The sequence below is a fragment of the Somniosus microcephalus genome, chromosome 12 (genome assembly GCF_052327205.1).
Source record: "Somniosus microcephalus isolate GS21.2 chromosome 12, FLI_Smic_1.0, whole genome shotgun sequence".
Lineage (NCBI taxonomy): Eukaryota > Metazoa > Chordata > Chondrichthyes > Squaliformes > Somniosidae > Somniosus > Somniosus microcephalus.
In genome coordinates, this window is record NC_140998.1 from 73,870,378 (window position 1) to 74,158,735 (window position 288,358).

Genomic DNA, 288,358 nt, shown 5'->3' on the forward strand with positions numbered 1-288,358 from the left:
CCATTGTCCTGTGGTCAGTCCAACTGCAATTGATTGACAGCTTTAAGTACATAAGCCTTTGTGTCAACATTGTAGAGAGTTCTGTAAACAAACATCCATTGTCCTGTGGGTGAAATTTCCTAAACTGCAGTTGATTGACAGTTTCAAGTACTTCATGCATTCACACAGGCTGGCATTTTTTTTCAAATCCTTTGTAGATATACAAGCAGGCTGTCTTTTGTCTTCTGCCACGAGGTCTGACAGCCATTTTGATACCCTGGGATTTTAAGGTATATTCCACCCAGGTTTTCTTTAATCAAAAAAATAATCTTTGGGGCTGTAGAAATTTTCAAAATTCTTGCGAAACGTTACAATGTTAAGGTAGTTGTTTTCCCTCGATGTGCCGTGTGTTTCCCCATTCCCTGTATAAGTATAGTATTATTATGACTCTCTTGTAATTTTTGCCTGTAGAAGTGTACACTAATAATTTTCCATAAGATTGTATCAAGTTTTTCCTCTTCAATAAAATCTTGGTTTGTTTGCATCCAACCACCTGTCTACTCGAGTCTTCTCTGTATCGCTGCCTGTATCTAAGTCCGGTGTCCAGAACCCAGGGGGCGAGCGATTCGAACCGCTCAAGGAAGGTAGTCAGAGGCAAAGCTGACTGACCCGAACACGCCTGTGCAAAACCCTCTACACCTGTCACTGTTTTCCAAGTGCTTTGCTATTACATCTTTTATAATGGACTCTAGCATTTTCCCCACTACCGACGTCAGGCTTACCGGTCTATAATTCCCCGTTTTTTCTCTACCACCTTTTTTAAATAGTGGGGTTACATTAGCTACCCTCCAATCCATGGGAACTGTTCCAGAATCTATAGAATTCTGGAAGATGACCAGCAATGCATCTACTATTTCTAGGGCCACTTCCTTAAGTACCCTAGGATGTAGATTATCAAGCCCTGGGGATTTATTGGCCTTCAATCCCGTCAATTTCCCTAACACCATTTCCGTACAAATACTGATTTCATTCAGTTCCTCCCTCTCATTAGACCCTATGTTCCCCGACATCTCTGGGAGTTTATTTGTGTCCTCCTTTGTGAAGACAGAACCAAAGTATGTATTTAATTGTTCTGCCATGTCTTTGTTCCCCATTATAAATTCCCCTGATTCTGACTGCAAGGGACCTACGCTTGACTTTACCAATCTTTTTCTCTTCACATATCTATAGATATCTGTGAGTAAGTGCCGCTTGATAGCACTGTCGATGACGCCTTCCATCACTTTGCTGATGATTGAGAGTAGACTGATGGGGCGGTAATTGGCCAGATTGGATTTGTCCTGCTTTTTGTGGACAGGACATTCCTGGGTAGTTTTCCACATTGTCGGACAGATGCCAGTGATGTAGCTGTACTGGAACTACTTGGCTAGAGGTATGGCTGGTTCTGGAGCACAGGTCTTCAGCACGATAGCCGGGATGTTGTTGGGGCCCATTGCCTTTGCTGTACCCAGTGCGCTCCGCCGTTTCTTGATATCACGTGGAGTGAATCGAATTGGCTGAAGACTGGCTTCTGTGATGGTGGGGACCTCAGGAGTAGGCCGATATGGATCATCCACTCGGCACTTCTGGCTGAAGATGGTTGCAAATGCTTCAGCCTTGTCTTTTGCACTCACGTGCTGGGCTCCACCATCATTGAGGATGGGGATATTCATGGAGCCTCCTCCTCCCGTTAGTTGTTTAATGGTCCACCACCATTCACGACTGGATGAGGCAGGACTGCAGAGCTTTGTACTGATCCATTGATTGTGGGACCCTGTCTATAGCATGCTGCTTCCGCTTTTTAGCATGCATGTAGTCCTGTGTTGCAGCTTCCCCAGGTTGGCACCTCATTTTTAGGTGCGCCTGGTGTTGCTCCTGGCATGCTCTTCTACACTCCTTATTGAACCAGGGTTGGTCCCCTGGCTTGATGGTAATGCTAGAGTGAGGGATATGCCAGGCCATGAGGTTACAGATTGTGGTGGAATACAATTCTGCTGCTGCTGATGGCCCACAGCGCCTCATGGATGCCCAGTTTTGAGCTGCTAGATCTGTTCTGAATCGATCCCATTTAGCACGGTGGTAGTGCCACTCAACACGATGGAGGGTGTCCTCAGTGTGAAGACGAGACTTCGTCTCCACAATGACTGGTCACTGCTACCAATACTGTCATGGACAGATGCATCTGCGACAGGTAGATTGGTGAGGACGAGGTCAAGGAGGATGCTTTGGCACAGGAAAAAAAAGCCAACAATGATGCCTGGCTCTTTGAACTGCTGTAAGCCTTTAAATGCTACAACAGCACACTATTTCCCAACAGATGAGCTCCCAGCCAGAGGTGTTTCTAAAGTTTGGAGCTCAGCCACAATAACTTCACTGACACTGGCCCCAGAATTTTTTTTTATTCGTTCCTGGGATCTGGGCGTCGTTGGCAAGGCCAGCATTTATTGCCCATCCCTAATTGCCCTTGAGAAGGTGGTGGTGAGCTGCCTCCTTGAACCGCTGCAGTCCGTGTGGTGAAGTACTCCCACAGTGCTGTTAGGGAGGGAGTTCCAGGATTTTGACCCAGCAACGATGAAGGATCGGCGATATTCTGTTAAGTCAGGATGGTGTGTGACTTGGAGGGTAACTTGGAGGCGGTGGTGTTCCCATGCTCCTGCTGCCCTTGTCCTTCTAGGTGGAAGAGGTCGCGGGTTTGGGAGGTGCTGCTGAAGAAATCTTGGCGAGTTGCTGCAGTGCATCTTGCAGATGGTACACATTGCAGCCACGATACGCCAGTGGTGGAGGGAGTGAATGTTTAAGGTGGTGGATGGGGTGCCAATCAAGCGGGCTGCTTTGTCCTGGATGGTGTTGAGCGGAGCTAGCGCTCATGTTATTGGGCAGATATAAATTGCACTCTGTCACACTTCCAGTCTTGCTTGCGACTGATCAGAAAATCCAGGCTTCAATGTCTAGAGGCATGATTGAAGAATGGGCACTTCAGCATGCTACCAGAGGATGCTGGTGCCTGTGGAGTCATACCTCAGCAAGAGTCAGCACTTTCATGAGTGGAGGGGAGTTGGTTGGTCAGATAATGTGTAAAGCCAGCACATGCCAAGCAAATTCACTGAAACTTGTGATTTTGCAAAATGCATATTGCTTTCTTGGTGTTATTTTTTTCTACACCACTCATAATTGGAAATAAAATCTATTGTGCTCACAAGATAATTACAGATGAGGAAGGCCATTTTGCCCCTCTTAATTCATCCATCCAGAGAGATTTTTACATTTCCCCATTGTACTATCCAATTGTTCTTCAAATGATTTCAGAATGTTTGTCTCCATTACTTTATCTGTAAGTTTATTCCACAAGTTGATCATTCTTTGTGTGAAATCCTAAACTTACCTTTTACTAATTTGAACATGTGTCCCCTGTAACAAGTTCAATACCTGACTCTAGGTTATGGATGCAAAAATCCTTTTATTGTATGAGACCAAGTCCAAATACACACAATGGGAGAAAAATTTGGTATCGACCATTTTGGGGCGCTAACATCGGCCGGGCGCAAAATTTAGTGCCTGATGCAAATTATCGCCAGCGACCGCGAAATTAATCTCCAGTGCCCATGGAGGTGATTGGCGCGCTAAATCAAGCGCTACACACTTCTCTTAGGACGCTAACGTCGGGGAACGGGGCACTACCTCAGAGTGCTACTCAAGCTCAGGCGCTGTCAATTACCTAGTCCTCAGATAGACTGGCGCCTTCCAGTTCTTAAAGGGGAGGGTCCATCATGCTGCACAGCCTCACCCTGATCATTGCTGCTTTTGACCTGGGCCTGCAAGGAGGTACAAATCTTGAACCATGAATCTCATGGCTGCTCAGAGGCCCAGGGAGAGAGCTCGCCAGTTCAGCGACCAGGCATTGGAGGCTCTGGTTGTGGCTGTGGAACGTCGACGGGCAGTGCTATTCCCAGATACTGGCAGGAGGCCATTGCCGCAGGAGTTCAGAAGGATGTGGAGGGAGGTGGCCCATTATGCCTCCTCCAGAAGTCTGGTCCAAAGGACTCATACCCAGTGCCGCAAGAAGTTCAACGACCTCACTCAGGTGGTCAGGGTGAGTAGATGCTTGAAATACCGCCACATCCCACCATCTCAACCTCACTCTGTGCACAGACGGTGTAAACCGCCAAATCCCCAACACTCACCCAACAACTATGCCCATCTACTAAATGTCACATCCACATCTCACGCCTTGCATACATTAACAGCTATTCAACTATGGTAGGCACATCTGCCAAACACATGGCTGCACACTCACTCACACGCTGTCCTTTTTCTTGCAGGTCAAGCTTTCTCATAACAGGAGGGTGCAACAACACATGGGAGGAGGTCAGGTGGAGCTGCACACCCTCGCATGGCTGGAGGAGCGAGTGCACAGAATAATCGTGAGCCATGTCATGGGCGCTGTGGCAATCGGAGAGGTCGACCCCCTTGGGGACAGCAATGGCATGTTCATCATCTCTCTCTCCTCTCTCATACCACTTCCCCAACACAAGCCTTTCCCACTTTCCATCTAAGTACAGTATACTGTCTCCATTCCTTGTTCCCTTCCTGCCCCCTCCCCTCACGTTAAAGCCACTCTTGTGCCTTCCTGCTTTCAAATGGTGAGCCACCATCGAACAGCCTGTCCCTCAGCCTCCCCGTGGCAGTGACGCGGGAGAGGAGGAAGAACACCAAGCCGGAGCCTCACTGCCTGCGTCTCCCGAGGGCAACACATCGGATACTGGCCATGCGTTCACTGGAGGGGAGCAGAGGATTTGGCTCTGATCACAGAAATCACAGAAACCCCACAGTGCAGATAGAGGCCATTTCGGCCCATCGAGCCTGCACCGACACATATCCCACCCGATCCCCGTAACCCCTACACCAACACATATCCCACCCTATCCCCGTAACCCCACATATTTAATCCCCCTAACACTAAGGGTCAATTTATCATAGCCAATCATCCTAACCCACACATCTTTGGACTGTGGGAGGAAACCGGAGCACCCGGAGAAAACCCACGCAAACACGGGGAGAATGTGCAAACTCCACACAGACAGTCGCCCGAGGCCAGATTCGAACCCGGGTCCCTGGCGCTGTGAGGCAAGAGTGCTAACCACTATGCCACCGTGCTGCGGATGAAGCTCCGGGACCCAGTGGGCTGCAGCAACACCATGGGGAAAGGGAAGCTTGGGGGCCATCTCCCTGGAGGGTGAGTGTGCACACGAGTTCTGCTGCACAGGACTCAGATGAGAACCTCGATATCATGGCGATGAACACTCATACGGAGCTCATGGGTGCAATGGCAAGGGTGCCAGACAGCATGGATGCACTGGCTAGGAGTGTGGAGGAGTCCGCCGTCAGCACAGTTGTCATCTGCGCGCAAACCCTCGATCCCATCCTTGCCTCGTTGCAGAGGATGGTTGACTTGCAGAGAGATGGTGGGGACCCAGACCCCATGCCACGTGTAATGGGTGAGGCGACAGCATCTATTGCAGCACAGGCCTAGGCAACGCAATGGCTTAGTGCTGGAATCGAGTTATTGGTTGGTGCCATCCAATCTCAGACTGCTCTGATGCAGTTTCAGATTGATGCCACGCAAGTGCTGACTGCTGCCATCATGACTGGGATGACCACTGTCCAACGGGGATCTAATGGTGCCGCAGCAGGCCAGCAATCTGTGCTCGAGCAGATTGCTCCGGATGCAGTGGTTCTGACCCCGGGGGCGTGGCATTCTGTTGGTCGAGCAGGAGGGTACTGTCCTCTCTCAGGATGACAGCTTTTCTGCTCTCACCACTGCCACTCCACCATTACACTTGCCACAGCCTGTAACCCAGCCAGCCCAGACTGCTGCTGCCCATGCAGAGTTGGTGCAGTCTGCAGCCGGGCCCTCCAGGCCCAGAGCTGGTCGAGGGCGTCCTGCAAGACCATCTGCAGTCTCTGGATCCGAGATTTAGCAGCCTTCTGCCAACCTTGCTGCAGCCACTGGGACCACATTACGGAGGAGCAGTAAGGTTGGGAGGGGGGAAGTGTGAAGGGGAGGGAGATCATTGAAGAAGGCCAACTAACTAAAATTTTTCGACCGAATGGGGGGAGTGTTTGTACCAAAGATGGATGTGTTTGTAAATATATTTTTCGCTTTGTTAAGAATTATTTCGATGTGCTAAGAACCAGTTGTCTTTGTTAATACATTGTTGTGCTTGTTTGTTATTGGTTGTGCTTAATAAGACACAGTTGTTCAGAAGAATAAAAATATTTATTTAAATGTTACAAATTTCCTCATGTTTCTCATTGGAACTTTGGCCGGTAATAGGGGCTGTGGGATGGCTGTAATGATGTAGTTGTTGATCCCAAATGCCATCTGCTCTCTCATTCATTGAAAACGCTGTGTAATGAGGCATTCACAAATGGCCCTTGCAGAAGCAACATTGAACGCCTCTCTCCCATATTGTTGTTGCTCCTCCTCCTCTTCATCCTCCTCCTTCTCCTCTCCCTCTTCCTCCTCCTGAAGTGGTCCACCAATCCCTGGTGGCAATGGCTGGGTCCTCAGAATGGCAAGATTATGAAGCATGCAGCACACTACAATGAAAACCGATAGTCGATCATGGGAGTACTGCAGGGCTCCTCCAGAGCGGTCAAGACACCGGAACCGTTGCTTCAGCACGCCGATCGTCAGTTCAATGAGGTTCCTGGTGACGTTATGGCTCTCATTGTATTGGAGCTCAGCAGCATTGTTGGGGTTACAGAGCGGTGTCATCAGCCAGGTGCAGAGTGGATAACCCTTGTCCCCAAGGAGCCAGCCACGAGATTGACGCGGTGGTTGGGAGAAGTCTGGGACACCAGTCTGGCGCAGGATGAATGAATTGTGTACAGCGAACTGGGAGATGTTTGCAATATCCCCCGTTGAAGCCTGGAAGGAGCCACTGGCGTAGAAATTGAGAGCCACTGTCACCTTCACTGCCACCGACAGAGACGTCCTGGTCCTGAGCTAAGGCTGGAGCTCTGGTTGCAGGAGGTGGCAGAGCTCTGTGACCACCTTCTTGCTAAAGCGGAGCCTGCTGAAACACTGCTCCTCAGATAGATGGATATATGAGAATTGCTCCTGGAATACCCTGGGAGGGTAAGAGCTCCTGTGCAGAGCCCTGTTGGCCCTCCTCCCTCTGGCCATGTTTCCACTCTCTCTCCGCCTCCGCTGCCTCCGACGGTGAAGTTGGAGGGCGAGGCCCCGTGCCAGTACAGCCCCCATTAACTCTTTTAAATGTGGTAGTACTAAAGGGTACAGAAATGGGAACCTGATAAGCCTTGCTGATGACCAAAACTCCTTCAAGTAGGAAACTGTTAAATGTCTCCACACTCCTCTCTCCCTCTCTCAACCTGCGTATGCAGAATTGATTGCTGACAGGAAAAAACAGGAATTGCACGCCTTTAAATGGCGCTCGCTGGCTCCCAGCCGACTGAAAACCGTCCCCTCTACTTGCCGTTCCTAGCGGCAGGCGCTGAGGCAGGGGGTGAGAATCAATTTCCGTTCCGGGGCGCTACCGGGGTGATGCGTGCTTGGATGACATCACGATCTCCGGACACAGGAGATCGTGCCGCCAGTTTAATTCCGCGGGCAGAACTAAAATCGACGCACACGGGCGGTAAGTCGTTAGCGCCCCTGGAGGTACTAACGGGTGGCGCTAACCAGCCGAATTTTCCCGCCAATATCTTTAAACATTAGACATACAGAGAAATAAAACGTACAACTGTGTGAACTTTCCCTGGGTAGAGAACCCATTGTTGCTCCTTCTACTGCTGATTTTCTCTACAAATTGGACAGAAAAGCTTGGAATCTTTAAAATGGGATTCTCATGAAACAATGTCAGTAACAATCAATCATCAATGACAGGTACAAAAGCAAAATACTGTGGATGCTGGAAATCTGAAATAAAAAGATAAAATGCTGGAAATACTCAGCAGGTCAGGCAGCGTCTGTGGAGAGAGAAACAGATATAAAGGGGTCGATTTTCCTGGAGCCATCAGGTGTGTGGGGGGGGGGGGGAATCCCGAATTCGGGGGTCCTGACACCATCCCGCTTCATGCAAGTTTCAGAGGTGGCGGGTACCCGCCCCGCACTGGGACCCGCCGACCCCAGGCGGGAAGGGATTAGTGCCAATTAACTGCCTGTTAACAGGTAGTTAACAGGCAGTTTTTAGCCTAATCCCTATTTTGAGGGGTGTCATGTAGGATTCCCGACGGCTCCAAACCACGGCAGGTTAGAGCAGGCGGGCCGTCGGGTTGAAGGAGTTGGAGGGGTCACGATGTCGGTTTACAGGTGAGTGATGGGTGCATGAGTGCAAAGGTAAGTGTGTTTGGTATGTCTAAAGTGTGTAAAGAACTTTTACTTACCTGTACTTACCTTAACAGCCTTTCTTCCTGTAGGCGTCGGGAGTGCATCACTCAGCCGGCACTTAAAGCTGAATGGCTGCGATCTGTGAAAAGTGACAGCCTGCAGCTTTGAGTGCTGCTGAGAGTTTTAACTGAGTCTGTGCAGAAGGACTCATGTTAGAAGTCAGACTGTCAGTGTTTGGCAGCTTCAAACAGCTGTGAAACACTGATATTTCATCTGTCAAGAACTCTTGACAGATGAAATTGCAGTCTGTGACGTCACCTGTTGCCGGGTGGCCCTTAATTGGTCTGCTGAGCCCGCTGGGCGGGCTCAACAAGGTCAATCAAGGGAAAATCGCGCGGATTGGCCGGACGTCGATGTAGGCGGGTCTAAAACCCGAAAGTTGTAGTCCCGCCTCCTTCCCGACAGCTTCAGGAAAATCGACCCCAATGTTTCAGGTCGATGACCCTTCGTCAGAACTGGAAAAGTTGGAGATGTAACAGGTTTTTAAGCAAGTGTAGGAGCAGGGAAAGGGGGGAGGGGAGGAAAGAACAAAAGGGAAGGTCTGTGATAGGGTGGAAGGCAGGAGAGATTAAATGACAAAAGGTATGATTGTACAAAGCAAAAAGCAATGGTAATGGGACAAGTAAAGAAACAAAAGATGGGTCTAGAAGAGGAATAGCAGAATCACCAACAGCTGCCATTTGAAAAAATAGGGGCAGAGGATATGGTCTGAAATTGTTGAACTCTATGTTGAGTCCAGAAGGCTGTAAAGTGTCTAATTGAAAGATGAGATGCTGTTCCTTGAGTTTACATTGAGCTTTGTTGGAACAGTGTAAGAGGCCAAGGTTAGAGATGTCAGAGTGGGAATAGAGCGGAGAATTAAAGTGACAGGCGACCGGAAGCTCAGGGTCACGCTTGCGGACTGAATGGTGGTGTTCTGCAAAGCGGTCACCCAATCTGCATTTGGTCTCCCCAATGAAAAGGAAACTGCATCGTGAGCAGCGAATACAGTACACTAAATTGCAAGAAGTACAAGTAAATCGCTGTTTCACCTCTAAGGAGTGTTTGGGGCCCTGGACGGTGGGAAGGAAGGAGGTAAAAGGGCAGGTGTTGCATCTCCTGCGCTTGCATGGGAAGGTGCCGTGGGAAGGGAAGTGGGTGTTGGGGGTGATTGACGAGTGGACCAGGGTGTCGCGGAGAGAGTGGTCCCTTCGGAATGCTGAAAGGATGGGGAGGGAAAGATGTGTTTGGTGATGGGATCACGCTGGAGGAGGCAGAAATGGTGGAGGATGATCTGTTGAATGTGGAAGTTGGTGGGGTGAAAGGTGAGGATAAGGGTCACCCTATTGTGGTTCTGGGAAGAAGGGGAAGGGGTGAGAGCAGAAGTGCGGGAAATGGAATGGACACGGTCGAGGGCCCTGTCACCCACGGTGGAGGGGAATCGTCGGTTGAGGAAAAAGGAAGATATATTGCAAGCACTAATATGGTAGGCGCGGTTGTCAGAGAAACTGGGAGAATGGAATAGAGTCCTTACAGGAAATGGGGTGGGAGGAAGTGTAGTCAAGGTAGCTATGGGAGTCAGTGGGCTTATACTGGATGTTTGTTGATAGCCTATTCCCAGAAATGGAGACAGAGAAGTTGAGGAAGGGAAAGGAAGAGTCAGAGATGTGAAGGTGAGGGAAGGGTGGCAATTGGAAGCACAGGTATTATTGAACAAAACTCCTAGAAAGGATATATTTCCTTGAGCACAACAGATGCCACATGTTTATATCCTGTTAAACATTGTTCCATACCATGGCTAACTCTTAACGTGGCACCAAAAACAAGTCAGGAAACTTACAGCCTGTGTTTCAGCAAGCAATTAAAAAATGTTTTTTTAATTCATTTATGGGATCAGGGCATCGCTGACAATGCTAGCATTTATTGCCCATCCCTAGTTGCCCTTGAGAAGGTGGTGGTGAGCAGCCTTCTTGAACCGCTGCAGTCCATGTGGTGATGGTACTCCCACAGTGCTGTTAGGTAGGCAGTTCCAGGATTTTGACTCAGCGATGATGAAGGATCAGTGATATACTTCTAAGTCAGGATGGTGGAACTTGGAGGTGGTGGCGTTCCCATGCGTCTGCTGCCCTTGTCCTTCTAGGTGGAAGAGGTCACGCGTTTGGGAGGTGCTGCTGAGGAAGCCTTGGCAAGTTGCTGGAGTGCATCTTGTAGATGGCACACACTGCAGCCGCAGTACACCAGGGGTGGAGGGAGTGAATGTTTAAGGTGGTGGATGGGTTGCCAGTCAAGCGGGCTGCTTTGTCCTGGATGGTGTCGAGCTTCTTGAGTGTTGTTGGAGCTACACTCATCCAGGCAAGTGGAGAGTATTCCATCACACTCCTTACTTGTGCCTTGCAGGTGGTAGAAAGGCTTTGTGGAGTCAGGAGGTGAGACACTCACCACAGAATACCTAGCTTCTGACCTGCTCTTGTTGCCACAGTATTTATGTGGCTGGTCCAGTTACGTTTCTGATTAATGGTGACCCCAGGATGTTGATAGTGGGGGATTCGGCGATGGTAATGCCATTGAATGTCAAGGGGAGGTGGTTAGACTCTCACTTGTTGGAGATAGTCATTGCCTGGCACTTCTGTGGCGCAAATATTACCTGCCACCTATCAACCCATGTCTGAACGTCGTCCAGGTCTTGTTGCATGCGGGCATGGACTGCTTCATTATCTGTGGAGTTGCAAATGGCACTGAACACTGTGCAGTCATCAGCGAACATCCCCATTTCTGACCTTATGTTGGAGGGAAGGTCATTGATGAAGCAGCTGAAGATGGTTGGGCCTACGACACTGCCCTGAGGAACTCCTGCAGCGATGTCCTGGGGCTGTGATGATTGACCTTCAACCACAACAACCATCTTCCTTTGTGCTAGGTATGACTCCAGCCAGTGGAGTGTTTTCCCCCTGATTCCCATTGACTTCAGTTTTACTAGGGCTCCTTGATGCCAGACTCGGTCAAATGCTGCCTTGATGTCAAGGGCAGTCACTCTCACCTCACCTCTGGAATTCAGCTCCAGTGTCAGCTAAAACCGTCCCTTGACACATCAAACTCTAAAGCATCTTGGGAATGAGCAACTTTAACCATTTAATTCAGTAAAATTAAACCAAAAACTTTAATCATATGAGATTAAACCAAATCTTAATCCTATGTATATAGGTATACACGACAAAAGTACCTTACAATTCCCACCTTGAGGACGAAGAAATCCCTTTTCTGATACTTCACTTATGATTCAACAATCCCACTATTTTTAATTGTTCATACTGAAGTTTTAAATTTCTCACTAACTTTCGAACTTCTCTGGCAAGAGTGTGCTGAAACATTGTTCTCTCTCTCTGCCTCCCAATATCTCCTGGCAGTAAGTTTATGGAACCAACCCCATCCTTGTTTAAGTGCTACTCGAGCCCAGCCATCATAATGATTATCACACAGGCCCTGAGGTAATGTCATACTTGTTAAATCAATTACATCCGGTACAATTTCATATCGCGCATTCGAGTACACTCCTTGATGTGTGACCTGAGCCTGTAGGGGGTTTTGGTTTGGGGTTTGTGTCTGGCCAGTCAGGCGTATCTGAGCTGCTCCAGCCCCGTGCAGTTCGAATCGCTTCCCCTCTGGTTCTGACCAACAGACTTATTACAAGCAGCGATATAAACAAAATGAGATCAGTGGTTTGGTGCAAAGAAAACCAATGTTTATTAAAAATAAAGAAAAATAAACACTATACAGAGAAAATCACTATGTATGTAACACAATTACACTTAGCGGGGGAGGAGAAACGGACACATCGAGGGAAAATGACTAAAATGACAATTTTAGCAATCCTCTTAACTCCCACCCTTTACACCTATCTAAGTTGTCTTGCAATGGGCCAGAAAGTTTATGCTCACCAGTCTCGGATGTTAGAACGCCTGCTCCGTGCCCCGTTGCCTGCCGATGTCTTTAGGGTTTTCACCGCCCAGAGCAGAGATACCCCAGTGATTCAAAGGTAACTGTCGGTATCCTGCTTCCCTGGACGGGCTCTTCGTCATCGATCTTCTTGATGGTAAGGCAGGGCACCGGAGTCCAGGCGAGAGAGAGAGAGATATGGCTTCCCGAGGGACTACTTATACCCCTTTCTGGGAGCCCTTATCACTCGCCAGATCAGCCTGTTTCTTTGTCTGACCTGGACGTGTTGAAGATGATACAAAGGAAACCGATGTGGGCCCATTGACCTGGATGGCCGGTTAATCGGTTTTTAAACATCCCATAAGTGTTTCCCTTTGTGTAACTGGTCTTGTGATGGGGCCATTCCAGTTTGAATGCCCCGTTGATCGTTTCCAAACAGTGTTGAAGTCAGCTAATGAAGGTCTGAATGCAGCTATTACCCGTTAATTATCTGTGCAAACAGCCTTGATGGGTTTTAATCAGAGGCCCGAATGCCACTGTTTGCTTCTCATACATAAATGCAGAAGGCCTGTCTGCCTTCTAATTTCTGGAACATTCCTTCTTTGTCAGTCCAAAGCTGAACTTTACAGGCCTTGGCCATGAGGTTGACTGTAGCCATCTTGTTGGGCCCTGGAGCCCTGGATTTTAAACTCAGTCCAGCCAGGGTTTCTCCAATAAGCCAGAAGTAAATCTTCAGGGGAGACATGAAATTTGCGAATCCTTTCAGTCCTCCCTAGGATACTGAAACTTGCTTGAAGTATTCAATCAAGGTGAGCAAATTTCTGACCCCCCACAAACAACCTTCCCCTATATTTATCTATCCACGATCCCTCGACACATACATTCCCCTTACTTAGAGAAAACTACAGTGCACGACAGGCATCTATCGATAGAAACAAATTACTATCTGTTACAATAATCCAAGCACGGAGGGGTCCAATACCCCTGCACTACTTGGGACATCGTAGAACTTCATTTCAACACACAACCTTAATAAAAATAAACATCAGGCCAAAAAAACATATTTATTAAAAATAACGAGCAAAAGCAAAACAAGCTTTATTAAAATAACAAACGGATCTGCCATCATTCGGCAGTGATATTACACAAAGCTCACATGGGAGTTTCTTCTTCCACCTGGGCACACTGGTCCTTCCACAACCCTTTCACTTTAAATTCTACCCTGGGACCCTTTCTCCTACACTGGACACAAACCAGGTAGAGGACGATCCCTAGCTGACAGACTACTAAGATGTGGGACGCCATTCGAATCCAGGAGGGGACCTCTGTACTCTCAAAAACGTCCCACCAGGGCGGGGTCGTGATATCTAAAATGTCGGCCCCTATCTGTACAGTCTTCTGTTCCAAAGTGTAGACGTGCTTTTGCGATACTAGGACGGCTTTTAATAATTTGGTAAGGTGCTCTGGGAGACGGGGAATCAGGTAACCGAAATGGGCGACATATTTAACTATCCCCATGACGGTGTGGTTGGACCGCCCACAGTCCACCGGGACTGGGTAGGCCTCAGAAGCTAACCAGAGCTGGCACGGGCTTAATGTGCTCTCAAAAGGGTGGAGGGCTGCGAGGTGTTTGTTGCTGATCCAGGAGGGGACTAAACCTTGCTTCAAATCCTCCAGATTGCTGCGGCCCTCGCCCAGCAACCATGCTCCATACAGCACGCACACCTCGTTTTGCGCAGCCTGGTCAGAAGCATTTCTGTCCTCCCTGATGAGAGCATTTACCGTTTTTGCATGTTTTTCCAGCTCCGCGATGATCTCCTTCAAGTGGAGAGTCATGGCCTGGTCTTCATTTAACTCAGAACCTACCACCTTATTCTCATCAGTTAAAATACCCTTTAATTGTGTTTTTAGACCATTAATCTGGGTCTGGAGCTCGATGTCATCTAAACTGTTGATGACCGAGGATCCCGTGTTAAAATCAGTTAAAATGTCATTAAAAACACCCCTTCTTTGCCTCCCAACCCTGTCTCAAACCTCGTGGTGAGTACACAATGCGGTCTTATTGACCTCCGAAAAGTCAAATTCACGGAATTTTCGAAACATGTCAGTTAACAGGGCTTGATACAATTTGGCAGTCTCTGCGGGGCACCACACGGGTAAGTGTACCTCAGTGAGGTTAAAAATCACCGAGGCCACCGCGTAATGCACCCCTTGGTACAGCACCTGGTCTGTGGGTACTAGCACCAAGCTGTTCCCTGGTCCCTAGGTGGGGGCGGGGCATCCCTCTGCTACTGTCCGTGACGTCGGGGTCGTGGGCAGGGGCCATTGGGGGCGGGTCACTAGTTCAGTGGCATTAACCGAGATTGGGGAGTGCGGGATCACGCATGCGTCCAGGCGAGACTCCCAGTCCATCCCCCTCCCGTTATTTTGCCACTGGCTGCGGAAAATGATGGAAATGCCTGTGGGGCAGACTTTCTCTGATCCCCACATACAGACGTAGATCCCCTGATCCGGTTCCCACCATTTATCCCAGCACACACTTAACCCTCCCTGGGTCCCTGTAATGGTCCTGTGAGTGTCATTCCCTAACCTTTCCCACTCTACCCAGGGGTTCCCCATTGTTGTGTATGTACCTTTAAGAGAATAACTGGTCTCAGACTGCAGTACCGGCAGTGACCACCCCTGTATAAAAGGCGCTAGAGAGCCTCTGTTGGTTAGTTTTGTTTATGCCTTTCACCAGTAAAGATCGTTTTGTTTTCTCTCCTGCTAGTCCGTGTCTCAATCATTCACGGACTTAACACTGGCGACGAGTTAGAAACGAACTTACCTGCAACTCAGCAACAGCTCCGACGACGTTGTTGAAGGTCGGAGCCAGAAGAAAGAAGAAAAAAAAGAAAAAATAGGCCATTGAAACTCGAGAAACGGGCGTCGACCGTCAATCATCGAGTTCAAAACTTGCAGGAGAGACTGTCCAGAGCCAGGCTGGGTTCCTCGGTCCGTGGTTTCCCAGCTAGTCGGGCTGGTGGCAGGTAGTGCTCTGATCCTTCCTGGGCTGCGGCGGGCTGAAGCTCGATCAGGTGGCCTTTCAACGGGGCCGGGCAGCGAGTCAGGAAGCAAGGAGAGAGAGAGAGAGGGTGGAGCATACAGGGCGCGGCCGGTGTTTCGAAGCTGGGCAGCGTTCGGACCTCAGAAGAGGGAGGGAAGTGTCCCAGAGGGTCCGCTCCACGACGGGAAGATAATAAAAGAAAACGAATTAATATATAAAGTGCAGGAAACCGTGGAAAGCAGCGCTAACAACAGCGGGGAAGAAGACAAAGCGCGGGAGGCGCCATTTTAGATTTGCAAGATGCCGAAGACTGGCTGTATCACTGCTTTTGATAATACATTAGAGGACTGGACCACGTATGTGGAAAGAGTCGAGGTATATTTCGAGGCAAATGAAATAGCGGAGGGGAAAAAGGCATCAATATTGCTAAACGTAATGGGCGCTAGAACGTACGGCCTATTGCGGGATCTGATTACTCCAGCCAAACCGAAGGCGAAGAGTTTTAACGAAATTGTTGCTGTTCTACAGGAGCACTTAAACCCTGCACCGCTGTTGATAGCAGAAAGATTTAAATTCCACAGGAGAACTCAGCACAAAGATGAGAGCAATGCTGAGTATCTTACGGAACTACGCAAGCTATCAAAGCACTGCCAGTTCAGAGCAGGACTGGCAGATACCCTACGGGACAAATTTGTCTGTGGACTCCTAAGTGAAGGAACACAGAAGAAGTTACTCGCAGAAAAAGAGCTGACGCTAGATAAGGCTTTCAGCGTGGCAGTATCGTATGAAGCAGCAGCCAGGGGAGCTGCAGAAATTCAACAAAAACCACAGGAATACGGCACCCACGAAATGACACGGGGATTTGCAAAATGTTATCGCTGCGGCAGAACTAACCATGACCAGAAGGACTGCTGGTCCAAAGACAAAATATGCAGACAATGCGGGAAGATTGGACACATTGCACGAGTTTGTAGGTCTGTGAAGAAGACCAGCGACAACAAAAAGGCTACTAAGGAACCGTACAAGAAAGTACAAAAGATGACGGACAGTAGTTCTGAAGACCAGATGAGCGATAGTGAATCCGAGAACAGGAGATTAAGCTGTCTCAAACTTCACAATGTAATCGCAAAAGAGGATCACCGAACCATTTGGGTCACCCTCACGATAGCAGGGTCCCAAGTTAAAATGGAATTGGATACAGGATCAGCGCTAACCGTCATGAATCGACGAGACTATGAGTGGCTATTTTCACACATACCCTTGAGAGAGACATCCATCGTCTTGACGATGTATACGGGGCAAAAAGTATACCCCAGAGGAAAAATAAGGGTGCCTGTCGAATACAATGGCAAGAAAATACGGAAATTGTATCTCTACATACTGCCAAATGGTGGACCACCGTTATTGGGACGGGACTGGATCAGGAAGATAAACTTAGATTGGCATTCCATTCATGCAATGACGGTGGACGGTAAAAAAGATGAAGACGTCACTCCTGGTTGATTGTCAACAATCTTAGCTAACGCCAAAGAGGTATTTCAACAAGAACTGGGCACGCTTAAAGGTGTAACCGCCTCGTTAAAAATAGAAGAGAATGCAGTTCCCAAGTTTTTCAAAGCGAGACCAGCACCATATGCAATTCGTCCAGCCGTCGAGGCAGAGCTGGAGAATCTGGAGAAGGCGGGCGTGTTGTCTAAGGTCGACTGGAGCAAGTGGGCGACACCCATCGTTCCTGTCATGAAGAAAACGTTAAGCAATAAGTCCGGAGAGCCAAGGAAGATTCGCATCTGTGGGGATTTCAAGGTGACGGTGAACCCTGTCCTTCACACAGTACAATATCCTCTTCCAAGGATAGAAGACATCTTCGCCTCACTGTCTGGAGGGAAGCGTTTTACAAAAATTGACCTAGCACAAGCATATTTGCAGATGGAGGTTGAAGAGTCCTCTAGGAAGTATCTCACGATAAACACTCACAAAGGTCTTTACCAGTATCATCGATTGGTATTCGGAGTAGCATCGGCTCCGGCGATATGGCAAAGAGCGATGGAACAAGTCCTGCAAGGGATTCCGGGGACTCAGTGTTACTTGGACGACATCCTTGTAACAGGTGAAGATGACAGTGAACACCTTAACAACCTAGAACAGGTGCTCACTAGATTACGGGAACATGGGCTGCGAGCCAACCGTCCCAAGTGCGAATTTTTTAAGAAACAGATATCGTATTGTGGCCTCGTGATTGATGAAGAGGGTTTACATAAGTCCCCTGACAAAATTGAAGCGGTTGTTAAGGCCCCAGCGCCTGAAAATGTGTCGCAACTGAGGTCATTCCTCGGGTTGGTGAATTACTATCACAAGTTTTTGCCGAATTTGTCGACAATTCTGCATCCACTGAACGCCCTGCTACGAACGGGGGTAGCATGGAAATGGAGCGATGATTGTAAACGTGCTTTTCAGAAAAGTAAGGACTTAATCACTTCGAAGGAAGTATTGGCTCACTACAACCCAGCACTGCCAATCAGGCTGGCGTGTGATGCGTCTCCCTACGGCATTGGGGCGGTACTGTCACATAAATTCCTTGATGGTTTGGCGAGGCCGATAGCTTTTGCGTCACGCTCGTTAACTTCTGCCGAGCGTAACTACGCCCAGATTGACAGAGAGGCCCTCAGCCTAGTGTGGGGGGTGAAGAAGTTCAATCACTATCTGCACGGTCAAAAATTTACTCTACTAACCGATCATCAACCTCTTGTCTCCATTTTCAACCCTCAGAAGGGCGTACCGATAATGACAGCACAACGGCTGCAGAGATGGTCCCTTTTCCTAGGGGCACACCAATATGACATCGAGTACAGGGGAACTAAACAGCATGGAAATGCTGATGGATTGTCACGTCTACGGTTGCCGACGGTGGAAGAAGAAGACCTTGCAGTGGATCCAATGGAGTTATTCCACTCGACCATAGTCGAATGTCTCCCTGTGACGAATGCAAACATAGAAAAGGAAACACGAAATGACCCGACACTATCACGGGTCTATGATTTAACGGTGAAGGGATGGCCAGCACATGGCGAACCACTGCTGCCAGCATTTTCGCCAAGAAGAGAACAGCTGTCAGTGTGCAGAGGAACCTTGATGTGTGGATCCAGAGTAGTAATTCCACCTAAGTTGACGGATAGAGTGCTCAATGAGCTTCATGAGGGTCATGTGGGTGGGGTAAAAATGAAGAGCTTAGCCAGAGTGTTTGTGTGGTGTCCGGGAATCGATAGAGAAATCGAAGAGATGACCAAGAGCTGTGCAGGATGCCAGAAGGTCCAAAACGCCCCACCACAAGCTCCTCTGCATCCATGGGAGTGGCCCTCATCTCCATGGCAAAGGGTGCACATTGATTTTGCTGGTCCCTTCATGGACTCGATGTTTTTAATTGCGGTGGATGCACATTCAAAGTGGCCAGAGGTAATAAAAATGTCCTCAACCACCACGGAAAAAACTATCACAGTTTTATGAACCATATTCGCCAGGAATGGGCTGCCTGAACAGATTTGCTCTGACAATGGACCACAGTTTGTGTCTGAAGAGTTCCGGAGGTTCTTAAAGAACAATGGTGTTAAGCATTACACATCTGCCCCATATCATCCAGCCACTAATGGATTGGCCGAGAGGTTTGTCCAAACATTCAAGAAGGCTATCAAGGCAATGTGTAATGAAGATATACCCCTACAACACAAGGTGGACAACTTCTTGTTTGCCTACCGGAATGCGACACATGCGGTTACCAACCAAACTCCAGCCATGATGTTCTTCAATCGAAGACTACGATGCCGCTTGGATTTGGTTAAGCCAAACGTCCGAAGAGATGTGGAGAACAGGCAGTTTCAGAATATGAATGAAAGGCCGACCAGGAGTTTTAAGATAGGTCAACCAGTTTTGGCCCGGGACTACCGCACTGAGCAATGGCAGCCAGGAACGATTTGTACACGACAAGGACCTCTCATGTATACCGTGGACGTTGGGGAGAGCATTGTAAGACGCCATGCTGACCAGATTCTAGAGTCACTGGAAAATGTCAACTCCACACCACGATCTGATACACCTGGTAATGAAATCGACGTTCCAATTGCAGCTACCGCAGAACCGGTAATATTGGAAGCAGATGAACCAAACAACGACATTGATTCCGACTCAACATTGCCAGAAGAACCTGATACTCCAAAGAGGCGTTATCCAGACAGAATCAGGAAGCCTCCTCAAAGACTGAACTTATAATTGCTTAAACTTAACCAATGTATCTAGCAACAGTAATTGTGATTGTAATTCGTTATCATTAGTTGTTAAATGAATGTTATGTACTGTTTATCTAAAAGGGGAGGAATTGTTGTGTATGTACCTTTAAGAGAATAACTGGTCTCAGACTGCAGTACCGGCAGTGACCACCCTTGTATAAAAGGCGCTAGAGAGCCTCTGTTGGTTAGTTTCGTTTATGCCTTTCACCAGTAAAGATCGTTTTATTTTCTCTCCTACTAGTCCGTGTCTCAATCATTCACGGACTTAACACCCATGTCTTTGCTTAACTTTCTGAGCCAGCACCACCTATCCAGGGGAACGTTCCCTTTACAGGTCAAACATATTCTTTTGCCCACGGTGACGCTAATCCTTGGGGTGACGATTCGTTTCCTCGGGCACAGGAGGGAGGCCTCCCCATACGTGAAGCCGGTCTCGCTGGAATACTGGGTTGAATTGGATCCCAGCCATCCCGGCCAGCTCCCCTTGTGGACATACGAGGTGATTTCATCCGCCTCCCGTAGACCCCTTCCATCGTGTGCTAGGGGCGCTCTCTTCCACGAGCATCCAAAGATATGATGGGCCTCGACATCGCCCCTTCTCGCGAGACTCAGCCCGAACAGGGCGAGCAGGATTATTCCTCTGTACATTTCGAAAATTCTGAAAAAGACATAAAAGCATCTAGCCAGGTTCCCTGGAGGCTCCCTGGCTCGGGGGAAGTGTGATCAGGTCCCGCGACCTCGGCTCACGTAGACAACACTCTGGAATGGTTCCATACTTAAAACTTATACACTACCGGTTCCTTGCCTAGAATTAAATTAAAAACACCCTAACTTAATCCTCTATACACATTACTTAAAATTATACTACCTAAACTATATACATCCGCCGCCCGTCTCCGGGCGGCCAGCCTAATCCCTGTTTGGGCTGCTACAGGCTGCTCCCTGCGGCATGGCTGCACTGATCTCTACTCCTGGTCCCTCGCAGCTTATGGCTGCTGGCTGGGGACCTCTGTCTCTCGGCTTCTCTCTGACATGGGAGACCGTCCTTTTTAACTGAAGAGCCGGTGTCCCAACTGGCTGCTCTTTCTTTTCGGGTTTAAACAACTTACTTTGTTTAATATAACTAGCAGTCTGCCAGTAACCCTGTTAACATAAGAACATAAGAAATAGGAGCAGGAGTAGGCCAATGGGCCCCTCGAGCCTGCTCCACCATTCAATAAGATCATGGCTGATCTGATCCTAACCTCAAATCTTATATCACTCTGCATCTACCCGAACCCATGTGATCTCCTGGGAGAGGCGAAAAACCAGATAAAGACCCAATGGCCAATTTGGGAGAAAAAAATCTGGGAAATTCCTCTCCGACCCATCGAGGCGATCGAAATTCTTCCAGGAGATCACTCTGTCCCTATATTTTTTACAGTACTTACCTTCTGTAAAGGCGATCTCCACCCCAGCCAGGAACAGGAATAAAACCATCTCCTGAAATCTAACACAGAATTAGAACACAGTAGGAGCAGAACAAGGCTACACGGCCCCTGGGCCCACTCCACTACCCACAGGGCCATGACCATTCCGAACCTAGACTCATGTCCAATTTCCTGCCCGCTCCCCGTAACCCTTAATTCCCTTTACTTCTAGGAAACTATCTATTTCTCTTTTAAATTTATTTAATGATGTAGCTTCCACAGCTTTCTGGGGCAGCAAATTCCACAAACCTACCACCCTCTGAGTGAAGAAGTTTCTCCTCATCTCAGTTTTGAATGAGCAGCCCCTTATTTTAAGATTATGCCCCCTAGTTCTAGTTTCACCCATCATTGGGAACATCCTCACCGCATCCACCCGATCAAGCCCCTTCACAATCTTATATGTTTCAATAAGATCGCCTCTCATTCTTCTGAACTCCAATGAGTAGAGTCCCAAACTACTCAACCTCTCCTCATATGACCACCCCCTCATCCCCGGGATTAACCGAGTGAACCTTCTTTGTACTGACTCGAGAGCAAGTATGTCTTTTCTTAAGTATGGACACCAAAACTGTATGCAGTATTCCAGGTGCGGTCTCACCAATACCTTGTACAACTGCAGCAATACCTCCCTGTTTTTATATTCCATCCCCCTAGCAATAAAAGCCAACATTCCATTGGCCTTCTTAATCACTTGCTGCACCTGCATACTAACTTTTTGAGTTTCGTGCACCAGGACCCCCAGATCCCTTTGTACTACAGTACTTTCCAGTTTCTTGCCATTAAGATAATAACTTGCTCTACGATTTTTCCTGCCAAAGTGCATAACCTCACACTTTCCAGTATTGTATTCCATCTGCCAAATCTCTGCCCACTTACTTAGCCTGTCTATGTCCCTTTGCAGGTTTTTTATGTCCTCCTCACTCACTACTTTCCGTCCCATCTTTGTATCATCTGCAAACTTTGATATGTTACACTCGGTCCCCTCCTCCAAATCGTTAATATAGATTGTAAAGAGTTGGGGACCCAGCACTGACCCCTGCGGAACACCACTAGTTACTGGTTGCCAATCTGAGAACGAACCATTTATCCCAACTCTCTGCTTTCTGTTAGAGAGCCAATCCTCCACCCACGCCAGAATATTACCCCCAATCCCGTGATTTTTTATCTTGAGCAATAATCTTTTGTGTGGCACCTTGTCAAATGTCTTTTGGAAGTCTAAATACACTACGTCCACTGGTTCCCCTTTATCCACCCTGTATGTTACTTCCTCAAAAAACTCAAGCAAATTTGTCAAACATGACTTCCCCTTCATGAAACCATGCTGAGTTTGTCCTATTAAATTATGTTTATCCAAATGTCCCGTTACTGTCTCCTTAATAATGGACTCTAACATTTTACCAACCACAGATGTTAGGCTAACAGTTCTATAGTTTCCAGCCTTCTGCCTACTACCCTTTTTAAATAAGGGTGTTACATTAGCAGTTTTCCAATCTGCTGGGACCTTTGCTGAGTCCAGTGAGTTTTGGAAAATTATTACCAATGCATCCACAATCCCTACCGCTACTTCCCTCAAGACCCTAGGATGCAAGCCATCAGGTCCAGGGGATTTATCCGCCTTGAGTCCCATTATTTTACCAAGTACCACTTCCTTAGTGATTTTAATTGTATTTAGTTCCTCCCCCCCTAGAGCCCCCTGTTTGTCCAGTGTTGGGATATTCTTAGTGTCCTCTACTGTAAAGACTGATACAAAATAATTGTTCAGTGTTTTTGCCATCTCCATGTTTCCCACCATTAATTTCCCGGTCTCATCCTCTAAGGGACCAACATTTACTTTAGCCACCCTTTTTCTTTTTATATAACTATAGAAACTTTTACTGTCTGTTTTTATATTTTTTGCTAATTTACTTTCATAATCTATCTTCCCTTTCTTAATCAATCTTTTAGTTATTTTTTGCTGTCTTTTAAAGACTTCCCAATCTTCCATCCTCCCACTAGATTTGGCTACCTTATATGCCCTTGTTTTTAGTCGGATACTATCCTTAATTACTTTACTTAGCCACGGATGGCTATCTTTTCTTTTACACCCTTTTTTCCTCAGTGGAATATATTTTTTTTGGAAGTTGTAAAATAACTCCTTAAATGTACACCACTGATCATGTACCGTCTTACCCTTTAATCTATTTTCCCAGTCCACTCTAACGAATTCCGCTCTCATACCTTCATAGTCTCCTTTATTCAAGCTCAGCACGCTTGTTTGAGATCCAACCTTCTCACCCTCTAATTGAATATGGAACTCAACCATGTTATGGTCACTCATTCCAAGGGGATCCTTTACTAGGACATTTTTAATTAATCCTGTCTCATTACACAGGACCAAATCTAAGGTTGCTTGCCCCCTGGTTGGTTCAGTTACATACTGCTCAAGAAACCCATCCCTAATACACTCAATGAACTCATCCTCAAGGCTGCTCTGCCCAATTTGATTTGTCCAGTTAATATGATAATTAAAATCCCCCATAATTATAGCTGTTCCCTTATTACAAGCCTCAACTATTTCCTGATTAATACTCCGTCCAACAGAGTTGCAACTGTTTGGAGGCCTATAGACTACACCCACTAGTGTTTTTTTCCCCCTTATTATTCCTTATCTCCACCCAAACTGTTTCACTATCCTGCTCCTTTGACCCAATATCATTTCTCTGTATTATAGTGATTCCTTCCTTTATTAACATAGCCACCCCACCTCCTCTCCCTTCCTGCATGTCCTTCCTGATTGTTAAATAACCTGGTATGTTTAATTCCCAGTCATGGTCACCCTGCAGCCATGTTTCTGTAATGGCCACAAGATCATACCCATATGTCATTATTTGTGCCGTTAACTCATTCATTTTGTTACGAATGCTACGTGCATTCAGATAAAGAACTTTCAAAAATGTTTTGTAACACTTAGTTCCTGTTTTTTCCCTTTTTAGTGCTTTACTTTTTACTCCATACCTTCTGTCCCTTCCTGACACATTCTGTTTTTTAATTCCCCCACTGCTACCTAAGTCTATGACCTTCTCTGTTGTCATTTCTATTATTTGCTCTCTAGAAACCTCCCCCCCACTAATTAGTTTAAAGCCCTCTCTACAGCCCTAGTTATATGACTCACCAGGACTCTAGTCCCAGCACTGGCCAAGTGGAGTCCGTCCCAACAGAACAGCTCCCTCCTGTCCCAGTACTGGTGCCAGTGTCCCAAGAAGCAAAACCCATTTCTCCCACACCAGTCTTTGAGCCACGCATTTAACTCTTTAATTTTATTTATCCTAGCCAAATTCGCTCGTGGCTCAGGTAATAACCCAGAGATTATTACCCTTGAGGTTCTGTTTTTTAATTTGACCCCTAGCTGCTCATACTCCTTTAACAGAACCGTCTTCCTTGTCCTATCTACATTGTTTGTACCAACATGGACCACGACAACTGGATTCTCCCCCTCCCACTCCAAGTTTCTTTCCAGCCCAGAAGAGATGTCCTTAACCCTGGCACCAGGCAGGCAACACAGCCTTCGGGACTCCCGCTCTTGACTGCAGAGAACCCTATCTATCCCCCTAATGATACTATCCCCTACCACTACAACATTTCTTTTTACTCCCTCCACTTGAATGGCCCCCTGTACCATGGTGCTGTGGCCAGGTTGCTCATCCTCCCTGCAGTCCCCGCTCCCGCCCTCACAGGGAGTAAGAACCTCGATCCTGCTGGACAAGAACAAGGGCTGCGTCTCCTTCAACACTACATCCTGGATCCCTGTACCTTCCTCACTTGTAGTCACACCGTCCTGTCCCTGACCACAGACTACATCTGCAGTAATTAACTTCATAGGTGTGACCATCTCCTGAAACATAGAGTCCAGGAACTTCTCCCCCTCCCTGATGTGTCGCAGTGTCCGAAGCTCGGTCTCAAGCTCCATAACATGGAACTTGAGTTCCTCTAGCAGCAAACACTTGTCGCAGGTGTAATCACCGTGAGCCTCAATGGGGTTCACCGGCTCCCACATCTCGCAACAATAACACATCACCTGCTCCATTCTATATAATTAATTACATTTCTTATTATTAGTTATGAAGACCCTGCCCGGATATATATGATAATATCACACCACTATTCAATAGGACTTACCAACTTAAAGGTATAAAAGAGAAGAGAAGGAAGAAAACCAACCAACCAGCTGATCACCAACCTCCTCCTTGAATACTGTCTGTGGGGCCTGTTTGGTTGCCTCGTCTCGCTGCTCCGCCTCCACAGTGCTACCTAAGCCTGGGAGTGGGGAACAAAACAGAGCAAAAAACACACCCTCACCTCCCACTTATCCGAACTCTCCCACTTAGCAAAACTCCAACAGCACTCAATGCACAAACCACTCCGTGCACTGCACTAGCCCCTCCCCTTTTATACCCGGATTCTACTTCCTGTTTAAACTGCCCAAGAGTTTAAAAAACCCTTAAAAAATTAAACTTACTTCAAATAATTGACTTCTTAACACACTAAAATTCACAAAATACACTTAAATTATTTTTCTCCCACTTAGCAAAACTCCAACAGCACTCAATGCACAAAGCACTCCGTGCACTGCACTATCCCCTCCCTTTTTATACCCGGATTCTACTTCCGGTTTAAACTGCCCAAGAGTTTAAAAAACCCTTAAAAAATTAAACTTACTTCAAATAATTGACTTCTTAACACACTAAAATTCACAAAATACACTTAAATGATTTTTCTCCCACTTAGCAAAACTCCAACAGCACTCAATGCACAAAGCACTCTAAATTCTTTCTCCTTACCAAGGCGGCCTTAAAGGCGGGATCTTGGGCTTGGACCTGCTTTTGGTCCGGGGCCAAAGCTACCCCCTGTGTGCCTCCCTTGTCCCGGATTGCTGCTACCGGGCCTGCTCTACAGGGGTCCCAGAACTCTCCTTCCCTGTCCCCCTGCTTGAACAACTTACACTGGTCATGAACCATTTTAAAAACCCTTAGCTGACCCTCTAAACTGGCAGCCCTCGCTGTTAACCTAGCGTTCTCCTCCCTTAAAGCCTGCTCAACTAACTTAGCCTCCGCAACCTGGCACCGCAGGTATTCCTCCATTTTACAGGAGGTCTCTTCCTGTGCGTGTCTTTCTGGGGGACACAGGTTGACAGGCTGCGCTGGCTCTAGTCATTGCTGTGGGTTGTATGGGGCTGATGGGATTACAATACCGGTGGTGGCTGCTATTTTCCCCTGGTTGGTCAGGAAGAAAGATCATATCGACTCCAAGAGTGGCTTGATCGCAGCGGGAGGGATACCTGGCTCTGCCCTTTGGGCTGGGGCTGATGAATTCTTTCCCATATTCTCCTTCCAGGGATTCTTACAATCCTTGCGCCAGTGGCTATCCTTTCCGCACCCGTAACAGTTTAACTTAGTCTGGGAGGGACGGTTCCCTTCCTGGTGCCACTCTTTCTTACTCTGGCCCCCAGGTTTAACCTCATGGACTTTTCCCTTGGGTTGGGGCGTCTCAATACCCCTCATATTTTTAAATGCTACCGTGAACTGGCGGATCACCATTTCCTCGGTGGTCTGGGGCCTACTAGAGTCAAACCAGGCCGCAGCCTGGGCTTGATTTGGGGCAGGCAGTTTGTCATTAGACAACGGAGCCAGTGGGTCAATTGAACTTGGTTCAGTAATGCCCGCGCTGGCATTCCTGGGCATGCACTCCGGTAGGCTGGCCACAGCCTGTCTGTGAACGCCTGCGGGGACCCCCCGGGGAGCTGTACCGTTTTTTCCACCCGGGCGAACGGACTACCGTCATTGAGTCCCATGGCCGCCAATATCTCATCCTCAAATCCTCATAATCCTTCTGCCCCTTTTTACATTCATCAGATAGGGTCTGGAGGAGATCACTCCCCAGAGAAAACAGCAGCATCTTAGCTTGCTCTGCGTCATCGCAGTCATTGACGCACGCTGCCTAGTCTATCTCCCTGAAGTGCAGAGAGGGGTCTCCCTTTTCGGTGAGCTTGGAGATGTGGCTAACCATGGCCCTGAGCTGTTGGGTGCCATGCGGCACCACAAACTGATTTTGGATGGCCCCTGGGCCCTCGTCATCAACGGGCGGGCCGTACCTCCGTTGTCGGAGGGGGTACACTGGTCCTGGTCCCGGCCTATCTAGCGGGGCCTGCTGTGCTTCCCCTACCACTTCATCCTCCACCCCCCTTGCTGCCAGACCTCCTGAAAACTCGGAGCTATGGGTGGCGGCTGTGGGACCTCTGATTCCCTAGCCAACTTTGTTCTGGGTGCTGCCTGTGGGACGGTTCGGTTTGGGTTGCCGGTAAAGTCCGACTGGCCCGCCTTCAGGCTGATGAGGCATATCATCCCCTTTGCTCTCGACAAGGCCATGCCCAAGCTTTCTATCTCCTCCCTACAGGGCCCGTGATTTGCCTCCTTGAACCCCCGGTCGCAGGCTAGCTTATATATTGCCTTTACCTCCCTTAATTTCTCCTCCTGCTCTTTTAATTTTTGGGTAAGGTCGCAAATTGTGTCCTGCAGCCTTACCTCGCTGCCCCTCACCTCTCTAACCTGGTATTCTAAGTGCTCCATCTTGCGCCTAGCGCTGGCTTTACTTTCAGCGGTCTGGTACTCCAGGCGCTCTACCCTTGCCTGATGTTCCCATTGCACCTCGACGGCCCAGGCCTCCAGACACTCTACTTTTACTTGGCCGCCTGCGCTCTTTCTTGGCTTAAAGCCTGAAGCGCCACTAGCACCTTCTCTTCCGCTGCAACCTTATCCTGCATTTCTAGGGCCAATTTCTTGAGCTTGGCAGCCTGTGCTTCTACAACCCTGTCCAGCACTAGGACCTGTTTCTTATAGCCCATTAACCAGACTGCCTTTTCAATTGCCCTCTTATGCTGTTTACTCGCCGTCCACTGGGCGGCGGCGTCTATGGGATGCTCAGCCTTTAACATAGCGCCCACCGATTTCTTGGCGATATTAACCTTTCTACACACATAAGTGGACAACCTCTCTTCCATTGCGGTTTCTCCCTCCGCACCACTGTCTGTTATATCGCATACTGTTGCCGATGTCCTTGCCACGGTCGCCATTTCTGTAGGGGGCTTTGGTTTGTGTCTGGCCAGTCAGGCGTATCTGAGCTGCTCCAGCCCCGTGCAGTTCGAATCGCTTCCCCTCTGGTTCTGACCACCGGACTTATTACGAGCAGCGATATAAACAAAACGAGACCAGTGGTTTGGTGCAAAGAAAACCAATGTTTATTAAAAATAGGGAAAAATAAACACTATACAGAGAAAATCACTATGTATGTAACACAATTACACTTAGCGGGGGAGGAGAAACGGACACTTCGAGGGAAAATGGCTAAAATGACAATTTTAGCAATCCTCTTAACTCCCACCCTTTACACCTATCTAAGTTGTCTTGCGATGGGCCAGAAAGTTTATGCTCACCAGTCTCGGATGTTAGAATGCCTGCTCCGTGCCCCGTTGCCTGCCGATGTCTTTAGGGTTTTCGCCGCCCAGAGCAGAGATACCCCAGTGATTCAAAGGTAACTGTTGGTATCCTGCTTCCCTGGACGGGCTTTTCGTCGCCGATCTTCTTGATGGTAAGGCAGGGCACCAGAGTCCAGGCGAGAAAGAGAGAGATATGGCTTCCCGAGGGATTACTTATACCCCTTTCTGGGAGCCCTTATCACTCGCCAGATTAGCCTGTTTCTTTGTCTGACCTGGACGTGTTGAAGATGATACAAAGGAAACCGATGTGGGCCCATTGACCTGGATGGCCGATTAATCGGTTTTTAAACATCCCATAAATGTTTCCCTTTGTCTAACTGGTCTTGTGATGGGGCCATTCCAGTTTGAATGCCCCGTTGATCGTTTCCAAACAGTGTTGAAGTCAGCTAACAAAGGTCTGAATGCAGCTATTACCCGTTGATTATCTGTGCAAACGGCCTTGATGGGTTTTAATCAGAGGCCCGAATGCCACTGTTTGCTTCTCATACATAAATGCAGAAGGCCTGTCTGCCTTCTAATTTCTGGAACATTCCTTCTTTGTCAGTCCAAACCTGAACTTTACAGGCCTTGGCCATGAGGTTGACCGTAGCCATCTTGTTGGGCCCTGGAGCCCTGGATTTTAAACTCAGTCCAGCCAGGGTTTCTCCAATAAGCCAGAAGTAAATCTTCAGGGGAGACATGAAATTTGCAAATCCTTTCAAGCCACAAGTCCATTATTGGGTCCCTCTGTAAAGTAGGCTCACTGTTTGCTGGATTTGAGTGTCTTGTGTTTGAGAATCTTGTAGAACCTGAGCAGTTATTGACTTATGTGCCCATCCTGGGTGACAAACATCACAAGTATACGTAACATAATTCCAGCACTTTGTTGCTGCTACACACTTGTACTTGCCCTCATTTGTGAATATTAGGAAAATGTAATTGCCACAGTGCCTCAACTGTGTCTGATGTGACAATAGCATAAGGAATCCCTGGGGAGGATGCCTTGTACGTGATCTGTCCATCTTTCTTAACTCCTAAACCAATAGTATTTATCTAAGCTTCTGATGGAAAGTAGCCATTACTTTTAACCGGAATCCACCAACGTCCCCAGTCCATACTAGGACTAGACGTATTCCTTGGCAACCATATAATGTTGACTGGCAGTTGTATTCTACATTCTAGGCTCATTGATGAGCCATCTCGAACAATCACAGTTTGGTTTATGACTCTACCAGCAGAGATATGATACCTTGCTTGAACTCGTTCATCATCATAGTTTCCACATATATGTCCAAATGTTACACATGCAATCAGTAATCGTAGTGTCATCATCATGATGTCTTTATATCTGTAAATCAAGCATTGTATCTAGATTACTTATCAGACAATTTCTGACCAATTTCCACAGTCTGATTAATGTGATGCCACCTAGTACTTTTACGTTTCTTTTTCCCCATGTATTGTAAAAGGTACACAGCTGGACTTGTCTTATCCACAATTGGAAAAGGTCCTCGCCATCCACATACAAACAAATGATCCTTTCTCCCATATAGTGTCGCCGACTTCATATTCAAAAGGTCTAACCTTTTTATTGAAGTACTTCTTAATCTGTTTTTTTGATTCCCAATCTTTTGGGCCACATACTGATTAGTGAATTGGACATCGTCAATCGTAAGAACATAAGAACATAAGAAATAGGAGCAGGAGTAGGCCATTCAGCCCCTCGAGCCTGCTTCGCCATTCAATAAGATCATGGCTGATCTTCTACCTCAACTCCACTTTCCCGCTCTATCCCCATATCCCTTGATTCCCTTAATATCCAAAAATCTATCGATCTTTGTCTTGAATATACTCAATGACTGAGCCTCCACATCCCTCTGGGGTAGAGAATTCCAAAGATTCACCACCCTCTGAGTGGGAAACATCCTCCCTGCATGTACTCTGTGAAGCCCTGTAAGAATGTTGTATGTTTCAATGAGATCATCTCTCATTCTTCTAAACTCCAGAGAATATAGGCCTAGTCTACTCAATCTCTCCTCATAGGACAATGCCCCCATCCCAGGAACCAGTCTGGTGAACCTTCGTTGCACTCCCTCTATGGGAAGTATATCTTCCCTTAGGTAAGGAGACCAAAACTGTACACAATACTCCAGGTGTGGTCTCACCAGGGGCCTATATAATTGCAGTAGGACATCTTTACTCCTATACTCAAATCCTCTTGTAATAAAGGCCAACATACCATTTGCTTTCCTAATTGCTTGCTGTACCTGCATGTTAACTTTCAGTGATTTGTGTACAAGGACACCCAGGTCCCTCTGAACACCAATATTTCCCAGTCTCTCACCATTTAAAAATACTGTACTCTGCTTTTCTATTTTTCCTACCAAAGTGGATAACTTCACAATTCTCCACATTATATTACGTTTGCCATGTTCCTGCCCATTCACTTAGCCTGTCTTTATCCCCTCGAAGCCTCTTTGCATCCTCCTCACAACTTACATTTCCACCCAGCTTTGTAGCTTCTGTAAAAATCATATTAGCCCACCAGGTGTCTCCAATGGTGTTTCTGCTGGTAGCAAAAGATGTCCTGGGGTAAGCATTAGCCATCCAGTCATGGCTTGGTAGGGTGACACTCCTGCAGTAGAGTGTGGAGTAGAATGCATAGCCGTTAAGCACATTCGCAGTATGATTGGCTACTTAGTTGGATGATCTGCTCAAAACTTTTTAAGCATTGGTTTCAAAGTCCTATTTCCCCTTTCGACCACCCCTGATGACTGAGAATGATGAGATACATGCAATTTTTTTGTAATTCCTATTGCTTCCTGTAATTCTGTCAAAAATTTCCCTGTGAAATGTGAACCTTGATCACTATCCACCTTTATTGGTAGTCCTCACCTGCAGATCACCTCACTCACTAGCAAGCGTGCTGCAGTGAGCGTCGTGATAGTTCTGTATGGGAATGCCTCAATCTATTTAGTGAATTTTCAATAATCACTAAGCAATATTAGTAACCTACACTTGACCTGTGCAGGGGTCCAATAAAATCAATTTGGAGCTGAGTCCATGGTCCTTTGCGGGGGCGGAGTGGATTTGAGAAAGGCATGATTACTGTACAAAGAAGAATTAAGTTGCAGACAAACTAAACAACGTTGACAACGTATTTCAATGTCCCTCTTCACATCAGGCCACCAGGCAACCTGACTCACTTTTTGATAAGTTACCGAATAATGGCCTCCTGTAGGATGGGAATGAAACATGTGAAAGAAACCCTCAGCAAGCTGTGGGGGTACACACACAGTAAACATAGGGCTAGCAAGCAGATTATGGTCTAATAGGGTCTGATTCGAGGTGGAATGCTTTATCTGGTTCAGGTGAGATAAGGCAAGTAGCTTCCATCGCTGCAGCTTTTAACTGTTCGATTACCTTGGTGTGTGCTTCTGTCCAGTTAGCTTCAGTAGGTCGTACAGTGGTCTGGCGAATTCAGCAAATTGTGGAATAAATGATCGCTAGTAGCCCACCAGCCCCAGAAAAGATCGGAAAGCTGTCGTAAAAGCAGGCAGGGGCAATCTTTGAATCACATCTACTTTATGTTGGTCAGGGCTGTGTCCTTCATTCGAGATGTTAATGCCAAGGAAAGTAACTTCAGGTTGCAGGAGGTTTGCCTTTCGAGGGTTAATTTGAAGACCAGCATCTGTCAGCAGCTACAGCAGTTCCTGAAGCAGTTGTTTATGTTGGTCACAGGTTTCAGTGGCATGAAGCAAATTATCAACATACTGTAACAAATAATCTGGACATGAAAAGCTACTTACCACCGCAGCCATTCTCTTAAGGAGAATTATGAAACCCCTGTGGTAGGCAAGTCTACTGCTGATCCCTAAGAGTAAAAGCAAATTTATATTGGTCTTTCCTCTTTACAGGAATACTATAGAACCCGTTCGAGATACCAAGTGTTGAGAACCATTTGGCTTTCTTTGGTATTTGGGATAATAATGTGAGGGTCTCTTTCACCACTGGAGAGCAGGCTGGAGTCACCAGATTTAACTTCCGATAATTGATCATTAAACGCCAACTCCCATTTAACAGGCCAAATGGGCGAATTGATCATGAAAGTGCCCTGCCACATAATACCTTGCTGTAACAGCGCCTCAACTGTGGTCTGTAATGCAGGATAGCTCTCAGCTGGCATAGGGTACTGTTTAACTTTAACATGTGTCAGCCCGTTAGCTTCTTCCTCTCCCTTCACCCGCCCACAGTCATGCCTGTGCTTGGCAAAACACTGCTCTGTATTGTGTTAATAGCATCTGTATAGTCGGGCCTGGGCGTGAAGGTAAGGGATATAGCTCGGGTTTCTTAATTGCAAATACTGTGTGTGCGTCTGACACAATGTGGTCAGAGGGGACCCCTTGGTGAAACCATAATACATTGTTCGTATAATCGACAATCAGACCACAACGCTCGAGAAAATTGGACCCGGAAATACCTCACAATTAATAAATCTCAACATTACAGGATGGCCAAAGATGACCTTTATCTGGCCGAAGTCAAAGTGTGCCTCCTTAATTCATGTGCCCGGCCCATGGATCCACTAAAGCAGGGTACGGTAGCATAGTGGATATGTTACTGGACTAGTAATCCCGAGGCCTGGACTAATGATCTGGAGACATGAGTTCAAATCCCACCACAACAGCTGGGGAATTTAAATTCAGTTAATTAATTAAATGGAATAAAAAGCTAGTATCAGTAATGGTAACCATGAAACTACCGGATTGCTGTAAAAACCCATCTGGTTCACTAATGTCCTTTAGGGAAGGAAATCTGCTGTCCTTACCTGGTCTGGCCTATATGTGACTCCAGACCCACAGCAATGTGGTTGACTCTTAACTGAAGTGGCCTAGCAAGCTACTCAGTTGTATTAAACTGCTACGAAGAAGTATACTAAGCAGCACTGTGGGAGTATCTTCTCTTCTTCTTAGGCAGTCCCTCAAAACCGAGGATGATTTGCTTCCACACTAACAATGAGTTCTCAGGGGACTGATGAGTCCAATGCGGGACCTACAGTCTCTGTCGCTGTTGGGATTGTCCGTGAGTGTCCTGATGTTCCAGGTCCCGAACTTCATTTTAAAGGGTGGAAGATGCCTGTGCGTGAATTCTTTTAACGTGGGGTGGTCGTTGCACACCAGCTACCACACGGGCTTGACAGAGCAAGGTCTTGGTCCAATGGCAAGGGGATCCAAGATAATTGTAGACCAGGCTCCTCACCGCACTATTCGAAGAGGAGCAGGGGAGTTCTCCCCAGTGTCCTGGCCAACATTTATCCCTCAACCAACATCCCCAAAACAAACCATCTGGTCATGATCACATTGCTGTTTGTGGGAGCTTGCTGTGCGCAAATTGTTGTGTCTCTTACATTACAAGGGGTTGGTTGTCTTATGAGGAAAGGTTGATCAGGTTGGGCCTATACTCATTGGAGTTTAGAAGAATAAGAGGTGATATTTACAAAAAAGGACAAAGCTGCTTTTCAATGGGGTGTGCTGTACTTTCCCTGGGATCGGTTTGGAAGCAGGAAAGTTCTGGTACAAAACCTTTGCACGGAAGAAGCACCCATTTTGCGAGCACAAAACCAATTCCAGGTTCAAGCGAAAAAAACCAATTAATGGTTAACACTGGTCCCTAACTAGCTGGGGACAGACACTGGTTTCTGTATCGATTGGGCAACAAACTCTCGGTGGTTAATACACACAGTCCAAGGCCTGAAAGCAGGTATCTATCTGCCTTGACTCATCCAAGTGAAACATAACAAAACTAGAGGCCATTACAAAAACCGCTACTGACATAATTAGTAACAAATCAAACCAGCTTCTCAGATAAGAAAACGATGATATTGGCAGTCGAAGTTGTTGGGAGTTCTCAATACGTACTTGAACTGTACGTTTCCCACATTACAACAGTGACTCCACGCCAAAAAAGTACTTCATTGGCTGTAAAGCGCTTTGAGACATCCAGTGGTCGTGAAAGGCGCGATAGAAATGCAAGTCTTTCTTTTTTCTTTTATGCAAGTCTTTTGTTACAAGAGGAACTAAACTAAAAGCGTCAGTTGTGGCTCAGTGGGTAGCACTCTCGCCTCGAAGTCAGAAGGCTGTGGGTTCGAGTCCCACTCCAGAGACTTGGGCACAGAAATCTAGGGAGTGCTGCACTGTCAGAGGTGCCGTCCTTCAGAGGAGACGTCAAAGCGAGGCCCCGTCTGCTCTCTCAGGTGGATGCAAAAGATCCCACGGCACCATTTCGAAGAAGAGCAGGGGAGCTATCCCCGGTGTCCTGGCCAATATTTATCCCTCAACCAACATCACTAAAAACAGATTATCTGGTCATTGTGGGAGCTTGCTGTGTGTGAATAGGCTGCTGCATTTCCCCACACTACAACAGTGACTACACTCCAAAAAGTACTTCATTGGCTGTAAAGCACCTAGATGCCCTGAGGTTGCAAAAGGTGCTATAAAAATGCAAGTCATTCTTTCCCTGCTCCAATATGCTCTCTTCTGCTGAAGGCACAGGGGTACAGTTCAATAAGCACTTGCAACACATTGTCCAAATGGCTACACTTAACTGCGTGAGCCTTGACCAGCTATTTGGACATAGTAACATAGAGATAGGAACAGGAGTAGGCCATTCGGCCCTTCGAGCCTGCTCCGCCATTCAATGAGATCATGGCTGATCCTCGTCTGAGATCATAGCTGATCTTACCAGTTCAGTACCCCGTCCCCACCTTTTCTCCGTAACCCTTAATCCCCTTAGCCTTCAGAAATATATCCAATTCTCTCTTGAAAATATTTATTGAATTAGCCTTCACAGCCCTCTGTGGCAGGGAATTCCACAGGCTCACCACTCTTTGAGTGAAGAAATTCTTCCTCATCTCTGTTTTAAATGATTTGCCTGCTATTTTTAGACTGTGGCCCCTGGTTCTGTGCTCCCTGGCCATTGGAAACATTCTCTCTGAATTCAGCCTGTCCAGGCCTGCCATAATTTTATATGTTTCGATGAGATCCCCTCTCAATCTTCTAAACTCCAGTGAGTACAAGCCCAAACTATTTAATCTCTCTTCGTAGGTCATTCCCGCCATTCCAGGTATCAGCCTGGTGAATCGCCGTTGCACTCTTTCCATGGCAAGAACATCCTTCCGCAGATGGGGCGACCAAAACTGTACACAATACTCCAGATGCGGTCTCACCAGCACCTTGTACAGCTGTAGTAAGGTATCCCTATTCCTATACTCGAACCCCCTTGATATGAAGGCCAACATACCATTTGCCTTCTTAATCGCCTGTTGCACCTGCATGCTCTCCTTCAGTGACTGGTGCACAAGAACACCCAGGTCCCTCTGCACTTCCCCATCTCCCAATCTATTGCCATTTAGATAATAATCTACCCTCCTGTTTTTACCCCCAAAGTGGATAACCTCGCATTTATCCACATTATAGTGCATCTGCCACGTATCCGCCCATTCCCCCAACCTGTCCAAATCGCACTGTAGCCTCCTGACATCCTCATCAGAGCCCACCCCTCCTCCTAGTTTAGTGTCGTCAGCGAATTTGGAAATATTGCATCCAATTCCCTGATCCAGATCATTTATATATATTGTGAACAGCTGGGGTCCCAGGACAGATCCTTGCGGCACCCCGCTGGTCACTGCCTGCCACTCTGAAAACGAGCCGTTTATTCCAACTCTCTGTTTTCTATCCGCCAGCCAGTTCTCTATCCACGTTAATACTTTGCCCCCAATCCCATGAGCCTTAATTTTGCATGACAATCTTTTGTGTGGAACCTTATCGAAGGCTTTCTGGAAGTCAAGGTACACCACATCCACTGGCTCTCCCCCATCTATTTTACCAGTTACTTCCTCAAAAAATTCCAGCAGATTAGTCAAACACGATTTACCCTTTGTAAATCCATGTTGACTCTGTCCGATCCTTTCCCCATTTGTCAAGTGCTCCGCTATTTTATCCTTAATAATGGACTCTAGCATTTTGCCCACAACCGATGTAAGGCTTACTGGTCTATAATTCCCTGCTTTCTCTCTACCCCCCTTTTTAAATATTGGGGTAACATTAGCTACCCTCCAATCCACGGGTACTGTTCCCGAGTCAATGGAGTTCCGGAAGATGATCCTTAGAGCATCTGCTATCTCCAGGGCCACCTCCTTAAGTACCCTAGGATGTAGTTTATCAGGCCCCGGGGATTTGTCGGCCTTCAGTCCCCTCAACTTACCCAACACCATATCCCTAGAGATACTAATTTCTGTCAGCTCCTCCCTCTCATTAGTCCCTATGTTTGCCGATATTCCTGGGAGGTTATTTGTGTCCTCCTTTGTGAATACAGAACCAAAGTATGAGTTTAATTGGTCTGCCATTTCCTTATTCTCCATTATATATTCTCCCGAATCGGACTGCAGGGGACCGACTTGGGATTTTACCAGTCTTTTCCTCCTGATATACCGATAAAAGCTTTTGCAGTCTGTCTTTATTTTTGCTGCAAGTTTACTTTCGTATTCTATTTTCCCCTTCCTGATTAATCCCTTTGTCCTCTTCTGCTGTATCCTGTACTGCCCCCAATCTTCCGGTCTGGTGCTTTTTTTTGCCAGTTGATATGCCCTTTTTTTTGATTTTATGCTGTCCCTAATTTCCCTCGTTATCCACGGTTGAGTCACCTTTTTAGGTTTATTTTTATGCCAAACCGGTATAAACATGTTCTGGAATTCTTCCATTCTATCTTTGAATGCTTGCCATTGTCTATCCACTGTCAATCCCCCCAGAAACACCACCCAATCAATCTTACCCAATTCCCGTCTCATACCCTCGTAATTCCCTTTATTTAAGTTCTGGACCTTAGTCTCTGATTCAATTTCCTCACTCTCCATCTCGACTGAGAGCTCGATCATATTATGATCGCTCTGACCCAAGGGGCCTCGTACAAGAAGATTGGTGATAAGTCCCTTCTCATTGCACAATACCCAGTCTAAAATGGCCTGATCTCGAGTCGGCTCCTCGACATATTGGTCCAGATAACCGTCCCGAAAACATTCCAGGAATTCCTCCTCCTCAGAATTTTTACTAATTTGGGTAGTCCAATCAATATGTAAATTAAAGTCACCCATGATGACAGCTGTGCTCTTATCGCACGCTTCTCTAATTTCCCTTTTTATGGAGGAGATCAAATTGGACATCACAGCCAACCTTGATTTTATGAGGCTTATTGGATTGTGAACAGAGGCAGGATCCTTTGCTGAATTATCCCCTCCCTGGCCCCTGGGACACCAAATCCAATTCCAAGACCCGACTGCCAACCCTGGATAAGATCAGCTAATTGGGGAGCGATTTCAGTTCACCGCACCTACACATTCAGAAGTTCTTATCAGGAAGGTTCGATCCCTTGCTTTGTACTTCAAGCCAACAGACCTCAGCTGAGGTAGCAACAGGGATGCTACACCTGCCTATCAAAGTCAACCCTACCGGAAAATGCACACATTTAGACTTCTGCTGTGATGAGCCTCTGTCTCCACACCAGCCCTCCGCGCCCCCACTACATTATAGCCTCAACTTTTCAACATAAACAGCATGATAAAAGTTAGTCAATGGTTTTGCTCTTTCCACGTGAAAAAAAAAAGGATTTGCCAAACATCAGGAAGACAATGTCCCTTTAAAATGTCCTCGATTTACATAGACACAGAGCCAAGAGGGCAGGCGCTGCCATCATTAAAACCTTATGAATTATTAATTCTCACAAATCAGACAAGAGGGCACAACCAGCCAGATACAAGAAAATGCAAAGCAGGCGACGGAAACTGCTGATACTAGAAGTAAAGTGTGGTGTATGTAACCTGTTCCACCTTAAGAGAACTACCTTAAGAGATGTACTACTTTCTCTTGGCTGCTGTATACTGTAATACCGGTGGTGACCACACCGGTATATAAGTGTTGTGTAGGGATTTGCTGGGCAGTTCAGCCCTGACCTCCGAATAGTAAAGACCTGTTAAAGTTATTCTTGTGGTCTGTGGCCAGTGATTTATAATAAGCATAACTGGGACACACAGACTTAACAGTGGCGACGAGTCCGATCTTACCCTGCGGCAGTTTTACATCCAAGGCAGCTTCGTCCTCAGAACGGGCGTCGAGAAGAGGCATCCGCCCTCATCATCCTGCTGAGCACCATCGCACGGGAGGCATCGAGAACCCGGGTTAAAAAGAAAAATTCTGACCACGAAGCCCTCCATCAGCGACAGGCAGTGATCATCCCTTCTACCACGGTGGTGGGTAAGCCGATCAGCGACACGAGCAGAAAGTCGGCCGCGTTGACTGTGGAGTGGGGGAGGGAAAACGGAGGAAAAAGGGCGGAGAACTCGACCACGGCCGGTGAAAAGGGCCGGGCTGCAATCGAGGCCGAGAGGCGCAGCGACTGGGGCAGCTTAAGGCACGAGAGCTGCGGAGAATTCAAACGCAGCCGGTGTAAAGGACCGGGCTGCATGCGGGGCTGAGAGGCGCAACAGCAGGGAAAGCGTGGATGCCCACGGGAACCGCGGGGGAGTAAAAGCAGTGTCGGGAAATTGAGAACCGCTGGGGAGGCGAGAACGGCAGCAGCACGGCAATCATCATTGCAGCCAGCGGGGGAAGAAGGCAAACGCGGGAATTCGCCATTGTAGTCGGCGGGGGAAGAAGATGAGCGCGGGAAAGACCGCCAAGCGCGGGAAGCCGCCATTTTAGTAGGTGGGGGAAGAAGACAAGCGCGGGAAGCCGCCATTTTGGGAAAAAGAAAAATTTTAAAACTTGCAAGGATGCCTAAACATGGGAACATTAATACCTTTGATAGCGATATCGAAGATTGGACCACGTATGTAGAACGCATGGAAGTTTATTGTAAAGCAAATAAGGTACCAGATGATGAGAAAGCACTAACCTTATTAAGCTCAATGGGTGCGAAGACATACGGGCTATTGAAGCACCTTCTGTCACCAGATAAACCGGCGGATCAGACTTTCGCGAATATTGTTACTGTCCTGAAAAATCATTTAAACCCCACGCCGCTGATGATAGCGGAACGATTTAAATTTTACAGAAGAACGCAGCTGAAAGACGAAAGCAACGCTGAATTTTTAATTGAACTGCGTAAGCTATCAAAGTACTGTCAGTTTGGAACAGGACTAGCAGATGCGCTGAGAGATAAATTTGTGTGTGGATTGTTAAAAGAAGGAACACAAAAGCGACTGCTTGAGGAGAATGATCTTACGCTTGATAAAGCTGTCACTATTGCAGCATCGCACGAAGCCGCAGCGAGAGGCACTGTGGAAATGCAGCTACGGTCACCGGAACTCAGCACCAATCAAATGGTCTTGGGTACAGTAAAATGTTATCGTTGTGGAAAGACAATGCACGATCAGAACCAGTGCTGGTTCAAAAATCAAGAATGCAGAAAATGTGGCAGGCTTGGTCACATAGCTAAAGTATGCCGGTCAGGAAAGAAGGCCAGCAACAAAAAGTCACCGCAGGAAAAGTACAGAAAGGTACACAAGGTGACAGAGAACAGTTCGAACGAACAGAAGTCAAATTCAGACTCCAGCAGTAATGAACTGGGTAGTCTAAGAGTACACAATGTTGGTAATGAAGCAGACCTCCAAACAATCTGGGTCACACTTCAGACAGCAGGAGTCCAAGTGAAGATGGAATTGGACACTGGATCGGCATTGACAGTCATGAATAAGCAAGATTACAAAAGGTTATTCCCATATATTCCCCTACGGGATACGGAGATTGTATTGAAAACATACACGGGGCAAAGAGTATACCCCATCGGGAAGATAGAGGTAAAGGTGGTCCACAAGGGCAAAGAAAGCCGAGGAATGGACTTATATGTGCTACCTGAGGGAGGTCCACCACTACTGGGATGGGAGTGGATTAGGAAAATAAATATGGACTGGCATTCCTTAAAAGCACTAACGGTAGATTCCGGTAAAAAAGATGTCAAACCTAAACGATTGTCCAGAATATTGGACGATGCTAAAGAGGTGTTCCAACAGGGACTGGGAACACTGAGAGGAATTACGGCAAACATCAAGGTTGAAGAACATGCAAACCCGAAATTTTTCAAAGCCAGACCGGTACCTTATGCGATACGACCTGCTGTGGAAGCTGAGCTGGAAGGGCTAGAACGTTCAGGAGTACTGTCTAAGGTAGACTGGAGTGAGTGGGCCACGCCCATTGTCCCCGTCATGAAGCGTTCATCGAGCAACAAGCCGGGGGAACCGGGGAAGGTTCGCATCTGTGGAGATTTCAAGATCACTGTTAATCCGATGCTTCACACGGTGCAGTATCCGCTTCCGCGGATTGAGGATATCTTCGCTTCGTTGTCTGGCGGGAAACACTTCACCAAGATAGACCTGGCGCAGGCGTACTTACAGATGGAAGTTGAGGAAGAGTCACGCCAGTATCTCACGATCAACACGCATAGAGGCTTGTACCGGTATAATAGACTGGTTTTTGGAGTGGCATCGGCTCCAGCAATTTGGCAGAGGGCCATGGAGCAGGTATTACAGGGAATTCCAGGCACACAATGTTACCTGGACGATATTCTGATTACAGGAGATGATGACGAGGAACACCTTGCAAATTTGGAACTGGTGCTCACCAGATTGAAAGAATATGGACTTCGAGTTAATCGCCAGAAATGTGAGTTCTTTCAGAAGCGGATCTCGTACTGTGGTCATGTCATTGACCAGGAGGGGCTTCATAAGTCTCCTGACAAGATCGAAGCTGTTGTGAAGGCTCCCGCTCCGGATAATGTATCCCAGTTGAGGTCGTTCCTAGGGTTGATTAACTATTACCATAAGTTTCTGCCAAATTTATCCACGGTGCTGCACCCGCTGAACGCTCTTTTGCAGAAGGGAGTACCATGGAAGTGGAGCGAGGACTGTAAGAGGGCCTTTTGCAAAAGCAAGGCATTGATCACCTCAGAGGAAGTGTTGGCTCACTTCAACCCAACGCTGCCTATTCGTTTGGCTTGTGATGCTTCTCCATATGGTATTGGGGCAGTACTCTCACACAAGTTGCCAAATGGCCTGGAGAGGCCAGTTGCGTTCGCATCCAGATCATTGACCTCCGCTGAGCGCAACTATGCTCAGATAGATAGGGAGGCTCTCAGCCTTGTGTGGGGAGTAAAGAAGTTTAATCATTACCTGCAGGGCCAAAAGTTTACGCTTCTGACAGACCACCAGCCGTTGGTATCCATTTTTAACCCTAAGAAGGGTGTTTCGGTGATGACAGCACAGAGACTCCAGAGATGGTCCCTTTTCCTAGGGGCACATCAATATCAGATCGAATTCAAAGGTACAAAGCAGCATGGTAATGCTGATGGGCTGTCGCGCCTGCCACTACCTACAGAGGAGGAGGCACCGACGGTTGACCCTGTTGAGTTATTTCACTCGACCGTCATCGAATGTTTACCAGTCACCAATGCAAGTATTGAAAGAGAAACCAGGAACGACCCGACACTGTCCCGGGTCTACGAAGTGACTGTGAAGGGATGGCCAGCACATGGTGATCCACTGTTACCGGCATTCTCAGCAAGACGAGAACAGCTGTCCGTCTGTCAAGGAACATTGATGTATGGAACAAGGGTGATTATTCCTCCTAAGTTAAGAGAGAGAGTTCTAAAGGAACTGCATGAAGGTCATCTGGGGGGAGTCAAGATGAAAAGCCTCGCTAGGGCTTATGTGTGGTGGCCGGGTATCGACCAACAGATAGAGGATCTGACAAAAAGCTGCTCAGGGTGCCAAAAAGTGCAAAATGCACCTCCGATTGCACCGCTGCATCCATGGGAATGGCCTTCAACCCCATGGCAACGTGTACATATTGACTTTGCTGGTCCATTCATGGACTCCATGTTTTTAATTGCGGTGGACGCACATCCTAAATGGCCAGAAGTGATTAAGATGACTACCACTACCTCGGAAAAGACGATCGCGGTGCTAAGAACGATATTTGCAAGAAATGGATTGCCAGAACAAATATGTTCAGACAACGGACCGCAGTTCGTGTCAGAAGAATTCCAGAAATTCATGAAGAAGAATGGGGTGAAACATTATACCTCTGCCCCATATCATCCGGCTACAAACGGGTTGGCCGAGAGATTTGTACAAACGTTCAAAAAAGCAATAAAGGCCATGAGCGAAGATCAGATTCCACTACAACACAAGGTGGACAAATTCCTACTGGCATATCGAAACGCCACTCATGCAGTGACAAACCAAAGTCCTGCCATGATGTTCTATAACAGGAGGTTGCGGTCCAGGTTGGACTTGTTAAAACCAAATGTGCGGAGGGAAGTTGAAAACAAACAGTTCCAGCATATAAATAACAAGACCACTCGGAGTTTCGAAATAGGACAACCAATGTTAGCCCGGGACTATAAAAACGAGAAATGGCAATCTGGAACAATTCGGGCCAGACAAGGACCCCTGATGTACACGGTAGATATTGGTGAAAATGTAATACGGCGTCATGCTGACCAACTGGTAGAATCGAGAACAAGGGTCGAACCCATGGTTACGGCAGAGACAACCGTGGAAGAAGTTAGTGAACCTGAAGCATCTACCTCAGAAGTGAATGTACCTGATGATGATGTCCAATCCATAAGAGACCAACTAGATGAGTCACCCCAGCAACGAGAATCAGAGACCCCCGAAAGGCGTTATCCAACTTGAATCAGGAGGCCTCCTCAGAGACTGAATCTTTGAACTGTTTTGCATGAAGTTGTATATATATATGTTATTATGTTATGTTAAATGGGGATATAACTGTTAAGCTAAAAAGGGAGGATTGTGGTGTATGTAACCTGTTCCACCTTAAGAGAACTACCTTAAGAGATGTACTACTTTCTCTTGGCTGCTGTATACTGTAATACCGGTGGTGACCACACCGGTATATAAGTGTTGTGTAGGGATTTGCTGGGCAATTCAGCCCTGACCTCCGAATAGTAAAGACCTGTTAAAGTAATTCTTGTGGTCTGTGTCCAGTGATTTATAATATGCATAACTGGGACACACAGACTTAATATAAAGGTAAGCAAGATAACCTTTAAACCTTAAGGAGGGCGACTCCCGCTTGTAGCCTGCATAAAATCTGCAAACTGGACTTTGTAATGATATTGCGGCGGTTTAATATACAAAAAAGAGCTTGACAAGATGAAACGATGCTGTGGGATTACGGGATCGGGGGGGGGGTGTTGCTGCCTCCACAGAAAGGAGTATCTTCACCACACGGACTGCAGTGGTTCAAGAGGGCAGCTCACCACCCTTTTTCAAGGGCAATTAGGGATGGGCAATAAATGCTGGCCTTACCAGTGACGCCCACATCCCATGAACAAATAAAAAAAAAGTTAAAGAAATAAGATTGACTGTTGTCGCAGGGTGACATCCAGGCCTAGAAATTCAGTAGCGTGCGCCAGCCGTTAGCGCCTTAGGAGGAGTAGATCTCGAGCGCTAGGTGCGTAGCGCCCGGGCGCAGCGCGGTCTGCGCCTCGCCCCAACTTCAGTAGACATTTAGCGCCGGCGCAAAGTCTTTGCGCGCGCCCTGCTGCGCACGCAGATTATGACGTAATTTCCTCGTGCAACGCCCTTTGTGCGCCCCAAACCGGAACTTCAGTCGCGCCGGGCCATTGTGCGCCGGGCGGCCCTAACGACTGTGGAGTGGAACGGTACACAGCCGAAGCGGGCCGCGGGGAGCGCAAATTAAAGGGCACTTACCCTGCACTATAAAGGGCTGCCATTTTGCAGCAATCACTCTTGTGCAACGGATTTTTTGAAAAAAACCAAGGAAGGGAGCTTACTGCTTTGGGCCAACACTAGGACAGGCATTTTTGGCTTCAGGCCAGAGCTTGGCAATTCGCCTTCACTGATATCTCATTGTTTGCCAGCATACTATGGGGGCTGCATGGGGTGCCAATGCTGAGTTTCAGGATTATGTCGGAAGGGCTCGCAGACGCTGGGTTAGAGGGGCAGCCCTGGCTAGACGCAGAGGGGGCAACAGGCGTCAGCAACGTGGGCCTTACCCACTCAGGCAATACCGCCAGCAGGTCTCGTATCTCAACATGACTGGCGCGCGATGTGTTAGGAGGCTGCGATTCAGAAGGGAGGTGGTTGCAGAGATCTGCCATCTGCTTCACAGAGATCTGCGTCCACAGCTGAGTTGCAGGACGTCTCTGTCGGTGGAAGTGAAGGTGACGGTGGCTCTGAACTTCTATGCCACCGGCTCCTTCCAATCAGCTGCTGGGGACATTGCTAACATATCCCAGTTCGCCGTGCATTGCTGCATCCACCAGGTCACCAATGCCCTTTTCAGGAGGAGACGCCAATTCATCTCCTTCCCCATGACCCGGGAGAGGCAGCAGCAGCGTGCAGTGGGATTTGCAAGAATCGCGGACTTCCCCATGGTGCAGGGCGCCATTGACTGCACGCATGTGGCTTTGCGGGCACCTGTGGACCATCCTGAGGATTACCGCAACCGGAAGGGCTACCATTCCCTCAACGTACAGCTGGTGTGTGACCACAGGCAGCGCATCCTAGCTGTCAATGCCCGCTTTCCAGGCAGCAGCCACGATGCCTTTATCCTGCGACAGACTACTGTGGCTGACATGTTCCAGGCACAGCCTCACCCAAGAGGATGGCTTATCGGGGACAAAGGCTATCCTTTGTGTACCTGGCTCATGGCCCCGCTCCGCGCGCCCAGGACCCCTGCTGAAGAGGCATACAACGAGAGCCATCAAGCGACTAGGAACATCATAGAACAAACAATTGGCGTCCTCAAACAACGGTTCCGCTGCCTGGATCGTTCCGGCGGATCTCTGCAGTATTCGCCAGAGCGAGTCTCCCAGTTCGTGGTCGTTTGCTGCATGCTGCACAACCTGGCTATCCGCAGGACTCAGGCACTGCCACCTCACGCTGGAGCACCACCTCAGGAGGAGGAGCAGGAGGAGCATGAGGAGGAGGAGGAGGAGGAGGAGGAGGAGTACCAGGCCAGGAGGGAGGCACAAGGTCCAAGGGCCGCCCGTCGGCGGCTTATTGAACGTCACTTCTAGGCCCCCTGTCAGGGCATGGCTTGTGCCAATGAAAGAACATGAATGCAGCCGCTCCGCAAGCCCTCAGCCGCTTAAGGCAACAAACACTTCAAAGATCAAACATGGACAATATGAATAACTAAAATGCTTTATTGAACAAACTCAGGGCCCTTCCCACATGAAACCCAAAAACAGACAAGACCCCCCAAAAAACAGTCACAAACATGACTCACTCCCACAACCTGGGGAGGAATAACAAAACATTTGAACAAAAATGGCCTTCATCCTCGGCCTTAACAGAACAACCATCCCCAGAAACAAAACTACCATCCCCAGAAACAAGACAACCATCCCAATATAAACAAACATTTGTCCACACCCTCTACTTTGTGGCCCGCGAGGGCGATTCCTTGTCCAGCCTTTGGCGGCCCCTGGCCGCCCTGCTGCTCCTCCTCAAACCGTGGCCAATGGCTGCTGCAAGGCTGGGGGAAGGGGTCGGCCTAGACGAGGTCTGGGCCTCGAGGGGCTGGCTGGTGAATGCTGCAGCTGTGGCTGGCCAGCATCAGTCGGACCAGCATCTCGTGGCAGCTCCACTGGGGGAGTGGCAGTGGCGGCTGGAGGAATGGGGGCAAGCTGGCGTCTGGCAGGCCGCCGCTGGTCAAGTGACACACTGGCACTCGCCCGGGCCCGCACTGCAGCATGCGCTGCCATGTGCCGAACGACAGACCGCTGTGCTGCTACAGCGTGGCGGGTGTCCTGGCGATGCCTGGCTGACACAGCGAGTGTGGCAGCAGTGAGTGCCCGTGCTGCCCTGGTCTGTGACCGCATCAGACCAGCCAGTGACTGCACGGCACCACTGATCAGCTGCCCACTCGCTGCCTGTGCTGCCACGAATTCGGCACGACTCGCGTCCTGTGCTGCCCCGAATAGCTCCAAACTCCTGGCCTGTGAGGCCCCGAACTCGGCCACACTATGAGCCAGGGACTCGATGGCCTCAGGCATCCGTGCCACAACCCCCATGAGCTCGGTGTGCCGGCGTTCCGAGTCCACGGACATTTGATCGAGGAGGCGCAGCTCCTCGGAGTTGACCGTCGGCGGACTGGAGGCCGGACTCTCCCTCTGGGGAGAAAGCCGCCGAGCTGGCCGACCCTTCCCGCGTTGCTGGATGCCACTGGGCCCAGCAACTACACCCCTCTGGGAAGAAGGCCGCTGAGCAACCGCACACCCCCTGCGTTGCTGCACACCACTGGTCCCAGGAGCGACACTCCCCTCCGACACTTCCCCCACGCTCTCCTCCAGGGAAGACGTGTCCCCTACATTGGCATCCCCTGGCGCGGGTGAGGGTTCCCCTGATGGGCCGCCTTCCTCTTCCTCCTCCTCCTCCTCCTCCTCTTCCGAGGGGCTGTCAGTGGCAGCTTCAGGGACCTCCTCCTCACCATCTGAAAGCAGGAAGGGACAAGAGTAGCTTTAGATTGAGGAGAGGGCGTCAGCGAGGGAGGCATGAGTGGTGGCATTCAGCGCATTGGTCGGACAGTGGCAAAGGATGTAGATCTGATGCGCAAGTGGGACGAGAGAGGTCCAAAAGGTGATGTCCTTACCATTGGTGCCCAGAACAGGGTCGGCATCTCCACTGGCAACGGGGCCAATCACCCGGGCTCCCATGAGGCGACCCACGCGCTCTTCCAGGTCAGTGAGCTGCTGGATCTGGGGACCGCCTCCCCCGGTCTCAGTCCGGCTCTTCTGATTGTGGGCCAGCTTGGCCTGCAAGAGAAAGGACGGCCTCTAAGTACAGTGTGGAGCCCTGATCTGGTGTGCACTGCCTCCCATGGTCGAATAGCTTGGCCAGTGTGGAGCCCTGATCTGGTGTGCACTGCCTCCCATGGTCGAATAGCTTGGCCAGTGTGGAGCCCTGATCTGGTGTGCACTGCCTCCCATGGTCGAATAGCTTGGCCAGTGTGTCAAGTGCAGAATGTGCAATTGATGTTCATGCCAGTCCCATAGCTGCTGGATGAGGGCTGGCCATTAGGGCTTTCAGGTCCCTTTGCCCATAATGTGAGGTGCACATGCAAGGATGAGGAGGACACTGGAAAGGCTACTCACCCTGACAATCCTCGTGAGGTCATTGAACTTTTTTCTGCATTGGATACAGTTCCTGGGGACCTCGCTGTTGGCTGTCACCCTGATGGCGACCTCCCTCCAGGCTTTCCTGTAGACGTTGGTCGCAGGCTTCTTCCCACTGTCTGGGAACAGGTGTTTGCGTCTCCTCTCCAAAGCCCTAACCAGCACCCTCAAATCATGGCCAGTGAAGCGCTGCGCTCGTTCACGGGCCTTCTGCATCTTTCCCGGCGCTATTTCTGATCAGCAGCAGTGTTTAGGCCTAGCTGGAGGGCTGCAGTGTCCAGGGCGTGGCAGCAGACGAACTCGACCCTTCCCCCTTTAAGAGCTGGCTGGCGCCAGGGTGTCTGCTGTCAATCAAGAAATGACCGCACCTGCGCTGCGCCCGGCCTCGGCGGTTTAGCTCAGCACCGCCGGCTTTGCGCCTAAAGATAGTTGTGTAACGCCAGTTTTAGCGCTCGAGCAAACTCTTAGGGCGAAGCTACTGAATATCGGCGAAGTGGCCTCGACTTTGCGCCGGGCGCAAACTTTAGCGGCCGCCCGACTTTTCCGCCCCAAAAGTGGCTATACTGAATTTCTAGGCCCCAGTGTCTATTAACATATTCTGTCATTGGCTTCCATTAATAATGACAGAAACAACAGGACGGTTAATATGATCATGCCGAAACCCCACCACTGGCTTTGGGGAGGCCGAACACCTTCACGGTTGCTGAGTTTGTGGCTGAATGCCCTCAGCCGGAGCGGACTGCACAGTCACTGCCGCCACGCGTCCTGTGGTTGGGCGTCTCCATTAATGCCAACAGATGGTCCATTTTAGCCTCTAAAGATCCTGGTCTCCTGAGTCCCTGTGGCCCACAGGCGTATGGGGGTGGAGAGGCCCTCTGCTGTCTAAACTCTCTGGCAAAGTGGTCTCCTTTACCACAATTATAACATTGACCAGTGGGTCTAAAGAGCCTCGGGGGCTCCCTGCTGGGCGGGTGGGGTTTAGGGGGTCCTTCCAAGACTACCACTGCACGGGGTCCTAGGGGCATGAGGTGGGGATTTAACCAAATATTCGTTCACATCTTCTCCTGCGTGAATAGTGGAAGTCAGTATTTGAGCCCAGGGAGCTGCCTTAGTGACATTAATGCCCAAAGCTTGTTTTACAAGAGATTGCAACTGTTTCAAGAACATTTGCTTAAACAATTTGTCGTCATGGTGATCATGGGGTGGACTATTCCGCTAGACCAGGACTGTGAGTTGGGTTCTCTCATACACATCACAGAGACGGTTTGCAAAAGCTATGGGGTGATCGGTGGGTACCCCACAGCTTGATTTATGGCAGTACAGAGGGCCATGAGATTAAGATTATTTATTCCGAGAAAAATCATAATTTCGGTCAACAGCCTGTCCGAATTTACAGCTGCAACCACGGCAGGGGCAGGGATACATGGTTTTAGGGTACCTTGCGAAGCTGCCCACAAAACTTTTTTTAAGTCTACATCTTCTAATTCAGTGTGTTCCCCCTCTTAAAATCTGCCCACCACAGGTAACTTTTATGGGACAGTCCCCTTCACATATTGGTCCTAACTCCCTTGCTAATGCCTGGGCCGAATCTGGCTTCGGAGGAACGGACTCCTGTACTACGGTAGCGGGCAGAGCGCTTGCCCCCTGCGGGGTGGTAGTGCACATTTGAATCACATTTCCTGGGTAGGCTGACTCGGGTGGTGGCCAGTACCGTCCATTGTCACAACGGGGATTGGGGTAAGATGCAGCCTCCCTTCCTAAGACAGCCCAGTTTACCTCATCTGTCAGGTTCCCCATCATAACTGCTGATACCAGGACTTGTTGTCTCCCCAATTGTTCCTGTAACTTGTATATTTTAAGTTGGCATTTTGTGTGGTCTGACTCCCTTTGTGGCCGGTCAACTAATTCGCGAAGAGCTCCACGGGCATCTTCTAGTTCTTTACTTAACTGTTCGTTCTCCTTCTCTAAACTGCGTATTTCTATCAGTGACTCTTGTGCCCCAGTAGCCAGAGCCACTGCAGTACAACTTGCACTGATCTGCTGTTGTAACAAGCAGGATAGCAAACCCCCCTCCCCCCCCACCCACCCTTTCAGTTTGCTGTATTTTATTGCGTCCAACTCATTTGAGATATCCGCTCATTATATCATTATATTCACTTTCTGGCACAGAAATGTGCAGTGTAGACTAACAAATGTCTACCATAGTCTAGATTAATCTTTTTCTCATCTAACTGACGTTGGATGTACGTCGTAACCTGTTTATACCTATAATGACCTTGATTCTGAATCTCGTTTATCAAGTCCAAAACGTTAAATTTTTTGAACTTCTGAAGTAATGACTTCTCTATTTTCATTAGATCCGCCATGGTTACTCGAACTACTGGTGGGAGAAACCCACACAATCGCTGACACAGTTTCCTACCTAAACGAAACTCGTCCTAGGCACTTGATCTCACACAATCAAGAGATTTGCTAATCAGGCCCTGCCACGGTCTCCAATTTATGCACCAAGTTCGATACCTGACTCCAGGTTATAGACGCAAAAATCCTTTTATTGTATGAGACCAAGTCCAAACCACACAATATTTTAAAACATTAGACATACAGAGAAATAAAACATACAACCGTGTGAACTTTCCCAGGTAGAGAACTCTTTGTTGCTCCTTCCAATGCTGATTTTCTCTACAAATTGTACAGAAAAGCTTGGAATCTTTATAGTGGGATTCTCACGAAATAATGTCAGTAACAATCAATCATCAATGACAGGTGTTATTGAACACGACTCCTAGCGGGGAGAAATTGGGCAGCACCCATTTTGGGATGCTAATATCGGCCGGGTGCAAAGATTAGCGCCCGGCGCTAATTATCACCTCCGACTGCAAAATTCGCCTCCATCACCCCTGGAGGTGATTTGAGTGCTAAATCAGGCGCTACACACCTCTCTTACGGCGCAAACGTCGGGGAGCGAGGCGCTACCTCAGAATGCTACCAAAGCTCAGGCGATGCCAGTTACCATGGAAGCCAGACTGGTGCCATCCAGTTCTTAAAGGGGAGGGGCCATCTTGCTGGCCAGCCACACCCTACTCATTGCAGCCTTGAATCTCGGCCTGGAAAGACCTCTAAAGCAATTGTGTTGGAAGCACTAATGGATAGGCTCAGGGAAAGAACTCGGGGCTTAGGAACCTCAAAAGTGGTGCTGAGGGCCAAAACTCCTTAGGACAGTGTTAAATCTCTCCAGACGTCTCTCTCCCTCTAAACCTGCGTATACCAAGCATTTTGCCGACAAGAAACGGCAGGAAGCGCCCGCCTTTAAATAGCGCTCCCCCAGCCCCTTCCCGACTTGAAAACGTTCCCCTCTACCTGTCATTCCTAGTGGCAGGCACTAAGTCAGGGGGCACGACTCAATATCCGGTCCGGGGTGCTACCAGGGTGTTGCACGCTCGACTGACATCACGATCTGCGGGCGCAGGAGATCATGGCGGTAGTATTTAGCGCTGCCGCAAAACGACTGGTCAATTTTGCGATCGCCGCTAAAATCGCCGTGCTTGGGCGCTAAGTTCCTAGCGCCCTGTTAGCGCCCCCCGGAGGCGCTAACCAACCAAATTTTTCCCCCGATATCTTATTCTTAGGCAGTCCCTCGGAACCGAGGATGACTTGCTTCCACATTAAAAATGAGTTTGCAGGTGACTGATGAGTCCAATGTGGGACCTACAGTCTCTGTCACAGGTGGGGCAGACAGTGGTTGAAGGGGCGGGTGGGTGGGGTGCTTGGGTTGACGTGTGCTCCTTGTGCTGCCTGCGCTTGGCTTCCGCTTGCTCCTGGTGAAGAGACTCGAGGTGTTCGGTGCCTTCCCGGATGCTTCTCCTCCACTTTGTGTGGTCTTGGGCCAGGGATTCCCAGGTGTCGATGGGGATATTACACTTTTTCAAGGAGGCTTTGAGGGTGTCCTTGAAGCATTTCCTCTGCCCACCTGCGGCTCTCTTGCCGTGCCGGAGCTCTGAGTAGAGCGTTTGTTTTGGGAGTCTGTGACCCGTCCATTGGAGCTGATTGAGCGTGGTCAGAGCTTCGACGCTGGGGATGTTGGCCTGAGCAAGAACACTGACGTTTATATTTCCTTGAACACAACAGATGCCACATGTTTATATCATGTTAGCCATTGTTCCACACCATGGCTAACTCTTAACTCTTAATGGCCCCAAAAACAAGTCACGAATCTTACAACCTGTGTTTAAGCAAACAATTGAACCACAGTGTCAGCTAAAACAGTTCCTTGACACATCAAACTCTAAAGCATCTTGGGATTGAACAACTTTAACCATTTCATTCAGTAAAAAGAAACCAAAATCTTTAATCATATGAGATTAAACCAAATCCTAATCCTACGTATATAGGTTCTACTTCTACGGGTTAATTTAATGTAATATATTGGACTAACTTTTGTCATTTTATCATTGTCATTTTTATTTTATAATTGTATGGCAATTAGCTGCAGCTATATTCTAAGTTAACAAATAGTTACCACTTAAAACAAACAAAGCATTTTTCAAATTTTATCTCTAAACAGTTATTTTATTGATGATACATACACAAAGTTAGCAAATGCAACTGTAAGAAAACTTAGCAAAGCAAAATCAATATTCCATATGATTAATACTTTGGAGTAACAGTGGCATAAATCAGCAGCAGTTTTCAGGATACAAATTTCATTTAATCATATTTACAACAAAAATATTCACACAGATTTTAATGCATTTTTAGGATTTACAGGACAAGAACAAATTAGAATTCTATCTACTAAGCTCCACTGATATTTTGAAGTTAACCACTTGCGTGATGATTCCTTCTTTGTGACTATTTTATTGAGTGTATTATTCATACACATGCTTTAAGCGTGATGTTTGTGATACCATTAACGCAAGTACAAGATCAGTGATGTGAAATCCACTATAATCATTTTAGAAATATTGGCCTAGAAATTCAGTATAGCCACTTTTGGGGCGGTAAAGTCGGGCGGCCGCTAAAGTTTGCGCCCGGCGCAAAGTCGAGCCCCCTTCGCCGATATTCAGTCGCATCGCCCTAAGAGGTTGCTGCTGCGCTAAAGCAGGCAATGCACGACTATTATTAGGCGCTAAGCCGGCGGCCCGGGGCAAAACCCCGGAAGTCGGGCGCAGGGCAGGTGCGGCGAGCTGCTGATTGACGGCAGACACTCTGGCGCCGGTGAGCTCTTAAAGGGGGAGGGTACATTTGTGTTTTTGCAAGGCCGACATTAGTTTGTCCTCCTCCTCCTCCTCCTCCTCCTGTGTTGAGCCAAACCAGAAGATCCGTCTCTCACAAAAAGGAGTGTTGCAACACGGCTGCCGTTTCTAGTGCAGGGGAAGTGCCCTTTAATTTGCGCTCCCTGTGGCCCGCATCGGCTGAGCAACGTTCCACTCAACAGTCGTTAGGGTCGCCCGGTGCACAATGGGGCGGCGCGAGTGAAGTTCCGGTTCCGGGCGCACAAAGGGCGTTGCACGACGAAATGACGTCATGATCTGCGCGCGCAGATGAGCGCGCGCAATGACTTTGTGCCGGCGCTAAATGTCTACTGAAGTTGGGGCGAGGCGCAGATCGCGCTGCGCCCGGGCGCTAAGCGCCTAGCGCTCGAGATCTACTCCTCCTAAGGCGCTAACGGCGGCGCAGCCAACTGAATTTCTAGGCCATTATGTTGTGGGAAACTGTATGGTGCAGTGTATTAGATACTGGGCTTTCACCTCTGAGACCTGGATTCAAGACTGATGTGATGAAAGTGTCCTCTGCCTTCTGGCTGTAAGGATCCTGTGTGAAATGACTCCTAGTGGACATAGGCCTATAGCACAAAATTGCTCCTAAATTGACACTAATTGGCAATGTCACTCAGACAGGCCTAACGATGATTAGTGTGAGAAATGAAAAAATATAATACTGTGCACTGTGATATATGCTTCTAAGTGCTGAGGCAAATTGAGTGGAAGGAACTTTACTCTGCAGCAGAAAATGTTTGATGCTGACATTGGGTGCCTTAAATAGCAAATATTCTATTCCTGATCACTATCACCACTCACCTTGATGAGCACAAAAAAATTTGCCTTGGCACCTTTTATAAGCAATTTATGTGCATGTCCTATTACATTACCTCGGTCAGTGTATCATATTTCTTACTTTTTTTGTTCAGAACTGGCAGATAGTTCAAGTCTAAAGGGTTTATTATTAGGGATGGATTGTGAACATTTTTAAAGTTTCTATCTCTGATAAAATCTTAATGCCTTCATGCTTATTCTTTATTACTGTATTAGTTATTTCTGTCAAACATAATTTACATGTATAAATGATCATGAGAAAGTATCTCATTAACACTTAGATATCCATGAAGCAAACTATGCAGGTGATTATTCGAAAAGACAAAAAAGTCACCAACATTAACTGACTGAAAACTGCAGTTAAGGTGTGCGTCACTGAATGAAGATTTGAAGGCATGAAGCTTTGTCCCAGTTATATTTAAGTCAAATACAATTGTTGAACAGCCTTTACGTAAATATGTAAAATAATGTACAATTTACTGAAGTGGTCTATATTTTAAATTCTGAATATATTGTTCTTAAAGCAAGTTCTATTATAATGTGAAAATGTGATCTTTAACACCTAATGCTATATGAAATATCCTTATTGTTCTATAAAACACCTTTTTGCACAGAATAATCTAGTTAATATTTGGTTAAATGCAGAAAACAGCAAAGATAACTACAGTGTAAAAGCATCATATCACAATTATAAACAAGACTGTAAATGCATGTTTTATTCCTTAGTTACTGTCTTTTTAACTTGTTTTGTCTCAGATTCAGTTACAGAGATGGAAACTGATGAAGGTTGGGATGTTTCATAGAACTGTTTTTGTTCACTCTGAATCATTTCTCTCATTCTTTGGAAAACAGTAGATGTATCATCAGTAGTCGTTGCTTCAGGAACTATGTCTCCCTGTACTATGGAACTCTCAGTTAAGACAACTACAGTTCCTTCAGTTTTGGTATATTTCTTAGTGAAGACGTGCCCTTCAGCAGACACAGTGTATTCTGATTTGGGTAAGTGGAATTCAGACAGGAATGAAGAACATTCTTTGGTAGACGTCACTGTTTCAGATGTCCCACTGGCAGCTTGTTCTTGAATAAGATATTCTTTAGTGACAACTGTGGAATGTTCTATAGGATATGTACATGATGAACCTTCAGGTAGCGAGGATATTGATAGGTTAGGAATTTGAAAGATTCCTGGTTTGTCTATGCTTTGTTGTTCCTCATTTGTTTTTGTAATTTTAGTTTCAATCAGAGTAGTTTGAAGAAGCCCAGATGAAATTTCACAGGGCGAAACTTGGCCTTGATGAGAACATTCAGGCAAAGACATTTTGCTTGTCTTGGATGACTGTGCATTCATAGTGAAATCACCTGATTCCAACAAAGCAAGCTCAGTTCTGGCAGTTGATGTCACTACTTGGCTGGGCGTTTTCACATATGCGTCTGCTGTTGTGACATCAGGGTTTTTGCACTTTACTGTGACCTTTTGAGTTGTGCTATCATCAGCAACTGTATTTGCAATACCTTCAAGAGTTGCTTCTTTTGATATAGGGAATATTAATGGTGATACTTCATCTGTAGACCCTTTAGGTAAATTGTCATGACCATCAGTTTTCACGTCAGTGGTTTTGACACTAAATTTAACTGGTCCTGTGTTAGACGTTGGACTTTCATGTGCAGCTTGTTTCTCACTATCAGTGTCCTTTTCTTTTTTCCATGGTGATGAAAAGCTAATTTTTGGAAATTTAAACCAACTTGTCTTCCCCTTTGATGTGGAACTATCATCTATTGTTGTTACTTCAGCATCTTTTTGGCCTTTGAGTTCAGGAACAGATTTATTCAGATCCTCACCAGTTTTTCCTTGAACTGAAACATCAGATGTGTAAGAAAAAAAAAGAATGTTAGGGAATTTAAATTTAACCTTACTAGGTTTAACCTTATCATTAAGTTCTTCAGCATTTGTCTTATCAACATTCAGTTCTACCTAACATGGTTTACCAACAGATTCTTTTAATATTGTTTTTTTCTGAATGAATGGACATTAGCACAACTAGATTGCGACTTCAGACATTAACAACTGCACCTTCTTCATACTGTTTAATGTCAAATATGCATACTTTCATTTTATGTACATTCATGTTTCACCAAAGTTTTTCTCCTTTTGTACCTTGCAGTTCTTTTCCTAACACCTTAATGTGCCCCCTTCTGTTTAGTTACATCATCAGAACCAGGGCTCTCAATATCACTACAAAGGACTGGTCAAAATATTGATTGTTCTGTAACAGCATTGAATTTTGCCTGTATTATAGCAATATTTATAGACTCTATATATGAATCAAATTCTTTGCTATGGGTCACTGTTCCAGTCTTTGAGGAACAGACCTCAATTCTGGAGGCATTCATTTTTAATAGTGAAATGCCACATCTCAGTTCTTTTCTTCTCAGGAGCAATAAGTTGGTCTCTAGTATCTCCTGTTTCTTTAGTGTCTATAATAGTAGCCAACAATGATGATTGGATATTATATTCTGAACTTTTCATGCACACTTTCCTTTCACCGTATGATGCTCTTTCCTTCAAATTGCTACCATGTTAAATTCATATCAACATCATCCGTGCTAAATCATTTGCCATTCATTCCAAAGCTAAGCATTTCCAAAATAATCTCAGTTTTAACAACATTTAATTTGCTATCTAAATTCGTTCCATTACCAAATGGAGCACATTTTTGGGATGAAATACCTTTCTGAACATCGGGGTGGGGGGGGTGAAATTGGCCTCAGGCGGCAGTGCAAAACGGGCAATAAGTAACCGTTTTACACCCCAGCTAATTTTATTTTCCATAGAGTTTAACGGAAAAGAAACTTGGGAGGGGTGTAAAACAGGCTTCCTATTCGCTATCACCCATTTTGCGCTACCACCAAAGACCAATTTCACCTCCCAGATGTGTTAGCTCCAATATTTCAAATCGAGCTACTATTATCATGCAGCTAAACAATTTTCAAGCTACATTACCAACTTTCTAAATCAAATGTCATTACACCATTATTAGTACCTGTTTTTGTTGCCACAGCCTTGGTATTATCAAGATCTTGAGACAGTGAAACATCTTTGTCTGCCGTGTTCACACCAAAGTCCACGTCAGGAAAATTAAATTTGGAAAGGGAAACTCCAAATGATGACACTTTCATCTCTGGCATTTTCAAATTAGGATCTGCATCTTCTGCCTTAATATCCACTGAATCAGCCTTCACATTTAATCTAGATTCATGCGTGACAGTCTCTGGACTTTCGAAGTCCACTGCTACATCAGGAACCTTCCCATCAAGTTCAGCTTTTGACTGGCTTGCATCAACATCAACATTACCCTCCACTAGTAATGGCTTTTGTACCTTTGACATTTTCACCTTGGCATCAGGGCCTTGTAGTTCAAGATCCCCAACATTGAGATCACCATCCAACTTCCCAGGTTTCATTTTTACTGCAGTCAGTTTCACATCAGCATCACCTTCAGCTAGATAGCTGCCTGCTTTAGGCAGACTGACATCAACATTAAGTTTGGGAAATTTAATTTCGGATCTAGAAAATCCAAATATTGGCTGTTCAAGTTTTGGCATTTTTGTGTTTCTTCCTTCTCCAACATCAGACACGTTCACATTTACTTCACATTCTGGTGCTCCTACATCAATCTTTGGGCCTTTAATATCCACTTCAGGTATTGCAAGTGAAATATCCACATCTGGCTTCTTCATACTAACATCCATGTCAGGACCTTTAAATTTTGGGAGTGAAACTCCAAAAGATGGCATTTTCATAGTTGGCATTTTGAACTTAGAACCAGCACCTTTCACCTTCAGATCTGCTGAATCAACATCCACATCTACTGTTGGTGCATGGATGTCTGTCGCTGGACCTTTCATGTCCATTGACAGACCAGTACCTGAAACATCAAGTTCAGGCTTAGACAGTGCTGTATCAACATCAATTTTCCCTTTCACCGTTGCAATGCCAATATCTATTGACGGCTTTTTTACCTTGGGCATTTTTAGACTGACATCAGAGCCTTCCAAGTCAAGGTTCCCAACACTGAGATCTCCTTCCAATGTGTCTGGTTTTATGTCTACTGATGGCACTTTCACATCCACATCAGCTTTTGGTAGAGAGATGTCAACTTTGGGCAGGCTGACATCAAGGTCCATTTTGGGAGCTTTTAAGTCAGGTGCAGAAAATCCAAATTTTGGCCCTTTCATTTTGGGCATTTTTATATTTCCTCCTTCTAATTGAATGTCTACATCAGGTATCTCCACATCAAATTCACATTCTGGTGCTCCTACATCAATCTTTGGGCCTTTAATATCCACTTCAGGAATTCCAAGTGAAATATCCACGTCTGGTTTCTTCATACTGACATCCACATGAGGACCTTTGAACTTTGGAAGTGAAATTCCAAAGGATGGCATTTTCATAGTTGGAATTTTGAACGTACCACTAGCACCTTTCACCTTCAGGTCTGATGAATTTATATCCACATCTACTGTTGGTGCATGGATGTCAGTCATTGGACCTTTGATGTCCATTGACAGACTAGTACCTGAAACATCGAGTTCTGGCATAGACAGTGCTGTATCAACATCAATTTTCCCTTTCACCGTTGGAATACCAATATCTATTGACGGCTTTTTTACCTTGGGCATTTTTAGACTGACATCAGCGCCCTCCAAGTCAAGGTTCCCAACACTGAGATCTCCTTCCAATGTGCCTGGTTTTATGGTTACTGATGGCACTTTCACATCCACATCAGCTTTTGGTAGAGAGATGTCAACTTTGGGCAGGCTGACATCCAGGTTCATTTTGGGAGCTTTTATGTCAGGTGCAGAAAATCCAAATTTCGGCCCTTTCATTTGGGGCTTTTTTATTTTTCCTCCTCCTTCAATGTTCACATCAGGTATCTCCACATCAAATTCACATTCTGGTGCTCCTACATCAATCTTTGGGCCTTTAATATCCACTTCAGGTTTTGCAAGTGTAATATCCACATCTGGCTTCTTCACACTGACATCCAAGTGAGGAGCTTTGAATTTTGGAAGTGAAACTCCAAATGATGGCATTTTCATAGTTGGCATTTTGAACTTAGATCCAGCACCTTTCACCTTCAGGTCTGCAGAATCAACATCCACATCTACTGTTGGTGCATGGATGTCAGTCGTTGGACCTTTGATGTCCATTGACAGTCCAGGAACTGAAACATCGAGTTCTGGCTTAGACAGTGCTGTATCAACATCAATTTTCCCTTTCACCGTTGGAATACCAATATCTATTGATGGCATTTTTATCTTGGGCATTTTTAGACTCACATCAGGGCCTTCAAAGTCCAAGGACCCAACACTGAGATCTCCTTCCAATGTGCCTGGTTTTATGTCTACTGGTGGCACTTTCACATTCGCACCAGCTTTTGGTAGAGAAATGTCGACTTTGGGGAGACTGACATCAAGGTCCATTTTGGGAGCTTTTATGTCAGGTGCAGAAAATCCAAATTTCGGCCCTTTCATTTTGGGCTTTTTTATTTTTCCTCCTCCTTCAATGTCTACCTCAGGTATCTCCACATCAAATTCACATTCTGGTGCTCCTACATCAATCTTTGGGCCTTTAATATCCACTTCAGGAATTCCAAGTATAATATCCACATCTGGCTTCTTCATACTGACATCCAAGTGAGGACCTTTGAATTTTGGAAGTGAAACTCCAAATGATGGCATTTTCATAGTTGGCATTTTGAACTTAGATCCAGCACCTTTCACCTTCAAGTCTGCAGAATCAACATCCACATCTACTGTTGGTGCATGGATGTCAGTCCTTGGACCTTTGATGTCCATTGACAGTCCAGGAGTTGAAACATCGAGTTCTGGCTTAGACAGTGCTGTATCAACATCAATTTTCCCTTTCACCGTTGGAATACCAATATCTATTGATGGCTTTTTAATCTTGGGCATTTTTATATTTCCTGCTTCTACTTCAATGTCTACATCAGGTATCTCCACATCAAATTCTGCTTCTGGTGCTCCTACATCAATCTTTGTGCCTTTAATATCCACTTCAGGTTTTGCAAGTGAAATATCCACATCTGTTTTTTTCATACTGACATCCACATGAGGACCTTTGAACTTTGGAAGTGAAATTCCAAACGATGGCATTTTCATAGTTGGCATTTTGAACGTACCACTAGCACCTTTCACCTTCAGGTCTGCTGAATCTACATCCACATCCACTGTTGGTGCATGGATGTCAGTCGTTGGACCTTTGATGTCCAATGACAGACTAGTAGCTGAAACATCGAGTTCTGGCGTAGACAGTGCTGTATCAACATCAATTTTCCCTTTCACCGTTGGAATACCAATATCTATTGATGGCATTTTTATCTTGGGCATTTTTAGACTGACATCAGGGCCTTCAAAGTCCAAGGACCCAACACTGAGATCTCCTTCCAATGTGCCTGGTTTTATGTCTACTGGTGGCACTTTCACATTCGCACCAGCTTTTGGTAGAGAAATGTCAACTTTGGGGAGACTGACATCAAGGTCCATTTTGGGAGCTTTTATGTCAGGTGCAGAAAATCCAAATTTCAGCCCTTTCATTTCGGGCTTTTTTATTTTTCCTCCTCCTTCAATGTTCACATCAGGTATCTCCACATCAAATTCACATTCTGGTGATCCTACATCAATCATTGGGCCTTTAATATCCACTTCAGGTTTTGCAAGTGTAATATCCACATCTGGCTTCTTCATACTGACATCCACGTCAGAATGTTTGAATTTTGGAAGTGAAACCCCAAATGATGGCATTTTCATCTTTGGCATTTTGAACTTAGATCCAGCACCTTTCACCTTCAGGTCTGCTGAATCAACATCCACATCTACTGTTGGTGCATCGATGTCTGTCGCTGGACCTTTGATGTCAGCTGACAGTCCAGGAGCTGAAACATCGAGTTCTGGCTTTGACAGGGCTGTATCAGAATCAATTTTCCCTTCCACCATTGGTATACCAATATCTATTGTTGGCTTTTTTATCTTGGGCATTTTTAGACTGACATCAGCGCCCTCCAACTCAAAGGTCCCAACACTGAGATCTCCTTCCAACGTGCCTGGTTTTATGTCTACTGATGGCACTTTCACATCCCCAACAGCTTTTGGAAGTGAGATGTCAACTTTGGGCAGGCTGACATCAAGGTCCATTTTGGGAGCTTTTATGTCAGGTGCAGAAAATCCAAATTTCGGCCCTTTTATTTTGGGCATTTTTATATTTCCTCCTTCTACTTCAATGTCTACATCAGGTATCTCCACATCAAATTCTCCTTCTGGTGCTCCTACATCAATCTTTGGGCCTTTAATATCCACTTCAGGTTTTGCAAGTGAAATATCCACATCTGGTTTCTTCATACTGACATCCACATGAGGACCTTTGAACTTTGGAAGTGAAATTCCAAATGATGGCATTTTCATAGTTGGCATTTTGAACATACCACTAGCACCTTTCACCTTCAGGTCTGCTGAATCTACATCTACATCTACTGTTGGTGCATGGATGTCAGTCCTTGGACCTTTGATATCCACTGACAGTCCAGTACCTGAAACATCGAGTTCTGGCTTAGACAGTGCTGTATCAACATCAATTTTCCCTTTAACCGTTGGAATACCAATATCTATTGATGGCTTTTTTATCTTGGGCATTTTTAGACTGACATCAGAGCCTTCCAAGTCAAGGGACCCAACACTGAGATCTCCTTCCAACGTGCCTGGTTTTATATCTACTGGTGGCACTTTTACATCTGCATCAGCTTTTGGTAGCGAGATGTCAACTTTGGGCAGGCTGACATCAAGGTCCATTTTGGGAGCTTTCATGTCAGGTGCAGAAAATCCAAATTTCGGCCCTTTCATTTTGGGCTTTTTTATTTTTCCTCCTCCTTCAAGATTCACATCAGGTACCTCCACATCAAATTCACATTCTGGTGCTCCTACATCAATCTTTGGGCCTTTAATATCCACTTCAGGTTTTGCAAGTGTAATATCCACATCTGGCTTCTTCATACTGACATCCAGGTGAGGACTTTTGAATTTTGGAAGTGAAACTCCAAATGATGGCATTTTCATAGTTGGCATTTTGAACTTAGATCCAGCACCTTTCACTTTCAGGTCTGCAGAATCAACATCCACATCTACTGTTGCTGCATGGATGTCAGTCCTTGGACCTTTGATGTCCATTGACAGTCCAGGAGCTGAAACATTGAGTTCTGGCTTAGACAGTGCTGTATCAACATCAATTTTCCCTTTCACCATTGGAATACCAATATTTATTGATGGCTTTTTTATCTTGGGCATTTTTAGACTGACATCAGGGCCTTCCAAGTCCAAGGACCCAACACTGAGATCTTCTTCCAACGTGCCTGGCTTTATATCTACTGATGGCACTTTCACATCCGCACCAGCTTTTGGTAGCGAGATGTCAACTTTGGGCAGGCAGACATCAAGGTCCATTTTGGGAGCTTTTATGTCAGATGCAGAAAATCCAAATTTCGGCCCTTTCATTTTGGGCTTGTTTATTTTTCCTCCTCCTTCAATGTTCACATCAGGTATCTCCACATCAAATTCACATTTTGGTGCTCCTACATCAATCTTTGGGCCTTTAATATCCACTTCAGGAATTCCAAGTGTAATATCCACATCTGGTTTCTTCATATTGACATCCACATGAGGACCTTTGAACTTTGGAAGTGAAATTCCAAACGATGGCATTTTCATAGTTGGCATTTTGAATGTACCACTAGCACCTTTCACCTTCAGGTCTGCTGAATCTACATCTACATCTACTGTTCGTGCATGGATGTCAGTCGTTGGACCTTTGATGTCCATTGACAGACCAGTACCTGAAACATCGAGTTCCGGCTTAGACAGTGCTGTATCAACATCAATTTTCCCTTTCACTGTTGGAATACCAATATCTATTGATGGCTTTTTTATCTTGGGCATTTTTAGACTGACATCGGAGCCTTCCAAATCAAGCGACTCAACACTGAGATCTCCTTCCAATGTGCCTGGTTTTATGTCTACCAGTGGCACTTTCACACCTGCATCAGCTTTTGGTAGAGAGATGTCAACTTTGGGCAGGCTGATATCAAGGTCCATTTTGGGAGCTTTCAAGTCAGGTGCAGAAAATCCAAATTTCGGCCCTTTAATTTTGGGCTTTTTTATTTTTCCTCCTCCTTCAATGTTCACATCAGGTATCTCCACATCAAATTCACATTCTGGTGCTCCTACATCAATCTTTGGGCCTTTAATATGCACTTCAGGAATTCCAAGTGAAATATCCACATCTGGCTTCTTCCTACTGACATCCACGTCAGAACTTTTGAATTTTGGAAGTGAAACTCCAAACGAAGGCATTTTCATAGTTGGCATTTTGAACTTAGAACCAGCACCTTTCACCTTCAGGTCTGCAGAATCAACATCCACATCTACTGTTGGTGCATGGATGTCTGTCGCTGGACCTTTGATGTCAACTGACAGTCCAGGAGCTGATACATCAAGTTCAGGCTTAGACAGGGCTGTATCAACATCAATTTTCCCTTTCACCGTTGGAATACCGATATCTATTGATGGCTTTTTTATCTTGGGCATTTTTAGACTGACATCAGAGCCTTCCAAGTCAAGGGACCCAACACTGAGATCTCCTTCCAACGTGCCTGGTTTTATATCTACTGATGGCACTTTCACATCCGCACCAGCTTTTGGTAGCGAGATGTCAACTTTGGGCAGGCAGACATCAAGGTCCATTTTGGGAGCTTTTATGTCAGATGCAGAAAATCCAAATGTCGGCCCTTTCATTTCGGGCTTTTTTATTTTTCCTCCTCCTTCAATGTCTACCTCAGGTATCTCCACATCAAATTCACATTTTGGTGCTCCTACATCAATCTTTGGGACTTTAATATCCACTTCAGGAATTTCAAGTGAAATATCCATATCTGGCTTCTTCATACTGACATCCACGTCAGAACTTTTGAATTTTGGAAGTGAAACTCCAAACGATGGCATTTTCATAGTTGGCATTTTGAACTTAGATCCAGCACCTTCCACCTTCAGGTCTGCAGAATCAACATCCACATCTACTGTTGGTGCATGGATGTCTGTCGTTGGACATTTGATGTCCATTGACAGACCAGCACCTGAAACATCGAGGTCTGGCATAGACAGTTTTGTATCAACATCAATTTTCCCTTTCACTGTTGGAATGCCAATATCTATTGATGGCTTTTTTATCTTGGGCATTTTTAGACTGACATCAGAGCCCTCCAACTCAAAGGTCCCAACACTGAGATCTCCTTCCAATGTGCCTGGTTTTATATCTACTGATGGCACTTTCACATCCACAGCAGCCTTTGGAAGCGAGATGTCAACTTTGGGCAGGCTGACATCAAGGTCCATTTTGGGAGCTTTTATGTCAGGTGCAGAAAATCCAAATTTCGGCCCTTTCATTTTGGGCATTTTTATATTTCCTCCTTCTACTTCAATGTCTACATCAGGTATCTCCACATGAAATTCTCCTTCTGGTGCTCCTACATCAATCTTTGGGCCTTTAATATCCACTTCAGGTTTTGCAAGTGAAATATCCACATCTGCTTTCTTCATACTGACATCCACATGAGGACCTTTGAACTTTGGAAGTGAAATTCCAAACGATGGCATTTTCATAGTTGGCATTTTGAACGTACCACTAGCACCTTTCACCTTCAGGTCTGCTGAATCTACATCCACATCCACTGTTGGTGTATGGATGTCAGTCGTTGGACCTTTGATGTCCATTGACAGACCAGTACCTGAAACATCGAGTTCCGGCTTAGACAGTGCTGTATCAACATCAATTTTCCCTTTCACTGTTGGAATACCAATATCTATTGATGGCTTTTTTATCTTGGGCATTTTTAGACTGACATCAGAGCCCTCCAACTCAAAGGTCCCAACACTGAGATCTCCTTCCAATGTGCCTGGTTTTATATCTACTGATGGCACTTTCACATCCACAGCAGCCTTTGGAAGCGAGATGTCAACTTTGGGCAGGCTGACATCAAGGTCCATTTTGGGAGCTTTTATGTCAGGTGCAGAAAATCCAAATTTCGGCCCTTTCATTTTGGGCATTTTTATATTTCCTCCTTCTACTTCAATGTCTACATCAGGTATCTCCACATGAAATTCTCCTTCTGGTGCTCCTACATCAATCTTTGGGCCTTTAATATCCACTTCAGGTTTTGCAAGTGAAATATCCACATCTGCTTTCTTCATACTGACATCCACATGAGGACCTTTGAACTTTGGAAGTGAAATTCCAAACGATGGCATTTTCATAGTTGGCATTTTGAACGTACCACTAGCTCCTTTCACCTTCAGGTCTGCTGAATCTACATCTACATCTACTGTTGGTGCATGGAGGTCAGTCGTTGGACCTTTGATGTCCATTGACAGTCCAGGAGCTAATACATCAAGTTCAGGCTTAGACAGGGCTGTATCAACATCAATTTTCCCTTTCACTGTTGGAATACCAATATCTATTGATGGCTTTTTTATCTTGGGCATTTTTAGACTGACATCGGAGCCTTCCAAATCAAGCGACTCAACACTGAGATCTCCTTCCAATGTGCCTGGTTTTATGTCTACCAGTGGCACTTTCACACCTGCATCAGCTTTTGGTAGAGAGATGTCAACTTTGGGCAGGCTGATATCAAGGTCCATTTTGGGAGCTTTCAAGTCAGGTGCAGAAAATCCAAATTTCGGCCCTTTAATTTTGGGCTTTTTTATTTTTCCTCCTCCTTCAATGTTCACATCAGGTATCTCCACATCAAATTCACATTCTGGTGCTCCTACATCAATCTTTGGGCCTTTAATATGCACTTCAGGAATTCCAAGTGAAATATCCACATCTGGCTTCTTCCTACTGACATCCACGTCAGAACTTTTGAATTTTGGAAGTGAAACTCCAAACGAAGGCATTTTCATAGTTGGCATTTTGAACTTAGAACCAGCACCTTTCACCTTCAGGTCTGCAGAATCAACATCCACATCTACTGTTGGTGCATGGATGTCTGTCGCTGGACCTTTGATGTCAACTGACAGTCCAGGAGCTGATACATCAAGTTCAGGCTTAGACAGGGCTGTATCAACATCAATTTTCCCTTTCACCGTTGGAATACCGATATCTATTGATGGCTTTTTTATCTTGGGCATTTTTAGACTGACATCAGAGCCTTCCAAGTCAAGGGACCCAACACTGAGATCTCCTTCCAACGTGCCTGGTTTTATATCTACTGATGGCACTTTCACATCCGCACCAGCTTTTGGTAGCGAGATGTCAACTTTGGGCAGGCAGACATCAAGGTCCATTTTGGGAGCTTTTATGTCAGATGCAGAAAATCCAAATGTCGGCCCTTTCATTTCGGGCTTTTTTATTTTTCCTCCTCCTTCAATGTCTACCTCAGGTATCTCCACATCAAATTCACATTTTGGTGCTCCTACATCAATCTTTGGGACTTTAATATCCACTTCAGGAATTTCAAGTGAAATATCCATATCTGGCTTCTTCATACTGACATCCACGTCAGAACTTTTGAATTTTGGAAGTGAAACTCCAAACGATGGCATTTTCATAGTTGGCATTTTGAACTTAGATCCAGCACCTTCCACCTTCAGGTCTGCAGAATCAACATCCACATCTACTGTTGGTGCATGGATGTCTGTCGTTGGACATTTGATGTCCATTGACAGACCAGCACCTGAAACATCGAGGTCTGGCATAGACAGTTTTGTATCAACATCAATTTTCCCTTTCACTGTTGGAATGCCAATATCTATTGATGGCTTTTTTATCTTGGGCATTTTTAGACTGACATCAGAGCCCTCCAACTCAAAGGTCCCAACACTGAGATCTCCTTCCAATGTGCCTGGTTTTATATCTACTGATGGCACTTTCACATCCACAGCAGCCTTTGGAAGCGAGATGTCAACTTTGGGCAGGCTGACATCAAGGTCCATTTTGGGAGCTTTTATGTCAGGTGCAGAAAATCCAAATTTCGGCCCTTTCATTTTGGGCATTTTTATATTTCCTCCTTCTACTTCAATGTCTACATCAGGTATCTCCACATGAAATTCTCCTTCTGGTGCTCCTACATCAATCTTTGGGCCTTTAATATCCACTTCAGGTTTTGCAAGTGAAATATCCACATCTGCTTTCTTCATACTGACATCCACATGAGGACCTTTGAACTTTGGAAGTGAAATTCCAAACGATGGCATTTTCATAGTTGGCATTTTGAACGTACCACTAGCTCCTTTCACCTTCAGGTCTGCTGAATCTACATCTACATCTACTGTTGGTGCATGGAGGTCAGTCGTTGGACCTTTGATGTCCATTGACAGTCCAGGAGCTAATACATCAAGTTCAGGCTTAGACAGGGCTGTATCAACATCAATTTTCCCTTTCACTGTTGGAATACCAATATCTATTGATGGCTTTTTTATCTTGGGCATTTTTAGACTGACATCGGAGCCTTCCAAATCAAGCGACTCAACACTGAGATCTCCTTCCAATGTGCCTGGTTTTATGTCTACCAGTGGCACTTTCACACCTGCATCAGCTTTTGGTAGAGAGATGTCAACTTTGGGCAGGCTGATATCAAGGTCCATTTTGGGAGCTTTCAAGTCAGGTGCAGAAAATCCAAATTTCGGCCCTTTAATTTTGGGCTTTTTTATTTTTCCTCCTCCTTCAATGTTCACATCAGGTATCTCCACATCAAATTCACATTCTGGTGCTCCTACATCAATCTTTGGGCCTTTAATATGCACTTCAGGAATTCCAAGTGAAATATCCACATCTGGCTTCTTCCTACTGACATCCACGTCAGAACTTTTGAATTTTGGAAGTGAAACTCCAAACGAAGGCATTTTCATAGTTGGCATTTTGAACTTAGAACCAGCACCTTTCACCTTCAGGTCTGCAGAATCAACATCCACATCTACTGTTGGTGCATGGATGTCTGTCGCTGGACCTTTGATGTCAACTGACAGTCCAGGAGCTGATACATCAAGTTCAGGCTTAGACAGGGCTGTATCAACATCAATTTTCCCTTTCACCGTTGGAATACCGATATCTATTGATGGCTTTTTTATCTTGGGCATTTTTAGACTGACATCAGAGCCTTCCAAGTCAAGGGACCCAACACTGAGATCTCCTTCCAACGTGCCTGGTTTTATATCTACTGATGGCACTTTCACATCCGCACCAGCTTTTGGTAGCGAGATGTCAACTTTGGGCAGGCAGACATCAAGGTCCATTTTGGGAGCTTTTATGTCAGATGCAGAAAATCCAAATTTCGGCCCTTTCATTTCGGGCTTTTTTATTTTTCCTCCTCCTTCAATGTCTACCTCAGGTATCTCCACATCAAATTCACATTTTGGTGCTCCTACATCAATCTTTGGGACTTTAATATCCACTTCAGGAATTTCAAGTGAAATATCCATATCTGGCTTCTTCATACTGACATCCACGTCAGAACTTTTGAATTTTGGAAGTGAAACTCCAAACGATGGCATTTTCATAGTTGGCATTTTGAACTTAGATCCAGCACCTTCCACCTTCAGGTCTGCAGAATCAACATCCACATCTACTGTTGGTGCATGGATGTCTGTCGTTGGACATTTGATGTCCATTGACAGACCAGCACCTGAAACATCGAGGTCTGGCATAGACAGTTTTGTATCAACATCAATTTTCCCTTTCACTGTTGGAATGCCAATATCTATTGATGGCTTTTTTATCTTGGGCATTTTTAGACTGACATCAGAGCCCTCCAACTCAAAGGTCCCAACACTGAGATCTCCTTCCAATGTGCCTGGTTTTATATCTACTGATGGCACTTTCACATCCACAGCAGCCTTTGGAAGCGAGATGTCAACTTTGGGCAGGCTGACATCAAGGTCCATTTTGGGAGCTTTTATGTCAGGTGCAGAAAATCCAAATTTCGGCCCTTTCATTTTGGGCATTTTTATATTTCCTCCTTCTACTTCAATGTCTACATCAGGTATCTCCACATGAAATTCTCCTTCTGGTGCTCCTACATCAATCTTTGGGCCTTTAATATCCACTTCAGGTTTTGCAAGTGAAATATCCACATCTGCTTTCTTCATACTGACATCCACATGAGGACCTTTGAACTTTGGAAGTGAAATTCCAAACGATGGCATTTTCATAGTTGGCATTTTGAACGTACCACTAGCTCCTTTCACCTTCAGGTCTGCAGAATCAACATCCACATCTACTGTTGGTGCATGGATGTCTGTCGCTGGACCTTTGATGTCAACTGACAGTCCAGGAGCTGATACATCAAGTTCAGGCTTAGACAGGGCTGTATCAACATCAATTTTCCCTTTCACCGTTGGAATACCGATATCTATTGATGGCTTTTTTATCTTGGGCATTTTTAGACTGACATCAGAGCCTTCCAAGTCAAGGGACCCAACACTGAGATCTCCTTCCAACGTGCCTGGTTTTATATCTACTGATGGCACTTTCACATCCGCACCAGCTTTTGGTAGCGAGATGTCAACTTTGGGCAGGCAGACATCAAGGTCCATTTTGGGAGCTTTTATGTCAGATGCAGAAAATCCAAATTTCGGCCCTTTCATTTCGGGCTTTTTTATTTTTCCTCCTCCTTCAATGTCTACCTCAGGTATCTCCACATCAAATTCACATTTTGGTGCTCCTACATCAATCTTTGGGACTTTAATATCCACTTCAGGAATTTCAAGTGAAATATCCATATCTGGCTTCTTCATACTGACATCCACGTCAGAACTTTTGAATTTTGGAAGTGAAACTCCAAACGATGGCATTTTCATAGTTGGCATTTTGAACTTAGATCCAGCACCTTCCACCTTCAGGTCTGCAGAATCAACATCCACATCTACTGTTGGTGCATGGATGTCTGTCGTTGGACATTTGATGTCCATTGACAGACCAGCACCTGAAACATCGAGGTCTGGCATAGACAGTTTTGTATCAACATCAATTTTCCCTTTCACTGTTGGAATGCCAATATCTATTGATGGCTTTTTTATCTTGGGCATTTTTAGACTGACATCAGAGCCCTCCAACTCAAAGGTCCCAACACTGAGATCTCCTTCCAATGTGCCTGGTTTTATATCTACTGATGGCACTTTCACATCCACAGCAGCCTTTGGAAGCGAGATGTCAACTTTGGGCAGGCTGACATCAAGGTCCATTTTGGGAGCTTTTATGTCAGGTGCAGAAAATCCAAATTTCGGCCCTTTCATTTTGGGCATTTTTATATTTCCTCCTTCTACTTCAATGTCTACATCAGGTATCTCCACATGAAATTCTCCTTCTGGTGCTCCTACATCAATCTTTGGGCCTTTAATATCCACTTCAGGTTTTGCAAGTGAAATATCCACATCTGCTTTCTTCATACTGACATCCACATGAGGACCTTTGAACTTTGGAAGTGAAATTCCAAACGATGGCATTTTCATAGTTGGCATTTTGAACGTACCACTAGCTCCTTTCACCTTCAGGTCTGCTGAATCTACATCTACATCTACTGTTGGTGCATGGAGGTCAGTCGTTGGACCTTTGATGTCCATTGACAGTCCAGGAGCTAATACATCAAGTTCAGGCTTAGACAGGGCTGTATCAACATCAATTTTCCCTTTCACTGTTGGAATACCAATATCTATTGATGGCTTTTTTATCTTGGGCATTTTTAGACTGACATCAGGGCCTTCCAAGTCAAGGGACCCAACACTGAGATCTCCTTCCAACGTGCCTGGTTTTATATCTACTGGTGGCACTTTCACATCTGCATCAGCTTTTGGTAGAGAGATGTCAACTTTGGGCAGGCTGATATCAAGGTCCATTTTGGGAGCTTTCAAGTCAGGTGCAGAAAATCCAAATTTCGGCCCTTTAATTTTGGGCTTTTTTATTTTTCCTCCTCCTTCAATGTTCACATCAGGTATCTCCACATCAAATTCACATTCTGGTGCTCCTACATCAATCTTTGGGCCTTTAATATGCACTTCAGGAATTCCAAGTGAAATATCCACATCTGGCTTCTTCATACTGACATCCACGTCAGAACTTTTGAATTTTGGAAGTGAAACTCCAAACGAAGGCATTTTCATAGTTGGCATTTTGAACTTAGAACCAGCACCTTTCACCTTCAGGTCTGCAGAATCAACATCCACATCTACTGTTGGTGCATGGATGTCTGTCGCTGGACCTTTGATGTCAACTGACAGTCCAGGAGCTGATACATCAAGTTCAGGCTTAGACAGGGCTGTATCAACATCAATTTTCCCTTTCACCGTTGGAATACCAATATCTATTGATGGCTTTTTTATCTTGGGCATTTTTAGACTGACATCAGAGCCTTCCAAGTCAAGGGACCCAACACTGAGATCTCCTTCCAACGTGCCTGGTTTTATATCTACTGATGGCACTTTCACATCCGCACCAGCTTTTGGTAGCGAGATGTCAACTTTGGGCAGGCAGACATCAAGGTCCATTTTGGGAGCTTTTACGTCAGATGCAGAAAATCCAAATTTCGGCCCTTTCATTTTGGGCTTTTTTATTTTTCCTCCTCCTTCAATGTCTACCTCAGGTGTCTCCACATCAAATTCACATTTTGGTGCTCCTACATCAATCGTTGGGCCTTTAATATCCACTTCAGGAATTTCAAGTGAAATATCCATATCTGGCTTCTTCATACTGACATCCACGTCAGAACTTTTGAATTTTGGAAGTGAAACTCCAAACGATGGCATTTTCATAGTTGGCATTTTGAACTTAGATCCAGCACCTTTCACCTTCAGGTCTGCAGAATCAACATCCACATCTACTGTTGGTGCATGGATGTCTGTCGTTGGACATTTGATGTCCATTGACAGACCAGCACCTGAAACATCGAGGTCTGGCATAGACAGTTTTGTATCAACATCAATTTTCCCTTTCACTGTTGGAATGCCAATATCTATTGATGGCTTTTTTATCTTGGGCATTTTTAGACGGACATCAGAGCCCTCCAACTCAAAGGTCCCAACACTGAGATCTCCTTCCAATGTGCCTGGTTTTATATCTACTGATGGCACTTTCACATCCACAGCAGCCTTTGGAAGCGAGATGTCAACTTTGGGCAGGCTGACATCAAGGTCCATTTTGGGAGCTTTTATGTCAGGTGCAGAAAATCCAAATTTCGGCCCTTTCATTTTGGGCTTTTTTATTTTTCCCCCTCCTTCAATGTCTACCTCAGGTATCTCCACATCAAATTCACATTCTGGTGCTCCTACTTCAATCTTTGGGCCTTTAATATCCACTTCAGGAATTCCAAGTGAAATATCTACATCTGGCTTCTTCATACTGACATCCACGTCAGAACTTTTGAATTTTGGAAGTGAAACTCCAAACGATGGCATTTTCATAGTTGGCATTTTGAACTTAGATCCAGCACCTTTCACCTTCAGGTCTGCAGAATCAACATCCACATCTACTGCTGGTGCATGGATGTCTGTCGTTGGACCTTTGATGTCCATTGACAGACCAGCACCTGAAACATCGAGTTCTGGCGTAGACAGTCTTAGATCAACATCAGTTTTCCCTTTCACCGTTGGAATACCAATGTCTATTGATGGCTTTTTTATCTTGGGCATTTTTAGACTGACATCAGAGCCCTCCAACTCAAAGGTCCCAACACTGAGATCTCCTTCCAATGTGCCTGGTTTTATGTCTACTGATGGCACTTTCACATCCACAGCAGCTTTTGGGAGCGAGATGTCAACTTTGGGCAGGCTGACATCAAGGTCCACTTTGGGAGCTTTTATGTCAGATGCAGAAAATCCAAATTTCGGCCCTTTCATTTTGGGCATTTTTATTTTTCCTCCTCCTTCAATGTCTACCTCAGGTATCTCCACATCACATTCTCCTTCTGGTGCTGCATCAATTTTTGGGCTTTTAATATCCACTTCAGGTTTTGCAAGTGAAATATCCACATCTGGCTTCTTCATACTGACATCCACATGAGGACCTTCGAACTTTGGAAGTGAAATTCCAAACGATGGCATTTTCATAGTTGGCATTTTGAACGTTCCACTAGCACCTTTCACTTTCAGGTCTACTGATTCTGCATCTACATCTACTGTTGGTGCATGAATGTCAGTCGTTGGACCTTTGATGTCCATTGACAGACCAGTACCTGAAAGATCGAATTCTGGCTTAGACAGTGCTGTATCAACATCAATTTTCCCTTTCACTGTTGGAATACCAATATCTATTGATGGCTTTTTTAACTTGGGCATTTTTAGATTGAGATCAGGGCCTTCAAAGTCAAGGGTTCCAACACTGAGATCTCCTTCCAATTTGCCTGGTTTTATATCTACTGATGGCACTTTCACATCCACAGCAGCTTTTGGTAGAGAGATGTCAACTTTGGGCAGGCTGGCATCAAGGTCCATTTTGGGAGCTTTTATGTCAGGTGCAGAAAATCCAAATTTCGGCCCTTTCATTTGGGGCTTTTTTATTTTTCCTCCTCCTTCAATGTCTACCTCAGGTATCTCCACATCACATTCTCCTTCTGGTGTTTCTACATCAATCATTGGGCCTTTAATATCCACTTCAGGAATTCCAAGTGAAATAGTCACATCTGGCTTCTTCATACTGACATCCACGTCAGAACTTTTGAATTTTGGAAGTGAAACTCCAAGCGATGGCATTTTCATAGTTGGCATTTTGAACTTAGATCCAGCACCTTTCACCTTCAGGTCTGCAGAATCAACATCCACATCTACTGTTGGTGCATGGATGTCTGTCGTTGGACCTTTGATGTCCATTGACAGACCAGCACCTGAAACATCGAGTTCTGGTGTAGACAGTGCTGTATCAACATCAATTTTCCCTTTCACCGTTGGAATACTAATATCTATTGATGGCTTTTTTATCTTGGGCATTTTTAGACTGACATCAGAGCCTTCCAAGTCAAGGGACCCAACACTGCGATCTGCTTCCAATGTGCCTGGTTTTATATCTACTGATGGCACTTTCAGATCAGCATCAGCTTTTGGCAGAGAGATGTCAACTTTGGGCAGGCTGATATTAAGGTCCATTTTGGGAGCTTTTATGTCAGATGCAGAAAATCCAAATTTCAGCCCTTTCATTTTGGGCCTTTTTATATTTCCTCCTCCTTCAAGGTTCACATCAGGTATCTCAACATCAAGTTCACATTCTGGCGCTCCTACATCAATCTTTGGGCCTTTAATATCCACTTCAGGTTTTGCAAGTGTAATATCCACATCTGGCTTCTTAATACTGATATCCACGTCAGAACTTTTGAATTTTGGAATTGAAACTCCAAACGAAGGCATTTTCATAGTTGGCATTTTGAACTTAGAACCAGCACCTTTCACCTTCAGGTCTGCAGAATCAACATCCACATCTACTGTTGGTGCATGGGTGTCTGTCGTTGGACCTTTGATGTCAACTGACAGTCCAGGAGTTGATACATCAAGTTCAGGCTTAGACAGTGCTGTATCAGCATCAATTTTCCCTTTCACCGTTGGAATACCGATATCTATTGATGGCATTTTTATCTGGGGCATTTTTAGACTGACATCAGCGCCCTCCAACTCAAAGGTCCCAACACTGAGATCTCCTTCCAACGTGCCTGGTTTTATGTCTACTGATGGCACTTTCACATCCACATCAGCTTTTGGAAGCGAGATGTCAACTTTGGGCAGGCTGACATCAAGGTCCATTTTGGGAGCTTTTATGTCAGGTGCAGAAAATCCAAATTTCGGCCCTTTCATTTTGGGCATTTTTATATTTCCTCCTTCTACCTCAATGTCTACCTCAGGTATCTCCACATAACATTCTCCTTCTGGTGCTCCTACATCAATCTTTGGGCCTTTAATATCCACTTCAGGTTTTGCAAGTGAAATATTCACATCTGGTTTCTTCATACTGACATCCACATGAGGACCTTTGAACTTTGGAAGTGAAATTCCAAATGATGGCATTTTCATAGTTGGCATTTTGAACGTACCACTAGCACCTTTCACCTTCAGGTCTGCTGAATGTACATCTACATCTACTGTTGGTGTATGGATGTCAGTCATTGGACCTTTGATGTCCATTGGCAGACCAGTACCTGAAACATCGAGTTCTGGCTTAGACAGGGCTGTATCAAGATCAATTTTCCCTTTCCCCATTGGAATACCAATATCTATTGATGGCTTTTTTATCTTGGGCATTTTTAGACTGACATCAGGGCGTTCCAAGTCAAGGATCCCAACACTGAGATCTCCTTCCAATGTGCCTGGTTTAATATCTACTGATGGCACTTTCACATCCACACCAGCTTTTGGAAGCGAGATGTCAACTTTGGGCTGGCTGACATCAAGGTCCATTTTGGGAGCTTTTATGTCAGGTGCAGAAAATCCAAATTTCGGCCCTTTCATTTTGGGCTTTTTTATTATTCCTCCTTCTTCAATGTCTACCTCAGGTATCTCCACATCAAATTCACATTCTGGTGCTCCTACATCAATCTTTGGGCCTTTAATATCCACTTCAGGAATTCCAAGTGAAATATCCGTATCTGGCTTCTTCATACTGACATCCACGTCAGAACTTTTGAATTTTGGAAGTGAAACTCCAAACGATGGCATTTTCATAGTCGGCATTTTGAACTTAGATCCAGCACCTTTCACCTTCAGGTCTGCAGAATCAACATCCACACCTACTGTTGGTGCATGGATGTCTGTCATCGGACCTTTGATGTCCATTGACAGACCAGCACCTGAAACATCGAGTTCTGGCGTAGACAGTGTTGTATCGACATCAATTTTCCCTTTCACTGTTGGAATACCAATATCTATTGATGGCTTTTTTACCTTGGGCACTTTTAGACTGACATCAGAGCCCTCCAACTCAAAGGTCCCAACACTGAGATCTCCTTCCAATGTGCCTGGTTTTATGTCTACTGATGGCACTTTCACATCCACAGCAGCTTTTGGGAGCGAGATGTCAACTTTGGGCAGGCTGACACCAAGGTCCATTTTGGGAGCTTTTATGTCAGGTGCAGAAAATCCAAATTTCAGCCCTTTCATTTTGGGCATTTTTAAATTTCCTCCTTCTACCTCAATGTCTACCTCAGGTATCTCCACATCACATTCTCCTTCTGGTGCTCCTACATCAATCTTTGGGCCCTTAATATCCACTTCAAGTTTTGCAAGTGAAATATCCACATCTGGTTTCTTCATACTGACATCCACATGAGGGCCTTTGAATTTTGGAAGTGAAATTCCAAATGATGGCATTTTCATAGCTGGCATTTTGGGCTTATCACGAGCACCTTTCACCTTCAGGTCTGCAGAATTAACATCCACATCTACTGACGGTGTATGGATGTCAGTCGCTGGACCTTTGATGTCCATTGACAGTCCAGGAGCTGATATATCAAGTTTTGGCTTAGTCAGTGCTGTATCAACATCAATTTTCCCTTTCACCGTTGGAGTACCAATATCTATTGATGGCTTTTTTATCTTGGGCATTTTTAGAATGGCATTCTGGCCTTCCAGCTCAGTGGCCCCAACACTGAGTTCGCCTTCCATTATGCCTGGTTTTATTTCTACTGATGGTACTTTTGCATCCGCATCATCTTTGGGCAGACTTACATCGAGTTTCATTTTGGTCGCTTTTATTTCAGGTGCAGAAAATCCAAATTTCGGCCCTTTCATTTTTGGCATTTTTATTTTTCCTGTTTTTTGTTTGACTTGCATACTCGGAATCGCCACAGATACTTCAGCTTCAGGAGCTACTGGCTTCAACTCTGTGTCCCTAATGTCGGTTTGATGTCTGTTAAGCGAAATGTTGCTATCTGGCTTCTTCATGCTGATCTCCATACTTGAATCATGGTCTTCTAGCTCAATAGCCCCAATCCCTCCAACCTGCAACTTGCCTGGCATCATTTTTACTGCTGGTGCTTTCACATCCACATCAGTGCTTGATTCTGAGACGTCAACTTTCATTAAACTGACATCAATTGCAAGTGTAGATGACTTAGGGTGCATTCCAGAAGTTTTTCCTTTGGGCTCTTTCATTTTGGGCTTTTTTATTTTTTCCTGCTTTTCAATCTTGGGCTTGCTAGTTCGTGTTTCAGATTTTGGAAGTGAAATGTCAGTAATTTGCTTGTTGATACTTGCTTCATGCTCCTTATGTAATGGCAAGGTAACATCAGATTTTACATCTGTGATACTAAGTTCTTTTTGTGAGACATCTTGTTGTATTGACCGGACAGTTGTTTTCACACCTTCCCTACCCATTTGTGACTTAAGTTTTGACATTCCACCACTTGTTTTTAATTTCATTTCAGAATCTGTAATCTGAATAACTGGTATTGTGTCACTGTCTGTATTTGGAAACTCAATTTCATATTTTTGGTGTTCCATATTTGCATCTGATGATTGAAAACATGTTCCTTCCTCTGGTAATTTGGTTGCAATATCATGTGTGGGCAAAACTGGTTCTGAAAGTACAAATTTAGCTATTTTGAGTTTTGGCATTTTGAATTTGGATTCAGTGTTAATATTGTCCCAATCCGTTTCTTGACTTTGATTCTCCAGCTTTGGTTCAGATTGTTTCATTGTCATTGTTGTGTCATTTGTTTTTTGTGGTGTACTGTCTGCACTTATTTGCCGTGTGTCATATTTCAAAGCAGAGGAATCCTTGGTGCCTGTCGAAGGTTCTTGTTTTTCATCCTCAGAGGCTTCTGTTTTCCCTGTTTTTATTCCTCTTGCACCAATATGTGGAAGTTTTATTTTTCTTCTTTTCTTCACTTTTTGGGGTGTTTCTGCTGTTTTTAAATGGGATTCTATATCTGTGCTTGTTGCAGCTATGTCATGTTGATCACGTTCTTCTGTTTCTGATAAGCTGTGAGATCTGTCCAATTTGTGAGTCTTTGTTTTTTTGAAAGCTGGAAACTTGGGGCAGGAAAAGGTTACATCAGGTACTTCAGCCATCTTTGTCCTCCCCTTCTGAGTAGTTTCTTGCATTTGTGTTTCTGTTTGTGTGTCAATTTCTTCAGAGACATCTCTTGTTAGTTTTGTTTTACTTCCATAAAGTTTCATTAAAAAATCTTCTTCCGCTCCCTAAGAGAAGGATGCATTGTTATTTTATCAGTTTTTGTATGGAAGAAATCCATAAATTAGACAGATAGATAGATAACAGACAGATAGATAGATAGATAGGTAGGTAGATAGATAGATAGATAGCAGACAGACAGACAGACACAGATAGATAGATAGACAGGCAGACAAAAGTAACCACAGTGTATGTGTTGAATGCAGAACTTAGCTCACTTGAAAGGCTGACCTCTACAACACATTTGTAGCTTTGCCACTTTTAAGTTGCTTTGCAAGTGGGCTAAATTTTGACGTCAACATTTAAATAGCAAGCACTTTGTATGTGTACGTTATTATTTTCTAATGCATATGTGGCTCTAGAAATACCCATGTGTGCTATTTTTAATGAATTGATTTGCACTGTTACATAAGAACATAAGAAATAGGAGCAGGAGTAGGCCATTTGGCCCTACGAGCCTGCTCCGCCATTCAATTAGATCATGGCTGATCTTCTACTTCATCTCCACTTTCCTGCACTATCCCCATATCCCTTGATTCCCTTAATATTCAAAAATCTATCGATCTCTGTCTTGAATGTACTCAACGACTGAGCCTCCACAGCCCTCTGGGGTAGAGAATTCCAAAGATTCACCACCCTCTGAGTGAAGGAATTTCTCCTCATCTCAGTCCTAAATGGCCGACCCCTTATTCTGAGACTGTGACCCCTGGTTCTAAACTCCCCAGCCAGGGGAAACATCCTCCCTGCATCGACCCTGTCAAGCCCTGTAAGAATTTTGTATGTTTCAATGAGATCGCCTCTCATTCTTCTAAACTCCAGAGAATATAGGCCTAGTCTACTCAAGCTAATTTCTAATACCTTTTTCTTGTGCTCACTGCAAATGTCAATTTCCCATGAACTGCAATTTCACCTTATGCATAAAATACCTGTTATAATCCCCGGTGTGGAGATGCCGGAGTTGGACTGGGGTGGACAAATGTAAGAAGTCACACAACACCAGGTTATAGTCCAACAGCTTTATTTGAAATCACAAGCTTTCGGAGCGCTGCTCCTTCTTCAGGTGAAGTGGAGAAATGCATAAAGACACAGCTTATATAGTCAGAGAATCATGTCAGATGTTTACAGGTAACCTTTCCAACTGCCATTTATCACACCTCGGCAGAGAGATAATCACAGCAGTCAAAGGTGTGAATGGTGTCCAAACAGGTCAGTCAGGGAAACATTACATCAAAGAACAATGAGGTGGGGTCACAAGAGGTCAAATATTGCAGATGCTGGGGTCTGTATGAAAAACAAAAAAAGACAAAAAACATTTTTTTTGGCTGGAAATCACAGCAGGTCCGGCCGCATCTGTGTAGAGAGAACAAGCCAATGTCGACTCGAGTCTGGATGACCCTGCATCAGGTGGGGTTACATGTAGCGTGACATGAACCCAAGATCTCGGTTGAGGCTGTCCTCATGGGTACGGAACTTGGCTATCAGTTTCTGCTCGATGATTTTGCGTTGTCGTGTGTCTCGAAGGCCACCTTGGAGAATGCTTACCCGAAGATCGGAGGCTGAATGTCCTTGACTGCTGAAGTGTTCCCCAACTGGGAGGGAACACTCCTGCCTGGTGATTGTTGCGCGGTGTCCGTTCATCAGTTGTCGCAGTGTCTGCATGGTCTCGCCGATGTACCATGCTCCGGGGCATCCTTTCCTGCAACGTATGAGGTAGACAACGTTGGCCGAGTCACATGAGTATGCACCATGTACCTGGTGGGTGGTGTCCTCACGTGTGATGATGGTATCTGTGTTGATGATCTGGCATGTCTTGCAGAGGTTGCTGTGGCAGGGTTGTGTGGTGTCGTGGTCGCTGTTCTCCTGAAAACTGGGTAATTTGCTGCGAACGATGGTCTGTTTGAGGTTAGGCGGCTGTTTGAAAGCGAGTAGTGGAGGCGTGGGGATGGCCTTAGCGAGGTGTTCGTCGTCATCGATGACATGTTGAAGGCTGCGAAGAACATGGCGTAGTTTCTCCGCTCCGGGGAAGTACTGGACGACGAAGGGTACTCTGTTGGTTGTGTCCCGTGTTTGTCTTCTGAGGAGGTCTATGCGATTTTTCGCTGTGGCCCGTCGGAACTGTCGATCGACGAGTCGAGCGTCATATCCCGTTCTTACAAGGGCGTCTTTCAGTGTCTGTAGGTGTCCATCGCGTTCCTCCTCGTCTGAGCAGATCCTGTGTATTCGCAGGGCTTGTCCATAGGGGATGGCTTCTTTAACGTGGTTAGGGTGGAAGCTGGAGAAGTGAAGCATCGTGAGGTTGTCCGTGGGCTTGCGGTAAAGTGAAGTGCTGAGGTGTCCGTCTTTGATGGAGCTTCGTGTGTCCAGGAATGAGACTGATTCTGAGGAGTAGTCCATGGTGAGTTTGATGGTGGGATGGAACTTGTTGATGTTATCGTGTAGTCTTTTCAGTGATTCTTCGCCGTGGGTCCATAGGAAGAAAATGTCGTCGATGTATCTGGTCTATAGCGTTAGTTGGAGATCCTGTGCAGCGAAGAAGTCTTGCTCGAACTTGTGCATGAAGATGTTTGCGTATTGGGGTGCGAATTTGGTCCCCATGGCTGTTCCGTGTGTTTGGGTAAAGAACTGGTTGTCGAAGGTGAAGACATTGTGGTCAAGGATGAAGCGGATGAGTTGGAGGATGGCGTCTGGAGATTGGCTGTTGTTGGTGTTGAGTACTGAGGCTGTCGCAGCGATGCCGTCATCGTGGGGGATACTGGTGTAGAGTGCCGAGACGTCCATCGTGGCGAGGAGTGTTCCTGGTTCAACTGGTCCATGGGTGCTGAGCTTCTGTAAGAAGTCTGTAGTGTCGCGACAGAAGCTGGGGGTTCCCTGTACGATGGGTTTCAGGATGCCCTCGACATATCCAGAGAGGTTCTCACACAGGGTTCCGTTGCCTGATGCGATAGGATGTCCAGGTGTGTTGGCTTTGTGTATCTTTGGGAGGTAGTAGAAGTCTCCCACGCGGGGAGTACGTGGAATGAGAGCATGTAGGATGCTCTGAAGGTCTGGATCGAAGGTTTTGATCAGTCTGTTGAGTTGGCGGGTGTGTTCTTTGGTCGGATCTGCGGGTAACTGTCTGTAGTGTTCCTGGTTGTCCAGTTGTCGGTATACTTCTTTGCAATAGTCCGTTCTGTTCTGTATGACGATGGCACCTCCTTTGTCTGCTGGTTTGATGACGATGTTGCGGTTGGTCTTGAGAGCGTGGATGGCGTTGCGTTGTGCTCGGGTGACATTCTGGACTGTCTTGTGAGTGCAGCTGATGAATCTGGCATTGATGCATCTCCTGACAGCTTGAGCATACATGTCAAGCTTAGGGCAGCGACCCTCCGGAGGGGTCCAATTTGACTCTTCCTTCTTCGGTTGCTGCACTGCGGATCCCTCTGTCTGCTGTTCCGGATCATTGATTGTCTCATTGGGTTCGCTGCTGACATCTTGGGATTTGTGGAAGAATTCCCGGAGCCTCATTCTCCTGATGAATTCCTCTGTGTCTGCCGCAAGACCGATGGGCCATCCACGCTCTCAAGACCAACCGCAACATCATCATCAAACCAGCAGACAAAGGAGGTGCCATCGTCATACAGAACAGAACGGACTATTGCAAAGAAGTATACCGACAACTGGACAACCAGGAACACTACAGACAGTTACCCGCAGATCCGACCAAAGAACACACCCGCCAACTCAACAGACTGATCAAAACCTTCGATCCAGACCTTCAAAGCATCCTACATGCTCTCATCCCACGTACTCCCCGCGTGGGAGACTTCTACTGCCTCCCAAAGATACACAAAGCCAACACACCTGGACGTCCTATCGCATCAGGCAACGGAACCCTGTGTGAGAACCTCTCTGGATATGTCGAGGGCATCCTGAAACCCATCGTACAGGGAACCCCCAGCTTCTGTCGCGACACTACAGACTTCTTACAGAAGCTCAGCACCCACGGATCAGTTGAACCAGGAACACTCCTCGCCACGATGGATGTCTCGGCACTCTACACCAGTATCCCCCACGATGACGGCATCGCTGCGACAGCCTCAGTACTCAACACCAACAACAGCCAATCGCCAGACGCCATCCTCCAACTCATCCGCTTCATCCTTGACCACAATGTCTTCACCTTCGACAACCAGTTCTTTACCCAAACACACGGAACAGCCATGGGGACCAAACTCGCACCCCAATACGCAAACATCTTCATGCACAAGTTCGAGCAAGACTTCTTCGCTGCACAGGATCTCCAACCAACGCTATAGACCAGATACATCGACGACATTTTCTTCCTATGGACCCACGGCGAAGAATCACTGAAAAGACTACACGATAACATCAACAAGTTCCATCCCACCATCAAACTCACCATGGACTACTCCTCAGAATCAGTCTCATTCCTGGACACACGAATCTCCATCAAAGACGGACACCTCAGCACTTCACTCTACCGCAAGCCCACGGACAACCTCACGATTCTTCACTTCTCCAGCTTCCACCCTAACCACGTTAAAGAAGCCATCCCCTATGGACAAGCCCTGCGAATACACAGGATCTGCTCAGACGAGGAGGAACGCGATGGACACCTACAGACACTGAAAGACGCCCTTGTAAGAACGGGATATGACGCTCGACTCGTCGATCGACAGTTCCGACGGGCCACAGCGAAAAATCGCATAGACCTCCTCAGAAGACAAACACGGGACACAACCAACAGAGTACCCTTCGTCGTCCAGTACTTCCCCGGAGCGGAGAAACTACGCCATGTTCTTCGCAGCCTTCAACATGTCATCGATGACGACGAACACCTCGCTAAGGCCATCCCCACGCCTCCACTACTCGCTTTCAAACAGCCGCCTAACCTCAAACAGACCATCGTTCGCAGCAAATTACCCAGTTTTCAGGAGAACAGCGACCACGACACCACACAACCCTGCCACAGCAACCTCTGCAAGACATGCCAGATCATCAACACAGATACCATCATCACACGTGAGGATACCACCCACCAGGTACATGGTACATACTCATGTGACTCGGCCAACGTTGTCTACCTCATACGTTGCAGGAAAGGATGCCCCGGAGCATGGTACATCGGCGAGACCATGCAGACACTGCGACAACGGATGAACGGACACCGCGCAACAATCACCAGGCAGGAGTGTTCCCTCCCAGTCGGGGAACACTTCAGCAGTCAAGGACATTCAGCCTCCGATCTTCGGGTAAGCATTCTCCAAGGTGGCCTTCGAGACACACGACAACGCAAAATCATCGAGCAGAAACTGATAGCCAAGTTCCGCACCCATGAGGACGGCCTCAACCGAGATCTTGGGTTCATGTCACGCTACATGTAACCCCACCTGATGCAGGGTCATCCAGACTCGAGTCGACATTGGCTTGTTCTCTCTACACAGATGCGGCCGGACCTGCTGTGATTTCCAGCCAAAAAAAATGTTTTTTGTCTGTTTTTTTGTTTTTCATACAGGCCCCAGCATCTGCAATATTTGACCCCTTGTGACCCCACCTCATTGTTCTTTGATGTAATGTTTCCCTGACTGACCTGTTTGGACACCATTCACACCTTTGACTGCTGTGATTATCTCTCTGCCGAGGTGTGATAAATGGCAGTTGGAAAGGTTACCTGTAAACATCTGACATGATTCTCTGACTATATAAGCTGTGTCTTTATGCATTTCTCCACTTCACCTGAAGAAGGAGCAGCGCTCCGAAAGCTTGTGATTTCAAATAAAGCTGTTGGACTATAACCTGGTGTTGTGTGACTTCTTACATTTGTTATAACCCCGGTACAGGATGAAAAATGAAACCTTCTATTAGAAGTGTATACAGCATAAGTAATACAGCCTATGCACTGTGCAAAAATTCTCCCTCAACTTCACTTTCAAATTCCCAACTGCCTAGCCTTTGGCGTTTTGTTCATCACGACATTTCTGCAGCTACTGATCTGCTCAATCACGCCGTCACCTCCACCTTTGTCCCCATTAAAACCATTACTCTCTCTCACCCTGGTCGTTCCCCTGGTATGGCCCTCATCTCCACTCCCTTAAGTCCAAGGGATGCAGACTTGAATGTTTATGGTGGACAACTGGTTTAGCCATTCATCGCCAGATCTGGTTGGATCACATAAAGCATTATCAGATCCGGCTCTCCTCTGCCAAAACTGCTCACTCTTCCAGGATCAGCCTCGAATGCAAAGATAACCCCCAACTTCTCTTCTCCGCTACAAATTGTCTTCTTAAACCACCCTGTTAGGAGAACAGGAGGGAGGGATTGCGGGTGGCAAGGACCTGCAGTAGTGCTGTAGAGCCAGGAGGAGCAATTATCCTGCCCTGGTTCCACATTAAGGAGTTTTATTAAAAGAATCACCTGTTTGTTGGCAACCATTTTTAAGCTGCAGCAGACTCCTGAAAACCTAACGAATTTCTCCATGGGATTCTTAAACAAGCGTTAAAATAACTGCCAAAAAAAGGCCCTGCGAATTTAGCAGTCACCCGAACTCACGCGCAGATCAGGCATGGGCCATGGCACTGCTAAATTTGGCATCATTCCACTCGTCTTAAAGCCCACAAAGGTATAGGCCTAGAAATCCAATAACAAGGGGAAACAGGCGATGCCACCCCGGGGCGAGGTTAACTCACGCCCGTAAAAAGAGCACAGACAGCACCGTTATTTTGGTGCTGCCAGCTGATTTAAATGATCAGAGCGCAGAAGCTACCATGCAACACGCTGTTTCAGGCGGTACGCTCAGCAGGAAGCCCAATGTAGCATCGCCATAGTATTCCTGGAGCGAGGCAGCATTGTTTTAAAGCTAGCCTGTCATTTTAGAAAGCAGTCTCGGGCCCTTAAAGGGGAACTGCCTTCTAAAAGGAAAAAAATAAATATCATTTAAAAATAGGCAGTCTTTAGCCCCTAGAGGTCAACTGCCTTCTGAAAAAAAACCATTAAAAGTAATTCCAAAATGGCAGTCTTCAGCTCTGCATGTAAAAAATGGTAAAAATGCTTCAGCACTAACACAAATGGCTCAACAAGCCAGGGAAAGGGCACCCAGGGTCTCGCACGCAGCACTCCAGCTTTGTGGGGGGGGGGGGGCAGTGGTCAACACTGGAAGAGAGGTCCTCTAGTCACAGGAGTAGCCAGGAGACCCTCCAGAAAGAAGGATGTGGGAGCAGATCGCCGAGGCCGTCACTGCCAACAATGTGTCCCCCCCACCACCTCCCGCCCCCTGTCATGACCTGGCTCCAGTGCTCAAAGAAGTTTCATGACCTCAGACCAATGGTCAAGGTCAGTGAATGCATCTTCAAAAGCCATCTCCTACCAACTACACTAGCCTCACACACTGCTCAATGCACGATCCCTCCCCCCCATCACTCACCTACCAACAATCTCTACGAAACATAAGAACATAAGAAATAGGAGCAGGAGTAGCCTGCTCCACCATTCAATAAGATCATGGCTGATCTTCTACCTCATCTCCACTTTCCTGCAATATCACCATAACCCTTGATTCCCTTAATATTCAAAAATCTATCGATATCTGTCTGGAATATACTCAACGACTGAGCCTCCACAGCTCTCTGGGCTAGAAAGTTCCAAAGATTCACCACCCTCTGAGTGAAGAAATTTCTCCTCATCTCAGTCCTAAATGGCTGACCTCTTATTCTGAGACTGTGACCCCTGGATTTAGACTCCCCAGGCAGGGGAAACATCCTCCCTGCATCTACCCTGTCAAGCCCTGTAAGAATTTTGTATGTTTCAATGAGATCACCTCTCATTCTTTTAAACTCCAGAGAATATAGGCCTAGTCTACTCAATCTGTCCTCATACGGCAATCCCCCCATCCCAGGAAACAGTCTGGTGAACCTTTGTTGCACTTCCTCCTTCCTTAGGTAAGGAGACCAAAACTGTACACAATACTCCAGGTGTGGTCTCACCAAGGCCCTATATAATTGCAGTAAGAAGTCTTTACTCTTATACTCAAATCCTCTTGTTATAAAGGCCAACATACCATTTACATTCCTAATTGCTTGCTGTACCTGCATGTTAACTTTCAGTGATTCGTGTACAAGGACACCCAGGTCCCTCTGAACACCAACATTTTCCAATCTCTCACCATTTAAAAAATACTCTGCTTTTCTATTTTTTCTACCAAAGTGGACAACTTCACATTTCTCCACATTATATTCCATTTGCCATGTTCTTGCCCACTCACTTAGCCTGTCTATATCCCCTTGAAGCCTCCTTGCATCCCCCTCACAACTTACATTCCCACCAGCTTTGTATTGACAGCAAACATGGATATATTACTTTTGGTCCCCTCATCCAAATCATTGATGTAGATTGTGAATAGCAGAGGCCCAAGCACTGATCCTTGCGGTACCCCACTAGTTACAGCCTGCCAACCCGAAAATGACCCATTTATTCCTACTCTCTGTTTCCTGTCCATTAACCAATCCTCAATCCATGCTAGTATATTACCCCCAATCCCATGAGCCCTAATTTTGTTTAATAACCTCTGTGTGGCATCTTATCGAATGCCTTCTGAAAATCCAAATACATCACATCCACTGGCTCCTCCTTATCTATTCTGCTAGTTACAACCTCAAAAAACTCCAACAGATTTGTCAAATACGATTTCCCTTTCATAAATCCGTGTTAACTCTGCCCAATGCTATTATTATTTTCTAAGTGCCCTGTTACCACGTCCTTAATAATAGATTCTAGCATTTTCCCTACTATTGATGTCAGGCTAACTGGTCTGTAGTTCCCCGTTTTCTCTCTCCCTCCTTTCTTAAATAGTGGGGTTACATTTGCTACCTTCCAATCTGTGGGAACCATTCCAGAATCTATGGAATTTTGGAAAATGACAACGAATGCACAGAAAGCACACCTCACGTTCCTAGCTTCACCTCATCCCCTTGGAGGATACGGTGCTGGCCATTCTTGGCAGGGGCATGGCTGTGCACTTGGCTAGCAGCAGGGCTGAAAGAATACAAGATGCTGGTATCCTCATACGTTATCCTCCTTCTTACATCCCACTTTCCCCTCATCCCACAATCTATTCTGATGTACAAGCTGCGCATGGTATAAGCATGCAGCTCTTGCTTTTCCCGCCCTCCTCTCACCACAGCCCTACCCTTGTGCCTTCCTCATTTCAGACACCCAAGAAATTCAGCCTGACCAGCCAATGGTTGACCAAGAAGAGGGAGAGGAGAGTGAAGAAGAAGAAGAAACACCGTCACTCGATTTCACACACCCAACCACCAACTCCTCGAGGTCGTCCAGCAAAGCCATCTGCAGTGTCCCTCACTGAAAGTCAGCAGCCTTCCACCAGCCATGCTGCAGCTACTGGGGTAGCACTGTGTGATATTAGTAGGATAGGCAAAGACACACACAAGGCATCCACTAAGGGAATGCACAAGGGTGATTAGTTGATTTCTTGATGTCATATTGGATGCATATATGGATAAAGTTGGATTGGAAAGTTTACTTTGTGGTGGCTTTTATTTCTGCATTGTGGCCCAGAGGATGCTGTGGTGGTCAATAACAGAGGGAAGGTAAGTTATGGGACTAATGTTGAAAAGGGAATTAGGGTTTCTGTCACTGGTAGCACAGGTCGATGATTCCATTTCGGATATCCCGGCCAGAAAGGGGCTGTCTAGGTTGCATCCTTCCTTCCACTTCCTCCTCTTCTGCTTCTTCCTCCTCTTCTGCTTCTTCCTCTTCTGCATCTTCCTCTTCCCTCTGCGAGCAGCTTGTCCCCTTTGCTGCCTCTGCTTCATCTCCATGTGCCCCCCAGGACTGTGAGCAAGTGGTCTTCTCAGAGGAAAAATTCTGTGGATGCTGGAAATCTGAAAGAAAAGCAGAAAATGCTGGAAATACTCAGCAGGTCAGGCAGCATCTTGACCTGAAACATTCACTCTGTTTTTCACTCCATGGATGCTGCCTGACCTGCTGAGTTTTCTAGCATTTTCTGTCTTCTCGGAGGCCTTCCTTTACCATCCAAAGCCTTGCAAACATCCAGCAGCATTCCCTGCATACTTTATAACAACTTTTAAATGTATTGCACCAAGCCACTACTTCAATAAAATATAAAAATCACAGTCCAAAAGCTGAAATCTAAACTTACCTGAAAGATGTGTGTGTCCCTTTAAGAGGCACTGACAGAATCTCTGCAGGGCTGCTTCATTCGTGTTTTCTGTGCGTATTTAGGACAGGGCGTTACAGAGTGTGATAACGTCCAAAATAGTAGTTGTGGCATCAAATGAGGCGTTGCAGCTGATTGAAGTCACGATCAGCTTATTTAAATTTGAGAGGCCAGCGCTGTCAACAGCAGCGCTATGGCCCTCACCAAAATAGCGGGCGGAAGCAAGCTGGCCACCATTTTTTCAACAAAACCAGCCCTAACAGCCGGCGCTACAACAGGGAATTTCTAGGCCATTGACTTTCTCCCCCATAAAGTCCCAATAGCAAATGGAAAAAGACAATGCGGTAAGGCAAAAAAATAGGAAAAAAGTTGCCAGAAAGTACACAAAGTAAATACTGCAAGCATTCAAACTAAATTTACTTCAGCAAAAATGAACACTTCTCTTTAAGAATAGAAGCCCCAAAATGGCCAAATTGGCCTGCCAGAAATTGCCCATTTTACATAGGTGGTGAGAGCCAGTGGTTTTTTTGGAGTTGAAGGGGAGATTAGGGGCTAGAAATTCGTGGCCTTAGTGCCACTCCGAAGTGCTAAAATGACAGCCGCCACTCTTTCTCCAGCTGCTGGTAGTTCCCACGGCGGCCGCCGTTTTCGTACTTACCTTTGCGCTGCCGGTAACTGGCAGCGCCATGCTGGACAAAATGGCGGCGTTGTGACGTAAATTGGCGTGCAACACCAACTTTACATCACAAGCACAAACTTTGACCCGAGCGCTGAATTCAGCGCTGGGTCCTAAGCATGCCAAGTTAACTTGGCATGCAAGCAGGCTGACAGTGGCAATGTCTGCACCTCTTAAAGGGACATACACATCATTCAGGTAAGTGGATTTAAGGTTTTGGACTAGATTTTTTTAATTTTATTGAAGTAGTGGCTTGCTGCAATAGATGTGAAAAGTTTTTAAGTGTGTAGGGATTGCGGTTGGACGCTTGCAAGGGCTTAGATGGTAAATGAAGGCCTTTGAGAAGACAAAACATGCTGCAAATATTCAGCAGGTCACGCAACATCTGTGGAGAGAAAAACAGAGTTAACATCTCAGGTCGAGATGCTGCCTGACCAGCTGAGTATTTCCAGCATTTTGTACTGTCATTTCACATTTACAGCATCTGCTTGCAGAGGAAAGAGGAAGGCACAGAAGAGGAAGAAGCAGACAAGGGGGAATCAGACAGAAGGATGCATCCCAGACAGTCCCTTGGTGGTCGGGATATCTGGGATGGAATCATCCGCCTGCGGTCCCAGTGACCACAACCCCAATTCCCTTTTCAACATTAGCCCCACACTGGCAACTTTGCTGGCCAAAACAAATTTCTCCCGCTAGGTGCCTTAAATAAATTTGACATGCCTAATAATGCACGTCACATGCACTTGTCCTCTGCTCCCTGGAGCTGGCCTATGATATTATAGCATAATGTGCTCTTTGGGCAATTAGCAGACTTAATCATATGCACTACCTTTGTCCATTCAGTAACATGTCATTGCAGAGTCTCCCCATTGTAGGATATGGAGAATGGCTGTGGAATTAGGATTAAATAGATATAGCTGCCATTATTAAAAAATAATTGTGAAGCAGGCTAGATAGACTGAATGGCCTACTACTGTTCCTATGCTCCGAAACCAAAAGATGGTGCTAAATGTCAGGTTTTGTCTGAAGGTAATAAGCAGTTACTACTACAGAGATCTGTTCTGCTGAAGAGGTTTCATCTCTCGTCATCTTCTGGAAGCCTGAACCTAAAAAGTCCACCCATCCTCTAATCGATTACATTCAGGATAAATAATGAACCATGGTGAAAGAGTGAGAGTGGAAATTAAATGGTAATCTTTTTCACACAGTGAATGTGCTGTTTACATTACTACTTCACATTCCTCTCCTCTCATTGTCTAACCTACCCAGTAATACCTATATTAAAAATTGCCAACAGAATATACTTAACGATATTGTTTGAAGTAAGTTCCTAAGAAAATAACACTAGCAGTACAGGTAGTGAATATTTGATTTCTTACAGAAAGTAAACCTACCACAATAGGCTTGATTCCTTTTACTTCAACTGCCTCAGATCCTATATCACTGGGTATTGTTCGTTTTAGGCAGTATTGCATTTTGTATGGTTCTGAGTACTGCAAAATCTTGAGTGCGTCTTCATATCTGACATTATCAAAATAAATTGTAGCACTGATAAGTTGATCACCTGATGGAAAACAAAATCATAAATTTTGTTATATAGTGATCAGATCCTGAAATGAATTAAAAGCTTTCAGTATCTTTGGCAAGCTTCCTTAATTAAGGTATTATCTAGTACAATAAACGTTACAGCATTTGACACAAGTAAAATTGAAAAAAAACATACTTTCAGTGGAAAATATGAATGGGAATTATGTTGTAACCTCTGAAGGTGTTAAAATATGATTTTGTTTTTACAAGTAGTAGAAATATATAATAATGGTGCCTATGTGTTAGCTTGGCTCAGTTAGTAGCACTCTTGCCTCTGACTCAGAAGATAGTGGGTTCAAGCCCCATTCCAGGACTTGAGTACATAATTTAGGCTGACACTTCAGTGCAGTACTGAGGGAGTACTGCATTGTCAGAGGTGCCATTTTTTGGATGAGACCTTAAGCCAAGGCCCTGCCTGCCTATTCAGGTGGATGTAGAAGATCCTGTGGCACTGTTCAAAGAAGAGAAAGGAATCCTCTCAGTGCCTTCCCACTAATGCTCCTTCAACCACTACCAATAACAAATCCACTGGTCATTCATCAAGATATGCTGTACACAAACTGGCTGTCATGCTTGTGTTTTTTGTTGTTGCATTTATTGCCCATTCCCAGCTGCCCTGAGAAGGTGGTGGTGGGCCTTCGGTATATTTGGAGCATGAGTAGAAACCCATTGTTAGTCAAGCAACTTAACCTAATGTAATATTGCTGTGACAGAGTCGGTATTGTTTGTTTCCTTGGCCTAAAAGTTCAAAGGGATCTTTGATTTCCGTTGAGTAGATTTGTTGATTTAAATTGAAGATGGTTTAATTGATATAAAGAGCGGTTTTCTTTGATGTAATGAACTGGTTTATTCTTTTACAAAAAATTGCATAAATGCAAGATGTTTAGATCTCGCTATGGAACAAGACATTATTTTAAAGAACCAGAATGAAGCAATCTAATCAAATTCCTGTTGGGGTTAGTTTGGACTTTACTTCAGTCCTTCTTTCTATAATACTTGTGTTAGAATATTGTTTCTCTGTGATTTAGTGGCTATGAACCGTATCTGCATACAAATTAATATTAAGGGATCTGTTACAGTTTGACGATTTTTAGCAATTGCTTCTCTTCCAATGTTCCACCAGCTGTAAATAGACCTTGGTCTCCTACAATGCATAAGCAGGCCCCTTTTTCTATATTTTGGGCCTGCAGAGCTGCATCTGGAGGGGTAACAATTACTCGACTTACAGTAATCTATTAACTGGATTTAACACAGTTATATAGCATGCTTTCAAATTCTAGTCCAGTAACATAACCACTATGCTACCGTACCCCTATGATAAGCAAAAGGAACGCGGCCTGATTTTTCTCCTCTCTAGCCCAGGGAAACTGAGGTCAATTTTTAGTACTCCAGCTGAAATCAGCTAACTCAGCACAGACTAAGTATCAAACATGGTATCTTCCTGTGTCAGCTGTGACTCAGGGGGTAGCACTCTCGCTTCTGAGTCAGAAGTTTGTGGGTTCAAGTCCCACTCCAGAGACTTGAGCACAAAAATCTAGGCTGACACTCCAGTGCAGTGCTGAGGGAGTGCTGCACTGTTGGAGGTGCCGACTTTTGGCTGAGACGTTAAACCAAGGCCCTGTCTGCCCTCTAAGTGGACATAAAAGATCCCATGGCACTATTTCGACAAAGAGCTGGGGAGTTATCCCCGGTGTCCTGGCCAATATTTATCCCTCAATCAACATAACAAAAACAGATTACCTGGTCATTATCACATTACTGTTTATGGGAGCTTGCTGTGCGCAAATTGGCTGCCATGTTTCCTACATTACAACAGTGACTATACTTCAACATTACTTCATTGGCTGTAAAGCGCTTTGGGGTGTCTGGTGATCGTGAAAGGCGTTATATAAATGCAGGTCTTTCTTTTTTTCTTTTTCTTGGTCTGTAGGCCTGACTACCACTGTGTAGCTATTAGATGAGCACCTTAATTCTTCTGGTTTTAAACTTTTATACAATATTCAGTGAACATCTGGATATATATTTCATATATATGAAGGGATGTAACCTGTCACCCCTGATCCTCTCTAACTTTTACCGCTGCACAATAGAGAGCATCCTGACGAATTGTATCACAGTATGGTATGGCAGCTGTAGCTACTATGACCGGAAAGCCCTGCAGCGGGTAGTCAAAACTGCCCAACGTATTACCGGCACCCGGCTACCGACCATAGAGCACATATACCAGAAACGCTGTTTACGGAGGTCACGGACCATCATCAAAGACCCTACCCACCCCAGCCACAGTCTGTTCGCCCTCCTGCCATCTGGGAGACACTACAGATGCATTCGCACCCGTACGACCAGATTTAGGAACAGCTTCTTTCCCAGGGCTGTCATCCTACTGAACTCCACAAATAAACTCTAAAGCCTGCACATCTGCCAATGCACTTTATTATGGTTATGGTTATGTTTATGTTAATGTATTACAAGCCAAATGCATGTTGAATGTTTAAATGTCTTAATCTAAATGTACACTCTCGGGAGCCGCAAGCCTACATTTCGTTGTACTGCACTTGTGCACTAACAATGACAATAAAGTTGATTATGATTATGATTATGATATATTTCATGTTTTACCTTCTCTCATGCTTAGACGTTTTTCAGCAGGAGACTCTTTCAGAACATGTTTAATAAATATGCCCTTCTTTTCTCCACTTTTAACACTGAAACCACTTGCACCTATTTCAGCCTCTGTGTTCACAATCACTTCTACAACATCCTTTTCCTTTTCTTCCTGGAAAGAAATGTGAAAAAAAATGTAAATCCCTGTAAACGATGCAGCAGATAATTTTCATTTTTTTTTTGTTCCATTTGTCTCCACATTAAACAAATGCTTTGAAAATCTTAGACAGCAAAAGAAATATTTAAGCCTACCACTTTGTGACTCATGTTTGCAGGTAATTGTTTCTTTGGCAAATTTTCTAAATCTTTCTTGTGGTCTGTGATGTCGCCAAATGCCTCATGTGATATCTCCTCCGGCACCTGCACAAGAGAATTCAGTAACTAGTTGCAATGAGAGAGAATCTTTAAGTCGTTCACCATGAAACTTATTAGAACTTACATTTAAGTAAATCTGATGACCAGTGTTAAACAATACTGTAGATGGAAGGTTTCTTTTCCCTGTGGACACGTTAGTCTTCAGTTAGCTTGAATAGGTTGAACTTACTCAAATTGTTGTTGAGATGTCAGAAAAATACCACAAATTATACACAACTTGTGTTGTTAACTTATGCGCCTTGAATTTTTACAGATTGCTCAATTTAAATATGTAAGTTTCAAATAACCATCAAATGTCAGCTGTGGCTCAGTCTTGCATCTGAGTCAGAAGCTTGTTCGTTAAAGCTCCACTCCAGACACTTGAGCAAATAATCGAGGCTTTACTGTAGTACTGAGGGAATGCTGCACTGTCTTTCAGATGAGACATTACACTAAGGCCCCATGAATGTAAAAGAGCCCATGACACTAAAAGTGCTTCATTGGCTGTAAAGCACTTTGGGACAGCCTGAGGTCGTGAAAGGTGCTGTATAAATGTAAGTCTTTCTTTTTTTACTACTCAAAGAAGACCAGGGTAGTTCTCCTGGTCAATATTTATCCTTCAACCAACATCACTAAAATAGATTATCTGGTAATTTAGCTCACCATTGTTTGTGGGACCTTGCTATGTGCAAATTGGCTGCCATGTTTCCCTGCACCAGAATACACATCAAAAGTTCTGCATTGGGTGTGAAACACTTTGGGAAGTACCAAGGTTATAAAAGTTAATTCGTTAGTTAGAGTCTGCTGTATCTAGTGGTGTGTGAGGCAACTCATTTCCTCCACTGCTGTCTGTCCAGAGCAAGATATTTGACTCCATGGAAGTATCACTAGATTGGGGAGTTTCATCAAAAGGCATGACAGGGGATAGACAATGGCTAACATTTAAGGAACGAATGCATGAATTGCAACAGTTATACATTCCTTTCTGGCGTAAAAACACAAAAGGAAAAGTGACCCAACCATGGCTGACAAAATAAATTAAGAATAGTATTAGATCCAAAGAGGAGTCATATAAAGTTGTCAGAAAAAGTAGCAAGCCTGAGGATTGGGAGCGGTTTAGAGTTCAGCAAAAAAGGACCAAGAGATTGATTAAGAGGGGAAAAATAGAGTATGAGAGTAAAATTGTAAGGAACATAAAAGCAGATTGTAAAAGCTTCTACAAGTATGTAAAAAGAAAAAGATTAGTGAAGACAAATGTAGGTCCCTTACAGTCAGAAATGGGAGAATTTATAATGGAGAACAAGGAAATGGCAGAGCAATTAAACAAATACTTTGGTTCTGTCTTCACGGAAGAGGACACAAATAACTTCCCAGAAATGCTAGGGAACCAAGGGTCTAATGAGAAGGAGGAATTAAAGGAAATTACTGGAGAAATTACAGGAAACTTTGTGTTATCCGGAGGCTAAATGCCCGGCAAGCTCGAGCCACCGGCAAAAATCAGGAGCCGTTTTGTTAGGTTTTTTTTCTTCTTGTGGCTTTTTTTTCAACAGTCAGGCTCTGCAAAGTCTCTGTAGCTTAGCAACAGCTTCAGAGAGACGCTTCCAAGGTAAGGGCCGACTGTTTAGAAGCTGTTGCTAAGCAACAGTGTTTGTTGTCAGATACGGAGATGAAAAGCTCCGTATGCTTCAACATTAACGCTGGTGTGTCTGGCAGTTTTGAGGGAACGGCAACAGCTCGGTCCCGTCAGTGCCGGATAGCACAAAGTTTCCTGTAATGGGACTGAAAGCTGATAAATGCCCAGGGCCTGATAATCTGCATCCCAGAGTACTAAAAGAGGTAGCCATGGAAATAGTGGATGCATTGGTTGTCATCTTCCAAAATTCTATAGATTATGGAACGGTTCCTGCAGACTGGAGGTGACAAATGTAACCCCACTATTTAAAAAAGGAGGGAGAGTGAAAACAGGAAACTACAAACCGGTTAGCCTAACATCAGTAGTAGGGAAAATGCTAGAGTCTATTATAAAGGATGTGATAACAGAATACTTAGAAAATATCAACGGGTTTAGACAAAGTCAACATGAATTTATGAAAGGGAAATCATGTTTGACAAACCTACTGGAGTTTTTTGAGGATGTAACTGGTAGAATAGGTAAAGGAGAACCAGTGGATGTGGTGTATTTGGATTTTCAGAAGGCCTTTGATAAAGTCCCACATAAGAGGTTAGTGTACAAAATTAAAGCACATAGGATTGGGGGTAATATACTGGCATGGATTGAAAATTGGTTAACAGACAGGAAACAGAGTAGGAATAAATGGATCTTTTTTGGGATGGCAGGCGGTGACTAGTGGGGTACTGCAGGGATCAGTGCTTGGGCCCCAGCTATTCACAATATATATCAATGATTTGGATGAGGGAACAAAATGTAATATTTCCAAGTTTGCTGACGACACGAAGCTAGGTGGGATTGTGAGTTGTGAGGAGGATGCAAAGAGGCTTCAAGGCGATTTAGACAAGTTGAGTGAGTGGGCAAATACATGGCAGATGCAACATAATGTGGATAAATGTGAAATTATCCACTTCGGTAGGAAAAACAGAAAGGTAGAGTATTATTTAAATGGTGATAGATTGGGAAATGCTGATGTACAAAGGGACCTGGGTGTCCTTGTACACCAGTCATTGAAAGCAAACATGCAGGTGCAGCAAGCAGTTAGGAAGGCAAATGGTATGTTGGCCTTCATTGCAAGAGGATTTGAATACAGGAGCAAGGATATCTTACTACAGTTATACAGGGCCTTGGTGAGACCACACCTGAAGTACTGTGTGCAGCGAAGGTCCACCAGACTGATTCCTGGGATGGCAGGACTGTCGTATGAGGAGAGATTGGGTCGACTAGGCCTGTATTCACTAGAGTTTAGAAGAATGAGAGGGGAGCTCATTGAAACATATAATATTCTGACAGGGTTAGACAAACTGTAAAACATTGAATATAACTGGAGAAAAAATAGTTTTTCAAACTGGATGCAGGGAGGATGTTTCCCCTGGCTGGGGGGGTCCAGAATGAGGGGTCACAGTCTCAGGATACGGGGTAGGACATTTAGGACTGAGATGAAGAGAAATTTCTTCACTCAGAGGGTGGCGAACCTATGGAATTCTCTACCACAGAAGGCTGTGGAGGCCAAGTCACTGAATATATTTAAGAAGTAGATAGATTTCTAAACACAAAAGGCATCAAGGGGTATGGGGAGAGAGTGGGAATATGATATTGAGATAGAGGATCAGCCATGATCATATTGAATGGCGATGCAGGCTCGAAGGGCCGAATGGCCTACTCCTGCTCCTATTTTTTTCTATCACCTTGCCTTATATCCAACTTATAGTGGTTTTCCATGTTGATGTTTATATTTACAAGTCTGTAACAGACTCGTCTTGTCTCTGGGTTGTTTCCGTAATGAAAGGCATTTTTACATAGCCTGACTAACAATCCCCTACCAGGAGGACTGGCCCCCACCAGCAGAGCTGTCAAGGTCATAGAAGCACACAAACCTTCCCACCACATCAAAGTGCAGTCCCTAGAGGAAAGTGAGGTCATAAAATCTGCTATTTAAATGCAATTTTTTTTCTACCTGTCTTTAAAAATACTGTAGGAATAAATTTCCGACCTTGTGCTTCTGGTAGGAATATTCTCCTGGTGGAAGAGCATATTAGAAATTCAAGGGTGTCCTGCATATGATTTTTTTGATCCATTAGTGGCTCAAAAATCATGTTCAGCACGTGTCCAAATTTCCCATATGCACTCCAGCTGAGTGCGACTCCCCACCAGGAGCGCAAAGTCAGAAAAGGAAGTGGTTGGAAGAGTATCGTATCTATGTACTGGCTCTGAGGGCCATCTCTCGAGATGTGCAGAAACTGATAGATGCAACTCTCTAGTCTACATCTCTTCTTTGCGGCACCATCATGGAAGTTTCGTATTCATTGTAGGCGCGAACGGAGCAAGTGGCAACTTCATTGGACTCTGCAGCAGGATGTTTAAGGACCGCTGGTTCAGCCACTCAACGCTCAGTTCTGCTGGGAGGAGCACATACTCTGCCCAATGGAAGACCAAAATCGCATCGGGGTCCTGAATCCAGTGTAGGACCCCGATTTGCATATTGTGAGTAGGCTCTCACCTTCTTTCAGATGGAGGTGCTGCTCGGCTGTTTCCCGGCCCAATCCGAAATCGCCGGACATCAGCGGGAACGGTGCGGTCAGTGGTGAGCCATCATTTTCAGCCCGCTACCGCCCTGTTCCCATCTAAAAGGAACATATTTTGGCCTCCATGGTTTTCTGGGATTTTCCCCAGCGTTTTATGGATTCATGCCATGAATTTCTGTGAAAATCGATGGACCTATACACTCATTGTCTGATTTCACCTTTTTTTTAAACTCAGGCTACACAGGAAGATAGTGGAAAAGATTGGAAGTCGGCACATGCCATTTAGGAGCATGAGGGGCAAGACTAATGTGGTCTGTGGAGTTCGGCAGCATGGAGGAGGGAGAGCCACTATTTCAATTAAATAAAAAAAATCAGTCCAGAAGTTTAAATGCAAACTTGTGTGTGTCCCTTTAAGAAGTGGTGATAGTGTCTCTGTCAGTCTCTCTCAGTCTGCTGCACGCTCACTTTTCAGAGCAAGCTTCGGACCCAGTGCTAAACTCAGCGCTAAGGTCCAAGTTCGCAAAGTGTGACGTTACATTGGCGTTTCACGCCGACTGAAGACACGCTCTCCATATATGCATCTCCCGGGCCAGCGCTGCTATCTGCAGCGCTAAGGCCCTCACCAAAATGGCGGCCACCGAGTGCCGCACCAGAGAAGGGCGTTAGAGTGGCGGCCTCCATTTTTCGCCAGGGTTGCGGTGCTAACTCGTAGCGGTAAGGTAGGGAATTTCTGGACCTCAATCTTTTTGGGGAGAGAGAATGGGTTGTGAGTCTGTTGTTTGATCAATGGCAAGCCCATTTAATTTCTGTAACCACTCCAATTATCCTGTCACTATTGAAACATGCTTTTGTTATAAGAACTTGCATTTTACTTAGAAACTTGTCACACCCTCCAAACATCCCTAAGCACTTTACAACCAATGGATTACTTTGGAAGTGCAGTCACTGCTAGTCAATTTGCAGTAGGTTCAGGCAAACAACAAATGAATGAACGGCCACATAATCTGTCTCTGTTGGTGTTGGTTGGGAGAGGAATGTTGGATAGGACACCAGGAGAGCTCCCTGGTCTTCTTCTATGCCCATCTGAGTAGGAAAACAGGTTTTGAAAAGTATCTGATAAAGCAGGACTCCCTCAGTACTGCACTGAAGTTTCACACTATATGCTCAAATCTGTTACAGAACCCACAACCTTCTGATTCACAATCAAGATTGCTGCCAGCTGACACTTTTGTTAGCATTTAAGAAGCAATCACAACAGCAATAAAATACCTTTTCCTGTCTCTTGTATTTTCTTGTAGCTTTGCTTACCTTCTTGGACAAAAAGACAAGGAAAAAGACAAACAAATGGCAGCACACAGATGGGTGTGATCTAGAGCAGGAGGTGAGGCCATTAAGTATAATAAGCCTGCAGCATTTTCCTACGTTTTGCAAAGATTACTAGACAGCAATCTTTACTAGTTTGGTTCATCAAGTGTTCCAGATTTGGTGAATGTGTGCATTCTAATTAAATTTGTTTATAGTGAAATAGATACAACTTGGCTTATTTAAGCATAGAGATTGAGTGGCTCTGTGGATGAGTTATCTACATATTTTTCACCCTCCTTAAAATACACTGTGTTCTCTCACGGTTATGCAAGGCATTGATCTCATTGTTTTCTGTGAGAGACACAGACATACTTACAACCTGGGTCTTTAGACGATACCTCTTGGTGCTTAATTTCTTCCTTGCTTATCAAGGGAGTATATGTGCACAAATCGTTGAAGATGGCAGGGCAGGTTGAGAAAGCGGTTAAAAAAGCTTATGGGATCCTGGGCTTCATAAATAGAGGCATAGAGTACAAAAGCAAGGAAGTTATGATGAACCTTTAAAAAACACTGGTTCAGCCTCAACTGGAGTATTGTGTCCAATTCTGGCACCGCACTTTAGGAAGGATGTGAAGGCCTTAGAGAGGGTGCAGAAAAGATTTACAAGAATGGTTCCAGGGATGAGGGACTTCAGTTACGTGGATAGACTGGAGAAGCTGGAGTTGTTCTCCTTGGAGCAAAGAAGATTGAGAGGAGATTTGATAGAGTTGTTTAAAATCATGAGGGGTCTGGACAGAGAGAAACTGTTCCCATTGGCGGAAGGGTCGAGAACCATAGGACACAGATTGAAGGTGATTGGCACAAGAACCAAAGGTGACATGAGGAAAAAAATGTTTACATCTGGAATGCACTGTCTGAAATAGAGGTGGAGGCAGATTCAATCATGGCTTTCAAAAGGGAATTGGATAAATACCTGAAGGAAAAGAATTTGCAGGGCTATGGGGAAAGGCCGGGGGAGTGGGACTAGCTGAAGTGCTCTTGCAGAGAGCCGGCCCACATTCAACGGGCCGAATGGCCTTCTTCTGTGCTGTAACCATTCTATGGTTCTAAATTTTAACTTGGCTCCACCTATTTATTTTCCAGCGGCTACATTTGTTCCTATACCTGAAGCACTCCAGACAAAAATACCTTGGGCCGGATTTTCCGACCCCCATGGGTGCGTACGAGGTGTGTACGCACCCGTAGGGGCCTCGCAAGTGCCGGTCTCAGGCATGCGAAGCGCATACGCTAAAACCCGGCACTTCTGATCTGTCAAGAATCCTCTTGACAGATCATTCGCCTGCCCGGGAGAAGGGCCTCTGCGGGTGGAGGGTTCCGCTTTCTGCACAACTTCCGCCCGTTGAAAACCTTTAAAAATCTTATGCCTGGTAAAAGCAGGTGTAAAGCCTGCTTTTACCAGCACAGGAGTTAAAAAAATAAATAAATAAACTTTTTTCACTCATTTATATTTTTAAAATATTTTTTAAAAAGGTAAGTTTATTTTTAGCCCCGTAAAAAACTTTAACTATTTTTTCAAAAAATAAAACTTTTGTTTAAAATATTGAATTGAATGTAGTTTTAACTCATTTTAAATAAATGATTAAAAAAAAATTATTTCGGGGGAAAAACTGGGTTGCTTTGCACCTCCCGTTAGCGCCCTAGGTTGCTAATGGCACGCAAAGCAACTAGTGCCCGGGCGCGGCACCGCCTATGCCTCCCATGAAATTCAGCAGGAGGTTAATGGCGGCACGAACCTGTAGTGCCCCGCAGCGCTGCGCCGCCGGCGATGACATCATCACCGTGCACAGCGCCCCGCTCGCGCCATGGCCGCGATCCTCGGGAGCGTCCCCTGACTTACTGCCGGACGCTATGTCCAACGGGGTCAGGGGGGCCTACCTGCAGCCAGGGAGGCGCTATTTAAAGGTGAGGTACGGAGTGGCCATTTTTGTTGCTGGCTGCATCCTAGTGCCTGCCTCGAGTGCCGGGCTCTTTTGCTGGCACTCCCGATTCCCGGTGGAGAAGGGGAGGAAGGCCTGCAATACGTGCCGCGATATTGACTTGCAGTGGCCCAAGAGGGATGCGGGGCGCTTCCAGTAGCACCCCGCATCCCTCTTGGGGCGCAACCACTCAATTTCCGGCGTGGGGGTGGTCATTTTTTCGGGGCGCTAAAAGTAGCGTCCTCACGAAGTTAGCGCCCCAAATGGGGCACTACTCAATTTTTAGCCCTTAATGTTTAACTGTGTTTTTTAAGTGATCCCCATTCATACTTTTGACAGATCTGTGCGTAGAAACCTGTCAAAAGTGTGAAGGGGGATTCCCTTCTTTGATTGGTTCCCCATGGCCCACATGATCCCAGGGACGCTTGTGAACCGCCTGCGCCCCTGGGATACCTGGACCTCTGCGCATTTCATAGAGCAGAGGCCCAGGATCGCAAGTCTCGGGACCTACGGAGCCAGCAGGTAAGTGCGTAGATTTTTTCTGATCGGAGGCATCTGCCCGCAGGAAGTCTCCGATCAGAAATTCAGGCCCATTATGTTAATTTAAAAACAGTGTCTAGCCTGTTCTTGGATGAATAGCTTCACATTGCTGCTCTTCATGAAACAAAACTCCACCCAATTGAAAGCTATACAATTTATCAGACGATATCTATAGTTATTGGCCTAGAAATTCAGTAAGGCGCTGCCAGCTTTGCGCCCAGTTACCGCCTAAAGAGGGCTTCTGCGCCAATGCAGGAGTTTGCGCTGATATTCAGCGCAGCGGTAATGGCGGCGGTAGCCGTTAGCGCTGCGCCGGCACCGATGATGTCATCGGTGTGCGCAGTGCCCCGGTTCCGCCCCGATACCGGCCCGATCCCCATATTTAGTTGCGGCCGCCTCTTCCGCAGCGGCTGCAAACAGTGACCAGAAAACGGGGCCGTACTGTAGCCTTAGTGGGGCGCTTTAAGGTGGAGGTGCGGCCGGCCGCTTTTTCGGCGGCCGCCTGCCCGCACCTCCTTCCCCGGCCTCCTCCACCCCCCCCCCCCCGCGGCATTGCCGGCTGCTTTCCGCGAACCCGGCACTTCTCCGTGGTGCCGGGCTCATTTGCCGGCACTATCCAGCGGCGATCTCCCCGTTGCAGGCACCTCCACCTTAAGAGAAGGAGGAGGCCTGCAGTACCGCAGCCTGCCGCTCCGCAGCGGGTGGCGCAGCGGCGCCTAGAGCGCTGAAATTCCGTTTCAGCGCCCCAAGCGGGAGCGGGCACACCCTGGAATAGCGCCCGGTTCCGACTTGGGGCGCAAAAAGTGAATATCTGATGGTCGCAAATGGCTCCGCGCCCAGCGCTAACTTTTGGGCGCTAGCCAGCTGGCGGGGCCATAGTGAATTTCTAGGCCATTATCCTTAACTATGATGTCAGTCTTCATCCTAGTCAAGCTTTTGAACTAAAGACTGCAACTTTCTCAGTTGCAGAGCATTTGCAATCATGAAGTTCCTATGGACAGCCCCCAATGATGTGTGGAGCATCATTCTCTTTAAATTCAGTTGTTATAGTGCACAGCTGTATTTGGTCTCACTCTGCTATTTATGTCACCCAATGCCACAACTGTAGTACACTGCTGTTGCTATCAGCTGATGCAACAATGTCAACAATATGAAACCACCTCCAAAAAATAGCACCGCAGTGTAAACAAATTGGTATCTGGGCCTTCCTCCAGGAGTACCCTTGAAGTTCTTTCATAGATTCTTTCAATCTTCATTGCCTCTATCTCAGATTTAAAATCATACTAACTTATGTGACAAAACCTGCCTAAAGTATGGTGTCAATCCTCACCGCATCCAAGCAGGGGATTCTCATCACTTTTGCTTTGTTCAGCAGTTGTATAATGGCTGACTTTTCCTTATTTTCCAAACTCTTTTTAAAATTCAGATGCACCCACAATCTAGATTTTTTTACGTATAATTACATGTAATTTGCAGCACAGAAACAGGCCAATCAGCCCAACAGATCTATGTTGGTGTTTATGCTCCACACGAGCCTCCTCCCAGCCTACTTCCTCTTACCCCTATCAGCATATAATTCTATTCCTTTCTCCCTCATTTACTTATCTAGATTCTCTTTAAGGAATCTATGCTATTCACATCAACTACTCCATATAGTAGAAAGTTCCACATTCTAACCACTCTCTGGGTAAAAAAGTTTCTCCTGAATTTCGTATTGGATTTATTAGTGACTACCTTATATTTATGGCCCCAAGGCAGAAGGCCTGATTGTCCTATCAGCTCTTCTCAAACTGTCCAAAACTTGCAGGCAGTGCAGGGATTTGGTAAATAATGCTCCTGGGTTTTAGCATGCATATGTGAAGTTCAGCCACCATCCTTTCGGCCTCATTCCCCAGTGGTGCATTTAGACAGTGCAACTGCAATATCCTGCTTGTAATACTCCTCAAGCGCTGGCAATACTGTGATATAAATGTAGTGTATTGATATTATTATTAAATATTCAGATCCTCCTCTATTAGGACACTTAAATTATCTTTCTGAGAAACTTTTCATTTTAACTCTGCTTGTTAGGCCCGATGGAAGTGCCAGTTTCCTGCATGCACTGCGCATGCGCGGGAAACCAGCACTTCCGTTCCGCTGAACGAAGAGGTTCAGAGGTCGAACGCGTGCGCGGGGGAGGCTGCGCGTGCGCATCAAATGTAGTTATTTTTTACAGGCTTCTCCGGGAACGTAAGCCTGCAGAATTTAGAAATATAAAAAGCAGGCGTAAGGCCTGTTTTTTTACAAGGTAAGTGGTGAATTAATTAAAATTAAAACATTTTTTCCACAGGTTTATTATTTTTAAATACTTTAAAGCAAGGTAAGTTTATTTTTAGCCCCGTTAGAATATAAAATTATTTTTTTCAAAAATTTAAATTATTGTTTAAAATAGTTATTTCATGTAATTTATAGTTTATTTAAAAATGTGATTAAAAAAAAAATTATTTGAAGGTTTAGTGCTATTTTGGGGCCGTAGTATTTATAAGTCTTGACAGCACTTCCTGCCAGACTTATGAATGGAGCATTCCCTGCTCCGATTGGCTGCCCATGGCCCACGTGATCCCAGGGGACGCATCGAACTAACTGCGCCCCTGGGATACGCAAGCACTGCGCGCCGGCAGCTGGACCAGGCCCCAGATCGGAATTCCACGGGGCCCTACAGCTCAACGGCCGGCGCGCTAGGTAAGTGCAGATCGGGGGCATGCACCCGCGGGAAGCCCCCGACCCGAATTTCTGGGCCATAATTTACATAGGATGTTGTTCGCCTTAGAACAGAGAAGTTTAAGGGGAGATTTGATAGAGATGTTCAAAATCATGAAGGTTTTGATAGAGTAAATAAGGAGAAACTGTTTCCAGTGGCATAAGGATCGGTAACCAGAGGACACAGATTTAAGGTAATTGGCAAAAGAACCAGAAGTGACATGAGGGAAAAAAATGATGCAGTGAGTTGTTATGATCTGGAATTCACTGCCTGGGTGATGGAAGCAGATTCAATAATAACTATCAAAAGGGAATTGGATCAATACTTGAAGGGGAAAATATTGGAGGGCCATGGGGAAAGAGCAAGGAAGTGGATAGCTCTTTCAAAGAGCTGGCACATGCACGATGGGCCGAATGGCCTCCTCCTGTGCTGTATGATTCTACAGGAGAGGCAAAATCTGAAACATGGCGGTGTCAATCTTCATCCTAATCAAGCTTTGGAACAAGAGTGCAATCAAAATGTTCTTTCTGATTTTGGAGTGAATAACACCAAATGCATCAAAAAAAAATTAAGTTTCTTCAACACCTTTAGAGCTGTTGACTCCTCATTTTCCTGCTATTACTTAAACTTATTAGTCTAGGATCTACATATATACGTCTCTGACTATAATAAGAGTTAATCTGGTCAAATTTAGTAGAATTGTTGTGTGTACAAGAATGACAGGATGAGCTTTATTTGCAAACAGACAAATGCACCACATGCAAAATAATTTCAGGAGTCACCTTACGGGGTTGGGGGGGGTGGGGGGGGTGAGGATTCCACAATCCGACATTCCTAGAAGGGAGTGGCGTTCACAGAAAACACACCTCGGAAAACCGTGGGCAGATGATCTATGATTTTTCATCCAATGCCGGATTGCAGATCACCCCTGATTTTAGCCAGTTTTGTTATTATCATTTCAACCTCACATTTATTTACTTACCTTTATGTCTTTGTATTCTTCTATTAGTAAGTAGTCATATACCGGTGAAGACCCTTGAGGCCTTGGTCTAACAGTTTCTACAAATTCTGTTGGCAGCTCACACACCTATGGGAAAATAATTTACAAATATTAAATAACCTAAAATGAAATCAATACTTTAAAACAAAATATTAACTAGTCCCCGGCACAGTCAGGATGGGCCGAATGGCCTCCTTCTGTGCCGTAAATTTCTGTGATTCTATGATAGTCTCAATAAATAAAATGTCACTATGAAAGACCAATCAGCATTTTATAATGATCGTGTATACAGAATCTTGAAATGGATTTTTTTAAATGAGGCTTTTTATATTTTGCAATGGAATATCAATAATCAAAACAATCAGTGACACTATTCTGAATGCATATGTATTTTTAAGTTTATTAACCATCTCTTAACACTTTGTAATAAGATCTAGACATTTCTGGGATAGTGATAAACATTTAACAATGCAATAAGAACACTAAAGGCTGAAACTAACACAAAAGAGCAATAGTATTTTATGTAAATTTTGATTTCAGATTGTATGATAAAATTCTATGATAATGCATTTAATGAATCCTAAGTTTCATTTTTAAAACTGCATTAAAGCCCCAGCGCTCTAATAATAACAACATATAAAACCATTTGACCCAAAGTGCATTTAGATGTCTTTCAGTTTTTTTTAGTACTTACAGAATCACGTTCTCCAGGGTCTGCCTCAGCATCTTTTAAACACTGGACTGAACCTATAAAAGCATTAAAATAAATGGTACTTAATAATCATATAAGATAGAACAAAAACTGCAGAAATACTTAGGAACGGGCTGGATTTTGCCGACGCTCAGAGGGCGGGTTTGGAGGCTGCTGGGGAAACCCGCTGTCAACCCGTCTCCACGCGAGTCTCCCAGGTGTCGGGTCTGTCAGCGGAGAACTGACCCGACACCAAGCGGCGGGGCAGACAATTGAGCTCATTAAATGGCTTGTTAAGAGCCAATTTAAAGGTATTTTGAGGCTTCCTTCCAATTTTAGGTGCTCCCCCATGGGTTACCCGCTGCTCGGGGAACACGCCAGCTCACCCTGGTGTGAGTTAAGTCTGCTCTGATGTATCTGATAAGCTGACAGCTGCAGAAGTGGTGTATAGGATGCCATGTTGCAGATGGTCAGTTTCATAGCGCAGAAACTGTTGTTACTGCATTTGTAAGACATGGGCTGGATTTTCATTGAGGAGGCGGGTAGGAGGCGGGACTACAACTTTCGGGGTTGTAGTCCCGCCTCCATCAAGTTGTAGCCAACCCATGCGATTTTGACTTGATTGACCTTGTTGAGCCCGCCCAGTGGGCTCAGCAGGCCAATTAAGGGCCACCCGGCAACAGGTGATGTCACAGATTGACATTTCATCTGTCAAGAGCTTTTGACAGATGAAATATCAGAGTTTGACAGCTCTTTGAAGCTGTCAAACACTGACAATTTGTACTCTAAGTTAATTCCTTCCTCTCAGGAGGATTTAGCGATCTCCCGGGATCAGAAAGCTGACTGCTGCAATTTTTGACAGATCGCGGCCATTCTGCTTTCTGTGCCGGTGAGATGAGGGACTCCCGACACCTGAAGGAAGGAAGGCTGTAAAGGTAAGTAAAACTTCTTTAAACACTTTAAACACACCAAACACACTTACCTCTGCACTCATGCACCCATCACTCACCTGAACACCGGACATCTCGACCCCTCCAAGCCCTTCATCCCGACGGCCCACCTCGCTAACTTGTCATGGTTTGGAGCCGTCGGGAATCCCACACTTCAAGAATGAAAATAGGGATTAGGCTAAAAACTGCCTGTTAACTACCTGTTAACAGGTAGTTAATTGGCACTAATCCCCTTCCCGCCTCAGGGAGGTGGGCCCCAGTCCGGGTTGGGTACCCGCCTCCTTTGAAACTGGCATGGAGGCGGGTTGGGGGCGGGATGGGTTCGTGCCCCCCGATTTTGGGATTTTAACCCCCCACACGCCTCCACGGCCCAAGGAAAATCCTGCCCATAGAGATTTCTTTACCTTGCAAGTGTTTAGAGCCAACTATATGTCCAGTGCCACCTCATTGGAACAACCTCTCTCACCGTTGACAAATCGCTTCTGTCATCTCACCTGCAACTGCCATCTATTGCAGCAACATCAGTGCCCTAGAAACTATCTCACTTGCTCTTCTGATTCCTTCCACGCTCAGCCCCAACACCAACATCACCAGGCACATCAGCAGCACCAACAACATCACCAACCTTCTCCGCCATCACCTGATGCTGCACAGGACACAGGGCATCAGCGCCTGACAACATTGCTGCCCGGGAGGCCAGCAATGGCATCACCATGACCAGATTTACTTCACTTGATGCTGTAAACCCTGGCTGCCACATGATGCGCCAGGTTGATACCATCCCACACCAGCACCGTAAAACATCCCTTTAATGTCCAAGCCATTCCATGCACACTCATCACTTTAGCAGGAGGGGGGGAAGTTATGTCTCAACATTCACTGGAACTCAGTAAGACACTTCGCAAGGTGCGCACAGATCTGTCCAATAAGGGGCAGTGTTGAAAATATAGATTTTCACTGTATGACAACACATTACCAGAAACTTCACATGGACATTGGCTAAACCTCTCAAGTGCCTACCCTTGTGTGTTGTTAGTTGGTATGCTTGCAGTAGGATGAGGGTGAATGTGAGGGGTGGCTAGTGAGATGGGGAAGTGATAAAGTAGATAGAGAGGGTTGGGTGGAGGTGCAAGGTAAGTTGGTGTGACTAAGGATGTGCAGAAGAAGGGTATGGAAGGCAGAGTGATGGGGATGTGTTGAGTGGCACAGCAGTGTGTGTTTGAGTGCGGCTTTGAAGTTACGTTTCGTGATCCACTGAGATCATTGAAAGGTTGGCATCACTGCAGCCAGGGACTCCTTACGACAGCCCTGCTTTTGCCCTCCTATGCAATGTGCAACCAGGCTGCATAGGTCTCCTGGGGAGGTCTCTACCGCCCATTGGAAGGGAAGATGACCTCCCTGCGTGCTGTAATTCCCTCCATAAGCATATGGAGGGAGTCATGGGAGAGCCTGAGTGCAACCGTCCACCTCTGTGCAGTGCTCGTCAGTGTTTGCAGCACCTCAATGTTGTTAAACACTGACAGCACAACTGTCAAACTTAATGTGGCCGTGGTCCCTTTAAGGAAACCGGCTGATGACGCGTCATCAAATGACGTCATCAGGCCCATCATCAGACCTGCTTCCTGTTAATTGGCCAGGAAGCCCGAAGGGTGGGCTTAGCAAGGCTAATCAAGGGAAAATCCCTTTGACAGAGCGGCTGAAGCCGGGAGCGGGACTGGAACCCGGCAAACAGCTATCCCGCCACCATCCCGGCACCACTGAGAAAATCCAGCCCTAGGGTCTGATACTCCACACAAACAATTAACTATGTCCTGTTTCTAACATGGTCACTGAATCCTAGGTCATAAATCTACCAGGCAAGAACATGTTACATCATACTTAGAACAATGAGGCACAACCTGCTCTTGTCATCACACTGTAAAACCTCTTCCAAGGTGTATGATTGCTGGAAGCTATTTATGATTATTACAATGGCAGCTATTTTTAAACCTCACAACAAAAGGCTTAACTTAAATCTAATCTTAAAATAATGTGTGCATACATGATCTGTGGAGAAGGGATACATTTTTCTGAGATAAAGGGTGTATTTTGTTTTAACAGTATCATCAGTTTGTTTTGGTACGATGAGCAACAGTAACTGGGAGTCCTTGTACGTGAATCACAAAAAGTTAGCATTCAGGTCCAGCAAGTAATTAGGAAGGCAAATGGAATGTTGGCCTTTATTGCAAAGAGAGTGGAGTATAAATGTAGGGAAGTCCTGTTGCAACTGTACAGGGCGTTGGTGAGACCACACCTGGAGTACTGCATACAATTTTGGTCTCCTTATTTAAGGAGGGATATACTTGCATTGGAGGCAGTTCAGAGAAGGTTCACCAGGTTCATTCCTGAGATGAAAGGGGTTGTCTTATGAAGAAAGGTTGAGCAGGTTGGGCCTATACTCATTGGAGTTTAGAAGAATGAGAGGGGATCTTATTGAAACATATAAGATTCTGAAGGGGCTTGACAGGGTGGATGCAGAGAGGATGTTTCCCCTCGTGGGGGAATCTAGAACTAGGGGGCATAATTTCAGAATAAGGGGGCACCCATTTAAAACGGAAATGAGGAGGAATTTCTTCTCTCAGAGGGTCGTGAATCTTTGGAATTCTCTTCCCCAGGGAGCTGTGGAGGTTGGGTCATTGAATATATTTAAGGTGGAGATAGACAGATTTTTGAATGGTAAGGGAGTCAAGGGTTATGGGGAGCGGGTAGGGAAGTGGAGTTGAGGCCAAGATCAGATCAGCCATGATCTTATTGAATGGTGGAGCAGGCTCGAGGGGCCAAATGACCTACTCCTGCTCCTACTTAGAAACATAGAAACATAGCCTGCTCCGCCATTCAATATGATCATGGCCGATCCTCTATCTCAATACCATATTCCCACTCTCTCCCCATACCCCTTGATGCCTTTTGTGTCTAGAAATCTATCTATCTCATTCTTAAATATATTCAGTGACTTGACCTCCACAGCCTTCTGTGGTAGAGAATTCCATAGGTTCACCACCCTCTGAGTGAAGAAATTTCTCCTCATCTCAGTCCTAAATGTCCTACCCCGTATCCTGAGACTGTGACCCCTCGTTCTAGACCCCCCAGCCAGGGGAAACATCCTCCCTGCATCCAGTCTGTCTTAGTCCTGTCAGAATTTTATATGTTTCAATGAGCTCCCCTCTCATTCTTCTAAACTCTAGTGAATATAGGCCTAGTCGACCCAATCTCTCCTCATACGACATTCCTGCCATCCCAGGAATCAGTCTGGTGAACCTTCGCTGCACTCCCTCTATGGCAAGTATATCCTTTCTTAGGTAAGGAGACCAAAACTGCACACAGTACTCCAGGTGTGGTCACACCAAGGCCCTGTATAACTGTAGTAAGACATCCTTGCTCCTACGTCTTATGTTCTATGTAACATGAAAAAAAAACGATTTCAATGTGATTTGGATTGTGTGAGCAGAAGGGCAGTTCAAAACACATATGCAAAAGTGTAATAGCTATGAACAGTATGATTTTTCTTATAAAGCCTTTGTAAATGAACCAATTGCCTCTGTAGAAGCATCCATCAAAATAAATCTTATTATGAAGTTGGTAAATGTTGATTTACTGCTGTATGTTTCTAAGTAGCTTTTAACTTGTCAAATTGGCTATGTTATTGTAAATTGTGAAAACACTTTAGTGCATTTACCAAACATCTTTCATCATAGCTAATTTACAATAGCCTTCAAAAAACCTCCACTTGGTGCCTTTTGAATAGTAACAGACTTTATTCTAAAACTGAGAAAAAGGGTTTTACATTATACTCCGATCAACAGGCTGCTCTAAATGCGCAAGCAACTTGCTGAGTGTATGGGAATGAGGCCCGACCATGAAATTTGGTCGGACCTCAGACCAACTCCCTTGGGTGAGAGGCGGCAGTTGTACACCAACAACCACTCACCCAATGGAATCGGGCTCATGAAAATCTACTGTGTTGGGTTTCTGCTATCTCTGCCAGCTTCAAAATTGACTTGTAAGTGCGGTTCATTTTTCTATAAGGCAAACAATGGTCCAGTAGCGGGGCCTAGGGTGGGGACTCCATGTGCTGGGAATTCATGGTCCGGCCAACTGTGGGGATCCAGCATATTAGTGGCGGCCAGCACATAGAAAGAAAGAACTTGCATTTATATAGTGCCTTTCATGACCTCAGGATGCCCCAAAGCGCTTGACAACCAAGTAAGTACTTTTGAAGTGTAGTCACTCTTGTAATGTAGGAAACACGGCAGCTAATTTGCGCACAGCATGGTCCCACAAACAGCAATGAGGTAGTGACCAGATAATTTGGTCACTACTCCCCTACTCTTCTTCGAATAGCACCATGGGGTCTTTTACACCCACCTGAGAGGGCAAACGGGGCCTTGGTTTAACATCTCATCTGAAGGATGACACCTCTGACATTGCAGCACTCCCTCAGTACTGCACTATAGTGTCCTTGCACAAGACCTTGGGTTACGCATCAGTTAGAATACTGTGTCCAGTTTTGGTCCTCTCGCTGGTGGATGAATTAGAGGCCGTGGAAGAGGTTCAGATGAAGGCCATGAAATTGATAACTAGCTGAAAGGCCCCCAGTTACCACGAATGGTTTAGAGAGCTGGGTCATTTTCCTCTAGAAATTCATAGGCTTCAGAGAGATGTGATTGAGAAGTTTAAAATAATGAAGGGACTACAATGTCCGTATAGATAGACTATTTGAGTTAGATAATTTAAAGAGAACAGGGACATGCATATAAATTATATGTAAGCATAGAACTAGATTAGATGTCAGGAGGTTTTGGATCAAGTTGTTGGCTTGTGCAATGAGTATAGATTCACTGCAAGCATTCAAAAGGGAGTTGGATCAGTTTCTAGCTGTGGCTGATATCACAGCGTACAAAAGGTAGATGGGGTACTGGACGATGTGTCTCACGGTCACTCTGGTCTCCTGGAGCTTGTTTTGATCACCTTTGGTGGGTGGAGAGGAATTTTACATATTTTTCTCCTTGAATTGGCTTAGGGCTCTATCTCTCCCAGGTGCCTGTGGGTTGAAAGTTTTGGGGATCATGATGTTCAGTTGCACAATGCTGGTATGTGACAGACTCGATGGACCGGGTGGTCTTTCCTTGTCCGTCATTTTCATATATTCATGTGACTCTGATGATCGGTTTTGGTTTGGTTCAAATCAATCTTTCTCAAACGCAGTGAATTTAGGTCCACCTATTGGTACAAGAACTCCCTCCCCCACCATTCTACTTAGATAGATTTTTTATCACACTAAATCCTTCACCTCTAAATCTAAGGCAGCCCGTAAATGAATAACTTGTGGACCCCAACTTCAAACACAGGCCTAACATCTCCAGGTCATGAGCTCAACAACTTCAGGTACTAATGAACACTATAGCAGTGAATCTTTTCTCAATTGATGCCCTCATGCCTTGGTTGATAATGGCTTCCTCCCTCACCAGACATACCAAAGCCTAGCCTGCACTGCCTTGATAGCTTTAGTATGTATTTGCAATAAAAAGTCAATTCAGATATCATCTGATCTTACTTAAAACTGCAGCAGAACACTTTAATTGATGCCATAGGCCGGCCCATGTCAGGATACTATAAGTATGACTGGTGTATTTAAATGTTAGCAAATTCCTCCATATATCTTAAAATAAACATTTTGCCACAATGCATCAGCCTGAAATGAAATACATGTTTCAGGTGCTTTTTCTCATTACATTAGTGGTAATATTTCAATGTACAATGTTTGTTTAATAATTGTTGGTGTACCTCTAATGATTCATTGCAGGTTGGCTTTCATTCCAGAAATGTTTAGATTACACTGTTTAATGTAGGACACAGACAGAAATCTGATGCACACCATACGCAGCAGATTTACTTTTACCCCTGTATGTTAGTATCTATGTGCTACATGCATATGCTGTAAAGAATGGATATGTTCCAATCATACAAGTCTAAAAGCTGCAAAACATCGACATGCGGGTATGTTGCTGAAATTCTGCAAAGGTTCTCCTTAATCTCCCACTGTAACCACGGTAGGAGATCAGGAGAACTTCTGTGGAATTTCCAATTGTAAGTCTTGTTAAAAGTGACCATGTTTAAATTGTATAAGTCTGTATATTGCTGAAGGAAGATATAAGTCAATACACATCATATTAAATTAAAATTGAGTTGGAGGGTACCACAGGGCTGGAACACATTTGAAGGAATTTCATGACCCCAATCAGAGAGTGACACTTCCTGCATTACAATGGAACACAACAGTGACAACTTGTACTGATATAGTGCAGCTAATGTAAATAATAAAGGGGCATTACATAGGATTATATTGACACCAAGTAAGAGTAGAAAAATTGGGAAAGATTGACAAGATAGGTTTTAAGGAGGATTAAGAGGTAGGGAGAGAAAAGGTTTAAACAAGGAATTCCAGAGAGTAAAACTGAGATAGTTGAAGGCTCTGGCACTGAAAGAGGAGCAGTAGGGTTGGTGCTGTGTGCACAGGAGGCCGCAAAATATTTTATATGGTAATGTGGAAAATATCAATCGCCATAAAAAATAATTTAAGCCAAAAAAGTCTTCCAAACGGTTACGATGCTGTAAAGTCACCACGGCTATGGATTTCACCACCACCCTCCATGAGGAGTTTCTGAAGCTGTGATGTGATGTGAAATGTTGACAGGGCACAACAGCAGTTATTACCAAGGTAATTCTGATTCATACTTTGCATAGCAGGGACAGCCAGTAATTCAGAACAGTTTTTATTGCAGTGTTCCACTAGCCCTTTTGTCTTATATTCCACTTATCTATGTTTTTAAGTCATCCAGTACGGATTACAAGAGAACGTGTTCCAGCTGCTTCAATCTTTAAATCATTAAACATAACGATTTAGTTAAACAGTTAATATGTTGATATAATTCCTCAATTTTATTATGTTGCAAAGTTAGTTCTTGCCTGAATATATCTTCAGAGAAAACATAGAGGTTTTTAAAAAATCCAATTTTGTGTAGATTGCTCCTATTTAGTCTCACTGTTGTCAGTGCTGGTGCATTTGCAGTGATATTAGTGCACATGATTATAGTTATTTTATTGTTGAAAATAGCTGATAAATATCTACATGGAGTTAAGAAATATCCATGTGAAAATACATTACTATTTTTCCCTTTTCCAGTGGGAAAAATGGTCCCTTAACCATCTCATTGTTTCCTCGCCTGATTGGGGATTTGTTGGTTTGTCTGGTTGTATTTATTTGCTTTATTGTGAAAGAGTAAAAAGTTAATATGGACACCAGGGGCTGAAAATTCAGTAGGGTTAGCGCCCCATTTGAGGCGCTAGAGGGCCTAGCGCCGGAGTTATGGCCGGTTTGTAAATTCAGTGGGGCCCTGCCATCGGCGTTAGACCGGTTGCGCTGCGCCGGCACCGATGACGTCATCGGTGTGCGCAGCGTCCCGGTTGCCGTGGTGACGGGCCCCAACGCCGAAATTGAGTTGCGGCCGCCTCGCCCGTGGCAGCCACAACTAACGATGTTTCAGCAGAGTCCTACGCGAGTTAGCGCCGGCGCATTAAGGTCGCGCGGCGGCCGGCCGCTTTCCCGCCGGCCGCCTGCCCGCACCTCCCTCCCCGGACTCCTCCACCCCCCCCCCCCCCCGCGGAACAGATGCGTCTGGCCTGCGAGCCCGGCACTTCTCCGAGGTGCCGGGCTCATTTTTTTCAAGATTTCAACGGCCAGCGGGCGGGTGCAGGCAGCTCCTCCTTAACTGAAGGAGGAGGCCTGCACTTCCCCAGCCTGCCGCACCGCATCGGGTGCCGCAGCGCCAGAATTGCGCCGCAATGCGGCAGTCAGCGCCCATTTCGAGGCGCTGACACCCTCCTGTAGCGCCGGCAGCCGTTTGGGCGCGGCGCTACTGAATTTTTGGCGCGCGCAGGGGGACTTAGCGCCGGCGCTAAATTTCCGGCGCTAAAGCCCTGGCGCGGCGCCAACTGAATTCCTAGGCCCAGGACTTTAATTCCGCAACATTATACACCAGAGAAAAGAAACAGTTCACGCTTGGCAACGACCCATGAAAACAGTTGCTTATAACTTTCCTTTATCTTAGATTAGGTTTATGATGGGAATAGAGAAATATACGTCAAACATGAAATCAAACAAACATTGCCAATAAGGACTAAAACTTATTGGGGAGAAATTTCTGGGCACTAAATGAATATTTGAGGGATGAATTTTGGGCAGCGGTATCCCACGCCAAATGGGAAGCTGCCAACCTTCGAGTGTCCAGGCCACCTGAAACAAACGTGAATATTCTAATCAAGGTCCCAACACCTGCCTTCGGACCGTGCTCCTAAATTCTGGCTCCACAATAGTACTAGGGGCTGCTGCTGGCCCGAATTCACCCCCCGCCACCGCCGTTTGCCTCCACCCCCTCGCATGACCAACCCATGGGCCGGCTCAGTGTCCAAGCCAGCCTAATTTTGCAAGGGCCCCAGCTGCATTGGGAAAACCGGCTGGTGTCCGCAACTCACCGCTTTCATGGAAATAAGGCCCAAGCCCAATTGGAATTGAGCCTCAGGCCAACATCGTCCGGTGCAGGTTCCAAGTAAAACCAAATATTTGGCTATTTATTTTGTACATGTGAAATCTAGTGGGGTGTTCAATTGGTTGAACACTGGATCAAGGCTAAAAGATCTTGGATTAAAATTGCCTCAGGGTTTGTTCACTTTTTCTTCCTTCCAATGTGAGTAAAACAAGAATCATGTCTTAGAAAACAGAAATACTATAGCAACTAACAGTATTTACCACATTGTTGCAATGGAAACAGGACTGGGGGCTGGAATAATAGATCACTCCTTAATGGAGACTGGCCTCCATGCTATTTATAGTTTTATAGCATTTATAGTTTGCCATAGATGCTGAATTCTAAGTATTAAATATGAGCCCTTTGACAGACATAAAAAAGCAAAGCATCTCTTGCTAAAAAAAGGCATTGAAGAATTTCTTGTCACAGTTCTTCATAAGGCTTAATAGACCATCTAAGATGTGGAAGGCTGAGCCATTGGAATCCAGATCTCTGTGACCTGGTGTGTCATGGGCAGAACCTCCCTATTTAAGCTCATCACTGCAATCCAAGACTATAAGATGTCTAATAGTGTACGTACAACCCACACATACCATGTGGTGGGAGTTTAGGGCTTCTTTTGATAAACTGGAGGGTGTATACAAGCTGCAATGCATAATTTTTTTTTAGATTGATTTTCTTCTATTGAAAGCATTTAGAACTTACTGGGCTGACTTCCATATACACTCCCATTATTCCAGCTCTCTGATGTATGAAAGCTCTATTTTTCATGCACTTACCAGGGAATTGTGTCGGTGATAATGATGCACATTATAATTCTGAAAAATCAAACTACTCAAGGAGTTGAACAGTGCATTATTTAAACAACTGTGCCTGAGATTTCCTGCCGGTGGTACAGTAATGTTACTGCTCTATCTGACCTTCACCAGGTAAAACCATTTTGTACTTGGCCCTTAGACTTACCTTGGTGGTCACTATCCATGTCTGCACAATGTAGAAATCTGGGGATGGGCAGGGAAATTACCACCTGCTGCTAATTTTGCCTACTTCCAAAGTCAACCACAATGAAGAGAAAAAAAGCAGCTCTTACTGCTGTGTAATGACTCTGAGAGGCTGGGTTGTGAAAAGGTGGAGCTGGGGCTCCTCCCATCGCTGGGGAAGGAGAGGGGAAGTTGAGTATGTAAGGCAAAACTCTGTGGAGAGAAAGGGAGAGTGACGAAACGTGTACGACTGTTGCAATTTCTGACTTGTGTCATTGCAGTAGATTCTTTCTTTACTGCCTGAGCGTTGAGCATCACCTAGGTGGAGAGTTGAGAGGAAAATTGGGCAGGGAACGCTTGTGTGCCTGGAACAGATCCAGCCCAGTTTTGTGTTTTATGGTAGTTAGAGAGGTTGAAGGGGTTTGTTCAGAATTTACTGTTGCTCATTCAGCCCACACTGAGAACAATGCCTATTTCTGCAATTGCCATTAACGTGCACAGTTTTAGGTATGATCATCCCTGTACACAACAAGCACAACACGGTTATATTCAAGTGATGGCAGTGGGGTTTTGCAGGTAGTGGAAATACATGCAGCCACTGTGGCAAGCCACTGGTGGTAGGCACATATCACCGACCAACTGCAACATTCCAGTTGATGCCTTTCCAAATTAGGGTCTTTTTTTAAAACCACTTTCTTAAACCAATTCTGGCAGAGTATCAAGCTAAGAATAAACGATAATATTTGTGGGGTACAGAAAGAAGATAACCACCTGAAAAAAAATCAGGGTTTTTGAAAAAACCCATACAATGATGTTACTTTTAGGTCAATTGATCCTGTCAAATATGTGGATAAGATAACTGACTGACGAGAAAACAAATGTGTGTGCAAGGATAATCCTTCAACACATAAACCTCCTGCCAGGTAGAAAAAGGAAGTGTGTTAGACAGACAATTTTATTAGAAATTTCTCAGATCATAGTGGAGGTTTTAACACTGACATTATTTTATTCCTCACATAAACACCTTAAGAAAATTAAATTTAGGGAGTCTTAAAAAGTCTAAATATGTTGATAAGAGCATAAGAACATAAGAAATAGGAGCAGGAGTAGGTCATTTGGCCCCTCGATCAATAAGATCATGGCTGATCTGATCTTGGCCTTAACTCCACTTTCCTGTCCGCTTCCCATAACCCTTGACTCCCTTACCATTCAAAAATCTGTCTATCTCCACCTTAAATATATTCAATGAACCAGCCTCCACAGCTCTCTGGGGAAGAGAATTCCAAAGATTCACGACAATCTGAGAGAAGAAATTCCTCCTCATTTCCATTTTGAATGGGTGCCCCCCTATCCTGAAACTATGCCCCCTAGTTCTAGATTCCCCCACGAGGGGAAACATCCTCTCTGCATCTACCCTGTCAAGCCCCTTCAGAATTTTATATGTTTCAATAAGATCCCCTCTCATTCTTCTAAACTCCAATGAGTATAGGCCCAACCTGTTCAACCTTTCTTCATAAGACAACCCCTTTGTCTCCGGAATCAACCTCGTGAACCTTCTCTGAACTGCCTCCAATGCAAGTATAACCTTCCTTAAATAAGGAGACCAAATCTGTACGCACTACTCCAGGTGTGGTCTCACCAACGCCCTGTACAGGAAGACTCGAATGGGTTGGAGCTTTTTTGCGGGCCCAGGAGGATGACCTGCTTATCTTGGACCCCAAAAATTTAAAACTCAAAATTGCCTGGGATTTTTTTGAGCAGCTTCCAGCAGTCCCTTTAAGGACCATTGGTTAGGCCGCTCAGCTCCTGGTACATCTGGGCACACGCTCTGCCCATTTGTACCTAAATTTTGCAATCGGGGTTCTACAACTGGCGTAAAACCCCGATTTATGTATTTAACCAGCCTTACGCCAGTTTCAGGTGGGCAGGCTGCTCGCCCATTTACAGGCCCGCCTGAATATTGCATCAGGCGCAATTATTTGTGTTTTTCAGATGCAAAGCGGGCTGCTGTAAATTGAATTTCTCCCCCATGATTCTACATTATTTTAAATCCATATATGTTTTTAAAAAGCCATGTTTTCTATGACTATTCCAGAGTTCATCATTTTACTAGTGGCAATTTATTACATAGAACACCCATTTACCCACAGATAGTCCATCAAATTTGCTTGTTATGATATACAGGTAGACTATCCTTTATCCGAAAACCTCGGGACCAGCCGTGTTTCGGTTTTAGGAAAATTTCAGATTTCGGAAGGTGCGCGAAAACACTTCGGTTTTCAGAGTAATTCGGTTTGCGGGAGTGCGGATAAAGGATGCACTATCCCTTATCCGAAAGGGTGGGGGTCGGCGGGGGGTCGGGGTCGGCGGGGGGGTCGGGGGTGGGGGTCGGCGGGGGTCGTGGTCAGGGGGGGTCGGGGGTGGGGGTCGGCAAGGGTGGGGGTCGGCGGGGGTCGGGGTCGTGCGCACGACTTACGCTGAGCGATTTCGGTTTTCAGAAGTCATGCTTTGCGCCACTTTCGGCTTTCAGAGGTTTTCTGGTTTCGGATGTGCGGATAAAGGCTGGTACACTTACGCTGAGCGATTTCGTTTTTCAGAAGTGCGGAAAAATGCTACACTATCCCTTATCCGGCTAGGCCTGTAAGTCGTGCGCCACTCTGGTCATGTCGTGCGCACGACTTACGCTGACCGAAAAAACCTTCGGTTTTTAGAGGGTTTCGGTTTTCGGAAGTCCGGATAAAGGGTAGTCTACCTGTACTGTTTTTTAGAAGGATATAATCTCTGCTTTGATAGTCTCACATAAAAAAATAAATAGTACAAAAATAAATAAATATAATGCCTCAATCTCAAATCTGGAATACTGTTAACAGTTTAAGCCTAAACTTTGATTTCTATATTCTAACATACCAAAGCTGATTGATTTCAACCAATTCAATGTTTTCATGGAGCTATTCCGATTGTTGTAAATCTCATTTAACTATATTTGATAGGGTTATAATATATAGTGGATAATCCAATAAATTATCAAAAAACACCGTACAAATATGTTGTATGGAACTAATTCCCATGGTCTTTGAATTTGTCACAAAGGACTGTAATACCCTTCTATTTATTGTGAGCTACTGGCTATGTATGGTAATTAGATAACTTGTGAAATGTACTGCACCTGGCAGCATGAGGGAGCTGTATTACCTTCCACAGTTGAAATTACAATTTATGAAGCAACTTACTCTATCACTGCTGATATGAAGCAACTCCCTTATATTGTATAACATTGTAGCTCCCTCTCAGCTATCAGTTAATGTGCAAACACATTCTTCTTTGGATCTCATTCTGATTGATACTGTCATGGTATTTGATTGGAGAGTTGGAGTCTTACTAAATTTTCCTTGTTTGCAAATTAAACATCTGTGTCGCAATTACTTCACTGCCAGAGAATTACAAAATATCGACTGCCATCCAGTTCTGTGCTCACCTCTGACACCATTTTCTGTTTGAATACCTTCAACTTGGCTGCCATCCTGTTCACAAGACCAAGATAGCCCTGGTCAAAGTCACCAACCACAAGATTTTTGACTGCAACAGCAGCCCGGTTATCATTTCTTGTCCTCCTTGTCTGCGGCCTTCGACCTCTGTATCCTCCTCCACTGTCCCTCCTTTATTGTCCACTTCTGTGTGACTGCCCCATCATGGTTCCTACCTGCCCCAATGTAGTCAGCACATCCTCTGCAACGGTTTCTCCTCCCATTCCTGCATGGGCAGCTCCAAACCTCCCAAAGTGACATGCTTGTCCACCTGTTATTCCTCTATCAAAAGCTTCCCCCGACGACATTATCCATAACACAGCTTACAGTATGTTGACAATATCCTGCTTTACCTCTGCCACCACTCTTGATTTAGACTGTTGCTTTGCTCTCTAAATGAGCCAGAACTTTCCCATCTTAGTATTGGTAAGACTGAAGCTATCTGTTGGGCTCTGAACAGAAATTTCGCACCACCCTCCCAATTCTGTATCCTTACCAGCTGCTTGCTCAGTTTGAATCCAATGGTTCAAACCTCAGTATCCTGTTTCCCTAAGCTGTGCTTCAGACTCCATATGCTATCTATTACTAAGGCTACTATAGCCAACTCTGTAAAATAGTCTGCCTCTGTTTATACTTCACTGAAACCCTCATTCACATCTTCATCACCTCCAGTCCCAACTTCTCAAACACTTTGCTCACTAGTTTCCTGAACTCCACCTTACATAAAGCCCAACTCCCTTCATGCATTAATTCCCACTCACCTATTGCCCATGTCCTCACTGATCTCCATTGCCTTACCCATTCGACCTCTCCATCTTCCTCCAGCTTTTATTCTGGTGTGCACCATCTACAGTTCCAACTCCAGCCTACTGTCCCCCTCTCTCCATCCACCATTCGTGGTAGAATCTTCAGCCGCAATGGCCCGACACTCTGGACCTCACTGCCCTATTATATCTCATCCAATCTTCAAAAGTCTCTTCAAAGCCTATCTTTTCAAACATGCCTTTGGTCACCTTCCTAACTTTTTTCCTGTCTTCTGCTCAATGGCTTTCCCCATCCCCTGTTTTTTCCCACCCCTGCTTTTTACAAAGCATCATAGGTTATTTTGCTGTACCGGGGCTGAAAGAGTTACATTGTGAGAACAGGTTGCATAGACTAGGCTTGTATTCCGTTGAATATAGAGGATTAAGGGGTGATCTAATTGAGGTGTTTAAGATGATTAAAGGATTTGATAAGGTAGATAGCGAGAAATGATTTCTTCTGGTGGGAAAGTCCAGAAATTAGAGCTAGGCATTTCAGAGGTGATGTCAGAAAGCACTTCTTTACACAAAGGTTTGTGGAAATCTGGAATTCTCTCCCCAAAAAGCTGTTGTGGCTAGGGGTCAATTGAAAATTTCAAAATTGAGATTGATAAATTTTTGTTAGGCAAGGGTATTAAGGGTCAAGGGACCAAGGCAAGTAGATGGAGTTGAGATACAGATCAGCCATGATCTAATTGAATGGCAGAACAGGCTCGAGGGGCTGAATGGCCTACTCCTGTTCCTATGTTCCTGTTAAGGATGTTAGTTGCAGTTGTTGGATTTCATTATTTCACTTGTAAAGCTTATTATGCACTTACTGTATACCAGAATTTTAACACTAGCTTATATTTTAATTAAAAAGTAAGAATACTTTGCACATATGTAACTTTTAGTGCTATAGAGGTTTTATACATAACACAAAAAGACAATGCTTAAATTCCTATTTTTATGACTTTCTGTTTTTGGCAGCAACTCAGTATTTGCAGACTAAAAGCTATCTTTGTCCCAGGTTCTTGCTGCCAAGGAACTACAAAGGAATTTAGTGACTTTCATGTACCATTACACAGTATTAAAAAAAAGGAAGTATTATAGCACGATGCTGGAGGGTTCTTATTTCTATAAACCAAATACCAAAAACCAGCTCCAACACGGATCTGGGTACATACATGTATCCATTGACAGCTGGAACAGTCAGTCTAACGTAAAATTGAAAAGTAATTAAGCTCATTTATTCTCAATTTGACATCGCATGACTTTAGAAATTCCTTAATTTTGTTGAGCATATATGCTAATAAAAGAATGAACTGATTTACATAAATTATGATATTTGCAGTTATGTAGCATCATATCATGTTGAAACATTTCCATGCACTTCACTTTTGAACTGTAGTTAATGTTGTTGTACAGGTAAACTAGGTTAGATATAATGAACAAAAGCAGTTAGCATCAATTCCCATTATTTTACCTGAATTAAATATTGCATCTTGTAAAATTTTCTCTGTCTTTATAATGGTACATCCATTTTGGCTCCACCACAGTAAACAATTAAAAACAAATATGTGGGAATAAATTATACCTAAATCCCCCCAAAAGCTACTTGCTTTTGTACACCTATCTGAGGAAAAATGTTCTTAATATTTAATTCATGTAAACAAAATACAACTCACAGGTTAATGGTCCCATTCATTAGTGAGCATTACTAGATAATTTAACGCCATTTAGTTGATAACCCTTGATTAATCACCCTGATAATCTGCCATTGTGCCTAGAGATAAGCAGTATTAATGTAATTAGTTAAAAGCAGACTACAGCATGATCTTAAAAGGCTTAACTTATGTATTTAAACACTTAATTAAGATTTATGTCATCCAAGTTCCCTCAAATGTATTACGCTTTGAAACTTCTTTACCAGTTATATATTAAGATTGCAAACATTTTGAATGTGCTCTGGATGTCTTCTGTAGCCTTTTGCTTGTACAGACTGAATAATATAATGATTGGATACTCAATTACAGTAAGAATTACTGGGGAGCGAGATAATGCTGAGATTCTATCTCAGGGTTTGGTCATTCATAAACTGTTCATGCTTCACTCTCTCACTTTATGACAACAACTGAACCTCTCAATACATTTAATAGAATCATAGAATAGAATCATAGAATGGTTACAGCGCAGGAGGAGGCCATTCGGCCCATCGAGCCCATGCTGGCTCTCTGCAAAAGCACTTCAGCTAGTCCCACTCACCCGCCCTTTCCCTGTAGCCCTGCAAATAATTTTCCTTCAGGTATTTATCCAATTCCCTTTTGAAAGCCACGATTGAATCTGTCTCCACCACCCTCTCAGACAGTGCATTCCAGATCCTAACCACTCGCTGCGTAAAAAGGTTTTTCCTCATGTCACCTTTGGTTCTTTTGTCAGTCACCTTAAATCTGTGTCCTCTGGTTCTCAACCTTTCCACCAATAAGAACAGTTTCTCTCTATCTACTCTATCTAGACCTCTCATGATTTTGAACACCTCTATCAAATCTCCTCGCAACCTTCTCTGCTCTAAGGAGAACAACCTCAGCTTCTCCAGTCTATCCATGTAACTGAAGTCCTTCATCCCTGGAACCATTATTGTAAATCTTTTCTGCACCCTCTCTAAGGCCTTCACATTCTTCTGAAAGTGCAGTGCCCAAAATTGGATACAATACTCCAGTTGAGGCCGAACCAGTGTTTTATAAAAGTTCATCATAACTTACTTTCTTTTGTACTCTATGGGCTGGATTTTATCAATGGAGGCGAGCAGGAGGCGGGACTCCCACTTTTGGGGTTGTAGTCCTGCCTCCATCGAGTTGTGGCCAACCCACTCGATTTTCCCTTGATTGACCTTGTTGAGCCCGCCTAGCGGTGACGTCACAGATTGACATTTCATCTGTCAAGAGCTTTTGACAGATGAAATATCAGCGTTTGACAGCTCTTTGAAGCTGTCAAACACTGACAATCTGTAAGTTAATTCCTTCCTCTCAGGCTGATTTAGAGATCTCTCCAGAACAGAAAGCAGAGGCTGCTACTTTTGACAGCTCGCGGCCATTCTGCTTTCTGTGCCAGTGAGATGAGGGACTCCAGAGAACTGAAGGAAGGAAGCCTGCATTAGTAAGTAAAGGTAAGTAAAACTTATTTAAACACTTTACACACACCAAACACACTTACCTCTGCACTCATGCACCCATCACTCACCTGAACACCGGACATCTCGAACCCTCCAAGTCCTTCAGCCCGACGGTCTGCCTCGCTAACTTGGCGTGGCTTGGAGCCGTCGGGCAGCCCACACTTCAGGGATAGAAATAGGGATTAGGCAAAAATTTACCTGTTAACTACCTGTTAACAGGCAATTAATTGGCACTAATCCCCTTCCCGCCTCGGGGAGGCGGCTCCCAGCACAGGTCGGGTACCCGCCTCCTGGGAAACGGGCATGGAGGCAGGTTGGGGGCGGGATGGGTTCGTGCCCACCGATTTCACGATTTTAAAACCCCACACGCCTCCATTCCCGCCTCCACAGCCCTGGGAAATTCTAGCCCATATGCCTCTATTTATGAAGCCCAGGATCCCGTATGCTTTTTTAACCTCTTTCTCAACCTGCCCTGTCACCTTTAACGATTTGAGCACATATACACCCAGGTCTCTCTGTTCAAGCACTCCTTTTAGAATTGTACCCTCTAGATTATATTGCCTCTCCTCATTCTTCCTACCAAAATGTATCACTTCACACTTTTCTGCGATAAATTTCATCTGCCACGTGTCTGCCCATTCCACCAGCCTGTCTATGTCTTCTTGAAGTCTACCACTATCCTCCTCACTGTACTTCCAATTTTTGTGTCATCTGCAAATTTTGAAATAGTGCCCTGTACACCAATGTCTATGTCATTAATATATAGCAAGAAAAGCAATGGTCCTAGTACTGATTTCTGGGGAACACCAATATATACCTTCCTGTGGTGTTGATTTAGTGTCATGTGACTGAATAGTATCTATAATATTATATATGTTGTTTATTTCTGCTGGGGTTAATTTAAAACTTATATTTTTCGCTATAGCAAAAGAATATTAAGTTAGGAGGATAATTTCCAGAAAAGGCAATAAAATTATTTACAGTAATCCACATTTCCAACATCTCCTCCATTGATTTGGGTTTTTTTCCACCTGCATTTTAGGCCAAATCCCTCTGCATAAAACATTTCCAAGCTAAGCAGGTGACTAGCAATCTGCTGTCAAGCTTTCACTAATGCTGCTCTGAAACTGCCTGTTATGAGTTGCTTAAAGGCAAAGACAAATCAAAATGTCCTCAGAGTTTTCCATCCCTTCTTGTGGGGAAGAGCCTTACCTTATGTCGGTGCCTGTCATTAACAGCTCTACTGAGACTGGAATTTCACCATCTGAGGAACCGCAGATGTGAACACTCATTCTACCAACCCACTTTAGTTTACTAACTGGCTACCCTCCCAATCACCTCACATAGATCCATTTGATTTGCTCAGAAACATGAAATATTTTAAAATGTATCTTGTTTATTAGAATACAGTGTGTTAAATTCAATTTGCAAAAGTTATTTCCAGTAATGTAAGAACATTGCTACAAACCAACATAATGACAGCATTATTACTAGAATAATGGCTTCTTTGAGAAGTTTTCAAAAACATATTTTGAGAAGTTTGGTGTTGTGGGTTTAGTTTTCTAATCTAGAGCCGTATGTACTACTGACATGAATCCCATGAGTAAGTCATGGGGAAAAAGCCTGCTCTTCCAAATGGATCACTGGGCAGGCAAACAGCATTCCAAGCTAAAAATAATTAGCAGTTCATGTGAGTCACATGGCATAAGCCCAGGCACTAATTCTATAGCAGCCATCGTTAGTAAAATATCTTAGGGATTTCTGCTGCTACATATAAACACAGGAATGTCAGGAATATAGTGCTCGGAATGGCAGACATTTTCCTGATACAGACACTACCACGGGTAAGGTGTGTCAGAGTTCAGCTCATTCTGTCGTGATTGATATTTGTCTGGTGAAGTAAACAATTGTGAGTTCTGCCATGTATTTTCTTCCACTTGCTGCAGCAGAGGAACATAATTGCATGGATCCATTGCAATTCAAAGAAAGTAGAACAAGCAGCTTTCCTATTGGGAACTTCAAAAATTTGCACTGATCAACAAGAGCATCAAACTTCAGTCACTGTTTAAATACAGAAAGCTGGTACAGTAAGAGTGCAGACAGGGAGTTCATCTTTAAAACTCAAAAAAAAAAATAATGATCAAATGTCAAAAAAGTAAGTATTTCAAGCTAAAGTGGCATCATGGATTGCCTGTAAAACAAAATTAATTCATTTGTTTTTATTCTATTAATAACAAAATTTATAGGGAGAAATTTTTTCTGAATTCTGATAAATCCACAATCAGTTTACGAGGGAATTTTATTTTTGTATCATCAAGATGTCTAAACTGCAGGTAATACTCAATTTGCAAATCTGCATATTTAAGCATTTAATCTGTAATTCAATCTAAAATACTTAATAAAGACACATTTTACACAACAGTAATTACAATTCTAAATTATTCTGCTGTCTTTAACTGAAAAGTGGACGTCAGTCACATCGAAAATCACATCATCATGTTACTTATACATGAAGTCACAATAACTAAATTGCTGCACACCTTTTCTGGGTCTTCGTTAAACCCAAGTAAACAAGGTTTTTGAAACACTTTATAACCTGGGTTTGGGAACTGTTTATGATTGGATCTTAATTTTGTACTTTGTGCTGCAGTTATATTGCGCATACCATTTGAAACCAGTGCCCCCTGTTAGGAGGGCGTGAGGGTAAAGCACAGAGTTATACTGTCCTGCACAGGCTTCTCTAGTTACAGGAAGCAGAGCTCTGTGACTGTGCACGTAAACTGGTGGCCAATTGCTGTGAAATTTGAAATGTTGAAACAAATCGACAAAACAGTCAAGTTAGAAACGGAAAGAACATAAGAACATAAGAAATAGGAGCAGGAGTAGGCCATGCGGCCCCTTGAGCCTGCTCTGCCATTCAATAAAATCATGGCTGATCTTCGACCTCAACTCCACTTTCCTGCCCGATCCCCATATCCCTTGATTCCCCTAGAGTCCAAAATTCTATCTATCTCAACCTTGAATATACTCAACAATTCAGCATCCACAGCCCTTTAGGGTAGAGAATTCCGAAGATTCACAACCTTCTGAGTGAAGAAATTCCACCTCATCTCAGTCTTAAATGGCCGTTCCCTTATCCTGAGATTTTGCCCCCTAGTTCTAGACTCTCCAGCCAGGGGAAACAACCTCTCTGCATCTACCCTGTCAATCCCCTTCAGAATCTTATATCTTTCAATGAGATCATCTCATTCTTCTAAACTTCAGAAAATATAGGTCCAATCTACTCAATCTCTCCTCATAGGACAACCCTCTCATCCCAGGAATCAATCCAGTGAAACTTTGTTGCATCACCTCTAATGCATGTATGTCTTTCCTCAGATAAGGAGACCAGAACTGTGCACGGTACTCCAGGTGTGGTCGCACCAAGGCCCTGTACATCTGTAGCAAGATTTCCTTACTCTTGTACTCCAATCCCCTGTCAGTGACGTCACATGCACGCTGTGGAGTTAAACCTTATTTATTTCAAAATAATGGTCATTTTGTCTCATGACAAAGCTAGCTTTGCTTTGCAGTAATACAAGAATGAAGGCATAAATGCACCTGAATTGGTTCCATTTGGGCACTGTGTCCCAGGTGCAAGACAACCGAGCGGAGTTACTCTCAAATGACTCCGGCTGTGCTCCAATGTGAAGAGCCAACAAGCCATTTGCCTTCCTAATTGCTTGTTGTACCTGGATGCTAACTCTGTGTTTCCTGAACGAGGACACCTAAATCCATCTGAACACCAATATTTAATAAATATTCTGTTTTTCTATTCTTCCCACCAAAGTGAATAACCTCACATTTCCCCATATTACACTCCATCTGCCACCTTATTGCCCACTCACTTAACCTGTCTATATCCTTTTGCAGGCTCTTTGTGTCCTCAGCATAGTTTACTTTACCACCTAGCTTTATATCGTCAGCAAGCTTGGATACATTACACTCGGTCCCTTCATCTAAGTCATCATTAATATAAATTGTGAGTAGCTGAGGCATAAGCACTGATCCTTGCGGCACCCTGCTAATTACAGCCTGCTAACATGAAAATGACCCGTTTATCCCTACTCTCTGTTTTCTGTCCATTAACCAATCCTCTATCCATGCTAATATATTACCCCCAATCCCATGAGCCCTTATCTTGCGTAACAACCTTTTATGTGGCACTTTATCAAATGCCATTTGGAAATCCAAATATACTACATCCACTGGTTCCCTTTTATCTACCTTACTAGTTACATCCTCAAAAACTCCAATAAACACAAAGGCGGTCCAGCCAATCACCTGGCTCTTCACATTGAAGCGCAGCTGGAGTCATTTTGAGAGTAACTCCTCATGGTTGCCTTGCACCTGGGACACAGTGCCCAAATGGCACCAATTCAGTTGCAGTTATGCCTTCATTCTTGCATTGCTGTAAAGCAGAGCTAGCTTTGTGACGACATAAAATTACCATTATTTTGAAATAAGTAAGTTTTAACTCCACACAGCATGTGTGTGATGTCACTGACAGGTTCCCCACTCGGAAGTCAGCCGGATTGACAAGCTGGCTTCCAGTCGGGTGGGGAACCCTGGAGAAGAGATCGCAACACCGGGTAGGTGCGAGACCTGACCCCAGAGGGGGTGGGGGTCCGATCCCGTGGAGGGTCCAATCCACAACTCCGTGGGGGAGGGGGGGGTTAGCCACCCACGTTTTACCCTATGTAAACTTGAAGTCATCCAAAACTCAGCTGCCAGTGTCCTAACTTGCACCAAGTCCCGTTCACCCATCATACCTGTGCTCGCTGACCTACCTTGGCACCTGGTTAAGCAACACCTTGATTTTAAAATTCTCATCTTTGTTTTCAAATCCCTCCATGGCCTCACTGCCCACCCTCCCCCCCCCCCCCAATCGATGTAGTCTCCTCCAGCCCCAAAACCCCCCGAGATATCTGCGCTCCTCTAATTCTGGCCTCTTGAACATCCCTCTCTTTTAATTCGACCCAAAAAAAAAAACAATTTCACAAATAAGGTGACAAAAACCCAATTACCCTTTTAAATAGCCCTCCACCAATCAAATTAAAATTTGGTTGTCCCGATTAACAATGCACTCCAGTCCCCGCGGCGCCCACCGGTCACGAAAGAGCTCGAGCGTGCCGGCGGACACCGCGTGCTCCATCTCTAGGGCCACCCGGGCGCGAACATGGCCACGGAAGAGGGGGAGGCAATCCGGTCGGAACATCCCTGGTTTTAATTGCTCAATCAGTGGTGGCCGTGCCTTCAGCTGCCAACGCCCTAAGCTCTGGAATTCCCTCCCTCTCTACCTCATTTTCCTCCTTTAAGACGCTCCTTAAAACCTACCTCTTTGACCAAGCTTTTGGCCACCTGCCCTAATTTTTCCTTATGTGGCTCAGTGTCAAATATTGTTTTATAATACTCCTGTGAAGTACCTTGGGATGTTTTACTACATTAAAGGTGCTATATAAATACAAGCTGTTGTTGTTGGGTCTGATTCCCCATCCCCGGGGGGAGGCGGGAGGGGGGAGGGGGATCTGATCCATGACCCCCGGGGGGGTCCGATCCCAGAGGGGGGTGGGGGTTTGTACGGGGGAGGGCCGATGGTGGGGGAGCTTGGGAGGCCGAGGGGGGAAGTGCTCCTGCTCCTCCTGGCCCACTAGAAGTGCTCCCCGAGGCTGTCCTCACCTTCCTGCAGCTGCCAGGATTCTCGAGGCCCGGGAACCCCAGCCGGCCACAGTTAAAACTGCAAAGCAGGTTAACTCCGAGGCTTCCAGCCTCATTATCATATTTAAATTGCCAACCCGCCTCCTGGGAGCGGGCTGGTTGCCCACCCCTGTCTCTCCTCCATTAAAACCAGAGGTGGGCAGGTTGGAGTTGGGTTGGTGTCGGGATTCAGATTTTTAAAACTTTTGCCTCCCACCCGACCCAAACCCGCCTGTTTTTTGGGGTTACCATTCCCCCAAAGAGATCAGCCTTATTGAATATGATGTAAATGATTTACTGAGCAGAAAAGTGTGCAGACAGTTAAATGCAAGTTACACCACTTCATTCAAGTGACATTTTATAATCAGTATATATGTTAATTACCAACCAATTAGCAAAATGCAATTGTGTTTATTTATTTGTCAAGATTCTTGCGTAGCACAACTGCAAAATTAGATTAAATATGCGCACATTAGTGAACGATGCTCATAAATGTTAGCTCAACGGGGATCTTTTTGATTAAAAAGGTTTAATCAATTATTCACTACAGCTTTGTTTATTTCTCTGTTGGCACGAGATAGGTGTAAAAGCTTACAACACTGCTTTTAATTGAAAATATGATGAAAATAGATGAGGGGACTGAGTGTAATATATCCAAGTTTGCTGATGATATAAAGGTAGGTGGAAAGGTTAGCTGTGAGGATGACGCAAAGAGGCTGCAAAGGGGTAGGCAAGAAGGTGGCAGATAGAGTAAAGTGTGGAGAAATGTGAAATTATCCACTTTGGTAGGAAGAATAGAAAAGCAGAATTTTTTTTAAAGGTGAGAGACTAGTAAATGTTGGTATGCAGAGGGATTTTAGTGTCCTTGTACATGAATCACAGAAAGTTAACATTCAGGTGCAACAAGCAATTAAGAAGGCAAATTGTATGTTAACCTTTATTGCAAGAGGGTTGGAGTATAAGAGTAAGGAAGTCTTACTGCAAATATATAGGGCTTTGGTGAGACCACACCTAGAGTACCGTGTACAGGTTTGGTCTCCTTATCTAGGGAAGGATATACTTGCCTTAGAGGGGACTCACTAGATTGATTCCTGGGATGAGAGGGTTGTCCTATGAGGAGAGATTGAGCAGAATGGGCCTATATTCTCTGGAGTTTAGAAGAATGAGAGGTGATCTCATTGAAACGTATAAAATTCTTAGAGGGCTTGACAGGGTAGATGCTGAGAGGTTGTTTCCCCCGACTGGAGAGTCTAGAACTAGGGGCCATAGTCTCAGGATAAGGGGTCGGCCATTTAGGATGAGATGAGGAGAAATTTCTTCACTCAGAGGGTTGTGAATCTTTGGAATTCTCTACCCCAGAGTGTTGTGGATGCTCAGTCGTTGAGTATATTCAAGACTAAGATCGATAGATTTTTGGACACTAAGGGAATCAAGGGATATGTGGATAGGGCAGGAAAGTGGAGTTGAGGTAGGAGATCAGCTATGATCTTATTGAATGGCGGAGTAGGCTCGAGGGGCCGTATGACTTACTCCTGCTCTTAGTTCTTATTATCGATGTGGAGCCTCACTTCATTAGGAACCATTATAGTTTACATGGTGCCTGTTTCCTATACTTAGTTTACAGAATCCTTGTTCCAGACTTTCCAAGTTACAAATTTGCCTCTATATTCCTTTTAATAGACCGATTTGATGCTACATACTGTTTAGAACTAAATTATAAGCAAATTGATTCAGATTACACTGCACTATAAAATAACTTGATAATTTCTTGCTGCAAACAAAGAACTTGTCGTTATGTGACACCTTTCACATCGGCAGATTGTTCCAAAGCACTTTATAGCTAATGAAATACTTTTGAAGTGTAATCATTGTTGTAATGTTGGCAAATAACATGAACCTACAACACAAAAGGCTTAAATTTCCCTAATAAAAGAGACCCATTAGCCCAGACGTGCAGCTAAGGTGTTGTTCATACATCTGGGTTGTATTATACGCAAGGCTCAAGCAGTCAGAATCAGAGGCGGGGCTGGAATCCCAGAAGAGATATCGCAGCACTTGTGATTGCTTGCCAGGGCTGCCGTCTTTATTGGACAGAGCAGCAGTAAACATTTCAGAGAAGTCCGAGCTTTATTCTGTTCACTGTATGTGAGCCGAGCAGTTCTGGGCTAAGCCTCGGTTTACTTCTGTGTCAAAGCCAACGCAGAGGGGGAAAGTAATGTAACTAATTGATGTCAGACAGATTGAAGGAACTATCACTCTAATTAATTAATTATTTGTAACCTTGCTTTACAAAGCATCCTCATCATTACTATAAAAAGGCATTCAAGAGTGAATATATTTTAGAACAAAACGAAAAACAATCCTGCATATTTCAGGAAGAATGAAGTAACCCTGGTGATTCAGCAGTCAAACAAACAATATGAAGTGATCAATGCCAAGATCTCTTTTTGGCACCAGGTTCTAGGTGCTATAGCACAAAACATTGTAAATGAAAAATACTGTGAAGCATTCACTGCTTCCAGAGTTATAAATCTTAACTTCCTATTAATGGCTGAGCGAGTCCACAAAATGTGATGCCTTCACATGGCTTGAAATTGGATCCATCTTTTTAAATACTGTACTCTAAAGGAAATAACAATCAGAACATAAGCTGCTTTTTGCCCTTGTATTTCATATGATAAATCACATTGAGTCCACTGAATGCACATGGGATAAATTAGTATGGATTATAGTGTCCTCAATCCAATATGCAAAACTTTATACTTAAAAAGCCTTTGAAAAAAGTTCATTTTTCACAGAAGTGCTGGAACAGGTTGTACCAAAAAGCTCAATCAAGATGTTTTTTTTTGCTGACAAAACCTTCTCCAGCCTAACTACACTGTATGCACAAAATTCACTATACATATGAACCGTTCATTCATCGTGTGTGAAAGACATGAACCATATGGACCTCATCCAGTCTTGTACTTTGGCAAAGACATCAGTTGCCTATTTATGTATTATTGTCTGAGATGTTGCATTTAACAATCCACTAGTGAGCTCAGAAGTTAAATGTTTTGTACAAAAATTGATTCAAGTGTGTTTTCTTTATATGGCTAGTCTATGCACTTGATTCTATAAGAGCATCATTACAAAAACAACAGCAAAAACTTGCATTTACTTATCACCTTTATCGTAGTAAAATGTCCCAAGGCGCTTCACAGGAGCGTAATCAGACAAAAATTGACACCGAGCCGAAGAAGAAGATGTTAGGACAGGTGACTAAAAGCTTGGTAAAAGAGGTACATTGTAAGGAGCATTTTAAAGGATGAGAGAGGTGAAGAGATATTTAAGGAGGGAATTCCAGAGCTTAGGGCCTAAACAGCTGAAGGCAACTGAAGTGAGGGATGCACAAGAGGGCAGAATCGCAGGAACACAGAGTTCTTGGAGGGCTGGAGAATGTTACAGAGATAGGGAGGGGTGAGGCCATGGAGGGATTTGAACATGAAGATGAGAATTTTAAAATTGAGGTGTTGCTGGACCGGGAGACAATGTAGGTCAGCGAGCATAGTAGATGTGATGGGTGAGCGTGACTTGGTGCAGGTTAGGATATGGCCAGCAAAGTTTTGGATGAGCTCAAGTTTGTGGGGGGTGGAAGGTGGAATCCCTGCTGGGAGAGCATTGGAATAGTCGATGCTGGAGGTAACAAATGCATGGATGAGGGTTTCAGCTGCAGATCAACTGAGGCAGAGGCGGAGACAGGCGAAATTATAGAGTTGGAAGTAGACGGTCTTTGTGATGTAAAGGACATGGGGTTGGAAACTCAGCTCAGGCTCAGATAGGACACTGAGGTTGTGAACAGTCTGGTTCAGTCTGAGACAGTGGCCAGGGAGGGGGATGGAATCAGTGGTGAGGGAACAGAGTTTGTGGCGGGAACCGAAGACAATGGCTTTGGTCGTCCCAAAGTTTAATCAGAGAAAATCGCGGCTCATCCGGGACTGGATGTTGGATAAGCAGTCTGACAACACAGAGGCAGTGGAGAGGCAGATATGTAAAGTCATGCAAATTCACTTTGTGAGCGAATTTCACAAAGTGTTGCTACTTTATTAAGCAGTTGCTGGGAAATAACATGAACTAGGGTGGCCTTGTGTTTTACCAAGTGCTACTGCTCAGAAGCTAACGCTGTGATTTGTTGCTCAAAACATGTTGAGTAATTACTTACTTTCTGCACTAGCTGTGAGACAGTACGTGATTACTGCAGCAGTGTATTTGATAACTTTCATGTACTCTGATATTACTATGCATTACACACCAAGTAGTTAATGTGGCTGCTGGGTGGTTTATTTTTTCTGGTAAACACCCTAGTTAAACTCTGTTCAATCATAAGATCCTCTCCTCGATGTAAACTCATATAAATTTATATACAGCATATTTATCTGTATAATCATATATATCAAAAACACACACTAAGTTTTACAAAGTATTTACAGGAAATATTTTGCAAAATACAAATAATTCCAAAGTTTGTATTAATTCAGGCAGTGTATGGTTAAATTTTACTCTGGCTCGCCTGTTTACCAGTTAACATTCAGCTGCTTGCATTCTCAGTCCCAAGATACACAATGCCTAACAACCCTTCATTACCGTTTGACCCTATTGCTCCTTACTTTCTGTGCGATTTGCAGGTGAGATAAATAATACAATCCAAATGAAAAGGTGGTTTACATTACTTCTGCTTTGATTTTGTAATAAACAGGAGGTAATATTTTCTGTGTTAAATGATGTGCATATTTTGTATCATTTGAGATTACTCAGAATTTGAAGTTTATTTTTCTCCCTTCAATAATTTTAGCAAAACACGGAATATTCATTTCTACTTCTAAGTTAAAATTATCAAGCAGATGAAAATATAGCTTAAATTTGCCTTTTAATGTTAATCAAAATCCTAACGGCAGGTTTTCCACCATTTGGAAATTCTGACCTTGTGTGATTTGTACACAGCATGGTAATCAAAACCATAGTGTACATGCCTGAAGTTCTTGCCCTTCAGATATGCAATAGCATGATCGTCTCCTTTACAACTGTCTTGACCAAACACCGTTTTTCTATTTTATTACTGCTACGAGCCTTGTTTCCTGAGTCAAGTTTCCTTGGCAAAAATACAAAATAACCAGGAGTGATATTTTGATCCTGCACACATCTTAATAAGTACCAGACCAACACTTTCAGTTATGTCCTGGGGATATCAGTAAACACATTCAAAAAAGTTGCCTTATGACAAAAGTTTAACAACAAATGCTGAATAGAAGTATACATCTTTCTAGTTTGGCTTCAACAGGATAGAATCTTATAAAATAACAAACAATCTGTTATTAAGATTTTCAGTTTGAGACACTCAAACCTGCTTTTACTGCAGACTCTATTAACTTAGCAGAAAAGGGAAAAATGCAATCCAAAACTTACCAGAAGATCTTGCAAGGTTCTAGACCATGGAATCTTAAGAATTTGTAGAAACTAGCCCTGAAATGAACGAGCCCTGATCGCCAGCCCTGACTGCTGCTTTCTACCAGTGTATGAGTAACAACTGAGCAGGGCTTTTTAGTGGAACTAGTTTCGTCTATTTAAGGATTAAGGGGGCGGTCCATCAGAGTCAAATGTGACTGGGTCTCTACTAATCAAGCTGCCTAACCAAAACTAAAGTAGTGTCGTCAAGGCTAATACCCTTTGAAATTGAAACCCACAGTTTTAAAGCAACAACTGGACTGCTGCATTTAGACCAAGGCTGAGCAATCAGAGATCCCTTTATTCCCAGTTTAGTCACAGTCGCTTAAGAATAATTCAGAATTATTGGTATAATAAATTGTTCTTTTCTAGATCTTACACAGCAAACTTTTGTCCCAGAACAGTAACAACTTGCATTTATATATAACGTAGAGAAACGACCCAAGGGGCTTCACAGAGGCATAATCCCACAAAATGGATGCCGAGTCAGAGAAGGAGATATTTGAAGGAGTGACCTAAAGCTTGGTCAAAAAGGTGGGTTTTAAGAAGGGTCTTAAAGAAGGAAGAGGGAGGTGGTGAAGCAAAGAGGTTTAGGGAGGAAATTCCAGAGCGTGGGGCCTAGGCAGCTGAAGACATGGCTACCAATGCTGGGCCAGAGCTCTCGGAGGGTTGTTAGGCTGGAGGAGATTACACAGCTAGGGAGCAGTGAGGCCATGAAGGCATTAAAAAACAAGAATGAGAGTTTTAAATTGGGTGACCGGGAGCCAATATAATTCAGTGAGTACAGGGTGATAGGTGAGTGGGACATAGTACAGGATAGGATATTGATGGCACAACTTCTGATCAGCTAAAGATCATTGGGGGGTGGAGGACAGGCAGGAGGGCATTGGAATAGTCGAAGCTGGAGGTGACAAAGACATGGATAAAGATAAGGGTTTCAGCAGCAGATCGGTTGAGGCAGAGATGGAAGGTGAGCGATGTTACAGAGGTGGAAGGAGGCAGTCTGTGTGATAGAGTGGATATGGGGTCAGAAGCTCAGCTCAACATCGTATTGGATGCCAAGGTTGCAGACAGTATGTTTCACCCTGAAACTATGGCCGGGGAAGGGAATGAAATCGGGTGGCAAGGGGTTAAAGATGATGAATTCGGTCTTCCCAATGTTTAACTGGAGGAATTTGCAGCTCATCCAAGACTGGGTGTAACAGTAATCCAGAGGCCTGGACTAATGATCCAGCGACACAAGTTCAAATCCCACCACGGCAATTTAAATTCAAATAATTAAATAAATCTGGAATAAAAAGCTAGTATCAGTAATGGTGACCATGAAACTATTGGATTGTCGTGAAAACCCAACTGGTTCAGGGAAGGAAATCTGCCGTCCTTAACCGGTCTGGCCTATATGTGAGTCCAGACCCACAGCAATGCAGTTGACTCGTAATTGCCCTCTGAAATGGCCTAGCAACCCACTCAGTTGTATTCAAGAAGGCAGCTCACCACCACCTTCTCGAGGGCAGTTAGGGATGGGCAATAAATGCTGGCCTTGCCGGCGATGTCCACATCCCGTGAATGTATTTTAAAAAAGAGTAGTGTATGGTTTTGGCAGAGGAGAAGGAAATGTAATAGTGCTGTGATGTTATGAAGTTGACTTGTAGACAGGGTGGAGTTAGCTTGGAGCATCAACAAACCAATGTCCAGGTTCGGAGATTGTTGTGGTGAAGGAGTGAATCTAGGAGCTGTTTGAGGGGCAGAGTAGCATTAGGCACTTTTCTGGCTGTTGTCCAGTGGAAACAGAGGGCTAAGGAGGAGTGGAGAGTTGACCATGAAGAAACAGAGGTTTATTCAGGAGTCCAGCGGAGGTGTGCGATGGCCTCAGGTGTCAGTAGTATACACCAGCAGATCTGATACGCCAGCGGAGGAGGAGGAGCAGTGGGAGTGAAACCCAAGAACCAAGAGTAGTGAAGTTCAGGGAGCATGGGGAGAGTACAAGGTAAATCTAGCTATCAGGAAAGACTGAACAGGATGGAACTCTTTTCTCTAGAAAAGAGAAGGCTGAGGGGTGGCCTAATAGCAGTCTTTAAAATTATGAAGGGGTTTGATAGGGTAGACGTAGAGAAAATGTTTCCGCTTATGGGGAAACCAAAACTAGAGGTCATAATTATAAGATAGTCACTAATAAATTCAATAAGGAATTCAGGAGAAACTTCTTTACCCAGAGAATGGTTCGAATGTGGAACTTGCTACCACAAGGAGTGGTTGAGATGAATAGCATAGATGCATTTAAAGGAAACTATATAAGTGCATGAGGGAGAGGGGAATAGGAGGATATGCTGATAGGGCAAGAAGAAGTAAGGTGGGAGGAGGCTTGTGTGTCACTAAACACCGGCATAGACCAGTTGAGCCAAATGGCCTGTTACTGTGCTGTACATTCTACATAATTCCATGTAAATCCATAGGATCAGTGCAGATGAGGGAGCTGGTGTGAGGAACAACTTTATTGAAGTGAAGAGAACACAAGATTGAGAAAAGCAGTAGGAGCTCGAAGATAGGATTACGTAAACCAACAGCATACAGAATGTGTCACGATCTCATGATGCCATGGGACAGAAGGTGAGGCAAAAAATAGAGCAGTAAATCAGCAGCATTTTTGCTTTTCTTCTCATACATTCACCAAAGCAAGTAGAATCTATACAGGTATAAACATGCATAAAGTTACAGATTCCTCCCATCTTATAAAGGCAAACTTTGAACTGTAGAATATTCAGCTTGACTTTAATACTTCAATGCTCTCTTCTTACTGCTTTATTTCTTTAATCTTCTAATAAAAGAAAGGCAAACAATCATTTTAACAATATGCACAGAGATCAAAAAAATTCTCTTTTCAGAGAAAACAATAGGATGAATCGTCCTGATTTTACCTCTCCCAGGGGTGGGGGCAGGGTACTCACCTCCCCATTCTCAGTCTACTCCCGTTGGCCTTAATTTTAACTCACGGCTTTCAGCAGGTAGAAGAGGGCATCATTAATATTCAAATGCCGTGGTCCTATGATGTCAATTGAATCCAAATATTTCTTTAACATGATCGCATGATTCGGGCTCAGTGCCAATCATGCCCAGGAAAGCTGCCGCCAATTGGATCCGGAGCCAGAAGAGGCCTCCCACCAAAAAAAAAACAGGACTAATGTTTTTTATCTGTAACTAATGACTTGCTCATAAAAATGTATTCTCAGAAATTGTGCTAAAGGTCAATGCCAGGAGTGTAGCTCTAAGAATATGGATGCAGTGCAGGAAAAAGGTTAATGATCTGACACGAGTTGTCAAGGTGTGAGTTCAATCTTCAAATGGCATATCCTACCAACAGCACCACAAGCCACATCCACTGCTCAATTCACTACACTCCCATCACCCCCCTACCAACAATCTCTATCAATCAGTACTCAACCCTTCAATTCATATCCTTTACCTCACCCTCACACAGTTATCATTGTTGCAAGCCTCACACCCACAACTCACAGCTTGCACACAATGTCAGCTATTCAACCATAACAGCCACATCACCCAAACATATTGCAAGACAGTCACTGACACACTTCCCTCATTCTTGCGGGAGAAGGTGGCACATAACAGAAAGCAGCAAGACAAAACTGGAGGCGAACAAGTGCGCCTGCATGATTTAACCCCCATAGAGGAGACAGCGCGACCAACATGGGAAGGGGCAGCGCTGAGGCTGTGGCCACGGGCAGGGCGATAAGGATTGATGATGAGGGTATCTGCTTACCTAATTCTCCTTCTCTCTTCCTACTTCCCACTCATCCCACAATCGCTTCTGACTCACAAGCTGCAGATAATGTAAGCAAGCATTTCTTGCTTTCTCCTCTGCCTTCACAACAACCCAACCCTTGTTCATTTTTCATTGCAGATATCCAAAAACTGTAACATTCCCAGTCAGTGGAAGATGAGGAAGAAGACAGTGAAGATGAAGAGACACCGTCACTTGATCTTACACTCACAGCTACCAGCTCAGAGACTGACACTGTGCGTATTTTAGAGGCTAGGATAAAGGAGGGATCTGCACGTGGTGAGACACTGAGCACAAGTGCACAGGAGCTGGGGGGGGGGGGGCGCAGATAGCACAGGTGCCAGCTCACCGGAGGGTGAGTTCCCACACTAGTCCTGCTGCAGAGGAGGCAGATGAGGACTTTGATGGGCCAGGCTACAGAAGAAGGTTGATGGGTGTACACAACCAAATGCTTGGTGCACTGGGCATCCTGCCAGTAAGCCTACACACAATGTCAAAGAGCATGGAGGAGTCCATTACCAACTTGGCACAGGGGTTTGCGCAGAGGTTGGAGTCCATCTTTTTCAACGTGAAACGGGTGGTCACCTCCATCAGCACACCTGTGGAACCCACCTGCAATCCATGCAAAACCTCATGCTTGCTCGGCCGGCTTGTCTCTGACAAGAGGGAATGAGATGAAAATGTTTCTCTGTGTATAGAGAGCCTCAGCGACCTCAGTGCACTGCAAACTGTTGCTTATATCTCCAGCAGCAGCCTGGAAGGAGCCAAACACATAAAAGTTAAGAGCCACAGTCACCTTGACAACCACAGCCAATGCTGTCCTTGCCCTGCTTTGAGGTTGCAGTTGTGGCTGCAGCAGTTGGCAGATTTCAGTCACAACCTCTTTGGTAAAGTGAAGATGTTTCATGCATTGGTCCTCACTGAGGTTGAGGTAAAGGAATTGCTCCCTGAAGACCATTGGCAGATAGGGCCTCCTGCAGAGCCCTTCTCTGTGAAGGAATAAGCAATATACCTATTCAGAAAAATACACCATTCTATAAAAGAATTCTGACTTTATTAAAACATGACATACTAGGTCTGGAAATCTGGAAGCCTCAACAATCTAAAGCTGTAAACAGCATACAGGCTATTGAGATAAGATCAGTTGTTGACACTGAATCAATAGCCTTGTTGAAACAGAAGGTTAAAGGTTCCTGAAGTCTGCAGCTTTGGAAAGAACACATTGGTACACCCTGTTAAGGTGTCTTAAACAAACACTTCGGAAAGAATCACATAAAATTAAGAAACATATGCCTTCGTGGGAATGGCATCAAGTGGGGGAGGCACCAGCCATCACATTGTTTTTGTGTTGAACTTGGAACACCTAGGAGACACGAGTCTATGTTGCAACCAGCTGAGGTGACTTAAGAATTGCACAGAAGATCTTGGTAAGAATGACATCAAATAAATGCACCTGCTGTTACATTCGAACACCTAGGGTAGAGACATAATTCTTAATGCTACCAGCTGAACTAACTGTAAGAATAGACGGGGTCAGCAGAAAAATGACTAGAGATAATTAGCTTACATCAGCAGAAAACTTCAAAGGAAATACCACTGAAAAAGTGTATAAAAATTGAACTTTCAAATGGGAAGATACATTCGCTGTAAAGGAACAAAGTGATTCTCAGCTTCAGAGGCAAGCTCAGTAAGTCTTCAACTCTTTGGGGTTGATTTTAACTCAGCCGTGAGGCAGGCTTTGAGGCGTGTGGGGGGTTAGAATCGCAAAAACTGGGGGTCGGGAGCCCCCCCGCCTGGTTCCCGACCCCGAGCCATTTTAACCTAGGTGTGTCTGATGGTCCCAAATCAGTCACGCCTCCAACAGGCGGAACTGGTCTTTAAGGCCCTTAATCAGCAATAATTGGCCTTTATAATCCCATTTTAACAGGCCCTTGCATTTTTAACCCTTTTCCCATGATAAACACGCCTGGTGAGGATCACGTCTGTGAAACCTGTCGTGAGCACTATTGGCTTGCTGACTATCAGCTGCAGGTCAACCATTAAAGAGAAGATTTGATCAGTCATCATTTGCAGGTGGCAGGACTTTGTTGTTTCAGGCCTGGGGCAACTTTTACCAGGCTTAACCACACCTGTGGAAGGTTGGAGCCTCACACACATCTCCAGTGTGACATCCTGGGAAACCCCGCTCGCCACCTTCACTCAGCGCTTCCTCAACGGAGGCATATACCAGAAGCATGGGAGCAATTTATTTCCTTCCCTTCTGGGCATTAGATGAGCTCGAACACCAGCCGTGACACCAGCAGAACCAGGAACAACAGCAGCAGCAACAGGAGCGCCAGGCTGCTGCTCACCCACCTGAAGCTGCACAGGCCAGAAGGGGCCAGTGCTTGGAAGTGGCTTGAGAGCACCTTGCTGCACATCAGGGGGCCATGGGGACCCGTATCTGCACTGGCAGTCCTACTCAGAAGGACTTCCATGAATGTCTGGTTTCTCTGTTCAATAGATGCCCATCGCTCCTCAAGAGATGTCATTCTATTATGAACATTCACCATGTTTTCCATACCCTGGCGACTTATCTCCTCCATGGAGGTTGCCATCCTTTCCATGGTGATGCGTTCATGTGCCAATGACTCCACAAAGGCTCTGCTCATGTTCGCTATGGACTCCTCCATTCGCTCCACACTCACATCGACCCTGGAGACAAAACCTGCAAGAGACTCCTGCATCTGTTCTTGGAGTTCCAGCCCCGCTGATCTTATGGATGGACCCAGAGGCAGAGGGTTGACATGCAGCTGAGCCGAGCTGGCAGAGTCCTGTGCCCTCCAACTAGCACTCTCCACTGCTGTCCCTGTCTCCACAATCTGCTGATGCTCACTTATGAGCTGTGATACACCAGGTGACAACTCTATGTCCCGAAGGTCCCACCGAGGTGTGAGTGTCTGCGCTGGTGCTGGGTGCGCTGAATTCTGCTGACGCTGCGCCCTCAGAGGTTGCAGATTCCTCTGAGGAGTCTGGAAGCTCAGGCTGTTCCTCCTGGACCGTGGGGACAGGGGCTCTCGATGGTCCTGTGGGGGAGTAAAGGAAAGAGTTAGAGATGTGAGGTCAAGGTTACATGCACATTGCATATTGCAGATGATCATAAGTCCATCTGTTAGAACTTCAGAAACATTATCAGAGACTCATGCAATGTCAATGAGAGAGATGGAAAACGATTCTGTCACCAGCTTGCTGTGATGCACCCGTCTGTCCGTCCCCCACTTACGCCTCATCCTCCAGTCCTACAATCTCCAGGACCGCCTCTTCCCAGGGGGTGAGGTAGGCTACTGATGGTGGCCCTCCTCCTGTCCTCGCTCGTTCTCTTTTATTGTGAGCTCTCTTTTCCTGCAATGAGGGAGACAAGTGGAGTTTGAGTGAGAATGAAGGAGTGAGTGTAGAGAATCTATAGCATAGATGCTTAGAAGGAGACAAAGATGGAGTGAGATGGCAAGACCAAGGGCCCTCCCTGTGTGTTGTCAGTTGTTTTCATAGCATCACAGTGATAGGGAGTGTGAGGGATGCATAGTCGAATAGTTAGGTGAATGTGAGCATAGAGAGAGAGGGAATGGGTAAGGGTGCATGGATGTCAGTGTCAAGTGGGATGTGGAGGAAGAGATTGCTAAAGCTGAGTGCTGGTGAGGAGAGGCAATGGAGATTAGATTGAGAGTGATGGGAACTTCATACTCACTTTTCCAGTGTGCTGAAGGTCATGAAATCTCTTCCTGCACTGTATCCAGGTTCTGCTGGTAGCCGATAAGGAGTTGACCTCCTCTGTCACTTGCAGCCACGCAGCCTTTGTCTGCTGGGGAGGTATCTTCCTCCCTGATGAAGGGAAGAGCATCTCCTTGTGAGCTCTTGCTCCCTCCACTAAAGCCTGCAGGGCAGCGTCGTCAAAACGGGGTGCAGACCTCGGTCTTTCTCTTGCCATTCTGCTTCCAGCTCAGTGTATCAGCAAATGCCAAAAGGTTGGCAGCCTGCAGAAGAAGCAAGGCTTGTTGCAGACCCTAAATGCAGCAGCAATAATGACGTCATATTATGCGACTTTCTGACTGGAAATACTCATTTGCCAAGGGTTCCCACACGTTGGAAATCAATTGGCCAAATGAGTTAAAATTGTATCGATCTCACAGACCCATTTAGATTCGTGTGGGAAACACCAAATTCGGGGAACCCGACAATTCCCCGCACCTGAGTTAAAATCGACCCCTTCGTATCTCGGGGATCAAGGTATTGCATTTGATTTTGGCGGATATCCTGGAATAAACTAAGAACTGTAAAACTAGCAAAGTTAAGATTTGAGAATAAGGATCTCTGCTAATAAGAATTGTAAGCTTTTTGTATTTGGAACTGTTAATTTTGTGATTGAAACACTTACTGTAATTACATGTCGGTTCCTTAATAAATCTATATATTTTTAGAAATGTCTCACATAGTACTTCTGTATCAAACTCGCAAACTCAATCACTGTACACTCTTTGGTGAGGAGTTGCAGAATTCTGGGGGAGTTTTCCAGACCCTCATAATATCCAGAACATTACCGTCTAGTTAAACTTATTAAAAGTGCTATCTGGAGGATGGTAACATCTTCAGGTTGTTCCTTTCCTTTAGGGAGAGATAGTCTGGACCTTTAGACCCAATTAAGCGTCTTTAGGATTCGGCTACCTCTAACTTTAGTTGAAAGTGAACGTCTGGGGAATACGCCTGATCCGGGGTAGCCCTAAAGGGGCTAGGACTAGTAATAATCCCTTCATCTCCCCCTCCTCTCTCTTCTAGCAGCTTGTCCTGCTCTGCGTGGCCTCTCTTCATTCTTCCTGTCATGTTCAATTCCCAGAAGAAGCTCTATCAGACCGCCCATGTCCGGAAGCAACTTGTTTCAGTGCAAGATTTTAAATGACCACAAAACTACTTCAACGCCAGCCAGACCACTCCCTGTACACTATTCAAACTTTAGCCAAGTATAGGAAAGCTCCAAAAACATGTACAATTGCACCAGCAGCCAGAAGAAATAATCCAGCAACGAAACTAAAAGTCGTTCATGACCCCTTTAAGTAGCGCTGATTGGGAGTCCTTAATTCCATTTAACATGGAGTTCAGCTGTGCGCGGTTAAGACAGTACATTGGCTGGAATGTAGATTTCAACATTGGTAGCGCTGGCATCAAACCAGCGTTGCACTCTGATCTGCATCATCATCTCGCTGCTCTACATGTTGCCGGTCATTAGGTACGTGCATGCAGACCCCTTTACCAAGATGCCGTCCTGCTCACTTCCCATCAGAAGGGCGCGCGTGCATCTCAGACCCCATTTTCGATTCTCAGGTGGCCACGTAGCACCTAAAAAACGGGCTTTACATGGCCTAATTTAGCCCCCACGCACTCTAGTGATTTTGTTACCAAGGCAATAATTATGGAGCAAGCAAAGATGCTCCTTTTAAAAGAGGAATTTCAGGCACGACCTGATGTTTTACATATCCAGTGCCATTAACTAAATTCAGTTACACTATCACCTCATAATGAGTGGAAATAATACTTCAGCTGTGAAAGGGTTTTCTTCAACATTGTAACTAATAGAAACTTAATTAACATAGCAATATACTTGCTAAGACTTTGACATGGATACGATGATTTACCATCTGATGTGGTGGGAAGTGCAACTTAAAGATTGTTGACATTAAACAAGACTGTTTCCTCACTCAGTGGCTGCAAAATTCGGCTCCATAGCGCCCCTTGTTTGGGCGCTACGGGTGCGATTTTAATTCCTAAATGGCATCCTTGGTGCACACACACTCCCGGTGCAGCCCGCGCCAGATTATTATCTTGGGTAGGGCATTAACGCAGGCGCAGGGAGCATGTGCTGGAAGTATGCAGAGTAGGCAGATCGTGACGTCAATTAGCGCTGCCATTTTGCAGCCCAACGCTCCAGCTAACACCCTTTCTTAAGCTCGTTCAGCAGCAGGCAGGAAGGACCCTCACCAGCACGATTTAAATGGATCATCACCTGCTTACAGGTTAGTTACTGATTGATTTCTGCTAGCTGTTGCTGCATTTGTAGAAGTGTTTGGTGGTTTCTAGAGTTCTTTAAAGTTGCTAAAGTCTACAGGGAGTGGTGTGGCAAGTGCTGAAGGACTTTGTCCTGACTTCAAGGATTCTGCACAGACCACTTGCTTCAAGACATGGGTGCAGTAGTAGGCATTCCACTTGGCCTACAGCATGACAGGGAGAATCAGCAGAGGCGACACAGAGCAGGACAAGATGCTGGCAGAGGGAGGAGCAGGACAGGGAGAAGGGCTCTCAGCAGGAGGCCATATTTGCCCAGGGTGTTCAGGGAGCAATTCTCCTACCTGAACCTCAGTGAGGAACAGTGTGTGAGAAGTCTGCGCTTCAGTAAGGATGTCCTGACTGAAATCTGCCACCTGCTGCAGCCACAGCTGCAACCTCAGAGCAGGGCGAGGACCACATTGCCAGTGGCTGTGAAGGTGACGGTCACGGTGGCCATGAACTTTTATGCGTTGGGCTCCTTCCAGGCTGGAGCAGGAGATATTTGCAACATATTCCAGTTTATGCACTGTTGCATACGGGAGGTAACTGAGGCTCTGTATTCAAAGAGAGCGGAATACATTTCCTTCTATCTGGCCAGAGAACCAGGCAGAGTGAGCACGCGGCTTCGCGAGGATTGCAGGCATCCCAGGATGCAGGGTGCCATTGACTGCACACACGTCGCTTTGCAGCATGTCAACTCGCAGATGTACTGCAAATGAAAGGGATTTCACTCCCTCAACGTCCAGCTGGTGTGCGACCATAGGCAGCGAATCATGGAGGTGCATGACTGGTCTCCTGGCAGCGATCATGATGCCTTCATTCTGTGGCAGTCCGCTGTCCCATCTCCATTTGAGCCACCACGACAAACCAGAAGGTGGCTACTGGGAGACAAGGGATCCGTTAATAACGTGGCTCATGACTCTGGTGCTCAACCCATGCACACGTGGGCAGCATTCACACAACTAAAGCCATGCTGCCACACAAAATATCATCGAGCAGACCATTGGCATGCTGAAGCAATGCTTCCACTGCCTGCACTGCTCTGGAGGAGACCTGCAGACAGGGTGTCGAGATTCGGCAGAGCGGGTGTCGAGATTCGTGGTGGACAGCTGAATGCTGCACAATCTCGCCATCATGAGGGCACAGCCCTTGCTACCAGCCATACGGCAACCAGCTGAGGAGCAGGAGGAGGAGGAGCAGGAGGAGGAGGAGGAAGAAGAGGAGGAGGCAACCCAGACACCCCCTTTCTGGCCGGGCTTTACCGGCCACTTTACCTTCCCTCTGTCACTGACCATCATAGCATCCGCTTGGCCACAATGCAAAAATAAAAGCCAACACAAAATAAACATTCCACACCAAATTTATAAATGAAATCATGCCATATTGCGTACAAATTTAAACTAATCACCCTTATGCATTCCGTTAGTGCCTGTTTTCCGTGTGCCTTTGCCTGTCCTCGTGCTCCTATGCAGTGCTACCCCAGTGGCTGCAGCATGGCTGGTGGAAGGCTGCTGACTTTCAGTGGGGGAGACTGCACATGGCCTTAGAGGACGACCTCGAACAGCTCTGGGCCTAGAAGGCCCGGCTTCGGACTGCACCATCTCGGCATGGGCAGCAGCAGTCTGGGCTGGCTGGCTGACAGGAAACAGCAAGGGCACTGGCGGAGTGGCAGTAGTGGGAGGACGAATGCTGTCATCCAAAGAGAGGACAGCAAGTTCGTGAACCATGGAGTCACTGCCACTCCCCCGGGGCGGTGCCTCAGCAATCTACAGGGAACGGTAGTGTAGTGATAATGTCACTGGGCTAGTAATCCAGTGGTCTGGACTAATGATTCAGAGACGTGAGTTCAAATCTCACCACAGCAGCTGGGGAAAGCTCATATTGTGGCAGAGCCACCAGGGGGACTCTGATCTAATGTACATAATTACCGTACAGGCGGTCCAGCTGGGCATCGATTATGCCCTCATGGCTACCGATCAGGCATCCGACCCTGAAACACATGCGTATCGCACCGACACCTCCAGCCTCCAACCGACCGATGTGCAATTCCACGCTGCAGGCACCTCGTTACTCTGTGATATCTCCATGGGAGATCCCCGCCCAATCGTTCCAGTCGCCTGGCGCCGCAAAGTTTTCGACGCCATACATGGGCTTTCGCATCCTGGTGTGAAGGCATCTCAAAAATTAATGTCGGCTAAGTTCGTCTGGAGAGGAGTGCGTAAGGATATCCACGACTGGGCTAACACCTGCGTCGTCTGTCAAACGTCTAAGGTGCAACGTCACATTAAGGCCCCATTGGCCACGTTCGCAGTACCAGAACGTCGATTCGACCATGTCAATGTGGACCTCGTCGGGCCGCTTCCACCGTTGCAGGGGTTCACACACATCCTCACCATGGTCGATCGTACTACTAGATGGCCAGAGGCAGTTCCTCTGGCGTCTACTACGTCCGCTGATGTCGCCAGAGCATTCCTCTCCTTGTGGGTCGCACGTTTCGGCGTTCCGGCGGACATTTCTTCAGACCGCGGTCCACAGTTCTCTTCCGAGCTCTGGAATGCTGTGGCCCAGGGTCTCGGCACCAAGCTTCACCGCACCAAGGCCTATCACCCGCAAGCAAACGGTTTGTGCGAACATTTCCACAGATCGTTAAAGGCCAGCCTCCAAGGCACCGGATGGGTGGATAAGCTTCCATGGGTCATGTTGGGTCTCCGCACGGCACCCAAAGAGGACCTGCAATTGTCTGCCGCGGAGCTCGTGTACGGCCAGTCACTCCGCGTACCGGGAGATTTCCTGCCGCTTCCAACTGAGCCATGGTCCGCAGCCGACCAACTCAGCAGCCACCGGGAAACAGCCAGGGCTTTTGCGCCTATCCCAACTTCGCATCACGGCCTTCCATCTTCACACGTACCAGCGGAGCTAAAGAATGCTGAATTTGTATTCATTCGTCATGATGCCCATAGGGATCCGCTCAAGGCCCCTTACACAGGCCCTTTTCGCGTACTGGAGACAGGCGACAAGAGTTTCTCTGTAGACATCGGTGGTAAACCCGACCACATATCCATTGACAGTCTCAAACCGGCACACCTGGACATCGACCGGCCAGTAGAGACCGCACAGCCACCACAACGTGGTCGACCTCCCGCTGCATCCACGCCAGACCGAAGGCTTCCGTCCGCCAGCCCGCCCGTTGTTCAACAACGTCCACTCCAAAAATACAGGAGTCGCTCTGACAGGCTTGTCAGACCTCCTAGTCGATTGACTTTTACTGTTAAAGACAATTTTGGGGGGACGCATGTGGCGGAGCCACCAGGGGGACTCTGATCTAATGTACATAATTATCTTTAACAAATTATTAGCTGTAGAATGAATCTGTATCTTTGTTCATATCATTGCATGTACATAGCGCGGTCCCTTTAAGAATGAGACCAAACACGATGGCGTCATCACGTTGATCACGTGATCCTCCAGCGGCGGGAAAACGTGATGACGTCATGACGTCAGGCTGGGGAGCCGCCCTAGCCAGTCCTCGTGGAGCCAGCAAAGAGTACAGACCTGTAATGTAGTTCTCCTGTGTTTTCGTTTTAAACTCTGTTGATTAGTATTAAACATCGTTTGATTGATAGACTGACTCGACCTCAGTCCTTTAGTTAGGAATCTAGCCATTCCTACAATATCAGTAATGGTAACCATGAAACTATCAGATTGTTGTAAAAACCCATCTGGCTCACTGCCATCCTTACCTGGTCTGGCCTATACGTGACTCCAGACCCACAGCAACGTGGTTGACTCTTAACTGCCCTCTGAAATGCAAGCCACTCAGTTGTAACACAATAATAAGAATGAAACCGGACAGACCACTTGGCACCGGCTACAGACATGGAAATGGCACACCCAGCTCAGTCAACCCTACAAAGTCCTCCTTGCCAACATCTGGGGACTTGTGCCAAAATTGGGAGAGCTGCCCCACAGATTAGTCATAGTCATACTCACAGAATCATACCTTTAAACCAATGTCCCAAATTCATCCATCACCATCCCTGGGTATGTCCTGTCCCACTGGCAAAAAGCAGACTTTGCAGACTCAAATATGTAAGCTATAGGGTGTGCTGGGTTAAATTTACATTTTGTTTGTCAGTGCAGAGGGGCTGAATATTCATGGCCTTTCTGGCGCATTGTTGCCATAACATCAGCGGGATTCTGGAATGGCCTTTTGGGGGTAAAGCCACCGCCCAGCCAAACAAGGCCATCAGCAAAAGAGGGGACAGGGCCGGGGAGATGCCTAAGTTGGGAGTTCGACTTTCCAAGCCCTCAGAGGTACCCAGTGTAACGACAGCCAATGTACACCTGAGGCTGGATTTTACCAGCCCTGGGGAGGCAGGCTTGGAGGCGGGACTGCCGGGAAAATGGCAGAATCTGGGGGCGGGTACCCATCCTGCCCCCAACCCGCCTCTGTGCCATCTTCCCAAGAGGCGGGTACCCGACCCACGCCGGGTCCCATCTCCTGGAGACGGGTAGTTAACAGGCAGTTAATAGGATTATCCCTATTTTTCCACCAGAGGCGAGCAGTGAGTCTGCGGGGGTCAGAGGGGTGCAAAAGTGCGCTGTGGAGGTAAGTGATGGGTGCAAGTGTGGGAAGGTAAGTATGTGAGGTGAGTAAAAAGTAATAGAAAATGTTTACTTACCTTTGTTTCTTCCTGCAGGCTTCAACAGAGACTCTCGCATCTCCCCGGCAGAGATGACAGATGGCTGCTGCATTCTCCGATGCAACATCCATCTAATTTCTGCTCACAAAAGAGGTTTGATGAATCTTGAATACAAGGACTCATCAAACTACAGAGAATGTCAGTGTTTGACAGCTTCACAGAGCTGTCAAATGATGACAATTCATCTGTCATATGCTGACGTTCTCTGTAACCGGCTTCATGGGACTGACAGGTATGAAAAACAGGGTACCCCCCATCACCCATCGAACTTTGGCGGTGTCAGTGGCCAAAAGAAAGAAAGAAATAATTGCCGTTTATATGGCACCTTTCACAACCTCAGGACGTCCCAAAGCGCTTTACAGCCAATAGAGGGTCTGTGTGAGTACTTCTTGGCACTTGCACTGGAATAGCCCCCCACATGCCTTTGGCCCCATGCTGTTTAATATACAGACATTCCTAAAGGCAGGTATGAGATCCATTTGGTACAACTTCATTTAAGCTTTACTTAAAAAGTGTATCTTTGCTGCCAATGAGCATTTTCTGTTTCATGATATTGAGCAACTATTATTAATTCACAAGAAATGATACTTTGCAAGCTGAAAAGTTGTCATTTTTAACATTATTTTTGAATTTGGTTTTACCTACAATGGAGGAAATGTGAAACAACAGATTGCTTATAGCTGTCCAATAGGAATTAGGTTGAATACATGTGAAATAGAAGTGCTTCCATTGGCCATCAAAAGGAATACTGCAACTTTTTGTAACCTTATATCGGCTGCAATCTTTATAGAGGAGGCGGGTTAAGGGCAGGCCCGCTGCTCGACAGCTTTTGGACTCACTCCCGGATGCTGCCTCCCTGCAATTACTATTTTAGTTTGATTAGCCTCGTTACGGCCGACGTGCGGGTCCCTCCAGGCAATTGATGATGCATTGGTTCAGGTAAAAATTTAAAGGGGCCATGTCCCCTTTGCAAAAGCATTATGTTTTTCCTCTTAAAAGTGCCGGCTGCTGCAGGAATGGCAGCCCCAAAAACTACGGCTGCACCCAGGTTTAATGAGGGCTCCCTCCATGCTATTGTGGAGGGAGTTAGAGGACGTCAGGAGGTCCTCTTCCCTGGAAACGCAAGGAGGAGGCCTCCTCAGCAAAGCAAGGCAGCTTGGCTGCAAATTGCTGAGGTGGTGAGTTCGAGGTCTGTGTGCAGACACACATGGGTTCAGTGTCGAAAAAGGTTTAATGATCTGCTGAGATCATCTACTGAAGTGTGGCCTCTGTGTTCTGGGAAATGGAAGTTCAAGAGGGCTCAGGGCGAATGACATGCAGAATGTTGGTGGTGACACTGAGTGCTTTAGTAGACAGATGATGCCTGAGGTTTTGAGAATGTCAGACTTATATTCATCTCCATGTGCCAGCCACCCGTGGTTGAAGTGTAACCGTATGCGAATCTGGCATGGATGAGTGCATCGCTTGCCTGACGGCCAGCAATGTGGTCGCCTGCTGCTGGATTGGCCACATGCAGACCCGAAAGGCGTCGTTCTCCATCCTCCTCCTCATCTTCCTCCTCGTCCTCTTCCTCTTCCTCCAAGGAGGCTGTGTGCTGAGTCACTTGTCCTTCCGGCAGCACTAAGCCACGTTGCTGTGCGATGTTGTGCAGGGCACAGCAGACCACAATGATTCTGGGCACCCTGGCTGGTGCATACTGCAAGGCTCCGCCAGATCTATCTAGGCATTGGAAGTGCATTTTGAGCAAGCCGATGGTTTGCTCGATAATGCTTCTTGTGGATATGTGACTCACATTGTACCGCTCCTCAGCATCATTTGTTGGCCTCCTCATCGGTGTCATGAGCCACTTTTTCAGGGGATAGCCCTGGTCGCCAAGAAGCCATCCGGAAAGTTGGTTTGGCGGATGGAAGAGCTGAGGCACAGTAGACTGGCGCAGGATGAAGGAGTCATGGCAACTGCCAGGGTACTTTGCGCAAACATGCATGATGATCTTCCTGTGGTTACACACCAGCTGGACGTTCAGGGAGTGGAATCCCTTGCGGTTGACAAATACAGCTGGGTTGTGATGGGGTGCCCTAATGGCTACAAAAGTGCAGTCTATGACGCCCTGCACCATTGCCAAGCCTGCGATATTGGTAAAACCAACCACACACATGGTCACACTTCGGCCATCCGAAGAAGTGGATGTAATTGTGCGCCTTTGCAAAGAGGGCATCAGTGACCTGCGTGATGCAGGCGTGTGCGGCCGACTGGGAGATGCCGCTGATGTCTGCAGCTGATCCCTGGAAGGAGCCCGAAGCAAAGATGTTAAGTGCGGTGGTGACTTTGACAGCCACTGGTAAGGGGTGTCCACATGCTCCTCTGGGCTCCAGGTGTTGGTGCAGCATTGCGCAGATGTCAGCTGTTAAGTCTGTGTGTTCTAGTTGTAATTACTAACACAGACTACAAGATTAAAGTTCAACAGGTCTTTACTGGTTGGAGGTCAGGACTATACTAAATACAATATTACTACACAGTGCTTATATACCGGTGGTCACCACCGGTATTACGTATACAGCAGCCAGAGAAAGTAGTACATCTCTTAAGGTGGAACAGGCTTAAGTTCTCTTAAGGTGGAACAGGTTACATACACCACAATCCTCCCTTTTTAGCTTAACAGTCATATCCCCATTTAACATAACATAATAACATATATAACTTCAGGTATAAACAGTTCAAAGGTTCAGTCTCTCAGGAGGCCTTCTGATTCGGTTTGGATAACGCCTTTCAGTGGTCTCTGATTCCTGTTGCTGAGGTGACTCCTCTAGTTGGTCTCCCATGCATTGGGTGTTATCATCATCAGGTACATTCCCTGCCGAGGTAGATGCTTCAGGTTCATTAACGTCTTCCACAGTTGTCTCTGTCACAACCATGGGTTCGACCCTTGCTCTTGATTCTACCAGTTGATCCGCATGACGCCTTATCACATTGTTACCAATATCTACTGTGTACATCAGAGGTCCTTGTCTGACCCGAATTGTTCCGGACTGCCATTTTTCGTTTCCATAGCCCCTTGCCAACACTGGTTGTCCTACGTCGAAACTTCGAGTGGTCTTGTTATTAAGATGCCGGAACTGTTTGTTTTCCACTTCCCTCCGCACATTTGGTTTTAACAAGTCCAACCTGGACCGCAACCTCCTGTTATAAAACATCATGGCAGGACTTTGGTTAGTCACTGCATGAGCGGCGTTTCGATATGCCATTAGGAAATTGTCCACCTTGTGCTGTAGCGGAATCTGATCATCGTTCATGGCCTTTATTGCCTTTTTGAATGTTTGGACAAATCTCTCGGCCAACCCGTTTGTCGCCGGATGATATGGGGCAGAGGTATAATGTTTCACCCCATTCTTCATTAAGAATTTTTGGAATTCTTCCGACACGAACTGTGGTCCGTTGTCCGAACAGATCTGTTCTGGCAATCCGTTCCTTGCGAATATTGTTCTTAACACCGCAATTGCCTTTTCTGAAGTAGTGGTATTCATCTTGATCACTTCTGGCCATTTGGAATGTGCATCCACCGCAATTAGGAACATGGAGTCCATGAATGGACCAGCAAAGTCAATATGTATGCGTTGCCATGGGGCTGAAGGCCATTCCCATGGGTGTAGTGGTGCGATCGGAGGTGCATTTTGCACTTTTTGGCACCCAGCGCAGCTTTTCGTCAACTCCTCTATCTGTTGGTCAATACCCGGCCACCATACATAAGCCCTAGCAAGACTTTTCATCTTAACTCCCCCCAGATGACCTTCATGCAGTTCTTTTAGAATTCTTTCCCTTAACTTGGGAGGAATAATCACTCTTGTCCCGTACATCAAAGTACCATGGCAGACGGACAGCTGGTCTCGCCTTGCCGAGAATGCCGGTAACAGAGGATCACCACGTGTTGGCCATCCTTTCACTGTCACCTCGTAGACTCTGGACAGTGTCGGGTCGTTCCTGGTTTCTCTTTCAATACTTGCATTGGCGACTGGTAAACACTCGATGATGGTCGAATGAAATAGCTCAACAGGGTCAACTTTCGTCGTTTCTTCTTCTTCAGGTAGTGGCAGGCATGACAGCCCATCAGCATTGCCATGCTGCTTCGTACCTTTGAATTCTATTTGATATTGATGTGCCCCTAGGAAAAGGGACCATCTCTGGAGACGCTGTGCTGTCATCACTGAAACACCCTTCTTAGGGTTAAAAATGGATACCAACGGCTGATGGTCTGTCAGAAGTGTGAATTTTTGGCCCTGCAGGTAATGATTAAACTTCTTCACTCCCCATGCAAGGCTGGGAGCCTCCCTATCGATCTGCGCATAGTTGCGCTCAGCGGAGGTCAATGATCTGGATGCAAACGCGACTGGCCTTTCCGTGCCATTTGGCAACTTGTGTGAGAGTACTGCCCCAATACCATATGGAGAAGCATCACAAGCCAACCGAATAGGCAGTGTCGGGTTGAAGTGAGCCAACACTTCCTCTGAGGTGATCAACTCTTTGCTTTTGCAAAATGCCTTCTTATAGTTTTCGCTCCATTCCCATGGTACCCCCTTCTGTAAAAGAGCGTTTAGCGGGTGCAGTACCGTGGATAGATTTGGTAGAAATTTATGGTAATAGTTAGTCAATCCTAGAAACGACCTCAACTGAGAGACATTATCCGGAGCGGGAGCCTTTACAACTGCCTCTATCTTGTCAGGAGACTTATGAAGCCCCTCCCGGTCAATGACATGACCACAGTACGAGATCCGCTTCTGGAAGAACTCACATTTCTGCCGATTAACTCTAAGTCCATACTCTTTCAGTCTGTTGAGCACCAGTTCCAAGTTTGCGAGGTGTTCTTCATCACCATCACCTGTAATCAGAATATCGTCCAGGTAACATTGTGTGCCTGGAATTCCCTGTAATACCTGCTCCATGGCCCTCTGCCAAATTGCTGGAGCCGATGCCATTCCAAAAACCAGCCTATTGTACCGGTACAACCCTCAATGCGTGTTGATCGTGAGGTATTGGCGTGACTCTTCTTCAACCTCCATCTGCAAGTACGCCTGCGCCAGGTCTATCTTGGTGAAGTGTTTCCCGCCAGACAACGAAGCAAAAATATCCTCAATCCGCGGAAGCGGATACTGCACCGTGTGAAGCACCGGATTAACGGTGATTTTGAAATCTCCACAGATGCGAACCTTCCCTGGTTCTCCTGGCTTGTTGCTCGAAGGACGTTTCATAACGGGAACAATGGGCGTAGCCCACTCACTCCAATCTACCTTAGACAGTACACCTGAACGTTCTAGCGCTTCCAGTTCCGCTTCTACAGAAGGTCGTATTGCATAGGGTACCGGTCTGGCTTTAAAAAATTTTGGGTGTGCATGTTCATCAATCTTGATGTTTGCCGTAATTCCTCTCAGTGTTCCCAGTCCCTGCTGGAACACCTCTTTAGCATCATCCAATATTTTGGACAATCGTTTAGGTTTGACATCTGTTTCCCCGGAATCTACCGTTAGTGCCTTCAAGGAGTGCCAGTCCATATTCATTTTCCTAATCCACTCCCGTCCCAGTAGTGGTGGACCTCCTTCAGGTAGCACATATAAGTCTGTTACTTGGCTTTCTTCGCCCTTGTGGACCACTTTTACCTCTATCTTTCCGATGAGGTACACTCTTTGCCCCGTGTATGTTTTCAATATAATTTTCGTATCCCGTAGGGGAATATGTTGGAATAACCTTTTGTAATCTTTCTTATTCATGACCGTCAATGCCGATCCAGTGTCCAATTCCATCTTTACTTGGACTCCTGCTATCTGAAGGGTGACCCAAATTGTCTGGAGATCTGCATCCTTACCAATGTTGTGTACTCTTAAGCTACCCAGTTCATTACTGTTAGCGTCTGAATCTGACTTCTGTTCGGTCGAACTGTTCTTTGTCACCTTGTGTACCTTTGTGTATTTTCCTTGCGGTGACTTTTTGTTGCTGGTCTTCTTTCCTGACCGGCATACTTTAGCTATGTGGCCAAGCCTGCCACACGTTCTGCATTCTTGGTTTTTAAACCAACACTGGTTCTGATCATGCGTTGTCTTTCCACAACGATAACATTTTACAGTACTCAAACCCAATTTATTTGTACTGAGTTCTGGTGACCGTAGCTGCATTACTGCCGTGCCTCTCGCTGCGGCTTCGTGTGCTGCTGCCATAGTGACCGCTTTCTCAAGCGTCAGCTCATTCTCCTCGAGCAGTCGCTTTTGTGTATCTTCTTTTAATAAACCACACACAAATTTATCTCGTAGCGCCTCTGTCAGTCTCGTTCCAAACTGACAGTACTTTGCTAGCTTACGCAATTCCATTAAATATTCAGCATTGCTTTCATCCTTCAGCTGCCTTCTGCTGTAAAATTTAAATCGTTCCGCTAGCATCAGCGGCGTGGGGTTTAGATGATTTTTCAGGACAGTAACAGTCTCCTCGAACGTCTTATCCGCCGGTTCATCTGGTGATAAAAGGTGTTTCAATTGCCCGTATGTCTTCGCACCCATTAAGTTTAATAATGTTAGTGCTTTCTCTTCATCTGGGATTTTATTTGCTTTACAATAATTTTGTATGCGTTCTACATACATGGCCCAATCTTCGATGTCGCTATCAAAGTTATTAATGTTCCCATGTTTAGGCATCGTTGCAATTTAATTTATTTTAATTTTTATCCAAGATGGCGGCTTCCCGCTCTTGTCTTCGTCCTCCGCCTACAAAATGGCGGTTTTCCCACGCTTGGCGGTCTTCACCCGTCCCCCGACGCTGTCTCCGCTTCACCGCGGCTCTCGCGCCTTCAGTTGCCCCAGACGCTGCGCCTTTTTAGCCCGAATGCAGCCCGGCCCTTATCACCAGCCGCGATCAATGTCCCCGCACTGCGCCTTTCGGCCCGAATGCGGCCCAGCCCTTATCTCCGGTCGCGATCGATCTCACCGCCCTTATTCCTCCGTCTTCCCTCCCCGTCTGTACAGCCAACGCGGCCAACTTTCTGGTCGCGTCGCTGCCCGGCTTACCCACCACCGAGGTAGAAAGAAGATAGCTGATAGCCGCTGATGGAGGCTTCGAGTTCAGGATGTCTTCTGCACTCTGGTTTCTCGATGTCTGCCGCGCGACGTGTCTTCCAGCAGGGTGATGAGGGTGGAAGCCTCTCTTCGACGTCCGTTGTGTGGACGAAGCCGCCGTGGATATAAACTGCCGCAGGGTAAGAATCGGACTCGTCGCCACTGTTAAGTCTGTGTGTTCTAGTTGTAATTACTAACACAGACTACAAGATTAAAGTTCAACAGGTCTTTACTGGTTGGAGGTCAGGACTATACTAAATACAATATTACTACACAGTGCTTATATACCGGTGGTCACCACCGGTATTACGTATACAGCAGCCAGAGAAAGTAGTACATCTCTTAAGGTGGAACAGGCTTAAGTTCTCTTAAGGTGGAACAGGTTACATACACCACATCAGCGACTACGTCTCTTGAAAGTCTCCGCCTCCTTTGGCACTGCTGCTCAGTCCTGCTGAGGAAGCTGATCCTCTGCCTGTAAACCCTGTGTTGGGGGTAGCTCCTGCGGCGAGGTGCAGCCCTGCGCTGAGGCCCTCCGCCCTGTGCATCATCAGGTGGGTGAGGAGGAGGTTGGCACTCCTGGTGCTGCTGTTGTGGCTGGTTGTGGTGCTGCCACAGCTGCTCTTCCTCTGAATCTGATGACCAGGATAAGAGGATATAAATGGTTCCCATCCCGTTGCTATAGATTTCAGTTGAGGCAAGAAGCTTGCAAGCGCACAGTCAAAGTGGCCTGAAATTATTCCAATCAGGTCACACTGCAGATGGGTGTCAGCTTGAACAGACACAAGGTCAGTAGATTTGCAAAATCTTATCCCAAACCTCCAACAACAAAGTTGTTGCATTTGAATGTCAGCCATGTTATAGGAGCGCTTTTAAAGTGCTGCACCAATGACAACAAATCATGTCCTCGAGAAACGTGTCTCCTTGCAGCAGGACTGTTTCTGACAAGACAGGAAACAGGAGCCAGAGGCACGAAAATGGGAAACCACTATCAAAATAGGATTAGCAAGGCAGTTAACAGGCTGTTAATTTACTTAACTGCCTGTCCCACCGGTTCCCGTCGGGTCAGTTTGGGAGCGACTGATCCGACACACACGAAAATCGTATGGAGGCAGGATGGCAGCCTGAAGACATTTTTTCCGGTTTTCGCTGCCGACCCGCGTCCTCAGGGCTATTAAAATCGAGCCCATCGTCTCCATTCAGCTGCAATAAACATTTCCCGACTGACCTCTATTAAATCCTATATCCAAGCAATCAGCATCATTATTTAGCTAAGTAATATCCTTAGGGGCAACTCTTTTTTTCCAAAACTTACTTCAATTCATCAAAAACTATTCTTTGGTTCATTGCCAAGGAATTAGAAGTAAAAAAGCACTTAGATGATTCAAAGGGGGATTTTTGGCTGCATCCTTCACAATTATTTACACATGCAGGCAATGTGGTTTGCTACTGTCTTCCTTTAAATGAAAAGGGAGAATGAGTGTTTTTTTTATTGTTATTGTCCAGCACAAAGGCTTGAGTCTGTTTTCAGCAGAGTGACCCTGTTTACATTGCTGGCTACCTGCAGGCTGATCGATCTCTGTTCGAACTCTGTAAAATTCACATGATCTCATTTGTCTTAGAGAAAGCTCGAACCATTGGTTGATTGATTTTAATTGATCGATTGATTAGAGCTTAGAAACACATAGCTAACATGCCACATTTACCCTAGCTTAATGTTGATACAGATGGGAATTAAGAACAGGACAATTTAAAACATTCAGCCAGTGAACTATATTCACGAAGTAACATCATAGCCAGACCTATTTCTCCCTCCACCCATACCCAGCAACTATTTGGCCATTATACAGCAGGCACCCTGTGTGGACTCTCACAGTCCTTATCTGCTTAGTTAGCCAATGTACTTGGAAATAACAGAATAGCTATCAAACCTTTAGCTCCATGACTGTATCCAGGTATTTAAAATGTCTTTTTAAAATCAATTCTGCTTTTTGGAGTAAAATGCAGACATTGTAAATGCCATTTTTAAATAACTAGATAATTATGGAATGCAGAATTTATAACAAAAACTTGACAATTCATAATAGAATGAATTCAATTTTCAACATTTGCTCATTAAATATCCTCCCTGTGACTAATGTGGTTTTCTGTCTCTTAGATAAGTGAGACATATGGCGGAAAATAATTTGCTTTGCTCAACCAAAGACTTCTCAGCTATGGGTGTCCTGTACATAAACCAAAAACATATATTCATCAAGATGGAGACACCAGCTTGAGAGCTGTGTACTTTTTAGATGTTATATCAGCATGATATTGATACGTGCACTATTGCCAATATTGTTAGGGTCACACCGCTAAGTTTATGCCAAAATCCAGTCTAAGTTAAAGTTACTTTGATACAAGTTTAGCTGTGTAAGCAGGGTAATAGAGAAAGGGTGTTGGCCTCATACCTGATTTAAGACTGTTTTTGTACACACCCCTTAGGATAATACGTGAGCAAGAAGCAGCCATGCTTCTGTGCACTAAAACTGCGAGGAACTACAGCTGTCCAATTGCCATATTGGTAATAATAAAACAGTCAGTTCACTCCCAACTTTAATTCAATTAAATCAATTTTCTGTAGCCTGAAAGCAGACTTGTAGACACACTTAAAACTGGGTATATCAGTCTCTATTGCATTACATAAATGGATTTAGCCGCATAAATCCTTCTTTGTAATAAAATGGCATGGCAATTACGACTATTCATTTGCCATACTGATATCAATAATACAGGGGTTACTCATTGTATTTGCCGAATGTAAATATTTATACTATGGTTAAGATATTGATCAAGAAACTAGTGGAGTACTAAATGAATATTCGCAAAAGATCAAGCTGAACAGTAAGTCTTAGGCCGCGATTTTATCGGCTCTGAGAGGGCAGGTTTGGAGGCGGGTCAAGGGCTAAAATTGTTTTGATTGACAGCAGGTTCCGATCCTGCCATCAACCCGCCACAAACAATTTTCCCAAGTGTCGGGTCCCCGATTTGCACATGGACCCGACACCTAGCGACGGGAAGAGGATTAAACCACTTACCTGTCTGTTAACAGGTTGTTGATAGTAGTTAACAGGCTCTTTTTCCATTTTGCCGCTTCTGCCTCGGGTTTCCCGACATCCAGACACCACGCCAGATAAGTGTGGCGTGTTGTGAGTCTGCTGTAATGTTTCTGCATTGATGACAGCTGCAGAAGTGATGTGAAGGATCCAATGGTGCACTGGTGAGTTTCAGAGGTAAGAAAATGTTGGGAAAATCATTTTTAATGCATTTACACTTTTCTGTAGATAACAAGTTTTGAAATCGATGTCTAGTCCCACCTCATTGGAAGAATCTCTCTCACCAATGACAGATTGCTTCTGTCACCTCACCTGCAGCTGTCATCTGTTCTAGCTTATGGAGGGAGTCATTGGAGAGCCTGGGTGCAAGAGCTTACTTTTGTACAGTGATTGTCAGTGTTTGTAGCACCTCAATGCTGTCAAACACTGAGAAATGAGCTGTCCAAAAAAAATTGTGCGTGGTCTCTTTAAAAAAACCTGCAGATGACGCGTCATCAAATGACGTCATCTGACCGGCTTCCTCTTAATTGGCCGGCAAGCCCGCAGGGCGGACTTAACAAGGTCAATCAACAGAAAATCATGTCTGTGGGCCGGATGCAGTTGGGGGTGGGACTGGAACCCGGAAACCACCTGACCCGCTCCCAACCCGCATCCAATGACAAAATCGCGGCCTAAGTGAATCGTTTGGCTACTATGTAAAAAGAAACTTAAAAGAGCTTTCATTTATGCCTTATCACATCTCTCAGGTCTTCCCAAATCACTTCACATCCAATGCACTATTTTTTAAAGTATAATGTAAGCAAATGTGGGGGCCAATTTGTGCACAGCAAAATTCCACAAAAAACCAATGAGATGAATGATCAGTTAACCCAGTTGGCAATGTAAACTGAGGGAGGAATGATGGTCAGGACACTGGGATAACTCCCTGCTCTTTTTCTAATAGTGGCTTGGGATCTTTTCCATCTACCTGAGCAGGCAAATGTTCCAAATTAATATACCATTAATCTTGACCATTAGGCTAAACCTAAACAATAGAGATTTTCTAATTCTGATTTCTATTGCACACATGCAGAAAATTGCAGTAGATTATTATTAGAATAAGTTTTCTGTTCCATGTAGCAGCCATGTACCTGGAGTTCACCAGTTAACTCATCTAGTCTTTTTTCTTTATTATTGGCACATTCTTAACAACAGCTAGGATGCTTTTGCCTCAAGTAGCTGAGGCTAAAGGGATGATAATTCTCCACTAAGTCCCAGGTATAACAGCTATCCTTTCCTATGTGTGAAAGGCCCAGGACTCATGAACACCAGAGGAGTGATCATCAATGGTGAGTTATCGATGATTTAAAAGAATGTTTTATCAGAGTGGAGAAACTTTACTTTAATTTTTTGAAAGCAAGTATTTTTAAGTGGCAGCATGGCTCAATTGGTAGAATTCTCACCCTTCACACATAATGCATCACCCAAATGGGTTCAAGGTTATGAGTTCAAGCCCCACTTGAGTGCATAATTTAGACTGACACTGAGGAAGTACTGTATAGTTGGAGGTGCTGTCTTTTGGATGAGAAGTTGAACCTTCTGCTGTTTAGATGAATGTAAAAGAACAGACGGCACTGTTTGAAGAAAAGTAGGGAGCTCTCCTTGTCTCTTGGCCAATATTCCTCCCTCAACTAACAATAGATGAACTCATCATTCATCTTATTTGTTTGTGTAACCTTTGCTGTGGGCAAATTGGCTGTCACATTTGCCTATACAAGAGCACTGACTGTACCTTAAAAGTGATTAATTGGCTGTAAAGCATTTTGCAATGTCCTAAGGACATGATAAGGTGCTATATAAATGCAAGCTCTATCTTTCTTAAACTTTAGCTGCTTTTATATTGTTCTTTTAATTTGGATTATGGGAGCATAGCATCAATGAGATTTGATGCTGTTCCATCCATTTTCTCTAGCCTAGCGGCAAATTCACAAGTCCAGGTGAAAGCGGATCTATGAGTCTGCTGCCCAGCTACAGAAATGGACTCAACAGCATAAACGCTTGGAAACAGCTTACAGATGCCAGGTTTAGAATAGTACAGCACAGACACAGGCCATTCAGCCCATCGAGTCTGTGTCAGCTCTTTCAAAAAGCAATCCAGTTAGTCCCACTCCCACACTCTTTCCCCATATCCCTGCAATTTTTTTCTCCTTCAAGTATTTATCAAATTTCCTTTTTGAAGGCTACCTGTGAATCTGTATCCACTGCCCTATCATGCAGTGCATTCCAAATCCTAAACACTCGTTACGTAAAAAGGATTTTCCTCATGTCTCCTCTGGTTCTTTTGCCAATCAACAATATAAAAACAGCTTTTGTTGGTGCCAGTTGGTAGTTACTCTACAATTGAAGGAAAATAAAACTTGCATTTATGTACCACCTTCTCACATCTCTCAGAACTTCCAGAAGCACTTCACAAAAATAATTACTTTGAACTGCAATCACTGTTGCTACATAGGCAAATGTAGCAGCCATTTTGTTTACAGCAAGGTCCCGCAAACAGCAAGGAGATGAATGAGCAGTTAATTCATTTTTGACGGTGTTGGTTGAGGCAAGAATGTGCAGTTATGACAATTTAATCCTTATTGTGTGTGCTGGTTTTGTTTTTATGTGTGTGAATTATCAAAAAAATCTGGTGCAGCAAAATGATTATTAATCACAGAATAAATAAAGTTACTTGCAGAACCTACAGCTACCATTAAATGTCTGAATATTAGCAGTGGAGTCAAGACTTATTGATTACTTGTGTAGAGACTTGATCATCTGTAATGAATAAATGAGAAGCTCAGATGTGTTTTGGATGATGCATTATGTAATGGGTGCGACAAGTAGGAAGGAGTGAGTCAACACTGCAGTCATTAGGGAGTTCTCCCACAAGAAATATTTTCTTTGCCTGACCTTATTCTAATTGTTGATTGATTCAATAAACATCTACACTGTTTGAGGAGCTAAATAACTAATTTCAGTAAGTTGCTATTCATGGTAAATCTAAATTGGCAGCACGGTGGCATAGTGGTTAGCACTGTTGCCTCACAGCGCCAGGGACCCGGGTTCAAATCCGGCCTCGGGTGACTGTCAGTGTGGAGTTTGCACATTCTCCCCGTGTTTGCGTGGGTTTCCTCCGGGTGCTCCGGTTTCCTCCCACAGTCCAAAGATGTGCGGGTTAAGTTGATTGGCCATGATAAAAATTGGCCCTTAGTGTTAGGGGGGATTAAATACGTGGGGTTACGGGGATAGGGCTTGGGTGGGATGGCTGTCGGTGTAGGGACCGGGTGCTAGGGTTTGGATGATCAGCCATGATCTCGTTGAATGGCGGAGCAGGCTCGAAGGGCCGAATGGCCTACTCCTGCTCCTATCTTCTATGTTTCTATGTTAAAGGCATTCTCACACTAGTAATTTTTGCCTGTCAAAAAAGTAGGCTATTGTGAGTTTCTAATTTTGCAAATGGATGTTTACAGCAATGGTTATCCTCTGTACTTCTGATACTTTTAAGGGCTGCTGTCATCATGACAAAGTGGTTATCAAATCTGTCTGTTAACAAAAAAAACCTGATAATGTAAAACACAACAAAAATGACTGAACTTAGGCCTAGAAATTCAGTATAGCCACTTTTGGGGCGGTAAAGTCGGGCGGCCGCTAAAGTTTGCGCCCGGCGCAAAGTCGCGCCCCCTTCGCCGATATTCAGTCGTATCGCCCCAAGAGGTTGCTGCTGCGCTAAAACAGGCGATGCACGACTATCTTTAGGCGTTAAGGCGGCGGTGCTGAGCGATACCCCCAAGGCCGGGCGCAGCGCCGGTGCGGCGAGTTGCTGATTGACGGCAGACACTCTGGCGCCGGTCAGCTCTTAAAGGGGGAGGGTGGATTTGTTTGCCTGCCACGCCCTGCACACTGCAGCCCTCAACCTAGGCCTGACCACTTCAGCTTCACCTGCACAACGCCCAGGGCTATGGAGAAGGCCAGGGAGAGAGCGCAGCGCTTCAGCGACGGTGACCTGAGGCTGCTGGTTGGCGGAGTGGAGCGCAGGCGCCATGTTCTGTTCCCAGAAGGTGGCAAGAGGCCGCTGCCCAGCGCCTACCGGAAAGCCTGGAGGGAAGTCTCAAACAGGGTGTCTTCCAACAGCGTGGTTGCCAGGACTCCTGTGCAATGCCGGAAGAAGTTCAACGACCTCACTCGGGTTGTCAGGGTGAGTACCCTTTCCAGTGTCCTCCTCATCCCTGCATGTGCACCTCACTTTATGGGCAAAGGGACCTGAAAGCCCTAATGGCCAGCCCTCATCCAGCAGCTATGGGACTGTCATGAAAATCACTTGCACATTCAGCACTTTACACACTGTACAAGCTATTCGACCATGGGAGGCATTGCAGACAAGATCAGGGCTTCACACTGTACAAGCTATTCGACCATGGGAGGCATTGCAGACAAGATCAGGGCTTCACGCTGTACAAGCTATTCGACCATGGGAGGCATTGCAGACAAGATCAGGGCTTCACACTGTACAAAGAGGCCGTCCTTTCTCTTGCAGGCCAAGGTGGCGCACAACCGGCGGAAACGAATTGACACCGGGGGAGGCCATCCTGACGTTAAAGAGCTCTCCGACCTCGACCAGCGTGTGGAGCGCATTATGGCAGGCCGGCTGATTGGACCCGTCGCCAGTGGAGATGCCGACCCTGTTCTGGGCACCAATGGTAAGGGCATCACCTTTTTGACCTCGTTCGTTCCACTTGCGCCTCAGATCAGCATCCTTTGCCACTGTCCGACCAATGCAGTGAATGGCACCACTCATGCCTCCCTCGCTGCCGCCCTGTCCTCACTCTAAAGCTACTCTTGTGCCTTCCTGCTTTCAGATGGTGAATCGCCAGGTGAGGAGGCGGGCCCTCAAGCTGCCACTGTCAGCGCTTCAGAATACGAGGAGGAGGAAGAGGAAGCCGGCCCATCAGTGCCACCCTCAGCCGCGCCAGCCCATGGTGATGTAGGGGACACGTCTTCCCTGGAGGGGAGCCGGGGGGAAGGGTCGGAGGAGAGTGAAGCTCCAGGGCCCAGCGGCCTGCAGCAACGTGGGAGGGGTGGGGAAGCTCGGCGGACTTCTCCCCAGAGGGTGAGTGCGGCCTCCAGTCCTGCGACGGTCAGCGCAGAGGAGGTGCGGCTCCTGGAGGAAATGGCCGTCCAGGCTGAGCGCAGGCACAATGAGCTCATGGCTGCAGTGGCAAGGATGCCTGACTCCATTGAGTCTTTGTCAAGGAGTGTGCAGCAATTTGGAGCAGCACAGGCCAGGAGTCTACAGGACTTCGCGGCAGCACAGGCGGCGTCGAGCCAAGTGCTCAGTTGTGCCGTCCATTCACTGGCTGTTGTCATGCGGACACAGACCAGGGCCACACGGGCACTAACTGCTGCCACCCTCGCTGGATCAGCCAGGCATCGCCAGGGCACTCGCCGCGCAGCAGCAGCCCAGCAGTCTGTTCTTCAGCTGTTTGCTGCGCATGCTGCAGTGCTGGCCCGTGCGAGTGCCAATGTCTCAGGCGACCAGCGAGCACCTGCGATCTGCCAGGTTGGCACCATTCCTGCAGCCGACACTGCCACTCCGCCATTGCAGCTGCCACGAGCCGCTGGATAGGCTGCTGCCGCCCAGCCAGAGTTGGAGCAGTCAGCAGCCGGCCACTCCAAGGCCAGAGCTGGTGCAGGCCGACCCCCAAGGGCATCTGCCGTCTCGCCATCTGCCCCTCAGCAGCCTTCCCCCAGCCTTGCTGCAGCCACTGGACTCCCATTGAGGAGGAGCTGCAGGGCGGGCAGGGGCCAGGCAAGGATGCGCAAGGCATCGCCCTCACAGGGCAAAAAGTAGAAGGAATGCACAAATCCCTGGTGCTTTTTGTAAGGCCGAGACTGGTGCAGTTGTGTTTTTGTAAGGCCGAGACTGGAGTCTTTCTTTCTTTTTGTAAGGCCGAGACTGGTAGTTTTGTGTTTTTGGAGGGGGCTTCTCCACATGAGGATGTAATGTGGGAAGGGCAGAGGTTTGCAATAAATTATTGTTGTTAAATTGCAGTGTGCATGGTTTTTTGGTTAAGTCCTGGTTGCCCTGCTCGGCTGAGGGCTTGTGGAGCGGCTACATTCATCTGCTGACATTGGCACAAGCCATTCCCTGAGAGGGGGCCTAGAACCAACGTTCAATAAGCCGGCGACGGGCGGCCCTTGCACTTTCTGCCTCCCTCCTGTGCTGGTCCTCCTCCTCCTCCTCCTCCTCCTCCTCCTGAGGTGGTCCTCCAATCTCTGGTGGCAGTGCCTGAGTCCTGCGGATAGCCAGGTTGTGCAGCATGCAGCAAACGACCACGAAATGGGAGACTCGCTCCGGCGAATGCTGTAGGGCTCCACCGGAATGATCCAGACAGCGGAACCGTTGCTTCAGGACGCCGATTGTTTGTTCGATGATGTTCCTGGTCGCTTGATGGCTCTCATTGTATCACTCTTCAGCAGGGGTGCTGGGCGCACGGAGCGGGGTCATCAGCCAGGTACACAAAGGATAGCCTTTGTCCCCGATAAGCCATCCTCGTGGGTGAGGCTGCGCCTGGAACATGTCTGCCACAGAAGTCTGTCGCAGGATGAAGGCATCGTGGCTGCTGCCTGGAAAGCGGGCATTGACAGCTAGGATGAGCTGCCTGTGGTCACACACCAGCTGGACGTTCAGCGAATGGTAGCCCTTCCGGTTGCGGTAATCCTCGGCATTCTCCAGAGGTGCCCGCAAAGCCACATGCATGCAGTCAATGGCGCCCTGCACCATGGGGAAGCCCGCGAATGCTGCAAAGCCCATTACACGCTGTTGCTGCTTGGCAAGGGCCATGGAGAAGGAGATGAACTGACGTCTCCTTTTGAAAAGGGCATTGGTCACCTGGCGGATGCAGCAATGCACGGCGAACTGGGAGATGTTGGCAATGTCCCCAGTAGCGGATTGGAAGGAGCCGGTGGCGTAGAAGTTGAGAGCCACCGTCACCTTCACTGCCACCGACAGAGACGTCCTGCTCCTCAGCTGTGGCATCAGACCACCGCGAAGCAGGTGGCAGATCTCTGTGACCACCTCCCTTCTGAATCGCAGCCTCCGAACACACTGCTCCTCAGACATGTTGAGATAGGAGAACTGCTGGCGGCATACCCTGGGTGGGTAAGGCCTCCTTTCCCGATGCCTGTTGCCCCCTCTCCGTCTAGCCAGGGCTGCCACTCTCTCACGGCGTCTGTGAGCCCTTTGGATGTAATTGATAAAGCCAGCGTTTACACCCATTGCAGCCCCCATAATATGCTGGCAAACAATGAGATGTCAATGAAGGCAAAGACAAGTGGAAAGCTGTGGCCTGAAGCCACAAGTACCTGTCCGAGTGTTGGGCCAAAGCAGAAAGCTCTCTACCTTGGTCTCTCTCCAAAGATCCGTTTCTCAAGAAGGAGTGCTGCGAAATGGCAGCCTTTTATAGTGCAGGAGGAGTGCCCTTTAATTTGCGCCCCCCGCGCCCCGCATCGACTGAGCACCGTTCCACTCTAACAGTCGCTAGGGGCGCCAGGCGCACAATGGGGCGTCGCAACTGAATTTCCGGTTGGGGGCGCACAAAGGGCGTTGCACGAGGAAATGACATCATGATCTGCGCGCGCAGCTGAGCGCGCGCAAAGGCTTTGCACCGCCGCTAAATCTCTAGTGAAGTTGGGGCGAGGCGCAGATCGCGCTGCGCCCGGCCGCTAGCCGCCTAGCGCCCGACATCTACTCCTCCTAAGGCGCTACCGGCTGGCGCAACCAACTGAATTTCTAGGCCTTAGTCTTTTGTAAACATATAAATAGTAAAAGGGTAGGCTGATTCGGGACCATAAAGGAGATATTCTTGTGGAGGCAGAGGGTATGCCTGAGGTACTAAATGAGTACTTTGCATCTATCTTCACTAGAGAAGAGGATGCTGCCAATGTAGCAATAAAGGAGGAGGCAGCAGCGATATTGGATAGGATAAAATAGATAAAGAGGAGATACTTAAAAGGTTGGCAGTCCTCAAAGTAGAAAAGTCACCCTGTCCAGATGGATCCATCTGAGGTTACTGAGAGAGGTAAGGGTGGAAATTACAGAGGCTCTGGCCACAATTTTCCAATTCTCCTTAGATAAGGGGGTGGTGCCAGAGGACTGGAGGATTGCAAATGTTATTCCCCTGTTTTTAAAAGGAGAGAGGGATAAACCTGGCAACTATAGGCCAGCCAATCTAAAGTCGGTGGTGGGGAAACTTTTAGAGACAATCATAAGGGACAAAATTAATTGGCATTTGAAAAAGTATGGGCTAATAAATGAAAGTCAGCATGGATTTGTTAAAGGCAAGTTCTTTGATGAAGTAACAGAGAGGGTTGATGAGGGTAGTGCTGTTGATGTGTATATGGACTTTCAGAAGGCATTTGACAAAGTACCACATAATAGACTTGTTAGAAAAATTAAAGCTCATGGGATTAAAGGGACAGTGGCATCATGGATACAAACTTAGCTACGGAACAGAAAGCAGAGAGAAGTGGTGAATGGTTGTTTTTCACACTGGAGGGAGGTTTACAGTGGTGTTCCCCAGGGGTCAGTATTAGGACCACTGCTCTTTTTGATATATATTAACGACCTGGACTTGGGTATACAGGGCATAATTTCAAAGTTTGCAGATGATACTAAACTCGGAAATGTAATAAACAATGAGGAGGACAGTAACAGAGTTCAGGAGAAGATAGACTAGTGAAATGGGCAGACACATGGCGGATGAAATTTAATGCAGAGAAGCATGAAGTGGTACATTTTGGTAGGAAGCATGAGGAGAGGTAATATGAACTAATTGGTACAATTTTAAAGGGGGTGCAGGAACAGAGAGACCTGGGGGATGTAGGTACACAAATCTTTGAAGGTGGCAGGACAAGTTGAGAAGGCTGTTAAAAATGCATATGGGATTCTTGGCTTTATTAATAGAGGCAGAGAGTACAAAAACAAAGAAGTTACGGTAAACCTTTATAGAACACTGGTTAGGCCTCAGCTGGAGTAATGTGTTTAACTCTGGGCACCACACTTTAGGAAGGATGTCAAGGCCTTGGTGCAGAAGAGATTTACTAGAATGGTACCAGGGATGAGAGACTTCAATTATGTGGAGAGATTGGAGAAGCTGGGATTGTTCTTCGTAGAAGGTTAAGAGGAGATTTGATAGAGGTATTCAAAATGATGAATGGTTTTAATAGAATAAATAAGGAGAAACTGTTTCCAGTGGGAGAAAGGTCAGTAACCAGAGGACACAGATTTAAGGTGATTGGCAAAAGAACCAGAGGCGACATGAGGAAACATTTTTTTACACAGCGAGTTGTGATCTGGAATGCACTGCCTGAAAGGATGGTGGAAGCAGATTCCACAGTAACATTCAAAAGAGAATTGGATAAATACTTGAACGGAAATTTTTTTACAGGGTTATGGGGAAGGGAAAGAGCAGGGGAATGGGACTAATTGGATAGCTCTACCAAAGAGCTGGCACAGGCGCGATGGGCTGAGTAGCCTCCTTCTGTGCTGTATCATTCTACGTCATTTGCATGCGATGATATTGTTGTGGGGCTCATCTGGCTCTTGTTGTTTCCTGAATAATTAATGCCTTCAAATATTATAAAAGCTGCAGCATTTCTGGAAGGAGAAAAAATTATAAAAGGTCTAAAATTTGTGAAGCTCTTCCAAGAATGCTGTAATTTAAAAATTGCATTGTGCATTAAGTGAAATTTTATGTTGCAAGTTAGTGCAAGAGAAACATGTTTGTTGCTATGAAATTTTGCGAATAGCGAAGCCTGTAATTATTGTAAATATATTATTTGCTTTGAATACTACTCACTTGCCTGCTTAATGTTAAATAAATTTGTCTGTCCATTCATAGACTGAGCCTCAGTCTAACAGAATGTTTATTCATCCACCCACCGAAGATAAGGAGGCCATGTGGTGGCTCGTGATATATTCCAGTTAGCTGGAGTACAGTGGCAAAGATTCTCTGCTCAACCCCGGGTTTCGTTGCATTGACCTAGATATTGAGCAGTCAAAGGCACAATCTGGCTCACATGGTACACAAGGTTTGCTTACTGGAGCGGCCGGTGATGTTGAACCCAAAGAAATTATCTAGCATAAAAAGCAAAAAAACAAAAACAATCCTGACCAACATTCCTCTTGTTAATCAACAGCATCAAAAGCCATTCATATTTTTTTATTCATTCCAGGATGTGGGCGTCGCTGGCAAGGCCAGTATTTATTGCCCATCCCTAATTGCCCTTGAGAAGATGGTGGTGAGCCACCTTCTTGAATCGCTGCAGTCCGTGTGGTGAAGGTACTCCCACAGTGCTGTTAGGGAGGGAGTTCCAGGATTTTGACCCAACGACGATGGAGGAATGGTGGTATATTTCCAAGTCAGGATGGTGTGTAACTTGAAGGGGAACTTGCAGGTGAAGGTGTTCCCATGTGCCCGCTGCCTTGTCCTTCTAGGTGGTAGAGGTTGCGGGTTTGGGAGGTGCTGTCGAAGAAGCCTTGGTGAGTTGCTGCAGTGCATCTTGTAGATGGTACACACTGCAGCCATGGTGCGCCGGTGGTGGAGGGAGTGAATGTTTAAGGTGGTGGATGGGGTGCCAATCTCATTTTGCTATTTCTGGGACCTTGCTGTGTGTAAATTGGCCGTTGTATTCACCTACATAATAAAGTAACTGCACTTCAAAAGTAATTAATTGCTTGTGAAGTGTTTTGGGATGTCCTGAGGCCATGATAAAGCATTGTTTTTTTCCCCCTTTACATGCAGTGCAAAATATATCCCATGATTTCTACATGCTGAAATGTGGGTGAGTTTCTGTAAGGGGTTCTCCCATTCTTCAGCCGTAACTGATATTTTCTAGAGTTTCTGAGGCTCTTCCGCTGATGTTACAGTGGATGAGCAGGGCAGCCCACTGTCATCCCGCCCCTCACGTCTTTCCCCCAGGCACGTCTGTCATCACGGAGCCGATCCGACCGGCAGCGGCGGGCAACCCAATTGAGATGATTAACAGCTAGTTGTCAGACCCTTAAACAGGCTTTTCCAACTAACTTTTTTAATTTAACTGCATGGCCATGGGAACCACACTGCTTGGGAAGCACGTCTGTCAACCTGAGGCGGGAGTTTCGTGTTCCAACTGATTACTTGACAATAAAAGCTCCCACCTGACAGATGATCATTTTCCTCAGGCAGAAGCTGTTGCTCAGTCCATTTCCAGCATAGATTCTGCAGGCTGCAAGTCTTTGCAGCAAAGTTTCCATCCAGCCTCACCTCATTGGAAGAACTCTCTCACCATTGACAGATTGCTTCTGTCATCTGTACGTCACCTGCCATTTATTCCATCAACATGGATGCCATTTATACTGTCTCACCTTGGCCCTCAGAATTGGACCACAATCAGCCCCAACACCAGCAGCACCAGGCACACCAGCAGCACCAACAACAACACCAACCTTCTCCGCAATCACCTGATGCTGCACAGGACAAAGGGCATCAGTACCTGAGCACATTGCTGCCCGGGAGGCCAGGGATGGCCACTGTTACATAGTTATGTTGGGACTACATTGTACAAGTGTACTAACACGCAAATCAAGTGTAGCAGCACTACGATGCTGGGAAAGTAGTGCGCAGGCGCCGCACAGTGCACTTGGAAATATCACCCCGCACCATGCGGCAGGCAGCCATTACAACTCAAATAAAACAGTAGTTTATAATTACAAACTATCGAGTCCAGAGGCGTCTTTACAAAGCACTACGAGTGCTAGAAGACATAACATGGTGGCAGCGGTATAAGTGAGTAAAACTTACGCAAATAAAAATGATATCAGATTGAAGAAAGAAATTTAAAAGTAAACTCTGCAGCGTTTTAACCGTGAATCGTACGGGCAGCTAAAATGGCGGCGTCCAATGCACTGACCGCAAATATGCTCCCCATCATGAACTGGGAAGCCGACGATATCGTGGAAGCTTTCCGGAAATTTAAGCAAAAATGCGAGCTTACATTTAAAAGTTTCCTGAAAGGCTCCTCCGATGAGGAAAAAGTCAGCTACATGCTACTGTGGGCGGGAGAAAAAGGCTTAGATCTCTATAACAGCAGGAGTTTATCCAAAGAGGATAAAACGAACCCTACAGAGATTTATGAAAAGTTCAGTAACCACCTCGAGCCTAAATCAAACCACCGCATACACAGGTATAAATTCCAAAGCTTAAGACAGGAACCTGGTGAAATGGCTGACAATTTCCTGACGAGATTAAAAAACGAAGCCAGCAAATGCAAGTTTACGGAACTAGAAGAAAGGCTGGTAGACCAACTAATATGGGGATCAGCACATACAGAAGTGCAAAAAGAACTAATAGGAAAAGAAAAGCTCAGAATATCAGAAGCCATAGATACAGCGAGGGCTCACGAAGCCACAAAACAACAGATGAAAACGCTGAATACTCATACGGCTGACATGCAGACAACTCCCGAACTGGATCACAGAGTAGATGCAGTGCACGAAAAGCACAGCACACAAAAACAAGTATATGACAGCTGGAAGAATACGTGTAGAAAATGCGGAAGACAACACGACTACACAGACAGAAGAAAATGCCCAGCGTATGGAACAAGCTGCAACACGTGTGGTAAAGCAAACCACTGGCAAAAGATGTGCAGAGCTAAAAGAGAGGGGCTACACACCAAAAGCAGAGGTGGACAGCAGAACCAACAAAAGAAAAACAAAATCCATACCATGGGTGAGCAAGATGACGAAGATTGCGGGTACGACAAAGCTCTGAACATTGAAACCATAAAGGTTCTCTTACACAAAACGTCCAGAGCGGAAAGCACCCCAAAGAAAGAATGGCACACTATCATCCAGATTAAAAAGAGGATCGAAGGACAGCCCACAACCGTCAATCTAAAAGTAAAGTTGGACACAGGAGCTCAGAGCAACATCCTTCCACTGAGGCTATACCAGAGGATCTTCCCCGAAAACTTGGGCGAAGATAGATACCCAAAAAGAGGATGTTTAAAAACAAACGTCACGCTGACAGCGTATGGGGGGAGCGAGATCAGACAACTCGGAACAACCTATATAAAAGGAACACACAAAAGCAGAAACATCAACTGCATGTTCTATGTGACCGACTCCGAGGGACCGGCGATCCTGGGATTAAACAGCTGCGAGAAGCTGGGGTTAATCTCGGTAAACCACGAACTAACAAAAACATCACTGAAAGTCGACAGCAACACCCCACTGGAGAATCGTCCACAAATCATGGACACGAAACATTTGATGGACATGTATCCAGAGTGTTTTGATGACACTGTAGGATGCTTCGGGGAGTTTAAGTACCATATAACAATAGATCCAGAGGTAAAACCCGTCATCCACGCTCCAAGAAAAATACCCATCGAGCTAAAAGAAAAATTATACACCGAACTAAAAGAAATGGAAGAGAAAGAAATAATCGCAAAGGTCACTGAACCCACAGACTGGGTAAGCTCGATTGTGGTACGGGAAAAGCCGAACGGGCGGCTCAGAATCTGTCTGGACCCCAAAGACTTAAACTAGGCAATAAAGTGGGACCACTACCCCACACCAACATTAGAAGAAATCACTCCAGCACTGGCAGGAGCCAAAGTCTTCTCCAAACTGGATGCCAGAAACGGCTACTGGAACGTAAAACTGGACGAAGAATCAACTAACCTGACGACTTTTAATACACCATTGGGGCGTTATAAATTCCTGCAGCTGCCATTCGGGTTGAAAGTCAGCCAAGACATCTTCCAACAAAAGATCGATGAAACATACAAAGGCTGTGAAGGAGCCATTAGAATCGCTGATGACATCCAAGTTTACGGAACAAATGAAAGAGACCACGACGTGCACTTGCATGAGGCCATGGAGTGCACCAGAACAGCTGGCATCAAGCTGAACGCCGAGAAGTGCATCGTTAAAAGTACGAAATGCAAATTTTTTGGCATGATCTACACACCGGAGGGTGTCAAGCCTAATCCCAAAAAGGTCGAGGCGATAGCAGAGATGAAACCTCCAAACGACAAGAAGGAGCTGAGAAGCTACCTCAGCTTGGTCCAGTATATGAGCTCTTTCATCCCGAACATGTCAGACTACACAGCGAACCTAAGAGAATTACTGAAAGAAGACACCGAATACCAATGGTCAGAATCCCATGAGAGGAACTTCAAACACCTAAAGGAATTATTATGTAAAGAAACCAGCCTGTCTTATTACGATAGAAAAAAACCTGTCACCCTACAGGTAGATGCCTCTACCAGGGGGCTAGGGGCAGCCCTCGTGCAGGAAGGAAAACCAATAGCTTTCGCATCGAAGGCATTGACATCAACAGAAACAAGATACGCAAACATCGAAAGAGAGCTATTGGCAGTAGTATACGGATGCGAAAAGTTCCACACCTACTTATACGGAAGAAAATTCGAGGTAGAGAGTGACCATCGTCCACTCGAACAAATTTACAAGAAAAACCTAAGCAAGGCGCCAGCAAGACTGCAAAGGTTACTGTTAAGACTCCAAAGTTACGACTTCGAATTAAAATACCGGCCAGGAAAAGAAATGGCACTGGCAGATGCATTGTCTCGATTGTCACCACACGAAAAACACGAGATGAAGGACCTGACAGTAAAAATACATCACCTCATAAATGTTACTCCCACAAAGCTTAGCCAAATTCAAGAGGAGACTGGTAAAGAAGAGGAGTTGCTACTACTCATGCAACAGGTAATACAGGGGTGGCCGGAGAAGATCCAGCAGGTCCAAAACCAAATCCGACAGTACTGGACAATCAGAGATGACATCTCGGTGGAGGACGGTGTTCTCCTTGCTGGCTCAAGAATCATAATACCAAAAACGATGCAAATGGAACTTCTCCGCTTAATACACCAAGGCCATATGGGGATGGAGAAATGTAAACTAAGAGCCAGATCAGCTGTGTACTGGATAGGCATGTACAAAAGCATAGAACAAATGGTCTCCACATGCTGCATATACCAGAAATACCAAAACACACAGCAGAAGGAGGAGATGATTCAAATGGAAGTTCCCCCGAGACCATGGCACACGGTCAGAACAGATCTGTTCCTGTGCAACCAGGAGTGGTACATCATAGTAGCCGACTACCACTCAAAATTTCCTTTTGTCAGAAGGATAAACGACATGAGAGCCACAATCACAAAAATTGCGAAAAACTTATTCCCAGAGAAGGTCATCTGCGACAATGGGACACAATTCACCTCCAGCGAATTCAGAGCACTGGCTGGAAAATACGGATTTAAAATAATTACCTCATCCCCACATTACCCAAGGGGACATGGATTTATTGAAAGACAGATCCAAACAGTCAAAAGAGCTCTCATTAAAAGCAAGGAGATGGGAGAAGACCAAGACCTCGCCCTTTTGGCAATCAGATCGACACCTTTGAGAGCAGACTCGAAATCACCAGCAAAACTACTAAACAGTAGAAAATACAAAACAACTCTACCAGCAAAGATATATCCTCCCCAGGACCAAGAGGACGTTCGGCAGAAGCTGATGGAAACACAAGCTACGGGGAGCACACACTATAACAAGCATGCAGAACCACTACCGGAGCTGCTAAATGGGCAATCAGTGCATATACAAGATCCATTGTTGAGAACATGGAGTCCAGCCAAGGTTATTGGAAAAGCTGATACTCCAAGATCTTACTTGGTAGAGACAGAACCTGGAAACCAATACAGGCGAAACAGGATCTGTTAGATCCGTGTATCTTGATGTTGTGTGTCCTTCAATAATTAGACAAGAGACTGCAGGGAACAATCAACAGGTGTTTACTGGATGAGGGTTACTCTAAAACTAACTGTACAGATCCCTACTCAGGGTTTATATACAGGTGTGGTCAACTGCCGGTACTACAGTATACAGGAGCTGTAAAAAGTAGTTCTCCCCTTAAAGGTACATACACTACAATTCCTCCCCTTTTAGATTAACAGTACCATAACATTCATTTAACAATTAAATATCAACTAATTACAATTAAGACTTTTAACATGCAACATTAACTGAAAATAGTCTATTTATAAATTCAGTCTTGGGGCGGCTTCCTGATCCTTTCTGGGTAGCGCCTTTCCTGAGTGTCTTGCTCTTGGTGCGGAGGCGATTCTGGCCCCCTGTCGTCGGTTGGTTCATCAGCTTCCGATGCTACTGTTTCTGGGGTAGATGCTACCTGTATGTCGGGTTCATCACCAGGTATGCGAGACATGGGGTTGACTCGTTCCTGTGACTCTAGGATCTGGTCAACATGGCGTCTCACAATGTTCTCCCCAACATCCACTGTGTACATTAGTGGCCCCTGCCGTGTGCATATCGTTCCTGGTTGCCATTTCTCTGTTCGGTAGTCGTGGGCCAAGACTGGTTGCCCTACATTGAAGCTCCTTGTCGGCTTCTCATTGATGTGCTGGAATTGCTTATTCTCAACATCTCTTCGTACATTTGGTCTGAGCAAATCCAGACGAGATCTCAACCTTCGGTTAAAGAACATCATGGCCGGGGTCTGGTTGGTGACTGCATGTGTCGCATTTCTGTAGGCTAACAGGAAATTGTCCACCTTATGCTGCAGTGGAATGTCATCATCGCACATGGCCCTTACTGCCTTTTTAAAGGTTTGTACGAACCTCTCAGCCAATCCATTTGTGGCTGGATGATACGGGGCGGATGTGTAATGCCTTACCCCATTCCTTTTCATAAATCTTCGAAACTCTTCGGACACAAACTGTGGTCCATTATCAGAGCAAATCTGCTCTGGCAAGCCGTTCCTGGCAAATATGGTCCGTAGGACTGCAATAGTTTTCTCCGTGGTGGTGGAAGACATTTTGATCACCTCAGGCCATTTCGAGTGCGCATCCACGGCTATTAAAAACATTGAGTCCATGAATGGACCAGCAAAATCAATATGCACCCGTTGCCATGGAGATGAGGGCCACTCCCATGGGTGTAGAGGGGCATGTGGTGGTGCATTTTGGACCTTCTGGCATCCTGAGCAGCTCTTTGTCAGGTCCTCGATTTGCTAATCGATCCCCGGCCACCACACATAAGCCCTAGCAAGGCTTTTCATTTTAACCCCTCCCAGATGGCCTTCGTGAAGCTCATTGAGCACTCTCTCCCTTAACTTGGGTGGAATTACCACTCGGGATCCACACATCAAGGTCCCCTGGCATACTGACAGCTGTTCTTTTCTGGATGAGAATGCTGGCAACAGTGAGTCGCCATGTGTTGGCCATCCCTTCACCGTCAAGTCATATACCCGAGACAGTGTCGGGTCATTTCGGGTCTCCTTCTCTATATCAGCGTTAGTTACTGGCAAGCGTTCAATTATAGTCGAATAAAATATTTCGAAAGAGTCCACTGCTGGTGCTTCCTCCGCAGTAGGCAGTGGCAGGCGTGATAGCCCATCAGCGTTTCCATGCTGTTTCGTGCCCTTATACTCGATTTCATATTGGTTTGCCCCTAGAAAAAGGGACCATCTTTGTAGCCGTTGCGCAGTCATCACCGGAACGCCCTTCTTTGGATTAAAGATGGAGACAAGTGGTTGGTGGTCAGTCAGCAAGGTGAACTTCTGCCCGTGCAGATAATGGTTGAACTTTTACACTCCCCACACTAGGCTGAGGGCCTCCCTGTCAATCTGGGCGTAGTTACGCTCGGCTGAGGTTAGTGACCGAGACGCAAAGGCTACTGGCCTCTCCAAGCTGTCCGGGAATTTGTGCGACAGCACCGCTCCAATGCCATAGGGTGATGCATCACACGCCAACCGAATTGGCAGCGCTGGGTTGAAATGAGCCAACACCTCTTTTGATGTGATCAATTCTTTGCACTTCTGGAAAGCTCGTTTACATTCGTCATTCCACTTCCATGATACCCCCGTTTGCAGTAGGGTGTTCAGTGGGTGTAGTACTGTAGACAAATTCGGCAAGAACTTATGGTAGTAGTTCACCAGCCCGAGGAACGACCTCAGTTGTGACACATTTTCCGGTGCTGGAGCCTTGACTACTGCCTCAATCTTTTCAGGGGACTTATGTAACCCCTCTTCATTAATAACGTGGTCACAATACGAGATCTGTTTCTGGAAAAACTCGCATTTGTGGCGATTAGCTCGGAGCCCATATTCCTTAAATCTAGTGAGCACCTGCTCCAGGTTGGCGAGGTGATCACTGTCATTTTCGCCCGTGACCAGGATGTCGTCCAAATAACACTGAGTCCCTGGAATCCCTTGCAGGACTTGATCCATTGCCCTTTGCCAAATAGCCGGAGCCAATGCTACCCCGAACACCAGCCGGTTGTATTGGTAGAGACCTTTATGAGTGTTGATTGTGAGGTACTGTTTCGAGGCTTCTTCTACCTCCATTTGCAGTTACGCCTGGGCCAGATCAATCTTAGTGAAGCATTTCCCTCCAGATAGCGAGGCGAAAATATCTTCAATCCGCAGAAGCGGATATTGTACAGTGTGAAGGACTGGGTTCACTGTCACCTTAAAGTCCCCACAGATGCGAACCTTCTTTAGTTCCCCAGGCGTATTACTCAACGACCTCTTCATTACAGGAACGATGGGGGTGGCCCACTCGCTCCAGTCCACTTTGGACAGTACTCCTGAACGTTCCAAACCTTCCAGCTCTGCTTCGACGGCTGGGCAGATCGCATAAGGTCTGGCCTTAAAAAACTTTGGGCTTGCATTTTCCTCTATTTTGATCGTCGCTGTTATGCCTTTTAGTGTTCCGAGTCCCTCCTGGAACACTTCTTGTGCGTCAGTTAGCATTTTTGACAGTCGTCCAGGTGTGACGTCGTCATCCTTTTTGGCATCTACAGTCAGTGCTTGTATGGAATGCCAATCTAGCTGTATCTTCCGGATCCATTCATGTCCTAGTAGTGGTGGTCCTCCATCTGGCAATACATATAGGTCCATTTTTGGTTTTTCCTTGCCGTTATATATAACGTTCACCCTTATTTTTCCTATGGGGTAGACTTTTTGCCCCGTGTACGTCTTCAAGACAATCTCTGTATCTCTCAAGGGTATATGTGAGAATAGCTGCTTGTAGTCCCTTCGGTTTATGACTGTTAGGGCTGATCCTGTGTCCAATTCCATTTTCACTTGGACTCCGGCTATCTTGAGCGTGACCCAGATAGTTTGGTGATCCTCCATTTTGATCACATTATGTAGTTTCAGACAACCCAGCTCCTTGCTTCCAGAGTCTGTATCACTTTTCTGTTCGTCTGCACTACTCTCCGTCACCTTATGTACCTTCTTGTACTTCTCCTGTGGGGATTTCTTGCTGCTGGTTTTCTTTTCCGACCTGCAGACTCTTGCTATGTGTCCTACTTTTCCACACTGTCTGCACACTTGGTCCTTGAACCAGCAATCCTTATGGTCGTGTGTTGTTCTGCCGCAGCGATAGCACTTCCCTGTTCCGTATGACATTTCATTTGTGCCATATTCTTGCGGTCTCCGTTGTATCTCTGCCGCGCCCCGTGCTGCTGCTTCGTGTGATACTGCCATGCTGAAAGCCTTGTCCAGCGTAAGATCCTTTTCTGATAGAAGCCGTTTCTGGGTTCCTTCACTTTGAAGCCCACACACAAACTTGTCCCTTAAAGTATCTGCTGGTCCCGTTCCAAACTGGCAGTGTTTCAATAGCTTGCGCAGTTCCGTTAAAAACAAAGCATTACTTTCATCTTTATGCTGGTTCCTTTTGTGAAACTTAAATCTTTCCGCTATCAGCAGCGGTGTGGGGTCTAAGTGGTCCTGTAGGATTGACACTATGTTTTCAAAATCCTTTTCCACTGGCTTCTCTGGGGTTACTAGGTTTCGCAGTAAGCCATACGCTTTTGCACCCATTGAATTCAACAATACCAGTGCTTTCCTGTCATCTGGCACTTCATTCGCCTTGCAGTACACTTCTATGCGTTCGACATATGTCGCCCAATCTTCGACTTCATTGTCGAACGCTGTGACACTGCCACTCTTCGGCATCCCTGGGTGTGGTTAGACTGGCTCAAAATGGCGTCTCCCGCGCTCTCCCTTCTTCTCTGCTGTGGCTCAAAATGGCATCTCCCGCGCTCTCCCTTCTTCTCCGCTGCGGCACAAAATGGCATCTCCCGCGCTTTCCTTACTTCCCCGCTGACGCTGCTCGGCCCTTGAACACCGGCTGTGCTCTGCGCATTTTCCTGCGTGCCTCTCTCTCTCATTGACGCTGCTCGGCCCTTGAACACCGGCTGCGCCCTGTGCGCTCTACCCTCTCTCTTCTCCCGTCGACGCCGCTCGGTCCTGAACACCGGCTGCGCCCTGTGCACTCTACCCTCTCTCTTCTCCCGTCAACGCTGCTCGGCCTTTTTCTGTGCCGTCGGTCTGCTCTAGCCGCCGCTGTCCGGGAAGGGTCTGCACCGTACCTGTTGCCAGCCCGTTTCGCTGGACCACCGTGACTGGAGAACCAAGCCCAGCTCTCAACAGCCTCCCCTGCGATGCTCAAGTCTCTGCTGGATGGTCGACGCCCGTGCTTCTGGACTCGGCCTTCTTCTTTCACTGTTCTCCAGGAGCGAATCCCTGGGAGGTGATGCAGAGTTGCAGGTAGGTTTGAATCTTCTCGTCGCCAATGTTAGATCCGTGTATCTTGATGTTGTGTGTCCTTCAATAATTAGGCAAGAGACTGCAGGGAACAATCAACAGGTGTTTACTGGATGAGGGTTACTCTAAAACTAACTGTACAGATCCTGACTCAGGGTTTATATACAGGTGTGGTCACTGCCAGTACTACAGTATACAGGAGCTGTAAAAAGTAGTTCTCCCCTTAAAGGTACATACACTACAGGATCCATATCAGACCCTCACCTGAAGCTGTGAAACAGCGGACAACATTAACAGCAGTTATGGTACCAGACACGGAAAACAATATAACGCCAGAAACAAACACCTCAAATACAACAACTGCAAACATGCACTCTCCAGAGCCAAACATGACAACACCGGCAACAAGAAATGAACACACCAAAACACCGCAGAAAGAATAGTTACAGCCAAGTCCACAAGATGGAGGAGCAACATACAACCACCTGAGCGGTATCGTGAATAATTATAAAGACAATTATATTTCGCACAGAACAGTAAAACAACATGGACAAATATCTGTATATAAATTGAGCAAAGAAAGCTCACGTTCTGTATTTTGTTAACGTTATGCAACTGGAAACATTGTAAAATAGAAAAATTGATGTAATTAGTTCTGTTGGGAAAGAGGGATGTTACATAGTTATTGTTGGGACTACATTGTATAAGTGTACTAACACTCAAATCAAGTGTAGCAGCACTACGATGCTGGGAAAGTAGTGCGCAGGCGCCGCACAGTGCACTTGGAAATATCACCCCGCACCATGCGGCAGGCAGCCATTACAACTCAAATAAAACAGTAGTTTATAATTACAAACTACCGAGTCCAGAGGCGTCTTTACAAAGCATTACGAGCGCTAGAAGACATAACAGCCACATCATGGCCAGATTTAGTTAACTTTACGCTGTACACCCATATGACTGTCACATGATGCACCAAGTTGGCACCACCCCACACCAACACCATAAAGCATTCCTACAATGCCCAAGCCATTCCTTTCACACTCATCACCATTGCGCGGGGTACTGTTATGTCTCACCATTCACTGCAACTCACTAAGCCACTTCCAAAAGTGCACAGAAACCTCTCCAAGACTGGAAAATGTTGAAAATAAAGAGTTTTATGTTTGACCCCACATTAACAGAAACTTTACATAAACGTTGGATAAAACACCCAAGTGGTTACCCTTGTGTGTTGTTAGTTGATATGATTGCACTAGGATGAGGGTGAGTGTGAGGGGTGGCTAGTGAGATGGGGATGTGATAATGTAGAGAGAGAGGGATGGGTGGAGGTGCAAGGTAAGTTGGTGTAAGGATGTGCAGGAGTAGGGTAGGGAAGGCAGAGTGATGGGGATGTGATGAGAGGCACAGCAGGATGAGGTTGAGTGTGGCTTTGTACTAGCGTTTCGTGATCTACTGAGATCATTGAAGCATTTGCGGCACTGCACCCAAGTCTTCTGGAACACATCCCTGCTTCTGACCACCTTTGCAATCTGCAACCAGGCTGTTTTGGTCTCCTGGGCAGTTCTCTTCCACCCATGGGAAGGGAAGATGACCTCCCTGCGTGCTGTGACTTATGCTTATGGAGGGAGTCATCAGAGAACCTGGGTGCAGCCCTCTGTCTCTGTGCAGTCATTGTCAGTGTTTGCAGCACTCCAATGCTGTAGTGCACTGACAGCACTATGTTAGATGAAACTTCAAATGTAAGGTGGCCATGGTCCCTTTAAAGATCCCGGCTGAAATCGCATCATGAATGACGTCACCAGACCCGTTCCATTTAATTGGGCCGGGTAATGCGCTGGGCAGGCTTAATAGGCCCTATTAAGGGAAAGTCATTTTCAGCAACGGGATGGAGCCAGCAGTAGGGTCGCGACCTGCCATGGCCACTGCCCCCACCAGACCCGCCGAGGTAGGCAAACGTCCAGCCTTTGTAAACTGTTTTATATGTAGATTGAATTTCTAAAACTTTATAGAAACATGCAAAGCACTTATATTTTGTCATTATGCATTATTAGACCAAATCAATGCTTTTGTTGTAGAAACAATTTGTTGTTTTAACATTTTGGAGTTGGTGCGAGGGCTAAATTCAATAGCCCCCAAAAACAGATGTGAGTATCGCGACGCGTGATTAGCCTGCGCCCGTTGAGTCCAATGCAGGCAATACATAAACTTCGTGCTGCCTGCTAATTAAAATGATTGCAGCGATGAGGAAGCACTAAATGCGCTGTTCAGTGGCACAGCACCTCAGCAGGGGGCCTTAGTTTATGCAAAGCTAGCACCACTTAAAGCCAGCCTGCACCTCTTAAAGGGGAGGTGCATTCTGGCTGCAGCACGTGCTGGAAGTGGCTGGGGAAGAGAGTGTGAGAAAGAAGAACACTGAATTATGATGCAATAGGGCAGAGAGCACGCGCCACAGTTCTCAGATGCTGCACTGGAGGCCATGGTGTTGGAAGTGGACAGCAGGACAGCGGTCCTCTATCCATAGAAGGCCAGGAGGCTCTCCAGACAAATGCTCAGAAGGCAGTGGGATGAAATAGCCCAGGAGGTCAATGCCAGAAGCCAAGCCCCGAGGACTTGGATGCAGTGCCACAAAAAGTTCAATGACCACACACGAATGGTCATGGTCAGTGAATTTATCGTCAAATGCCATATCCCACCAACTGCACCATTAGCCTCAGACACTGCTCAATGCACCACACCCCCACCATTCACCTACCAACAATCTCTATCAATCAGGACTCATACCTCACATTCATAGCTGCACCTCACCCTCACACACTTAGCACTGCTGCAAGCCTCGCACCCACATCTCAGCTTGAAAAAACTGCCAGCTATTCAACCATGACAGCCCCATCACTCAAATATATTGCACCACACTCACTGACACACTTCACCCTCTCTTGCAGGACAGTCGCGCCTGCATGTCCTTACCCCGATGGAGGAGACAGTGATTGCCATCATTGGAGCAGCCATCGCTAAGCCTATGGCCAATGGTGGGGCTGAAACATTCAAAGATGATAGTATCCTCATACCTAATCCTCTTTCTCACATCACACTTCCCCCTCATCCCACAATCTCTTCTAATTTACAAGCTGCAGATGGTGTAAGCATGCAACTCTTGCTTCCCCCCCACCCCCACTCCCCTCACCACAACCCTATCCTTGTGCCTTTCTCCTTTCAGATACCCAAGAACTGAAACCTGTCCAGGCAGTGGTGGAGGAGCAAGAACTGGAAGAGGAAGAAGGCAGTTTTGATGAAGACACAGCACCGTCACTCGATTTCACACTCGCAGCCACCAGCTCAAAAACTGACACTCATTGCACTTTAGAGGTTGGTTAGATGCTCAATCTGCATGTGGTGAGATGAGTGGCCTGCAGCCAGGACAGGGGGCAAGGGTAGTGAAGGTGCCAGCTCCCCAGAGGGCAAGGTCTCACATGGGTTCTGCTATAAAGGAAGCAAATGAGCACTTTGATAGGGCAGGCTACAGAAGAAGGCTGATGGGTATGCAGAATGAAATGCTTGGTGCATTGGTAAGCCTGCCAGAAGGCCTGCGTGCAATGTCAAGGAGCATCAACTTGGCACAGGGCTTTGAGCAGAGCTTGGAGCCCATCCTTTCCAGCATGGAAGTGATGGCCAATTCCATTAGCAAACTTGTGGACCCAACCAGGATGCAGCGTTAGTTGGCCGATGTCTCAACTTCCATTGCTGCACAAGCAGAAGCCTCTCAATGTCTGGGTGCTACAGTGGTAGCTCAGACTGCTCTCATGCAGGCTCAACTCGCTGCCATGCAAGCTCAGACTGCTGCCATCGTGGCTGCACTTACCAGTATTCAAAGGGGCTTGCACGGTGTCACAGTAGTCCAGCAATCTGTCCTCCAACAGATTACTAGGATTCCTGAGGCACCGCCCCGGGGGAGTGGCAGTGGCTCCGTGGAGCATGAACCTGCTGTCCTCTCTCAGGATGACAGCATTCATCCTTCCACCCCTTCCACTCTGCCAGTGCCCTTGCAGTTGCCTGTCAGCCAGCCAGCCCAGACTGCTGCAGCCCATATCGAGATGGTGCAATCCAAAGCCGGGCCTTCTAGGCCCAGAGCTGCTCAAGGTCGTCCTCCAAGGCCATCTGCATTCTCCTCCACTGAAAGTCAACAGCTTTCCAGCAGCCATGCTGCAGCCACTGGGGTAGCACTGCATAGGAGCACTAGGACAGACAAAGGCACACGGAAAACAGCTACTAAGGGAATGCACAAGGCACACCAATGGTCCGCTCGATTATATTTTGTGTGGCCACGTGGCTTTTGTTGTATGAATACTGCCCAGTTTACAGTTTACATCTGCATGCAATAGGGCATGATTTCATTTATAAATTTGGTTTGGAATGTTTATTTTGTGTTGGCTTTTATTTCAGCATTGTGGCCAAGCGGATGCTGTGATGGTCAGTGACAGAGGGAAGGTAAGGTGTGGGACTGTTGGTGAATGGGGAGTTGGGGTTGCATTTACAGGCATCGCAGCCAGATGAGTCGGTCACGAGCAGCCCGACCAGAAAGGGACTATTTGGGTTGCCACCTCCCTTCTTCTCCTCCTCTTCCTCGTCCTCCTCCTCTTCCTCCTCCTCCTCCTCCTTCTCCTGCTCCTCAGCTGGTCACTGTATGGCTGGTGGCAAGGGCTGTGCCTTCATGATGGCGAAGTTTTGCAACATGCAGCAGACCATCATGAATTTTGATACCCGCTCTGCCAAGTACTGCAGGGCTTCTCCAGAGCTGTCCAGGCAGCAGCGGTTTTACTTCAGCACACCAATGGTCTGCTCGATGATACTTTGTGCGGCCACATGGCTTTTGTTGTATGAATACTGCCCACGTGTGCATGGGTGGCACACCGAAGTCATGAGCCATGTTGTTAATGGATAGCCCTGTCGCCCAATAACCACCCTCTGGTTTGTCGTGGTGGCTCAAATGCAGATGGGACAGCGGATTGCCGCAGAATGAAGGCATCATGATTGCTGCCAGGAGACCGGGCATGCACCTCCACGATTCGCTGCCTATGGTCGCACACCAGCTGGACGTTGAGGGAGTGGAATCCCTTTCGGTTGCAGTACATCTCAGAGTTTACATGCGGCGCCCGCAAAGCGACATGCGTGCAGTCAATGGCACCCTGCACCAAGAAGAAACCTGTAATCCTCGCGAAGCCGCGTGCTCGCTCTGCCTGGTTCTCTGGCCAGAGAGAATGAAATGTATTCTGCTCTCTTGGAACACAGAGCCTCAGTTACCTCCCGTATGCAACAGTGGATGGCAAACTGGGATATGTTGCAAATATCTCCTGCTCCAGCCTGGAAGGAGCCCAACGCATAAACGTTCATGGCCACTGTGACCGTCACCTTCACAGCCACTGGCAATGTGATCCTCGCCCTGCTCTGAGGTTGCAGCTGTGGCTGCAGCAGGTGGCAGATTTCAGTCAGGACATCCTTACTGAAGCGCAGACTTCTCACACACTGTTCCTCGCTGTGGTTCAGGTAGGAGAATTGCTCCCTGAACACCCTGGGCAAATATGGCCTCCTGCTGAGAGCCCTTCTCCCTGTCCTCCTCCTCCCTCTGCCAGCATCTTGTCCTGCTCTGGGTCACCTCTGCTGGTTCTCCCTGTCATGCTGTAGGCCAAGTGGAATGCCTACTACTGCACCCATGTCTTGAAGCAAGTGGTCTGTGCAGAATCCTTGAAGTTAGGATAAAGTCCTTCAGCACTTGCCACATCACTCCCTGTAGACTTTAGCAACTTTAAAGAACTCTAGAAGCCACCAAACACTTCTACAAACGCAGCAACAGCTAGCAGAAATCAATCAGTAACTAACCTGTAAGCAGGTGATGATCCATTTAAATCGTGCTGGTGAGGGTCCTTCCTGCCTGCTGCTGAATGAGCTTAAGAAAGGGTGTTAGCTGGAGCGTTGAGCTGCAAAATGGCAACGCTAATTGACGTCACGATCTGCCTACTCTGCATACTTCCAGCACATGCTCCCTGCACCCGCGTTAATGCCCTACCCAAGATGGCAATCTGGCGCAGACCACACCAGAAGTATGCACACGCGTCGCGGACGCTATTTTGGACCCAAATCGGCATGTTTAGTGGCCAAACAACGGGTGCTACGGAGCCGAATTCTGCGGCTAGGGAGTTTTCCAATTAGAGTTTCCAAAAGACAGGCTGTGACATGAACTTAGAAAAAATGCAACCACCTCATTCCTGTACTATTAGCTGTAAGCAGTGAAATATGGATAGAGCTGGAAATTTAGATTTTTTAACCAGAATATTTGAAAATACTGAGGAATCTGCTGAAATGCATGTACGAATAAACCCTAAAATATCACTGTGAAATAAATTTACACAGACTGATACTTTTAGCATATGAATGACTCTACAGCTGTAATTTAAAAATGTTTATTGCAGTTTTCTTAGCAGTTTTAATGTTGAAAAATCCAGCAAGTGTTCATTGAATGTCATGGCTTCAGGGGCCTTGGGTCATGCTTCACTAACACAGGCTTCAGGGACCTTGGGACATATCTCACTAACTCAGGCTTCAGGGCCTTGGGTTGTGCCTCACTAACTCAGGCTTCAGGGGCCTTGGGTCGTGCCTCACTAACTCAGGCTTCAGGGGCTTTGGGTCGTGCCTCACTAACTCAGACTTCAGGGGCCTTGGGTCATGCTTCACTAACTCAGGCTACAGGGGCCTTGGGTCGTGCCTCACTAACTCAGACTTCAGGGGCCTTGGGTCGTGCCTCACTAACTCAGACTTCAGGGGCCTTTGGTCGTGCCTCACTAACTCAGGCTTCAGGGGCTTTGGGTCGTGCCTCACTAACTCAGACTTCAGGGGCCTTGGGTCATGCTTCACTAACTCAGGCTTCAGGGGCCTTGGGTCGTGCCTCACTAACTCAGACTTCAGGGGCCTTGGGTCGTGCCTCACTAACTCAGACTTCAGGGGCCTTGGGTCATGCCTCACTAACTCAGGCTTCAGGGGCCTTGGGTCGTGCCTCACTAACTCAGGCTTCAGGGGCCTTGGGTCGTGCCTCACTAACTCAGGCTTCAGGGGCCTTGGGTCGTGCTTCACTAACTCAGGCTACAGGGGCCTTGGGTCGTGCCTCACTAACTCAGACTTCAGGGGCCTTGGGTCGTGCCTCACTAACTCAGACTTCAGGGGCCTTTGGTCGTGCCTCACTAACTCAGGCTTCAGGGGCTTTGGGTCGTGCCTCACTAACTCAGACTTCAGGGGCCTTGGGTCATGCTTCACTAACTCAGGCTTCAGGGGCCTTGGGTCGTGCCTCACTAACTCAGACTTCAGGGGCCTTGGGTCATGCCTCACTAACTCAGGCTTCAGGGGCCTTGGGTCGTGCCTCACTAACTCAGGCTTCAGGGGCCTTGGGTCGTGCCTCACTAACTCAGGCTTCAGGGGCCTTGGGTCGTGCCTCACTAACTCAGGCTTCAGGGGCCTTGGGTCGTGCCTCACTAACTCAGGCTTCAGGGGCTTTGGGTCGTGCCTCACTAACTCAGGCTTCAGGGGCCTTGGGTCGTGCCTCACTAACTCAGGCTTCAGGGGCCTTGGGTCATATTTCACTAACTCAGGCTTCAGGGGCCTTGGGTCGTGCCTCACTAACTCAGGCTTCAGGGGCCTTGGGTCGTGCCTCACTAACTCAGGCTTCAGGGGCTTTGGGTCGTGCCTCACTAACTCAGGCTTCAGGGGCCTTGGGTCATGCCTCACTAACTCAGGCTTCAGGGGCTTTGGGTCGTGCCTCACTAACTCAGACTTCAGGGGCCTTGGGTCATATCTCACTAACTCAGGCTTCAGGGGGCTTGGGTCATGCCTCACTAACTCAGGCTTCAGGGGCCTTGGGTTGTGCCTCACTAACTCAGTCTTCAGGGGCCTTGCGTCGTGCCTCACTAACTCAGGCTTCAGGGGCCTTGGGTCACGCCTCACTAACTCAGGCTTCAGGGGCCTTGGGTCGCGCCTCACTAACTCAGTCTTCAGGGGCCTTGCGTCGTGCCTCACTAACTCAAGCTTCAGGGGCCTTGGGTCGTGCCTCACTAACTCAGGCTTCAGGGGCCTTCGGTCATATTTCACTAACTCAGGCTTCAGGGGCCTTGGGTCATGCCTCACTAACTCAGTCTTCAGGGGCCTTGCGTCGTGCCTCACTAACTCAAGCTTCAGGGGCCTTGGGTCGTGCCTCACTAACTCAGGCTTCAGGGGCCTTGGGTCATATTTCACTAACTCAGGCTTCAGGGGCCTTGGGTCGTGCCTCACTAACTCAGGCTTCAGGGACCTTGGGTTGTGCCTCACTAACTCAATCTTCAGGGGCCTTGCGTCATGCCTCACTAACTCAGGCTTCAGGGGCCTTGTGTCGCGCCTCACTAACTCAGGCTTCAGGGGCCTTGGGTCGTGCATCGCTAACTCAGGCTTCAGGGGCCTTGGGTCGTGCCTCACTAACTCAGGCTTCAGGGGCCTTGGGTCATACCTCACTAACTCAGGCTTCAGGAGTCTTGAGTCGTGCCTCACTAACTCAGGCTTCAGGGGCCTTGAGTCATGCCTCACTAACTCAGGCTTCAGGGGCCTTGGGTCATGCCTCACTAACTCAGGCTTCAGGAGCCTTGGGTCATATCTCATTAATTCAGGCTTCAGGGGCCTTGGGTCATGCCTCACTAACTCAGGCTTCAGGGACCTTGGGTCATGCATCACTAACTCAGGCTTCAGGGGCCTTGAGTCATGCTTCACTAACTCAGGCTTCAGGGGCCTTGGGTTGTGCGTCACTAACCCAGGCTTCAGGGGCCTTGGGTCATATCTCACTAATTCAGGCTTCAGGGGCCTTGGGTCATGCTTCACTAACTCAGGCTTCAGGGACCTTGGGTCCTGCCTCATTAACTCAGGCTTCAGGGTTGAGGTACTGACCAAAATATTGGATGAAAGAAGGCCGATGAAATTTGTTTATATGGATTTCATGCAGAATCACGGTGGGCTAGAAATTCCCCTGGTTTGCGCCTCACATTCGTGCCTCCGGGGGGGGTGATAATGTGGCGCTACTGGCTTTGCGACCGGGAACGGCGAGAGTACTGATACCCGTGAACTTCTCCTGCAGGTTAGCGGCAGCGGTACACCCTAATGCCACGATCTCCTGCGCCCTGGAGATCGTGACATCATCCGTGCGTAGCGCCCCGGATGCGAACTTGGCTTCCGCCCCCTGCATCATCGCCGGGCGTCAACACCGGCAGCTGCAGGAGGTGTTGTCACTGCAGATGGCTGCTTGGGGAGCGGTAGTTAAAGGGATTGACGGTGAGGTAGGCAAAAACTGTTTCATCAAGACTCTGTGCACTTTTTTCTATTTTTCCGGTGCCGCGATTGATCAGCCCTGCACTCTGTTAGAGTGCTTGGGGCTGATCGGTGCCGATCAGAGGTGCCGTCGACGATCAGGGGATTCGTTTTCTTGCAGAGCCTGCAGCAATGGCCCTTCCCTTTAAGGGAGGAAAGGAGCCTCTGTTCCCGGCAGCGCTGCACTGGACATTGTGCAGCGTTCTGCCGCTATCGCCCCATTGCCTGGTTTAGCGCCCCAAGGGAAGTGATAGCGCTCGATTTAGCGCTGCACTTCCCTCCTGGAGCGCTAAACCGGAAGTTCGCACCGGTTAAAATTGGATAACGCCCGACAATACTTTTGTGCTCCCGCAAAAGTTATTGCCCCAAACAGCGCAATACCCAATTTCTCCCCTATAGAATCTTACAGCGCAGAAGGAGTCCATTTGTCCATCATACCTGCGCTGTCTCTTTGAGCTATCTAATTAGTTCCACTCCCCTGCTCTTTCCCCATAGCCGTGCAAATGTTTTCCTTTTCAAGTATATATCCAATTCCCTTTTGAAAGTTACTATTAAATATGCTTCCACCACCCTGTCAGGTAGTCCATTTCAGATCATAACAACTAATAGAATCACACAGCACAGAAGGAGGCCATTTGGCCCATTGTGTTTTACTCACTGTGTAAAAGATATTCTCTTCATCTCCCCCCTTGGTTCTTTTGCCAATCATCTTAGATCTGTGTCCCATGGTTATCAACCTTTCTGCCAGTAGAAACAGTTTCTCCTTAATTATTCATAAGAACATAAGAATTAGGAGCAGGAGTAGGCCATTTGGGTCTTCGAGCCTGCTCCACCATTTAGTAAGATCATGGCCGATCTTCTACCTCAACTCCACCTTCCCGCACTATCCCCATATCTCCTTGGCTCCCTTAGTATCCAAAAATCTATCGCTCTCTGTCTTGAATATACTCAACGACTGAGCATACACAGCCCTCTGGGGTAGAGAATTACAAAAATTGACAACCCTTTGAGTGAAGAAATTTCTCCTCATCTCAGTCCTAAATGTTCTAGCCCTTATTCTGAGACTGTGAACCTTAGTTCTAGGCTCTCCAGCTCGGGGAAACATCCACCCAGCATCTACCCTGTCAAGCCCTGTAAGAATTTTATATGTTTCAATGAGATCACCTCTCATTTTTCTAAACTCTAGGGAATATAGGCAGGGTTACTCGATCTCTCCTCAAAGGACAATCCCCCCATCGCAGGAATCAGTCTAGTGAACCTTTGTTACACTCCCTCTAAGGAAAGTATATCCTTCCTTAGATAAGGAGATCAAAACTGTACACAGTACTCCAGATGTGGTCTCACCAAGGCCCTATGCATGCAGGTGCAGCAGGCGGTTAAGAAGGCAAATGGCATGTTGGCCATCATAGCGAGAGGATTCAAGCACAGGAGCATGGATGTCTTGCCGCAGTTGTACAGGGCCTTGGTGAGACCACACCTTGAGTATTGTGTGCAGTTTTGGTCGCCTTATCTGAGGAAGGATATTCTTCCCATGGAGGGAGTGCAGCAAAGATTCACCAGACTGATACCTGGGATGGCAGAAATGACATATGAAGAGAGATTGGGTCGATTAGGCTTATATTCGCTAGAGTTTAGAAGAATGAGAGGGATCTCATTGAAACTTATAAAATTCTAAGAGGACTAGACAGACTAGATGCAGGAAGGATGTTCCCGATGGCGGGGGAGTCCAGAACCAGGGGTCACAGTCTAAGGATAAGGGGTAAGCCATTTAGGACTGAGGTAAGCAGGAATTTCTTCACCCAGAGAGTGGTGAACCTGTAGAATTCTCTACCACAGAAGGCAGTTGAGGCCAATTCATTAAATATATTCAAAAAGGAGTTAGATATATTTCTTAAGGCTAAGTGGATCAAGGGATATGGGGAGAATTTGGATGATCAGCCATGATCACATTAAATGGCGGAGCAGGCTCGAGGGGCCGAATGGCCTTCTCCTGCTGTGTTTCTTCTGTGTTTCTGTGTTTCTATATAATTGCAGTAAGGCTTCTTTACCCCTATACTCCAATCCTTTTGTAATAAAGGCCAACATACCATTTGTTTTCCTAATTGCTTGCTGTACCTACATGTTAACTTTCAGTGATTCGTGTACAAGGACAGCCAGGTCCCTCTGAACACCAACATTTCCCATTTCTATTTTTCCTACCAAAGTGGCTAACTTCACAATTCCCCACATTGTATTCCAACTGCCATGTTCTTGCCCAATTCTATCAAAACCCTTCATAATTTTGAATAATTCTATTGAATCTCCCCATAATCTTTTCTGCTCCAAGGAGAACAATCCCAGCTTCTCTGGTCGCTCAACATAACTGAAATCCCTCATCCCTTCACGGGAAGGTGGAGATGAGGTTTGGGGGTAGAAATTGTGGGGGGGAGAGGGTGGAGGTGGTGGTTGGGGAGAGAAATTGCGGGATGGGTGGAGCTGGTGGTCGGGGGGACAGAATGCAATGTTGGTGGAAATAGTGGTTGGAGTGAGAGATCGCAGGAGTTTGTTGGGGGAGTGGAGATGGGGGTCTGGGGGAGAGATTGCCATCAAGGGGGTGGAGGTGGTAGTCAGGGGGGCAAGATCGTGGGGGTGGGGAGAGGACAGATCATGGGGGGGTTTACAGGTAAGCTTATTGGGCTGGGGAGGAAGCACTGCTGCTCCTCCTGGCCCACAAGCAATGTTGTAAAGGTACTTACCTTATGCATCCAGCCTGTCTCGCTTCTTTTTACCTGTCGGGTTTCCCAAGGCCCAGGAAATCCAGCCAGCATGAAGGCACGCAGCCTCCTTAAAAGGTTTTACGGACTGATTTTGTTTATATTGCCTCTCCTCATTCTTCCTTCCACAATTCAGCACTTCTCTGCATTAAACTTCGTCTGCCATGTGTCTGCCCATTTCGCCAAACCCAAAAATCTTCCAGAAAGTCTTTCATAGTTCTACATAGACAGCTTTTAGAAAAAAATTAGATGTCGCGGTATTATTGGGAAATTAGCAGAATGGATTGGGAATTGTTTGAAATTGCATAAACAGAGAGTGGTTATTAACAGGAAGGATTCAAGTTGGGGCTTGGTGATGAGCAAATATCCTTAGATCTCTGTGCTGGGTATCTTTACGGTTCATTATTTTTATCAATGATCTTGGGAAAGGCATAAATATTACTGTTGTTAAACTTGCAGATCATATGAAAATTAATGCAATGTCAGACAATAAGATTGGTGGGTTGTAAACAGATTTAAGCTGCTTTTACTTTGGCTTTAGTGGCATAGACATACTGGTGCTGCCACTCCAGAAACGCAGATCTCACTCAGCCAGCAGCAATCTGAAAGAACATGTTCCAGGTTTGCTAAGGCTAGATGCCAAAATGGCCATTTTCACCAGGCGTTAACAACAGCAGGACCTAGTGAATCCTGCAAGTTTACTTTGGGGCTGTTGCCGGCATTGTGAGACCCACATTATGGCCTGAGTGCATCACCAAATCCTATTTAATAGCAGTTTAAGATAAGTTAAGTGGATGGGATCATAGACAATGTCATTTATGTGGAGAAATGCTCTGTTATGGAAGTCTTGGCCATGTAACTCAATCCAATAATTCTTCTGATTGCTGTATCCATGCGTGTTGGAACTGCATTGGTACTGATGATGCACTGCAGATGCAATAAGCATGCATGTAAATTGCATTAGTATATAATGCTGATCTGATCATTACAATTAATTTTAGTGCTTTCAAAAAAAACAGCTTTAGTTTGTACTTTACAATGACTTATAAACTAACGAATCTCTGGAATGCTTACCATTAGCTGTATTTTTTAAACAATTTTATAAATTATGTTTAAATATAAAAGTATAGATTTTATACTAAATAATAATGACTTAATGGGACAGCCAGTTATTGGAGATCTTGTTTTCCCAAATGATGCTCCTAACCATGTCATGGAAAGAGAAAATCAATAAATTGATTTGTGAAAGAATTTGTTGGAATTTTTTCAAAAAACTGGTAGACCAGATGGGCTCTGGGCATAAAATAGTAAAACATTTAGTTATGGGGTAGTCCTCCTTTAATTGAGACTGATTTATGACTGGGCATTACTGGTTTTTGTTTACAAGTATGTATTATTAAAATATATAAAAACAAGAAGGCACAGTCGGACATATACTTGAGGACCAATACGTAACAGCTCAGAATTGCAGGATACAGCTTCAATCCCACACTCCTCAACTGCGATGTGTAGGAAATTTCAGAGTAGAATCCAAATATTTTGCTTCCGCTCCTCCCAGCCCCACAAAAATGAAGAGGTGCTTACCTTTCGGGTCCTCTACGGCTGCACCGCCACCTGATGCTGGTCGGAACTTGCAGGGTCATAACAGATCAAAAATGGCAGTCACGTCTGATTGACGTCAACAAGGCGGTAGGTCATTGCTGCCCATTTTCAGGGCGCTACCACCCCATTTCCGACAGGCAGAAGGCTGAAAATTCAACTCGTGCTAAGCTCCCACATGTATGCCAACAACGCCCAGCTCACCTTTCCACTACCTCTCTCCTCCCCTCCACTGCCCCCGTGCTGTCAGACCAATTGTCTGATACCTAGTCTTGGACGAGACACAATTTCCTCCAGTTAAACACTGGGAGGAGTGAGACCATGATCTTGAACCGCCGCCACAAACTCCGCACCCATGCCACCAATTCCATCGCCCTCCTAATTTACATGGCAAGGTGTTCAATTGTATATTGCACTTTGAAAGTGTGCCCTACTAATGCATGGAAATCCAACTCCTGTTCCTCTAGGCCCCACAGAAATAACAGTTTAAAAAAAAGTTTGCCATTTTCTGAGTGACCTCCAGTGGTCCCTTTAAGGATCGCTGGTTAGGCGGTTCACACATTCTGCCCATTGCAATCAGGGTCATCGAACCCCAATTTGTATTTTATAAGTGACTAAAATAGGTAGAATTCCCAGTTGCCCATTTCAGGACCCTACCTAAGACAGCAGTGCCAATCTAAACAGGGCAGTAAGTGACCTGACACCTCTTCAGGTCACTGTCACCTTGTATACGCCAGGTGGAGGTACTTAAATCAACCCCCTTGTTCATATCCAGCAAACAGAAACAACTTACTTTAATGCCTGAATAACTGACTGCCAACAAAAGCCTATAAAGGAAATAGAGGAGGTTTGTAACAAGATATGCCCCTTCCTCTACAAACAGAGCACTACTGCCTGTAGTCCGCTATATAAAAAAACTACAAGAGCTGTAAGAATAAACCAAGTTAACTAATTATTTGTGCAGTGAGATTTTATGCTGCATTTTATGCCCTGAGTTTGTAACCACTCCCAACCTTAAAAAAATAAATATGTGGATAATGAAATTCTTACTGTATACAGATGAATACACAGAAATGAAAAACATTGGTTCTGTGCAACAGGATATCGTGAAACATTTGTTTCATTTGGTTATAGGATATGACCTGTGTAACACTAGGCTCATTATACAGAGAACAAATGGAACAATCCGATCATCCATTATTCATCCAAATTGATCTTAATAGTTTTAGTGTTGGTGATATCAGTGACATTTGTTAAATACTAAAATTATGCTATAATATAAATTAGATACTTAATTCCTGGTAATTAACACATTTGGTGACAATTATGAGATAAATTAATACTGTCTATAATTACAACATGTATTTTAATTTACAAAATATAATAACTTAGCTGTAATTTCTGACTTGTATTCAAAATATTGATTGCCATGAAAAACAGCTTGTGCTAAATATGGATTACATACGATGTTAAATCAAATATTAATTTACTAAAAGGACTGCTAATAATTTTTCACAAATAAATGTGTTTTTCCTAAAGTGATTTATTTTCTGAATACATAAATTATGTTTTCATAGTAATATATTCTGCATGCATGTTTTGGCTAATGAGGTACATATATTTCCAAATCATACTAAATATTTTACCATATGTCTGCAATTTGAAGAAACAAATCGAAAAAATCTCTTATGTTCATTACCAGTGAAACTGAAATGCAAATTTGGTGTATCACATCATATCTGCAAATTTTATGCCAGACAGGTGGCTGACAACCATTAATCAAACCATTGCACTACTGATTGCAAATCAATATAAATCTGAATGAAGATGTGGCTTATGCACCTTCTGGTGTGTTAAAAGTTCCAGCAAGATCTGCTTTTATGAATTCCAGCATTATTTGTTAATTATTTATAGGAAACGTGCATCACCCTTTGGTACTCTTATCTCCTGTCTTTATTTTACCCCGCAGTACTTCTTATCTGAGAAGGCTGTTAGATTACTGCCCCTAGGCCTTTTCCAATGCAGCTCTGTAACAATAGAGTAAGAAGGAAGGAAGAACAATTCAGGCAACCTGCCAGTTGATTTTCCCACACTCTCTGGGGGCAAAATTCGCCTCCTTTGCGCCCGCCGTTAGCACCTCCGGGGGGCGTTAACGGGCCGCAAAGGGCTTATTGCTCGGGTGGGGGCACTAATAGCACCTGTCGAGAAATTCAGCGGGGCACTACTGAGACGCTAAATAATAGCGCTGCGCCCCGGGCCACTGCACCGCTGGCGATGACATCATCGGCGAGCAAGGCGACCCCTTAGTGCCTGAAATTCAGCTCTGCCCTGCGAGGCTGCCGCAGACGATGTCAGTGACAACCTCGCAGGTCACAAGCCGGGCTGCACACTGCTGGCGGAGCGCTAATTAAAGGGGCGGTCCAACTGCGCCCCACGCCGACATTTTTTATTTTGGCCTCTAGGTCGGCCCCTCTTGGCGGCCCTTGGCATGGTCCGTGGTCGCCATCGCGCCATCTGGCACCGCATTTCGGGCTGCAGCCATGGCACCATGCTGCCCTGGTGGGCTAGTGGAGGTCGTCAAACAGCCTGCAGAGCTCTCAGCGCCCTTCCCCTTTAACGGAAGGGGAGGGGTGCTGAAATGCATCAGCGCTATGCGGGCGGCCGCGTAACGCCCTGGCGCTACCGTGCTTTGCGCCTCATGCACCACCCCAAGAGGAAGTGGAGCGCCCGAGATTGCGCTCCGCCCAATTTAGCAGCCAGGGCGGTATTCCCGCCCCGGGCGCTAAATGTAAGGCACTAATTCGGTTACCTCCCCCAAACGGGGCGTAACCAAATTTCGCCCCCCTTTTGGGCAAGTGACTTGCACATGCTCTGCATCTTCTGCAGATGGATCAGCAATAAGTTTGAGATTTCACCATGTGGAGAATTACAGGTACAAGCCCGTGTACTATCACTGTGTGGTACAATGTGTGGGTAGCACTGTGTCATCAAAGACTCCACAATTATTTTTAAATACCACAAGTTAGATCGTAAGACTCGTTAATACCAAACTAATTGCGGTTGAGTATAACATGGTTTACATCTTGGGCTGAATCAGAGGCAATGCTTTTGCATTAAATAGTTGACTGCATTATTGTGAAAAGATATGCAATGAAGCAAAATGTTGTTTTTCACTAGTGGATGAATATTCTATATAGAATTCAAATATGTTTCTGCTGCACTTGTGTTTTTGCCACTGAGAATTACATCATACATTGAGAGAATGCAGCATCAGATAGCGATATTCATCAGAACTTTTGTGACGACAATGAAAGAAGACTACAGAAACAGTCTTCAGGTTATTGGGAACCACTAGGTTTGTAAATTTCTCTTGATAATACATAATTAAAATGCTGCAAGATGATACAAGCAATCACTGGTGCCATAAAAACCTAATATTTCCACCACATACATTATACAAAGCAGACATTATGGGGTTATTTCAATGTAATCTAATTTTGGGGTTCAGATTCTTGTTATAAACTGCCAAGAGTTTCACTTTTATGGTTTACTGCATACATCTCTATGCCATCCTGTCTCTCTGTACTCTGTGTTAATACTGGATCTAGCATAGTGCAATTTCAGTGGTACTGTGGGTAAGCACATCTACATTGGGTAGGTTTTCCAGGAACAATTCACTTGCTGTTTACCCACAGCTGAAACTGTTCTATCCAGAACCTGCTGGAGCACATATCTAAAACAAGCTATGCCTTCACCCAGGTCTGTTCAAAAAGTCACTTTTCCAGAACCACAACTTTGAGGCCAGTAAAGTTATCACAGTGACCAAGTTGTAATACATTGGCCAGTCCCTATGCCTAGGAGCGAGATTTTAACCCTATCCACCTGGCAGAAACCAGGCAAGTAGGCAGTTAAATTACCAAATTATTTACCCATCATGGTGCTTGCATTCACTGATTTTAATCAGCTCTCCTGAACAGGTGGAGCCTCAAATCAGTCCTTCTTGCTGTCTGCCATGCTTTGTCTAGTACTTGAAGCTTTCTTTCCATGCTTGGGATGGGAAACCATGACAACAACCGCCAAAACAGGGATGAATTGTCAATGGCTTAAGAATTGGAAAGCTGCAGTAAAAGATTATACAAAGTTTAACACTGCTGGGGGTCTTGGGGTTCCTTTTTTTGTGGTCAGCTCAGTGTCTGACAGGCATAAAATCCCATCACCCCATGCTTAAGAGTCTCCAAACCAAACTACTGAGAAATCCACCCAGATAAAGTTTCTGTTTGCCTGATACGGAGCGCACACTCTCTCCCGATAAGGATAGCCCCACCGCTATTTTCCTCAGTCCAGAAAGCTTCGGCATAGGTTGACAAGAACCACGGCAGGCAGGGATACTGTCGGAGTTTAACTAACTAAAACTATGGCGCTCACCAGCACAGAGCAGAGCAGTTCCAGCAGCTGACAACAAGAAGATACGTTAAACAAACTTATTTTGTTGAAAGAACAGAGCGGGATCAGCCCACCCATTTTAAGCAACTTTACATTTACTAAAGGTTGTGATGGAGCCAAAAAAAATCTACTGCAGAAAAAAGATAAAGAACTAAAGAGAGGTTATATACAAAAGGAGAAGGATCATGTGATGTGATGTAACAGATGAGATAGAAATTTTAAAGGGAATCCTTTGAACGGGCTATTCTTTACTATGAAATTGATAATAAAAATGAAAACAATATTTTTCTTTTACCCAGTTTCTACTGTTTTCATTAGCAGATTCAAACATGTCAATGAAAATAATAGAAATCTTCTCCAGTTTTGGCTCAGTCAAGATAGAAGATCAATTACATACTGAATCATTTCCTTTCGATCTGGTACAACAACAAGATTTAATACATAAATGCACCATTTGGGTCGCTGCCCAGAACAAAATATCAGTACATCCTGTAACAATCATTTTTTTGCACGGGATTGGCTCCCTATTTTCGAATTGTCAGGCATTTTAGATGGGTTTGCATCAGAAACCATGTCCATTTACTGTCAAGCTACTAATGCACCATTTTCAGATGTATTGGGAGAAATGTTGTGCGTGAAATTCGGCTCCTTTGCGCCTGCTGTTAGTGCCTCCGGGGGGCACTAATGGGGCGCAAAGGCCTTATCGCCCAGGGCAGGGGGGGGGGCGGGGGCCTCCCGAGAAATTTGGCAGGGCATTGCTGAGGCACAACCCAATAGCACCACGCCCTGGCCAGTATCACCCCGGGCCGCTGCACTGCCAGCGACAATGTCATCACCATGCGACGTGACCCCGTAGCGCCCCGCCATGGCCCCTTACCACCCTGCAGCAGAAATTTGACTATGCCCCACAAGGCTGCTGCGGGTAGTGTCAGCGTCAGCCTCGCAGGTGATGAGCCGGGCCGACCACCACTCGCAGGGTGGTATTTAAAGGGAAGGTGTGACTGCGACCCACACTGCCATTTTCTTCTTTTGGCCGACCTCCAGGTCGGCCCTCCGTGGCGGCCCTTGGCATGGTCTATGGCCGCCATCCGCAGCCTGGCACTGCATCTCGGTGCCAGGCTGCAGCCACGGCACCACGGCGCCCTGGTGAACTAGTGGAGGCCATCAAATGACCTGCAGAGCTCGCAGCATCCCTCCCCTTTAACGGAAGGGGAGGGCCGGTGAAATACGTCAGTGCTACGTGGAGCGACCACGTAGCGCTCCAGCTCCCGTGCGCTTTACGCCCCCGACACATTCCAAGAGGAAGTGGAGCACTTGAGATTGCACTCCACTTCCTCTCTGAGGCGGTAAGCTGAATTTAGCGGCTGGGGCAGTACTTCCGTGCCGGGTGCTAAATGCCCGGCGCTAATTCGGTTACCGTCCCCAAACGGGTTGTTACCGAATTTCGTGCCTGTTGACTTTGGGCAATAGTGTAAAATGGATGATAGAGTTTCAATAAAATCCACAATGAAAACTGGGAGAGATGTATAACAGGCAGCTGATCCTATCGCCCAAAGTCACAATTATGCTCACTGACTGGTGGCACATTCATTGAAATTATTTGAATTTACCACTTTAACAAGTGGAAGTGCGACAACTGGCCTATGAAAATGACCTTGACTTCTTATACTTGTGACAGCAAAGGATGGGAAATGGTGACCAAACAGACAACATATAAAGCATTGCCCAACAAAATTAGATCTTTGAATATTAGTGTAACGATGCTCAATGCATCTGTTTGATCTCCTTTATGCATCATATTTTAAACAGGTTAACCCTTCCATTAAAATAGTGAATAAAGGAATTCATAGGAATGCATTAAGAATTTCTATGCTGATATTTGAAGAACTTAATTTCAAGGCATATGTTTCTCTGATACTGCATTATTTGAATAAGTTAATCTGTACAGTAAATTGAAGCCAGCTTTTTATGGAAGCAAATTTATTTTGCCATCTACATAGCTATCAAAAGGTGTGGTTTATCATTGTCAAAAATGTAACAAAATGTTCAGAAGAATGCAGAGGACTCCAGAAAGAGGATCAGTGAAAATGTGTGGCAAGATTCATAATTGACCAGAGTATAAAAATGCTCTACAGATGATAAAGAGAACTACAGGAGACCAGAAACAAATCATGTCATGGCCAAACAAAATTATGGCCAAACATTTCATTTTCAGGATGAGGAAGATATGGCTGCACTTTCTGAGTCTGCTGCTGGTTCTGGTAATACATATTGTTTATAATTTACTCATAAATACATTATAGCAATATTCTTTTATAATATGCTTGTTCTTACCAATTCTTAAGTACAAAATCCTGTGGTTAAAAGGAGTAAATAAATTATTGATTGTCTGTCTTCTCGAACTGTCAAACTGTAAAAACTTAGTCACGAGTTGCCCAAACCTAAAAATGAAAATATTCTTTACTTTATCCACAAAAAGTACTTCCAAATTCAGTTTGTGAGTTGCACAACAACCCCATCAGCATGAGTGTGAGGAACACCATAGGCCCAATGACAAATGGTTCAACATTCACACTAGTAACTATGCTGGTTAGCAGCAGGAATACGTCACGCCTATGCAAGATTCTCTTCAAGATCATCTATGGATACAAGCTGGTGAGTCTTCCATAAAGACAAGGGGAAAGTAGCAGCTGGTAACCCTTCACATCTCTTTATGCATCTAGAGAGCACAGTAGGGTGGCTGTCCCTGCCACATCAGACCATTCAAAATGTCTATGACACTGTGAAATGTGGTAATACCCAGTGGCATGACAATATTACACAATGTCATGGATCTTGGCTGGGAAAAGGTGACAGAACAGATTGTCTCTGTAGTTAATCTGTTTATCATAATCTGCACAGCAGTTTCCTTCTACTGACACCAAATATCCTTTGAGTCATCTGAAGACTAGTCAGGAGAAGGTGTGAGTCCAGCGTCGAGTTCTTCTGTGTAACCACATCTAGATTTTAACCTAAAGAAGAATCCTTCAGGTGATATGTTTCCTTCTCACAAAACTTGGCAAGGAGTCCTTTGTAAAATCTATAAATAGAACAAATAGGTATAGCTTTACAAAGAAAGTAATTATATATTTTTATCACTTTCTTTAAACAGTCCTTCATTCATTGACTTGGAATATAAATGAAATATATGTATTAGTGAACATGACTATTCAATGTCAAAGGCTGGAAAGAAATTACTCACTACAGTACCATGTTACATTTATTTTATTTAACAAAGTTATGCAGGAAAATTAACTATACTTTTGTAGATGCAACTTGAAAAACAAGAAAAACGTTTATTTACCTCTCCAATTTGATATGAATATTTGATTAAACAGTCTATTTCTATAACTTCTATGTCTGTTGTGTCTGGTGCTTTCTATGCCAGTTCTCCATTTTCATTTCATATTCAGACTGCAAACTTGCAATTTTACAGTTTCTGGAATTATCCATCACGCATGGTGTTCCTTTTTCCTCTGGATCTGCTTATTCTCATGTACTTGAAAATATCATTTAGATTTTGTACAAAGGTATTCCAAACATTTCTTAAGTGTCCATCCTACTGCACTAATAAGAGGTTTTTACACATACTAGACAAAATATTGCAGAAATACTTAGTTTGGTTTCATGAGGCATCATTAAGCTCTCAACATTCATTTTACATTAGTATTATTTTCCTGTATTAAAAAGCAAAATTAAATCACTTAGCATAAAAAACCGACTCAACTGCTTGAGGCAAAAGAAGTTTCAAAGATCAGAAGTTGCCATACTTGCTTAATTTAACCATCTACATCCATTAATTACCTTAATTGCATATTTTAGAGGATTATTAATGAATGTTTACTGCTATATTAAACACCTATTGGAAAATGCAGCTGCACTGCCAAAAGTATAGATTAAAATTGCTGAAAGGAACTTTAAACCCAGAATCCAGTTGAGGAGGAATTTTAACTCCTTGATTGATGGGAGAAGAGCAGGGGAGCAGTTAAAATGGAGCCGCTCCAATTCCCACCAATTGCTCATTTTAATGCTCGTTGGTTTCGACGGCGGATGAGGCTACGGACAGACTCCAGCAGCAGCCTCATTATTAAATGTAAATCCAATGATGTATGGGGGACCCTGATGGGATCCGCCACTGCCCATTTTATGCCCTCGCCAAAGTTGAACTTCAGCACCAATTTTGTATTTCCATTGACAGGATAGTTTAAGACAGGTTAAAGACCCTCGGATGAAACTGTCCTAAATTCAAGCGTTCATGCAAGTTGCTGTATTCCGATCTTTACTTGGCCTGTGCCTTTTCAGATCTCAGGTGTCTTCTTCTGTTCTGTTCCTGAACATGGACTCCAGAGAACGTTTGTATTACATCCCCTCCTCCACCCTAAATCCCTGAAGGCTTTGATTATATGGTTTGGTCAAGATTCTTTGTTCCCTTATTTTATTTTTAATTATTTTACCAGAAGTTCCCTTCCCTAGAGCTATGGCTTACTCGTTTTGTTTTGCATGACCTTTTGGGTACTTGCAACCAGTAGAACCTAAGTTAAATCCATTAGCAAAGATTACTGCTGCTGGCAAGTTACTACATTGAAATATAAACAACTAGCTGAAGTGCCCGGCGGTGCCGAGGCTTTTTCGAGGGAATGTTGTTGTTGGAAGAGAGAGAGAGAGCGACTGGGGGGAAGAGAGAGCGACTGGGGGGAAGAGAGAGAGCGACTGGGGGGAAGAGAGCGACTGGGGGGAAGAGAGGGAGGGGAGGGGAGGGGGGAAGGAAGGGAAGGGAGGGCAGGGGAGGGGAAGGGAGGGGGAGGGGAAGGGAGGGGGAGGGCGGGGAAGGGAGGGCGGGGGGAGGAGGAAGGGAGGGGGGGAAGGGGGCAGGGGGAAGGGCGGGGGGAGGGGAGGGGGGGATGGAGGGGAGGGAGGGGAGGGAGGGCGGCGGGCGCCCCCCCCCCGAGGTGAAGACCGCCGATTGCGCGCGCAGCAGGAGCTGAGACGCGGCGTCTCTCTCGGCCGGCGGGCCCGGTTGCCAGGGCAACCGTGACGCTGACCAAGCCAGAGAGAGAGACGCCGCGTCTCAGCTGCTCCTGCTGCACGCGCGGCCCCCCCCCCCGAGGGTCGCGCCCCCCCCCCCCCCGAGGGTCGCGGCCCCCGAGGGTCGCGGCCGCCCCCCCCCTCCCCCCGAGGTGAAGACCGCCGATTGCGGCTGTGCGAGACGTCCGGCGGGCCCGGTTGCCAGGGTAACGCTGGACGCTCAGCAAGCCCCGGCAGAGAGAGACGTCTCAGCTCCTGCTGCGCGCGCACCCTAGCGGCGCTGGGCTGAGGCTCGGCCCTCCAGCCTTCGAGTGGGGCCGGGAGGTGCCTAGCTCGGGCGTGGGTGCGGAGGAGACGCCGAGGCTTCTAGGCCTACCTGGAAAAACGGGGAAAGGTAGGAAAATTAATGAGATTAGATAAGTTAATTACTTTCTAAATCATTTTTTTTTAAAACAATATGTGTTTTAAAAGCAACGTTTTTTTTTAAGACGCAGAAAGCAGGAAAAAGAAAGGAAAAGTTTGGAATCAAGATGGCGGCGACTCACCTCGGTTCAGAACGATAAAGCCCGGCCACACGCGCACCGATTGGCCCGGCGGCACACGCCAGCAACCCGGCGTACGATTGGTCGAGCTCGAGGTCACTCTGTCGCTAATGAGCGGATAATGAGATGCTAATGAGCGGAATGTTGAAGGTTTTTGGGATACCGCGGGCACAATTTTAGCCCGGCCGAAACGTAAATACGCTTAAAACCGTCTCGGAAGCGTAAGCTTTCTTTGGAGGTAACGCGCGCGTAGGTACGCCCTGTAACTTTCGAGTGCATACCCGTAAGCACACGCGATGACAGACAGATAGACAGATAGAAAGACAGAATGACAGAAGTACCGATTTATATATATAGACTAGCTGAAGTGCCCGGCGGTGCCGAGGCTTTTTCGAGGGCATGTTGTTGTTGGAAGAGAGAGAGAGAGAGCGACTGGGGGGAAGAGAGAGAGCGACTGGGGGGAAGAGAGAGAGCGACTGGGGGGAAGAGAGGGAGGGGAGGGGTGGGGGGAAGAGAGGGAGGGGAGGGGAGGGGGGAGGGGGAGGGGAAGGGAGGGTGGGGGGGAGGGGAGGGGGAGGGGGAGGGCGGGGAAGGGAGGGAGGGGGAGGGCGGGGAAGGGAGGGCGGGGGGAGGGGAGGGGGGAAGGAAGGGAGGGGGGGAAGGGAGGGCAGGGTAGGGGAAGGGAGGGCGGGGGGGAGGGGAGGGAGGGGAAGGGAGGGCGGGGAAGGGAGGGCGGGGGGGAGGGGGAGGGAGGGCGGGGCGGAGGAGGGGGAGGGAGGGCGGGGGGGAGGAAGGGAGGGAGGGGGGAAGGGAGGGCAGGGGGGAGGGAGGGCAGGGGGGAAGGGCGGGGGAGGGGAGGGGGGGATGGAGGGCGGGGGGGGAGGGAGGGGAGGGAGGGCGGCGGGCGCCCCCCCCGAGGGTCGCGCCCCCCCCCGGAGGTGAAGACCGCCGATTGCGCGCGCAGCAGGAGCTGAGACGCGGCGTCTCTCTCGGCCGGTGGGCCCAGTTGCCAGGGCAACCGTGACGCTGACCAAGCCAGAGAGAGAGACGCCGCGTCTCAGCTGCTCCTGCTGCGCGCGCAGCCCCCCCCCCGAGGGTCGCGGCCCCCCCCCGAGGGTCGCGGCCTCCCCCCGAGGGTCGCGGCTGCCCCCCCTCCCCCCGAGGTGAAGACCGCCGATTGCGCCCGTTGCCAGGGTAACGCTGGACGCTCAGTAAGCCCCGGCAGAGACGTCTCAGCTCCTGCTGCGTGTGCACCCTAGCGGCGCTGGGCTGAGGCTCGGCCCTCCAGCCTTCGAGTGGGGCCGGGAGGTGCCTAGCTCGGGCGTGGGTGCGGAGGAGACGCCAAGGCTTCTAGGCCTACCTGGAAAAACGGGGAAAGGTAGGAAAATTAATGAGATTAGATAAGTTAATTACTTTCTAAATCATTTTTTTAAAAAACAATATGTGTTTTAAAAGCAACGTTTTTTTTTAAGACGCAGAAAGCGGGAAAAAGAAAGGAAAAGTTTGGAATCAAGATGGCGGCGACTCACCTCGGTTCAGAACGATAAAGCCCGGCCACACGCGCACCGATTGGCCCGGCGGCACACGCCAGCAACCCGGCGTACGATTGGTCGAGCTCGAGGTCACTCTGTCGCTAATGAGCGGATAATGAGATGCTAATGAGCGGAATGTTGAAGGTTTTTGGGATAACGCGGGCGCAATTTTAGCCCGGCCGAAACGTAAATACGCTTAAAACCGTCTCGGAAGCGTAAGCTTTCTTTGGAGGTAACGCGCGCGTAGGTACGCCCTGTAACTTTCGAGTGCATACCCGCAACGCACACGCAATGACAGACAGATAGACAGATAGACAGATAGAAAGACAGAATGACAGAAGTACCGATTTATATATATAGATACTGTACTTAAGGATCAACAGTAAATATGCACTGCTCACATGTAGTGCTTTATCGCCACTGGACTTTATAACTTGTAAAAAATATGTAAAATTGTGAAAATCAGTCACTTGTTTACCCACTGCCAAGAGATCATTTTCTAGTCATCTTTTTATCTCCAAGTCGGTCTATAAAACCATTAGCTTGTCCTTACAGGCTGTAGCATGGTGACATTTATTGTGTGAGAACTGCAGGGAGCTTAAAATAAAATAAAATTAAATAGAACATGTTTAAAAGGAAGTTATACCTTCAAAACATTTCAGATTTGATTTGCATTATATAAACTATGGATGAATTAGCTTTAAATCAATTAAAATTTTGTTAAGCTGTTAGGTAAATCAAGAAGTCAAACTTTGTATTCTATATTTTTTATTTGTTCCTGAGATGTGGGCATCACTTGCCCATCCCTAATTGCCCTTGAGAAGGTGGTGGTGAGCTGCCTTCCTGAAGCGCTGCAGTCTGTGTGGTGAAGGTACTCCCACAGTGCTGTTAGGGAGGGAGTGCCAGGATTTTGACCCAGCAACGATGAACGAATGGCGATATATTTCCAAGTCAAGATGGTGTGTGAATGTAGTAATGCAGGAAGTAAACAATGCAAAGTATGTTCTGCCAGACTCTGCAAACAGCTGAGTGGGAATTAATGAAGGAGTAGTTGATGAATTTGATGTTTCCAATAAATATTAAAAATGCACACAATTATGTTAGATGACCAATTTCAAGATTATTTTGTATGTATTATACAGTTTGAGCTCATACCAAAGTGGTTAATATGGCTGTTACATAATAACGGCTATCATCATGGTTCCAAGCACACACATACACAGTACAGGCCATGTTTCTGTTATATCCCCTGTTTAATTTCATCCCCCTGTTAAAATTTGCAACATTGTTGTCTGAATATGTAAAGGTAATGAATAACAATTAATAGACAGCTTCAGTCTTAAGACATACAACAGATGTGTTAAGGCTCTTACTATGGGTTAATTTGTTGAAGCATTATGGTTCATAGCAACAGTTGCCATCTGTATCTAGACACCACAGTAAATACGAAGGGGATAGGGTGACAGCACAGTTTATGAGTAAACTTCAGACAGTAATAGAAGCTGTATCGGTGTCTGTTCTTAATGAAACTCATTTTGAACATCCAGTTTATTTTCTCTCTGTAATTGCATTTCTTTATTTTCTTTTAAGTTTACTCAATTTCAAACTTATCTTATGTAACTTTCTTACTTTTTGCTTCTTATTTTTTTCCTTTGCTGTCCTTTTCTTACTTTCCCTATTTCTGATCTGTTGACGTATTTTATTTCTCCACTGTTTATATTGTCTTTATTTGTATTTTTAAATGAAACCTTTTTGAATTATTTGCCCCTCTTACTCCAGGTTGATCAGATGATCTGCTTCCTGGCCTCTACCTTGACCATTGGAACTGGCCATGTAAGAATAATCTGGGGACAAAACCGTCAATTTCATCTCAACAAAGCTCCTGGTCTCACAATACTGCTCCACTTTGATGGCACAGTTGACATTTAGGACCTGTCATGCCACAAACCCATGAGGTACTGCGCTTGTTAGAGTTCCCTCCCTTTGAGCAACTTTATGGGCGTCAAGTATGCTCTTCATTGATATTGATCACAGGCTTGGCCAGGAAAATCTCCTGACAAGGATAAAAATGTTGTGGAGTTTGTGTTAAAGTTGAGCAATGACTTGCCCACCTTAGCACTCATGAGAATCAGAAATGTGTCCAAAATTGACAGAAACTCTGGTACAATAGTAATATATGGACACAAGACTATTAGAAACAGCAGTGGTCCCAACACCGAGCCCTTGAGTATCCCACCCAGTACTTTCCCCCACCCTGACATTACCCCGCTGACCAGTACCTGTTGTTTTCAACTCTTCATCCAGTTTCTTATTTGTATCCAAGTTTTGCCCTGAATCCCCACAGCTTTGAGCTTAATTACTAAATACTGAGAAATATAAAGTTTCCAGATCATAGAAAAGTCCATGTATGGGAAATGCTACAAAATCTATGAGAAAAACTACTTTAAAAATATAAAATTATAATACTTTCTGAGATGCCCCGATAATCAAATTTGGTACTCCATCTGTTTTAGAATATAAGCACTTCCAGAACCCTCTAACACAGAATTATAAAACTACCATACTTCTTCAACCAGAACAACCTTTATCATCATAGATATATGATAAAGGAGAATGTTATAGATAATTATTATTCTATGATGTTACTCATTGCTACTGCAACATAAGCATTTACTATAAGATTTTTTTATTTCCCTTATATTTTATTAAAAACATTCTGAAAGTAAATATTGACCCCATCAAGGTCAATTCTAACAATGTTGAGCAATGGAACACTTTTCCAAGTTTAGCACTCAGTACCACGGAATCAGTTAGTGCATGGGTTAATTTAGAGTTAAACTGCAGGAGTAAACAGAAGCAGCACAAGTTAGAGTGTATTAAATAACTGTTTCTCCAAGTTATGATGGCTGCAATACTGGGTAATTATGAGCAGTAACATGCAGCCTTTAACATGTGAATGTGTCCGTACATGTGCAGCGATGCTCAAAGGCCTTGCAATTATGCCAAGTGATACTGACATATGAAGACAACACCTTTGCCTGAAATTGCTCTGCACTATCTTAGCATTGGGTAAATGTCTCTACTGTAACAATGGAAATAATGGAGAGAAATTTCAGATGAACGCATTAAGTGTTCATGAGCTGTTTATGCCATGGTGTAAATCCAAGGTCTTGGAGTGTCTCTGTACATGCAGAGGCAATTGCACAGGATGCAGGTAGGACATGTCCGCCCACAAATAGCACACAACTCCACTGAGTTTCGGAGGAAAATGGAGCCCCCAGATTTTAGCCCATTTGATTTAGCTGCACATGCTAATTATTTATTTATTGTTATGAGCCTACCATCCAAAGTGGGGGGTAGATGAACTCGCATCATTAAACAGATGGGCTGTTTCAACGTATGTCATAACGCTGTGCTGCTTTCACAAGTATTGATTCCTGGATACTGTAGGCTCCAGCTAGCATGGTGCTTCTCCAGAATCAAACCATTAACTAGGGTGTGTCTCAATGCAGGCAAAGGAGCCAAATCAAACTGCGCCTTGGTTGTTCTACACTAGAATTTTCATGCTAAATTTACAATGCAACAAATGTGAACTCTCGGTATAACAGATGTTACATACAGGGCAAAGCTCTATTCACACTGCCTCATATTTATTTCAACCACAACTTAATCTTGTTACCTTATCTTATTGCACCAATCTCTCATTACCACTCTGGTGGCTCTCTCTGAGAAATTGCCAATTTAGTACCATGTAGTGCTAGACCTGGGGTACTTTTGCATTGTCCACTAGAATTGCCACACACCCCAATTTGGGCCTTTACAGTAACCTGAGAGAGGAGACTTTCATTCCTATCAGCCTGACGCACAATCAAAGTTGAAAGAGCGATGGTCTAAACTGAGCCCATTTCCTGTTTTTATTAAAATTGAGATTAAAAAAAAACACATTTCTAACACATCAATCGCCAATCGCAGCATCAGACTCGGCTTTGTTTACATATGCACAACAATTTAACAGTGGAAGGCAGTAACGGAGCAGGAGGACAATGAGATGGTAGAGAGGGGAGCTCAAGGTGACAAGAGGGGAGTGGTGGAGAGGGCTTGGGATGAACGCTGAACCATTTCTTCCGTTCGATCCTGTTCATTTCATTGTGTGAGATAACTTTTAACCGCCTGCTCACTGCACTTACTTTCAGCGCATTGGCGCAGTTTAATAAAAATGAATTGAAAGTCACTTGCGGCAAAGACCGTGTGCGCGTTCACAACGCCAGCGCGCTCCCGACGGTCAGTTTCACTTCAGTTTATCAATGCATAATACTAAGGGGAGATATTTGAATTAAAGCCACGTGTTTAAAGAGCGCGGGTGCGGCTGATCCCTGTTCCCTGCTGCCGGCGATTACAGTAAAATATTACTTCTGCCCAGAGCCGGCAACCTGTTGTAAACCCTCCCCGACTGGTTTGTGACCGGTTACCAATTAACTCCACACACATTTACTTCTCAGAGTTTCGCCCAGGTTTGTTTGGTTTATGTTATCATTTCTACCGCACGCCCAACAACAGCGCCTATGGTGGGTTTAAAAATGCAACATCTACACAAAATGTTCACACCCAAATAAGTCACTTTGTCTAAAACAACAAATTACAAGTGTGTAGAACAATCTATGCATGCGAATTTGAGATGGAATTATTGGATTACTGCATAATAGAATGTAAAATATTAATGTTATTTTATACAAAAGCATATTGCAACAAATCAGCCATAACATAAGCAGCTAAGCATCGGGGATAGATTGCAAATGTCGTTTTCATTTTCCCCTATTTTTCTTAGATCTGCAGTCTCGTTCATGCAAACATCGACCACGCCCTAAAGCTGCAGGGAACCGAGGGCTGCGTATCCAGGGCAAAGCAAAGCAAAGCAGCACGAACAGGTTACGAAGTATAGATAAGAAGCCCACCACTGGCTGGATCCCCTCGCCAGTTTGGAAAGGGCAGGTGAAAACAGTCGCACATCTTGGAAATCTTCTAGTAGCCCCGATCTAATTGTCCTCAGTCAGTCAGGCGAGCCTGGAATCAGAGCAGCAATATTCCACCGCAAGAGGTTAGCTGGTAATGTCGAGGCACAACATCTTTCCAGCTAGAATAAAAGATGCTGACACACTGTCCGGGATCCCTGCATCACTGAATACGGGTCTCTAGACAGTAGCCAAATTATCCAGGTCAGCTCTGAAATCCATTATGCCCAATTGATCCGATCTGCAGAGAAGGACGCCCAGGTCGTTGCAGAGAAATCTGCCAAAGTGTCTGTCAACTTATATGCTGCACTAAAGCTGCTCGTGATACACAAGTTGAGAAGTGGAGGAAACAGTGTGCATTTATTTTCTAGCCAGGGGAAGGTATCGATTGGGATAGTTTATTTTCTTCTGTGGTTGAACCTACATGTACAGATGGTTGTGTATTTGAGCTCTCTGCAGTGGTTAATTTAGTTTTGCCCATTACATGCCTTCGAACGAAACATTTTTCACCCATTCAGATGAGAAATTAAAAGTTTAACCCATCACCCATCAGGAATATCTTCTCACGTTTTAGTGTTTAGACTTCCTGCTTAGAAATAGTGATCGTGGTATAATTTCTTAAAATTTCTGGTAGATTTCATAAGACTTATTGGGAAACACCATAGACAGACTGTAACTATAAACTGTCTTACTTTCTTAACATTGTACTCGATAGGCGTCTCATTTAACCTTACCCTAACCTTGCCCTCATCATATATCGAAATGTATTTGGCATCTTAGTGAAAATATACTTCACAGAAATCACAGAAACCCCACAGTGCAGATAGAGGCCATTTCGGCCCATCGAGCCTGCACCGACACATATCCCACCCGATCCCCGTAACCCCTACACCAACACATATCCCACCCTATCCCCGTAACCCCACGTATTTAATCCCCCTAACACTAAGGGTCAATTTATCATAGCCAATCAACCTAACCCGTGTGAGGATGATTGCGAGGAGCCCGCCCAGGAGCGGCCTGGTACATTAATAACTGATGGAACCGCCATTGCATTGTTTTAGAAACGTCGTCTTGGAAAAGCTTTTAGGTAGGTGGGTTTAAAAAAAAGTTCTTACCAAAATTTGATGTGAGAATTGTACTAATTTGTGGAGAAGGTATATCGCCCTGAAAGACTATAGCCCAGAAATACGCCAATTGGAATTTGAAAGCTTTGCAAACCAGTCACAATTGATTTATCTAGACGGAAACTCAATGCTTGAGGCGGAGAAAAGAAAGTCACATTACTTTTGGATAGGTAAGTTAACAAGGGCTGTTGACTGTGAATTCAAATACAGGAGATACGCTTATAAATGAACGAAATGAATGTGAGTGAAGATTTCAGTTAGGGATGAGCTGCAGCATGGTAACTAAAGGGTTATTGGCAGCAACGCATTGTTTCGAGGTTAGCAGAAATCGGATCGAGTTCAAGGGTAATCGTTCCGATTAGTGAAATGGTCTGTTTGGTTCAAATTTGGCAGAAACCGGAGCCTTGCTGTTATCCTACTCCAAACTGCAGTTTTAGCTATTCCCCGAGCCCTTCTCAAACCCTGGTTCACCATTGGTGGGTGAGGGACGTGAAATGGTGCACGGTCCCTGATTGCAGAATGACAGCCTTCAGTTAATAAGTCCCCAGATCCACTGTCGGTTTTGAAGCTGTGATTTAAGAGGTTCTGGGTAAACGTCTGAAGAGATTAGATCAGTGAAATAGCCCGGCGATAACAGTAATGTAAAGTTATTAAGCTTTAAATGATTTTAATTAATGTCTGATGTATTTATTTTAAATATAATTTTCTGTAACGCGTTCTATTCTCCTCTTCCCTGAACAATTATAAATGAATTGGTTTTTTTCAGTAATTGTTATTGCCCAGGCTGCATTTGGTTCATCTGTTTAAGTACCCGGAAGACGCGCAACATCAGATTAAAAATACAACAGGAGTGCAATTATTTCCGTTAATTGTAGTGTAGTTGTGAGTTTATTAAGGCCTGATTGCAAAGTTCAGATCACTCCACCCCATCCTGGTTATCGTGGCCTTGGAATGTCAGCTCTCAACCTTGCAACCTTGTCAATAGAAATATACACACAATGTGTTATTGATGTAACAAAAGAATGTGCATGTATATTTTGAAATGTGTTGAGAACATGTTTCAGTGTCAAAAACGTAAAACGCGTCCGACTAAACAGAATATTGTTTTAACTGGAGGAGCCATTTTTCAGTGTATTGTTACTATGGCACTATATTCAAGTATTTTCCAGTGGAAAGCTTGTTGTGTTTTAAAATAGTTATATATAACACAAACAACGCACGCTTCCTGTTAAAATATCCACCTTCACCATTTCGCCGAGACAGTACTTGAATGAAGCTTTAGGAAAGTGGAAAACAGATCAATTGACCTTGCAGGGAAGTTATGAACTAAAAGTCTGACAAAAGAGATTAATAATGAGTAAAAACAGATTTCAGTGACTAGTTTTCTGTTTAATTATAGTGTGCCACATCTCCAGATTGCACAATGTATCTGTTGTAAAGCGGCCGCATTGTTGGAGTATCCTCTAATAGGGTTTTTGTGAGCCCGAGCTCGACTCAGTAGGAGTTGTACAAATGTTCAGAATCTGGATACAGCGCGACTTTGTATTTTTCAAATAGATTAGAAGAAACGTGAACGAAAATTCAGATTTAAACCGGAGGGTATTTGTAGTTGTGTAACTATGTAACAGAATGAATATATCATCCCACCCACCCACATCGTGCAGCGCCACGAGGAAGATAAAGCCTAAAATCAGAAGAAAATACCATCATACCACAAAACCGAATTCCGACCTTTCATTACACGTAACAGTATCACGTGACACTGTGATTTAAAAAACTGCATTTGCAGTGTGTGCAGATAACTACATTGGACTTTAATTACTTTTCTGACATCAATATACCACAGTTAAATGCCGAACTCCATTGAGACCGAGAGGACTCTGAGTAAATTCCATGCTAAACATGTCCAACCACTGCAGAGCAGCGATCAACAAAGCCAATCAATCGTGTGCTGAACTACATAGTTAAAACAGTCAGAGGAAGTTGTGATCAAGTAACACAGTGCTCTGGTCAGACCACAGCTTGAGTACCATGTCCAGTTCTGGTGGCTGAGAAACAAGGGATACAGTCAAGTGCCGGAAGCAGAGACTACAAGAGCCAACAAACTGGTTCTTGGTGTCCGCAGTCTGAGCTATGAGGACAGACTGGAGAGACTCGGGCTTTTCAGGCTCGAGTTTCTGAGAGGTGACTTTATAGAGGGTATACAAGATTATTAAGAGTATAGAAAAAGTTAACTCGGAATATTCCGAGTTAGCATAGTGGTTAGCACTGTTGCCTCACAGCTCCAGGGACGCCGGGTTCGAATCCGGCCTCGGGTGACTGTCTGTGTGGAGTTTGCACATTCTCCCCGTGTTTGCGTGGGTTTCCTCCGGGTGCTCCGGTTTCCTCCCACAGTCCAAAGATGTGCAGGTTAGGTTGATTGGCTATGATAAAATTGACCCTTAGTGTTAGGGGGGTTAAATACGTGGGGATAGGGTGGGATATGTGTTGGTGTAGGGGTTACTGGGATCGGGGGTGGGATATGTGTCAGTGCAGGCTCGATGGGCCGAAATGGCCTCTATCTGCACTGTGGGGTTTCTGTGATTCTGTGATTACTTTAAAGTAAACTGTGTAAATTAGAACTAGGTAATCGATCTTCAAACTAGTATATGGTGAATTTAGGACTGATATCAGGAAAACTCTTTACACCATGTGTGATCCTGTGGAATAAACTTCCGGAGAGTAGTGGAGGCAGGGTCGCCAATCCTCCAGGATTGTCCTGGAGCATCCAAGAATTAATAAAATATTCTCGTGGACACTACTGACAGCAACCCAGGAGAAAAGTCATTTTAAAAATTGTGCTGTTTTCATTTTATTTCAACACTCCTTTATTAGTCATTAGAGGTTGGAGAAAAGGCTGTTTCACTGGGTGGGAGGCGGAAGGTCATGTGATGACCCCTCCAGGAATATGTCGGACTCACTGAAGAGAATGGGGTGATACATTGAGGGGAGCGTTAGGATGACTGTGGATGGATAAAGATAAGCAGGGCTGGTTGACCGTAATTATCTGGTGTTCTTGGGGAATGAATTGCCTCTCGCCTGTCTGGGGCAGAGCTGTCATGGACCTGAGCCTCCGGCGGAGGCGCGGCATTGGATTACATTTCACAAGCTGGAAAACTGACCCCATCGTACATGTGCGCCATTTACCAGTTCACTGGGGAGTGGCCGTTGCTCCAACCAAACAGGAAAGGTGTTATTTGCAATTCTGACAAGTATCGGGTCAGATTTAGCGAGACACTGGTCGGTTTGCAGCGAAGGGCAGCAGGCAGCACTGGCGATATGACCGCCAGACCAAGTAAATAAAGCCTGCGGGGCCACCAGCGCACAGCATTAACGTTTGCATGCGAGCAGCGACATTCAAAGCATCTGATGTAAACCTCCAAGAATAGAAAATATTGTCAGTAACTTTGTTTAACAAACTCGCTGCTACATGATCTAATGTATTCTTGGCTTGCCGACAGTAATGCTAGGGCACATTTGACAAGTCACGTGCTGACATTAAGCTTCCCTTTGATCGTGCGCTAGTTTGTCTTTGAATCGAAATTATTCCCTGTTTGCAAATAAATTGTGAGCACATTTTAAATTTCTGGCTCCGATGTCTTCTTGAGGGGCATTGTCTTGGTGAGTGACTGGCAGGGGGCAAGACCTAGTTATTAGACCAGGAAGGGGCAATTTGTTTGGGATATTGGTTACCAAAATATAAATCAAATAACTTGCTAAATTTTAAATCCTGAGAATTTAGGTTGAGAAACTCTCTTTCTCTGTACTAACTGGTTCTGTGCATTTTCAGCTCGGATTGTGATGCTGAAAATAACACTAATATATATATGTTTAAAACCTTGTATTCTTACAGTGATCCACATGTGCAGAGAGAGGTATTAGTGCACTCTACATAGAAACATAGAAGATAGGAGCAGGAGTAGGCCATTTAGCCACATTTATCTACATTATAAGGAAGACAAAACAGTGGAGACGAACCAGGAGAGGAAAAATAAAAAATGGAGTGGCTTCGGATAGAGAACCAAAGAGGCAGTTGAAGAGATGGCAGGGAGGGAGGGTAGGGTTGCCAACTGTCCATAATTGTCCTGGAGTCGCCAGGATTTGAGGAGTAATCTCCTGTGAGCAAGCCGAGAGAAAAAAATAGAAGGACATTAATAAAAACTGTTTTTCATTTTCTTTGAACATTATTAGTTGTAAAAAAATTGGAGTGGGGGGGAGAAGCTGTTGGACTGAGAGTCAAAGTTCATCCAATCGGGTGATGAAGAGTCTGATCACTTTCCCATTGACGTGGGTGCGCTGTGAGGATACATGTGTCAGGCGACCAATTGTGGGAGCGTGCGGGTAGGGGGGTTGGTGGCAGAAGGTCACATGGTGCAACCTCCAGGAATACGTCTAACCAGAGTTGGCGACCCTAAGGGAGAGAGATGGAGAGAGAATTCTAGAGGGCAGGAGCATGATGGCTGAATGAGTGGCCATCAGTGGTGGAGTGGTAGGAATAGGAACACGGAGCAGATGTGTGGGGATGTAAGGTAGGAAAAGACTGAGGTAGGGAGATGTGAGGACATGAAGGAATTTGAAAGTGTGGCTGGTATTACAGTCATTTATCACAGTAATAAAGCTATCAAGCTGGACTAGGTTCATGATTTAATTTTAACCCTAGGCTGCTAAATGTAACACCAACATTTACATTAAAAACATCCATGGTTATCCTGTGGCCCTGTTTTCCTCCCATTTTTGATTGTTCCCTATCTCCTCTCTTTATTTTAACTTTAACTTTCCTACCTATTTATTCATATTCTGGCCTTTCTTAAAACGTTTTCCCTTTCTTCTTACTTGCTCCCAGTGTCCATTTTAAAGACAGAGCAGCAATTTTCTTTAAAAAAAAGAAAGATTTGCATTTCTATAGCGCACTTCACGACCACCGGACATCTCAAAGCGCTTTACAGCCAATGAAGTACTTTAGAAGTGTAGTCACTGTTGTAATGGAGGAAACACGGCAGCCAATTTGCACACAGCAAGCTCCCACAAACAGCAATGTGAAAATGACCAGATAATCTGTTTTTTTGTGATGTTGATTGAGGGATAAATATTGGCCAGGACACTGGGGATAACGCCCCTGCTCATCTTTGAAATAGTGCCATGGGATCTTTTACATCCACTTGAGAGAGCAGATGGGGCCTCATTTGAAAGACGGCACCTCCGACAGTGCAGCACTCCCTCAGTACTGCACTGGAGTGTCACCCTAGGTTATGTGCTCAAGTCCCTGGAGTGGGACAATGAACCCACAACCTTCTGACTCAGAGGTGAGTGTGCTACCCACTAAGCCACAGCTGACATTCATTGGCTATCATTGGCTAAAACCTGGCTTTTAAGGATGGTTTTACAGCCAATAAGAAGCCCAGGTCCATAGAATGACCTTTGACACAAAAATCTCATCAAATGAAAGTAATGCTCTGCCAGCAGAAGCAAGGTAAAATCCTATCACCAAGACTGCAAAAAGTGAAAGAGACGACTAGATAATTAGAATGTAGTGCTTTGGTGTTACCAAACTTGCCAGTGGCTCCTGCAACCCAACAGCACCCAGATAAGTAAAATTGTAAGGATTTAACCATGTGATGGTTGTTATCATTTGCAAGTAAAGCATCTAGGGAGTGTAGAATTGAATTGACAAATATATTTGGCAGGCATCTAAATTTGATATGTGATTAGATCAACTGCAACCAACTTAAAAATAAATCTGCCCACTTTCATTGGACAGAAATTACATGGTGTCAGCCTTGGCTCAGTGTTAGTGCTCTTGCCTCTGAGTCAAAGGGTCATGGATTCGAGCCCCACTCCAGAAACTTAAGCACGTAATCTAGGCTGGCGCTTCAATGCAGTTTTGAGGGAGTGCTGCACTGTCGGAGGTGCCTTCCTTCGGATGAGATGTTAGACCCTGTCTGCTTCCTCAGTTGATTGTAAGAAATTCCTTGGCGCTATTTGAAGAAGAGCAGGAGAATTCTCCTGATGCCTTGGCCAACAATTAACCCTCAACCAATACCTAAAACAGATGATTTGGTCATTTATCTCATTATTGTTTGTGGGACCTTACTGTGCTCAAATTGACCCAAGCTTGACATCACCTAATCACGACATCCTGATTATCTAGTCATCCCTTTCTCTCTTTCCACCTTGGTTGTAGCACTTCACCTTGGTTTTTCAATAAGAGAATTGTAATAGAAAGAAGTTGCACTTATATAGTGCCTTTTAAGTCTTGAGGACGTCCCAAAGTGCTTTACAGCCAATTAAGTACTTTTGAAGCGTAGTCACTGTTGTAATGTAGGAAACAACGTAGCATACTGCAATACAGGGCTACATAGCATACAGTGAATCAGCTGAAATAGTCAACACAAAATCAGTGCTCTTGCAATCAATTGCACAAAACAAATAGATGATATTCAGAACTTGCTTCTGTTAATGTTCAACACTGAAAAGGAAGTGAAAGATAAAAGCAATAGCGTATAAAACGGCACTGCTTTTAGCTTTTATCACGCACACAAAACTGTTTTATATCTCTGGTGTTCGATCATTAATGTGTTCAATTGCCTGCAATTCAATAAATACTTCAAAAATTGTTTTGTAATCAGCCAAATAATAAACAAAAGTGATCTTCAAAGATAATATCACATTGTTACCATCTTGAATAGTCTTTTTATTGAAGCTGCCCATTTGGCCCCTCTTCCAGATGAATATTCAATTATCTAATCCATTAATAAATTGGATGCTGGAACGCAGCTGCTAACTAATTCTTCATTTGTTCCAGGCTAAAATGAATTCTGACACATAGCTGGTGATTCATTCACTGTGCATTATGTTTTAATGCATTTAAAGGAATATTTTAGCTAGTTTCACATGATAAAATCGATCCATCAAAATGAATTCTGGAAAACCAGAAATAACTACCAGTTTTCAACTAGTGAAGCTTTCTGCTATTCAACATTCGGCTTTCTGTCAGTACATTAAAAGAACCTTTCACTAAACACCACAAGCCATGGAAGGGGTAGCAGCCACACTATAAGGCCACTGTTATGTCCTCAAATGCAACTTTTTCTGTGTTGGATTTAAAATTAGACAAAACTTCCACGATCAAGCCTTGACCTCTGCAAATCTGGGCTCTGATTTTATCTCCAGGCGGGTTTTGGGCAAGTGGGAAGTAGTGTGAATTAGAAACTCATATACTGTACCAGAAAACAGGCCTGGGGTATTTTAACTCCCAGGCCTCATTATAATCCCACCCGATTCCCTGACACAATGGGAACCCGCCCGCTATCAGAGCGCAATTTCCCACGGCTCAGCCAGAGGCTTATTTGAAGCGACAGTGTACCTCTTAAAGCGAGGTTGTATTCCCTTCTGGCTCATTTTGCTGTTGGATTGGTGGTGGAAAAAACTGATTCAACCTGAGTCGCAGGCAAGCGCCCAGGTTCTCTGGAGCTTCCCTGGAGATCCTGCTGGAAGAGGTCAGAGTGAGGAGGGAAGCTCTCTCCAGCCAGTGGGAGGAGGATCCCGAAAGACCAAGTTCCCCAGGCATGGCGAGAGATTGCTGAGATTGTCAGCTCCAGGAGCGTCACCCCCAAGACCTGGATACAATGCAGGAAGCATTTAAATTCTCTCACAAGAGTAGCAAAGATGAGTGCAACTCTTCATTTCTCCATCTTTCTCAACAACACATGGCAACAGGACAACAACCCCCTCCCCTAAGAGGATAACTAAAGAAAGGGTAGGGCCTATTAGAGATCATGAGAGTAATGTGTGTGTGGAGGCTGGAGACGTCGGTAGAGTTCTTAATGAATACTTTGCGTCTGTTTTCACAAAGGAAAGGGGCGAAGCAGACATTGCTATGGGGGGGGGAAGGAGTGTGAAATATTAGATGAAATAAACATAGTGAGAGAGGAAGTATTAAGGGGTTTAGCAACTTTAAAAGTGGATAAATCCCCAGGCCCGGATGAAATGTATCCCAGGCTGTTAAGCGAAGCAAAAGAGTAAATAACAGAGGCCCTGACCATCATTTTTCAATCCTCTCTGGCTTCAGGTGTGGTGCCGGAGGACTGGAGGACTGCTAATGTGGTACCCTTGTTTAAAAAGGGAGAAAAGGATAGACCGAGTAATTACAGGCCAGTCAGCCTAACCTCGGTGGTGGGAAAATTATTGGGAAGAATTCTGAAGAACAGGATAAATCTTCATTTAGAAAGACACGGATTAATCAAGGATAGTCAGCACGGATTTGTTAAGGAAGGTCATGTCTGACAAACTTGATTGAATTTTTTGAGGCGGTAACAAGGAGGGTAGATGAGGGTAATGCGTTTGATGTAGTGTATATGGACTTTAGCAGGCTTTTGATAAGGTTCCACAGGGCAGACGGGTTACGAAGGTAAAAGCCCATGGGATCCAGGGCAAAGTGTCAAGTTGGATTCAAAAGTGGCTCGGAGACAAGAAGCAGAGGATAATGGTTGATGGGTGTTTTTGTGACTGGAAGGCTGTTTCCAGTGGGGTTCTGCAGGGCTCAGTACTAGGTCCCTTGCTTTTTGTGGTACATATCAATGATCTAGACTTGAATATAGGGGGTATGATTAAGAAGTTTGCAGATGATACTAAAATCGGCTGTGTGGTTAATACTGAAGAAGGAAACTGTAGACTGCAGGAAGATATCAATAAATTGGTCAGGTGGGCAGAGCAGTGGCAAATGGAATTCAATCTGGAGAAGTGTGAGGTAATGCATTTGGGGAGGGCTAAAAAGGAAAGGGAATACACATTAAATGGTAGGACACTGAGTAGTGTAGAGGAACAAAGGAACCTTGGAGTGCATGTCCACAGATCCCTGAAGGTAGCAGGCCAAGTAGATAAGGTGGTTAAGAAGGCATACGGAATGCTTGCCTTTATTAGCTGTGGCATAGAATACAAGAGCAGGGGGGTTATGCTTCAACTGTATAAAACACTAGTTAGGCCTCAGCTAGAGTACTGCGTGCAGTTCTGGTCACTACATTACAGGAAAGATGTGATTGCACTAGAGAGATTTACAAGGATGTTGCCGGGAGTAGAGAATCTTAGCTATGAGGAAAGACTGGATAGGCTGGGTCATAGAAACATAGAAGATAGGAGCAGGAGTAGGCCCCTCAAGCCCGCTCCGCCATTTAATGAGATCATGGCTGATCATCCAAATTCAGTACCCTGTCCCTGCTTTCTCCCCATATCCCTTGATCCCTTTGGCCTCAAGAAATATATCCAACTCCTTCTTGAATATATTTAATGAATTGGCCTCAACTGCCCTGTGTGGCAGAGAATTCCAATGGTTCACCACTCTCTGGGTGAAGAAATTCCTCCTCATCTCAGTCCTAAATGGCTTACCCCTTATCCTTAGACTGTGAGCCCTGGTTCTGGACTCCCCTGCCATCGGGAACATCCTTCCTGCATCTAGTCTGTCTAGTCCTATTAGAATTTCATAAGTTTCAATGAGATCCCCTCTCATTCTTCTAAACTCATGCGAATATAAGCCTAATTGACCCAATCTCTCCTCATATGTCATTCCTGCCATCCCAGGTATCAGCCTGGTGAATCTTCGCTGCACTCTCTCCATAACAAGAACATCCCTCCTCAGATAAGGTGACCAAAACTGTACACAATACTCAAGGTGTGGTCTCACCAAGGCCCTGTACAACTGCAGCAAGACATCCTTGCTCCTGTACTCGAATCCTCCCGCTATGAAGGCCAACATACCATTTGCCTTCTTAACCGCCTGCTGCACCTGCATGCTTACCTTCAGCGACTGGTGCACAAGGACACCCAGGTCTCATTGCACTTCCCCTTTTCCCAATCTATTGCCATTCAGATAATAATCTGTCTTCCTGTTTTTGCCCCCAAAGCGGATAACCTCACATTTATTCACATTATACTGCATTTGCCATGCATCTGCCCTATCACCCAACCTGTCCAAATCATACTGGAGTTTCTCTGCATCCTCCTCAGAGCACACACGCCCACCCAGCTTTATGTCGTCTGCAAACTTGGAGATATTACATCTAGTTCCCTTGTCTAGATCATTTATATATATTGTGAATAGCTGGGGTCCTAGCACCGATCCCTGCAGTACCCCACTAGTCACTGCCTGCCACTCGGAAAAAGACCCGTTTATTCCAACTCTTTGCTTCCTGTCTGCCAACCAGTTCTCTATCCAAGACAGTACCTTACCCCCAATCCCATGTGCTTTAACTTTACACACTAATCTCTTATGCAGGACCTTATCGAAAGCCTTCTGAAAGTCCAAATATACCACATCCACTGGTTCTCCCTTATCTATTCTACCAGTTACATCCTCAAAAAATTCCAGTAGATTAGTCAAGCATGATTTACCTTTTGTAAATCCATGTTGACTTTGTTCAATCCTGTCACTGTTTTCCAAGTGCTCTGCTATTACATCTTTTATAATGGACTCTAGCATTTTCCCCACTACCGATGTCAGGCTTACCAGCCTATAATTCCCCATTTTTTCTCTACCATGCTTTATAAATAGTAGGGTTACATTAGCTATCCTCCAATCCATGGGAACTGTTCCAGAGTCTATAGAATTTTGGAAGATGACCAGCAATGCATCTACTATTTCTAGGGCCACTTCCTTAAGTACCCTAGGATGTAGATTATCAGGCCCTGGGGATTTATCAGCCTTCAATCCTGTCAATTTCCCTAACACTATTTCCCTACAAATACTGATTTCATTCAATTCCTCCCTTTCATTAGACCCTATGTTCCCCGACATCTCTGGGAGGTTATTTGTGTCCTCCTTTGTGAAGACAGAACCAAAGTATGTATTTAATTGGTCCACCATGTCTTTGTTCCCCATTATAAATTCCCCCGCTTCTGACTGCAAGGGACCTACGCTTGACTTCCCCAATCTTTTTCTCTTCACATATCTATAGAAGCTTTTACAGTCAGTTTTAATGTTCCTAGCCAACTCGTGCCTCATACCATCGTAGTTTCCTTTATTTAAATTCAGGACCCTAGTCTCTGAGTCAGCTACTTCACTCTCCATTTTAATGAAGAATTCTATCATTCCTTGGAACAGAGGAGGCTGAGGGGAGACCTTATTGAGGTGTGTAAAATTATGAGGGGCATTGATAAAGTGAATAGAAATGACCTATTTCCCTTAGCAGTGAAGTCAAAAACCAGGGGGCACAGATTTAAAGTAATTGGGGGAAGGTTTAGAGGGGATTTGAGGGGAAATTTCTCCACCCAGAGGGTTGTGGGGGTCTGTAACTCAGTGCCTGAAAGGGTGGTCGAGGCAGGAACCCTAACCACATTTAAAAAGTACTTGGATGTGCACTTGGGATGCTGTAACCTGCAGGGCTACGGACCAAGAGCTGGGAAGTGGGATTAGGCTGGATAGCTCTTTGTTGGCCGATGTGGACATGATGGGCCAAAATGGCCTCCCTCCATGCTGTAACTTCCTATGATTCTATGATTCTCCCTCAGCTATCTCACAATTCCTTCCTCCCCCAGCATATTCTTCACCACCTAACACAAGGCTATACCACCTCTCATTCTCATTACAAATGCACACTCACCTTAACAACAACAACTTGTATTTATATAGTGCCTTTAATGTTGTAAAATGTCCCAAGGTGCTTCACAGGAGTATTATAAGACAAAAAATTTGACACTGAACCACATAAGGAGAAATTAGGGCAGATGACCAAAAGCTTGGTCAAAGAGGTAGGCTTTAAGGACCGTCTTAAAGGAGGAAAGAGAGGTAGAGAGGCAGAGAGGGTTAGGGAGGGAATTCCAGAGCTTAGGGCCTAGGCAACTGAAGGCACAGCCACTGATGGTTGAGCAATACTCCAAACTCCAAACACTTCAAAAGTGCATAAAGCGCAAAAGTGGGTTCCAAATCATTAATGTTTCAGCTTCTAAGATTGGGAAGTGAACAGCTGTGAAATGGTAGATTTTATACCACTTTTGCAGCTTTCACCTATTCACAGCAATCCACAGTCATTGAGAACCTGACATACTTACCTGACTTGATAGCTGCTCTCCAGGAACCTCGTTGAAAACCTGGTAAAATGGTAAGTACATGGGAAAATGGTTCTTAACTACCTTTTAATAAGTTTTTAACTATCTAAATTGGCTGACCCGCCGCTTGGTGTCGGGCCTGTTCAGGGATGACAGACCCGACACCAGGGAAACTGACAAGGAGGCAGGTTTACAGCAGGGTACCGACCCACTGTCAATCTTTGTGATTTTGACAGCGGACCCGCCTCTAAACCCACACTCTGAGCGCTGGCAAAATTGAACCCAGGGTGTGTGTGGGTGTGTTATTCCTCCCGTCCCTTTGTTCTGTTTCTTTTTCAACTGTAATTTTCCCCTATCGGATGAAGAACTTTACCTGAAACATTAACTTGTCTGTTCTTTTCTCAGATGTGACTGATCTGCTGAGAGTTTCCAGCATTTTCTGCCTTTGTTTCAGATCGCTAGCATTTGCAGTTTTTGCATTTTATTAACAGCCTCTGTGTGATTGCCTCTTTTATTTTTTTCTGTGAAAATAGGACATAGAAATCTGTCACAAATGTTTTGAGTTGGCATACCTTTATATTTCCTTTTTGAGTACTTGGTATGATTTAATAAAAAATATATATTGGATCCCAAGATGAAATGAAATTGCACAGGAAAGCCACATTTGCAAGAGCTGTATGCTCAAACGTTCAGCCGCAAACATCTTGAGGGATTGTCTTGCTGTTTTGCTGTTGCTTTTAGTCATCAGTAGCCATGGAACTCGAGCTTCAAAAGAGCTTAAATCAATGTTGCTGTAAAGAAAGTTAGAGTCAGGTTACAAAAGAATCACTTTCCATCTACAAAGAAATGGACTCATGCTGTTATCATTGAGCCTTTATTTAGTGTAATGGCTTTGTTTGTATGTATAATTTTCTTATATTTGAAGGTCAGAGTCAGACATCTTGAAGCTGCCAAACAGCTTACCCTTTTGTTCATTTAATGCTGTGCTTATTTGCAAAAGTTTATTTTCGGCAACATTAATCCTTAGAGGATTTTAATAGTTTATTTTCCAAAATACAAAGTGTAATATGATTTTCCACTTTTCTCTCTGTTATATAGTTTAACATGTAATATCATTCTCCACTTTTTCTCTCTGTTATATATTTTATATATTCATTGTTGTTTTACAGAAGATAATATGATATACACACAGTATGTCACCTCAATGATGCTGAGCTACAGTCATTGTTCCCCATATCTGAAACTCCCATAATCCAAGTAGTGTGATATTTTAGTTTTGATAATGGGTGTCACTACCACTGGTGAGGTATTTTGCCAATTCAGTGAGTATATAGCTTTCGGTCAAACCAAGTCATCTTTCCAAGCAAAATAAAGAAGTTACATTTTTCAGCCTTCACTTTACAGTCCTTTTGCAACACATGCCTTTCCCTAGCTGAAAAGACGCAAAACCTGCTGTCAGGTTTCCACCTGTGTTGATCTGTAACTGACCATGAAATGCAGCTTGATTGACATGCTGACTCATTTTTTTCAGAGCAAAGAATTTGAAAGATACAGAGACGCTAAAAGCCCAAAAGATCATCATAGACAGATGCCAATGCCAAGTTTACATTATACGTTAAGGATTAGGCCAAGAGAACCATATTTAAACATATTTAACTGTCTGCCAGTACTGACAGGCTTAAACATATTAAGCAGTCCACAATATGAAGGCAAATCATTAGCAATAATTCAATGGGGTGTATCTGGAATATCTCTGTCCTTAAATGTCATGAGGTAACTTCTTGTTTCCGTTTTTTTCTAAGGAAATACTGGTATGGATTACTAGTATAACTCAGATTACATCCTTTCAGAAATCAGCTCTGTTAAGATGGATGGAAATAGTTTACAGGCTTTTACAGGCCACACTGAATAAAAATAAGAAAGAATGGTTATTCATTGTCATTGAAAAGCAAATCTATTAAATATAAGGATAGAAATTCTGATTGGCGAAGTCTATGTGCAAACAATCGACGTGCTCATATTTCATTTCACGCAAGTTAATAACTGCTTAAAAATATCACACACAGGAATCTAGTACAAACACATAGGCCAGAATTTTCTGGGGGGTCAGCAGGTGGGATCGGTGGCAGGTTGGGTGGGAAATTTGATTTTTTTGACAGCGGGTCGGGACCCCGCTGTCAACCCACCGCAACACACCTTTCCCAATGTCAGGTCTGTCAGCACTGAGCAGACCTGACAGGCAGCGGCGGGCGGGCGACCCAATTAATCTCATTAACATCTAGTTGACAGATCATTAACAAGCTTTTTTAACTTACCTTTACACTTTAACTTCATGGCCACGGGAACCACGCTGTTCGGGGACCATGGCTGTCAAGCTAAGGCAGGAGTTCAGTGGCCATTGCTCCAGCTGATTACTTGACAGCTTCAAATATACAGTAAAAGCTCCCACCTGACAGATCATCACTTTCCTCAGCCACAAGCTGTTTCTCAGTCCATTTCCAGCACACATTCTGCAGGCTTTCCACTTTCCACTCTCCATCCACTCTTACCTCATTGGAAGAACTCTCTCACCATTGCTTCTGTCATCTCTATTTCACCTGCCATCTATTCCATCAACATGGGTGCCATTTATACTGTCACACCTTGGTCCTCAGAATCCGATCACGCTCAGCCCCAACACTAGCAGCACTAGGCACACCAGCAGCACTAACAACAACACCAACCTTCTCCGCAATCACCTGATGTTGCACAGGACACAGGGCTTCAGCACCCGAGCACATTGCTGTCAGGGAGGCCAGGGGTGACCTCATCATAGCCAGATTTACTTCACTTGATGCTGTACACCCTGGCTGCCACATGATGCGCCAGGTTGGCACCACCCCACACCAACACCATAAAGCATCCCTACACTGTCCAAGCCATTCCTTTCACACTCACCACCATTGCGGGGGGTACCGTTTTGTCTCACCATTCACTGTAACTCACTAAACCACTTCCAAAGGTGCACACAAATCTGTCCAAGAACGCAAGTGTTGAAAATAAAGGTTTCAATGTTTGACAGCACATTAACAGAAACTTTACATGAGCATTGGATAAAAGACCCAAGTGCCTACCCTTGTGTGTTGTTAGTTGGTATGATTGCACTAGGATGAGGGTGAGTGTGAGGGGTGACTACTGAGATGGGGATGTGATAATATAGGTAGAGAGTGATGAGTGGAGGTGCAAGGTAAGTTGGTGTGAGTAAGGATGTGCAGGAGTAAGGTAGGGAAGGCAGAGTGATGGGGTTGTGATGAGAGGCACAGCAAGATGAAGGTGAGTGTGGCTTTGTACTAATGTTTCATGATCTAATGAGATCATTGAAAGGTTTGTGCCACTGCACCCAGGCCCTCCTGACAACATCCCTGCTTGTGACCTCCTCTGCAATGTGCAACCAGGCTGTGTTGGACTCCTGGGGAGGTGTCTTCCGCCCATCGGAAGAGAACAGGACCTCCCTGTGTGCTCTGTCTCCCTCCATAAGCATATGGTGGGAGTCATGGGAGAGCCTGGGTGCAGCCCTGCTCCTCTGTGCAGTTATTGTCAGTGTTTGCAGCACCTCAATGCTGTAGAACACTGACAGCACAAATGTTGAAAGAAAGTTGGCCATGGTCCCTTTAAGGAAACCGGCTGATGACGCATCATGAATGACGTCACCAGACCCGCTTCATCTAATTGGCTCGGGGAACGTGCTGGATGGGCTTAACAAGCCCTATCAACGGAAAATCATTTTCCAGGACGGGATGGAGCCTGCAGCGGGGTCGGGACCCGTCACCGACGTCGCCCGTCGCGGACCCGCCGAGGTAAGGAAAATCTCGGCCATAGTGTTCATATGTAAACTTGGCCAATCAAAATTTCTACCCTATATTTTTAATAGTAAAGACTGAATTGAATAAAAATTGGGCAAGTCAGTCAGTCAGCCTCCTATCTGTCTCAATTGCCTAATTCAGCATTGAGACCAGTGATGGAATTTACAGCTGAATCTAACAACCATGTTCTAGCTTGTCATGGAACCATCCTTTTAAACAGAGGCAAGCTGCCAAATAAAAAAAACTCACTCCTATTCCCATCCAGTTGTTTCACTCTAACAATGATTTCCCTTAGTCTATTTCTTTCTTCCATTTCTTTATGCCTCTTCGATACAATTTTACCACTCAACTAATTGCACTTTATTTTGTTTCTTTAATATCTTCCATTGCCTCAGTGATTTTTTTATATCATCCAGCTGTTTTCTATTAAGCAGTTTGCAAGTCATTCGACCCATTAACTCCCGATCTCCATTTGAAGTATCTGTTGTTCCTTCCCCTTTTATCTCTCTATTTTTAACCTTACTAAAGTACTTGTTTATCTTTTAGTTTTAGTTCTGATGAAGGCTCTACCACCAAAACCCCTCTTTTCTCTTTTCACTATGCATAATCTATTTTGTTCTTCTTCAAAATCAAAGTCACAAATAACAGCCTCTGTGACTGTGACCATCCTGCACTATCCCTCCTCATCAACCTCTCTGCAGCCCTTGACATGATTGACCACACCGTCCTCCTCCAACACCTCCCCACTGTTGTCCAGCTCAGTGGCCTGAATATCCAGAGCAGCTCCAGCAATGCTATCTCTTCCTGCGCTCGCACCATTAAGTCTGTAATCCCCAAGGATCTATCCTTCGCCCATCCTCTGCCTCATCTATATGTTGCCCTTTCAAAGATGCTGATAGCACCTAGCTCTCCTTCCCTACCACCTCTCTCGACCCCTCCACTGTTGTCAGATTTCTCATCCAACACCCAGTCCTCATCCAAGGTATTCACTGGGACGACCAAAGCTATCATCTTTGGTCCCCACCACAAATTCCATCCCCTTGCCGCCAATTCCACCTTCCTTGCCAGCCATTGTCACAGGTTGGACTAAACTGTCTACAATCTCAGTGTCCGATTTGATCTCGAGCTGATCTTCCGACCCTATATCTTCACCATCACAAACACTGCGTACATCCACCTTTGTAACATCGCCGCCGTCGCCCTGCCTCAACCCATCTGCTGCTAAAACACTCATCCGTGTCTTTGTCACCTACAGACTCGACTATTCCAATTCTCTCCTGCCTGGCTTCCCATCCTGCGTCCTCCATAAATTTCAGCTCAACCAAAGCCCTGCTGTCCATACCATACGCCACACCAAGTCCAGCTCACCCCTCACCCACATTGGCTCAAGGTCCCCGAAAGCCTCAAATTTAAACTTCTCATCTCCTGTTTAAATCCCTTCAAGGCCTCACCCATCATAGTGCATAATATCTGTGGGCTAAATTTAAACTTTCACCAACAGGCGGAAAACTGGCAGTAGTGGATCAACTACCCATCGTACTTCAATGGAAAGGCTGAAGTGCATAACGGGTGGCCAATCCGCTACCTCCAGATTTCCGCCTGGTGGAGACAATTAAAATCTACCCCTCTGCATCTTCTCCTTTATCTGTGTGTATTCTTCTCCCTCTTAACCTTCTCTCTTTCATTCATACAAAAATAACCTCACTAACAACCACACTAAATTTTCAATCCTGCTGCTATACTTGTAATGTGCATGGGGAGCGGTGGAATTGAGTCACATTCAAGAATGTCACCTCACTCACACAGCAAAACTTTAAACATCAAAAATATTTGGCCAAATTGTGCCAATATTTAATGATACATGGCTTGAAATATTCTCAACTATGATAATTATTATTCTACCCCACCCATTCTCTCAGACACAAAGGGGTAGAAATCAGTTATGGCCTCATTCCAATAATTTAAGTGAGCTGCTGGTGCCTCTCAATGCTCCAGAGGCAGCACACCCATTTCAGGGGGATTAATTTCGAGCCACTTGCCTCGCTGGCAGTGCCCCTCGGGTAAGTCCCGGGATGGGGGCCGATCGTGGGCCAGCAGTGACTCTCAGGATTGCTGTGGACCCGAAGGAGCACTTCAGCTCCTCCTGGCTCCACATCACACTTAAACAAAAAAATGTACTTTCTTTTTTGTTGGCAGTCGCTGCTTAGACACAGTGACCACTGAAGAATACTGGTCTACAGAGCAGCAGTGATACCCGCCCAGCTGTATGCCTCAGAGACATGGACCATGTACAGCAGGCACCTCAAAGCACTGGAGAGGTACCACCAACGCCGCCTCCGCAAGATCCTGCAAATCCATTGGCAGGATAGGCACACCAACGTCAGTGTTCTCGCTCAGGCCAACATCCCCAGCATCGAAGCTTTGACCACGCTCAATCAGCGCCGATGGACAGGTCACATTGTCCACATGCCCGATACGAGACTCCCAAAACAAGCGCTCTACTCGGAGCTCCAGCACGGCAAGAGAGCTCCAGGTGGGCAGAGGAAACGCTTCAAGGACACCCTCAAAGCCTTCTTGAAAAAGTGTAACATCCCCACCAACACCTGGGAATCCCTGGCCCAAGACCGCACAAAGTGGAGGAGAAGCATCCGGGAAGGCGCCGAACAACTCGAGTCTCTTCGCCGGGAGCAAGCGGAAGCCAAGCGCAGGCAGCGCAAGGAGCGCACGTCAACCCAAGCACCCCACCCACCCGCCCCTTCAACCACCGTCTGCCCCACCTGTGACAGAGACGGTAGGTCCAGCATTGGACTCATCAGTCACCTGCAAACTCATTTTTAATGTGGAAGCAAGTCATCCTCAGTTCTGAGGGACTGCCTAAGAAGAAGAAGAAGAAGAAGAAGAAGAAGACTGAGCAGAGTAAGCCCGTCGCTTGCTCCACTTGGCGCCATCCAGTTTAGGAGAGGAGACCTAAAACAGACCTTGGTTCCTCATTTACATATGGAAAGGGACTAATGCCTGATTTGGACGACCACCCAGGCCAGCTGGAAAATCATCCAACCCAACTTGGGGTCGCACCTATTTTAAGTGTGGGAGACAGCAACGTGAAATTGGAGCTTTTGGCCCCGTTCTGTGCCCCCATAAAACAGGCGCAGCAGGGTTTAATTACCCCATCAATAGGGCTGGATTCTCCTCTGATCTTGCCTGAAATGTGGTGGGAAAGTGATGGAGCATGAGGCAAAAACTGGCGGTGAAGGCTACTGCCGCCTCACCGGCCCGACTTGGATTTGCCTCCCTCCACACTGTCAGGAACCCTGTTCATTGCCTTCTCCCCACCCACCACATGCAAATGCCAGTGGGAGGTGAAGGGTGTGGATTCCCAGCGTATTTCCCTCCCGGCCACCCCAATTGTTGCCACTTCCCGAGACTGCCATGTTCTGCTGCAGCACCGCTGGGATTTTAAGGCTGGGCACTGGTGGGCTGTCACTTGGCAGCAGGAATCCCAGCAGCAGCCCACCATGCATTATCAATGACCCCTGACTCAGGGGAATGGATCAGAAGTGCCCGCCCACTATTACTCTTCCACAAAGAGGTGGATCCCATCCAATGGCAGCGATTTTACTTACCTCGGCGGGTCCGTGGCGGGTGATGTCGGTGGCGGGTCTCAGCCCTGCTGCTGGCTCCATCACGCTCTGTGAAATGGCTTTCCATTGATTGGGCTTGTTAAGCCCGCCCAGCGTATTTGCCGGGCCAATGGGAGGAAGCAGGTCTTGTGACTTAATTTCATGTCGCGTCATCAGCCATTGCCAACTTTATTTTGACATTTGTGCTGTCAGTGTTCTACAGCATTGAAGTGCTGCAAACACTGACACCACAGCCTGGTTGCACATTGCACAGGACGGCACAAGCAGGGGTGTCGTCAGGAGGACCTGGGTGAGGTGGCGCAAACCTTTCAATAATCTCATTAGATCACAAAGCATTAGTACAAACCTACACTCACCTTCATCCTGCTGTGCCTCTCATCACATCCCCATCACACTGCCTTCCCTACCCTACCCCTGCACATCCTTACTCACACCAACTTACCTTGCACGTCCACCCATCCCTCTCTATCTACATTATCACTTCCCCATCTCACTAGTCACCCCTCACACTCACCCTTATCCTAGTGCAATCATACCAACTAACAACAAACAAGGGTAGGCACTTGGGTGTTTTATCCAATGCTCATGTAAAGTTTCTGTTAATGTGCTGTCAAACATTGAAACATTTATTTTCAACACTTTCCGTTCTTGGACAGATTTGTGTGCACCTTTGGAAGTGGTTTAGTGAGTTGCAGTGAATGGTGAGACATAATGGTACTACCTGCAATGGTGGTGAGTGTGAAAGGGATGGCTTGGACATTGTAAGGATGCTTTATGGTGTTGGTGTGCAGTGGTGCCAACTTGGTGCATCATGTGGCAGCCAGGGTGTACAGCGTTAAGTGAAGTAAATGTGGCCATGGTGAGGCCATCCCTGGCTTCCCAGGCAGCAATGTGCTCAGGTGCTGATGCCCTCTGTCCTGTGCAGCAACAGTTGATTGCGGAGAAGGTTGGTGTTGTTGGTGCTGCTGGTGTGCCTGGTGATGCTGGTGTTGGGGCTGATCGTGATTCGATTCTGAGGACCAAAGTGAGACAGTATAAACGACACTTGGATGGAATAAATGGCAGGTGAAGTAGAGATGACAGAAGCATTCTGTCAATGGTGAGAGAGTTCTTCCAATGAGGGAAGAGTGGATGGAGAGTGGAAAGTGGAAAGCCTGCAGAATGTGTTCTGGAAATGGACTGCGAAACAGCTTGTGGCTGAGGAAAGTGATGATCTGTCAGGTGGGAGCTTTTACTGTACATTTGAAGCTGTCAAGTAATCAGCTGGAGCAATGGCCACTGAACTCCTGCCTCAGGTTGACAGCCGAGGTCCCCAAACAGCGTGGTTCCCGTGGCCATGAAGTTAAAGTGAAAAGGTAAGTTAAAAAAGCCTGTTAATGATCTGTCAACTAGATGTTAATGAGATTAATTGGGTCTCCCGCCACTGCCTGTCAGGTCTGCTCAGCGCTGACAGACCCAACATTGGGAAAGGTTAAAAAAAAAACACTTTCCCACCCGATCCGCACTGATCCTGCCCACTGACCCCCCACAAAATTCTGGCCATAGTCTTTCATATTATGAACACATCTCCTTTATAGAAGGCACATTACAAAAGATGTATTATCTATGAAAATGTTTACTTTTTTATAATAACAATTAATTTTGATATTCTCAACATAAACATACAGTTCAAGCATTTAGGCATCAAGGTTTTTTGTGATGATGTGAAGGGCAGCTATAGATGTGCCCGGCACACCCTGGAGGCAAAGTGATATTTTAATACAAGCTCTGTTGCATTTTCTTCAAATGCAGCGTTAACATTTTATCTGTCTAGTACATAATCAGGAACAGGAATCCATTTTCAAAAATATTACTCTATGTTTTGGGAGAGGGCCCTGTCTTCGCCACAGCATGATTTGCTCATGTAAACCGCTGGGCTTCCACTCTGCCCCCAAAACTGTTGACAACCCACTTGTAATGATAGTTCTTGCTGGTAAGTGGTTAATGTTTTTAAAACATTAATTTTGTGAGGCACTAACGCAGACTTCCATTTACTAGTCCTTCCTGGAACAAAATGCACTTTATGGCAGTGTTGGCACCTGTACAATTCCAATAAAATGAGAAAAGGTAAATGAATAGCGGAGAGAAAGGCCCTGAAATGATTTTTCAAAAGCATGCTATCGCAGCACAGAATATTTAAACATAAAGGAGGAAGATTACATTTTGGAAGAAGGGAATTTGAAATACCTGCAACAAAGATTTAGTGATAGAATATTGACTGATGTTCATAAAATATGATCTATATTCACTATTCTTTGTTTATTCATGTCAAAAACCATCAGCTACTTCATTGGCATTTGCTTTAAGCACCCATAAAGAAGCGAGCTATAAATTAAAGTGACACAACATAGGATGAAGCATAAGCCAGCATTTAATGAAGGAATGCATAATTATGGTATTTGTTAATTAATATGGAGCCTAGAAATTACAGTAACCAATATTAGCAGACGCCTGGTTAATGCTTGTTGCTTTGAAATAAGCAGGTTAATGCTTAAATTAGCAAACAGAGGAATGTGGTTCGAACACCTTAAGCACTCGGTCTCTGATTTCATCAACAGTCATTATATATAGTTGTATTATAACTACATTTGTGAAGATTTCCTCTTTTTAGTATTCCAAGCAAAATAATAAATATGTTCTTTTACAACAGAATTACAACCTCACTTGAGACAGCATACAGAGGAAATCTTCATAAATGTAGTAAAAATGTCACTGTACATAGTAACCAGAGGAATTCTTTTGAATACTTTTTGAGTGACTGGGAAGACCTTTTAAACAGTACAGGTGTGTAAATGTAAAGTTCTTTCTGCTGTAGGCAATCACCGCTACATGTTATATGACCCCTTAATTTTATAAGAGGCAGAGTTGTTAATTTGTAATTTAATTTAGGTAGTGCATCTACTCAGGGTGGGGAAACTAAAATTCCCTCACTTGTACTATCTTATTCATCCAGTACATCCTTTTTAATCTTGCAAAGTTGTAATTATATACAGGTAACTATTAACTATAATCACTGTAATTTACAAATACCTAAATTGTTTTGGAACAGTTGTATTGCTTACAGTTGGCATGTTATCTAACAGTAGAGTAACCCAAAATTATGGAAGTTAAAATATTTGGAGTACAGCAGCAAGTCCATGGCTTTAACAAAGGTTCTTCTTTTAGTTACACCCACAAAGTTTTTCTAGTAATCAAGTAAAGGGAAACCACAGAATGAAGAGTTTTGTGAAAGTGCAAGAAACACTCAATACTATGGCTTTATTTTTTTTTAAATTTATTCACAGTATGTGGATGTCGCCAGCAAGACCAGCATTTATTGCCCCTCTCTAATTGCCCTCAAGAAGGTGGTGGTGAGCTGTCTTCTTCAATAAGTAGCTTGCTAGGCCATTTCAGAGTCAACCACATTGTTGTGGGTCTGGAGTCACATATAGGCCAGGCCGGGTAAGGACAGCAGATTTCCTCCCCTAAAGGACATTAGTGAAACCAGATGAGTTTTTACAACAATCCATGGCCACTATTACTGATACTAGTTTTTTTATTCCAGATTTATTTAATTGAATTTAAAATCCCCAGCTGCTATGGTGGGATTTGATCTCATATCTCCAGATTACTAGTCCAATAACATTACCACTATGCTACTGTCCCCATTATATATTTATATATTTCATATATACACTATCATTAATCATGCCTCAGCACATTGGAACAGCAAAGTGGCATTTTGTATATCTTAGCTGTACATTGATTAACACAAAACCCAGTGTTTCCCTTCGGAGTACAGTGAACGCACATTACTCACAGTATAAGAAAGGCTGGGGGCTCTCCAAGGTATTTTCTGTTCACTTTTTCAAACTGACAATAAGAAGCCCCCAAGTGGCAGGGGGAAGGGGGAAGGGGAAGGGGCAGGGGGAGGGGGAAGGGGAAGGGGAAAGTGGGAAGGGGAAGTGGGAAGGGGAAGTGGAAGTGGGAAGGGGAAGTGGGCAAGGGGAAGGGGGAAGGAGAAGGGGAAGGGGGAAGGGGAAGGGGAAGTGGGAAGGAGAAGTGGGCAAGGGGGAAGTGGGAAGGGGAAGGGGAAGGGGAAAGTGGGAAGGGGAAAGTGGGAAGGGGAAGGGGGAAGGGGAAGTGGAAGTGGGCAAGGGGAAGTGGGAAGGGGAAGGGGAAGGGGAAAGTGGGAAGGGGAAAGTGGGAAGGGGAAGGGGGAAGGGGAAGTGGAAGTGGGCAAGGGGAAGTGGGCAAGGGGAAGGGGGAAGGAGAAGGGGAAGTGGGAAGGGGAAGGGGAAGTGGGAAGGAGAAGTGGGCAAGGGGAAGGGGAAGTGGGAAGGGGGAAGGGGAAGTGGGAAGGGGGAAGGGGAAGGGGAAGGGGGAAGGGGAAGTGGCAAGGGGAAGTGGGCAAGGGGAAGGGGAAGTGGGAAGGGGAAGTGGGAAGGGGAAGTGGGAAGGGGAAGGGGGAAGTGGGAAGGGGAAGTGGCAAGGGGAAGTGGGCAAGGGGAAGGGGAAGTGGGAAGGGGAAGTGGGAAGGGGAAGTGGGAAGGGGAAGGGCAGGGGGAAGGGGCAGGGGAAGGGGGCGCTGCACACGCCTGAGCACATGGGTGTAGGGACCACGTGAAAATGGTGCTGGTGGCTCATTATCATGAGCCAGGCTTGCAGCCAGTGCTACCTGCACAGCTTATTGGCTGCACGCCTGTTTGGGGTGAGGGGGTGCGGCGGTGGGGGTGGAAATCAGGTTTCACAGACGCCACTTAAAGGCAGCTGGTACCTCTTAACAGGGAAGTGCACTGTGAACAGGGAAACTTCTGGAAAATCACAAAGTGGAAATATAGCTATAAGAGGTCCAGAGAGGTCACCAAGTTCTCTAATTCAGCTTTGGAGGCCCTGGTCCAGGGGAAGTGGAGAGGAGGGTGGAGTTCTTATTCCCCCCCACCCCAAGGATCAGAAAACCCATCAGGAAACTCCTCCATCGCCAGTAAGATCATAAAAACATAAGTATTAGCTGCAGAAGTAGGACATACGGCCCTTTAAGCCTGCTCTGCTATTCAATAAGATCATGGCTGATCTTCATTCTCAGCTCTACTTTCCCGCCCGATCTCCATATCCCTTGATTCCCCTAGAGTCCAAAATATGTTCAATATATTCAATGACTCAGCATCCACAGCCCTTTGGGGTAGAGAATTCCAAAGATTCACAACCCTCTGAATGAAGAAATTCCTCCTCATCTCAGTTTTAAATGGCCGATCCCTTATCCTGAGACTATGCCCTATAGTTCTAGACTCTTCAGCCAGGGGAAACAACCTCTCAGCATCTACCCTGTCAGTCCACCTCAGAATCTTATAATTTTAATGAGATCACCTCTCATTCTTCTAAACTCCAGAGAGTATAGGCCCAATCTACTCAATTTCTCCTCATAGTACAGCCCTCTCGTCCCAGGAACCAATCTAGTGAATCTTTGTTGCACCGCCTCTAAGGCAAGTATATCCTTCCTCTGATAAGAAGACCAAAAGTACTCCAGGTGTGGTCTCACCAAAGCCCTGTACAATTGTAGCAAGACTTGTACTCCAGCCCCCTTGCAATAAAGGCCAATGTGCTATTTGCCTTCCTAATTGCTTGCTGTACCTGCATGCAAACTTTCTGTGTTTCCTGTACGAGGACACCTAAACCCATCTGAACAGCAACATTTAATAGTTTCTCACCATTTAAATAATATTGGCCCAAAATTTGCGGTCGGAAGCTTCCCACGGGCGGATGCCTCCAACCTGCAAAAAATCTACGAATTTACCTGGTGGTCCGGGAGGTTCGTAGATTCGCACTCCTGGGCCTCTCTGGGTACCTGCGGGTAGAGGCCCACGTGGGCCTGCCCAACTAATGAAAGAAGGGGAATCCCCATTCATACTTATGGGGATTCCGTATGTATGGAACTCCCATAAGTATGAATGGGGATCACTTAAAAAATACACGAACACATGAAATAAGTGCGCACCTCAAACGCGGCCCATTGTTTTTGGTACTGCTCACTGATGCTCAGTTTGGGTTCCGACAGGACCACTTGGCTCCAGATCTCATTGCTGCTTGGTACAAACATGGACAAAAGAGCTGAATTGCAGAGGTGAGGTGAGAGTGACTGCCCTTGACATCAAGGCAGCATTTGACCGAGCATTAAGGAGCCCTTATAAAACTGAAGTCATTGGGAATCGGGGGAGTCAGACCTAGCACAAAGGAAGATGGTTGTGGTTGTTGGAGGCCAATCATCTCAGCCCCAGGACATCGCTGCAGGAGTTCCTCAGGGAAGTGTCCTAGGCCCAACCATCTTCAGCTGCTGCATCAATGACCTTCCCTCCATCATAAGGTTAGAAGTGGGGATGTTCACTGATGATTGGACAGTGTTCAGTTCCATTCGCAGCTCCTCAGATAATGAAGCAGTCCATGCCCGCATGCAGAAACACCTGGACAACATTCAGGTTTTTCTGTTTTTCTATTCTTCCTACCAAAGTGAATAACCTCACATTTCCCCACATTATACTCCATCTGCCACCTTATTGCCCACTCACTTAACCTGTCTGTATCCCTTTGCAGGCTCTTTGTGACCTCCTCACAGCTTACTTTCCCACCTAGCTTTGTATTGTCAGTAAACTTGGATACATTGCACTCGGTCCCTTCATCTAAGTCATTAATATAGATTGGAAATAGCTGAGGTCCAAGCACTGTTCCTTGCGGTACCCCACAGGTTACAGCCTGCCAACCTGAAAATGACCCATTTATCCCTACTCTCTGTTTTCTGTCCATTAACCAATCCTCTATCCATGCTAATATACTACTCCCAACCCCATGAGCCCTTATCTTGCATAGCAATCTTTTATGTGGCACCTTATCGAATGCCTTCTGGAAATCCTAATGTACCAAATCCACTGGTTCTGCTTTATCCACCCTGCTAGTTACACCCTCAAAAAATGAATAAATTTGTTAAATACAATTTCCCTTTCATGAAACCATGTTGACTCTGCCTAATCATATTATAATTTTCTAAGTGCCCTGTTGCCAATTCCTTAATAATGGATTCCAACATTTTCTGGACAACTGATGTCAGGGTAACTGGCCTGTAGTTCCCTGTTTCTCCCCCCCCCCTTTCTTGAATAGCGGGGTTACATTTGCTACCCAGTCCCAATCCGCTGGGAGTGTTCTAGAATCTATGGAATTTTGGAAGATCTTGTCAGTGGGAAGAAGTTGCTGAGGAGGTCACTGATAGGAGCTTAGCTGCAATGCCAGAAAATGTTCAATGACCTCACCAAAGTTGTCATGGTAAAAATCTTACCTGTCACGTCAATTCCTCTCTCCTCGCACCTGCAGCCACACTATCACAGCACTCTCCTCCTCTGCTTTCCTTCACTCTCCTACAATAACTGCACCACATCACTCTATCTCGTTCTCCTACTCGCACACTCCACACTGCCTATTCTCATCACTATTGCAACCCTCATTTTCCCACACCTTATATCTTACACACAACATCTGCACTATTTTAACATGGCAGGCGGATTCTCACAACACAGCTTCTTTCTTGCAAGAGATGATCGTGCAAAACATGAGGTCGGAGGCGGCAACTAGAAGAGGCCGAGCCTGTCTGTACACCCTTAAAACAACAACTTGCACGGATATAGCACCTTTAACGTAGAAAAAATATCCCAAGGTGCATCATAGAGGAGTAATCAGACAAAACATTGATGCAGAGGCAAGGAAAGACATATTATGAGAGGTCAAAGAGGTGGATTTTAAGGAGATCTTAAAAGAGGATAAAGAGGTGGTGAGGCAGAGAGGTTTAGGAAGGGAATTCCAGAGTATGGGGTCTAGGTGGCTCAAGGCACAATGACCAATGGTGGGGTAAAGGGAGTGAAGGATGCCTCAGAGATCAAAGTTGGAAGAATGGAAATTTCAGGAGGGAGTTTTAAGGGCGAGGAAGTTACAAAGATAGGGAGAGGTGAAGCCATGAAGAGATTTAAACGCGAGAATGAAAATTTTAAATTGGAGGTGTTGAAGGATGGGGAGCCAAAGTAGGTCAGCAAGGATATGAGTGATGGGTGAGCGGAACATGGCCTGGGATAGGACACAGGTAGCAGAGTTTTGGATGAGCTGAAGTTGAAAGAATGTGGAGGATGAGAGGCCTGCAGGAGAGCTTTGGAATAGTCTAATAGAAAAGTAACAGTTAATAATCCTTTAAAAAGGTCTAAAAATGACAAATGTTTAATAAAATAGTTGCATTTTCCACAAATGCCAACAAAAATTAGACCTCGCTCGTCAGGACACCAGTAATTCTCTACATGCACACAATCAGATGATCCCCACTTGGCTGCCAAATAAGAATTAATCAAGGCATTACATTAAAAGCCCAAGTACATTTGTTGTCGTGGTTCCATTCACAGATGATAATTGCTCAACCATTTTGCTGCTAATCCAGCCAACCAGCAAGCTATTTATATTGGATTAAGTTCAGTGAATTAACTTACACCAATTGAATATGGGCCATTCTGATGGATTGGAGAATTCCTTTTATCTTTATCCCTAGAAGACAATCAGCACTTTAATATTGCAGAATAAAAATTACATCACACTTTGTGATAAATTGAATATCTATTAATTATTAACATATTCCACCTTGAGTAATAATTTGCCTGATGCAGTAGTTAATGTATAAAATCCTCTTCCTTACACAATAGGCAGAGATGAGGACACAGAGAGCAACTAGTTTCACCTAATGTCAAAAACAAACAATGTACAAAAGAATTGATTCTAAGTTGGTCACGTAGGCCTAGAAATTTGGCTTCGCAGTGCCCGATCTTTTGGTGCTACGGGTGCCGCTTTGTATCCAAAATGGTGTCCACGCCACGCGCACACCCTTCTGGTGTGGGTCGCGCCAGATTCCATTTTGGTGAGGTCGTTTGCGTCAGCACAGGGAGCGCGGCGGAAGTATGCAGATTACGCAGATCATAGAAACATAGAAACATAGAAGATAGGAGCAGGACATAAGAACATAAGAACATAAGAAATAGGAGCAGGAGTAGGCCAATCGGCCCCTCGAGCCTGCTCCGCCATTCAATAAGATCATGGCTGATCTGATCCTAACCGCCAATCCACTATCCCAGAACCATCTCCTGAATCTAACAGAATTAGACACACGAAATAGGAGCAGGATCAGGCTACACGGCCCCTGGGCCCGCTCCGCTACCCACAGGGCCATGACCGATCCGAACCTAGACTCATGTCCAATTTCCTGCCCGCTCCCCGTAACCTTTAATTCCCTTTACTTCTAGGAAACTGTCTATTTCTGTTTTAAATTTATGTAATGATGTAGCTTCTACAGCTTTTTGGGGCAGCATATTCCATGGACCTACCACCCTCTGAGTGAAGTAGTTCCTCCTCATCTCAGTTTTGAAAGAGCAGCCCCTTATTCTAAGACTATGCCCCCTAGTTCTAGTTTCACCCATCATCGGGAACATCTTCCCCGCATCCACCCGATCCGACCCCTTCACAATCTTATATGTTTCAATAAGATCGCCTCTCATTCTTCTGAACTCCAATGAGTAGAGTCCCAATCTACTCAACCTCTCCTCATATGTCCATCCCCTCATCCCCGGGATTAACCGAGTGAACCTTCTTTGTACTGACTCGAGAGCAAGTATGTCCTTTCTTAAGTATGGACACCAAAACTGTACGCAGTATTCCAGGTGCGGTCTCACCAATACCTTGTACAACTGAAGCAATACCTCCCTATTTTTATATTCTATCCCCCTAGCAATGAAAGCCAACATTCCATTGGCCTTCTTAATCACTTGCTGCACCTGCATACTAACCTTTTGAGTTTCGTGCACCAGGACCCCCAGATCCCTTTGTACTTCAGTACTTTCCAGTTTCTTGCCATTAAGATAATAACTTGCTCTACTATTTTTCCTGCCAAAGTGCATAACCTCACACTTTCCCTTCGAGCCTGCTCTGCCATTCAACGAGATCATGGCTGATCATCCAAACCCTAGCACCCGGTCCCTACACCGACAGCCATCCCACCCAAGCCCTATCCCCGTAACCCCACTTATTTAATCCCCCCTAACACTAAGGGTCAATTTTTATCATGGCCAATCAACCTAACCTGCACATCTTTGGACTGTGGGAGGAAACCGGAGCACCCGGAGGAAACCCACGCAAACACGGGGAGAATGTGCAAACTCCACACAGACAGTCACCCGAGGCCGGATTTGAACCCGGGTCCCTGGCGCTGTGAGGCAACAGTGCTAACCACTATGCCACCGTGCCAATCAGTGTGTAAAGCTAATTTGACACCAGTGCTGCCATTTTCAACCTCAACGCTGGAGTTAGCGCCCTTTCTTAACCTTCCACTGCTGAACATGCCTTCTGCAGCAGGAAGGACCCTCCACCAGCACTATTTAAAGGGGTCATCACCTGCTTTCGAGTTAGTTGCTGATTGATTTCTACTGGCACTTGGTGAGTTTGTGGAGGTGATTCTTGGTTTAGTGTATTATTTGAAGTTGCTGAAGTCTCAAGGGAGTGGTGTGGCAGTTTACTTCAAGGCTTCTGCTCAGACCAGTTGCGCCCAGACATGGGTGATGTAGATTGTATCCCCCTTGACCTGCAGCATGATAGGAAGAATGAGCAGAGGTGACACAGAGGAGGACAAGCTGCTCAAAGAGGGAGGAGCAGGAGAGGAAGAAGGGCTCTCAGCAGGAGGCCATAGCCACCCAGAGTTTTCAGGGAGCAAGTCTCCTCAACTTCAACGAGGAATTGCTTTACTAAGGAGGTGCTCACTGAAATCTGCCACCTGTTGCAGACAGACCGGCAGCCTCAGAACAAGGTGAGGACAGCATTGCCAGTGGCTGTGAAGGCGAGCGTGGATATGAAATTTTATGTGTTGGACTTCTTCCAGGCTGAAGCAGGCGACATTGATTCCAGTGCACAACCCAAGCACACCTGGCCAGCATACATATAACGAAAGTTATACTGCCACACGGAATGTGATAGAGCAGACCATTGGCATGCTAAAACAATGCTTTCGCTGCCTGGACCGCTCTGGAAGAGCCCTGCAGTACTCGCCAGAGCACGTCTCAAGATTCATTGCGATCTACTGCATGATCCGCAACCTTACCATCATTAGGGCACAGCCCTTGCCACCAGGCAAATGGTGACCAGCTGAAGAGGAGGAGGAGGAGGAGGAAGGGAGGAGCCAACCAACACAGCCCCTTTCTGCCCAGGCTGTCCGTGATCAACTGATTCGACTGCAGTACCAGTGAACACAACCACAATTCTCCATTTACCAACAGTCCCACACATTACCTTCCCTCTGTCACTGACTATCACAGCGTCCTCTTGGCCACAATGCTACAATAAAAGCCACCACAAAACAAGCATTCCAAACCAAATTTATAAATCAAATCATTCCAATATTTCATACAAAAGTCAACTACTCACCCTTGTTCATTCCCTTAATGCCTGTCTTCCATGTGTCTTTGCCTGTCCTCGTGCTCCTACCTGTGTTACCCCAGTGGCTACAGCATGGCTGGAGGTAGGCTGCTGACTTTCAGTGGGGGAGACTGCACATGGCCTTAGAGGACGACCTCGAGCAGCTCTGGGCCTAGAAGGCCCGGCTTCGAACTGCACCACCTCGGCATGGGCAGCAGCAGTCTGGGCTGGCTGGCTGACAGGCAACAGCAAGGGCACTGGCGGAGTGGCAGTGGTGGGAGGACGAATGCTGTCATCCTGATCACAATCCCTGCAGCCGTTTCCAGGGGCAATCGAATTTTTAGCTCAATGACTCTACTTATTGTTATTAATGTTATCAGTGTTGCCACATATAAATCGCTGACTAGCTACAAGTGTGGCTACTGCGACATTGTTTTAGCCACATGCACTAAGCTTAGTAGAAAATTACTTACACATAATACAGATAAATGTACTTCACGTGTGTATTTACTCAACAAACATTTACCACCATTCAGTGAGAAAGGATGCAGTCTTTTTCATCAAAGTTTGGAATTCTTGCAAGAATTTAAGACACAATTCTTCTCGGTGGTCTTGCGCTTGTCCTAGGAACACTGGATCCCTGTTCCTTTCCAGCATTCGGTGCTGCTGCAGCAACAATAATGAGAAATGTAACATATGACATCATTCTATCATTATTGCCTCATTTAAATTTGCCCACCTGTATTTGGGTGGCTGCTGCCAGCATCAGGTGGAAGGGACAGCGGAAAACCGGAATAGGCATGAAAATGAGCGGGCATCCAGTGTGATGGATCTGTGTCCCTGCACCCCCTCCAATAACTACCATTAACCAGGTCAAAAGGCAAAAGGAAATCCTGCCTTAAATTTTATGATAATCTTTAAGCATAATTGTTGCTGTTTTGTCTAATTATTTAGGTGGAGTTTGTGTTGATGGAAAACTAAAAAAAAATCTAAGAACTTTGTTTGAATGCCAAAGTTAACACACTAATGCCTTTGTTTTCAAAGGTTTGTAGCTTTAACTGGTTTTTAGTTTTGATACGGTCAACTCCAATAACAATTTTCCATTATGCTATGATAGGTATTGGGTAGAGAACAATACTGTAAGGAAAAATGTGCAACCCTACTGCAGCTTCATTGCCAAGTTCTTACCAAAGCAAACCATGCATGTAAAATAGCAACACAAGTTCATAATGCCCTAAACTGCCAACAAACTACTGGGGTTTATTTATAGAGGAATAGAATACAAAAGCAGGGAGGTAATGGCCCAGATTTTGCTGGAGTGGGGCATCTCACGGCATCTCCTGTTAGATTTGTTTGTGCACGTTTTGGTTTTAAAAGTTGTTGTCTACAAAAGTTGCTGGAAGTGTGAGCTGATAACGGGGCGAAGGCAACAGGATATCTGGGACCTTGGTGAACAATGGGACAAAAGTATATCTCCTTAACCAATGAGATTGAAGGATTGAGAAACAAACAAAGGAAGGACTGAGAAGGACGGTGAATTAGAGTGGGTGAATTAATGTCAAATTAAGTACAGAAAGATAAATATAGAGAGGGAAAGCAAGATTGGATTAAGAGAGAGAGAAAACAGACAGAAAGGAAAAGTAAGAAAAAAATGTAAATTTAAAATTTGACATTTTTAAAATCTCCAACAACAATTCACAACCTGAAGGAATGAGACTCTACACTTTTAATTGTTCACTTTCCAGGCAGAAGAGGTTGATTGACAGTCATTAACAATTATCATATCGTTAAAAGGGTGCTTACTCTGTTAATTACTAGACTTAACTTTCTGTGGCACGTTTAATGGGCAGTTAATGTGCAAATGCAACAACTTAATGAAAATCATGTGGAGGTTAAGTGAGAGACAACATTCTCGTGAAGCTAACTGCGGAGTGGTACAAATCAGCCAATAACTTCCGCAAACAATAGGGAATAAATATTAGCTAGCCACTAACAGATCAAATAAGGAATTTGAGAGGAATTACTTTGCACAGAGAATGGTGAGAATGTGAAACTCGCTGCCACGTGGCGTGGTTGAAGTAGATAGCATTGATGCATTTAAGGGGAGGTTAATAAGAACATAAGAAATAGGAGCAGGAATAGGCCACTTGGCCCCTCGAGCCTCCTCTACCATTCAATAAGATCATGGCTGCTCTTGGGCTCAAAGCCACTTCCCCACCCACTCCCCATAACCCTTCACTCCCTTATCTTGCAAAAGTTTGTCTATCTCCACTTTAAATGTATTTAATGACCCAGCCTCCACAGCTCTCTGGGGCAGAGAATTCCACAGATTTACGACCCTCTGAGAGAAGAAATTCCTCCTCATCACAGTTCTAAAAGGGCGACCCTTTATTCTAAAACTGTGCCCCCGCGTTCTATATTTCCCCACAAGGGGAAACATCCTCTCTGTATCTACCTTGTCGAGTCCCCTCAGTATCTTATATGTTTCAATAAGATCACCTCTCATTCTTCTAAATTCCAATGAGTATAGGCCCAGCCTGCTCAACCTTTCCTCATAAGTCAACCCCCTCATCTCTGGAATTAACCTAGTGAATCGTCTCTGAACTGCCTCCAATGCAAGTATATCCTTCCTTAAATAAGGAGACCAAAACTGTACACAGTACTCAAGGTGTGGTTTCAACAATACCCTGTACAGTTGTAGCAGGACTTCCCTGCTTTTATACTCCAACCCCCTTGAAATAAAGGCCAACATTCCATTTGCCTTTTTGATTACTTGCTGTACCTGCATGCTAACATTTTTGTGTTTTGTGCACAAGGACCCCCAGGTCCTTCTGAACTGTAGCATTTTGTAATCTCACTCCATTTAAATAATAATTTGCTTTTTTATTTTTCCTGCCAAAGTGTATAACCTCGCACTTTCCCACATTATACTCCATCTGCCAAATGTTTGCCCACTCACTTAGCCTGTCTATATCCCTTTGCAGGTTTTTGAATCCTCTGGACAACTTGCTTTCCCACCCATCTTTGTATCATCTGCAAACTTGGCTACATTACACTCGGTCCCTTCATCCAAGTCATTAATATAGATTGTAAATAGTTGAGGCCCCAGCACTGATTCCTGTGGCACCCCACTAGTTAGTTACTGTTTGCCAACTGGAAAATGACCCATTTATCCCGACTCTCTGTTTTCTGTTAGTTAGGCAATTCTCTATCCATGCTAATATATTACCCCCAACTCCATGAGCTCTTATCTTATGCAGTAACCTTTTATGTGGCACCTTATCTAATGCCTTCTGGAAATCCAAATACACCACATCCACTGGTTCTCCTTTGTCCACCCTGCTCCTTACCTCCTCAAAGAACTCCAGCAAGTTTGTTAAACATGATTTCCCTTCCATAAAACCATGCTGACTCTGCTTGACTGCATTATGATTTTCCAAATGCCCTGCTACTGCTTCCTTAATGAAGGACTCCAGCATTTTCCCAACGACAGATGTTAGGCTAACTGGTCTATAGTTTCATAACAAAAAGTTAGTACAATGCTTACCTCCTTAGACAGGTTTTTCATATTAATAGGAAAGCTAAATTTTGGCAGGATCAATGGAGGTCTAATTGCATTATTTGAACTATTGACCTCTACTGTGTAATCCCACATTACTGTACAGACTTAAAGTCATGTCACTGTCATTTGTTCTCCATGCTTGAGTAATAGAATAACTTGGGTTTTAAAGTTAGGATATCTACAGCAGTGTGAACATGTATAATTCAAACCCCATCCATATTATGGAACCACTTCCAATGGGCAGATCTGTCAACACCTGTTCATGAATTTTGCATTCTGGGCTTAGACTTACCCCGTCAGAGAAATGTGTACATGTTAACAATGATGGACCCCACACCGTACCGCTCCAATGTTTTGCCTCTGTAGACAGGCAACAAACCTACATCAGAGGCAGAAATGAATGATAAAGGGGTATCAGATTACACTATCTTAGAAACGTAAAACAAAGGAATGTGAATTTTCCAATATACGCTGCTTAACAACAAAACTTGTGGGGCCATTTAGTAAAATATAAAATAATACTAACTTTATGAACTACTAAAAAAATAAATCTCTACACTATTTCTTATCTGTTCATTTGATTTGTTGTCATATGATAACATAAATGATGTGCCATTAGGTTGCAAATAGCAACTTAGCAGTATTTGAGGATATACATGTAGCTGTATGCAGTTTTGAGAACTATAGCTAAGAAATTACTATTTATTTTAAATGGAAAAACTCCTGAGAAATGTCATGTGAGCATGTTAAGCATCTGTCTGCTAATATTGCCAACATTAATTTGTGGGCTCATATCTGTGCAGTGAACAATGCAAAAAAATTCAAAAAATGTTGTTTTCTTCAGAAAATACCAAAAATAATATGTATAAGAATATAATTGTTTGAAGGGATAATAAACTGATATCATCCAATGTCCATGCTGCTTTGCTTCCAGACAAACAGGTACACAGTGCATTCTCATCTGCCATACCTCAAAAAGAGTATTGTAGAGAAAGGAGAGCCCTGAGGAGGGTGGAGGAACATGCAAAGAACACAGAAGAAGAAGAATCTCTGCTCATGCAAGATTTTATTCTGACTGTCTTCAGACAAAATGCCCTGAGTCCTCAATAGGTTAACCGTTCAAAGGAATAGTGGATAATGCAACATAATGACACATCATTTAACGTATCATATGGCACAATGAAGGGTTGAGAGTAGTATATAGCTTTTATTTTATTACTGGTTCACACAGGCAGTGCAGTTATATATTCATTTGTGCAGTAGGTGTTGATACCAAACAATGACACGAATGATGTTGCTTTAAAGTTATAATTCTAATGACACTGTGGGCCATTCTTAAATACAAATAAGAATTTTTAAAAATTAGCTCTCCATTGTGTCAGAACATTAATGCCATTCTGAATTTGCTGGTCCTTTTCAAAGTATTATTTTGTATTTACTTGTAGAGATACTTCTGCCATCAAAGGCTTATGTTTCACAGGTTTTATTACCTCCCCTGTTTTTCCTCTACAACAGAAAACCATAGCTTTAAGTCATGATTCACCACTTTTTGTTTCTGGTTGCTTTACTTCATTGATGGCTGGGCAAGGTCTGTGTAGACCAGCAATCAGAAAAACAATCCCCTAGCTTGACAGGAAGGCTGAGCAACCAGAAAAGATGGCAGTCTGTGCACCAGAGGCAGCAACTTCTCTTTCTTTAGCTGTATCTTGGCTCCTTTAAAGGCAGTGGAAGCACCTCATTTATCTCACAGTTCTGCCACTGAAGTCAAAGCTACCATCATCAGCAGCTCTGTACCATAAACCCACCCCTTATCACCCAACAGAAATAGCCTTACAGTTATAGTTGATCAGAAATGACCAAAGAAAAATGTCATCACTTTTTGCAAATCACTTCCCATCTCTTCTCCCACCCACATTTCTGTGGTGTATCATCCAATCACAGCAGCTGGTGCCTGCAAGTCTGCAACTGACTCTTGCTGGCCGCTTATTCTTTACCACCTGGAAAGATAAAACTCCAAATAATTCAACAACTCACAAAACAACCCACTGAAATAATAGCTTTTGACAGTGCGCTGTAGCACTCAAATCATTACTAAGGAATGCAATTCAGAATAAATACCTATTAACAAGAGCAGACTGTTACCAGACACTCACATTCTGAATTAAATGATACATTTATCAGTGCACAGTACATTTCTGCATAAGACTTGTTTCTTTGGTTGTCTCATTATCAAAGTCATCAAGCAAGATGTGGCTATGTTACTACATTAAAGGCACTATATAAATGCAAGCAGTTGTTGTAGTTGGCACAGTGGGTTAGATACTGGCCTTTCACTGCTGGGACTTGGGTTCAAATGCAGCTCTGATTAGTGGGATGAAAGCTTCCTCTGTAGGAGTCCTATGTGAAATGAGCTTGGCCAGTCTCAATGCAGCTCCTGGTGGGCGTGGGCTACAGACTGGCTATTTTACACAGACAGTTATTTTACTCAGATGGTTAACATGGAAGATGGAGAAAATGTCACATTTGTTTGGGTTGGAGCAGAGTAGAGTAAAGGGATCTGTGCTATAAAACTGACCTGGGAATGCTATAGGCCAGTTAGCCTAACATTGGGAAAATGCTGGAATCCATTATTAAGGAAGTAATAGCAGGACATTTAGAAAATCATAATACAATCAAGCAGAGTTAAAATGGTTTTATGAAAGGGAAATCGTGTTTGACAAATTTACTAGAGTTCTTTGAGGATGTAACGAGTAGGGTGGATAAAGGGAAACCAGTAGATGTAGTGTATTTGGATTTCCAGAAGGCATTCGATAAGGTGCCACATAAAAGGTTACTACACAAGATAAGAGCTCATGGGGTTGGGGGTAATATATTAGCATGGATAGAGGATTGGCTAACTAACAGAAAACAGAGAGTCAGCATAAATTGATTATTTTCAGGTTGGCAAACTGTAACTAGTGGGGTGCCACAGGGATCAGTGCTGAGGCCTCAACTATTTACAATCTATATTAATGACTTGGTTGAAGGGACTGAGTGTACTACAGCCAAATGTGCTATTGATACAAAGATAGGTGAGAAAACAAGTTGTGAGGAGGACACAAAGGGTTGGATTTTCATTGAGGAGTCGGGTAGGAGGCGGGAGTCCCACTTTTGGGGTTGTAGTCCCGCCTCCATCGAGTTCTAACCAAACCACGCGATTTTGACTTGATTGACCTTGTTGAGCCCGGCCAGCGGGCTCAGCAGGCCAATTAAGGGCCACCTGGCAACAGGTGATGTCACAGATTGATATTTCATCTGTCAAGACCTTTTGACAGATGAAATATCAGCGTTTCACAGCTGTTTGAAGCTGTCAAACACTGACAATCTGTACTCCAAGTTAATTCCTTCTTGTCAGGATGATTTAAAGATCTCTCCGGAACAGAAAGCAGAATGCTGGAACTTTTGACAGATCACGGCCATTCTGCTTTCTGTGCCGGTGAGATGAGGGACTCCCAAGACCTGAGGGAAGGAAGGCTGTAAAGGTAAGTACAACTTCTTTAAACACTTTAAACACACCAAACACACTTACCTCTGCACTCATGCACCCATCACTCACCTGAACACCGGACATCTCGACCCCTCCAAGCCCTTCATCCCGACGGCCCTTCTCGCTAACTTGGCGTGGTTTGGAGCCGTCAGGAATCCCACACTTCAGGGATGAAAATAGGGATTAGGCTAAAACCTGCTTGTTAACTACCTGTTAACAGGCAGTTATTTGGCACTAATCCCCTTCCCGCCTCGGGGAGGCGGGTCCCAGTGCAGGTCGGGTATCCGCCTCCTTTGAAACTGGCATGGAGGCGGGTTGGGGGCGGGATGGGTTTATGCCCCCAATTTCGGGATTTTAACCCCCCACACGCCTCCAATCCTGCCTCCATGGCCCAATGAAAATCCAGCCCAAAGAGTCTGCAAAGGGATATAGATAGGTTAAGTGAGTGGGCAAAAATTTGGAGTATAATGTGGGAAAATGTGAGGTTATCCCCTTTGGTAGAAAGAATAAGAAAGCAAATTATTACTTAAATGGAGAGAGACTACAAAATGCTGAGGTACAGAGGGATCTGGGGGTCCTTGTACATGAATCACAAAAAGTTAGCATGTAGGTACAGCAAGTAATTAGGAAGGCAAATGGAATGTTGGCCCTTATTGCAAGAGAGATGGAGTATAAAAGTAGGGAAGTCTTGCTACAACTGTATAGGGTGCAGGTGAGACCACACCTGGAGTACTGCGTGCAGTTTTGGTCTCCTTATTTAAGGAGGGATATACTTGCATTGGAGGCAGTTCAGAGAAGGTTCACTAGGCTGATTCCTGAGATGAAGGGGTTGTCTTATGAAGAAAGGTTGAGCAGGTTGGGCCTATACTCATTGGAGTTTAGAAGAATGAGAGGTGATCTTATTGAAACATATAAGATTCTGAAGGGGCGTGACAGGGTAGATGCAGAAAGGATGTTTCCCCTCGTGGGGGAATCTAGAACTAGGGGGCATAGTTTCAGGATAAGAGGTCGCCCATTTAAAATGGAGAGAGGAGGAATTTCATCTCTCAGAGGGTCGTGAATCTTTGGAATTCTCTACCCCAGAGAACTGGGAAGGCTGGGTGTAGGGGGTTTCTCTTGCTCGTTCTGGTCTCCTGCCAGGCTTTGTGCAATAATTACCCTTGAGTGGTTCGACCCACTCTCCCCTACGGTTCTAGACCTTGGACTTAGATGCAGAGAACTGTAGTGCAGAGAAAGGACTCAATAGACCAGGTTGAATAGCACGAAATGGATGCTTTTATTTTTAAACAGTTTGAAGCATTACAAAATACATGTCATAGGCACAGATTAAAGTAACTACAATCATGCACAAATTTATGAACTTGACTCTATGGAAATGGGGAACACACGGCACGTCGTAAAAGGGGAAACACATTACGATTTAACCTTACTCTCTCCCCTAAATACCTAAACTAAGTTTCGACTTGAGGAACTCGGGATCATGCTCACCACTATCAGAATCGCAAAAGGAGGGGTTCGCAGCCTTTCTGGCACAGCTTTCCGTCGTCACGTGGATTTGGAAACTTCTGGCGCAGCTTGTTTTTCTCTCTCTCTCAGGCGATGAGGCAGTGGACACAGCCTCGATGAGCGCTCGTCATGGCTGAAATCCACCAAGTCTGTTGTGGATTTGGGTTCATGGAACAGTCCCTGCCACCAATGTGATATTGAAGAAATGGATGCACGTGTCGAGGCCTTGCCTGGCTAGGCTCGGAATGTCCTTTTTATCCGACCTGGATCGTCGGTTTTTCCCGAGGGTGTCTTCTCCTTCGGCCTGGGTCGTCGATGATCTCCCGACAACAGCACCCGGGCCACCCTCGTCGTCTTCCCGTCGTGGCCGAGCCTTGTCTGGCTGAACACCGACCACGTTGTCTTTTTTTCCCGAAGTTGTCCGTCTGAAGCGTCTTTATCGATTCCGAAGCTACCGAGGTGGAAGAGAGGGCAGGGCAGGCCAGGCTGATGGACTTTTCAAAATCCATATTTATACCCTTTTGGGCCAGCCTTATCTCCCGCCAGATCATAGTCCAGTCTTTGTAATATTTTGGCGGGCAGAAATCTCTGCAGGGGCGCTTTGTCTTGTAACGGGAGCCGGTGATAACTTAACTGGCCTTCCTGGCCGATAATGTCTTTTCATGTCTTTTACATTGTCACCGTGACTCGGTTCGCATATTGATCGGTCTGGAGATTTCCCTTGATGGCTGTTAAACGGTTTTTCCTTTGTACATTAAATGGGTATAAGTGTTCATGCATTGTCCGCCCATATCTTGATGGGCCCCATCCTGTTTGCCTGAAACCGTCCTGTACTTAGAATCCATTGAATATGTATGCTGTTTCCCTGAGTTTCGGTTTCCCGATACTGGCTTTCGCGGGCTTACTGTTTTCAATCCACAAGCCTGTCTGGCTTGCAGTAACAGAAATCAAATGGTCCAGAAACTGATCACGAGGCCCGGCGGCCATTTTGTATGCCCTTTTATCAAAGGTTTTTCTGTGCAAGCTTACTTTGGTCAATAAACTGTCTTATTTTATCCTGTTTTCTTGCGTGATTATTGCTGAAAATTTCGAATCTTACAGGGTCATTGAATATATTCTAGGTGGAGATAGGCAGATATTGTCTTGTTTTGCACACTTTGTACAAAAATAATAACTTGCAGGGCAACGGAGTATTACAGTTTAACTCTTTATTGAAGCATTACGTCTGTTCTTACTCATAACAGTAGTGGGGACAAGATGGAGTTAGGACTCCTAGCCTGGGTCCTCTAAACAATAGAAGTCCTTACAGATGCCTGCAGGCCAATGACAACTCAGCATGTGATCACATGTGAATATAATAGGTATTCCTTACAGATGCCTGCGGGCCAATGATAATTCAATATGCAAATGTTACAGATATTTGAGCTACAGGGGAGTCAAGGGTTAAAGGGAGCGGGCGGGAAATGGCGTTGAGGCCAAGATCAGATCAGCCATGATCTTATTGAATGGCGGAACAGGCTCGAGGGGCCGAATGGCCTACTCCTGCTCCTATTTCTTATGTTCTTATGTTTTTAATGCTGACACTGGATAGGATGAGTTCCATCCCCCCAGCACTAACATCCCACATCCTGACAAGTACAAAAAGAAGTGTGTGTATAAACACATATCAATTCAACATCATTAGTCCTGCTCAGTTGTGAAGCCACATTTCATATAAGCATTCTGATGAAGCGCCATCGACCTGAAACATGAGACTGGATTTTTAAGGAGAAAGGCAGGTTGGGAGCGGGGGAGCTGGGAAACCCAGGAGGCCGGGTTTGTCGCAGGTCCTGATTTGCATGCGAGGCCTCAGTTTCCTGCCTGCAGACAGCCAGATCGAGAGGCTGGCTGGCGGGCGGGTAGGCCTGCGGCACGAGGCCACACAGAGGAGGGAGGGATGGATCGGGCGGGGGCCGGGTTATTAAAAGGATCAGGTGGGGGGGGGGTTCGGGCAGAGGATCGGGCCGGGCCATTTAAAGGATCGGGTCGGGGAGAGAGAGTCAGGGCCAGATGATCGGGGGCGGGGGGGTGGTGTGAAGGGAAGATCGTGGTCAGCCACCAGAGGATCGTGGGGTGGGGGTGGGGGGGGCGGAGAGAAGATTGGGGGCGGCCTCAGGGTCATCGGTGGGGGGGCGGGGGGGGTGTCTGGGAAGGCGATTGGAGGCCTTGTGGGGGGGATCTCCGATCATGGGGGGTGCGTTAGGCAGGGACCCTGGATCCCGAAAGCAGGTATAAAGGCACTTACCTCCTGGATCCAGCAATCCCCGCCTTGCTGTAACTGCCGAGTTTTACAAATTGTGTAAAATCCATCTGCATGCAGTTAAAAACAAAATGGAGGTTAAAGAGGCTTCCAGTCTCATTATAATATTTAAATTGATGCCACGCCTCCTGGGAGCAGGTTGGCTGCCCCCCTGACCCCCGTCCCGCCCCGCCCCCCGTTCCGCCTCCGTTAAAACCGGAAGAGGGCGGGCTGGAGGTGGGGGCAGGTTGGAGATGGGTTCAGGTCGGAAATTCGATTTTTAACAATTTGGCCCAGTAATTCCGTTCCAAATGCGTGAGTACGGTCGGGGTACTCACGCGTCTGGCCGGAGGAAATGCCGGTTTTCAGCATGCACAGCGCATGCGGGGAAAACCGGCATTTCCTGTCCTCTGAACGAAGGGGTTCAGAGGCAGAACGCGTGCGACTGCACAGGCAGCGCGTGCACAGTAAAATTCGCCGGTTTCATTCATGCTTTCAGTGAGGTTAAGTCCTTACAACTTACACATGAAAAAAGCATGAGTAAAGTTGCTCCAGAGGCTGCGGAGGAAGATATATTTTATCGTGGAGCTTCTGAAAGGCAATATTTTTGTTTGGGAAAGGGAGGAAAATTATTTTAAGAAATGCTGAGGTAAGTTTTAAAGTTTAATTTTTTTTTTTTAAACAGATTTTCAGTACTGTAGGTAGAAGGAGCAATTGTGGCTGTGTGAATTGAATTTGCTGTGTTTATTAAATGTGAAAATGACTGTTCTAAAATGAATAATGTAACATTTCCAACATTTTTAAGAAAGAAACTTTTCATCAGTAATATATTCTTTTAAGTAATTATGTATGTATGTCCGTATATATTCCTTTACGTATATGTATGTATGTATATATTCCTTTACTTATGTGTATGAATGTATGTATTTAATTATGACTTTGAGAGAAAGTAACTTATTGGAAAATCACCTCAGGCTGTGAAATTGATCAGGCGGGTATGATGTATTACCAAGACGATAACGCGTTTCTCCTGCCATAGGCCGGGGTGATTTTCTAGCCAGTCACTTCATTAAAATTACTTTAACAACTCTTTCCATTTCTTCCTTGCAAGGACGTCTGTGTAAGCAGGAGGCCTGTGAGCGAGAAAAATGCCCGGGAACTGCTAGTAGCCAACACCTTCACGAGCTAGTGGCGCCTTGTACCTCCCCCTCCCCCCGCAAGGCAAAGAAAGGAGCAGACACAATTTAAAGTGAAGCAGTGAACTTTTATTGCATCATAAATCAGTTTTCAGGGTCAGTTTTGATGTAGATAGTTTATAACTTTAAAATGTTAACTAGCCATTTCCAGCTTTTCAAACATTTGTAAACATGAATAGTTCAGAAAAAAATGTGTTAACATTTTAAAGTGACTTTTTCTGTTTTCTTAGTGCAATAAAGACAGTCAAGGTGGAAACTAGCTATGTTCTAATTTTCAAATAGTTGTTGTAAAAATACTTTGGCTCCAATAAAAGTTGCTAATTTTTTTCAAACTGACTACAGGCTGCACTGTTTAAAGGAAAAGGTTACATATCCTTTCAGTCACAAATAAACATTTCAATGAAAACATCAAACACAACATCTTACATGTCAATAAAATGAAAAATTTAACAATTGCACGATTTGCCCCCTCGCATCTGCGACTGAGGGTCCAAGGAGGTGCATTGCACAAGAGGTCATCGTCGTACGTATCCTCACACTGTTCCCTTTCGGGAACTGTATGAAGTGGTGGAAGGATTTCTGGCCACGTTAACGCTCCTTCCGTGACCATAACCATCTTCATACCAGCCATTAGGGTGGTTAGTCCTATGGCGCAAGGGTTTTACGGGCTCCCACAACCCATCTGACGGGGGGGCCACCCACACCCGCGGACGCAAGTATCCCGCTGGATGTCCACGCAGAATTTATAGTTGGAGCTCCGACTCCACTTGCCGGGACTGTCTGGAGCGGGGTTCGAAACCCTACTCCTTCTGGCCCAGCGGTGGGGATGCTTACCGCTACGCAAAAGGCCCACTCCGCGCAAAAGGTGACACCCATACGTTTCCTGCGCCTTTTCCCTCCCCGTGACTGGAGCCCTATGCTGCCACTTGAAAGACCAAGCTATCATCTGTCCTTTTTGCGACGCCTTGGACTTCTCATTACCAATGATGAGCAGGCGCTGCACCTCCACCTCGTTGAGGAGATTGCTGAGGTCATCATCAGTTCAATTGTGAGTTCTTTTAATGCCGTGAATTGTGCTCATTCCAGCTATTTCACATTGCTAATTGGAGTGGGCCTTTGGCATAGCGGTAGCATCCCCGCCGCTGGGCCAGACGGGGTAGGGTTTCGAACCCCGTTCCAGACAGTCCTGGCAAGTGGAGTCGGAGCTCCGGCTCTAAATTCTGGGTTGACATCCAGTGGGATATTTGCATCCGTGGGTGTGGGTGGCCCCCCCCACCTCGTATAGGTTGTGGGAGCCCGTAAAACCCTCCCGCCATAGAACTAACCACCCTAATGGCTGGTACAAAGATGGTTACGGTCACGGAAGGAGCGTTAATCACGGCCATAAATACTTCATACAGTTCCCCAAAGGGAACAGTGTGAAGACACGTACAACGACGACGTTGCTAATTAAATAAATGGAATGAAAAAAATGCTTTCAGGGCTTTTAAAAGTCTTTAAATTGCTTTAATTCTGTTTAAAACTACTTCAGATTCTTCAAAATAATGTAAACGTTTTTAAAAGTTTATAAAAGTTACCAAAAGCTTCATAAAAATACCAAAAACCTATTTAAAATGCTGCTCTGCATGTAAAAATGCTTTGCAGCTTGTGAGAAACATTGGGGGCGTGTCCTATTAAACTGAGACCTCAAGGGGCGTGTCTCACTTGCACTGCGCGCTCCAGGCTTCGCGCTGGCTGCACTCCTGGGCGGCGTGACGTCAGACGCTGCCCGGGAGTCATCATTTTAAAACAGGAATTCCAGGCGTCCCTGAAGCTCAACGGCCGGCGCGTCGGGTAAGTGCACATCGGGGGCTTGCACGTGCGGCAAGCCCCCGATCCTAATTTCTGCCCCTTTAACTAACCCCATGCTCCAAACCCTTTTTTTAGGTTAAAATTCCCCCCATTAACTCTGTTTCTCTTTCCACTGATGCTGCCTGATCTGCTGAGTATTTTCTAGCATTTTCTGTTTCTGTTAAAGAACTTTGTAGTGATTGTACTGCAAAACTGGCATTCAGCGATGATGTTACATTTCAAGAGCAAACCACCATCCTGATTTAATTCTTTTTCAGCCCTTAAGGAACATAAGAACAGGAGTAGGCCATTCAGCCTCTCCAGCAGTGTAAGCCTTTTGATGCCTGGCAGAAAATACTGAGCAGCAGGCTTTCAGTTGTTTTAGGGGCATCGAGTTTCCACCAAATATCCAATCTCCCTCCATGCACCAGGCATACACATGTGTCACTGTCACAATGCAATCAAAAATGTCTCCTAGAATTCCCCGTGCATTTGTTTTTTCAGCAGTAAACTCTTCACATGTACCTCATCAATCCATAAATTGAAGCCGGTGACAGTCAAATGGGTCATATTATGCAATTTTCAAGTTCAGTTTTCTGAGTAAATTGCAGATGTTAATAAAACCAGCCTGAATTAATCCATTAAAAGAAACAGTGCAGCATTGAACTGTAAAGCAAAGCTACCAGAGCATTACTTATTGATGAGGTGCAGTGACAGGGCAGAGGAAGGAATAAATGGAGTCACCTTCCTGTGCGGGTGTATCAACACCAATGACATGTTCTTGGCCCGATAAACAACTAAGTCTGCATCTTTCTCCTTCATGTGTAAATCTGGTGGCATAGGAGGACTCACAGGATTGCCTCCTCTTTTGCTGCCACAACGATCTTCAGCCTGCAATGTCAGCCGCCATGTGTGAGCTGGCTAGCTGATTAACTGTAAATTTCTCACTTGAGGGAGGCGCAAGTAAAATGGTTTTTTTTTTAAATCCCCTTAAAGAGGTAGCCTGTATCACACCATCTGAAAGTGGAAATGATGTCATTGAGATCAAGCGAATGAATGTGTGACCTCCCCTGACCGGCAATGAAACATGCCCTGCAACAGGTCCTTTTCATGCTGAGCGCTGGGATTTAAAAAGCCCAGGGTACAGACTCAGCTCATTTATACACTTGGCTGTTGATGGGACCAGTCTACAAGGCAGAGGTAGCTCCAAAGAAGTACAGCTGAGCTGCTTGGGCTGACCAGATCAGGCGCAGACAGAACAAGGATGAGCACACACTACACAAAGTCTCTGTAGCAAGGGATCTGTCAGGTGTAAGTCGAAGTAGGAGTGCTTTTTATGCTGTTTGTGCCGTTGCTAGACAATCTGAAGGTAGGGGATAGGTAGATGCACACATAGCATGTAGCAACGCAGCCAAGAATGTTGGTGTGCACGATTGTGCTGGGAATCTTAGCAGTGGAGTCTGTTCCAGTGCATGATTGCATATGTTATCTGCAACGTATGGCTTCAGTAAAGAACCTGCGTGTTGCTGCCAGTTTTTGAACCACAGTCTAGCCTGCTTTGGTCCCATCAGCTACCACCCAGGAGGTTTTAGATGGCTCACATTGTCAGTCTGTGAGCCACATGAGATCATTATCCATGTATCTGCAATTATGCTAAAATCCTGTCATGACTCATTCATTCTGTTTCAATTATCATTTCCCAAGTACTTTAGGACAGACTGCTGCTTGCAGGCCTACCTGTCAGGTTAGTACATCAGACTTCAGCTGGATTAATACTGAGCTGACTGCATACACTAGTTCTTCCAAAATTATTTTCTCTTGGCTTTTTACATAGGTGACCAGGTACTTTTCAATATTCCTGTTGATGAAAACTATAACAGGGTGAATGTTACAAATTCAAGTCTGCTGTATATATATATATACTCGAGTTCAGAAATGTTGGTCGCTCCTGTAAGGGGTCTGAGCATCTTATTTTGATGGAAGTTGACTCACACTGCCTTATATCTAGTTGCACAATAGTGTAACCTGGGGATGTAACCTCCTTGTAACTGGGACTAGATATTCATGTCCTTTGCACATTTACTTCAATCTGTCTGAAGGGAGACTGAGCAAACACTTGGTGAGATGAGGCCAGACACAAATTGTTAAATTGCTTTATTTCACAGTAGGGTGAACATACCGAACAGATTGGACTCAATTCATCCAATTTATCTTCACGTAATGATAAAAAGTAAAGAACACATCATACTACCACATCAGTGGGTCATCGTACTTGACTTAGATAAGCTATGTGCAAAAGTGAGAAGCACATTTACCTTCACCTTCCTCCTAATACCAGCAAACCTCTATACCACCTTATTTCTTTATGTTCTTCCTTATTTGCAGCCAGGCATGAGGGACTGGGTGACTGCATTGACTCAGCTGGTGACCTCCCATTAGGCAGCTTGCACCTATGCTTTTATTCGAAAGTGGTCTTCAACTTCAGCCCTCTTTGTGCACCTCCTACAGCATGGTGTCCAACTCCTCACCATCAAATGGAGCCGTGCTACCCACATGGTTCTGCTGTACCATTATGAACACTTAGTCCACGTTTCTGCCACTATCCACAACTTCCTTTCCGATGGCTAGCCACAGCCCTTCAAGACCTGGTGGCTTGCCAGATTTTAAGCTCCTTTGGCAAATGCATTACACGGTAAGCACTCTGGGCCAGATTTTCATGTGCCCTTTTGAAAATCTTACTGTCCACTCTTTGAGCTGCTGGTGCAGATGAAACTACACCATGGGCCAGCTCACTCCCATTTTTTGACATTGTCAGAAAATCAGGGCTTAAGCTTTTGTTAAAAAAAATCATCAGAGGAGATTCACACACATTTTGCAAATGATTTTGGAAATGAAGAGAAAAAAGAACATCCTCAGGACATCCCAAAGCACTTCACAGCCAATTAATTACTTTTGAAGACAAAAGTATATTCGCTGTTGTTAGGTAGGCAGCCCATTTGCGCACAGCAAATTCCCACAAAGTGCAATGAGATAAATGATCAATGAATCTGTTTTAGTGATGTTGGTTGAGAGATTAATGTTGGGCAGGTCACAGGAGAACTCTGCTGCTCCTCTTTGAATAGTACCATGGGATCTTTTACATCCACATGAACAGAAATATTTCAGAATATAATCTCCTGCACCATGTGAAATTCAGCAAAGATCCCTATTTTTCGTTGTGTACTGGCATGCCATAAACCAGAGAGATAATCCATGGTTTAATGGATACAATTACAATATTAACTAAACATTCTTTATTATCACAATAGTTGTATCTTTGTGCCAACATATAATTATCATTATTCCTCCAATTTTTAAAATTATAATCTCTTTCCTCTTTCTGCCCACTTTCCACAGTGTGCTACTTTTTCTTTGGTAAGCATTCTATATCTGGTGCAGTGATCGAAGTGCATTTTGTTTGAGAAACAGCAATTAGCCTGATGTATTATTTATGGAGGGGAGAGCAGACTTCTGCAACAAAAACCACTTACGGGCACTTTATCCCATCCCTATACTGTAATAGAACAAGTGCTCCTTTTAACTGTACTTAATAAGTGCTGGTTGTGTAGTCTGCCTGTTATTTATTTCCCATGGTTAGACATTTAATAATTGCAATGGTACACTGTAAAATACATTGCATTTAAGGGATTGACAGGGCATCAAAAATATTCCTAAGAATATATAATTTAAAACTTATCGGTTACTCATTCTCTATGCTTTGTGCTAACTCTTGGATGCACTTCAAATGTATGGCAGTAGAAGTTCTGAGTGACAGAGGCCTAGCCCTTGTTAGAGGAACGTTTGTGTTATCACGGCTGTGGATAAGAGCTCATTATTTATCATGCTCATGCTTTGGCAATGGGCCACTATGCATCAGAAGCAGCAAACACCATGATACCTCCATGTGTAGATCATCTTTTCTGAGGAGGTGGTAGTGGCGAAGACCTGAAACCATTCATTCCAGGGGCTAAACTGGAGTTACACTAAGCATTTCCTTTAGTCTAAATTATCACTGGAGGAAAATACAGCAGGAATAACCAACCAGTCCTGTATGAATCATCACAGACAATGTGCTTTCTTTCCTTTTTTATAGCCTGGTGCATCTGCTGAGATGCAGTATTCTAGTAGCACCAGGTATTGACCAAAGATGTGAGTTTGAACTGATAATTGTTCCCACAGGATTTTGTTTTCCAGTCATGATGATTTCATCTAACCTTGTTATATGAATAAAATGTAAGACGTGCAGGATTACTCAGTATCTGGAATGCAAGCAAAGCAATGTTCACTGACGCACGTAATGTAATCCTCCAAGACTGTGTCGGTGAAGTCAGATGGATGGTCGGACTCCTGTAGGACCATGCTCATGTGGCATCGCTGAAATAAAATGAGAAATCCTATACTGTGTGGGCGAAAAAGAAGTGCTGAAAATAGTTAGCCCTTGCAGAAGTGCAGGAGACTGTCATCAACAAAATAAAAATAACGAAATTGTATATTCCTTCAGTTCGATACATATCATCTACATAAACAATAACACATTTCACAGCAGTTCATAATATGGGAAGTGCTTGGCGTGTTTCTGAGAAATGTGGTGGTGCTATACAAATGGAAGTTTTTCTCTTTCTTTCTATTCAAACAATACAGTGAATTGAAAGGACTCTCCTATGTAATAATCAAAAAACACAGAAAATGTAAGCAATCAATGGGAAGTGTCAGTTCTACTTTAGTTTGCTTTTCTGGGTTTCATTTTAATTTCTTCATATTTCCTGAATTCTGGCCAGGCCTGTTATTTTAATTTTATCATCAGAGCTGGGTCAGAGACGGCAACTTGTGCAGCACAAAGGACCATCTGCACATCCATCTGGCATTGCTTCCCATATTGTAATCCCCCACACTAAACTTTATGGAATGCAGTCCACATCGCCATCATTACTCCACTTCAGTATAGGGGGTTAGCTTTGGGTTATTATAACACAGTAGGGTATGATAACGTTTTAACATAAAAACATGATTAAAGGATGATTTAAATGTGTCAATTTTAATTATGAAGCCTAATCTGCAGATTTACATTCAGGCAATTATCATGAATCACATTTAAAAATATGATACCAATTCCACCCCAGGTTCTGAACATGAACAGGATGAAACAAGTTTTGGAAAAATCTTCATGGTCAGGTAACTTAAATCTGAAAGCATAGGAACAGGAGTAGGCCATTTAGCCCCTCGAGCCTGTTCCACCATTCAATGAGATCATGGTTGATCTGTGACCCAACTCCATATACCTGCCTTTGCCTCATATCCTTTTATACCTTTGGTTAACAAAAATCTAGCTATCTCAAATTTAAAATTAACAATTGATCTCACATCAACTGTCATTTATGGAAGAGAGTTCCAAACTTCTACCTTTGTGTGCAAAAGTGTTTCCTAACTTCACTCCTGAAGATCTGGCTCTAATTTTTAGGTTATGTCCCCTAGTCCTAGACTTTCCAACCAGCGGAAGTAGTTCCTCTCTATCTACCCTATCAGTTCCCCTTAACATCTTGAAAACTTTGATCAAATTTCACCTTAACCTTCTAAATTACAGGGAATACAACCCTAGTTTGTGTAATCTCTCCTTGTAATATAACCCTTGGAATCCAGGTATCATTCTGGTAAATCAACACTGCATTCCCCCCCCCAAGGCCAATATATCTTTCCTAAGGTGTGGTGCCTAGAACTGCTCACAGTACTCCGGGTGTGGCCTAACCAGGGCTTTGTACAGCTGCAGCATAACATCTACGCCCTTGTATTCTAGTCCTCTAGATATAAAGGCCAGCATTCCATTAGCCTGTTTGATTATTTTCTGTACCTGTCCTTGACATTTTAATGATGTATGTACATGGACCCCCAAGTCTCTTTTGACCTCCACTGTTTCTAGCTTTTCACCATTTAGAAAGTATAGGAAACTCTTTGGTATCTGGCACTGATGGGACCAGGATGGTGCCGGTTGATTAAAAATTCCGAATGACAGAGAGGGTTATCTACCGAGGCTATTTTTAACAAACAAAGAGTCAGACTCCTGTTATTGAGGTGTTCGGACTTCCGACAGCACCAAGAAGCCGAGTAGTGGCAGTTTGGAGAACTACCCCCACTGACTAACTCGGCCACCGCGGGAGACTCGGACTCGGCAACATTTCCGGTTATTGAGGTGTTGTTTTCGGAGTATGAATTTTGCCGGTTAAGAGAGAATTCCGGATATTTAGGTGCCATTTAAACAAGAGTTTCCTGTACGCTGATTGATCTATTTTTAGGTCCAAAGTGGATGACCCCACACATGCCTACATTGAAATCCATTTGCCACAGTTTTGACCATTCACTTAATCTATTAATATCTTTTTGTCATTTTATGCCTCCATCTACACTGTTTACAATGCCACCTATTTTTGTGCCATCGGCAAACCTCTATCCCATCATCTAAGTCGTTAATAAATACGGTGAATAGTTGAGGCCCCAACACAGATCCATGCGTGACACCACTAGTAACATCGGTATATATCGGTATATCAGGAGGAAAAGACTGGTAAAATCCCAAGTCGGTCCCTTGCAGTCCGATTCGGGAGAATATATAATGGAGAATAAGGAAATGGCAGACCAATTAAACTCATACTTTGGTTCTGTATTCACAAAGGAGGACACAAATAACCTCCCAGGAATATCGGCAAACATAGGGACTAATGAGAGGGAGGAGCTGACAGAAATTAGTATCTCTAGGGATATGGTGTTGGGTAAGTTGAGGGGACTGAAGGCCGACAAATCCCCGGGGCCTGATAAACTACATCCTAGGGTACTTAAGGAGGTGGCCCTGGAGATAGCAGATGCTCTAAGGATCATCTTCCGGAACTCCATTGACTCGGGAACAGTACCCGTGGATTGGAGGGTAGCTAATGTTACCCCAATATTTAAAAAGGGGGGTAGAGAGAAAGCAGGGAATTATAGACCAGTAAGCCTTACATCGGTTGTGGGCAAAATGCTAGAGTCCATTATTAAGGATAAAATAGCGGAGCACTTGACAAATGGGGAAAGGATCGGACAGAGTCAACATGGATTTACAAAGGGTAAATCGTGTTTGACTAATCTGCTGGAATTTTTTGAGGAAGTAACTGGTAAAATAGATGGGGGAGAGCCAGTGGATGTGGTGTACCTTGACTTCCAGAAAGCCTTCGATAAGGTTCCACACAAAAGATTATCATGCAAAATTAAGGCTCATGGGATTGGGGGCAAAGTATTAACGTGGATAGAGAACTGCTGGCGGATAGAAAACAGAGAGTTGGAATAAACGGCTCGTTTTCGGAGTGGCAGGCAGTGACCAGCGGGGTGCCGCAAGGATCTGTCCTGGGACCCCAGCTGTTCACAATATATATAAATGATCTGGATCAGGGAATTGGATGCAATATTTCCAAATTCGCTGACGACACTAAACTAGGAGGAGGGGTGGGCTCTGATGAGGATGTCAGGAGGCTACAGTGCGATTTGGACAGGTTGGGGGAATGGGCGGATACGTGGCAGATGCACTATAATGTGGATAAATGCGAGGTTATCCACTTTGGGGGTAAAAACAGGAGGGTAGATTATTATCTAAATGGCAATAGATTGGGAGATGGGGAAGTGCAGAGGGACCTGGGTGTTCTTGTGCACCAGTCACTGAAGGAGAGCATGCAGGTGCAACAGGCGATTAAGAAGGCAAATGGTATGTTGGCCTTCATATCAAGGGGGTTCGAGTATAGGAATAGGGATACCTTACTACAGCTGTACAAGGTGCTGGTGAGACCGCATCTGGAGTATTGTGTACAGTTTTGGTCGCCCCATCTGCGGAAGGATGTTCTTGCCATGGAAAGAGTGCAGCGGCGATTCACCAGGCTGATACCTGGAATGGCGGGAATGACCTACGAGGAGAGATTGAATAGTTTGGGCTTGTACTCACTGGAGTTTAGAAGATTGAGAGGGGATCTCATCGAAACATATAAAATTATGGCAGGCCTGGACAGGCTGAATTCAGAGAGAATGTTTCCAATGGCAGGGGAGCACAGAACCAGGGGCCACAGTCTAAAAATAGCGGGCAAATCATTTAAAACAGAGATGAGGAAGAATTTCTTCACTCAAAGAGTGGTGAGCCTGTGGAATTCCCTGCCACAGAGGGCTGTGAAGGCTAATTCAATAAATATTTTCAAGAGAGAATTGGATATATTTCTGAAGGCTAAGGGGATTAAGGGTTACGGAGAAAAGGCGGGGACGGGGTACTGAACTGGTAAGATCAGCTAAGATCTCAGACGAAGATCAGCCATGATCTCATTGAATGGCGGAGCAGGCTCGAAGGGCCGAATGGCCTACTCCTGTTCCTATCTCTATGTTTCTATGTTTCTATCCTACCAATAAGAGCACCTGCCCATTATCCCTACTCTGTCTCCTGCCGCTCAAACAATTTCCTAACCAGGTCAATAATTAGCCTTCAATTCCATGAGCTTCAACTTTAGGTAACAGCCTCTTATGAGAGACTTTATTGACTGCCTTCTGGAAGTCCATATAAATAACATCCATAGACATTCCCCTGTCCAATGCTTTAGTCACCTCTTCAAAAACTTCAATCAGGTGCGTCAGGCATGACCTACCCTTTACAAACCCATGCTGGCTCTCTCTGATCAACTGAAAATTTTCAAGGTGTTTGGTCACCCTATCCTTAATTATAGACTCTAGTAATTTCCCGACAACAGATGTTAGGCTAACTCTATAATTCCCTGGGTTTCCCTCTCTCACCTTTCTTAAATAGTGGAGTGACATGTTCAATTTTCCAATCTAAAAGGAACCATTCCTGAATTGAGAGAACTTTGGAAGATTATAGTTAGGATATCTGCAATGTTCTCACCTACTTCTTTAAATCCCTGGGATGGAAACCATCTGGTCCTGGGGATTTGTCATTCTTTTAATGCCATTATTTTCTTCATTACTGTTATTTTGCTTACGTTAATTTTAGTGAGTCTCCATCCCTGATTCAATATTAGTTTTCTTAGGGTGTCCAGCATGCTATCCTCTTCCTCTACTGTAAATACTGATGCAAAGTAATTATTTAACATGTCTGCCATTTCCTTATTTTCATTTAGGAAAGCAGGAATAGAACCTTGACTATTTTTATGAAATCCCTAGGTTGAAAAGATGATTTCAAGAAAACTAGAATTGTTGAATATCCCCAAGCATAAAAAGTAAGTGTTTCAACAAAGGCCAATGGCTCACGTTCAAATTATTCTGATTGCCAGAGGAACTGGGAAAATAGCCAAAAATATTGAATAGACACTATTTATGTATCATGTCTGAAACACACACCCAGGTCTCGCTTGAATGTACAATAAATAGATACAGGCTTGTCCTTAGTTTTTGTTTCAAAGGGTCTGAATAAATAATTATCAAAGCCGATCCCAAACCCTCCCTTATTGTTAGCATTCTGATCTGAGTCAGAGGATTGTGGGTTTGGGCCCCACTACAGGATTTGAGCACATAATCTAGGCTGACACTTCAATGCAGCACTGAGGGACAGCTGCGTTGTTGAAGGTGTGGTCCTTTGGATGAGACGGTGAACCAATGCCCCGCCTACCTGTTGAGGTGGCATGAAACATCCAATGACACTATGTGAAGAACAGCAGGGTATTTTTCTGGTCTCCTGGCTAACATTCCTGGTCAACCAATACTCACATGAACAGATAAATTGGTCATTGGAATTTGTGGGACCTTGTGCACATTTGCTGCTGTTAGGCCTACATAACAGTGATGGATCCTCAAAAAAATAATGTACTTGTGAAATGGTTTGAGCCATCTGAGGACTTGATAGGACACTATATAAATGCAACGTCTTTGTTCATGATGCAGCTAATGAAATCATCACAGTACATAACACCCTTGACTGTGAGAAATGCAAATTCATAAGTACCGAAGAAAATGTAGTCAATCACGATGCATTTGCAATAATGATCCTTTTACACTTCTGAAGCATTTAATGAGTCAGTTGAATCTTAAATTTCAAAAAAGCTGACAATCTCGTGGAATGCAGAAAGCAGTGCAAAATTGATCAACAATAGAAAAAAGCAATTTTAGCAAGGAGCAAATGAGCAAGTGATGCCTTTGCAGTTGACATCTTATGGGGGAGATGAGAGCATTGGTGGGGAAGAAAATCCCACTAAAATGCAAAGAAGATACCAAAGGCAGCAATATGTCACCAACACAGTCTCCTCCACATAAAGGATCTGACAGAGGCCCAGAAGAAGGTACACAATTTAAAGGAAGGCACTAAGGCAAGGGATGAACATTATTGTAATGTAGGATCAGAGGATATATATGCACAAGGGGAAATTGTGGTTGTTAAATGTATATAACAAGTAAGGTATCAGAAGAAAAAAAATAGCAGGTTTATGCAAATTATATTACACATGTCATGATGGGAGTAGTGAATGTATTGCAGGAAACTATTTCCATGGACCAGTTCACCATGCCTCAAACTTAAATGCTTTAGAAGCTAAAATCTTACGAAGTAGAAAGGTGCAGCATGCAACAGGCTGGCAGATCCCTAAACCTGAAGGTACACAGTATGAGGAAAGAATGGTACATGTGTTCCACAGGGAGAGTATGAAAAGGACTGAGTTTGTGGAGACTGAAATACTATAAACAACTTGTCCATAATCAGTGACTGTGCAGAAACTTATCAAAGCTGGTATGGTAGGTTGGTGAAGAATAAAAAAGTCATGACAGCTACCTGGGTAGTTGGCATTGATGTGCAATATTGGGTGGTTCGCATCATATGCTAGCTGGATGTTCATTGAATGAAAGCCTCCTATTGATGAAATTGAAGGGAAGGGGTTGTTGTTCGGCTTTCAAAGCCACACGTGTGCCATCAACTGCACTCTGCACCTGTAGGATACCAGCTAAACTCTAGATTTGGACTGTTCTCTCTGACTTGCAGGTTACATGGAGAAATTAATAAATTGAGTTCTCTGCCTGAAGAGAACACTGGTGATGTTTTATACAATGATGTGTTGCTGCTTAACTAATTTGACATAGGTCGCTCAAGGCGGCCTGGAAAGAACTAGTTGCAAAAGAATTCACGGCAGTGATCACATTCACAGCCACAAATCATGCTGTGTTTCTGATGATGTGGGCTGCACCTCTTCTACCAGCAGCTGGAATAATTCCCCAGTAGCCTCCAGGGACAGCACAGCCTTCTGTTATGTGAATGGGCTGTGGAATCTAGGCAAGACTTGCAAGGTCTGTCAACACTGTGGAGTGGGTATCTACAGGTTGCATCTAGCCATTGTCAGTGATGCCACACTCTCATTTCCTCTATTTCAGCCTCTTCCAGATCCTAAGCTTCCTCCTCCTCATATTATTCTCACTGGTAAATAATAGTGTGGTTACTGCCCGCAGGTTAGAAGTGGTACTGACGTTAGCCACCCCCACTGATCTTCATTCACATGTGGTGGGACAGGCTCAGTGCCATTAATACCATTATCCAGCAGATCACCCAGAGGAAAATGTCAAGGTGATTTTATGAGGCAGCATCGTGCAGAAATGCCACAATGCCTATTTCCTTTCAGTAACCACAAGACAGCCTGAAAACAGGAGATTTTTAACATGAAAAATCCAGATGTAAGTTTCATCAGGGGTATTTGACTGTGGGGCTAGCATAATTAATCCTACCTCACCAAACAGCCATGCAGATGCATTTCAGGTAGGAATCACTGGCTAGTGAACAAAAGTGGAAGCCATGTCTGAATTTTTCATAACCTGGGGCTGCTGGAGCAAATTACAGTTCTCCCAATCAATGTTCCTGCTAAACTGCACGCATGCGGCTGGGCAGTCATCTGCAAGGTCACGCGCAGGCCGCTCACTGGCTTTTACATTGTAGAATCTGTATGGGCCGCGCATAGGGTGAGGCGGGACATGCAGGAGGACATTGATCCCAATACCACTCTTGGTGAGCAGACCAGTTTTTAAAAGGAAACAATGAAAAAATAAGGTGTTTCCCTATCTGACCCACATTCCCCACTGGAGTGCACACACTCCCTTTTTAATGACAATATTGAGTACTACCAGCCAAAATGTTAACATTTCAGATTAAATAGTTGTTGTAGCAACCTTCACTGTTTATCATCAGTGGTAAGGCCACACCTTCCACCTGGAGGAAAATCCAGCCTTTCTGGTTTTCTGAGATTCAACACAAATTCTATTTCGCTTTGTTCCCTGGCTACACTATCAATCACCTGCCTGATATAACTCATCACAGCCTCAGCTAAGGTGTGGTCTCTCCTTAGTAAGATCCACTTTGACAGCATGTGTTGTGGGAAATAAACCATACTGTAACAACTGGGCAAATCATTCCACAGCTGTACTGAAGAACAGTTCTTAATGTGTTGAGACACTCAAAGTACATCTTCACAATATTCCACATATGTTCCATCATCATACAAGATGATCAGTGCACTCCATTATAGCTGTACTCAGAAGAGCTTTCAGGACATAAGTAAAGGAGTTATTGACTATGTTTTACGGCCATAGTCAATGTTGTCTGCTAGCTAATCTTTGATGCTTGTGTTTTAAGTGATTTAGTACATCACTGTTTGAGGTAGAATGAAGGTATCATGCTTAGTAATTCACAGGCACATGTGATTACTGCATACTCATAACATGAAATCCTTTTCAAATTTAGTTATTTAAAAGCACTAGAAGTTATGTTTGGAAGACTGAGGGAAAATGGCAGCCTATAATTGGCTTACAAACTCACAAAGGTTAGGGATAATAGTGTTGAGCAGCTAATTGGACTGAATTCACTTCTTTGGCAGAAAATTGAGCTGCCAAAGAAGAGAATGTAGAACAGGTGCACACATGTCCCCTTGTCCAAGAGTACAGAGAGTCTGGCAAACCCCTGTATGTGTCCTTGAATTAGTGATTAGAACTGGGCAGATTTACTTCGGGTTCCACTCCAGATACTTGAGCGCATAATCTAGGCTGACACTTTAGTGCAGTACTGAGGGAGTGCTGCACCGTCTGTGGTGCTGTCATTCAGATGAGACATTAAACCAAGGCCTCATCTAACCTCTCAGGTGAACGTAAAGGATCCCATGGCAGATGAAGAGCAGGAGAGCTCTCCCTGGTTTCCTGGCCATTATTTATCACACAACCAACATTACTAAAACAGATTAACTGGTCATTATCTCATTGCTGTTTGTGGCATCTTGACATGTGCAAATTGGCTGCCGCATTTCCTACATTACAACAGTGACTTCAGTTCAAAAGTACTTTATTAGCTGTTGTAAATCGCGTTGGGACATCTTGAGGTTGTGAAATATAAATGCAAGTTATTTCTTTATACAACTGTTTTTTTCTGTAACAGGTTGCTGAAGACCATAACATATTCTCCATTTTATACAGTTAATTATCACTTTAGTTACCCCATATTCCATATCCTGTTCAATTTAAGATGTTTTCTACCTTGTTCTGACAATAAACTTAAACTAAAACTCAGAAGAACATTATCAGTTCCTCACACCTCTTCTTGTAATGCTAGTCTGCATTTCTCTCAAAGTGAAGTAATAAATTTGTGCCAATTCTGCCATGTGTCATAGACTCTTGCCCACTGATAAATGGATCAAAGCAAAGCTAAATCTCACTCACCTTATTTGTGACTCTTAAGAAATTTGAGGACTGATTTTTTTGCTTCTCCTCCATCTGCACCCAAGGTGCAAAGCTGCTGCCCAGTCCCAGGAATGCTGAACTTTCCTGTCTTGGGCCATTAACATGGTACTTGGGTACCTCTAGCACACATCTGGCCCCTGGAAAGGTTCAGCAGGAGGGAACACCACCTTCTTGTTTCTGTGTGGCTTCGACAGACCTAAGTCTACTACAGGCACTGGCCCCTAGCCCCTGAAAGCCTCGGAAATCCCAGGGTCACATACAAGGGAAGGAAACCAAGCAAAACAGGTCTCCAAACCTTTTTCCAATCCTCCACTGAAGAAACACATGAAACAAAATAAGTTGTTCTCATCAGAAACATGTAAAACTCAAATCATATCAAAGTAGACTAATGTAGAAATGGTATGCAGCCTTATATGGTGCACAATATAATTAGTCCTGTTTGTAGAAACTGGGTAATCTATAATCTCTTTACAAGTAAATGCACCATCTCAGATGCAGCACATTTACTTCAGCTTTTTTCACCTTTGTAATCAAACCAATTCATTTTAATATATTTAAATTGTTCTGTATTGAAGTAATTAATCAATTGCTTAATGCTTTCTTAGTCAAGAGTAATTCTCAAGTCCCAGTGCAAGATTCCAATCGGTGAAGTGACAGATAATCAATACAACGTTCATGAGTTCCATCTATAGATGTTGAAACCACAGTCCCCCTATTGCTTGACCTTCAACTGCCTGGCCTTGTATACATCAAGCCACAGTCTGCTTAGTTGCCAGGAATTCACACCATCTGCAGAAATAAATCCTGAAAATATAGTTTCAAACATTTTTCTAATCTCGGTTAGACCTCAGGATGCAAAGAGGGGAAAAAAAGCTAAGTCGATTCAAGCCATTGTTATGCATATTTTAGCAGCCAATTACAAAATGCCATTGGTAGAGGCCTGGGAGCTGGTCACTTGTTTACCCTCTTGACGTGACGAGGGAAAAGTACATGGCTGAAGAGGTGAAAATGAACTAAAAGGTAGGCGGAACGTCCAATATATTTTAAAAAATTTATTAAATCACAAATATTATTCAACTGTAGTACAAAGAGAAGATCCTATCCTATTAGTTATGAAAGATTAACATAGAAATCAAATGAAAATATAATTGTGTCCTCATGAGTAAAGTATGCCACTATGTTATACTAGTTCAAGTAACTTCCAGATGTCTTAAGAGTATAATACAGGTTGACTATCCCTTATCCGAAAACCTTGGGACCAGCTGTGTTTCAGTTTTCGGAAATTTTCGGATTTCAGAAGGTATTATTTCAGACTGGGAAACTCTGAACATTAAATTAATTTGGTAATTAGTATTTGTATTTAATATAAATTTTAAAAGTTCAGGCTACCTCTTGCGACTGCTCCGTGTCTCATTCCCCTTCCTGCTTCTCTGTGCTGCCGCTCCCAGTCTGTTTACAGCTCCCCCCTGCTCCGTATCTGAATTCCTTGACTTAGCGGGGGTCTGGGGCTCGACTGCCGCCGCCAGTTGTGGGAAAGCCGGATATCGGCTGACTCCTACGCTAAGTTGGCCCGCAAATCAGGTCAGAAAAGCATCAGCCGCGTCGGGTCATGTTTGGCGCCACTCGGGTTATGTCGTGCGCACGACTTACGCTCCACAAAAAAACTTTTGGTTTTCAGAGGTTTTCGGTTTTCACAAGTGCGGATAAAGGATAGTCTACCTGTAGCTCATTGTTACTGTTGTAGACTGTTAATGCAGTCAGATGATGTTGATAATGCTCCAATCCTTTACTTTCTTTAGCAATTTATTTATAAGAATAAATAATCTAATATATATATATATTTATCACTAGTAAGTTGCTCATGGTACAGCTGGTGGTCAATTGATGATAATGAGTTCTTTTATATACAAGATAGCAACAGACTTGGGACACTTGAGGAACTTGCTTCACAGAGCCACCTAGTCAACAGAACCTGTAACTACACCATGACTGTTGACTGAAAAATTAAATGGGAAATATTGACATTGCAATTTACAATGGTAAATGTTGACACAAAAGCAAGATTAAATATATTACAAAAGCAAAATGAAGTAAGCTTTGTGGATTGGCACTTCATCAAACACTTTTGAAATCCAAAACTACCATATCCATTGCATTCCCTTTGTCCATATGCTAAATAATATCCTCAAAGAATTCAATTAAATTGCTACTTATGTATGCCCATGGAGCACTTTGGAATCCAGATTACTGTAGATTAAAGACAATCTTAGAACACTTCACAATTCATTTTAATTCAAATCATGATATAGGAAATTCACAGACTGACACATGGATAAAAAGCTTTACAATTCACTTCATTAAAAAAGTGAAACCAACAAAACTTAGATTAGTAGCAGCAAATTATTCAAAATGGGGCAGTAATTCCTCCCCAAACGCGTGAGTACAGAAGGGGTACTCACGCGTCTGGCCGGAGGAAATGCCGGTTTTCAGCATGCACAGCGCATGCGCTGAAAACCGGCATTTCCTCTCCTCTAACCCAAGAGTTGAAGAGGCTAGCGCATGCGCTGTAGGGGGCAGCGCGTGCGTCTTGGATTTCCTCTGTTTTGGGGGATTTGCGCATGTGTAAAGGCCTCCGGTCTTTACGCTTGTAAAAAGCACACGTAAGTATTTATTTTTACAGGTAAGTGGTGTTTTAGTGCAATTTAGAATTTTTTTTCCACAGGTTTATTATTTTAAAGAATCTACAATAAGGTAAGTTTAGTTTTAGACCCTTTTTATTAAAAATTTATTTTTTAACAAAAAAAATTATTGTTTAAATTATTTTTTTAAACTTATTTATACTTAATTTAATGATTGGGATGTTTTTTAAATTTTTATTTAAAGTTTAAATAGTGTTTTGGGTCCCCGTAGTTTTCATGAGTTTGACAGTTCATACTCTCAAACTCATGAATGAACCTTCCCCTCCCCTGATTGGTTGTACAGTGCTCACCTGATCCCAGCCGGCACATCGCACTAACTACGCCGCTGGATCAGGTAAGCACTGCGCGCTGACATCTGAACCGGGCCTGTGACAGGAAATGCAAGCAGGCCCAGGCTTCAGATGTCAGCGCGCAGGGTGAGTGCAGATCGGGGGCTTGCACGCGCGGCAAGCCCCCGACACCAAGTTCTGGGCCAATATATTACAGTTTAAAGGATCAAGGTTGAATATTAAACTTATTGTGTATGATGGTTACGTTATCCTGAAGATAATTTATAATAGATTTTCATTATGGCTCCAAAATGGCACAGGCCTTCTGCCGCACTATTGCTGTTACTCTGGAATTGGATGATGATCTGGATACGACAGGCTTCAAAGGGAGTTTCCTGTGGGCCTTGTCTGGAGCGAAAACTTCAAGCGTTCTAAACATACTCCCTCACCTCAGAGGAGGCGGACCAGGGGGTAGGAACTTCCTGTGCCAGAAGTTCCCACTTTCCCAACCTCAGTGGGACCCTGCATAAAGTTGACGCTTGCTACAGCCCGTGAGATGAGGCATTTAGGCTCAAGCAAGCCTGTCACTTTCATAGATGAAGGTGCAAGTAGGAGCCATGGGCGATGTAGTGTATGTGGCTGTTCTACCTTTAAGAGAACTATTGTGTGTGTGGCACTGCTTTATCCTGGCTGCTGTATACTGTAGTGCCGACGGTGACCACACCGGTATATAAGTGCTGTGGCAGAATTTATTGGGCAGATTCGCCCTGACCTTCGAATAGTAAAGTCCTGTTTAAGTTACTCTTGTAGTCTGTGTATTACTTCGCTATACAACCCACAGACTTTACAGTGGCGACGAGTTCGATCTTACCCTGCGGCAACAATACTTCTGAAGAAGTAAACGAGCGTCGAGAAGAGGCACCCGCCCTCGTCGTTTTGCTGAGAGAAAACTCGAGTCTGCAGACCAAGAAAGGAGGAAGATTTCAAACACGAAGTCTTCCATCAGCAACAGGCACGGATTGTCCCTTCTGCCACGGTGGTGAGTGAGCCGATCAACACGAGAAGCAAGTCGGCCACGGTGACTGTGAGTAAAGGGAAAATAGAAACAAATAAACGGAGGATAAGGGCGGTGCACTCGACCACGGTCGAGGGGGAAAGGAGCCGGACAGAAGTCGGGCCCAGAGGCGCTGAGACTGGGGCAGCGTGGAGCAGAAGCCGTGGTACAAGCGGGCTGGGGTGCGTCGTGAGACGACTAGACCGCGACGGCGAAAAAGGCTGGACAAATACCGCGACCACGAGGCGCTGCGACCGGGATCGTAAGGCGCGGGAAGATATAAACATAAATAAGCCACAGAGAACTCAGCCACAGCCGGGGAGGAAAGCACCGGACTGCGAGAAGCTGGGAGGCGTGATTGGGGTGAAAAAGGCCAGACAGTGACTGAGGCCACGAAGCGCTGCGACCGGATCGTAAGGCGCGGGAAGAGATAAAAATAAATAAACCGCGGAGAACGCAGCCGCAGCCGGGGAGGAAGCACCGGACTGCGAGAGGCTGGGAGGAGCGATTGGGTGAAAAAGGTCGAACAGTGACTGAGGCCACGAAGCGCTGCGACCGGGATCGTAAGGCGCGGGAAGAGATAAAAATAAATAAATCGCGGAGAACTCAGCCGCAGCCGGGGAGGGAAGCACCGGACTGCGAGAGGGCTGGGAGGCGCGATTGAGAGCCGCGCGAACGGGAGAGACAGAGCCCGAGAGAGAGCGAGCGAGAGCCGCGCGAGCGGGAGAGACAGAGCCCGAGGAAGACTGAGCGAGATCCAGCCAGCGGCTGAGACCGTTCGCCGTCAACGGGTTGTACCCAGAGCCGGTTGCCCGGCCGAGAGAAGGGAACGCGCTGAAGCCGAAGCGCAGGCTGCGAACCCCGAAAGCCAGCGGCCGTCGCCCGAGGGAAAAGCTTACCCCTCCCGCCAGGGGAAGAAAAGCGGGAACCGCCATCTTGAAAGTGGGCGGGGAAAGAAGATAAGCGCGGGAAACTGCGGGAAGCCACCAGTAGGCGGAGAAAAAGACAGAAGCGGGAACCGCCATTTTGAAAGGGGCGGGGAAAGAAGATAAGCGCGGGGAAACCGCCATCTTGGAAAAAAAAAAGAGTTAAAGAAATATTTCGTTGTTGTTTATCAGGGAGGTGAAGATGCCTAAGCGTGGTAACATCAACGATTTCGATTCCGAGGTAGAAGATTGGGCCACGTATGTAGAACGCATTGAGATATATTGTGAGGCCAATAAAATAGAGGATGATGATAAAGCTATAACCTTGCTAAACTCGATGGGGGCGAAGACATACGGGCTATTGAAGCATCTTCTAGCACCAGTTAAACCGGCGGATCAAACCTTCGATAATATTGTTGCTGTTCTGAAGGATCACTTGAACCCCACACCGCTGATGTTGGCGGAACGATTCAAATTTTATGCGAGAACGCAACGGAAAGAGGAAAGCAACGCGGAATACTTGGTCGAACTGCGTAGGCTAGCGAAATACTGCCAGTTTGGAGGAAATCTGACAGAGGCATTGCGAGACAAGTTCGTGTGTGGGTTGTCGAAGGAAGGAACGCAAAAGCGACTGCTCGAAGAGAACGACCTTACACTGGATAGGGCTGTCCTTATTGCAGCATCACACGAAGCCGCAGCGAAAGGAACTGCGGAAATGCAGCTGAAAGCAGCGGTCCTCAGTGTGGATCAAATTACTTCGGGTGCAACGAAATGTTATCGTTGTGGGAAGGCAACACACGACCAGAACCAATGCTGGTTTAAAAACCAGGACTGTAGGAAATGTGGCAAACTGGGTCACATAGCCAAAGTATGCCGGTCAGGGAAGAAGACCAACAACCAAAAAAAAAAAGCCATCACAGGAAAAGTACAACAAAGTACACAAGGTGGTTGAGAAGAGTTCAGATGAACAGAATTCGGATTCAGACCCAAGCGGCCAGGAACTGGGTAGTCTGAGAATTCATAATGTGAGTAAGGAAGCTGACCTACAAACTATCTGGGTCATGCTAAAAATAGCCGGAGTCCAAGTGAGAATGGAATTGGACACTGGATCAGCCCTATCAGTCATAAATCGAAGGGATTACAACTGGCTATTCTCACATATACCCTTGAGAGATACCAAGTTCGTATTGCAGACATACACGGGGCATAAAGTATACCCCATGGGAAAGATAAGAGTCAAGGTGAGAGACAGGGGCAAAGAACACCCCGGAATGGACTTATACGTACTACCTGAAGGAGGACCACCACTTCTAGGACGGGAGTGGATCAAGAAAATAGACATGGAATGGCACTACCTCAAAGCAATAACGAGTGAGGACTCGGGGCAGACAATCAGCTCAGACTCTGAAACGGATGACGATAAGACCAGCCCAAGCATGAAAGACAAGTCTAAAATGAACTTGCTGACTAAGGTTGGTAGAACGAATGTGGGCATAAAGGCTTATGCTCCAGAGGAGAACAAAGTTTCAGAACAGAATTCCTCTGAACAACAACAACATAGCTTGACAGAGAATTCTGAGTCTGTTCAAGTTACAGACATATATATTACTGAGGAACATCGAGCTCGAACGCAAACTTATTTCAGATTACGACAGCAATTAGAACAATTGAATTGCCGTCTCGAGCAAGAGATGAAAGCAATGAAAAAGTTCTATGATACCGAATGGGAGAATCTGGAAAGACAACAGAAGCAGCTGGGGAAGAAAAGGGAGCAGGAGCACACAAACCGTCTGCACGAGGAGGCCAAACGAATCAAAGCTGATTCGGCTTCTGAAGGGGCGTACTCCAATCCGGTGGAACAAGATGTGCCGCAACTGAAGGCGCTGGTTAGCAGGTTGCAGGCAGAAAAAGCTGAGTTGGTCGACATGACTTCCGAGCTCCTACTGAAGTTGGGTGCAGCATCACCGGACGATTCATTTGTGGAAATTCGAATGATGGGGGCTGCGGATGATGGCGAAGTAGAAGCAGCAAAGGAGCCCCAGGACAAGGTTCTAAACAGCCCTGCAGCTAATGGAAAAGGGATGAGGACAGAAGAGTTAACAGTCAGCCAACTCCTCCAGGGCAAGGTTATAAACAGCCCTGTAGTTAATGGAAAAGGGATGATGGCAGAAGAGTTAACAGTCAGCCAACTCATTCATATGCTGAGGGATAAAACTCTAAAATGGGAAAAACTTAAGTACGAGCCTCAATCTTCAAAGGGAAGGGAGCTCTCAAAAGTCATTGGAAGAGCTGAGGTGGCAACCCAGACTGAGAAGTCTGCAGCAGAACAGCCCTTGGATGCCAAAAGTACGCTGACGCACGGCAATGTAGAACAACAGAATACTGAAACAGCTACTTCAGTAGAGGGATTGAATAGTCCGATCAATCAATCTCCGAATGAAGTTGAAGTATTGAAATCACAAATGAGGTCATTAGTAAAAGACTTGCAGGAAGCCCAGAAAAAGCAGGATGAATCTGAACGCATGATGAAGTCTCTTCAGGACAGATGTCGGGATTTGGAACAAAAGTCGGCTAACGTCCAGCTGGGTAAGGAGGAAATAGAAGACCCTCTCGCTGGCCTAGCTCAGGACGACACCGAATATTACCATGATCTGTTGAGTGACACTGAATATTACGAGGACCTGGTCTGCCCAGCTTGTGCCGAGAACTCCCAAAGTGCCGAAATCAGGATGAATCACTTAAAGTCTAAGGAACATAGGGAGATGGTGGCGTTACAGTTGGCAGCTGACAATGGAGCCCCGAGAGTCTCCAAGAAGCAAAAAAGGAAAAGACGAAGCAGAAGATGATAACCATCTGAACCATTATTACCTCTACCCGATCACACACGTGGTCCCCCGAACGGAGCCAAATCAGTTGGAAAGTAGGAAAATTTCCCAAGACAATCCAACTGTTTTTTGTTTGTTTTAAAAAAGTCAGCAATGCTGGTTCAGAAGTGATGGAAGTAAAGCTGTTAAGTCTAGGGAAGGACTATGGGATGAGTCCCTCTAGCAAGGTGACCCGACTACACCACGGAGGCGTGGTCCGGACCGAGTCAAGAAGATCAGAGACTGAATCTGTGAACTGTTTCCCGCAGAGACTGAATCTGTGAACTGTTTCCGCAGAGACTACCTCTGTGAACTGTTGTAACATGAAGTTGGATATATTATGATGTTATGTTAATGGGGAATAAGTATGTTGTAAGCTAAAAAGGGAGGATTGTAGTGTATGTGGCTGTTCTACCTTTAAGAGAACTATTGTGTGTGTGGCACTGCTTTATCCCGGCTGCTGTATACTGTAGTGCCGACGGTGACCACACCGGTATATAAGTGCTGTGGCAGAATTTATTGGGCAGATTCGCCCTGACCTTCGAATAGTAAAGTCCTGTTTAAGTTACTCTTGTAGTCTGTGTATTACTTCGCTATACAACCCACAGACTTTACAGGCGAGTCTAGTTGAGGGAAGTGGCCTGGACCCCTAAAGATTTCTACCCCTTACCGAGGGGGCCAAAGGGGCAGAAACGTAGTTTTGCCGGGGGTATCTGGGCCACAGCTGCCAGGTTTGTCAGCCATGTGGGGCGAGATGCACCCAGAGTGGTGCAGGTCAGCCCCTGGGCCCATGAAAATGAGGTGCCCTCCCAATACAGCGGAGCAGCATTGGAGAACACCAGCAGGCACACTCCCAGCAATACAGCTGGGATCACAGCCTGTGCAATTTCAGTGCCCATATATTTAACTAGAATATTTGGAATCATTATATAAAAAAAAGGGAAAAAAATAGGAGCAGGAGTAGGCCATTCGGCCCTTCGAGCCTGCTCCGCCATTCAATATGATCATGGCTGATCCTCTATCTCAATACCATATTCCCGCTCTCTCCCCATACCCCTTGATGCCTTTTGTGTCTAGAAATCTATCTATCTCCTTCTTAAATATATTCAGTGACTTGGCCTCCACAGCCTTCTGTGGTAGAGAATTCCACAGGTTCACCACCCTCTGAGTGAAGAAATTTCTCCTCATCTCAGTCCTAAATGTCCTACTGTAGGAATGTCTAGTTCCTATCAAGAGACTGAGGTCGACTCAGACGATCAAACAAACGATGTTTAATGTAAAACTACCTGAGTTTAACAAACAAATGCACGAGAACTACGAATACAGGTCTAGTCAGTTCGGAGGCTCCACGAGGACTGCTTGGGCAGTCCCGTGGCTGGCGTCATGACATCATCATGTTTTTCCCGCCGGTGGGGGATCACGTGATGAACGGTGTGATGTCATCGCGATGAACGGTGTGATGTCATCGCGTTTGCCCGCGCTCTGTACATGCAAACAGTATATACAAAGATACAGACTCAGGCTGTAGCTAACATATTGTTAAAGGGAATTATATACAGTTGATCGGAGTCCCTTAGTGGCTCCGCCACATGCGCCCCCCCAGAATTGTCTTTAACAGAAAAAGTGAAACGGCGAGGAGGCCTGACAAGCCTGTCAAAGCGACTTCTGTACACTTGAATTGGAAGCTGCTGGACGGCGGGCGGGCTGGCGGGTGGTTGCGCTTGATCTGGCACGGCGACTGTGGGCGGTCGGCCATGTTTTGGCAGCTGTGCGGTCTCGACCGGGCGGTCAAGGTCCAAGTGTGCCGGCTTCAACCGGTCAACCGAAATGTGGTCCGGTTTACCTCTGATATCCACCGAGAAAGTTTTGTCTCCCGGCTCTAGCACGCGGAAAGGACCAGTGTAAGGGGCCTTGAGCGGATCCCGATGAGCGTCATGGCGGATGAACGCATATTCGGCGTTCTTCAGCTCTGCTGGGACGTGGAAGCTCTGAAAGCCATGATGCAACATTGGTACTGGTGCAAAACACCTGGCTGCCTCCTGGTGGCTGATGAGTTGATTAGATGTGGACCATGGCTCTGTTGGAGTCGGAAGGAAATCCCCTGGTACGCGTAGCGGCTGGCTATAGACGAGCTCTGCCGAGGACGAGCGAAGATCCTCCTTGGGTGCCGTGCGAAGACCCAACAGGACTCATGGCAGCCTGTCAACCCATCCAGCGCCTTGGAGGCTGGCCCTCAGTGCGGCTTTGAGTGACCTGTGAAATCGTTCGCACAGGCCGTTCGCCTGTGGATGGTAGGCTGTGGTGCAATGTAGCTTGATGCCGAGCCCCTGAGCCACTGCGTTCCAGAGCTCAGAGGAAAACTGCGGTCCACGATCAGAAGAGATGTCCACCGGTACCCCAAAACGGGCGACCCAAGAGGAGATGAATGCCCTGGCCATGTCTGCCGAAGTGGTGGATGACAAGGGAACTGCCTCTGGCCATCTAGTGGTGTGGTCTACCATCATAAGGATGTGTGTAAACCCATGAGAAGGTGGAAGTGACCCCACCAGGTCCACATTCACGTGATCGAACCATCGCTCTGGAACAGCGAAGGTGACCAATGGAGCTTTGACGTGACGCTGCACCTTGGCCTTTTGCCAGACCACGCAGGTGTTGGCCCAGTCACGGGCATCCATATGCATGGCCCGCCAAACGAACTTGGACGACATCAGCCTTTGCGAGGCCTTCATGCCAGGGTGTGACAACCCGTGTATGGTGTCAAAAACTTTGCGGCGCCAGGCGACTGGCACGATAGGGCGAGGATCTCCTACGGAGACGTCACAAAGTAGCGTGGTGCCTGCGGCATGGAATTTGACGTCGGCCGCTTGGAGGCTAGAGGGGCTGGTTCGGTAAGCTTGCACCTCTGGATCCGAGGCTTGATCCGCAGCCATGAGGGCATAGTCGATGCCGAGCTGGACTGCCTGAACGGTCACGCGGGAGAGGCAATCTGCCACCAGGTTGTCTTTACCGGCCACGTGCTGAGTATCAGTAGTGAATTCAGAGATAAACGTTAGCTGATGTTGTTGTCAGGCTGACCACGGTTCGGCGGTCTTGGCCATAGTGAACGTTAGTGGTTTATGGTCCACAAAAGCAGTGAAGGGACGTCCTTCCAGCAAGAACTGGAAATGGCGGATGGCCAGAAAAAGAGCCAGCAACTCCCGGTCGAAGGTACTGTACTTCTGCTTGTTTCGCCGTAGTTGACGGCTGAAGAACACCAGCGGTTGCCACGTTCCATTTACCCACTGTTCCTGCACTGCGCCGATGGCGTAGTCTGACGCGTCGGTGGTGAGGGCGATGGTGGCACCTGGCAGCGGGTGCGCCAACATGGTCGCGTTGGCTAGGGCGCTTTTTGTGTCAACGAACGCCCAGTCCATGTCAACTGTCCAGCTTACTGGATCCTTGCCAGACTTGCCCTTGAGGGCCTCTTACAGGGGCTGCATGAGCAGAGCTGCCTTAGGCACAAAACGGTGGTGGAACTCCTGCAGGGCCTTGGTGGTCTGCGGGCGCGGAAAGGATGTCACCGCCTCTACCTTCGCTTGCAAAGGCATCGCTCCCTCCAATGTAATGCGATGTCCCAGGAAATCAATGTGGGGCAGACCAAACTGACACTTGGCCGGGTTGAGAATCAGGCCGTGTTGGCTGAGGCATCGAAAGAGTGTGCGTAGGTGCGCGATGTGTTCCTCCTTATTCCGACTGGCCACGAGGATGTCGTCCAAGTAGATGAAAAGGAACTTGAGGTCCCGCAGCACGGAGTCCATGAGGCGCTGGAAGGCCTGGGCGGCGTTCTTCAACCCAAAAGGCATCCTCAGAAATTCAGAAAGGCGGAATGGGGTGATGACTGTGGTCTTCTGCACGTCCTGCGGGTGTACCGGGACCTGGTGATAGCCTTGGACCAGATCCACCTTAGAAAACACGGTGTTCCCAGCCAAATGGGCAGAGAAATCCTGCATGTGGGGGATCGGGTATCGATCAGGAGTGGTAGTGTCGTTAAGTCGCCAATAGTTGCCGCATGGCCGCCATCCGCCGCCAGGTTTCGGTACTATGTGGAGAGGCGAAGTCCAAGGACTATTCGACCGGCGAATAATCCCCAGGCATTCCATCGTAGCGAACTCCACCTTCGCGACCGCCAGCTTGCCGGGTTCGAGGCGCCGGGCCCGCGCGTGGACCGGGGGGCCGGTGGTGGTGATGTGGTGTTCCACACCATGTTTCGTGGCTGTAGAGGAGAACGTAGGTCTGGTCAGGTCTGGAAATTCACTTAGCAGACGAGCGAACTCATCCGGAGTTGGGAAAGCGCAGGAGACGGTGCGCGCCGTGGTGTTACAACGGTGGCAAGGAATAGAGTGAAACGTGGCCGCGTTGATCAGCAGCCGGTTCCGCACATCGACCAGGAGGCCGTTGGCGCACAGGAAATCCGCACCGAGAATGGCTTGTGAAACCTTGGCCGTAACAAATTCCCAAACAAATCGCTGGCTGCCAAAGCACACCTGGACCCGCCGTTTGCCGAAAGTCCGGATAGCTCCGCCATTAGCCGCTTCGAGGGAGAGGCCATGCCTCCCAGCTTGTACATCAATAGCGGACGCAGGTAGAATGCTGCACTGCGCGCCGGTGTCACATAGGAATCGCCGACCAGAGATGGAATCGGTGATGAACAGTAGCTTGCCAGCATTTCCGATTGCTATCGCAGCCGCGGGGCACCCGTCAGACCCGTTCTTCTTTTGCCGGGGTTGCAGTTGTTTTTTTTTGGAGAGAGAAGCTGCAGGGAGGGCGGCAACATCTGGCTTTCGCACCAAACCGCGCATGGTAGAAGCACAGCCCTGAAGGTTGAGGAGCTGGGCCGGCGTCTGTGGGGGATGGGTGCCTCGTGGCAGCGCAGTACTGCTGCGTCACCGCGAAAATCTTGTCCGCTTCGGCAGCAAGCGCTGCGCAGTCTGTGACTTCGGACCTGGCCAGGGCAGCTTGTACTTGCTCCGGTAACTGACTGAGGAAGAGCTCCCTAAAGAGGAAGCATTCCAGTTCGGAGCCAAGGAACGTGAGCATTTGGCTCATGAGCTCAGATGGCTTGGAGTCCCCGAGGCCGGGCATAGCAAGCAGTCGGCGGACGCGCTCCGCCTTCGTGAGCCCGAAGACCTGTAACAACCGCGCCTTAATTGTTTCATACTTGCGGTCGTCCGGGGGGTTCTCAAGCAGGCTGACGATCCGCGAGGCGGTGGAGCTGTCGAGTGCGGAGACCACGTAAAAGTAACGGGTCTGATCCGCAATGATGTTCCGTAGTGCAAACTGGGCTTCGACCTGGATGAACCACGAGGTCACTTGTTGCTCCCAGAATTGCGGTAGCTTCAATGCAACGGCGTTTGTTTCCATGCTTCGTTCCTTCTGCGAAAACCGTTTGCAAAAGTCGGGGTCACCAATGTAGGAATGTTTAGTTCCTATCAAGAGACTGAGGTCGACTCAGGCGATCAAACAAATGATGTTTAATGTAAAACTAACTGAGTTTAACAAACAAATGCACGAGAACTACGAATACAGGTCTAGTCAGTTCGGAGGCTCCACGAGGACTGCTTGGGCGATCCCGTGGCTGGCATCATGACGTCATCACGTTTTTCCTGCCGGTGGGGGATCACGTGATGAACGGCGTGACGTCATCGCGTTTGCCCGCGCTCTTAAAGGGGCCGCGCTCTGTACATGTAAACAGTATATACAAAGATACAGACTCAGGCTGTAGCTAACATATTGTTAAAGGGAATTATATACAGTTGATCGGAGTCCCTTAGTGGCTCCGCCACACTACCCCGTATCTTGAAACTGTGACCCTTCATTCTAGACCCCCCCAGCCAGGGGAAACATCCTCCCTGCATCCAGTTTGTCTAGCCCTGTCAGAATTTTATACGTTTCAATGAGATCCCTTCTCATCCTTCTAAACCCTAGTGAATACAGGCCTAGTCGACTCAATCTCTCCTCATACAACAGTCCTGCCATCCCAGGAATCAGTCTGGTGAACCTTCGCTGCACTCCCTCTATGGCAAGTATATCCTTTCTTAGGTAAGGAGACCAAAGCTGCACACAGTACTCCAGGTGTGGTCTCACCAAGGCCCTGTATAACTGTAGTAAGACATCCTTGCTCCTGTACTCAAATCCTCTTGAAATGAAGGCCAACATACCAATTGCCTTCCTAACTGCTTGCTGCACCTGCATGTTTGCTTTCAGTGACTGGTGTACAAGGACACCCAGGTCCCTTTGTAGATCAGCATTTCCCAATCTATCACCATTTAAATAATACTCTATCTTTCTGTTTTTCCTACCGAAGTGGATAACTTCACATTTAACCACGTTATACTGCACCTGCCATGTATTTGCCCACTCACTTAACTTGTCTAAATCGCCTTGAAGCCTCTTTGCATTCTCCTCACAATTCACAATCCCACCTAGTTTTGTGTCATCAGCAAACTTGGAAATATTACATTTGGTACCCTCATCCAAATCGTTGATATAAAATAATTATTCGTAGAGTTTACCCTAATTGTTATCAGTCAGAACACATTAATTCTAATCCAGCTGGATAAAGAATGTAAGAAGGAAAAGAAAGAAAGACTTGCATTTCTATAGCGCCTTTCATGACCTCAGGACATCCCAAAGCGCTTTACAGCCAATGAAGTACGTTTTGACATGTAGTCACTGTTGTAATGTAGGAAACACGGCAGCCAATTTGCGCACAGCAAATTTATGAAGATAAGAATTTTTAGGAATAAGAACAATAAGCAATTAAGCCCAAACAAGCCTGTCATTTTCATACAAAAGCAAAATACTGCAGATGCTGGAAATCTGAAATAAAAAGAAAATGCTGAAAATACTCAGCAGGTCAGGCAGCATCTGTGGCAGGAAACAGAGTTAAGACCCTCTTCAATACCTTTGACCAAGCTTTTGAACATCCCTCCCAATATTTCCTTCTTTAGCTTGGAATGTATTTTTGTCCTGTGAAGTCTAGGGACATTTTTTCAAAGTTAAAGGTGCTATATAAATGCAAGTTGTTATTGTTCTAGTTTCTGAAATGATTCCAGTGCTTTCACTTCCACTACTCTAAAAATCTATTCATTGTATTGATCACTGCTTGTGTGAAGAAGAACTTCCTGATATCAGTCCTAAATTCGCAATTTACTAGTTTCAACCCATGTCCCCTTGTCCAATTTAAAATAACATTTTCTCTAGATTTACCTTTTCCATACCATTTACTATCTTGTATACCTTTATAAGATCACCACATATGTGAAAAGCCCATGTTTTTCAAACTTTCCTCATAACTCAAAGCTTTGACACTAGGGAATTGCCTTGTGGCTTTTGTCTGCACTGTCACATGTGTTTGAATGTCGCCCTTGTGTCCCGGTGACCAGAACTGGACACAATACTCATTGTGTGGTCTGATAGAGTACTACACAGTCTAATCATGACTTTCTCTGATTTGTATAGTACTATCCTGGCTATATAGTTGATCATTCTATTGGCTTGTGTTAAGTCTGTGTGTTATAGTGATAATTACTACACAGACTACAAGAGTAAATTCAACAGGTCTTTACTGGTTGGAGGTAGGGACTATACTGAATACAATATTACTACACAGTGCTTATATACCGGTGTGGTCACCACCGGTATTACGTATACAGCAGCCAGAGAAAGTAGTACATCTCTTAAGGTGGAACAGGCTTACGTTCTCTTAAGGTGGAACAGGTTACATACACCACAATCCTCCCTTTTTAGCTTAACAGTCATATCCCCATTTAACATAACATAATAACATATATACATATATAACTTCAGGTATAACAGTTCAAAGGTTCAGTCTCTCAGGAGGCTTTCTGATGCGGCTTGGATAACGCCTCTCAGTAGTCTCTGATTCTTGTTGTTGAGGTGCCTCCTCTATTTGGTTTCCAATGTATTGGGTGTCATCATCATCAAGTACATTCCCTGCCGAGGTAGATGCTTCAGGTTCATTAACGTCTTCCACAGTTGTCTCTGTCACAACCATGGGTTCGACCCTTGCTCTCGACTCTACCAGTTGATCCGCATGACGCCTTATCACATTATGACCAATATCTACTGTGTACATCAGAGGTCCTTGTCTGGCCCGAATTGTTCCGGACTGCCATTTTTTGTTTCCATAGCCCCTTGCCAACACTGGTTGTCCTACGTCGAAAGTTCGAGTGGTCTTGTTGTTAATATGCCGAAACTGTTTGTTTTCCACTTCCCTCCGCACATTTGGTTTTAACAAGTCCAACTTGGACCGCAACCTCCTGTTATAAAACATCATGGCAGGACTTTGGTTAGTCACTGCATGATCGGCGTTTCGATATGACATCAGGAACTTGTCGACCTTGTGTTGCAGCGGAATCTGATCATCGTTCATGGCCTTAATTGCCTTTTTGAATGTCTGGACAAATCTTTCAGCCAACCCGTTTGTCGCCGGATGATATGGGGCAGAGGTATAGGGCTAGATTTTCAGTCGCTTGCGCCAGCAGTTAGCGCCTTAAGAGAAGTGTTTTTCGGGCGCTATGCGTGTAGCGCCCGGGCGCAGCGCAGTTTGCGCCCCGCCCCAAATTAAGTTGCCCGTTAGCGCCGGCGCAAAGTTTAGCGCCGGCGCAAAGTTTAGCGCCCGCCCGGATGCGCGCGCAGAAAATGACGTCACATCCTCGTGCAACGCCCTTTGTGCGCCCCGATTCCAAACTTCAGTCGGACCGCCCCATTGTGCGGCTGGCGGCCGGAGCGTTTGGAAAAAGGAATGCAACACAACCAGCGCGGGCCCCGGGGGGCGCAAATTAAAGGGGACGTACTCTCCAGTATAAAGGCCAGCCTTTTTTCAGAAAACACTCTTGTGCAACACATTTCTGGAGACACAACAAGGAGGATAGCTAACTGGTTTCAAGCAGCAAGAGCCAGGTATTTTTGGACTCAGGCCAGAGCGCTGCAAGTGGCCTTTTGGAAATTAGAGTGTTTGCCAGGATTTGATGGGGGTTGCATGGGGTGCCAACGCGGAGCTGCAGCTCCATGTCCGTAGGGCTCGCAGACGCATTGTGAGAGGGGCAGCCCTGGCTAGAGGCAGAGGGGGCTACAGGCGTCGGCCATGTAGGCCTTACCCAGTCAGGCTATACCGCCAGCAGCGCTCCTACCTAAACATGAGTGCCGCGCGATGTGTTAAAAGGCTCCGATTCCGAAAGGAGGTGATTGCAGAGATCTGCCACCTGCTTCGCAGAGATCTGCGGCCAAAGCTCAGGTGCAGGACGTCTCTGTCGGTGGAAGTGAAGGTGACGGTGGCATTGAACTTCTATGCCACCGGCTCCTTCCAATACGCTGCTGGGGAAATAGCAAACATCTCCCAGTACGGCGCGCATCGCTGCATCCGCCAGGTGACCGAAGCACTGTTCAGAAGGAGAAGCCAATTCATCTCCTTCCCCATGGCCCTGGAGAGCCAGCATCAGCGCGCATTGGGATTTTCCAGACTCGGGGAATTCCCCTTGGTGCAGGGCGCCATTGACTGTACGCATGTGGCTTTGCGGGCCCCTCTGGAGCATGGCGAGCAGTATCGCAACAGGAAGGGCTACCATTCTCTGAATGTGCAGCTGGTCTGTGAC

The 288,358-nt window shown here is 45.5% G+C and overlaps 1 protein-coding gene and 1 long non-coding RNA gene across 2 annotated transcripts; one reads left to right on the plus strand and one right to left on the minus strand.

Moving 5' to 3' along the window:
• Positions 1–52,185: 52,185 nt before the first annotated feature.
• On the minus strand, positions 52,186–211,915 carry LOC147109306 (uncharacterized). The gene is made up of 8 exons (XM_086003122.1): positions 211,012–211,915; positions 106,095–106,147; positions 105,383–105,487; positions 93,544–93,651; positions 93,247–93,403; positions 90,435–90,604; positions 56,994–78,180; positions 52,186–55,806 (listed from the first exon to the last, which is right to left on the minus strand). The coding sequence occupies exons 1-8, from the start codon at positions 211,064–211,066 to the stop codon at positions 54,668–54,670; spliced, it is 22,974 nt and encodes a 7,657-aa protein (XP_085859248.1). The 5' UTR covers positions 211,067–211,915; the 3' UTR covers positions 52,186–54,667.
• LOC147109307 (uncharacterized) lies at positions 205,757–213,051 on the plus strand. Its single transcript, XR_015080227.1, has 3 exons — positions 205,757–205,905; positions 207,839–208,014; positions 210,885–213,051. It is a non-coding gene; the product is annotated as an uncharacterized LOC147109307 (long non-coding RNA).
• The last annotated feature ends 75,307 nt before the right edge of the window (positions 213,052–288,358 follow it).

Coding starts and splice junctions, on each gene's coding strand:
- LOC147109306 (XM_086003122.1), bottom strand. CDS start 211,066: ATGTGCGACTGTTTTCACCTGCCCTTTCCAAACTGGCGAGGGGATCCA. Junction 105,488..106,094: donor ACCCTGGAGAACGTGATTCT/GTAAGTACTAAA, acceptor ATTTTCCCATAG/GTGTGTGAGCTGCCAACAGA. Junction 78,181..90,434: donor AAGGAATCAAGCCTATTGTG/GTAGGTTTACTT, acceptor TCCTTCTCTTAG/GGAGCGGAAGAAGATTTTTT.